General features: G+C 38.4%; 3 protein-coding genes across 4 annotated transcripts; 1 reads left to right on the top strand and 2 right to left on the bottom strand.

Moving 5' to 3' along the window:
- Positions 1-202: 202 nt before the first annotated feature.
- On the bottom strand, positions 203-12,959 carry mettl14 (methyltransferase 14, N6-adenosine-methyltransferase non-catalytic subunit). The gene is made up of 11 exons (XM_055205533.2): positions 12,731-12,959; positions 12,516-12,604; positions 12,280-12,367; positions 12,090-12,167; positions 3,332-3,419; positions 3,164-3,254; positions 2,286-2,427; positions 2,042-2,134; positions 1,626-1,742; positions 1,263-1,473; positions 203-769 (listed from the first exon to the last, which is right to left on the bottom strand). Exons 1-11 carry the CDS (start codon positions 12,794-12,796, stop codon positions 465-467), a joined length of 1,368 nt encoding a protein of 455 aa, XP_055061508.1. The 5' UTR covers positions 12,797-12,959; the 3' UTR covers positions 203-464.
- A 37-nt stretch (positions 12,960-12,996) lies between these two features.
- On the top strand, positions 12,997-59,950 carry prss12 (serine protease 12). The gene is made up of 13 exons (XM_055205532.2): positions 12,997-13,926; positions 17,647-17,785; positions 22,511-22,689; positions 22,768-22,918; positions 27,480-27,658; positions 28,097-28,238; positions 28,317-28,513; positions 40,199-40,340; positions 41,965-42,167; positions 44,737-44,815; positions 44,940-45,062; positions 51,218-51,519; positions 57,855-59,950. The coding sequence occupies exons 1-13, from the start codon at positions 13,614-13,616 to the stop codon at positions 58,163-58,165; spliced, it is 2,460 nt and encodes an 819-aa protein (XP_055061507.2). The 5' UTR covers positions 12,997-13,613; the 3' UTR covers positions 58,166-59,950.
- A 6,464-nt stretch (positions 59,951-66,414) lies between these two features.
- ndst3 (N-deacetylase/N-sulfotransferase (heparan glucosaminyl) 3) lies at positions 66,415-150,962 on the bottom strand. 2 transcript variants are annotated; one of them, XM_055205531.2, is made up of 15 exons: positions 150,655-150,962; positions 149,007-149,181; positions 147,674-148,911; positions 118,558-118,645; positions 115,771-115,925; positions 109,285-109,470; positions 104,130-104,258; positions 88,530-88,712; positions 87,048-87,144; positions 86,390-86,513; positions 86,114-86,288; positions 84,337-84,507; positions 84,122-84,231; positions 71,048-71,150; positions 66,415-67,409 (listed from the first exon to the last, which is right to left on the bottom strand). In XM_055205531.2, the coding sequence occupies exons 3-15, from the start codon at positions 148,652-148,654 to the stop codon at positions 67,290-67,292; spliced, it is 2,622 nt and encodes an 873-aa protein (XP_055061506.1). In that variant the 5' UTR covers positions 148,655-148,911; positions 149,007-149,181; positions 150,655-150,962; the 3' UTR covers positions 66,415-67,289. The 2 variants fall into 2 exon arrangements, with proteins under 2 accessions (XP_055061506.1, XP_055061505.1); XM_055205530.2 differs by lacking the exon at positions 149,007-149,181.
- Between the last annotated feature and the right edge of the window lie 92,831 nt (positions 150,963-243,793).

Raw genomic sequence — 243,793 nt, 5'->3', positions numbered from 1 at the left:
TGCGTCTAAAGGGTTTATGATAAAAGAGACGCTCGCGTTTGCCAGATACTCGCATTATCAAACTTAACCTTGCTGCCCTCCACAGGACACACAGGAAATAGTCTCATAACAAACTAAGACGGTGCCAACCTACACATAAGCTGATTTAATAAATGTGCAAATATAAGAACAATTTATAAAAAATTCAAAACAATGCATTAAATTTTTTTTCATTGTAAAACGTAGGTTTAATGAATTATAAGGTTAAAACATTGTAATGCGTTTGTGAGTTTGTAATCCCAGATGAGCTATTACTTAGCTCTGCTATTATGCAATTTAACATTCATTAAAATGTATTCCTACAAATGATACACTAATCAAACAATATAAATCCTACGGAAACTTATTTCACGTTTCAGATACAAAAATATCACAAATCAAATCACATTTCTGCTTTCAGTCTCATGAAAAAGGCATGCTGTACATTATCGAGGATTAAATCCACGATGCGGACCACCCCGGCCTCTGAATCCACCTCGATCTCCGCGGAAGTTTGGCCGGTTTCTCTCTCGACCACGATCTCCTCTTCCAGCAGATGGACCGCCTCTTCCTCCTCGCTGTGCCCCTCCACCCCTTTCTGACATGGATTTAGGAGGTGGGGATTTGGGGCGGAGTCTCTCAATTTCCTCAGTACAACCAGACAAATAAGAGTTGGGCTCACCGAAGTGGCCAGAGTACGCTTCTGCATTAAAGTTGCTATTGGTCAGCGTGGGACCCACAGTCAGCCAACCTAAGAATTACATAACATTAGATGAAGTGTCACATAAAACCTGAATCCATAAATAAACATCATCGTCTATTTATGCAATAATTCCATGTACATACCACAGTTTATGCTACAAACTGTAACTTTTTGGTTAAATGTAAACCACATTACTTTTTTATTAAAGGTGGGGTGTGTGATTTTTGAAAAACACTTTGGAATAGGGAGTCGGACCTAGTATCAAAACACACTTGTAGCCAATCAGCAGTAAGGGGCGTGTCTACTAACTGACATCGTAGCCTGGGTTGGGTATGTGTGGGGCAGATCTATTAAAAGAAGGTCCAGATTCTATTGGGGTAGGGGCGTGTTTGTTTAGGTAATTTCAAATGTCAAAATTGGCTTTCAGAGATCATGCACCCCACCTTTAAATCCACATAGTGTGTACAGAGGTGCAAAAAATAGGATTTAATTAATAAATGTGGTTGTCACTCTCAAACCTATGCAGTTGGGATGAACTAACCTGGCCTGATGGTGCTGTCTCTGCCGAACAGGTGCAGACGTCGACGGCCCAGGCAGAAATGTTCAATGATGTGAAAAATCTCCACTGGCTTCTCAATATTTCCCATCTCTGGCTCTTCTGTAATGATCAAGTCTATATCCACATTAGCATGAATAAAGTCGCCATCTGTGCTGCGTCTAACTGTTCCTTTGATGCCCATCAGACAGTGCTCCTGAGCGTACACACAGAAAAAGACAGAAAAATGTAACAACATGAAGCATTTCTATCTCAAAGCAACTATCGGTGTGCAACTATCGGCAACACATTATTGTGTCTTGCCTACCACTGCGACCAATAAAGATACGGCTTGACATTGTCTATTACCTTGGTCCTCTGGAACACAGCTTTAGGGTCCAGCGTTTTGGTCTTGCCAGGGTTGTTTTTGTTGGTCTTGATCCAACAAATGTCCTCACATCGCCTAAAACCCCACTTCCTGAGACACTGTGAGAGATGACACAAAGACAGACCTAAAGATGAGAGCTGCAAACCTTTGCTAAACTTTATCTCTCTCAAAGTATTACGCTAGTATACATCAAATATAGACAGTGTTCTTATGCACAGTTTACATCATCGTACAGCTCTAAATCAGTAAAAACACAGTAAAGTAATACTTTATACAGAACTGAATAACAAAAAGAAAACAGATAAAACAATTCATTAAGCACAGGATTATGAACAGGAGAGGTGATATGAGCAAGAAACACAAAGATATCAGGCCCTCTGTGTGGGTGTTTGCGTACCATTCGACCGAGATCAAGGCCTTCTCCTGATCCGCACCAAAGGAAAACAAAAGAGCGAATAGCTGATATTTCTTCTATATCCAGCTTCATGATCTTCATTAATCATAAAAAGCAGAAAATAAAACATTTCAGCCTTAATTATATAAAAATATGCACAAATAGGCATGCATTTGGCAAGTGCCATATGCGTGTTTTTTCAAACCACACATATGGTACAACTTAAGAAAAAATGGCATCAACTCACATCATCCCAATTCCAAAAGCGCTCGTTGGCAATGATGCCTGACTCTCTGTAATATTCCTCTAATGGAGGCTCTATCAGGATCACATCAAACTTACACCCCAAATCTCTCAGATCAAACGTGTCCATATCTGCCTGCAGATACCTGGCTCACAAACAAAATATTTATGAATACATGCAAATGAGATACAGTAGGGTCTAAAACATGCTTGTTTTGCACTTTAAAAGAACAAAATACATACAAAATAAACATATTTTTGCCTCATAAATGAGTTAATCTATAAATAAATTAATCTAGCAGAATAAAGGTTTTTGTTTACATCATATATGTGTGTGAACTGTGAATAATAATTATGTATATATAAATAAATATGCACACATGAATATATAATTTTAGGAAAAAATATATTTAATTATTTATATATTAAGTATTTGTATATATAAATTATACATAAATATACAAATGTATATACACATGTAAACATTTCTTAAATATATACATGCATGTGTGTGTATTTATTTGTACAAAATTATACACAGTACACACACATATATGATGTAAACAAAAACTTTTATTCTGCAATAGATTAATCGCGATTAATTGCTATGCAGCCCTACTGTGAACTGAGTAAGCAACAAATAGTAAAGTACTATTATTTATTGGCTTTACAGTTTTATAATCTTAAGCCTATCTATAACCACATTTTTAAATTAGACTTTGACTGTCAGACTTTAGCCACCACTGTACATACATATAGTATGCATAAATCTAAAAAAAAAAAAACCTGGGTAGAATATAAGGAAAATAAAAACATATCTTCATGTTACAGTGTCTGAAAAAGATTGTCTCGTTTTTTATTGATGACAGTAGGTTCTCTTACATGGGTGGGGTGTTGGTGGCAGCAATGAGCTCATCTTTTAGCCGGATTAGCTCTCTTTGTTTGGGGTACTCTTCAAACCTGTCAGCCAAACCTAAAGATGAGAAAAGTATTCAGGTTTGGGGAAAATCAAATAAGGAAAAATAAACAGATAGCGATCTTAACATTTACCTCCATCTCGGATGAAGTTCTGAGGTCTATGGCCTGTGTCTACGAAGTGCTGGCAGTAGTCATTGTGAGGATTTAGACTCTGTGTCCCCTTTAAGATAAAAATGTGATGAGATTGATCAATAGGCTTATATGTCATTAGTTATTATAGCTTATGTAAGGAATAACTGATGACAGGCCATTGAATTATAAGAAAAAAATGCACACCCAAGGTGGTAATGCGGCACGACGTGAAGCGGAGTTACATCGATTCGCGGGTGTGCATTATTTTCAAATAATTCAAAGGACCATTAATTCAATTATTCCTCGTCAGTTACCACAAACATTGCTTTGGTGCCTATTTTTAAGACATTTGACAAGTTAGGTGTGCGGTTATCGAAAATTAATGCCTACCTGTAGAACATTTCACAACCAATCAGAATACAACATTAAACAGACCCGTGGTATAAACATAAATATATATCTTATAACAGTACCCACATTTTTTATTTTTTATAATGATAAAAACAGAACTATGAAAAACTCCACTAAGTGAAACAGGATAGTCAACTTTATTTTAACTGTTGGATCATAAAAAGAAAAGTAGTTTCAGAGGTGAATCAAGTTACATGTTGATAAAATATAACAACCAATACTTGTTTTTAATTTGAAAAATGTATGCCAGTGGCCCGTTTCAATAAGGAGGTTCAACAAACTCTGAGTTTAAACTTGAACTCTGAGTTGACTTACTCTGAGATAGTAAACTCTGAGTTTTCGGTTACAGAACAGCTGATCTGAGTTAGTTCAATCAACTCTGAGTAGGTTGACTCTGAGTTAAGCGCGTGCTTAGCCACAATGAAAAGCCATCATCAATGGAGCTCAGATATTACGATTTACCATGGCAACATCACGTGACAAAGAGGTCTTAATCATTTTTACTACTAAAATTGAAGGTGTTACTGCAAGTGTAATGCAACTACGAGCATATATTTTAAAGAAAATAGTTGTTTTTGTAAATTGCTACTCTAGTAAATGCGTACATTTAATTTTTCATCACAGTAAAAATTTTCGAAGTAAATAAACTGAGGACTGTACGTTATTATATTCATTTACATGCAGATGCAATCCCATGGACAAAAATATGACTGCAGCTCAGCTAAAAATGAAATTAAGCATAATACTTTGTCATTAAAGGCTACGAACTTTACAAATGTTTGTCGTGAATAAAACAGAAATTCACCGAGCCGGGATTCGAAATCAGATCGCCGACAGTACGTCTGCCCTAACCACTGCACACAGTACTACCCACTAGACCAGTGGTTTTCAAACTAGGGGCCGTGAGATGGTGCCAGGGGGGCCCCAGTTTTATGACATTTTATAAAATACATTCATTTATCATGAATTCTGTGTAATTAAACCTAAAAAATAATAAGCCAACTAACCAACAGCACTACTAGGTATAATTTCATATGTTTTGTTTAATTAAAATATTACATTTTAAAACATAAATTTTCTTTCGGGGGGCCACGAAAAATGCACTGTACACAAGGGGGGCCGCACACTGAAAAAGATTGGGAACCACTGCACTAGACCAGCGATAATGACAAGTAAATACGTAAGAAATGCCAAGACAACTGTTTAGATGTAAGAGCACCACAAAGACTGATATTAGTCATATAAGGATATTTAGATATCTAAAATGACTGCAAAAAATAATAATTTTGCTCACATAAATGTAAGTGGATATGATAAAAAACCACTCGGGGTCTCAAAATTTGCGACATAAATTTAACTTCCTACAAATGAATGCAACATCATCATCTACAGGATTCTCTATAAAAGTACATGACATTTTAGTCACTAAGACCATCTATGCACCTAAGTATATTAGCTTTACAAGTCATTTCAATTTACTGTTTTAATTTTTTAGTTGAAAGTTTAGTGTAATATATAAAAATATAAAGTTGTAAGTTAAAATGGTTTGCACTGGCAATTTAATTATAACTTAAAGACAGCTAAAAAATATTTTACAGTGTACATGATAAAAATGTGCACAATGAATGAATGTACTAAAGCAACTAACAAGATTAAACACCGCTACTCCTTTAAAAAAGGGGAGGAGAAGAAACCACAAGAAACGTCTCGGTTACGTATGTAACCCTCGTTCCCTGAAGGAAGGGAACGGAGACGTCACGTCGTGACCGACGAATTGGGAACCGCTTCGCGGGTGACCAATCTACTTCGAGAACTATCAAAAACGCCAATGAACTTGGCATGCAGGTATAAGGCGCAGGTGCATAATACCAAATCAGCTATATTATTGCTGAGAAGCCGAGCAACAGTGCCCGGCCTGAACAGCAATGGAACAGCAAACTGTGGCGACGGGACGTGACGTCTCCGTTCCCTTCCTTCAGGGAACGAGGGTTACATACGTAACCGAGATGTTCCCTTTCAGTCGGTCACTACGACGTCACGTCGTGACCGACGAATTGGGAATCCCTACCAAAACGCCACTGCAGCTGAACCCTTCCAGTGCCTGCAAAAGCCCTCCGCCCTCCACATAAGGGGCGGAACCTAAGGCGAAATGCAGAAGGCCGGTCACTACCTGTTCCTTAACCCACGATAGTGAAGCAGCGAACTGGGAGAAGCGTCTAAACTGAGCGGAGCTAGAGCACTGCGGAAGCCATCCCCTAAGAAGGTTAAATGGATGACATAAAAATATATGAAACAACCGACAGGTTGCTCAAAATAAGTCTCTGAACAATACATGGTATGTTGAGAGATGCAGAGCAGGCTCTGCTAAGGAAAAACTTGGAGGATTAGAACCCCACAGACTATACACACAAATGAACCCCACGTAGGGGACAAATGTGGACGCCTAGCCTACACAGGTTTACAGAGAATACATCAGTGATAGGTTGACAGCGGATGCTCCGCAACACCAGCTATCAGGGCGGTGGAGGAGAGGCAAAAACAGTTTTTGTGACGTTTTTGCCCCGATTGCCTTCCATATTGGTGCAACTGTACAGCACCAAAATAGAGGCTCCAAGCCGACACACGAGCCGACCCTCGGCATTCTTAACTAGTTAGTAGAAAGAACCTGAGTGGAAACCGGTTCGACACGAACACTATAGAATCTTGTGAACGTATTAGGTGTCGCCCAGCCTGCAGCTCTACAAATGTCTGTTAGCGAGGAACCGCGAGCCAGTGCCCAAGATGATGCCACACTGCGTGTAGAGTGGGCACGTAAATTAAATGGACAAGGCACATTCTGCTTTTGATATGCAAGGGCTATAGTATCCACAATCCAATGGGACATCCTCTGCTTGGTGACAGCTTTTCCTTTCTGCTGACCACCGTAACAAACAAAGAGCTGATCTGAGGTCCTAAAACTTTGCGTCCTGTCTATATACACACGTAGTGCACGAACAGGGCATAACAAAGCCATGGCTGGTTCTGCCTCCTCCAAAGGCAGTGCTTGGAGATTCACCACTTGATCTCTAAAAGGAGTGGTGGGAACTTTGGGCACAAAGCCGGGCCGGGGTCTCAGTGTTACGCTGGATGCAGCTGGCCCGAACTGAAGGCACGATTCATCGACCGAAAATGCATGAATATACCCTATCCCCTTAACAGAAGCCAAAGCAAGGAGAGTTAATGTTTTCATTGTAAGAAATTTAACACTCACACTATGCAGAGGCTCAAATGGGGCTTCCTGGAGTGATTTCAGCACCAAGGACAGGTCCCAAGGAGGAATAGAGGGGGGACGCGAAGGATTCAGTCTTCGAGCGCCTCTGAGAAATCTAATGACTAGGTCGTGCTGACCCACTGTTCTACCGTTTACGGGTGAATGGTGAGCTGATATCGCAGCGATATCGACTTTAATAGTGGATGGTGACAGCCTATTCTCCAAACGACGCTGGAGATATAAAAGCACAACACCAATCGGGCATTCTCGGGGGTTTTCACTTCGGGAAGAACACCAGTCGACAAACAGGTTCCATTTAAGCGCGTAAGCCTGTCTCGTAGACGGCGCTCGCGCAGCAGCAATAGTGTTAGATACCTCTTGCGGTAAATCACTCATATCCTCCGTGCCCCGTCCAGAGACCACACATGGAGGTTCCACAGGTCGGGGCGCGGGTGCCATAATGTGCCCTCTTGTTGAGAAAGAAGGTCCTTCCTCAGGGGAATCTTCCACGGAGGGGCTGTCGCGAGGAGAGAGAGTTCTGGAAACCAACTCCTGGTTGTCCAATACGGTGCCACCAACAGCACGCTCTCCTCGTCCTCCCGGATTTTGCATAAGGTTTGCGCAATGAGGCTCACCGGAGGGAACGCGTATTTGCGCATGTTTTGCGGCCAGCTGTGTGCCAATGCATCCACGCCGAGCGAGTCGTCGGCTAGTGAATAGAACAGGCGACAATGGGTCGTCTCTGGGGAAGCAAACAGATCTATCTGCGCTTTGCCGAAACGTCTCCAAATTTGCTGAACCGCAATGGGGTGGAGTCGCCATTCGCCGGGACGCGCAGCCCGAGAGAGCGCATCCGCCTCTACATTGAGCGTGCCCGGGATGTAAATGGCACGAAGAGACCTCAAATTCTTCTGACTCCAAGTGAGGAGGTGACGGGCGAGATGCGACAGGTGACGCGAGCGTAAACCCCCTTGACGATTGATGTACGCCACGGTCGCAGTGTTGTCTGTTTGAACTAATACATCTTTGCCCCGTAACTCGTTGCTGAAACGGACGAGCGCAAGATATACAGCCCACATTTCCCGGCAGTTTATGTGCCAATGCAGCTGGGGTGTCGTCCAGACCCCCGAAGCCGCAAGCCCATCGTACGTGGCCCCCCACCCCGTGTCTGACGCATCTGTGCATACTATCGCATGCCTGGAGACCTGTCTCAGAGGCACACCGGCTCGGAGAAACGCACGGTCTAACCACGGAGTGAAAGTGCGACGACACGCAGGTGTAATGATAACACGGTGAATGCCGCGCAGCCACGCTCTCCTCGGGACTCGATCGTGAAGCCAATGCTGAAGCGGTCGCATATGAAGCAGTCCGAGCGGAGTTACAGCTGCGGCTGCTGCCATATGCCCCAAAAGCTTCTGAGATTGTTTCAGCGGGACCGCGCTCTTGCTCTTGAATGTATTCAGGCAAGTCAGAATCGACTGTACACGCGCTTCTGTTAGACGAGCTGTCAAATCGATCGAGTCCAGTTCCATACCGAGAAAAGAGATTCTCTGCACGGGGCAAAGCTTGCTCTTTTCCCAGTTGACCCGAAGACCCAAACGAGCGAGGTGTTTTAAAGTTAAATCTCTGTGATCGCACAGCGTCTGACGTGTTTGAGCTATTATTAGCCAATCGTCCAGATACGCGAGAATGCGCACACCTCTCTCTCTCTCAGGGGTTTTAAAGCCCCCTCCACTACTTTGGTGAATACACGGGGCGACAGAGAGAGCCCGAATGGGAGGACTTTGTACTGGTATGCTCGCCCCTCGAACGCAAAGCGGAGAAACGGCCTGTGTCGGGGGAGAATCGATACATGAAAGTACGCGTCCTTCAGGTCGATAGATGCGAACCAATCGTTTGGACGAATGCATGGAAATATGCGTTTGGGCGTCAGCATTTTGAACGGCATTCTGTGAAGGTTCAGCGAACGCAGGTCCAGGATCGGTCGCAAGCCGCCGCTTTTCTTGGGTACAATAAAGTAAGGGCTGTAAAACCCCGACCTCATCTCGGCTGGAGGGACCGGCTGGATCGCGTCTTTCGCCAATAAGACAGCGATCTCCGCACGGAGGACGTGCGCTTCGGCAGCTCTCACCGTAGTGAAACGAACGCCGGAGAATTTGGGGGGACGCCGGGCAAATTGGATCGCATAGCCGAGACGAATCGTGCGTAAAAGCCAACGCGACGGGCTGGGAAGCTGTTCCCACGCCCCCAGATACCGTGCGAGGGGGACTAAAGGCACGATCGGTGTACCTGCGGCGGGCGCAACGGAGGTGATCGCCGGTGTGTGCGTAACGGCCGCACCGACAGCAGTGTTGTGTGTGATAACACTCACCTGAGTCCGTTGCTGGGTGGTTGAGTAAGGGAGGCTCTGCTGAAGACACCTCACACCACTCGATGCACCCTCTGGCGAAGGAGGAGGGAGACGATGGGTTATGAGCCCGTAGCTGTCTCCTACCGGCTGAGAGCGCGGTGGGGTTATGAGCCCGTGCGTCGCTCTCCTTCTCCTCTGATGAGTCGGAGAACGAGGGGGGGTTATGAGCCCGCTCGTGTCTCCGGCGCTCATCTGAAGACCTAGAGATGGAAGTGGAATTCGCTCTTTTTGTGGATTTGTGGGTGCCGACTGAAAAGTCGGCGGAACAGAAAAATGAAACAAAAGATTCCCCAACCGGCCCTCCTCCGGTGGGGGGAGTGGTGCCTTCACCATCTCCCGAAGAGCGATCCCTTCCATCTCTAGGTCGCCCGTCTCAGGGCCGCTTAGATCTTCTTTTACCACCCTTTGAAGCGGGCTGAGCGGGCGGGGCGGGCTGCTGACGACCGGTTCCTCGCTTCTTAGAAGAGCCCCGGGGAGGAACGGAGGCGGCCGCCGCAGGAAGCCCTCGGCGAGGAGCAGGCTGAGGCGCCGACGTGGATGGGGCAGGCGCAGGACGCTTCCGACGTGGCATGATCTGAGCGATGGCCTCAGTCTGCTTCTTGGCCGCGGAGAATTGCTGCGCAAACTCCTCGACCGTCTCGCCGAACAGGCCAGTCTGGGAAACCGGAGCATTCAGGAGCCGGGTTTTATCGGCATCCTTCATGTCCGCCAGACACAGCCAGAGATGGCGTTCCTGGACTACCAGGGTAGACATCGCACGCCCGACGGCGCGTGCGGTGACCTTGGTCGCACGAAGCGCCAGATCTGTAGCCGCACGTAGTTCCGAGAACTCCGCCGAGTCGTGACCTCCCGTGTGCAGATCCCTCAGAGCCTTAGCCTGGTGAACCTGCAGCAATGCCATGGCATGCAGGGCAGAGGCTGCCTCCCCACAAGCCTTGTAAGCAGCACCGGACAGCGCCGAAGACTGCTTACAGGCCCGTGAGGGGAGAGTAGGCTGGTCCCGCCAGGAGGAAGCGACACCGGCCGGACACAACTGCATCGCGACCGGGCGCTCCACTGACGGGATACCAGTGTACCCCTTGGCATCTCCACCCTCGAGAGAGGTGAGAGGTGAAGGCTGATACGGCCGGTTCCGGGCGGAAAACGGGGTTTTCCACGACCGCGTCAGCTCTTCATGCACCTCGGGGAAGAAAGGCACCGGGGGCGAGGACTGAGAAGCCCTGGCACCCCTGAAGAACCAATCATCGAGGCGTGACGGTTCAGGTGGGGGAGGTTTAGTCCACTCCAAGCCGACCGCCTCCGCCGCCCGAGCGAGCATGGCTGCCATCTCGGGGTCGAACGCGGAACCTGCAACCTGGCCCGAAGGCGGGAGCGGATCCGGATCGACGTCCGAGGCTGCCAACCCCCCCTCCGACGTTACGGTGGATATCGCATCAGGTGGAGGCTCGACAGAGCGCGAGGACACCGTAGAACACGGGCCGCTCGTCTCCATCGGGACCTCCGCTGGCAACGGATCAGGGCGCTGGGAGCTACTGGACGAACCAGCAGACCGACCCAGCACCGTTATACGGAGGTCATCCTTCGCTAGTTTGGTAGCTGCGCCCTTAGCCGGAGGAACGACACCCGTCTCCGCAAATCCGCCATAGTCATACCCTCACAGATGGGGCATGAGCTATCACGCAACGCTGCCTCTGCGTGCTGGAGCCCCAGACACGAAAGACAACGCTTGTGGCCATCCTGGGGGGCGATAAACACACCGCATCCAGAAACGGAGCACGGACGGAAATCCATCTTTAAAAAGACGACCCCGACCGTGACACGAATGAGTGGCTGTCTTTAAAAAGACACAAAGCTCAAACGTGCTGCTCTTTCAGGGAAATCACTCTTTTGTGCGAGCTGGTGAAACACACAGGGAGAGGCAAACGCACTCACTCGAACTCAAGTCCTAAATTAAAGAGACAGAGAGAGAGAGAAAGGGTGGAAAAAAAACACTGCGAGCCTCCACTGAGGTGTCTTTGCCCAACCAACTTCAGCAAGCTGAGATATTTTCTTCCCACACAGAACAGGATCTACGAAGATCAGTTTAACAGCTTCTCGAGAGCAGATGTCTGCCGGCTTCGAAGCAATAAAGCTGATTTGGTATTATGCACCTGCGCCTTATATACGCACCTGGCGGGGCGGCGCCGGCATTATGCAAATACCTGCATGCCAAGTTCATTGGCGTTTTTGATAGTTCTCGAAGTAGATAGGTCACCCGCGAAGCGGTTCCCAATTCGTCGGTCACGACGTGACGTCGTAGTGACCGACTGAAAGGGAACTCAGAGTTTACAGGATAAAACCTGCTCCCGACCAGGTTAGGTTCAGAGAGTATGTTACTCTGGAAACAGACTCTGAGTATAAGTTACCTCTCCTTCTGAAACAGGCTTGACTTAACCCGCTGTCTCAGGTTTAACCTACCTCCCTTTTTGAAACGGAAAGCTCAGAGTTTCCCTTATTTCAGGGTTAACAAACTCAGAGTTTTCACTTAACCACCTTTCTGAAACGGGCCCCAGGATTGTGGATTTAAAAATTAAACAGACAATGAAGCATGAGTTACTGAGCAAGAGAATTCCTAAAAGCAAATCCTTATTATTATTATTCACAGCCAATATACGTGTTAAATATGTTATATGTGTGTATAAATGTACCTTTAGAAACGTGCTTGAGTCTTTGTACACCTCTTCATACGGCCCGCTCTCCTCCTGCTGCTGAGGCTCAACAACTTCCTGTAACATCATACAGCAGATCCAAGATCAGTTACATAGTACATACAGCCCTTACATGATATTATTAACTATATAATCTCAAAATTACGGCTACTGAGGAGCATCCATTCACCTTCTGCTCCTTTTGCTCAACATCCTCTTCTGGATCCTCTCCCTCATTCTTTCTTTTTGCAGAGGGAACTGATGTATCATATGATGACCTACAGCATCATAATAAAGATCAGTAACCGAGTAAGATCAGTAAGTTGATTTTATATTAAAGCAATACAGCACCACGTGGAATTTGAGTGACTGTTCTGTTCATATCACGTTATTCTAAGCCTGTGTATTTTTATATATCAGTCGTGCCTGCATGTTTCTCTCGTCTCTTCGATCTCTTTCAGGTCATCTTTACTGCTAAGAACTGCGCCAATGCTGTCTGGACTCTCTGCCCCGAGCTGCAAAACAAAACCTTAGCGTCACCTAAATAATCGCAATCTACATTGATAAACACAACCAGCATTATTTTGGTCACGTTCGCTAACACTGGCTTTGTTAAGCAAACAAAAAGTTGCATTGTTCACCTGTTGTGCGAGAAGCTGTCGTCTGAGCTTCTGTCTTTCTCGTATTTCTTGCAACCGGCTATTCATGTCAAGGCTGTTTGCGGGTATTTTAAGTCTTATGTTATTATTTACAAAACAAAATTAGTGCGGCAAAATTTCAGTGAAAACGTAACGTGATGAGTCGTCGCATGTATTGTACGTCACCACAGGGCCAGACGTAAAGTATGACGTCACTGCAATCAGTTCAGTTATATTTTACTGACACAAGAGGGCAGACAGGAACTTCTCTTGGGATTTATGCCTGATCAGTAAGTTTACACCGGAGACACGCACGATTCATTAGTCAATATCAATCAGACGGAGATAACGATAACGTTAACGACAGGCTGTCATTTAATTTAAGTTTAGGTTCTAAGTGGATTTATGCGCGAGATTGTATAAGTATCATTGAACATGAGGCTAGATTTAAAATATTCTCCATATAGAGCACGTGTGATGCTGTATGTTTCTGTGAAATGATTTGTTAAACATGTTTGTTTAATACACGACTCGAATTATTTGGACCAAGAATCTATTAATAGTATTCTTAAAATATTATTTTGAGAAATTAAAGTGTACTGATTTGCTTATTTGGTCGTTTGACGCGCTTAAATAAAGGATATCACTATTGATTTTTTATTTTTTGTAACAACGTCTCTGGAGACTTCATCATCAATATGCATGAGTCGTTGAGCTCCAGGCTTCCCCCGTTTCCCCTTTATTGATCTTTGTCTGTGAACTCTGAGCTGCTCGGATTGCAGCCAATAGTCAAGATGAGACAACTCCAGGACCATGTCTCCAGATAGACTGGCAACATAACATCTATTCTTTTTATTATGGTTAAATTGAGAGACACCGGTTCATTATGGATGCGAGCTCTAGGTTTATCTTAACCGTCTGCACGCTGCTGCTCGTCGCGCGCAGTGACGGCTCTCCGTTCACCGACTGTATTCAAGGCAAAGGGAAAGCTGGCTTTTACGAGGGATTCATAGACGTGACTGAATCCGGTGTAAAATGCATGAACTGGAGCGAAGTGCCGGGTGTTATAGAGCGGTATCCGGGAAAAGGGCTTGGGGATCACAGTTTGTGCCGAAACCCTGACGGTAGAATTCGGCCGTGGTGCTTCTTTCCAAACAGCCGTGGACGCATTGACTGGGGCTACTGTGACTGCAAACAAGGTATATAAGTTATACTTGCAAAATAACTCTAATGTTTTATAAAGAGACCTGTGTGTCACGTCGTTCGTTTTCTTAAAAGTTACCTCTCAGCGCACCCCCAGTTGTGCCAAGTTTAGTTTACTTAATTCTTTATAATTTGATAGACGGTACAACATTGACATTGAATTACACAGTTAATAGTCAAAACATGGAAAACATTGTAGTACCTGCAAGCTAGGACACGTCTTAACTTTAAATCAATGTATCCACGCGTAGGAAAGGTATGCGCGCTCCAGGTAGCGGGAACAAAGCAATCACTCTCATAGAGTACGACGAGTTTAGTATTTGTTTTCCACTTCGAAACAGCGATGTTTCATAATTTACTGTGAAGAACTAAGTATTTTTAATGCAAATCCTCTTAGCAAATTAGGTTTATAATTGTCATTATGCAGGAGACCGGACCGTGCAAGTCTCAAGGTCTGACAGACGCTCTTGCGCCTGGTTATTTTTGAAGCGCGAGAGATTGTCAACACGCAGTTGCAGTGAAGTGTAAATCAATTTGTATTCATAGATGTGGTTTAATTTAGCATTTAATCTGTATGGTTACATGTGACCATATAATGTAACTGGGCTGTAAGTTAGGTGGTAAAGTAAATAAGTTGTCAGGGCCAAGTTATCAGGTTTTTTTTACTCCTGTGACTTCTTTTGGGTATGTTTCTTTCTTTATACCCACATAACTGTATATGTATTTACTGCAAAAAGCTATTGTATTTTACAGTTGCGAAACGTTTAGAATGTAAAATATATGTAGAATGTGTCTTTACTGACATGACTTCTCTTCCGAGGGGCGCAAATTCAAAATATGTATGTGTTCGGAGTGCATGTCTGTTGCTGGTCATGTCAAAATATGTGTTCCTAGTGTCATGTGAACCATGTGCATCATGCGTCATGTCAAAATACGTGCCTGCTGCACACACGTCAAAAAAGTTTATGATAAAAGAGAAGCTCACGTTCACAAAATACTCGCAAAACAATAACTTAAAGGATTTTTCAATTTTCTTAAAAAAAATCCAGATAATTTACTCACCACCATGTCATCCAAAATGTTGATGTCTTTCTTTGTTCTGTTGAGAAGAAATTATGTTTTTTGAGGAAAACATTGCAGGATTTTTCTCATTTTAAAGGACTTTAATAAAGCCCAACACTTAATACGTAACTCAACACTTAACATTTTTTTTTCAACGGAGTTTCAAAGGACTCTAAACAATCTCAAACGAGGCATAAGGGTCTTATCTAGCGAAACGATTGTCATTTTTGACAAGAAAAATAAAAAATATGCACTTTTAAACCACAACTTCTCGTCTATGTCTGGTCCTGTGATGCGCCAGCGCGACCTCACGCAATACGTCATGACGTCAAGAGGTCACAGAGGACGAGCGCAAAACTACGCCCCAGTGTTTACAAGTGTGGAGAAAGAGGACCATTACGACGTTGTTGTATGCGGAATGATACTAATTAATGTCTTTGTGTCAGTTTATTGTTTAGAATGGTCCGCAAATGTGCGTTTCATATATGTAACACTTGATCTCTCTACGTCACTACGCATTTACGTGAGGTCGCGCTGGCGCTTTTCAGGGCCGGACCTAGACGAGAAGTTGTGGTATAAAAGTGCATATTTTTTATTTTTCTTGTCAAAAATGACAATCGTTTCGCTAGATAATACCCTCATGCCTCGTTTGGGATCGTTTATAGTCCTTTGAAACTCCGTTGAAAAAAAGTGTTAAGTGTTGAGTTAAGTATTAAGTGTTGGGCTCTATTAAAGTCCATTAAAATGAGAAAAATCCTGCAATGTTTTCCTCAAAAAACATCATTTCTTCTCGACTGAACAAAGAAAGACATCAACATTTTGGATGACATGGTGGTGATTAAATTATCTGGATTTTTTTTAAGAAAATGGACTAATCCTTTAACACTAAACTCTAGTTACACACAAGTACGTGAATGTCTATTTTATCATAATCCCCATTGAAACAACCCCTATTTTGACATGTATGACGGGCTAAATACATGTTGTGACAAGCTTTGCATCATGCGCCCTCAAAAAGGTCACTGGCCGTCACTGGACATGAAGTTCTTCATCAAGGTATATTTGTAGAATATGTATCTGAACATTTACATTCAAAGTCACAGATATATTTAGATGACGTGAACCACAAGGATCTACTAAAGAAAATGTCCTTTTTAAATTGAAATCTATATAGCATAATTACCATGCAAGAAAGTGAACTCAGAAAGAAGGTCTAAAATGTAAGGTTGAGTTCCCCTATGAAGTTTACATTTTGCATTCTTTAATTTGGACAGAGGCATTGCAGTAAGGCAGTGTATATTCATGCTGCACGGAATAGCGTTAAATTTAAAACAACAAAGTGCACATTGCATGTTAAAATCTTATCAATCTCTGCTCTGGAGGTCTCCTTGCGTTATAAATGAAAACCGGATGAGTCCAAAACATTTTGGTCTTCGATTAGTTTATATTTTCATCACATGCGCCACGTCTTATTTCCCAAACACATGGTAATTGTTTTAAAGCATTGAACTGTTTGAAGAACATGTGCTGCCGTCATGTGAGGTAGTGCACACGTGTGTGATTTATAACTGCTCTCAATGCAGCAGCTGGGTGGCACATAAACATTGCATATATGAAAAAGTGCTGTCACATACACTTACATCTGTTACAGTAGCTAGTGAATACATATTAATGCTGGGGTGACCAAAACAAAAGTGCACTAAAAGTATTTCCAACTTGTTCTGGCTAATGTGTATATTATTAATCTGTTCTGTGTGTTTAATCAATGATTTTTACAATTGTTGTGCTATTGTTTGTACTATTTGAAAGCTAATAAAACTTACATGTACAGTATGTTTTAAAATGCTTAAATACAGTGTTCGGCACTAGTTTACTGTATTCTAATAATTAATATTGCTTGGATCAAAGAGAATAAACCATATTTGGCTGTTAACCATTTGAATGATCTTAACATTGTTTTAAATTCTCAAATGTAGAAATTAATATTTCTGTACCTTAAAGGTGTAGCGGAGGATTTTCTCGAATTTTATAAAAGAACCGCCTTCTCCACTTTTTAAAAAATGCAATTGCGCAACACTCCTGATTGACAACTAGGAGGGTCCAATAGTCTTGATGATCCACCCGGAAAAAGAAAATCCTCTGCAATACCTTTAATAAATAATCTACCTATCCTTAATCATTAAATTTGCGCATTTTATATTCCAGTAAGAAAACAGATATGGTATATTTGTAGTAGTAAAGCAACAGGAGCAGCTCACTGATGGATTTTTATGGCTTTATAAAAATGGTACATGCATTTTAGCCTATTTTAAATAGCTTACATTGTGTTTTTGACACATATTATGGATGTGAGAAATGTGAAGTATCGCACACCCAAACACACACATTTATTATAAAACTGACAAGTTAAACTCATGTGGCTGTTAAAGCATTCCTCTCTTCTCTCATCACATAAAGCAGGTTATGGAATACAATATTTTGTACGGCATAAGTGTGGGAACCTCTTTAATGGGCACATTTATCAAAGTTATGGAGACCAGCGGAACCAAATGTTTGCAGAACATTCACTTTTATCACTTGTCTTTGGGAAGTGAAGATCAACAACACATTCCGGTTTAACGCACATGTTTACATTTTCATGTATGTGTTTGTAGGCTCTTTAAGGTTGCAAGGTGGCAAATCTAAGTTGGATGGCACAGTTGAAGTGTATCTGAATGGTGTGTGGGGAACCATCTGCAGTAATGGATGGGATGACAGGGATGCCGCTGTGGTGTGTCGACAGCTGGGACAGGGGTAAAAAACTGCACAAAAACATACATAGGCTATGTTAAGAACTATAATTTTACACACTATAATATTCTAATTATTATATATATATATATACTGTGCACAATATGCACATTTTTATATGGATGGAATAATTGGGTGACCTACTACATTTGCCAAAATATTGCACAGAAGAGTTCGGCCTGGTTGTCAGTTGAAGAGCTACTCACTAAACTCTGATGGCCATATGTTGCCAATGCATTTATTACCTATAAACAAAAAAAACTTTTGTTAGGTTGTGTCGTGGAATGCTTTGGCATTTAACCCCAGTGGTTCAGTCCTTCACTGGTGGAGTCAAAGGTCAATCTTTCACCTTTAAAACACGATGTATACACTGTAAGTAGTCGAGAAGTGAATACGCATGTGTCCGGGTGTTGAAAGTTTAAGGATTTCCCTGGAGAGGTCCAATCTCAATGATAGGTACACACCCATGTGGTTTGTATCTAACACACACACACACACACACACACACACACACACACACACACACACACACACACACACACACACACACACACACACACACACACACACATACACACACACACTGTTTGAGTGTGCTGAGATAAAGGTGACCACAGGGACTAATGGATCAGATGACACAACACTGACAGTTTTAAATCTGACAAAAGTATTATTTTACCATTGTAATATAAAAACATACGCATACCCACAGACACACCTGTCATTGTTCGACCTCGTAGGTTAGAACCCATTTGTCATCTGTACATAATTTTCGACTGTCTTTAACTTTGATAGATGAATAGAATTGAATTATAAGCTACAGAGAAAGCCAGTATAATATCTGTCTGTCCAACTGTTTGTCTACCATTATATTTATGGAAGAAATGTGAATGGTGCTTGCCAAGGCAAAACTCAGAGCCATAATGTTATTGTGTTGTGGCTGGTTGCTAGGACATTACTATGCAGTTTCTAGTGCATTTTAGGTGTTTTTCGCATGCTACTACACAGTACTTACGCAATTGGACTAAATACATTTGTATATAATGGTCAAAAGTTGACTGAAATGTTTCTCATCTTAAAAATCGTTTAGTCTGAAGGTGAATGCTTAGATTTTGAAAATATTTTGTAGAAAAAATTGAATTTGTGCCAGGTTATAGATTTCTTTTATTAGACAACTACAAATTTATTTAAAATGTTTTTGAAATGCATGACTTATGTAACTGACCCTACTTGCACCTACCTTGAGCGGGACTTAACCTCCTAAGACCCGAGCTTTGGTTTGGCTTGCATTTTAGAATTCTTCCAACTATTTGGGGTTAGGAAGAACCAATAAATATAATAACCAAATATTTGTCTTTGAACATGAAGCAGTGTAAGTGTCCACGTTTGTGTACAACAGGTTCCAGTTACACAGAATTAAGTATTATGGTGCACACAACAAAAAATGTGGACACACCAGGTGTTAAACCTGCTGTTGGACCAGAATGGATGGGATCTTCTGGTTATACTGTTATAAAAGCATCCCAGGGTAAAGGGTTATTCACACTGTGGATGATGATGATAACTATCACACCCAGGGCCGCATTAACACTGTAAGGGGCCCCTGGGCTTTATCATTTTGTGTGGCCCTTTATCCACCAGAATTGCAGCCTACATTCACACAATCTTTATAATCACTAAGTGCAAGTTGTCAGGCTTTTATTTTGCTGGAATAAATGGAATTACAAAATATTAAAACCATATCAGAATGCCCACAATATACACAAATATCACTGCATAACATATGCACATAGTCCTAGGTGACCCGAATAGTCTAAGATTCGATGCTTTGACAGGAGAAGCCTGATTCGACTACTGCACAGTCAATTGTCGCAGATGTGTTATAAAATTGAGGATCATTTAATTTTGGCTGTATAAGAGTGCACAGTATCTGATTTCACATTTAACAGCTTTCTCCCAATATAAAAAATAAACATCCTATTATGATAATACTAAGTAAATAATATAGTAGCTTTCAATAAATATTTTTAAAGTCTGTTAATAGCCTAAATCCCGTAACAGGGCTAGACGTCCATATCCAGAAACCATTGCAAAGTCTCTTTGTTTCTGCAATTAAAAAGACATAACAGGTAATTCTATACTTTCGTTATTTTAAAATTAATTTTAATATTTCCTTGTTTTTATTTAATTTATAGATTATTTAGTGTTATCTGATTAAACTATTTGTGGGTTTTATTCCCCTGCGCATTTAGGTATTTTGCACCCATGTTCTGCACCTATTGATTCTGACTTTATTTTGTTTTTATTTTTTATTAATTATAAAGGTAAATTCTGATCTAATTTAAGTTCTGTAAGTTTTGGATTGCTTTTCGTTGTGGCGATGTTGCGCGGTTGCATGCTGTCACATTCAACTTAGCAGAACGTGCTAGGTGCTCTGCGTGATCATATTTAGGCATTCATCAAACGTAACATTAAAAACTGATTTTTTTCGAAAAGTATAAGTTTTAAAATGTATTTAAAAAGGTTGCTTAACTTGTCAAAAGTTGAGCTACAAAACAGGTAAGCCGTTTTTGTGAATACAGAGATGATCAAAGTGAAAGTAGGCTAAGCAATCAGATATTTCTGTGCAAAATAATAAAGCATATATAGTGTCTATAAAATCCTTAATTTCAGTGTTTTTTGGTTATAAATGAACCGTTTAAGTAATTGTATATAAAGCTTGTTTTTTATAATTTACAGTAACAAGTTATATGTAATTTCTCATCTTTTATTTCCTTGCCACGCTAAATCTCAAAATGAAACGATCGCTGAACTTAGCCGTGGATTCCGAGGCAGAATCTAATTTGTTATTTATTAGATTTAGTTATCAAAAATGTTTTGTGTAATATCTTTGTGTGCTGTTCTGTACATCTTGGCTTTAAAATGTTACGAGGAATCATTCAATGAATGTTTATATACACGTTGTCTTTCATATTAAGATAAAAACGCGTCCTCAGTTTAGTCTTTGTTCATCAAGGCACTTTTGGTCACTTTATCAGAAAGCTGTCTGTGTTGCCTTCAGAAATGCAATAATGGATATTTCATACAGAAATTTTAAAAAGCTCACTAATGATTGCAGGGTAGCCTATAGTAAGTAAGAGATTTTCTTGCGCAGGAACTGCATTCACGCACGGACATTCAAAGCAAAGCGATTAAGCATAATTTTAAAGGTAGTATCAACTTTTTATAAAATGCGGCAGTTATTTTTTTCCAGCAACTCGGGGCCCTTCCCAGCCCGAGGCCCTGGGCTTAAGCCCAGGTAAGCCCATGCATTAATGCGGCCCTGATCACACCACAACTATAACAATAAAGATACATGGAACGATAACGTTGGGATCACTTGAAGCGATGATAATAAAGTATTGACAGCAAATTTATTTCGAATTTAAAGTGTTTATTTGATATGACAAAATTTAAAGTGCGTATTTGAAATGACCAACGACACAACACTATGGAGAAGCTCTTTGCTGAGGTCCAAAAGATAAAATTATCCGAATTAACATAAAGTTCTCACATTAACTTCCAGTGGTGTGTATGCTAATGTAGTTATCGTTATAGTTAATGTTATAGTTATCGTTAAAGAATAACAAATAATAATAAGAATGAGTAAGTGACTCGTATTACCTGTCCCTTCAGTTTTGATCAGTAATCTTTTGGATTTTTCAGTATGATTGTTTGATTATGGGTCAGGTAAAAGTTGTAAGTAAGATAGATTACTTAAAAAATAACTGCACAATTAAGCTATCTTTTATATTGAGTCACAACAATGCAAAATAAAGAAAGTAAACAAAGAAACATTTGAAATATTTTATTCTTTATTTTTCATTGTGATGTAAATATTGATAGACAACCTAATCTCACAAATTTCCGAGAAATAGTCGCATTTTGCTTAGTGTCAGTTTCACATATTGGTTACTCAACTGTTTTTCCTATTTATAACAACTGCCACTTCGGTTTGGGGTTAGATTTGCTGTTTGCGTTAGGATGTCACTTTAAGTATTGGTTTATACTATTTTTTCGTATGCTTTTTAAACCATTGTCGCCTGACGTTAGGGTTAGAGTTGGGTTTGGGTAAGGATGTCATTTTATGTAACAGAACTTGTTCTAACGCCAAAACGAAGTAACAATTGTAAGAAAATAGGAAAAACAATTGAGTAAGCAATACGTGAAACTGACATGTAAAAGAAATGCTGAGCAAAATAATGCGTATTTCACGTATTTTGTGAGATCAGGCTGTGATAGACAACATTGATATAACAAATTTTTAGTGTTCTAGGTAGATTTTATTAATCTGTTAAGCTATAATTTTATATTTTCAGTTAGGGTAATGTGCAAGACACGTGAATTAATAATGAAATGTATTTTACAGTAAATTTTCATGCATTTTATTTTATATATACAATGTCCTGGAGACAGAAATGGCATCAATTTGCTGAAATGGCCCTTTTATCCAAAATAACATGCATTGAGGTCTTACATTTCATTAGTAAATTAATTCTTTCTGATTTAAACCCATGACCCTAGCACCTTGCTCTACCTTAGGTATACCTAAATATTTAGGGTTTAGAGTTTATTGAAACCTCTTTCCTTAAATATGAGCAATAGTAATGTGATTCATCCCTTAGCAACCATTGAATTAAAGACTATATTTTTATTATTACCCCTTGTTTCACTTTCACCCTCTTTCAGATATAAGGCACATGCACGTGCAAGTCCTCTATTGCGTCTGGCAGTGTCTGTAGTTCACTGGCAGACTGTGGGATGTGAAGGAGATGAAGGAGATTTACTGCAGTGCAGTCGGACCGTCTGGAACGGAGGAGACTGTATTAACCACCAGGCGGCTGCTGTCTCTTGCACCCCAGTGGAAGGTACACACATATCCACTACAATATTCACAAATACATTTTTAAATAAAGACAAATAAACTAAAGCAGGTGTGTGTTTAGCCTCAGTGTTTGTCCCTGTGCGTCTCTCTGGTGGTCCATCGGCGCATGAGGGCAGAGTTGAGGTGTATCATGCGGGACAGTGGGGGACAGTGTGTGATGACCAATGGGACGACCACGATGCTGAGGTGGTGTGCAGGCAGCTGGGGTTAGGGTAAGACACACATACGTTTAATAAGCTATCTATATGGGGACATACCATAGGCCTTTGATTATTGCTTTTATTTTAGGCTTAGTATTTAATGTATGAAATGTTTATTAAATTAGGCATGTTGCCAGATTTTTCTAAAGGAAGGATCTTTTCGGATTCAGACGCACCCACACACATAATTATTAATGACCTCGCTGTTGCAGAGCCTTTCTATGGTGTCTTGGGAACAAAGTCTCTATTAAGAGGAACACCAGGGCGTTCTTTCCAACTGGGATGTGTGAAAATGGAATACAGAGAGGAGGTAGATGTGATAGATGGATGGAGAAAAGAGAGAGGCAGAGTGTCTTTCTGCATAAAAATGTTAAACATTTTCTTGGGAGGTCCATGACACACAAAGCCAATGTGTTCTCAGTAAGACAGTGTGACAGTGAGAGAGACAAAAATGAAAATGATAATGAAAGAATGAGAGCCAGAGGAGAACGCAGTGAGAGAGGCGTAAAGGATGATTTAGAGGGAGGAAAGGAATTAGAGAGGAACGAAAAGATGGAGTGGAAAGTGAATGAGTCTGATTGTTTCAAGCTTTTCTAACAAATGTAACAAATAGTACCCATATATCGGAGTTCTGAAGGTGTGCGTGATCATGAGCTGTAATCGAACGTCTAGATGGCTGTCTATCAGGTGCAAAACGACCTGTGGGATAAAATGCGCGAGTATACCGATGCCAGAAACCACATCTCCACATATGTCTTAACATTCCCTGATGAAAGATGACTAAAACATGTGCTTGATTACTTATTAATGAAGGAACGAATTAAAAAAAGATAGAGAGTCTCACAGCACACCCTTATGGGGGCCAATTCATTAAACAGTCACAGCACTTCAGCTCATTGTATTTCAATTGGAACATTGACATTGTTCATTGATCACTTTCATTCAGGTTTAACCAGATGGTAAATGAGCTGAAATAGTGTTGTTTCGTGAGTATTTAAATTATTTTCAATCTTGTCAAAGCTAACTACTTCCTTTCTCTGTAAATTGCACTTGTTATATAAATAATCAGCAGCACTGGAGCAGTGATGTGCAGTCCTGATAAACTATGCCAGATTGCGGTAGTCTTCTCTTTGATGCTTCTTTATGATCTTGAACACAGAACAAGACCAGCGTGATGGGAATAGAGTGCTGCAGTCATAATGTAGTTTTGTAGGCAAAATTTTAGCACTTTTTAAGCTGTTTTTATGGGTTTGTGGTAAAATGCCTGAAATAAACTCTGTGGTTAACCCAAGCTTTAGATTGTACATTTATCCTTACTTGTGATTTATTTTAAAGCTTTATTATGTCTTGAAGAAGGCAGTTGCTAACAAATTTCTACATTAGGCTACAGATATTGACAGGGACATTAAACATTAATACACATAAAAAGCTAAATTAAAGAGCATCAATGGTCCGATTCACGTTTTACATTTCCTTTGGTGTGTATTAAGTTAATGACATGCAAAAGGTACACACCCCAAAGTAAACCATGACGCGAGTTATCATCTACAACGTAAATCTCTTTTCTTGGACTACAACAAACACACGTATTGTAGGACACAGTTTACTTCCTGGGATTGGTGATGTAGACAAAACCAACATTATTATAATTCCTCCCACTTCGGACTCAAAGTTACAATGACGTAATGCAGCCTCACTTGCAAGGGAGGGGGTGTACCGTGTACACAGTGTTCCTTATCAGGTTAAAGGAACAGTATGTAAGAAATTTATATCAATTAATCATAAAATGGCCCTGATATGTCACTAGATATTAAGAAATCCTTTTAATTTCAAATACTTATATCAATGACAACAGTGGTCTGGCCAGGATATTGTCATTAAGTGGAGTTGCAGCTCTCAACTGATGTTTATGTTGTCATGTTGTGTATTGGCCACCAGTTGTGTGGTTGCAGTACCAGTTTTAGCCACAAGTTTTGTGATTGCAATACCAGTTTTGGCCACAATCCTACGTACTGTTCCTTTAAGTTAACTCCTGTTAGCATTGCATTGTGACCGAATCTAAGGAGCGTCACATTTCCGGCTGACATCAGAGGTATTCAGGCCAATCACAACGAACAGATTAGCTAGCCAATCAGGGACACAGCACTTTTCAAATATAGGAGTTTTGTACAAAATCTGTGCGTTTCAGGCAGAGAGGGAAATCTGGAGCTACAAAAATGTACGCTATGTGAAAAATAATGTGTTTTTATAACCATAAACCATGCAAACACATTTTATTACACCAAATACACAAAATAACGTTGTTTTTTAGCAATGAAATAGGTGCACTTTAAGTTTGAAAGTTAGAATAGAATAAACCCTTTATTGTGATTGTACACTGTACAACAAAATTGGTTGAAACCTAAAGGTGCGGTTAGTACAAAAACTTAATTTACTACACATTGTCAGACATTCACTGCACGAGTAAAGGTGCAGTGTGTAAAATTTGGAGGCATCTAGTGGTGAGGTTGCGAATTGCAACCAATGGCTCAGTTAACTGCTCACCAATCACATTTAAAACGCATAGAGAAGCTACGGTAGCCACCACCAGACAAACACGTAAAAAAAGTTTGTCCATTAAGGGTTTCTGTAGAAACATGGCGGCACAAAATGGCGACTTCAATGTTAGGGGACCCTCGGTATGTAGATAAAAATGTCTCATTCTAAGGTATTAAAAACATAAGGGTTTATTAAAAAAGGTCTTTATACACCCCTGATAATATAGTTTTGTATATTATTTTGCATTTCTGTCAAAAGATCCTTCTAAAAATTACAAACTGCACCTTTAAGGCTGACGTATTGCACATTATGATTTGTAGAGTGTTGCGCATTGAATTGTTTGGGTCAGTTTGCACATTTTGATTGTAAAGTATTACACATTATGAACAGTTTAATACAGTATTGCACATTATGATTGTGAAGTATTCCACATTTTGAAACGTTTAGCAAAATATTGCACAGTTGATACTGTTTAAATGGGATGTTTTGAACATTTGAAAGAGTTGGCTTAAGCTTGGTTTTTGTGATGTGGTTTAGTTTGTTCATAGCATTGATTAGCATTTTATTTCTGCTGATTGTGTTTCAACAGTTATAAACATTGTGTTCATTTACAAACATTATCTGGATGGACAAAACGCATGGGAATTGTAAACCTTTGTTGATCAAAGAAACCAGTGGGATGCTAACTTCTGGATTGGCCTACAAAAATACATTATCACTGCAGCACTCTATTGCAACGCAATCTGATTTGCATAATTGTTTGAGTGAATCTGGTTATAAAACAGCGTAGACTGTGAATGCAAATTAAAACGGCAAATTAAATCAGTGAATTTTTGCCTTATGCCCCATGAGAACACCAGCGAAAAGCAGTAAGAGAGCGACATGATCTCATTCATTTCAATGGAAGCCTGGCGACTTCAGTGCCACGTTAGTCTACTTATCCGTGTGTGTGTGTGTGTGTGTGTGTGTGTGTGTGTGTGTGTGTGTGTGTGTGTGTGTATATATATATATATATATATATATATATATATATACGGTTTAATCATAGCCGTTGCATTGTGCTGCTTAAGTTGTCCATCGATTTTTCTGTGTTTTCTCCAGCATCTATTAATGTAAAGCTGCTTTGAAACTATTAACAATTGTGAGAAGCGCTATATGAATAAAATTTAATTGAATTAAAAGTCCAGCAACACCAGAAAGTTAAACTTTATGCAAATGATGAGGGACTACAAATGATATATAAATATATATATATATATATATATATATATATATATATATATATATATATATATATATATATATATATATATATATATATTTATATATATATAAATAAGAATAAAAGTGAATAATAAAATAAAATCAAAACAAATAAATGAATATAAAATATAAAAATGAGTAAGAGTTAGTATATGTAATATGTATGTACTGTATGTATATGTAAGGAATAATTGACGGCGGGCTGTTTATTTCTTAAAATAACCACCAGAGCAATGTCTTAGCAATTTTTGTGATAATCGTGGTATTATTGGAATAATTGACTCTAATAATTGAATTATTTGAAAATATTGCACACCTGCGATGTGGCGGCACAACACCAATTACCACCTTGGGTGTGCATTATTTTCAAATAATTCAATTATTAGAGTCAATTATTCCAATTATACCACGATTATCACAAAAATTGCTAAGACATTGCTCTGGTGGTTATTTTAAGAAATAAAACGGCCCGCCGTCAATTATTCCTTACATATACATACAGTACATACATATTACATATACTAACTCTTACTCATTTTTATATTTTATATTCATTTATTTGTTTTGATTTGATTTTATTATTCACTTTTATTCTGATGGCCCATCATCAATTATTTCTTACATATATAATTGAGTTAATGATAAATGAAATGGCGTAATAATTTAAATAGAATAATGAAAAAAAAAACCACAAATGTGTATGTTTACTCAGATCTATTTAATATCTACCGTTTTTTGTTATTGTTTTAAGTATCTGAGTATATGTGCACAGGGGCATTGCTAAAGCTTGGGTGGGAGCGTATTTCGGACCTGGCTCAGGCCGTGTGCTATTAGACGAAGTGAGCTGCACGGGAAATGAGTTCTCCATAGAACAGTGTCCAAAACCTGTCTGGGGGGAACACAACTGTGACCACACAGAGGATGCTGGAGTCTCCTGCACCCCACTTACAGGTACACATATGTATTACAGTATGGTCTGGAATATTCATTCTGATTCAATTGGCTTTCCTGTAGCTGAACTACATGAGGGGCGATTCACATTTTGCGTCTTTTGCGCACGCAAATAATACGTTATTTTGAATGTAGTCACGTGGCAAGCGCGCTCAAATACAGATCGACGCGGTCGCGACAAGCACCAGTTGCCAGTTAAAAATACTTAAACTTTTCAGAATGCTGGTTCGAAAGCACGTTGGAAAAAAGCAGGGGAAGCGGCTTGGGCGCGGTTTTTGATGCAAAATGTGAACTGCCCCTAGCAAGATATTGATTCCAGGGAATGCTTATACACAAAATGTATTTTTCTTTTTCCAAAAATTCACAAGATGCACTATACCCTATTGATCCATAAGATGGATGTTAATAGCAGGTGTTAATGTGGCCTCTCTTTTTTAGATGGTGCCGTGCGTCTGGTAGGGGGGGCGAAAAGTTTTGAGGGCAGACTGGAAGTTCATTACAAAGGCCAGTGGGGGACCGTGTGTGATGATGGCTGGACACAAACCAACACGCAGGTCATCTGCAGGCAGCTTGGCTTAAGGTAGCACATGGTGTTTTTGATTTCATTGTTTATGTCTCAATTATTGTCTGCTTTGTTAATGGCTTTATTTTGATTCAGGTCAGGTGAAAGCGTGTCACCAAGGCGGTTCGGAGTGGCAGTGGGTCCAATTTTGCTGGATGATGTCATATGTACAGGAAAAGAGCCCACTCTTACACACTGCAGCCGAAGGGGCTGGATGAAACACGACTGTACTCACAACCAAGATGTAGCCGTTGTGTGCAGCTCCCAACGTTCCAGACATGGAGCACCTACCAGTAAGAGATCTTTCACATATAAGATACTTTAGTCATTTTCTCTGCTTCAATAATTTTATCAGCTCATTTTTGCATGAATATATCTTAAATATTTAAAGATATGTGTGAGTTTTATGTGCATATTTTTTTCTGTTGATAACTAAAAAAGCTGGGATGTTACAAAACATCCCATTACAAAAGTTTTTAAAAATCAGATTGCATTACATTTAAAGCATTAGCCTAATGAATGAATTTTAATATGATATTGTTTAAACAACTCTAAAAGCACATATGGTGATGCCTATACACATGTGTTACCCATATGTGCTTTATTCACACTCATTTACACACATACAAAACACAGAAAACCCCTACAAGTACAAGTACAAGTACAAGTCTATCTGTCAATTAGTTGAAAGTTACATTATGCATTACTAAATGTATGTATGCCAAATCCACACAGACTATTATGCTAATCCAGAATTTTAGGAATTATTCAAGAATGTCATGGATTTAGTAGAAAGAGCTCTCTGATGTCTCATTAGGACTGTGCTTTGATTTAGCATTATGCATTCACCACCCCAGGAGAGGCCGAACAAGTTTTGCTAATGTAAAGAGAGAGTCAGACATGTAACAAGTCCAGCTGCCACTAGACTTATCGTGCCTGACCATACTTCATAAAGAACTGATGGTTTTACCTGATCCACATATAGACACATGGAAAAAACTCCTACACGTCCAGATGACGGACATCAATTCATTTCTGTTATTTCAGCTTTGGCTTAGACAATATTTAGCCTTCTTTATTAAATTTTTTCCACTATCCCACAACCCCACTTGTGAAATCCAGCATGTAGAGAAACTGTGTGTGTGTCTACAGCATGTGAGTGTAAGAGATCCTTATGGGAAGCTGGCCAGTGAGTGTGTGGATAACAGAGTGAAGCTGCTAAGAATGAATGACACCGTTGGAACTGGGAAGCATTGAGAACTGTGTCAAATACACACGCACAGACCAAATGCTTGTGTGTGTGTGTGTCTGTTTGTGTGTAAATGCCCTGCTGTGGTCCTTTTTCCTGGACTGGGCAGCTGATTTAACTTCATTGACTTGAACTTTATTGGATGAAAAAGTCAATGCTTTGAAGTGACACACTATTGAGAGGACCACATAAGTGTGTGTGTGTGTGTGTGTGTGTGTGTGTGTGTGTGTGTGTGTGTGTGTGTGTGTATGTGTGTGTGTGTGTGTGTGTGTGTGTGTGTGTGTGTGTGTGAGTGCGTGCGTGCGTGTGCGTGCGTGTACGTGCGTGTGCGTATGTGTGCGTATGTGTGCGTATGTGTGCGTATGTGTGCGTATGTGTGCGTATGTGTGCGTATGTGTGTGTGTTTTATACCTTTACATTAAAGAAATATTTTTTAATTAATGAGGACCTGCCATAGATATGATTTTATGCAAAGATAATGATAATGATATATATATATATATATATATATATATATATATATATATACTTTCACAACTCCTAAACCTGAGCATCAGATGTCTGTTGAAATTATTAGATTCAACCTAAAAATGATTTATAAATCCTTGAAATAGACCCTTCAAATGTCTTTACAAGTTGGTCTTGTTCTAGTTCTCTATAAATCTCCAGAAAGGTGCGGCCAACAATGGAACCAAATTCATGACGTCTTAATTTTCATTTTCTACTCTTGAAACGTATAACTTTGAAAACAAGAGAATTCAAGAACCAATTTTGTAGGTTCTCTGGTTAGTTTTTTTTTTCTTTTTTACTTATCATTATTGGCGGCCAATGACTTCTCTTCTGAGGGGCTCGAATTCAAAATATGTGATCGGAGTGTTGTGTGTTGCTCGTCATGTCAAAATATGGGCTCTATTTTACCCCCGGCGCAATGCAGTGCAATGCGCGACGCAAGTGTCTTTTGCTAGTTTCCACCCTGCGCAATTATCATTTTCATGTTTAGCGCCACGTTGTTTAAATAGCAAATGCCTTTTTGCCCCCTTTTGCGCCCATGGGCGTTCTGGTCTGAAAACGAGGTGTGTTCAGGCGCATTGTTGGCGCGTTGCTATTCTGAGGCAACTAAAATAGACTACACCATTGACCAACAAAAACCTAGTCTAAAGTCAATGGCGCAATATTGTTTTTTGTTATTTAAAGAGCGCGTTAGTAATATGCGCCTATAAACGGGATGACAACGCAGGGTTTGCTTATCACATAGTACATGAATGCACAGCAGCACAAAAACGCTTTTAAATATGAAAGATTAAAGGATTGAATGTAAAAGATTATTATTGAGTCTCTTGAACATAAATGAGGACTAATTATGAGACGTTACAAGGTGCAAAGAGCTGCCTCACCTGTAGCCTGGTAAGTAAATAAATGCTTTGCTTTAAACAAATGCATCTGTTTTTAAATGTTGTTTTTTTAAATGCTACCTCACGGTTTTATTGTATATGATGACTCTGTACCTGTGGATATGATGAGATGAGAAACATTTTTAAGTAATGCTTAAAAAACTCTTTGCTTAAAAAAAACGCTGTCCAAGTGCTGAAACGTGCGGAGAACCGTTTGTAAATTCTTTATCTCCTGTTTGTTACAAATAAAGTATTTTTAGAGTACAAACCTTTTCTTACATACTTGTAAATAATTTGTTTTATGATATTGGATAGCCATATATTTAAAGCAATTAAAAGCCTGCTGTTTTTACTTCCATGACTAAAAGAAAACAATAATAAAATAAAATAAAAAATAACAATTTCAATACAAGTGAAAAACAACACAATTATTTAACATTAATCTTAAACTGGGGATCTTCTTCCTCCGCTTAGTTTTTCAGTTTACAAAGTCCGTCATCTAAATAGGGATTAGACATAGCGCCAGCGCAACTGGCTTTTAAAGGGGATGATAGTTGAGACTCTCATTGGTTTATTGCACATTACGCCCAAAATACTACTCATTAAAAAAATAGGACCAACCCTTTTCGACCATGCGCTTGGCGCACAAACCATTTTTCCCGTCGTTATATTATCATTAGCGTTATATTAGGATTCCGACACGCCCATTTAGACGTTGCGCTGTGCACTTTAGACAATGCGCTTAGATAGTTAAAATAGGGCCCTATGTGTTCGTTGCGTTGTGAACCATGGAGACTGTCCTCAAAAAATAACGACCTCATAGGTTGTTTGTGCAAGCACCTTATTACGATGTAAAGTGATTAGTGTCCTCTAGCGGCAGTAGCTTATACAACCTGTTGTTACGTTTTAAGGTTTTTGCCTTATACATCAGATTAGACACATTTAATTTTATGAATTTGTACGGTTTCATAAACCCTTACCCCAATCTCAACCACTTCTCAACCATATACAACCCGACAACGCGCAAGTAAAAGTACAGTCACAGCAGGTATTTATTGCATAAAAAAGTATTACAAACCATTCGCGTTGCAAACCTTGCAAAATGAAGCCATACGATTACTTTATATGAAGAACTCTGTTATCAAAACACACAGGCAGATCTCATTCAAACATAAACAGGAGCCAATAGCGTTTCACATTCTTAGCTAACGTAATGATGCAATCGGCCAGACACACGAGAGCCAATGCCTTTTCACAAATCATTGCTTCTTCTGGCGGCAGTTTTTGAATCAGCGTAGACCAGATTTGATATTTACAGCGGATTGCCATCACTTTTGCATCTTTTCTTCAAATAAATCGATAGTTTGACCTCGGTACACTTGGAATATTTTAAGTACATTTTTACAAAGTTGTGACTGTTTTGTATGCTGTGTTTATATCATATAATAAATAAATGGGTACGTTATTTCCCTAAATGCCTGAATAGTGTAATGTATAATAAAATAGAATAAATCCTGGTGTTTTAAATTGAAAATCTTATCCCAGTACATATCATCATAGTACAATTATACCCCAAAATATAATTTTATACTCTAATATATTAAGTTTCACCGGCTGCCGGTAGAGACGCTAATTTAGTAAATGCATCTATTGGTCGTATTTGGTGAAACGGATTGGGGTTGGAGAATAGGTTGGAACTATGTGCATCATGCGCCATGTCAAAATACGTGCCTGCTGCACACGCGTCAAAGGGGTTTATGATAAAAGAGACGTTAACAAAATACTCGCAAGACACTAACTTAACACTAAACTGTGATTACACATGAGATTAAACAGGATCTGGCCAATGCGAATGTCTCTTTTGTCACAAACCCCTTTGAAGCGTCTGCAGCAGACAATTATTTTGACATGACGCATGGCGTACATAAGTGTACTTGATGTGCCAAATACATATTTTGACATGACGAGCCACATACATGATGGGTTAAATACATATTGTGACGAGCTTCACATCGTGCGCCCTTGAAAAAGAAGTTACCGGCCGCCACTATCATTCTTTTTTAGTCCGTATGTTAACATTTATTTTGACAGATATTTTTCTTTTGTAAAAATCTTGGCATCTCTGACAGTATACAGTACAGTATGTATAGTTTGAGCCCAGTCTCCTGAAGATGCGTATAAATAGCACGAAGTGTAAAACTCGTGCAATACATACGCCAAATTCCACTTTGGCGTGCATATGATACGCAAGTCCTTCCCATTTACTTAAACTGTGCATCTTTTTTTGTCGTTTTATTTATTGGTTTTTCAATTTTTTTGCTATATTTTTACCATTTTCGCTTGGGTTTAGGGTTAGAAAAACTTTTTGTTATATAAAAATGACATCCTAACCCAAACCCCAACTCTAACCCCAACTCCAAGCGACCATGGCTTAAATATGGACAAAAACATGGAGAAACCTGTATGTTAAATAACCTCATCAAGCAAATCTAAAATCTAACCCTAAACCCAAGCGAAAATGGTTTAAAAAACAGAAAAAATTTAGAAACCAATAAATAAAACGACAAAAAAAGATGCACCGTTTAAGTGAATGGGAAGGACTTGCGTATCATACACTGTAAAAAATGTCTGTAGAAATTACAGTATTAATGGGTATTACTGGCAACTAGCTGCCAGTAACTTACTGTAGATTTTACATTTAGGTTATTTACTGGCAACATTTTGTTCAAAGTTAAATGAACATGAAACATTTTTTGACTTTATCTTCTACAGTAAGTTACTGGCAACCAGCTGCAAAATTACAGCAAATTTTTTAGAGTGTATGCACGCCAAAGTGGAATTTGGCGTATGTATTGCACGAGTTTTACACTTCCTGCTATTTATACGCATCCTCAGTAGACTGGGTAGATAGTTTTCACGTCTGTTTTGGTTTGTTTTCTGTATATGTGTGTATTTCTGTTTAACTCTTTCGCCGCCATTGACGAGTTATCTCAATTAAGAGAAAACATTTGCATAAAAAACGTGTTCCTGATGAACACTTACTCAATTTATGAAAAACTGAAGCCCAAACGTTATTTACTAATTTTAAACTCTGTGTATGTTTTGATAATCGCTCTAAATCTGATCTTTAACAAACTTCCTTCACAAAAATGCTATTATTTCAGCTTTTTGCTAAATTCTTTTTTTAAAGAAAAATACCCATATTTAAGAGTTTATAAGCAGAAAAAAAAATAGATAGCTTGGATTTTTTCTGTTTTGTTTGTTTGAAAGCAGAAGGTCTGTTCTTTCATTTGATATATTTGTATGTTTATATACTTTTAAAAGAAAAATTTACTGGAAGGCATTTCGTGAAACTTTTTGTTAAAATCACAAAAAATGCTGATGGGGAATCTGAACTTTTCAAAAAATGGCTGGCGGGGAATGTGTTTAAAATGGTTATTACTTATATTCTGGTACTGTATTGTGTGGTAACTTTGCTTATAAGAGAAGCACAATAAATTTCGGGTCAAAAAAAATGTGGCACACATGCACAAAGAGCCTTATAGACTTCTGTTTTTACCTTTAGTGTTGCCCCCCTTATTTGCTTCTCGCATTCATTTTAAATTCACTCACACCGAGCTCGCTCTGTCACGTTGATTGCTTCAGGAAGACATGCGGTGAGTTTGAATCTATGGGAAACTTTCAAAAGTACAACAATGTTTCCTTCTCGCTGAATTAGCTTAGTTTATCGTTGCAGAATAAAGGCTGATTCACACTGATCCGATGACCGTGTGAAAGCCCTGCTGGCATTGTTTTTACCGACAGAATATGCTCAATCACCATTTGTCAGATCGTGGAATAAATACATTTAACTGAAAGAATGACAATTAAATCAAAATGATTAATGTTTGCTTCACATGGACGACACTCGTTGTGAAATATAGGTAGAAATGTGAAATGAAGGCACTGCGCTGGTGCTTTGCTTTATGTTTCTTCTTTAAACAGAAAATACATAAATCCTTTTCGGTATATTACCCGTGTCATCAGAACCCATAGAGAATTAAAAGGTTATATGTAGGACACTTGTCAGTGTGTAATAATATTTTAAAGTGTACCTGCTGTCCGTCAAAAAAATGATTAACGTCAATGTGAAATAGAGATGGTAATTGTAAAATTGGTTCTGCAAGTCAATTGTAATGAATTGAAATTGTTTAACTTAATTTGTAAAGTTAACGTAACATAAAAATATATGTTGATTTAATATAATTTTTACAGTGTTATTATAAGCTTATTGTCTCTGCCATTTTTTTTTGGCACAGTATAAACATGAGAGTTTTGAATTAGTGTGTGGTTTTTAAAGTGTCAATGTCTCAGAGAGAGAGTTGATGAAACATGAAGACCATCTGAAAAACTAATTTCAGCAGGAATGGCATTTGTTTTTCTGTGTGTGTGTGCTGGTAGTGCTGAAGGCTTTATGAAGTAAAGTTTATTTAATAAAGAAGTACTTGACAAACTGCTGACAGATGAGAACAGAGCTCAAAATCTGACTGTGAGAAATGAACGTAGCCTTTCAAAGCTAAGTACTTTTGCAGATGTTCAGAATGCTATATAGCCTGTGAATGTATAGAATATGTATTTAAGTACTGTATTTAACGCAAAGCTATTCTGCTTGAAGTTTACTTGAGTGGTTTATTGGTTTCATACAATAAGTCAACAATATTCAGTAGTTACATTTATTTTGAATTGTCAGAATAAACAAATTTATTAGATTGACTGTATGTTTTTGCTATTCACATTTGCAGATGTATCAGAACTACTTGTTTTTTACAGTGAGTGTTTGTGATATGAATGTATTAAGAGGTTAGTGAATGTATGAGGTTAGTGCTAGTATGGTGAGCCTGTAGCTGTGGTGATTGATTGAGTTTGTCTGTCTGCGTATGTCTGTGTATGTGTACTGTAAGCGTATGCAGGTGTGGAAACATAAAACTCTTCCTCAAGCACCATGTGTTTTACTGTGTTACATACACATTCGCAGCGCATACACACACACATGCGCACACACACGCACACATAAGCTCAGATGTCTTCCTCACATTTTTTCTTTGGATATAACCATTTTACCAAGTTTAAATCAGCGGAATAAAGTTTAAATCATTCATAAAAGTTGTGAAGGTTATCTTGTTGGACAAAATGTGTAAATGTAATAAACTTTTGTTAAACACAGACCTTATTTTTTGTAATAATCCAAAGTCTATTGGATAAAAGTAATGGTCTTAAAAAGGCAACAATTGTCCCGCTAATTTCTGGGGTTGGCCTACAAAAATGTGTCCTCCCTGCGGCATTCATAGAGCCCTCCCCCAGAGAATAGTCAGTATTTATTGATTGATGATTGGTTCCTTTAACTGGAAGGTGGGACTTCCATTCCCAGGGTGGCCATATTGAGTTTTTATTATAGTAGAAGGACTGCTCAATCTTGTTATATTCAATATCTTTGATATGACATGAGGAATACACAAAATAACGCTATTAGCACTTAGTTTAAATAGTAAATAGCCAATATTAAAGAGGGCATATCATGAAAATCTGACTTTTTCCATGTTTAAGTGCTATAATTGGGTTCCCAACGCTTCTACACAGCAAAATCTGGAACATCAGAATAACTCTATAAGAGTTAATTTCAACACTTTAAAAGTGTCTCATGGGGTCCACTCCCAATAGAGTTATTTTAACACTTTTGAAAGTGTTGGCACGTTGACTCTTTTAAAGTGTTAGCAATTGACACTATACAGAGTTAAAAATCTAACTATAAATTGACACTAATCAGTGTTAAATATTTTTTATTTGTTAAAAATTAACTCCCTCGGTGTAATTTGTTAACTCCAATGTAGTGTTATATTTTTTAATACTATGGTGTTAATATGGTAAATGTAAAGACAGAAACATATTACGGTAGCCTGGGTGCCAGCCCATCTTAGCCCCGCCCACAAGATTTTGTAAACGGGAAGATGGGTCTGGGGTTTCTGCGTTGAGGAGCTACTATTTTAGGACAAATGCTGGTCGAACCAATCAAATTGTCAGGGCGGGCTTTATACGATGATGGACAGATAATCAACAGTAACGTAATGAACCACGTCACCAAAAAGCGCGTGTGTTGAATGGCTGCCGCTGTAGAGTTCAGATGTGTGGATTCTGACATTGAGTCTGTTCTAAAATATATCGACAGAGCATTGATTTTAAAAGAGGAACAGAGAAACGCGAGCAGGGCATTTGTTGATGTCCTATTCGGCAAAAGTTGGTCGCAACTGAAATGGCTAACGTTATCACGGCGATGCAACTCAGCGTGCACGACGAGATGGATATAATAAGCGGTCGTTGCCAGCTTCTTTTCCGAAGCCCGGAATCGTGGTTGCTGAATAAGTGGAGGGACATGCTAGGCTCCAATATTTTCAAGCAAACGTAATGATGAAGTTCACCTAACGTACAAACGGTAAGAGATAGTCTTACTCTATGACTTAGTAAATACTTCATGTTGTGATATAAACAAAATGTTGTAAACATAATAGGTGTTGATGTACATTCGCTAACTCAGTATAATCACAATGTTAGTGTCATTGTAGCGAAATAACTAGCAGTTCGGTCAGGCTGCAAAGACGTAATTTCAACATACGTTACACACTCGGTTGCTCTGATTGGTCGTAGGTCTATCCAATTGAGTGCAGAGGCATTTTTCGGTTGAGACATGCCTCATAATTATAGCTCAATGGAGCGGTATCAGACTCAAATTCTGACTAGAATTGAGTATGGCAACGTCAGGCTAATATTACGGTACTTTTGGGACAAAAAAACTTTGTCATTTGATCAACATTTATTTATGACAGAAAATTGTCCTCAATTTATCATGCATTTAAGTGTTCATTTAATTAACATATTAACATCTGAGACAATTAAAAAAAACGTTCCCAATGTATAACAACAGTACAGATATTTATAAATACAGTTTATGGGATGCTTCAGTTCATACAAACAAGTTTGACTTCATTTCAATCCAAAATCCATGTTGGTCTTCACATAATAACAGCAGAATATGATGAACCAGTAGTTGTAAGGAGTTGATATGATCCTCAGTCAGACCTTCAGACTGGATATTGAACTTTTCTGTTAATAAAACAAAAGGGAAAAATTATTAAAAAACAATATTTAAGTATAACACCGCAGAAACTAATATTTACAGAATGCATTACAGAATTCACATACAGAACACATTACAAAATACTTTGAAATATTTATACATTTATGTTTTGCACAAAATACTCGCTTTGATATAAAATTGCTCTTCGTCTGAAGAAATTTTCATGTAGGCCTATTTCTCTGCTCCTCCAAAGTCCCCAAAGCAAATCTCCTGCACACATTAATGGATTTACATTTTTTTAAACTAAAACAGCATATAAAGCAAAAAAACAACAAAAAAACTCCCCAAAACATTATTTGTATGAATTGCTCCATCTGAGGCTAAAACCTAAACTCAACTGCCGCATTCATATAATGACAATAACACATGACTCTTAATGTTAAACTTGATACTAACAGCAATATAAAACATAACACCTCACAACTCTCAAATTTTATTGATCTAAATTGTATTTATTGAACATTTACTTGCCATTTACAGTGAAAGAGATGATCTTCTGCTTGAACTGCATCATCCAAAAACACGGTTTAGTGTGTGCTGTAAAAAGTGGGAGGTCTTCTCTATTTAACACTCTAGGAGTTAACAAACTCCACTAACAAAACACTGTAGGAGTTGATTTTTTCAAAAAGTGGTAACACTCTGTTTTGACACCAACTCTTAATTTTTAAAGAGTTAAATAAAATTGTTTTAACTCAATCCAGTGTTAAATTAACGTCGAACTCTTTATATTTCCATTAACACCGTAATTTTAACTCTGCTATATCAACCTAGAAAATGTGAAAAAGATCAACCCAGTAACTTAGTTTTGGTAAACCATTTTCTGCAAGCATGTGGAAAATAGGTAATTGATATTTGGCTCCCCTTGTGATGTCAGAACGGGATAGTACTGCCCTTTAATCTGCACAATCCAACCACGGCACTGCTATTTAGTGCAGAGATCACTTCATTTGCATTTAAAAGGACATACCCGAAAACTGCACATTTTTTGCTACGAAGTGTCAATTTTAACATGCTATAATAAATTATCTATGTGATCTTTTGAGCTAGAATTTCACATATGTACTCTGGGGACACCAAAGATTTATTTGACATCTTAAAAAAATCTTGTGAAATGTGAAATGATAGAATATGTTCAAACACCATTTGTCAGATCGTGGAATAAATACATTTAAATTTTACTGAAAGAATGACAATTAAATCAAAATGATTAATGTTTGCTTCAGCGGTTTAGATGGATGACACTTTTTGTGAAATATAGGTAGAAATATGATATGAAGGCACTGCGCTGGGGCTTTGCTTTATGTTTCTTCTTCAAACAGAAAATACATAAATCTTATTCTGTATATTACCCGTGTCATCAGAACCCATAGAGAATTAAAAGGCTATATGTAGCATACTTCTCAGTGTGTAATGATATTTTGAAGTATACCCCTTTAAAACTTTCTAAAATTCTATAATGGTTTAGTGGTTATGGTTGTAAAATGTTTTGTAATTAAAAAAGCATTTTTGTCTCAGACTTTTGTACCAGGTAAAGCTGTAATGAAACCAGTTTTAAGAAATTAGTGCCGTTGACATTACTGTTTAATTATGTTCTAAAAACTGATTTGAACATTCAGAGCAGCTTAGAGCTGTTTGTCGCAGTGCAATCTCACACACACACATACTCGCAGAGCACTCATTTCTCAGTAAATGGAGAAAAACCCTTTATATGGGTAATTTATTTGTAAATCAAGCCCAGATGGGATGTTTAACAAACGCTAAGTCATTTATATTCTTTGTATGGTCGCAGATCTTTATCCACTGATTTATTGCATCACTATACCACGGGCCTGTCGAAAGCTGTATTCTGATTGTCTGAGAAATGTTCCATGAGTGTTGATTATTTTTCTGTAAACCGCACACCTAACCTGTCAAATATCTTAAAAATAGGCACCAGAGCAATGTTTGTGGTAAACCTGGTATAAAAGGAATAATTGACTCCGGTCCTTTGAATTATGTGAAAATAATGCACACCCACAGTGTAGCTCCGCTTTGCATCGTGCCACATTTCCACCTTGGTGTGCATTATTTTCTTATAATTCAATGGCCCGTCGTCAATTATTCCTTACATAGTTTTTTTCAAATCAACCTGAGAATGCATGTATACATGTTTTTTTTACCTTTGTCTCAGGTGTACCTGTGAGGCTGGTGGGCGGAGAGAATGAGAGAGAGGGGCGTGTCGAGATCCTGATTGGTGGCCAGTGGGGGACGGTTTGTGATGACGGATGGACAGATCGGGATGCAGAGGTGGTGTGCAGACAGCTGGGCTATAGGTAACATTGGTAACATTACAATAACATTTCAAGCCTTTAGGGCCCTATTTTAAGGATCTAAAGTAAACGCATGGTCTAAAGCGCATGGCGCAAGTGCACTTAGGTATGAACTCATGTATGAATCCACTTTTGCTAGATTAACAACGGGAAAAATGGTTAGTGCGTCCAGCCCATGGTCTTAAAAGTTTGTCTCTATTCTCTTAATGAGTAATGGGTGTGTTTTGGGGCGTAACGTGCAATAAACCAATAAGAGTCTCATCTCTCATCCCTTTCAAAAGCCGGTTGTGCTCGCTCCGTGGCAGATCCCCTATTTACATGGTGGAATTTGTAAGTGGAAAAACTGTAAGCGGAGGAAGAACTATCCCTCTTGTTACACAAAACCAAAACTTTTAATTTTTAAAATCACAGCAAATTAAACAAATACAGTTATTACCTTACCTTACTATAACTCAGAGAAGTATATAACATGTTGGGGTTCAGTTGATCCATCTGGAAGTGATGCCTGCATAAGAGTAGAGCTCTGTCATAATTGTGTATGTGTGTGAATGATGAGCTCTTCCTAAAGAGAAGGTGACGTTGTTGGTGTAAAGCCAAGTGTCCTAAAGTTTTATGTATACAGATGGCTGAATGTGTGTATGGGCTTTTAAACATCTGTAGCTTGTGTCATTTTCTATTGAGTCAGAAGTTGTGTTTTTTTAAGGCTAAAGTTATGATTTTAAATCATACATGTGTTATTGTTCAGCTCTTGTTACATGACTGATAAGAGAGTCAGATTTACAAAGGCTAATGTGATCAGCACCTTTCCTCACGCTCACCTCCTGAGGGTAGATTAGAGGTCAGGTTATGACACTGTAACTAATGCTCATATCTGTCTGATGAGCTCAATCCTCTCACTTCTCCCTTGTGTTATGTGTGATATTGCGTGCTTAGCTGTGTATGTGTGTGCGTATCAAATATACAGTATGTTTCCCTGTAATGAGTGAGGTTTTAAAAGAAAAAAGCACACTGATCTCGCCGTTTTTGTAGGTGCTATTAATAATTTTGATTAGTTTGTGCTAAACTGTGTGATTATGATTGGTTACTTTATTAATAAATTGAGTTTATAAGGTAAGTGTCCAATAAGACAAAGTGTCTAGTTATCAAACACAAATCAAGTGTTTTATTGCTTTTAACAGTTTCGTCAAGTTCCTATAGGTTCCTCTGTGGATTTTTAATGGGTTTGATTTATAAGGTCTGCATTTAATGTTATTTGAGGACTTTTTTGTTTTCTTCATGAGAGGTGCACCACTAATTCTGCAAGCCTGAACATTATTTACATAAAAATTCTTAAGGCATCAACACACAAGGTTTTCAAAAACTATGAGGTATGACTGTTCAGTTTTGTAAACGAACAAGAGATGAATGTCTCTTCAATTATTATTTTACTCATTCATTGAGAACACTAACCCCTCAAGACTTGCAATATTTGGGGGTTACATGTTGCTGTAACTCAGGAGAGGTTGGATGCTGCTGTAAGCATGACACTTACAACCCCAAGGTCATGGTTTCGATTCCAAGGACTTCCAAAACTAGTAAGTCACTTGGGATTAAAGTGTCTGTCTTGTCTTTGTTATTTTTTATGCAGTGGGCTGGCAAAAGCTCGTGTAATGGCCTATTTTGGAGAAGGCGATGGACCTATCCACATTGATAATGTAGAGTGCAATGGTGGGGAACGCACACTGGCTGATTGTATCAAACAACCGTATGGGACGCACAATTGTCGGCATAGCGAAGACGCTGGGGTTATCTGTAACTATGGCTTGCAGAAGGATGCACCTGTTGTGAAAGGTAAGTTGAAAAGATGAAACGACATACAAGTACATAATGTGAAGATGCCTTCGGTTTTTCAAGAATGTCTCAAACACGATTATTTCCTCCTTATTATGTAAACCTCGTGAGTGCAAAAGACAGTTGGAAAACAGACCAATCTGAACATAACACTAACTATGACGTCACGTTGTGCAATGTACAATGCTGTTAACAATGCTAAAAACAAAGTTGTGACTGCTGAGTTAGCGCTATATGCTAGTTAATGCTATATGCTAGCGTTTAGGCTGAAGTTCTACTATAGAAGGTATGGAGTGACGTCACTTTCGGCGAAAGTGACTGTGGTTACGCCCACTGAGTGGCAAAAGACAGAGCGGCAGAATGAGTGTGAAGTCAGCGAAAACACAGTGAAAACGCGTCTAAATTGGAAAAAACTGTTGTGCGATAGACTGTACTAACAGATTAACAAGAATTCGGAGCTATCGTTTTACAGACTGCCAAAAAACACCGAAAGGAGAAGTAAATTGATCGTTCATGCCAACATCCGCAGACCACAGGTGGGTTGATAAGTTGCTAGGGTCACTATCAAGCAGAGGTTTTACTTTCTACTTAGAAGTATTTTTTCAAGTATCTGTATTTTATCAGTGTTTTCTTTGGAAAACATACATTCCAACGAATATTATCATACTTTTTACTCTTATTACATTTCATAAATACAAGTTTTGTTTTACATTAAACAATTAAGTACATTAACGTACTTTTACTTAAGTAGAAGGACACAATTTTAATGTAATTAGGTATTAAATAAATTTTAATATGCAGTATTAAAGAATACACAGTATGATTCTATGCTTTAGAATGACGTAAAATCTTTCCCAATCACCCTAATAAAGCACAGATGCTTGGAAAATGTAACTTATGTAACTAAGTATTGTCCACCTCTGCTATCAAGTCCAACTAAATTAAATTTAAGCTGTTAATAGACAGTTTTACTGGCATTTTCGCAGCAGTCGCTATGAAAACCAGCCATTTTGTTGAATGTTTGCCACTCAACAGGGCGAGCTCCGGCATGGTCACGTGGAAAAGTGACGTCAATGCATACTCTCTATTGAAGTATTAATATACAGTTAAGTTTTGCAGGTCCACACAAACTTACCACTCATAAATGTCCATTAAAAGTCTTCAAACAATTGATTATTCCTTAAATTTCGTATCTTCGTTTGATACAGGCGCAAACATAAGGTCTGTTTGCACACACACAGAGCTACTAAACTGAACTGCTCTAAGAAACAGCCAATCAGAGCAGAGCTCAACATTATTATTCATGACCCAAATAAGGTATTAATAGACCATATAATTCCAAAGGCAAATCCTAGGGTTGTAAATGGACATGTAAAACCGTCTCTAGATAATTTTTCATTTAATAAAGCCACTACCTTCTATGGTAGATATCAGAGAACAATTAAACAATATTTTAATGCATTCTTTGGCACCTTTAAGGCAGAAACTGATTCATGGGCGTTTCATACAAGGTACGCGACAAGTGGCAGAATCGCTGTGCGGCTGCCACATTTCTCTGCACGTGCAAAGAGCCATGCCGGTGGAAATGGCAGGAATTTTGGATTCACAGTCTATGCTCCACCTGTGAAACCTTTCGCGTTTTGCTACTCTCCTATTGAAAATTAACTAGACATTCGCGACTGCGGAGTTCCGCCTGAAAGAGATTTTATAATATGAAATATTTAATTAATATTTAATAAACTATATAAATCATCATGTGGTCCAGATTGGACACCTTTGTGGGCCGTGTTCATCCCCCCTGGGTTAGAGTGTTTCGTTTGTAACGTAAAGTTCGCCAGTTTGATTCTCACGCCGGCAGTAAGCAACTGAGTTGCCCAAAACGCATGTGAAAATCACGTTAATTTCACTGTTCACTCCCACATTTAGAATGCATGGTGCTTTATATTCTGCAGCAACAAGTATAGTTATAAAGGACAGACTGAGGTATCCTTACACTTTATAATACGGCGGAAAAGGAAAAGATAAATTATCACCTGTCAGGATCTCATGCTTTAAACAGACTAGCTTTTGCAGGAGTATAGTTGCGTGTTATGTCTACGCTAAAGGATGTGGTTTGGGGTGCGTTCCCATGATCACTTGCACTTAGACTTAATTTATACTTTTTATTACTTTTATCTTTTTTTCTATCAATCTAATGACTCTTTAATGCAAGTTAACCTGCTTTTTCCATTAAACCATGAAGACAGACAGCACACATACACAAACGCACATCATTTGCGTTAAGTCTCACACTAGGTTTACAGTCATGGTCCAGCAAGCATTGTACATTTGTATGCGTAACCTCACATGCACATACACACACACGCAATTCTCATTAACACAATGACTTTTGAATCAATGTATGTATGAATACAACTTAATAAGCATTTGCTGTTTTTTTTTCATAACAGTAATACCAATGAGGCTTCATTTTCTATAAACAAAATATAGTTTCAGGATGAACTTTGACCTTGACAGGTTTCTTGAGTGAAACTATATAGTTCAGAAAAGATATGTGTGCGTTTTACAGAGGCAGTGAGCACCATGTGTGGTCTAAGACTTTCTCATGCCCGTCAGAAGAGAATAATAGGAGGGGAGAACTCTTTACGGTAAGCAAAGAAGGATAAATAGTATACAAACATTTTTGGCATAACAAATTGCACTATTCAAAGTAAATAAATGTGATTGGATATACAGAACGGTTTTTAAGCACGTTGTGCGTATGTGGTGTAGGGGAGGCTGGCCGTGGCAGGCAGCCGTGCGCTTACGTGGTTCTCAGGCAGATGGACGCTTGGTATGCGGAGCCACTTTGATCAACAGCTGCTGGATCCTCACCTCAGCTCATTGCTTTAAGAGGTACACACGCACAGTTGGATAGATAAACACTATATCTTCGCTCTGTCACATCTGCTGGGCATAAATAAAATCCACCCACATACTGTACACGCAAATACATACGCCGTTTCTTGTGTTTTCAATTTTCCACCGTTACTCACACGGTTCAAAGATGCAAAAATAGCATGAGATACAAACTAAACACATTTAAACCATGCACTGCCTTCCCACACTGCCTCTAGGGGATGTGTTCAATGTATTAATCATTATTTGCATGACTTCCAGATACACACTTTGTAAAAAAAACAGTTCAATTGCTCCAATGAACCTAATCCAGTAACACAGGCAGAGCAAGTAAACACTCACCATTCAGTGATGATGAAAGTGCAGATCTGTATAAAGAAATTTTCTTTGAAAATGACTTTAGGTCAAGTAAATTTAATGTCGGGGTTTATTTATGAGTAGGTTTGTCAGTCTTGGAAAGGTTGAGCAGTATTTATTGTTGAAATATTGTTTTCCATCTGGTGCATTGAGATCTGAAATCGAGCGATCCCTCATATGCCTTTAAAAAAAATTCTGGATCCGAGTGTCCACATATACGGCAGCATTCAGGGTCGCATACTTCTCAAGTTGCATTCACCACACGAGTACATGGGAATGCTAAAGGGATATCGCTTGATGTTTTTGCTGTCAAAAATTAAATATAAAACTTATCCATTCAGCTGTTCTCCGGGTCTGGCGGTAGCACTTTTAGCATAGCTTAGCACAATCCATTGAATCTGATTAGACCATTAGCATCGCGCTAAAAAATAACCAAAGAGTTTCGATATTTTTCCTGTTTTTCTCATAAAACTTGACTCTTCTGTAGTTACATCGTGTACTGAGACCGACGGAAAATTAAAAGTTGCAATGATATTACGCAGTGCCCGAAAGTAGTCCTCCTGCAGCCATGTTACAACAGCAAAGTCCTTGATTATTACACCACAATCGATCTTAGTACACGATGTAACTACAGAAGAGTCAAGTTTAAAAAGGAAAAATATCGAAACTTGTTGGTTACTTTTTAGCGCGATGCTAATGGTCTAATCAGATTCAATGGATTATGCTAAGATATGCTAAAAGTGCTAGCGCCAGACCCGGAGACCAGCTTAATGGATTCCAAAACTGTAAAAATCAAATATTTAACAAATACATTAAAGGATGAGTCCATTTTCTTAAAAGAAAAATCCAGATAATTTACTCACCACCATGTCATCCAAAATGTTGATGTCTTTCTTTGTTCAGTCAAGAAGAAATTATGTTTTTTGAGGAAAACATTGCAGGATTTTTCTCATTTTAATGGACTTTAATAACCCAACATTTAATACTTAACTCAACACTTAACAGTTTTTTTCAACGGAGTTTCAAAAGACTATAAACAATCCCAAACGAGGCATAAGAGTCTTAGCTAGCGAAACGATTTTCATTTTTGACAATAAAAATAACAAATATGTACTTTTAAACCACAACTTTTCGTCATGGTCTGGTCCAGCGCGACCTAACGCAAATGCGTAGTGACGTAGAGAGGTCACGTGTTACATATATAAAACGCACATTTTAAACAATAAACTGACACAAAGACATTAATTAGTATCAGTTGACATACAACAACGTCGGAACGGTCCTCTTTCTCAACACATGTAAACACTGGGGCGGAGTTTCGCGTTCGTCCTCTGTGACCTCTTGACGTGATGACGTATTGCGTCGGGTCACGCTAGCACATCACGACCGGATCTAGATGAGAAGTTGTGCTTTAAAAGTGCATATTTGTCGTTTTTATCGTCAAAAATGACAATCGTTTTGCTAGATGGGACCCTTGTGCCTCGTTTGGGATTGTTTATAGTCCCTTGAAACTCCGTTGAAAAAAACTGTTATGTGTTGAGTAAAGTATTAAATGTTGGGTTCTATTAAAGTCCATTAAAATTAGAAAAATCCTGCAATGTTTTCCTCAAAAATCATAATTTCTTCTCGACTGAACAAAGAAAGACATCAACATTTTGGATGACATGGTGGTGAGTAAATTATCTGGATTTTTCTTTTAAGAAAATGGACTAATCCTTTAACAAATATATTAACAAATATTTAGGGGAGCTGAAAAATGAGCATATTTTCAAAAAAGTGAAGTGTCCCTTTAACCCAACTATGATGCCTATTAAACAAGTGACTCTTGTGGAAAATGTTTCCATCTCAACCGAGGTTGCTGGACTGACATTTTAATATTTTAGATTTAACTGCTAGGCGCTAGGAAACAATAATGTACATTCCATCCATCCCAAAAATATGCTATTTAGTTTTGTAGGTTTTTAACATAGGGATGAAGTTATACTATAGCTGTTTAAAATGAAGGACAGTAATGAAGAACATAAAGAAACATGATACCCATAAGGATCAGTTTGGTAAATGTTCTGTGTTTAGTTCAGGTCTGAGAACTGTCTTGAGTTTCCATATTACTGTGTTAAATGTATGTTAGTCTATATCTAAAGAATGAGTCTCACCACAAAGGCACTGTGTTAGGTTAAGGTAAGTTGGATCTGTTTTTTATCAAGCTGGCCAAGCACTGAGCTTTCAAAATATGATCCATGACATCAGACTACTGCTGAGGTTTCCTCTAGTTACATACTATCTCTCTCTCTCAGCCTCTTACACACACACACACACACACACACACACGCATACTTCACACGACTATAAATCTAGATACCTCAGTGGCTCCCTTCCTCTTATTCCTTAAGTACACACACTTACTTTTAGTAGAATGCAATTAATGACATGCAGGAGTGCAAAATTGTTTTTTTATCATTTAAGGTCATTTAGCTTAGCAAGACTAAAGTTATTCTCTCACTTCCGAGTTTACAGAGTGTAACATGACATTTGTGCAAAAATAGCATGCAAACACGCGCAAACACACACACACACACACACACACACACACACACACACACACACACACACACACACACACACACACACACACACACACACAAACTATTTGTATTCTTCGTCCTGGCCCTGGCTGTTTTCCAACCATAATTAAACTCTGGGGTTACAGTGTGACATTAAGGGATAAGAGAGCAGTCTGCTAAAGTCAGTCCTAATGACTGCCATAATGTACAACCTTGTTTGAAACAGTAGTTTATTAGCTGTCAACATATTCAACCTCTGGGACCTGGAGTGTTGCTTTAATGAACATGTGTGTTGAGATATTAAACCACCTTTACTTAGTTATGGTTAAGGTTGAACTCCTAAGAACTCATTGATTTGTAAGTATAAAAATACCTTTTATGTTTTATTTTTGTTGGCTTTTTGTCTGTAATTGGATATGACAAGGGACAGGCGACTCAGAAATGATCCAGATGTTAACTAGGGCAACCTATGCACAAGTGCCAGTGTATTACAGTACGGATTAAAGTTAATTGGAAACATTTTGAGCACTACGCCTCGGTCACAGTAGATTTTGAGTGTGCTGAATTTCTTGGGACACAACTACTATATGAACAGGATATGATGTCACACTCTAAAGACTTTTGTTTTGATAAATAATACAACATATACTGTAACAGTTCATTAACAAATACAATTTAAAAAGGGGAAAATATGCAGTCCACACCTCCATGTTTGTTTTCCTCCATTGGTCACACACCTTCTCGTCATGGGAATATATCATGGAATTAGGCGGTCTCAGGGTATTCTGTCTCTTTATGTAATCCTATAGACTAGGGCTGGGCAAAAAAAAAATCGATTTTTAGATTAATCTTTTTTTTTTTAAACGTGATCGATTCTCAAAGAGCAGAATTGATTTTTTTTCCATATTTTTTTGCAAACATTGAACGTAAGATTAAAGGCGGAGTCCATGATGTTTGAAAAACGCTTTGGAAAAGGAGACGGGCCGACTACCAAAACACACTTATAGCCAATCAGCAGTAAGGAGCGTGTCTACTAACCGACATCCTTGCAGGGTTGCGTATGTGTGGGGCGGGTCTATCAACAGAAGGTCCAGATTCTATTGGGGTAGGGGCGTGTTTGTTTAGGTGATTTCAAATATCAACATTGGCTTTCAAACATCGTGGACTCCGCCTTTAACGTTAATCATATTACTAGTCTTCTTCACTAGATGTCACCCTCTTTTTTGCCTTGCGCGATGTTACCAAGGAGCGAGAGGCGAGCCTGTCATTCATTCATTCAGTGCTTAAAATAGCGGTTTTAGGTGCTTCGTCGACGTTGATGCCACCTTCACATAAAAAGTCAGAGGTATGGAAGCATTTTATATTTCACAAGCAAGACGACGACCATAGTGTTGTGGCTTTTAATTTCTTTTTATTAATTACCCACTTGTAAACTTCTGTTCACTGTTCTTTTTTATTAATATAGTATTTGTATTAAATCTATATTCGTTTAGTTGAATCGAGAATCGAGTATAAAAACCGACCCGAGAACCGGAATCGAAAATTGAATCGAGAATCGAAATCGAATTGATTTGATAGCTTGTGAATCTAAATTGAATCGATCTGAAACATCTGAATCGATACCCAGCCCTACTATAGACAGACTCAGTGATGGTAAGATCAGAAATCTGTGTGGGCCTTACTACCGTATGTGCTGAGTCAATTAAAAATGTAGGGAATCTAAGCTGATATTTCCTACAGATGTATTAAAGCTAAATATTTTTCAACAACATCTGAAAAACATTTTTGATGCATTTGAAATCTCTAATATTTTTTATTCTAAGCATTTAAAATCTTTGCATAGTACTGTATATAAATATTCAATTATCACATAATAAATGAAGAAATAGACTGGTTCAGTTTTAAAGTAAAACACCACCATTTTTCAATATTTTACTATGTTTCTACCTCAAATTAGACAAATTAATACAAAATTATCTTTTTTCAATGTGTGCACTTAATCTTTGTACAGTGCGTCGTGATTGTGTTAGCATTTAGCCTAGCCCCATTCATTCCTTAGGATCCAAACGGATGAATTTAGAAGCCACCAAACACTTCCATGTTTTCCCTATTTAAAGACTGTTACATGAGTAGTTATACGAATAAGTATGGTGGCATTGTAAATATTAAAGGTGTCTGTAGTGAAAGAAACACACTGTAAAAATATCTGTAGAAATTACAGTATTGTATTTATGGCAACTAGCTGCCAGTAACTTACTGTAGGTTTTACATTTATATTATTTACTGGCAACAGTTTGTTCAAAGTTAAATGAACATGAAACATTTTCAGTCTTTATCTTCTACAGTAAGTTACTGGCAACCAGCTGCATATACAGCAATTTTTGTTACAGTGCAGTGTCACAGTCTCAGAGTTGCCCTTTCATGCACCTCTATGAATGTGCTGCTGGTTACTGCAAGAGTGTCATACCGGACAGAGCAGATCCTTTTCCAGAAAAGGCCCGACTGTGTAACAGGACACTGCTGTCCCTCTCTCTGGCACTGCATACATATTTCCGTTACACAGCGCTGGTTTCAATCATTAACAAGCAGCCAGGAGGGCAGCAGTGTCAAAACACATTAAGTGGGCACTTGGTTATGCCCCTAATGATGGGCCTGCATGCACACGTGCGCACACACAAATACAGCTAAAACAAACTTTCTTACTTTTTCATCCCTTTAAGTCAGCTAAGGTCCATTGTGATATTTTAGATTTCTAATTATTTAAATTTATTTTGCAGGGTATTAAGATAGATTGTTGTTGGCATATCCTGTCATGGTACAGAAACATTTTTGTTTTTTATTCATCTGCAAGGATACATAGACCAACATTATAGCTCATCCTTTATGAACAGCTTTATAGACTAACATAGACAGATTAACTTCGTAAAATGGATTGTTGTGGACTTTAGGGCAGCGAAGATCTTATGTTAAAGTGTATGTTTCATATGAAAATTAGCAGTATAACTTTTCTAAGACAGTTTTTATAGTAGCTAAATTAATATCATATCACATCATTAATAATGTAATGCCTATAATTATCTGTTAGGGGCTTTTTATTGCAAATATTAAATTTAAATACTTAACTAAAATATTTTCTCAAAAAAAAATGGCAATTACAAACTCATTACTACCACTGTCAAACCTGTAGACTGTAGAAAGTTTAATGTAGTTAGTCTGTTATGTGTTTTTTTATAGGTATGGTAACAGCACTGGGCTATATAAAGTTCGTGTGGGGGATTATCACTCTCTGGTACCTGAGGAGTATGAGGAGGAGTATGCTGTGGAGAAGATCATCCTTCACCCACGCTACCATACTAACAGCAACGACTATGACCTGGCACTGGTGCGCTTGTCCGGCCACAGAGCTCATGGAGGAGGAAACTTGGGCGAATGTGTCAAGCTGAGCCGTTTTGTCCTGCCCGCCTGCCTACCGGTTCGGAGGGAGAGAGCGCCAAAGGGCATTTCCAACTGCTACATCACAGGCTGGGGAGACACAGGTTGGGAATTTAGTTGAAACACAGTATCCCAGGAAACATATATACTAACCTTAACTTATTGCATTATAAACATGTCATTAAACACTATTCATGTCCCCATAAACAGACAATTTATGCCACACATTCACTGTCTTACTGTTTAGAGTAGTGTTTTAAAGGGGATATATAATATTGAAACGGCCTTGTGCCTCTGGCCTAATAACAGCCGTGATGATATAGAGCTATATCACACTCCTACTCGAGCGATATTGCTTAAATAACCACCTTATTAGACCTTAAAGCCCGGGATTCACTGGAGGATTTTTGCACTCCTACAAGATTATCACACTGTGCAACATGGATTGTTTAAACTTGGGTACGACAAGCATGTAGAATGTATGATGATGACATCTATTGAATCGGAGGCTTCAACGGCTGCATAACACGTTAGCGCAACGTCACTAGCAAGCGCTAGTGGTAAACAAATACCGGTAAACAGGTCGTAGCAGCAAACACACTGTGTGTTAATCATGCTGAATTTCTGACACTGTCAGAAAACTATTGTAGGCTATCTTTGGATGCAAGACCGGGAAAACGGCCGTCTTTGAACCTCTCTTACTGTACGACATAGGACCGCTAATGAAGAGCCACGATCACAGAAATCAACAAACATTTCATTTTTATCGTTTTGGAATCCATTCAGCTGATCTCCAGGTCTGGCACTACCATTTTTAGCATAGCTTAGCATAATCCATTGAATCTGATTAGACCATTAGCATCCACGCTAAAAAAAACAAAGGTTTTTTTTTCCTATTTAAAACTTGACTCTTTAGTTACATTGTGTACTGAAATTAAAAGTTGCGATTTGTTAGGCAGATATGGCTGGGAACTATACTCTCATTCTGGCGTAATAATCAAGGACTTTGCTGATGTAACATGGCTGCAGGAGGTGCAATGATATTACGTAGCAGCCATATCTGCCTAGCAATATAGCAATATCTGCCTAGAAAATCGCAATTTAAAATTTTCCGTCAGTCTTAGTGCACAATGTAACTACAGAAGAGTCGAGTTTTAAATAGGAAAAATATCCAAACTCTTAGGTTATTTTTAGGCGCGATGCTGGTGGTCTGGTCAGATTCGGTGGATTATGCTAAGCTATGCTAGCGCCAGACCCGGAGATCGGCTGAATGGATTCCAAAACAGTAACTCTAGGGGAGCTGGACATTTTCAAAAAAGTCCCTTTAAAAGAGTGTCCCTTTAAGAGAAGCTCTGATGCACAAGCATCTTAACCCCACTGACATAAAAAATGAGATAACAATATTAACCGAATGCTCTTGGCACGTAGCATACGTTCATTAAATACTTTTTGTTAAAAAAGTGCTAATTTACAAGAAAACATGTCAGATGCACTATTAATCTATAACACAACATATTTATAATATTTTATTAAAACCATATTAATAGTATTACTTTTATTTTGTTTAGGCCACTGCCCCTCAAAATGTCTGTGCATGGTCCTGCTATAAAGTCATCTTCATAAACTTATAAGTATATACGTATATTCATATTTATTCTATATAAAGGATTTGCCTTTATTTGCATTTTACATCAGCTTTAATACACCTCGTCCAATCAGACTGCAGAGTTTTTAACAGAATGTGTTGTCGGCATAATTATAAAATGGAATATATAATCATATACTTATATGTTTTTATTAGCATAGACTGTTGTAAATGGCAGCACATGTTCAGTTTTAAATAGAGCTTTCTCAGACATATGATCTGTATTCAGGAAACAAGTGTGCACATTCTTACAAATGAAAACAACATTTGTAGACAACGTTTGATGGTTGATGCACATGATAAAATAGTTTTTGTTTGAGTGTTTGCCGAACATTAGTGATTTTTATTTATAAAACATCTGTTTTTTAGCAACAATCACCATCATCCATCTCAAACTAATAATAATTGTTTGTACCGCTGAGCTGTAGTACAAACAAGGCTTTGTGTTTGCATACGAGTCAATGTGGGGATTTGTAAGCACTGCTTTTATCTATGAGCATATGGCGTGAGAACCATTGTAATGTGTTCAGAATCACTAAACAGTGTGTGTATTAGTCTTTACACTGGAGTGGGAAATTATGCATTATTACATTCATTTAAATAGAAGTCAAGCAGGACAGAGAAATAAAATATTAAACAACTAACATCAAGTACACTCACACACACGCACGCACACACACACACACACATATCTACATGAAGACATTCCAAAGGCTTCCATAAACCATAGAGCACTAAATAAATGCTAAATCCTTACCCAGAGTCTAACTTATTAACCGAATACTTGTTCACATTTTCACAATTAAAAACTTAATTTACTATATATTTATTTACAATATATCATATTTTATAGATTTTGTTACAAATGATGATGTCCCTAAATGGGGTTTTACTCAGGTGTTTCAAGTTTTGCTCACTTTTCAATACAAATTTGTTCCCAAAATATTAGGGATGCTCAGATAAATGCCGATATACACTAATAATACGTGTCTGTCCGTTAACTGTTCTGAAACGCACTGCCGATATTATTCACAGCTATTTTTATGTACTACAGCTTTTGATCAGTAAGTCCTTATCGATCTGAAATCACTGTTGGTTTGAGTCATTTATAACATGCATTTGAAAAAGCACCCCTCGTCAAACATAATCATTATACATATTCTTTATTATCATGAAAATACCTGAAAAGGTTTGAAGAACAGCAATATAAATATATCCTTAATCCATTTCCTGGAGCTGCGTGTCATAGCTGCGTGTATGGTTCTTTGTCTGCAGGTCATATTGAGTTTCTGCACGAGAGCGCCCTCTGGCTTTTGGATGTAGCGGCATTTCACTGTAATTCATTGAGAAGCATCATCGTACGAAATTTAGTTAAGTAGGTACACACATGCATGCGCGTACACATCATAGACTGTAAAAAAATGTAGTGTCCGTGACGTCACCTATAGGTTTGAGAAGAGCATTTTTAAACTTAAAGTATGCGGTGCCTGCCGTCGCCATCTTGGTCGCGCGTCACCGCGCATCACTTGCGGATAACCGAAAAATGGGTAAAGAGGCAGGACGTGAGTAAAGCTGAGGTGGCTGGTTGCTGAAACCACACAGTTCACCTGTCACTCAAGTGGCCACGTCCTTAATTATACAGAACTTTAAGGCTTAATATAATTTAAACAGATGAGTTACAAAAAAATTCACCCCCCTCAGTGTTGTCATAGAGGGCAAAATTAGCTATATAGACCAAAAACACTTTTTGTACCAGGCTGTAAACATATTATTTCCTGCTGTAAAGTTGGGCATTTTAACATGGAGGTCTATAGGAATTGACTCCCTTTTGGAGCCAGCCTCAAGTGGCCAGTCGATGAATTGCAGTTTAAGTAATTTCCGTATTGGCTTCATCAGAGAGATCGGAAGGTTGCCCCTTGGTACACGCACACACACACACATCCTCTAGTCTAAAGTCATCTATTTTCTATAGTCATCTGTATAATCTATCCAGCTCTCAAGCAAAAACATCACAATTGTTAACATGCGCACAGAGTTTAATCTTGCAGAACTCATTTGAGTTTGACAAGCATCTTCTTATGTGTCATGTCTCATTGTGAATCACTAGTATAACATATGACTTTGATCAGCTCTCTCTCTCTCAGCTCTCTCTCTCTCTTTCTCAGTGGACTTCAGTATTCTTAGGGGGTGTGCACACCAAAACTTTTAAATGTGGCTGAAAATGGCAGGCGGACACTGACGTTTTTCAGCTGAGCGCTTTTGTTGCAGTGATACTTCTGCTTTGTTTATCAGTCGTTGTACGATGCGCCTGTTGGTTGTTGTGATGTTTGTCCCACCCCTCCTTCATTGTGATTGGATGGCCGTGTGAGAACTGACATTGATGAGCTGAGCTTTTCACCCAAAGTTGAATATTTTTCAACTCTTGGCGCTCAGCGCTGAGTGTGGAAAAACCACAGACCGCCATTTTTTAGCGCGGAAAAAAACACCAGCTGCTGGCATTTGAAAAACGCAGAGCTTCCATCGGAAACAATTGAGAACATACGCCGGCCACGGACATAAAAGCTTTGGTTTGCACGCTTTCTTACAGAATACTGAAGTACTCTGAAAGTAGTCAGATGAATGAAGTAAGGGGGCGTGCACACCAAAGCTTTTAAACGCGGCTAAAAATGCCTGGAGGATGCCGAATGCCAGCTGTTTTTTCAGCTCAACCCTTTGGTTGCTGTGATACTTCTGCATTGTTTATCAGTCGTTGTACGATGCGCCTGTTGGTTGTTGTGATGTTTGTCCCACCCCTCCTCCATTGTGATTGGATGGCTGTGTGGGAAGTGACATTGACGAGCTGAGCTTTTCACCCAAAGTTGAATATTTTTCAACTCTTGCCGCTCAACGCTGCTTGTGGAAAAACCACCGAGCACCGGCTTTCAGGGCAAAAAAACACCAGCTGCTGGCATTTTTGAAAAACGCAGAGCTTCCATCTGAAACAATTGAGAACATACGCCGGCCGCGGGCGTAAAAGCTTTGGTTTGCACGCTTTCTTACAGAATACTGAAGTACTCTGAAAGTAGTCAGATGAATGAAGTAAGGGGGCGTGCACACCAAAGCTTTTAAACGCGTCTGAAAATGCCTGGAGAATGCCAAATGCCAGCAGTTTTTTCAGTTGAGCTCTTTGGTCGCTGTGATACTTCTGCTTTGTTTATCAGCCGTTGTATGATGCGTCGGTTGGTTGTTGTGATATTTGTCTTGCTCCTCCTCTACTGTGATTGGATGGCCATGTGAGAACTGACAAGTTCTGAAAGTTTAATAATTTTCAACTCTTTGTGCTGAGCGGTGAAAAACCGCAGAGTGACGACTTTCAGCGTTGAAAAAAACGCCAGCGGCTGGCTTTTTTGAAAAAACGCAGCGCTTCCATTGGAAACAATTGAGAACATATGCCGGCCGCGGGCGTAAAAGCTTTGGTGTGAACGCCTCCTTACAGAATACTAAAGTACTCAAAAGAAGTATGAAGTATAGGACATTATCAGAAAGTGACTGCGTGCTGCATTGCATAACTGACCACTTAAACTCAATCTGTTCCAGACTTTAGCAAAATGTATTCGTGCTTGCGCATACTGGGACAAACGTTTTGTCTTTTGTTGGGCCTAGACGCTTCCACTGTAGCCAACTGACATATGAAGAACTTCTAATGAAGAACTTTGGTTGTTGTTTAGCAAGTCTGGCAAGCTAACCCTACTGAAAAATCCAGCTAAGACCAGCATAAGCTGGTGAGCTGGTTTTAGCTGGTCTCCCAGCTTTGTTTTAGCTGGTTTTGCTGGTGTAGCAAGCTGGTCTAGCTGTGTTTTGGTCAATTTTTAAGCTGGTCTAGCTGGACTTAGCTGGTCAGGCTGGAAGACCAGCTGACCCGCCAGCATGACCAGCTTTGTCAGGCTGGGAGACCAGCGTAAACCAGCTAGTGCCACCTTAAACCAAACCAGCTACCAGCTTATGCTGGTCGTAGCTGGATTTTTCAGATTTTTCTCCTTTTGTTTGGTTTAATCTAACATGTTGGTATATATTTTATTTATTAATCAATATATGTATATTTTCTTAGGTTTCCAAGATACTATTTGAGGGGCTTGCTGTTCACTGATATGGTCAGGTTGTTTTCGTAGCTTTTTGTTTTATCCTTGGTTCCTTGTTATCTTTAAAATGTTGTGGATCTTCTGTAGAGTTTGTAGTTGGAGTTCAGATAAAAAGATATCTGTGAATATTTATCCAAGTTGTTTCAGCATTAAAATCCAATGGAGTTTTTGGGTAGTGGAAATTCTTGTAATTTCTCTTTAATGTCCCGGGAGTTTATTTCAAGAATTTTTGTTTTGTAGGAAACAAAAATTGGTCCAAATTGTGATGAAGATGTCAGCAATATAATCCAGAGGGTAATATCCAAAAATATCCCAAATAGTCTGATTTCAAGATGGCGTTTTAGTATAAAGTAGCAGGAGCTCAGCAGTGCATGACCTCTTTCTCTTTCTCTGTCCTTGGTGTTGCTATCACCATGCCATAAGAAAACAAGAACAAGCTTTTCAGTTTTTTAAGGAAAATGCTTTTCATATCTTTTGTTTGTCTTCATCTTTAAAAAACAAAATAAACAAAAATTTGATATTAGACTACATGAAGTGTTCATCTGCAGCATAGATAAACAGTTTGTGTCAGCCATTGAAATATCACAATGCATTTCACAATTTTCATGATTTCCAAAGTTCTAGAAATTATTTGTAAATGTGTTTTTTAACATTTAGTTTTCTTTGATTTTCTCAGGTCGTGCATATTCGAAAACCCTTCAACAGGCTTCGATTTCTGTGTTGAGCAAGCGTCAGTGTGAGCAGCGCTATTCAGATCAATTCACCAGTCGCATGCTGTGCGCCGGCTCTTCCCACCACGACCACCGTGTGGACAGTTGCCGTGGAGATAGCGGTGGTCCATTGGTGTGTGAGAGGTCAAGCGGAAGTTGGGTTGTATATGGGGTCACGTCATGGGGTCACGCTTGTCGACTGCAGAATGCACCTGGCGTCTACACAAAAGTCTCTGCCTTTGTGCCATGGATTAGAAAGGTCATTGGACTTCTGTAGAAACATTTCAGTCAAACATTCTGAGAAAGCGGACAAAGAAATGAAGCACATTTTAAAGAAGCTTAAGATTATAGTTTAATACATTAACTCTATTATTTCAAATGTGTCTTAAAGGGGCCATGGCCTGAAAATCAGACTTTTTCCATGTTTAAGTGCTATGATTGGGTCCCCAGTGCTTCTATCAACCTAGAAAATGTGCAAAAGATCAACCCAGTAACTTAGTTTTGGTAAACCATTCTCTACAAGCACATGAAAAAAAATTTGGCCCTCTTTATGATGTCATAAGGAGCTCTTATTATAATAATACCGCCCCTTAATCTGCACTATCCAACCACAGCACTGCCATTTAGTGCAGAGAAAAGCACAATTGAGTTTTAATTGCAACAAACCACCATCATTGTGATCAGTGTTTGAATTTCATCAGCTCATTTGTACATTTTTGCACACACCTACAAAGTGGCAATTTTAACATTATATAATAAATTATTTATATGGTATTTTGAGCTAAAACTTCACATATGTGCTCTGGGGACACCAAATATTTATTTGACATCTTAAAAAAGTCTTGTGCCATGTCCCCTTTAAACATCGTACATGTGCCGTAAGTCTTACTTAGCATATAGTCAACGTAAAATTAAACTTTGCACTGAAGTATTTTATTTTAAAGGGACATTTTTACAGCGATCCATTTATTGGTCTTAGATTGGCATCGTTTAGTGTCTTCTTTCATTTCTGTTTTTAAATGAAAGCACTTCTAGGTTGAAGGGACCACAAAAGCGAGTGTCTTAAAGAATGTGACTCCTTATTTGATACTATTGAGCACTCATACTACTATTGAAAATGTAATGTTTTATTTTGATATATAGCGGTTTCAAGAATGTGCTGACGCCTTGAAATGACAACTTTAGTGCTGAATTGGGATTATTCTGGATTTCTGGCCAAGAAACGTATGGCAGTTCTTATCCACTGGCATGTGGTTAACATGCCATTGCTAAGTAACCAACAACATCACCTCAACAACACATTAGGTGACATCATTACTCCTCCATAGGAAGAATGACATCATTTGTAACACATCAGATTTTGAGCTTGCCGCATCCCAACACAAAGAGAAAAATCTAAAAGTAAAGAAAAACATATTTGTACACACTCTTTTCCAAAAGTAGGAGAACAGGGGGATCTGTAAATTATGTGCAATTGCAAAGCTGTTTACAAATGTTTATACCTCCTTGTAAGGAACAAATGTCATCTTAACCATTAAGGATTTGAAGTAATCCAAGTATGTTTATAATGTGTAATGATGTGGTTGTGGATGTGTATCACATGCTGTGTTAATGCTAGCATAATTAATAATCAAGTGTCTATTTTTTAGGAAAATAGCATTAATGAAAGTAGTATAAAATGATTCATTTTAAATGCAATCTATTGGTCCAGAAAAAATGTGACCAATCACAAGCCCTGTAATTTTGCACAAACAAAAGCATTGCAGTTTAGCTGAGCTGCAGGCTTTTGGAAATCTAGTCATTTTCTAATACATCAATCAGTCATTATGTTCCCTTCTGATTTACTGTACAGTTAAATTGTAAACAAATGCTTAACATTTCGTTTAGTACTGCCTTGTAGGTATGTATGTTTGATTGAACATTTCTGTACTCCTTGTGGCATGGTGCTATTGTTTTTGCATAAAATTAGTTTGTAAAGTCTTGTGTTGTGATGCAGAAGTGATTTTACAACAAAACAAACACATTTTTCTTTAATATTATAAAGTTTGAAATGTGATGTAGAGTGACGACTGTGTGTTTCATTGAAGACGGTATGCGATTAAAAACATACAAAGGTTTCCAAATATTATATTGATGTTTCATCCAGAATCTAAAATAAATATCTGCGTTTTTAGCTTTGAGCTTTCTTAATACACAAAGAAGCTAAACCGTTACTATTATATCTTTATGTCGTGTGTGTGTGTGTGTGTGTGTGTGTGTGTGTGTGTGTGTGTGTGTGTGTGTGTGTGCGTGTGCACACATTGGTCCAAAGCACTGTGTTCAGGAATGACATTGCCATGTTAGCACAGTTTATTGGACTCCCCTGTTTATACAACACCATCTACCTGCAGGACAAAAGACCTTTGTGTGTATGCGTGTCTGCATTTCAAACACAGCATCTTCCTTCAATCCAAGCTAATCTCTATAGAGACTATAGGAAAAGCAAAAACAGTTTACCAATGCATTCAAAGGGGAAATCTGACTTTTTCCATGCAAGTGCTATAATTGGGTCCCCAGTGCTTCTATCAACCTAGAAAATGTGAAAAAGATCAACCCAGTAACTTAGGTTTCAGTAAACCATTCTCTGCAAAAGCATGTGACAAAAATAGGTCATTGAAATCTGGCTCCCATTGTGATGTCAGAAGGGGATAATACCGCCCCTTAATCTGCTCTATCTAACCACAACATGGTAATTTAGTGCAGAGATTTGCATTTAAAAGGACACGCCCAAAAATTGCACACCTACAAAGTGGCAATTTTAACATGCTATAATAAATTGTCTATATGGTATTTTGAGCTAAAACTTTTTTTACATCTTTAAAAAAATGTGTGACCCTCTAATGCAAGGAAATGTTAACCAATACGTTTACCACTTATTTTAATGTTAGTTTAACTTAATGTAGTATTACACAAGGGGATGCAATGGGTCTCTGTGACTCCTAGGGTGCATGTTGGAACTGTAGGGGGGTCCCATAATTATTATTCGACATCAAAATATAAAACAAATAAATTAATAAAAAATAAAGACATGCATCATGCAAAAATGCATTAAAAGTAGCCTATTAAATGAATGAAAAGCATATACACTCACCTAAAGGATTATTAGGAACACTTGTTCAATTTCTCATTAATGCAATTATCTAATCAACCAATCACATGCCAGTTGCTTCAATGCATTTAGGGGTGTGGTCCTGGTCAAGACAATCTCCTGAACTCCAAGCTGAATGTCAGAATGGGAAAGAAAGGTAATTTAAGCAATTTTGAGCGTGGCATGGTTGTTGGTGCCAGACGGGCCGTTCTGGGTATTTTACAATCTGCTCAGTTACTGGGATTTTCACGCACAACCATTTCAAGGGTTTACAAAGAATGGTGTGAAAAGGGAAAAACATCCAGTATGCGGCAGTCCTGTGGGCGAAAATGCCTTGTTGATGCTAGAGGTCAGAGGAGAATTGGCCGACTGATTCAAGCAGATAGAAGAGCAACTTTAACTCAAATAACCACTCGTTACAACCGAGGTATGCAGCAAAGCATTTGTGAAGCCACAACACGCACAACCTTGAGGCGAATGGGCTACAACAGCAGAAGACCCTACTGGGGACCACTCATACCCACTACAAATAGGAAAAAGAGGCTACAATTTCCACAAGCTCACCAAAATTGGACAAGTGAAGACTGGAGTCTTGATTTTTGTTGAGACATTCAGATGGTAGAGTCAGAATTTGGCGTAAACAGAATGAGAACATGGATCCATCATGCCTTGTTATCACTGTGCAGGCTGGTGGTGGTGGTGTTATGGTGGGGGATGTTTTCTTGGCCCACTTTAGGCCCCTTTGTGCCAATTGGGCATCATTTAAATGCCACGGCCTACCTGAGCATTCTTTCTGACCATGTCCATCCCTTTATGACCACCATGTGCCCATCCTCTGATGGCTAATTCCAGCAGGATAATGCACCATGTCACAAAGCTCGAATCATTTCAAATTGGTTTCTTGAACATGACAATGAGTTCACTGTACTAAAATGGCCCCCACAGTCACCAGATTTCAACCCAATAGAGCATCTTTGTGATGTGGTGGAACGGGAGCTTCGTGCCTTGGATGTGCATCCCACAAATCTCCATCAACTGCAAGATGCTATCCTATCAATATGGGGCAATATTTCTAAAGAATGCTTTCAGCACCTTGTTGAATCAATGCCAAATAGAATTAATGCAGTTCTGAAGGCGAAAGGGGGTCAAACACAGTATTAGTATGGTGTGCCTAATAATCCTTTAGGTGAGTGTAATACCACATGAAAATCTTTTAAGTAAAAATAAAATGTTATTTGATATGTTAACAGTACATGGCTTGCATGCCAAGGATTATTTTAATATATTTGTGATGCAAACATCATAACAATGTAGCCTATTCATATTTCATTTTTACATGTCCATCAATGGGTTGCTGAAATCCTCTCTCTCTGAATGCATTTACTCTTTGCTAATAAAAACGCAAGAGTTTTGGCAGATACAGAAATAGAGTAACTGTTAAGCTGGAACCATATGATGTGAATAATGTAACTTTATAGTAAAACAAGCAGTGGTGAATTAGTAACAGGGTTATTGAATGGAAAGACTTAGTTTCTCTGACTATCTATAAGTAAAACCTGTTCTGGCTCTCAGCATCAACAACACGTGATAAAGTCCAATCCTGCCAGGTCATGACCAGGAGGAGTTTTATCGGTGCTACAGCGCCACCTTGTGGATATTGTTGAATTCAATAAACGTTCTTGTGGTAAAGGAATAAAATCACTCAAATAAGAAACATAAATAAATCATATATTACTTATGCCATCCCAAATGCACACAGATATGAGTAATATTATATTCATTAATATTTAAATACAGTCAAGTTATCTTCTTATATAGGGGTCAAAATATCAATAACCTATCATTAAAGTAATCTAATATACAGACGAGAATTTTCATATTTGAGACCTTGCATGTGAAAACCCAGATTAAGTTATGTTATGCAATTTAACGTTTTCTACATACAATCATTTTACACAATGTAAAAGACAAAGAAAAAGTAACCTTGACATCTTTAATATTGACTATGACAAAGAATGAATTTAGTGTGATATTAATGATTGAAATTAAACTGTGATGCCCCTAATCTTAGTATTAGAATATGAGACTTTAACCTGGATTCACAGACAGGGTTACATTTGGATGAACTATTCTTTTAAACAAAGACTTTTAATTTTTTTTGCCAGGGACCCCTTACAGGGGGGGAAAAAAAATCCAAGAACCCCTTCAAATTATAACAGTTACTAAGCATTCCTTCCTTTTACTAAGCATATTTTTACACTTGCTTTATAGTGATAAACATAAACACATGGGGGCAGTTTCCTGGACAGGGTTTAGATTAATCCAGGACTAGGCCTTAGTTTTATTAGGACATTTAAGTAGTTTTTCTCTCCTGAATCACGTTGAACTTATGTGTTGTTAAGAGGGTTGTTTTGTTTAAATTACATTTGGACTCAAGAGTTATACTTTTTAAATGAACTTAAAACCTTTAATAAAATTAACTGTAGCAAGACTGACATGTTGCTTAGATGGTCTCCATATGTACAGTAAATATCCGCTATTTAATAACATAGCAAAATAATAACAAATTTCACAGACCCCCTGGCTAGGATGAGGACCACCAGGGGTCCCCAGGCCTCACTTTAAGAACCCCTGCTTTAAACTACTATTAAGGTGCAACATTTGCTGTGACTATTTTGATTATTTCAATGTGTTTTGGATTAAACAGCACATGACCCAAGTGAGGTGAATAACAGTACAATAAAATTAGCATCGAGACTTCTGCAAAATATCAGATTTTGACCTTGAACTGATTTGTTGTAGGCCTAGTTGTACATTTAAGTGTTTAGATCATGGGTCTCATATTTTCTCTCTCTCTGTTTAGCCAAATTAATGTATAAAGAACCTAATATTGTACTTTGTAAGTGCATGTTAAGCATTTTCTGAAAACTAGACTGAGACATTAAATAAAAAAGATCATAACCTGCAATTAGCTTCACAGGCATAGAGTTTCTCTGAAACGCATTAAAGCTTTTATGTAATATAAGACTTTGGTACACTGTAAGTGCTAAGAGAAAAATAATAGGATGGGTTATACATCTTCATTGTCATCCGTTTGTATAATTGCCCACCCCAGTGCACTCACCTCAATGTCCTGGGCTCTGATCTTCATGCTTGGTTTAATACATCCGAGAAAAGATGACGTACGGCAGATATTGTAACCAAGCTCATTTCTTTTCTGGCAAAGTCAGTTTTTCAGTTCTGTCCAGTCTTACTGGTAAATGTATGTCTGTGTATCATGTATTTCCGCTTAAATTGATCATAATGTGTTATTATTGAAAACACAATAAACATTTACAGTACTATAACCTGATGCTAAAGTCAAGTGTTAAATTATGTGTAGTTTAAATGATTAGATGAGGTTACAGATGTTGGTCAGACACCCCTTTAAAAAAACATTTTTTTTTATATTTACTAGGTGCATTGCCTAAAGTGAACACTGCTTTGAATAAAAAAGCCTCAAAACAGCAAAGAGTAAACATTTTGATTTCCTGATGGTGAAAAATGGTTACATAAGCAAGACAAGGTGTTTATAAATGGAGAAGTTTCAGGAAAGAGTTGGCCAAGAAAATAAATAAGTCTGCATGTCTAAAAAAAGAATATTTAATGTGTGTGTTTCTTCCAACACCTGTCTTCAATTGACAATCTTTGTCAGTATTTCCACAGTGCTATTGCCGAAAAAGGCATCTCATCCCTGAAGTTCTGTATGGTGGAAGGGTCTTCATGGTTTGGACTGGTCTGTTGCCTCTGGGCCTAGAGAGCTTGCATTTGTTGATTCAAAATCTTTAGTACATTTTTCTGGACAGTGTAAGGCCATACAGTATGTCTGCCAAGTGAATTTTACAGATTGGACGATGCATCAGAACAACCCAACGCACGATATTAAATCAACTACAACAAAAGACAATGCAGGTTGTGGAGAGGCCCTGACTTCAGCTCTGTTGAAATGCTCTGGCAAAACGACTAAAAACTTTTGTAAAGTGGAAAGAAACTAAATTTCGCAAGACTGTACAGATCTGTTCCACTATTTAAGAAAACGCTTGTGGCGGTTATTATCGTCAAAGCAGTTAATATATTCAGGGGTTTACAGACTTTTCCATCTTGCACTGTTAACGTTTACTTACTGTGGTGCTTTTTAAAGGGGCCATGGCATGAAAATCTGACTTTTTCCATGTTTCCAAGTGCTAAAATTGGGTCGCCAGTGCCTCAATCAACTTAGAAATCTGAAAAAGATCAACACAGTAACTTAGTTTTGGTAGACCATTCTCTGCAAGCACGTAAAAAATTAGGTAATTGAAATTTGGCTCTCCTTATGATGTCATAAGGAGATCTTATTATAATAATACCACCCCTTAATCTGCACTATCCAACCACAGCACAGCCATGTAGTGCAAAGAGAGAAAATAATTCACAGCACAATTGAGTTTCAATTGCAACAAATCACCATCATTGCAATCAGTGTTTGAATTTTATCAGCTAATTTGCATTTTAAAGGACACACCCAAATGGCACATTTTTGCTCACGCCTACAAAGTGTCAATTTTAGCAGGCTATAATAAATTATCGATATGGTATTTTGAGCTAAAACTTCACATACGTACTTTGGGGACACCAAAGATTTATTTTACATCTTTAAAAAGTCTTGTGACATGGGCCCTTTAAAAAAAGTTGTGAGCATTTCAACATGCCCTAATGTAAACATTTTTTCAACAGTAAATCAGTCAACATTAGAAAAAAACTGGGTTCATCACAATAATCCATGCTACTTTAACCACACATTCAGAAAAAAAAGGTAAAAAATGTGTCACTTTTAATAAGGCCCTAATATGTACCATTTAGGGGCAACAATTACATTTCTAATTTTACAACCCATATGGCAAAAAAATTTTCCTTGCAAAAATATAAAAGTTTGTATAAAATTACAAAATGTATAAATGTGTATCAAGTATAAAACTATAAGTATATTTTTGCAGTTGAAAATATATTTAATTTTATAATTTATGTTTACAGGTTTGTAACATACAATGTTTTTCTTTTAATGCAAAGTGAATATAAATGCTTTAAAATATATTTACTTTTAAAATATGTTTCAAAATATACAAAAATTGGCCAAAAAATATATTGGTGAAAAATACATTTTTGTAAACATATTTCAAATATATTTCAGTACATATATATATTTTGGCCATTTTTTGTATATTTTAAAATATATTTTTGCCATATGGGACCCACTATTAAAATCACTCCTTAATGAAAGATTACAAATGGCTAGGTTGAACAATTATGATGAATTGCTAATGCTAATAGATAACTTTGCAAGTTATGTTAGATTGCAATCAAATCCACAAATAGACACTGTATAACAAAAACATGAATCTTTCCAGTGTTTATTGAATATATATAGTTATTTACATATTTTTCAAAGCACTTTCTCACCGCATTGAGGCAAATTGTTTTCAAAAATAAAAGTTACACTTCAAAATCATCAGCCAACCAGTTGCAGTCCAGTGGGCGGAGCTAAGGCTACCTGGCTACAGACATATGCCATGACACGCACGCACACACACACACACACACACACACACACACACACACACACACACACACACACACACACACACACACACACACACACACACACACACACACACACACCCCGACACACACAAAATAAAACTTCAATGATTTTCACTTTTTAGGCTGAAACATTCTCAGATATGAATTGAGACATGACATCACAATGACATCACTGTGCTCTCGATTCTTACAGTTTTGCATCATTACTGTGATTGGCTGATTTATCGAGTGAGGTTATGAGCAGACGTTGTGCCAGATATTGACTAACTCTCTCAAAGACAAGTATAAAACCTAAAGCAGTACTTATGTTCAGTGTCCGATGGAGGAAATGACAGCATATATATGAGAACTGGAACAGGAAAAGTTTTGTTATGCAGTCCACATCTGGCTGCCTGTGAACTTCAAGGGTCACAGTTACAAAGTCATGTCTATTCAAAATGTGACCGTTTGCAGCAAATATTTCATATTCCAATGGACACATACTGTAGATCCGCTTCGTTTCGATTTCCACAGGCACCAATAACGGGTTAATTGAATTGTTTTATCTTTGCTCTGCAAGCTTGCAGGTTGGTAGAATTCAGTACTGTTCAAGAGTTAAGTTTCCCTTTGAGCTGCGAACTTGGACCTTTGACCCAGAGCAGCGGTGGTTTGGTTAGGGCTACCTGACTTTCTGTAGTTCCTCTCTGAGCCAAGCTGGTAGAGGTTGACCCAATCTGTGTAGCAGCTTAGATAATTCAATGTTCTGGTCCCTGTAGAACCTGGAGAGGAAGCCTCGCGACTAGAAAAAGGAAAAAGAAAGAAACACTTAGCGGGTATATACACTCACCTAAAGGATTATTAGGAACACCATACTAATACTGTGTTTGACCTCCTTTCGCCTTCAGAACTGTCTTAATTCTACGCGGCATTGATTCAACAAGGTGCTGAAAGCATTCTTTAGAAATGTTGGCCCATATTGATATTATAGCATCTTGCAGTTGATGGTGATTTGTGGGATGCACATCCAGGGAACGAAGCTCCCGTTCCACCACATCCCAAAGATGCTCTATTGGGTTGAAATCTGGTGACTGTGGGGGCCATTTTAGTACAGTGAACTCATTGTCATGTTCAAGAAACCAATTTGAAATGATTCAAGTTTTGTGACATGGTGGATTATCCTGCTGGAAGCAGCCATTAGAGCAGGGGTCGGCAAGTAACTTTGGCCGCGGGCCAATATTTTTTTAGCCAGTAGATGGCGGGCCAACTGTTGTTGGCACACTTACGTCTTATTTTGAATTAGCCTAGTATAGGCTATCTGATCTTTTGTCAAGAAACATTGTCTTTATTTCCTATTTAAAAGACGGCATTAAAAATTGCTAAAAACATGGTAATGGGTCTGTGTATCATTGATTCGTTCGATCGTTTTTTTTTCAAATTAAAAACAAAAATGAAAAAATTAACCACCACGGGTTTTCTGATTGTGTGCTCAGATAAAAAAATTAATTACTGGATTAGACATTTTTTTTATTTAACTCCTTTATAGGCATAATATATCAATTAAATCATTTTAAACAGATCAAGTACTATAGTGGTAATATTACAGGCATTTATGCTCTCATGAAATACTCTTACAGTCCGACTTTTGAACTATTCCCTTTTTATTAATATTTATCCGGGACACACACATACACACCTAAGGTTTAAGGAGGTCTCCGCTGGATTGTTTTTTGTCCAGCTCCGACAAGGTTCTATTCATAGATTAATTTGTGTTCACCCGCTTTATTTCCCGACCTGACGGGTCCGCAAAACTTAACGTCACGTTTCGTTTCCAGAATCTCACATTCAAATGTCTCTAACGAAAAGAGACAGATAATTTTAAATGTTATACAAAAATTGTGTTCGTGCCAATAAAAATATTATTTTAACATTGTATTCATTGTATTTATAATGAAATATAAATAATAAATTAAATAGGACAAAGCCTCTCACTCAAATTTCTCACCATCATAAACCGAGTTGGTTGCGGAGTTGACGTTCAAATTGCTGAACATCCTCCTTTGCCAAATTTATAACGTTTTAAACGGAGGTAAAGATCAAAGAACTATGCGTTAGGAAAATTAATAATGGCTTTATTTTAATAGACATGTAAAACCATATTTTGGCGGATTACTTTCATTTTTTAACGAATTTACCTGCCCATTTAGTCTTAATAATTAACGGTAAACGAACTTGACTTGCTGTTTTCGAAGGCAAGTCGAACCTTAGGTCGGGCGCTCGAGCCCCAAGTTCAAGTAGCAGAAAACAACAGTATTCCTTTCAAATCTACTTTAAAAGTGTATTAGTTAAAATATTATTGCAGTAAAAGAGTTTATTTTTATCATATTTTGTAGTGGTTTCTAAAAGCCAGCAATTACTTCAGTAATTTGCAATGTCACGGAGTTTAACGTCTTCACGCGTGATGAATTGACATGATTTACGAGGTAAATTTGCAAATGATTCATGAAGTCATACCTCTGCAATTATTTGATCGATTGTGTTTTAGAAGTATGCTCAAACTCTAATGACAGTTATGATCGCGGATGCGCTGGTACAGAAAGAGAACGAGAAAAAGCGGCCCGTTAAGATAGCTATTATACGCATTTTTTTCAGGACATTCTTGCTATTTGTCAGTGTGTTATACGCGAATAAATAATAATGAAAAAAATTCAAAAGTCGGACTGTAAGCTAATGAGACTTACAGGAAAGCATGGTTGCTATTCAAACCCTTATTAAAACCCTTATTAAAATGTAATCTGTTAGTACCTGATCTGTTTAAATTTATTTCATTGGTATATGTCTGCTAAGGTGTTGAATTAAAATTTGTCCGAACCCGTTTTCATTCATTTTTTTATTTTTGATCTGAGCGCACAGAAAACGAGTCGTTTGATTTTAGTTCAGGTAATAAATAATAGAAAAACAAGTCGTTTTTCTTTATTTTCTTTTTGGTTTTGATTTGAAAAAACGAATGAAGGAATGATACACGGGGACATTTTTGTAAACTGTTATTGTAAAATAAAAAAGTCTGATTAAAAAAATAATAAAAAACGGACTTCAAATTAATCTGGCGGGCCAGAAAATATTGCCAGTTGCCGACCCCTGCATTAGAGGATGGGTACATGGTGGTCATAAAGGGATGGACATGGTCAGAAACAATGCACAGCTAGGCCGTGGCATTTAAACAATGCCCAATTGGCACTAAGGGGCCTAAAGTGTGCCAGAGGAAAACATCCATCACACCATTACACCACCACCACCAGCCTGCACAGTGCTAACAAGGCATGATGGATCCATGTTCTCATTCTGTCTACGCCAAATTCTGACTCTACCATCTAAATGTCTCAACAGAAATCGAGACTCATCAGACCAGGCAACATTTTTCCGGTCTTCAACTGTCCAATTTTGGTGAGCTTATGCAAATTGTAGACTCTTTTTCCTATTTATAGTGGAGATGAGTGGTACCCGGTGGGGTCTTCTTCTGTTGTAGCCCATCTGCCTCAAGGTTGTGCGTGTTGTGGCTTCACAAATGCTTTGCTGCATACCTCGGTTGTAACGAGTGGTTATTTCCGTCAAAGTTGCTCTTCTATCAGTTTGAATCAGTTGGCCCATTCTCCTCTGACCTTTAGCATCACCAAGGCATTTTCGCCCACAGGACTGCCACATACTGGATGTTTTTCCCTTTTCACACCATTCTTTATAAACCCTAGAAATGGTTGTGCGTGAAAATCCCAGTAACTAAGCAGATTGTGAAATACTCAGACCGACCCGTCTGGCACCAACAACCATGCCACGCTTAAAATTGCTTAAAACACCTTTCTTTCCCATTCTGACATTCAGTCTGGAGTTCAGGAGATTGTCTTGACCAGGATCACACCCCTAAGTGCATTGAAGCAACTGCCATGTGATTGATTGATTAGATAATTGCATTAATGAGAAATCGAACACATGTTCCTAATAATCCTTTAAGTGAGTGTACGTTTATATAGTATGTGTTCTAGCTGTAACTTGACAGAAAACAAGTTGCAGCAGATGGATTTGGTATGACATAAAGGTACATAAAGAAAGTTTTCAATTTTTAAATTCAATTTTAGGTGAACAACTCTTAATGCTCTTTTGTTGTGTAAAATGGAAAAACAGAAAGAAGGAAAATAAAAAATGAAACAAGAGTTGTTCTGTATGTATCAGTTATTCATTACATGAGCTATAGGCATGTTGCATTATTAAACAGTTGGAGGTCACGTGAGCACAAAGACCTGGAGACTTCCAGTTACTTCTCTCTCTCTTGTTCTCTTCTCCATCTTGACCCATATTACTTAATAATGACATCCCTGTACAATGCAGCTGTGATCATTCATTAAAGATTAAAGGCTCCATTTGGAGTTTACTGTTGGGAGGCATTACCTCAGGATCCATGGGCGGGTATTTCCGCCCCTTGCTCTTCCCCAAACACTTAGTCCGGCCCCCTTCCAAAAGCTGGCACCAGAAGCCCTTCTGAGGATCGAACCTGTTATCAGACAGAAAGCTAAATCAGATCCTTTAATTTCAGCTTGACACTCAAGTGATGGAGAAAATCTGGCCCTTCACAGAAAAGTGTACACCACCCCACACACACACGTCTATGAGACAGATGTATGCTGTAACCTTGTCTGGTTGTCAGATAAGACATGGCTTGGTTTGATAAGCAGTCACAAACACATCAGCAATCTCCAACAGCTCTCAACAAAATGTGATCTACACTGTTTGTGTGTGTTTGTTGTACATGTGTGTTAATAGGTTCTTTGACAAGGTGGTAAACTGAGGTTGCTTTACATGAGCGACATGTGAAATGTTCAAATAAGCTCTGTGGTGGCAGAAAATATATTTCTTTTACTGCCTTGCGGCCACCTGTCTCTCTCTTTCATCTTGCAATAACATAATGTATTCCATATGTGTATTTATTTGATCTGTCTGTAATCTATTTACTGTAATATATATTCACTTTTCAACAATGCAAAAAAATTGTGAAAGCTCTATAGAAATAATGAATAACAGAAAATGCAAGGACAATATACAGTCGGGGATGGATTACAATTAAAGCTAATTTCGAAAACAAAAACTGTCAACGCACAGCTACGGCACCACATCCACCACAATCAACAACTTTCTAATTAAGTTTGATCTAATTTTAGTATGCTGTACTTGGTTACTAAGGAGACAAAACAGCACGTTTGAAATAAAGTATGAGATGTGCAGAAAGGTGAATATCACTTTAACAGAATATGTTTATTTTGCATCTTTTCCAATCAAGCTGTAATTTTGTCACATCATGCAGGAAGTGTGAAATAAACTGTGCGTATTTGGAATACATCATATGGTAGCTTTAGCAAGACAAATAAGGCACCCATTTTACTGCAAAAATAAGCGCGATCCATTTGACATTGCGCAGGAGCCCGAAGCATGTACAACAGTTTGCCACCTAGTGGACCCACGAATTAGCACAGACAATTTTAGATGCATCCGTGCTGACTATACATACAATTACACTGTATGCAAAAATTATCCTAAGGTGTTACTGTGGCAGTACCCTTTAAAAAGGTCCTAATATGTACTATTAAGGTGCAAAAATATACCTTTAAAGGTATTGCGGAGGATTTTCTTTTTCCGGGTAGATCATCAAGACTACTGGTCCTCCTAGTTGTCAATCAGGAGTGTTGCGCAATTGCATTTTTTTAAAAAAGGCGGTTCTTTTCTAAAATTCGAGAAAATCCTCCGCTACACCTTTAATGTACTAATGTGCATCTTTGGTACCAATATGTAACTAATTTTAACTCTTTAGGTAAAAAGGTGTAGTTTTAAAAAAGATATATCCCCTAGTGACAGCTAGGGACCACTTTTTGACCATTTTCCCTGACAGTGTATGTGCATATCCACAGTAAGATCCATAACACACGCTGTTTCTGTGCATCTGATGTTAATCTGGAGTACCTATAGAGTAGTATTACATCCTTCATATCTTTAGTTTTATCAGGTTTATTAAAGACAGATTAGCTTTACCGATTCTTTCCGGTAACGTACGAAAAAATTTCAAAGGAGGAGTTACGAACTGCGGGAGGAGCGAGTCAGGAGTCATGCAGTAACACACTGGATAACTTATGATTCACTACATGTTCATGTCGTTTATATTATATGCACTTGCGCGCCTATTTCCGACATAATAAAAAAAAAATCCAGGGTTACACTTTATTTTAAGGCATCACTGTTACATTGTAATTATATATTTAACTACCAAGTAATAATCATCAGCAACATGTACTTACTGTAGGGTTGGGGTTAGGAATAGGGTTGGGTTTAGGGTTAGTTGCATGTAATTATGCATAATTAACTGTTATTACTATAATAATTACATGTAACATGTGTAACAAAGACACCGTAAAATAAAGTGTTACCAAATCCAGAAATCACAATGTATGATTTTTTAACTATTTATTTGTATGATGCAAATAAGTATTTTAACACCTGAGAAAGTCAATGTTAATATTTGGTACAGAAGCCTTTGTTTGCATTTACAGAGGACAAATGTTTCCTGTAGTTTTTCACCAAGTTTGCACATACTGCAGGAGGGATTTTGGCCCACACCTCCACACAGATCTTCTCTAGATCAATCAGGTTTCTGGCCTGTCGCTGAGAAACACGGAGTTTGAGCTCCCTCCAAAGATTCTCTATTGGGTTTAGATCTGGAGACTGGCTAGGCCACGCAAGAACCTTGATATGCTTCTTACAGAGCCACTCCTTGGTTATCCTGGCTGTGTGCTTCGGGTCATTGTCATGGTGGAAGACCCAGCCTCGACCCATCTTCAAAGCTCTAACTGAGGGAAGGAGGTTCTTCCACAAAAATCTCGCAATACATGGCCCCAATCATCCTCGCCTTATTACAGTGCCGTCGCCCTGTCCCATGTGCAGAAAAACACCCCCCCAAGCATGATGCTACCACCCCCATGCTTCACAGTAGGGATGGTGTTCTTGGGATGGTACTCATCGTTCTTCTTCCTCCAAACACATTTAGTGGAATTATGACCAAAAAGTTCTATTTTGGTCTCATCTGACCCCATAACTTTCTACCATGACTCCTCTGGATCATCCAAATGGTCATTGGCAAACTTAAGACAGGCCTGGACATGTCCTGGTTTAAGCAGGGGAACCTTCCGTGCCATGCATGATTTCAAACCATGACGTCTTATTGTATTACCAACAGTAACCTTGGAAACGGTGGTCTCAGCCCAGAACTACATGGGAGGAGCTGGTCAATGACCTGAAAAGAGCTGATTTCTCACTTTTCTTAGGAGGTGAGATCTTGCATGGAGCCCCAGTCCGAGGGAGACAGTCATGTTTAGCTTCTTCCATTTTCTAATGATTGCTCCTACAGTGGACCTTTTTTCACCAAGCTGCTTGGCAATTTCCTCGTAGCCCTTTCCAGTCTTGTGGAGGTGTACAATTTTGTCTCTAGTGTCTTTGGACAACTCTTTGGTCTTGGCCATATTAGTAGTTGGATTCTTACTGATTGTATGGGGTGGACAGGTGTCTTTATGCAGCTAACGACCTCAAACAGGTGCATCTAATTTAGGATAATAAATAGGTGGATATTTTAAAGGCAGTCTAAGGGGCTGTCCACACGGAGACGCGTATCACTGTATACGTATAAATTTGTTATCGTATTGGCGTTTCATCCACACGGATCCGGCGTTTGGGAGACTGAATCCGCTATTTTTTGAAACCGGGTCCTAAAGTGGATAAATCTGAAACCGACACCCTTGCGGTTTCGTCTGTACAGCCAATCCGTATATTTTGTGAAGCGAAAACGTCATCACATCACGTGTCGGAAGCGTCACACGTAACAGCAACAACAATAACGGCGGACTACGTGATTGTGTTCGTGCTACATAAGCTACTAAAGCCTACTAGCTTTATTACAGCAAAATCTATTGCTTCTATGCAATTGTGGTGACCAACAAGCGATAATGGACAACATCATACGTTGGTTATGCGTATGCTCAAAGTCTTCTTCTCCGTGTATAGTGTATATCTGTGGCAGAATTACAGCGCCCCATACTGGTCCGGCATATATACTACACCGCTTTCAGTCGGTTTCATGTTTACGGATTATTTTTTTAGAGCAAGGAACAAAAAATTATCGGATAGGGAATGCACCGGCTTCGTGTGGACATAGCCTAACAGGTCTTTGAGGGTCAGAATTAAGACAGGTGTTCAAATACTTATTTGCAGCTGTATCATACAAATAAATAGTTAAAAAAATCATACATTTTTAGATTATGTCTCTCATAGTTTACATGCACCTACGATGACAATTTCAGACCCTTCCATGATTTAGGAGAACTTGCAAAATAGCAGGTTGTTCAAATACTTATTTTCCTCACTGTATATCCATTGTTTCCATAATGCTGGCTTTCTTCTCCTTACATCCAAAAACACTATTCTTCATTCGTGCCATTGCTGAGTCTTGATATAAAACAAAGCTGTTGCGTGAAGTGATGCCTGTAACTTAGCGTCCTCCCTTCCCTATGGGAAGTGCCCATAAAAAGAAGTTATATGTATAGAAACCCCTGAAACATCAGCTGGACCCGTATTCGAAAAAAACTTTCCAAAACTTCTATGAACCCCGGAGAACTGCATTCGGCACTGGAATACTCTATAACACGTCCAACAGCTTTTTTGACACTTCGCATTTGTTTAGCATGAGGAAACCAACTCTTAAACTCTGTGTTAATAAGTCAGAATGCATGAAATACCGTTGAACCCCCCCCCACCCCCAAACAAGAGACACCCTAAAAGAGACCGTTTGTGATGAATGAGATCTGAACTGGCAAGAACTGACATAAGACTGTTGAAAGACAGAGACTGAAGCAAATTATAATTGGAAAAAACAAAGCAAGAAGAGCTGATAACAAATGAAACTGACAGAAAACAAGAAAAAGAGGAAAACAATGACGGAGAGAAAGATATGTTTGGAGCGATGAAGTGAGAGAGACTCAAATGGAGGGAGGTTATTAATAAAAGCCAAAGATTGATGGAGCTGTCTGAGCTGAGGTACAGAACACATGCAGAGACCCACAGTAGCAAACACACACACACACACACACACACACACACACACACACACACACACACACACACACACACACACACACACCTGACACAGGCAATACAAAGTTCAATCTTTCGACCTTTTATATCAGTGCCCATAGTACTGCAATCTGGCACAACCAATGCCTCATTTTAAAACAACATGGTGTCTTCATTCTTATTATTTACAGCATTTATCGAGACTATAGACCATTTTAGGGCTTTTCCTAAAAAACAAAAGCTTTTTTTTCAGTTTTGATAAGTCACCAATGATCTATATTTTTGTTGTCCATTTATCATGTGTTATTTTTGTGGTATACTATTTTTCTCTTGTGCGGAATCAATAATGAGTATAGGCAGCACTGCACTAAACACAATGATGTGTAATATGATTTCTGCACCTCCGAGTTAGAGTGCCTCACTCAATTATTCATAAGTAGGCATGGCCTTATACTCTGAAGAGTGGGTTATCAGCCAATTAAAAGCATCATTTGACATTTCTGCATGCATTTCTATACCGTAAAAAAATGCTGGGTTTTTTTCAACCCAGCGTTAGGTCAAAAAGCGATTATATTTGACCCAATAATGGGTTAAAACAACCCAGTATTTTGGGTTGAAACACCCCAGCGTGTTTTAAAATGTAAAGGAGAGCTTTGAGAATGAAGGACAGCTGGCTTGGGGCTTTGCTGATCAATACCAGCAACACCAGTTTGTTGGAAGTAGAAAGATCTCATCACAAACTGTTTTCCCAGATTTTTGTCTGTCAATCAAAAAACCTGGCAGAAACTTTTGGAGTCCATATTGTGTACTGTTGAAAGCTGTCGCTAACATTCTTATGGCGCGTTTCCATTGCATAGTAGGCTACCCCACAGTTTGGTTTGGGGGGCTTCCACTGGGTGTGGTACGTACGTAGTACTCAATACTTTTTTTAGTACCACCGTTCGAAGTTCCAAGCAACCTGAGCTGATACCAAAATGTGACGGGAAAACACTGTAGATCACTGATTGGTCTGAGAGAATCGTCACTATCAGCATCATTGCTATAATGTAAAGATTAGCTTTACCTTCGTGCTAGCTTGCGCTGTCTCAAGCAAACATGTTGTCATCTGTGCTCTGCTATAAGTTCCCAAACTTCCTTTTAGAGATCAAAAACATCCACAGGTTTAGAATCAGGAACACCATATCAGTTTTTTTCCAGACTTGCAGTTTGTGGTGGCACATTCGCAACGCGCACGTCTGCATATATGCTTAAAGGAATATTCCATTTTCTTAAAAGAAAAATCCAGATAATTTACTCACCACCATGTCATCCAAAATGTTGATGTCTTTCTTTGTTCAGTCGATAAGAAATTATGTTTTTTGAGGAAAACATTGCAGGATTTTTCTTATTTTAATGGACTTTAATAGACACCAACAATTAACACTTAACCCGTTTTTTTCAACGGAGTTTCAAAGGACTATAAACAATCCCAAAAGAGGCATAAGTGTCTTATCTAGCAAAACGATTGTCATTTTTGACAAGAAAAATAACAAATATACACTTTTATAGCACAACTTCTCGTCTAAATCTGGTCGTGATGCGCCAGGTGACCCCACGCAATACGTCATGACTGTCATCAAGAGGTCACAGAGGACGAACGCGAAACTCCGCCCCAGTGTTTACAAGTGGTTGAAAGAGGACCGTTCCTACGTTGTTGTATGTCAACTGATACTAATAATGTCTTTGTGTCAGTTAATTGTTTACCATGGTCCGCAAATGTGCGTGTTATATATGTAACACGTGACCTCAATACGTCACTACGCATTTACGTTAGGTCGCGCTGGACCAGACCTAGACGAAAAGTTGTGGTTTAAAAGAGCATATTTTTTATTTTTCTTGTTAAAAATGACAATCGTTTCGCTAGATAAGACCGTTATGCCTCGTTTGGGAGTGTTTATAGTCCTTTGAAACTCTGTTGAAAAAAAAACTGTTACGTGTTGAGTTAAGTGTTAATTGTTGGTGTCTATTAAAGTCCATTAAAATGAGAAAAATCCTGCAATGTTTCCTCAAAAAACATAATTTCTTCTCGACTGAACAAAGAAAGACATCAACATTTTGGATGACATGGTGGTGAGTAAATTATCTGGATTTTTCTTTTTAAGAAAATGGAATATTCCTTTAAATGCAACTTAAATGAGGCTCAGCGGAGCGCCACAGGTGTTTGTACAGAAACTGTCATGTGAGACACAGGTAGTGATAAACGTGATGTGCAAACATCTATTTGTGGTGGTCAATTTTAATTTTGTGGCGGACTGAGAAATAAATAAATGTATGGGAATATATAACGACACTCTCACTTGTATGATGTCACAGCAGTAGGCAGTGCAAATATAACGACATGCCTATAATCCCTCCCACTCTGAAGTGTTACATAACTTGATAGAAAAGATATCCAAGCCAAAGTGAGGTGAGCTGACCCGACCTGACCCAAACCAAACCAAACCATGGGGGACTATGCAATTGAAAAGCGGTATAAGTCTGAGTCAACATTTTTAGTTGGGGATCACCTCTCTTCTGGGTCCAATAAGTAGGACACACTCTTAAAATTAAAGGTGCTAATAAGGGTTCTTTGTAGTGAACCATTTTAGGCTCTTTAAAGTACTTTTCAGGGAAAGTTTGCACAATTGTGACACTGCAGCACAAACCAGTCAGAAGTCACACGGGTATATTTATAGCAATAGCCAACAATACATTGTAAAGAATTGTCAAAATTAGAATTTTGACATATATGTGACGTGCGCGTCGTGAATGTTTTGCCACAAACTGCAAGTCTGGAAAAAAACTGTTATGTGTTCCTGATTCTCAACCTGTGGATGTTTTTCATCGCCAAAAGGGAGTTTGGGAACTGAGCTGATAGCTGAATAAGCTCTCTGTTGATGTATGGTTTGGTAGGATGGGTCAATATTTGGCCAAGATATAATTATTTGGTTATCTGGAATATGAGGTTGCAAAAAATTAAAATATTGAGAAAATTGCCTTTAAAGTTGTCCAAATGGAGTCCTTAGCAAAACATGTTAACAAATGATGAATACATTTAATCTAAATAAAAAAGTACCCCTTTATTTAGTCAATAGAGCCGTTTCCAACTAAAAAGCTTTTGTGCAACAGAAAGGTTCTGCGGATGTTCTTCATAAAACCTCACATCCTGACAAGTATGGGTGGGCGATATGACCAAAATCTTCTATCACGATAGGATTCATTATATATTGTGATAACTATATGTATCACGGTAGTTTTTTTTTTTTATGTTTTAATAAGGTTAAAATCTTTAATATCATAGAAATGTTCATAATTCTCACAAAAAACGTATACAAGCATAAAAAGAAGATAAAAACAAACAAAACTCAAGCTCTCTGAAGATAAACAGTCAATGATAAAGGAATGATAATAAATAATTATGTATGTATGTATTAAAATGTTTTATTTAAGGCAGAAAAGTGATTTAATCAAGAGCAGTGAGAGATTTTCTCTCAATGCTGTTTGATAAACATGAGTGACAGACAGGAGCAAAATTAGGTAACTTCCCCTTTAAGACTGGATCTAATGCACTGTTACACATGCTCGTTCTCTTTTAGCTGTTTACTTTCTCTTAAGACCTAAATGGTCGTGTTTATGAGGATACTTGCAAAGACGTGAATTTTGACGCATATATGTATTTAAAGCTCACGTAACACACGCTGTTTCTGCATTTCTGATATTAATCTGGAGTACCTATAGAGTAGTATGACATCCTTTATATCTCTGAAGAGTCTTTAGTTTAATCAGATTTATAAAAGAAAGATTAGCTTTACCGAATCTTTCCGATAACGTACGAAAAAATGAAGAAGGAGGAGTTATAACACGGGAGGAGCGAGTACGAGTCATACAACACTGTTTTAACGTATGATTCACTACATGTTCGTGTCATTTATATAATATACACGCGCCTATTTCCAACATAAGACAGAAGTCTTACTTACCACGTGTAACTCGTCATGACCGGTTCTGAAAATCCACCGCATCAAACACACACGCAAAACTCCGCTGCTAATCCGGATAATAAACTATATCCATTGTTTCCATGAGGCTGGATGTCTTCTCCTTACATCCAAAAACACACTTCTTGTTGTGCCATTGTTGACTTTTGAAATTAAACAAGGCTGAGTGGCGTGATAAGCTGTTAGCAAGCTCTAGCGTCTCCCGCTGACTGACGGCTGGGCGGGGTTTTCCAGGGGAAGTTTTCCGGCGGAAGCCCATATAAAGAAGTGATACGTATCGAAAACCCCTGAAACGTCAGTTAGAACCGTAATCGAAAAAAATTAGCCGAAACTTGTACGAACCCTGGCGAAGTGCATTCGGCACAGAAATACTCTGAAACACGCCCAACTGCATTTTTGACACTTTGTCTATGTTTAGCATGAGGAAACAACTCTATAACTGTGTTAATAAGTCAGAATGCTTGAAATACCATTAAACCCCCCCTTTAAGGCCAATAAAGCGGAAAAATGCTCACGAGCTTAATGAGCAGCGGCTGCGCGACTTGCGCGCTCCGCACAGACAGAAAGAGTGCACGCATATAGATCTGTTATTTGTGTTTCAATGACTAAAAATAAATTGTTTTAAAACTGTGGTGCTTAAATACGTGTACAAATATTACATTTTCGTGACCACGCGCACGAAACGATAGTCCAAAATTTCTACCGGTTGACAAATTTCTACCGGTTAATCATGTCTACCGGTTTATCGCCCACCCCTACTGACAAGCAACCTTTTTATTTAGGATTGTATAATATTTTTGGACCCGAGACAAAAGGTGCTGCTGATTCCAAACCCTTGTGTCATTGATGAACAACAGCTATAACACTTGACAGAAACTACAACTTGTTTAGTTGGTTCTTGAGGCAATGCGTGACCAAACTTTATTTCCCATCATTATGTGGGGCAGCTCAGGAATAACAAGCACACAGATAAAGCATCAATTACACACCAAATGCACATCCTTTGATCTTCCTTAATTTGCAACTCGCATATAAAAAAGCATCCCTGTCAATCAATGAAAAGTGGAATGATTTCAAACTGCCCAATACTTTAATATTTTGTTATTTTGACAGAAATCACTTAATGAGGTCATATTATTGCACCCCCAAACCACGCCCCACTTTCCTCCATACCTACTTTCATTTTGCAAAATGACTTAACATGGATACACGACAGTTTAAGAGCACTGAACACACACAGAGAAAGAGATGAGAGCGCTGCCTAATGAGCTGTTTTTAATTGGAGAGGCCGGATGAAGTTAATCCTTTCACTCTCATGCTGTGTCAATGACTACAGCCAGATTATCACAATTAATCACATTCAGGCTGTATGCAGATTATACAAGCGTTGACTGCTGAGAACATGGATCTGTCTGCTCATTTTATCTGCTGATTCTCAAACACATGGGACCGGGGACAGCATGGATTTAGAGCCCGCATCTGTCTTGTATCTCTTGTGTCTGTGCGTGTATCTGCTCTTGTTTGTCTCTCCATGTGCACACCAAATGTTCCCATAATGATTGTACAAGATAAAAACAATTACTTTGAGAGGATTTCAGGGCTGTCAAAGTTAACGTGGTAATGCGATTATTTAAATAACGTTAATGAATTTGTTCGATTTGACAATGTAATTGAACATAAAGCGACCATCACAATCCTTTACATTCTTATTAAAAAATTAATTAGTGTGATTCCTAAAAAAAGAATGTGGGTTTTAGCGGCATCTAGTGGTAAGATTGCGAATTGCAACCAACCTTAAAGGGATAGTTCACCCAAAAATAAAAATAATATAATTAATGTTCCCACCTCCGTTCATCTTTGGAACACAGTTTATGATGTTTTATATTTAGTCCCAGAGCTTGTTGACCCTTCATTGAAAATCTACGTACTGTATACTGTCCATGTCCAGAAAGGTAATAAAAACATCATCAAAGTAGTCCATGTGACATCAGTGGGTCAGTTAGAATGTGTTGAAGCATCAAAAATAAATTTTGTTCCAAAAATAACAAAAATTATGACTTTGTTTTCTCTTCCGCGTCTGTTGTGAAGCGCATGCGCGAGACCAAAGTCACGCGACTGCAGCGATGCGGATGACGTGTTATCCTCAGACATGTTCGGCAAAGTTTTTTTTTTTTACTTACAGTGTGCCTCTCCCTCAGACTGTAAATGAAGCCCGGGCGCACAAATAAAAACAGCTGGGGAGCACCAAATAACACGTCAGCCGCGTCGTACGTAATCCGCGTCACTTCTGTCACGTGACTTCAGTCTCGCGCATGCGTTTCACAACAGACGCGGAAGAGAAGACAATGCCGAACAAAGTCGTAATTTTTGTTATTTTTGTACCCAAATATATTTTTGATGCTTCAACACATTCTAACTGACCCACTGATGTCACATGGACTACTTTGAGGATGTTTTTATTACCTTTCAGGACATGGACAGTAAACCGTACGTAGATTTTCAATGAAGGGTCAGCAAGCTCTCAGACTAAATATAAAACATCTTAAACTGTGGTCCGAAGATGAACGGAGGTCTTACGAGTTTGGAACGACATGAGGGTGACATTATTTTCATTTTTGGGTGAACTATTCCTTAAATTTCGAAATGCAAAGAGAAGCTACAGTAGCTGACACAGGATGTTGTCGTCTGAGACAACGTAATGACGAAACACGCTCTGTAGAACGGTTTGTCCATTTAGGGCTACTGTAGAAACATGGTGGCAACTTCCATGTAAGGGGAGAGTGGGGTGTCCTCACATCAGGATCTTCACTGTACGCCACTTTAATTTAGGTCAAATCTGCACACATTTTAAGTGAGGTTTTCACACACATACCTAGCTAAGGACGTGTTGCTCTGCAAATAGGGTAAGCCATTCTTTACTGCTAATTTATTTACGATTCAAACCCAGATGGGACGTTTAACAACAGTCATTTGCATTCTTTGTATGGTGAAATTTAATTACCACCCAAGCACCCAAGAGTGAAGCGCTGTAATTCATAGCAATGTTAATTCAAAACCACTGCAGGCCAAAACATCTTTACATGTCAGATTACATCCATAAAGGGTACGGACTGCTGTTTAAAATTTTAATATCTCCATACTGTATGTGCAATCTCTGTGTATTCGAAATGTAGCCTACCTTTGTCCTATGTCATTATTTAGCTATGCACAAATATAATCTGCTATGTTTTGTTATCAACAAAGAATTACACATATTATCTATTTTTTACACTTTTAAAAATCTAAATTATGATGAGATTAATAATTTAAACACATTGACACCCAAACTTATATTTGGCATCTACAATGCTGAAAGTCAGCCTCCTATTTTATATACTGCAGTTAGTCTATATTTATTTAAAGGAAAACACCACCATTTTTCAATATTTTACTATGTTCTTACCTCAACTTAGACAAATTAATACATACCTCTCTTTTTTCAATGTGTACACTTAATCTTTGTACAGAGCATCGTGTATGTGTTAGCGTTTGGCCTGGCCCCATTCATTCCTTGGGATCCAGATAGGGATGGATTAAGAGGCCACCAAACACTTCCAAGTTTTCCCTATTTAAAGACTGTTACATGAGTAGTTATACGAGTAAGTATGGTGGCACAAAATAAAGCGTGGCAGTTTTTTAAGCGGATAAAAAATTAAACCTATATTGTATGGCAGAACAGCACTTAGTTATCTTTGTAGCACGTCGTACTTGGGTGCAGTAATATTGACGGAAGTTTGGGCGATAGGGGGAGTAGTCAGGAGTGATGATGTAACTGCGCACCGAGGTTAAAGTGCAGCAACCTAAGTGCTCTCCGCCATACAATATAGTTCACATTTTTTATCCGCTTAAAAAATCGCCACGTTTTATTTTGTGCCACCATACTTACTCGTATAACTACTCGTATAACAGTCTTTAAATGGGGAAAACATGAAAGTGTTTGGTGGCTTCTAAATTCATCCGTTTGGATCCTAAGAAATGAATGGGGCTAGGCTAAATGCTAACATATACATGACACTCTGTACAAAGATTAAGTGCACGCATTGAAAAAAGATAGGGATGCATTAATTTGTCTAAGTTGAGGTAAGAACATAGTAAATATTGAAAAACGGTGGTGTTTTCCTTTAATGAATAATGGGAGGTCCAATGTGGGAAGTGTGTTTGTGTACCTTGTATTCGTTACATTGTGGGGACCAAATGGGGAAGGGAATAGAATATACAGTTTGTACAGTATAAAAACCATTACGTCTACTGAATGTCTCCACAAAAAAATAAAAACCAGAATGTGTGTGTGCATAAGCCTTACGTTAGTGCCTGGGAGTAGTTGTAATAAGGAATGACACCCAGAAATTTCTGCAGCTCATCCATTACTTTAGCTGGATCATTCCTCAACTGCTGCCCGTCTATAATCATCATCTACAGGAATAGGGAGACAGAAAGAAGAAGTAGAGGATTTAGATGATGTACCTTAAAATAGACCTCAGCTATGGTTGGTTTTGACAGTTGACAGGTGTGCGTTACCTGGTTTGGAGGGTAGTAAGTGAGCCATCTCTCCAGGTGTGTGGCGTACAGTCCAGGTATGAGACAGCGGTTCTGGAGAGAGCGCAGTTCTGGTGGTGCGAGCTGGTCAGCAGAAATGACCTCATAAAAGCTGAACTGCAATGCCGCTGGGTCTTCATGAGCCCTTTGATGCTGCCAATGTGATAAAAAAAAAACTGATTGAAAAAAAGGCCAACTACGCAAGAACTTCAAAATATGTAGTGTATATTTATAATGCATTTACATTTATGCATTTGGTATACGCATTTTATTACTGTGTGTGTAACCGCTTCACCCTAGTCCCCACTGCCTTCTATGGTACAAAAAGCAAACATTTTGTTCTACTCATTTAATATTTTTCTTTAACCAGAAATATTCCTGTAATAGGTGACATGACATCTCTCTCTTTTCGTAGTGTTTATGTGGTTGCAGCTTCACGCTGTGTCCTCCTGTGCATGCTGTGGATGAGATATCTAACTCACACAGACACACTCAGTGATGTTCTCACTCACACTTACACATATTCAATCTCTCCACAATATCACACATGAACATGTGCATGCTTGATTTCCACCAAGCGCATGAACCTGTATACCCAAAGAGCAAAAACCACGAGTGTCTAAACAGTAAGCTTTTCTGTGCACTATAGCATACTGTCAGGATCCTGCCATAAGAGTCTTGTTTTATATTTATGTTTTATCATGATGGCAGGGTTCTGACAGCCTCATGTTCTATGTAGAGGCTCATGGCCTTGTATATAGGGTCATGTGCCTCTGATGTCTCGTTTCCAGTCCCCGCCCCCTTTTTCTCCCTGTTAATTATTCATTATCTGTTTATCCCATTTACCTGTGTTGCCCTAGTTATCTTGTTTAGTTTCCCCTATTTAATCTCCTCTTGTATCTTGTCTTGTGCTGGGTCATTGTGTACTGATGTGCATTATGTTCGTGTTTTATTCAGTTTAAATGTTACATCAGAGTCTTGTTGATTTAGTGTTTTGTCAGTGTCTTTGAAAATCATGTTTAATGTTGTGTTGCCCCCACGTGGGCTTTTGTTTTCAGTGTTCTATGTTAAATAAATGTTCAGTGTTCACTTCCCCGATATCGTCTGCGTTTGGGTTCTCTTGTTCTTCGTCCTACCCTCACAGCATACTACCATACGATTCCTATTTCTTCAGTCTGCACGATTTCAGAACATTTTGACAAATGGAAACTAAAATTCCATGATATTCCATGACCTGTGGGTACCATGTGCTAGTGTTTAACTCTTTCGCCGCCATCGACAAGATATCTCGTCAATCAAGAGAAAACGCTTCCCTGCCAATGACGAGTATTTCCGGCTTTCCGCAATACCGCTATTATTCACCAGGTAGCGCCCTTCCGCAACTTTTTAAACCCGGAAGTATTGCCCTATGGCAAGCTGCAGCGTGTCCGTGTCTGTTTTAAAGATCGCTCTGAATGGGATGTCTATGAAAAGTCTGTCACAAAAATGGAATAATCTCTGCTTTTTGCTCAAAATTTGGTGTTTTTGCAGAAACCTACCCATATTCAAAAGCTGATTACAAAATAAATACTAAAGGTAGGATGAAACGGTTTTGTTTGTCTGTTCTTTCATTTGGTATATTGTGTGTTTATATATTTAAAGAAGAACATTTTCTGGAAGGCAATAAACTTTTGTGAAAATCATGAAAAATGCTGGCGCTGGCTGGCAACTTTTTAAAAAAATGCTGGCGGCGAAAGAGTTAATGTTGATCAGTGTGTACCTGATACCAGCTGTAGGCCCTGTCTGAAGGGTTGATCAGCAAAGTGAGGATCTTGGCTTTGGGCAGGAGAGCGGCGGCACGTTTTGGTGTCTCCTCAGAAGGAAAGTAGTTTGCACTTTTCTCAAAAAGGAAGTCTGTACTGACATTAGACGGTATGGGAAAAAACTCCATATACCTTGAACATAAAAGAAGCTTCAGGTTAAAAAAAAAAATGCTCAAGCGTAGACAAACGCACCCACAGGAAGATAATAACAGTCTATCGCACATCACACCCACCAGTCGATGCCTTTGTGGTAATTGTTGGTGTTGAAAAACTGAACTTCCTCGAATGTTTTTGCACTGGGGAAGTTGCTGGAGATGTAGGGATGCATGAGAAGAAAGAGGTAGAGCGCCGTCGTGCCTGAGAAAGAAAAAAAAAGAGAGAGAGATGAAGGAGGAAAAAAAAGTAAATCAACGAGCCCTTTCCCTGCTAATGATGAAATTATATGTTCGGCTGATAGCATTGAAAAGAAACACTTTGAGCCTGGAGATTTGGCCCACAGACAGATAAACTAAGAGACATGGGATCAATACACCATTTACCTTATAGATTTTTTCGCTGTGTGTGTTGTGAGTTTGTGATACAGCAGAAAAGATGAGTGCAGAGAGGAGAAGTGTTTAACAAGCCTGTGTCCTGACACCAATCAAAATCATACAGCACAAAACAACGCACTGACTGTTCTCTTGTTCACCCCCCACCTCGTCCTCTGGGGACGTGTCTGTATTATTCTTCTCTAGAGCTGACACCCATGGTTGCCTTTCATCACTTTATGTAACACAAGGTGAGATATGAAGAAGAATGAACGGGAACAGCGGAGCGAGGAGATCCAAACGCACGTGCAAAGCTTTGAAGTCTATAGCAAGAAAAAAGAGGAGGGAGCGTTCTTGTAATTACCTGTTTTCTGAGGCCCGACCACCATGAACTTGGGAAGCCTGTCACAGGTCTTCTCTTTGGACCAGATGTCTTTGTGCCGTTTGTCGTCACATGGGTTCTGGGAGACAAAAATATAAATGATTATGATCAGACAGCAATATATGAACTATTAACAAACTTTACTCAGTCAATATTAATATTATATTTTCACAAAATGTTCTTTATGTAGGATGGTTTTACACAGAAAACAATCAATAACAAAAAATGACTATAAATATTTTTGAAAATATGCTCATTTTCCAGCTCCCCTTAAACATTTGATTCTTACAGTTTTGGAATCCATTCAGCTGATCTCCGGGTCTGGCGCTACCACTTTTAGCATAGCTTAGCATAATCCATTGAATCTGATTAGACCATTAGCATCACGCCTACAAAAATAACCAAAGAGTTTTGATATTTTTTCTATTTAAAACTTGACTCTACTGTAGTTATATTGTGTACTCAGACTGACGAAAAATTAAAAGTTGCGATATTCTAGGCAGATATGGCTAAGACGTATATATATATACTTTCATTCTGGCGTAATAATTAAGGACTTTGCTGCCGTGGCATGGCTGCGGGAGGCGCAATGGTGTTGCGCAGTGCCCGAAAATGGTCCCCTGCTATTGAAAGATACTAAGGGGACTATTTTTGGCTGCTGTGTGGTGCCGTTGCGCCTCGTGCAGCCATGTTGCGGCAGCGGGGTCCTTGATTATTATGCAGGGTTCACATCAGCCGCGCTTGAGGCGTCAAAATCGCGTCTATCGCTTAATTCGCGCGTGAAATTCTAGTCATCAAGACATTCACGCGGAAATTCTTGCGTTTTTCCGCCAAAGTAAAATTTTTTCAACTGCCGCATTTTCTGTGGCATAGAGGCACACGAATAAGGCGGAATCTTGTCTACCGTGTCGCGTTAAACGCCTCATTCACGCCACGAGACCTCCAGACGCGCGTTAACGTGTCTTCACATTGACTTAACATTGAAATCACTCGCGCTTGACGCCTCTACCACGGCTGGTGTGAAAGCAGCATTACGCCAGAATGAGAGTATAGTTCTTAGCCATATCTGCCTAGAAAAATCACAACTTTTAATTTTCCGTTGGTCTTACTACGATATGTAACTACAGAAGGGTCAAGTTTTAAATAGGAAAAATTTCGAAACTATGGTTATTTTTGAGCGCGATGGTAATGGTCTAATCAGATTCAATGAATTATGTTAAACTATGCTAAAAGTAGAACCGCCAGACCCGGAAATCAGCTGAATGGATTCGAAAACGGTAAAAATCAAATAATTAACTCTAGGGGAGCTGGAAAATAAGCATATTTTCGAAAAAGTGGAGTGTCCCTTTAACTGGGTTTTCATAGGCAGAGTCACAATTTAATCATTCACTTTAATTTACATTGTCTTCTTCAGTAGTGCTCCAAAGGATCTATGGTTCTGAGAAATATAATCTGGGATCTGACCTGCCAGAGTGGGTTTCTTTGTTCAGGAAAGAGCGTGAAGTATTTGTGCGCGAGCTGCCGAGGGGGAAGCGTGTGCAACCTCAGGTTGGTCCAGCACTTCAGGAAGTTCGCCAGGTTTGTGAACGTATATAATCCCAAGCGGTCGTTCCCGTAATTGGAGAGATGAGTCATAAATATACTGATCTGCAGAGGGGGACAGAAAAATGAGAGAGTTTATCACGCATTCAATCTCATAAATCAACAGCAGCCTTTAATTTCCACTGATATATAAAGGCAGACTGACAGATGCGTTATGAGTAATGGCACAATGTTTCCTGTAGGGGGCATACTGTAGTGAGTATATTAACATCCAGGTCACAAACATTTGCCGATACGTTTCCACTAAAATAACAATTTTGCATTCATCCATAAATGTGATTTTGATATGCATATGATTTTATTTGTTAACCATCTGTTGAAAACGGCCCAGCAGATGTGGAAGTCATGATTTTCAGACTGTTTTGAGTCATTGATAAAGGCTAAATGTCACCTAGCGATCCTAAATGCCACTCTAGGGCGTGCAGTTTTCCAGCGTCAGGCCCTTTACGGGCGGTTTAGTGCACCCCTGGGGCACATTCAATTACCGAAGGAAGATCAGCGGCCTTTCATATGCGGTAAGCCCACCGGACGAATCAAGAGTTGCTGTAATTCTGATGTAATCCACTGGAGTAAGGTCACACGTGGGCAGCATCCGCAGAGATTAGGATCAATACAATTAACAAGGGTCTGCTGACAGAACAGAAGAGACGAGTGGGAAAAGCAATGAGAGTGGTTGACTTTTTTTGGTTCTCTATGCTTGACTGGTTTAGTAGGTTGCGTTTCGAGAGGAGAGGGAATATGTGGCCTAGTTTAACACAGACACTAATGCTACCGTCCCTCCCATCTACAATAAAACGTTAAACGTGCATATACACACCTGCAAATACGACAAAGAAGGGCTGTAGTCTGTCAGCAGGTGCACAAACTTGCCAACCGTGCGCTTGCAAGTTCGTGGCTTGGGCAGAACTTTAACACAGATGCCAATTTATCATTGCTATTTATACAGTATATTGTTGGATAAAAGGTAAGCCTGTACGATCCATTAAAACACACTAATGGAAGTCTTTTATGAGTCTTGCGTGTAATGGACTTTGAATCAGGGCCTGAGTGCTGCTCCCTCATAGGCTTGCTGCGGATATGTTGTCGGCACGGCAACGCCAGCATCCTTTGATTGATGGATGGGATGCTAGGTGACCGTGTGCAGGGCGGGGAATATTTATGAGATAATGAGACAAGTTTAGCAGCTTCTGTCACACTGTCGTGCATTACGCCGGACTGGCACAACATGCACACACTCACATAAAGTACGTACACACATACACTGAATTCAATTTAACCCTCAAGAGAAAACAAACGAAATATAAAATAGATGTCAAGCATCATAAAGTATTTTTGGTGGGATTCGACTTCACACACATAAGAACACAAGCTTTCCTTTACGTACAACATTAGTCTGACCACCGAACAAATCCTGCTGTACCACAAACACACTGATCAAGGTATGATTTATGTTTTGCTTTTACAGCAATCAATAACAAACACACAAACATAGACTTTATATAGACACAGAAAGCAACAACCCCCTACGCACACACACACAGCCATGGGTCTTGTGATTTATTTAGCTACCGCTAACAGGCAGGGCAGGGAATACAGAGAGTGAACACAGAGACAAAAAAGAGATCTCAGGTCCAAAAGCATCTATCCTGCTTGTTTAACACTCACTAGAGAATGCCAAACCAAGCCACCTTTTTAACAGTTAAATTCAGAATAGCTATTAAACACACACACACACACACACACACACACACACACACACACACACACACACACACACACACACACACACGCGCGCACACACACACACGAGAGAGAGATAAAGGAAGAGAGAAAGAGAGAGCAGATCTAAAGGGTTCCAAACAGATGTTCCTTCTGGAAAGGTTCAGGACCTGACAGAATTATAAATCACTAGCCTGGAAACAGCATGAAAATTTAACCAGCAAACACACACAAATACACACATAAACACAAACAACGACGAGAGACTCCAATTACCTCCGTTCACCTTTCATTTAGACTATGAGCATTACTGTACAGTGAGGACTCAAGGTGGCAGAGACCTGTACACAGACAGACCTAAACATACTATGAGAAGCCGTCTCCCAAGTTTTTCTTTACTATAACAATCCATTTCACTTAAAAAACTGAAATCTAGATTGTAGTCCCCCTCTTCAAAATGAACTAGTTTCTGTGGCTGTGCCTTCTCAGTTATTTATTTATTACTTACTATAAACAGTACAGTACCTTAGTCTTTCGCACAGGATTCCAAGGGACCAAAACATTATGTTTAATAATAAAGAGCACAAGATCTTATTGACTTTGAGGCTTCCCCAATGTCCACAACAATATTTGAAGCCCCCTATCACAATGTTTATAGTTTTTAGAAATTTTCTAGTTACACTTTCAATAAATCTGGGTTACTTACAAACCAGCGTTGGGTCAAAAAGGTTCGATCCCAGCCGTTGGGTTAAATGAATACAGAAAATGTTTATATTTCACCCAGCATTTTGGGTTGAACCAATACAGCATAGGTTAAAGGAAAACACCACCGTTTTTCAAAATTTTACTATGTTCTTACCTCCATCATACACTTGTATCTCTCATGTTTTGATGGTTTAATCTAACTCAAGGGAGCATTAAAGGAAAACACCACAATTTTTTAATATTTTACTATGTTCTTACCTCAACTTAGACAAATTAATACATACCTATCTTTTATCAATGCGTGCAGTTAATCTTTGTACAGTGTGCCGTAAATGTGTTAGAATTTAGAAGTGCTCTTCCGCCATACAATATAAAAAAATCGCCACTTTTTATTTTGTGCCACCATGCTTACTCGTGTAACTACTCATGTAACAGTCTTTAAATAAGGAAAACATGATAGTGTTTGGTCACTTCTAAATTCATCCCTGTTTGGATCCTAAGGAATGAATGGGGCTAGGCTAAATGCTAACACATTCACGACACACTGTGCAAAGATTAAGTCCACGCATTGAAAAAAGATAGGTATGTATTCATTTGTCTAAGTTGAGGTAAGAACATGGTGGTGTTTTCCTTTAAATTACCAGTGAGTTGGGTTTGTCCTTTTTTGACCCAACGCTGGGTTGAAAATAATCCAGCATTTGTTTATCTAGCCCCTTGGGTTGTAATTTAACCTGTGCTGAGCTGTTTTAACCCATTTTGGGTCAAATATATAAATTTTCTGGGTTAATTTAACCCAACGGGCTTGTACCTTTTTTACTTAGTGGTGGGTTAAAAGTAACAGTAAAGAAAAATATATTTGTTATAAAAATAGCCAAACCCTGAGAAATATTTTTTTTGTTTCTTTGTTTATTCTTGTTTTGGCTTATTTTAAATAATTAAAATAAGTTTTTAAGTCACCCTGTAGGCCCTGTGGTTGTGAAAAACTGATATTTTGTAAAGCAAATTCAAGTAAGCTTTACAGACAACAGATGAAATGTAATCACAACAATGCTCTGTTTGCCTGAAGGATACATCCAGTAACTACAAAAAGGAAGGCATACTAAACAGGATGTATATGAATATATTACTTAAAGGAACAGTATGTAAGAAATTGATATCAATAAATCATAAAATGTCCCTGATATGTCACTAGACATTAAGAAATCATTTTCATTTCAAATATTAATATCACTCACAACAGTGGTCCGACCAGGATATTGTCTTTTAAAAAGTGGAGTTGCAGCCCTCAACTGATGTTTATGTTGTCATGTTGTGTATTGGCCACCAGTTGTGTGATTGCAGTACCAGTTTTAGCCACAAGTTTTGTGATTGCAATACCAGTTTTGGCCACAATCCTACATACTGTTCCTTTAAAGGCGGGGTGCATGGTTTTTAAAAAACACTTTGGAAAAGGGAATCAGGTCGAGTACCAAAACACACTTGCAGCCAATCAGCAGTAAGGAGGACGTGTCTACTTACCGACATCGCCTGGGTTGCGTATGTGTGGGGCGGGTCTATCAAAAGAAGGCCCAGATTCTATTGGGGTAGGGGCGTGTTTGTTTAGGTGATTTCAAATATCAACACTGGCTTTCAGAGATCATGCACCCCGCCTTTAATGTCTTCCATCCTCTGTGTGATCTTTGTAAAAACAGCATTTTCTTTTTTTAGAAAATGTCTTTATCTAATTAGCATATGTTTGTTTTCTATGCATATACCTCAGCTGAAAGATTCTGTACTCTATAGCATCTTTCTCTTTCCCATAAACAAAATCTATTGCTATTACAGACTGCTTAGTTCCGCTTATGGTAATTGATTTTCATTTTTTATGGAAAATTATATTCTTTTTCCTCCTCCTGTGTGTCTGTTTCTCGCTCAGTGGGGGTGTGTTTGTTGTTCTCCATCCATTCATCTTAGGATAATTGAAAGTTGACATAAATACTCTATACATAATGAAGTCAGCTGCATTTGTTGTGTTGCTCTTAAAGAGACAGTTTACTCAAAATAAAAATCCATAGAACACAAAAAGAGATCATCTCTATACAACAACAGTTTATAAGGAGCAGATCTGTCAAGCTCCAAAAAAGACAAAACACCACATGTAGGTCATGTGAATCACACACACTCTATATAATTCCACCATAAAAGTAAAGTCCTACCAGTAAAAGTCTGTAAAACTTGTTTATATTATATTCCAAGACTGTGGAGAGTACATATGAATGCACTGGCCATGGAGTAGATCAGGGTTCCCAAACTTTTCAAGACCCACTATAGTAGGTATAATCTATCCCGGGACCCACTTACATATTTTAAAATGGATATAGTAGGAAACACACAATTTTCCTCTTTTATAATTGAGTACACTGTAAAAAACATATTGTGAAATTCACAGTAATTAACTGGCAGCAATTGACAAGTAACTTACTTTAGAAAAAGCACAGTAAGTTACTTGTCAATTGCTGCAGTTATCTACTGTGTTTTTTTCTATAGTAAGTTACTTGTCAATTGCTGCCAGTTAACTACTGTGTTTTTTTCTATAGTAAGTTACTTGTCAATTGCTGCCAGTTAACTACTGTGTTTTTTTCTATAGTAAGTTACTTGTCAATTGCTGCCAGTTAACTACTGTGTTTTTTTCTATAGTAAGTTACTTGTCAATTGCTGCCAGTTAACTACTGTGTTTTTTTCTATAGTAAGTTACTTGTCAATTGCTGCCAGTTAACTACTGTGATTTTTCCATACTGTAAGTAACTTGTCAATGGCTGCCAGTTAACTACTGTGATTTTTCCTTACAGTAAGTTACTTGTCAATGGCTGCCAGTTAACTACTGTGATTTCTTTTCCACAGTAAGTTACTTGTCAATGGCTGACAGTTAACTACTGTGATTTCTTTTCTACAGTAAGTTACTATTGTCAATGGCTGCCAGGTACTACTGTGATATTTTTCCACAGTAATTTACTGGCAGTCATTGACAAGTAACTAAGCAGAGATTATATATTTTTAATATAGTTCATTGTGGTTTTCCCTACAGCATTTGATTGGTTAGTTATTTTCTGTAAACATTCATCAATGTTAAAATAAAGTTGTAATGGTCAGCCTTAAAGGTTTAGTTACAATTATTTAAAAACTCAAGACTGTTAAAAGAAGGTAATACAAAAAACAAATCTAAAACAATATAAAAGTCCAAGCGTGGTAAAAGTCCAAATGTGCAAAGTTTCCACGGTGTATATAAAATCCAAGAAAGTGATATCCAAAGTCCATAAGCCCAAATACACAAACTCCACACACCAGCAACCGCTTGTTTTAGCTATAGCGTCAGCTAACCATGTGCTCCTGCTCCTTCCTTTTATACAAAGTTCCATGTCATGTGACCCCTCACATGACAGGCAGACGAGGCAAAATAAAAGACATACACACATAAAATAGCAAAAGGATAAAATGGCTAAGAAAACATGTAAAACTAATTTAAACTGAAATATACATAAGTCACAATATAATGAGTGGTAAAACATGTATCTTGTGTGATCATGAATTCCCAAGAAATGCATCTTAAAACATCTTAAACTTTTGTTACAATCTAAAAATAACTAAATATAATTCAGTTTGTAGATATACAGGACAATCTGTAAATAAAACAAAATAATTAATTATCAATCAAAAGTACACTGCAAGTAAACTGTAAGTTTCCTCCAATTCTTATTAAACACAATATTACTGTGAAGTATAATAACTGAAATGCAAAACAAATTTATGTCTACAATATTTTCACTCCAAAATTAATAGTTCTAGACAGTGCACAACACAACCATTGATTCTAAAAATGATTCTTAATTCAGAATCCTAATTTTACAGTGTATAAGTAACATTAAAACATGCCCAAAAAGGTCAGTGAAACCATACCACAACAGACAATGTTAAGAGACTGAAAAGCTATTTTCATTTAAATTGCTAGTAATCTTCTGGATCCTACAGTATGAATAAACATATTTACAAGATTTACTAAAAGTTAGAATTTATGTTTTAATTCTATTCAACATGCTTAAACACATTATTGTTTAATTTACATTAAACGTGCCTGTATTGACTTTTAAGTACGAAACAAATCAGCTTTGAGTGGACTAGTTATCCAAACAATGGACCTTTTCCTATATCATATGTATCATATATGTGAACAAAATTATTTATTACGTTATTTATACACACTTCACTTTGATGAAACTGTGCAATTTTATTTTCTGTGTGCAGGTTTAGCCACTGGTAAAACTCTAATGGGCATGCTTCCATTCAGAGGGCTTATGTGTTTTCATGTCTCACCAGCATATGGCCAGTAAGATGATTTCAGTGTAATACTGTTTAAAGTAACTATTAGCCTACCATGTGTATTTTCTCTAAAATTAAATATTTAAGATTGTTTTTCATAATTAAGAACATAAACACTTATGTTAGGTTCGTACAAGAAAAAGACAGATAAAAAAACAGCTACAATCAACACTATTAAAACTGTACTTGTGTGTGGCACTTAAACAGACATACTGGGTGCATCCCAATTCAGGGCCTGTGGCGCTCCAAGGCCGTATCTGAAGGCAAATGACATCAAAGGCTGTCACAATTCGATGGCTCCTTCATATAAAAGCCTCTTACTGTGGCCTTTTCCCCCCTGAAACCGAGTTAGGGCTGTAACGATATATAGCTTGTCCCATTAAAAAGACCTGCCTGATTATGCATTGCTGCATCACGATTCTGTGTTTCATGCACAGCTTGTGTGTGTACTATGGCGTTTTGGTCAGTCAGAAGTCCTTATCAATCTAAAATCATTATGAATCGGAGTCGTTTATAACGTGCATTTTAAAAAGCAACGCTCGTTAAACAAAATCATTGAAAATATTCTTTATTATCATGAAAATACCTGAAACAATTTGAAGAACAGCACTATAAATATTCCTGTAGACATTTCCTGGAATAGTGTTTGCTATGTTAGCCTACTTCTTCTGTGGCACAAAGGAGGTTTCTGCACGAGAGCGCCCACTGGCTTTTGGATGTGGCGGCATTTCACCATAATTCATGCAAATTAATTAATTGAGAAAACACGCATTTGCACGATAAATCGTTATAGCCCTACCGAGGATCCATAGATGTATCCTTCACAGCCTTGTGTCTGTTTTACTATTATAAATGATGTTTTGGTGATGTGAATTAATATTATTGCTGCAATGTTGTGTGTTGCATTTTGCTTTTGTATATTTCTAAGGTTGGTGAATTTTACAAACTGTTGGATAGTTTAAACTGCATCAATGTGTTATATTTTCTAAAATAAAAAAATCTGCCACCATATTTATTTTTAAAAGTCTGATAGGTCTCAGCTTTTGTGTCCCGGTGACAATCGTAGTGGGCGGGAAAAGCAAGTGATGCCCCCGTAGGGTAGACCGTCTCATTTCAGTTCACTTCGTGGCATTTAGAGGCTGCTGCCTTTAAATATTGAGTCTTGCCTTCAAAGTCCAATCTTTACAGTATTAGTAGACTGTCTGCTTAATATCTAACACTTTATTGTGATGATCCCTCAACAGACATTCAACTGACTATAAGTATCTTTGCAGGTGCATGTCAACTTATTCCACTAACCCTAACCTCTTCCCTAACCCTAACAGTCTACTAATACTCTAAGGACAGTTAGTTGAAATATAGTTGCAAATTAGTGAAAGTTGGTTGACATAGTTGAAAAGTTATTTATAGTTGTATAAGTATTAAGTGTAACCTACAATTTATTTCAGTGTGGTAGCATATTAAATGGAATGTTGTGTGTACCACACTGTAGACAAAACAATAATCATAGTGAACTTTCTCCTTTAAAGAAATAGAAAATTAATCTAATTTGTCATTACTAGCATAATACTTAAAATAATACAAAATCAAATATACTTTAAAATGTTTTCCCAACAAAGATTATTGAAGAAATTATTTTCTTCAATTTATTTTGTGTATCCTGAATAAGATTAGACATCACCATGTTGCTAACAAAAATTGTTGTTGACTGGACTGGATACATTTATGAGTTTGCAGAATGTAAAATGTGCTGTAACACATCATGAAGTTTGATTTCTCAGAGTTTTTCAAAATAAAAGTCAATTGGGTTTAAATGTCAGGAGTTCCTGTCGGGATGAACACTTGTTACTCTTCTCCCACTGCCAATACTGTTGCATTGTATTGAAAATGTATATTTTTTAATTTGATTTAATTTTATTGTGTTCAACTTCAAACTGTTAAAATTTTTTGGTTTTTTCAACAATTCAAGTTTGTACTGTCAGGTTGCTTTAGAAACATTTAATGAAATCAAAATTTTACCGAAAATACATATAAACAAGATCATAGTCATGTTTATTTACTAAAAACAAGTGTAACACAAAAATCTATCTTGTTCTGTTTTGTTACTTTTGAACCACCTGTGTTACTTTCGTCCCTGCTGACAGAGTCTAAGGCCACAAATGCCAAAATTTCACCTGAAATTCATAGTCCACACTTGAGTACCGATCACAGCAAAAATATATCTGTCTAAAATATATCTTTTAAAATAAAAAGTTTTTCTGAAAAATTGTACTTTCGCCCCTGCTCACCCCTCCTGTGAGTCTCTACAGTACAATGTTGGTTACTGTGAGTCTCTACAGTACATTGCTGGTTACTGTGAATCTTTGCAGGATATTTTATTCACTGTGACTTTCTACAGCACATACCTTTTTACTGTGATTTTTACAGTTTTAAAACACTACTGTGATTTCACACTGAATGCACTGTAATCCACTGTGAACTTTATTACAGTTATTTGCTGTGCATGAACACAGTTAAGTACTGTAGATTTCACAGGCATTTTTTACAGTGTATAGCTTTTATTATCTTTGTCATATTATCAATTAGGCTTGCCGCGATAGTCGGTGAAACGGTGATAACCGGTGCTTCAGCCTCTCACCGGTTAGATCACTTGCCCACCGCGACACCGTCTTTCACCGTCGTTTTGATATTTTTGTGTAATTTAATCATTTAGTTTCGTTAGAGATAGCAAACTGAATGTGTCTGGTGCCTGAATTAAGCGGAGCTGAACGCGCTTCACGTCACAAAGCAGCAGGTGTCAGATTTCATTTATTTCTGTCAGAGTGTGCGAGGCAAGCTGACTGACCAGACGAAGGCAGAAGCCGCGTGGTTACTCGTTTTTGTTATAATATACATATATGATGTTTAATATAACAGAGATCGTTTTGTTCTTGTGTTTTTCATCAAGAAAAATAATAAACCCATCATTCAAGCAGCGCTTTATGGAGAAGTAGCCGGTTGCTCTGCTTGGGACTGGCGGGTTTTGTGAGAATTACCTGCACACATTGACTCAAGCACTTAATTAAATCAGCTGTTGGACTCGCATTACACGCAAATTCATACGCAATTTAACGTAGCGTACGCAAGCACTGCATTTAAACAGTTGCGTAATTCAAAAGTGAAAGTAAAATGTGCACGTCTGCATGTGCATTTATAAGCCCCTCCCACACGGTGACACCGGTATCACCGTGTTTGTGACGCGCTGATTAACCGGTGGGAAAATTACGTCACCGCGGCAACCCTATTATCAATGAAATGTAAGTTTACCGTATTTTTCAGACTGTAAGTCGCACTTTTTATACTATAAGCGCCTTTACGCGACCGAAGGGCAAACTTCCGATCTCTCTGATGAAGCCAATACAGAAGTGACTTAAATTGCAATTCATTGACGGGGCACTAGAGACTGGCTCCAAAAAAAGTCCCAAAGACCCCCTGGTTAAAAGCCCAACTTTACAGCAGGAAATAATATGTTTGATTTTGTATGATTTTAAATTTTAAATTATATTAAGCCTTACAGTTCTGCATAATTAAGGGCGTGGCCACTTGAGGGTGAACTGCCACTGCTGTGAACTGCCACTAGAGTCGAGCTTGGCGGGCGTGGTTTCAGCAACCAGATAGAGACAGAGCGCCGTTATGCAAATTTGAGGACCACGCCCACCGGGGGGGAGATCGGTCCAGCCGTCTCCATTGAGTTTGTATTGTGAGAGGCCGCCTCCTTGTCATTTCTGGCTTATAACAAAAAACTGAATAATGCCTAAAAGCTGCTGTGTGACAATATGTACAGCTAACAAGCCAAAGAACCCAGAAATAAGTTTTTATAAGCTGTCGAGCCGTAAAACCCAGCCTTTAAGGAGAATAAAGTGGATCGCCGACTGCGTTTCCCCCTGGTGGACGCAGTTCTGCTAGTGGAAGTGCTGTGAGGGGTTGCCTGTATCCATTTTTGTGTCTTTAGGCGCTCGTTTTTTTGGGTCGACAGCTTATAAAAACTTATTTACAGATTAAACTTAAAAACAGAATAATACCTAAAAGCTGCTGTGTGACAAGGTGTACATCTAACACGCCAAAAAAATAAATAAATAATTTTTTATAAGCTGTCGACTTCAGAGAACGAGCGTTTGGACACAGAAATGGAAACAGGCAACTTTTCATAGTACTCCTATTAGTAAAACTGCGTCCAATAGGGGGAAACGTAATCGGCGATCCACTTTATTCTCCTTAAAGACTGGGTTTTACGGCTCGACAGCTTATAAAAACTTATTTCTGTGTTCTTTGGCTTGTTAGCTGTACATATTGTCCCAAAGCAGCTTTTAGGCATTATTCAGTTTTTTGTTATAAGCCAGAAATGACAAGGAGGCGGCCTTTTGCAATACAAAGTCAATGGAGACTGTTGGATTGCTTTCCCCCCCGGTGGGCGTGGTTTTCAGGTTGTGACGCGCTGCGCTCTGTCTCTATACCTCAGCTTCACCCACATCCCGCCTCTTTACCCATTTTTGATTATCCTTGAATGATGTGCGGCCAAGATGGCGCCAGCGGTTTTCAAAAAAGCTCTTGGGTGAGGTCACAGACACTACGTCCATATTTTTTTACAGTCTATGGACCCCCCTTTGCCAACCACAAGTTGGTCGCGACCCACAGATTGAAAACTCGTGGCGTAGTATAAAGTTTGCTCTCACACCTGAAAGTTGCACATCAATTTGTTCTCTGTAAAGGATGTGCTATTTTCCCACCACATCTGGCAAAGATTTCAGATTCATGTGTTTCATTTCACAGTTTCGATAGCGGCATATTCTCAATGTGTTATTATTCGCAATTTCATCATCCTTCTCATTGTACAAGAGTTGTAAAGTCTTCTGCTACTGAAAAAAGTTTTTTTTAAAACCCCACCTCTTGCCGACTTTACACAAGGGTAATTTTTCCATTGCCGACTTATTTAAATGTTGCGCAGGACACAGAGACCCAACCAGATTTCCGGACACAGAAGCAACTTCTACAGATCAGATGACCATTATCGCATTTTACTGTTAATGTGTAAATGCAGCCTACGTAATATAGGCTCCTCTTATGTAGTAATAAAGTATTAGTGCTTCTTATTTTTAAGGGAATTATTTCTTTGCCCATGCTCACCTTTCTACTTCCTGTTTTTCTGGAGGAATGGGAACAACAGTAAAGATAAGAGTAAAAAACACAGTGTTCTCTCCTTTGTAAAACATCTTCTGCTCTGTTAACCTCGTGCTCTCAACCACACCTTCCTTACACACACATTTTTTTCAGGGAATAGACCTTAATAATGAATAGGCAGAAAAATGAGTTTCCTTTAAAGCCCTCTGGACAGAGAGAGAAAGAGAGCGCAAGTCTTCGGCAGCATTTTTTCTTTTTCGAATCGATGCTTTAACAATGTTTTCATTGTAATAACATTTTTATCACCCCCATAAAATGTTTAATCAATGCGAGAGGAGAATAGAACAGACTGGATAAGAAGGGAAGAAAATACAACAGAGAATAGAAAAGAAGAGGTGTTCCTGTAACTCAGTTGGGCAACATATTTTTCAGCCTATACATACATCAGTATAGCTAATTCGTCACCTCTGTCAAGTATGACCCTCAAATGCTCCCCTGAAATGCTTGATCATTTGCTAAATTAGCACCCCTACCAGCAGCAGGCTGTTGGGTTTAATTTGCATGGTAATTGGGTATAGCTCAACTAGTACAGCATTAAAGGTACAATTTGTAAGATATTTGCAGTAAAATCACTAGTCCAGTGTTATATATTTTGTCCAGCTGATTACTAACAATATCTATAATGTTTTCAACTACTTGTAAATTATGAGAAAATTGCTGCCCTAAACAGTGACACGGGGCAGTGCAGTCGCCTGTAAATGACGTTAATATCTACGTTACCCTTTGTTACCGCCTTTACTGACGTAAAAACCACATGACAACAGTGTCGTGGACAAAAGCGGAAATAATAGCAACTGTCGGGCCACTCGCATTTTTTATGGTAAGTTTGTTCATCTGAACACTTAATTCTGTGCTGTGTTAACAAACCATCGATCAGTCTGTGGCACTGCTCAGGTGTTATGAGAGCCCAGGTTGCTCTAATAGTGGTCTTCAGTTCTTCTGCATTGTTGGGTCTGGCATATCACATCTTCCTCTTCACAATATCCCAAATATTTTGCTGGCCAATTAAGAACGGGGATACCATGGTCCTTAAACCAGGTACTGGTAGCTTAGTCTTGTTTAAAAATAAAATCTGCATCTCCATGAAGTTGGTCAGCAGCAGGAACCATAAAGTGCTCTAAAACTTCCTGGTATATGGCTGCGTTGACCTTGGACCTCAGAAAACACAGTGGACCAACAACACCAGCAAAGGGCACCCCAAACCATCACTGACTGTGGAAACTTTACACTGGACCTCAAGCATCATGGATTGTGTGCCTCTTCTCTCTTTCTCCAGACTCTGGGACCCTGAGAGATCAAAGAACATAATTTTGGACCACTCAGCAGCAGTCCAGAACCGAGACGCTTCTGACGCTGTCTGTTGTTCAAGAGTGGCTTGACACAAGGAATGCACCAGCTGAAACCCAGGTCTTGCATACTTCTGTGCGTAGTGGTTCTTGAAGCACTGACTCCAGCGCAGTCCCCTCTTTGTGAATCTCCCCCACATTTTTGAACAGGTTTTGTTTCACAATCCTCTCCAGGGTGCGGTTATCCCTATTGCTTGTACACTTTTTTTCTACCACATCTTTTCCTTCCCTTCGCCTCTCTATGAATTGCCTCTTTTCTACCACATCTTTTCCTTCCCTTCGCCTCTCTATTCCTCCAGACTCTGGGACCCTGAGAGATCAGAGAACATAACTTTGGACCACTCAGCAGAAGTCCAGAAGTGAGACGCATCTGACGCCGTCTATTGTTCAAGAGTGGCTTGACACAAAAATGCGACAGCTGAAACTCAGGTCTTGCATACGTCTGTGCGTAGTGGTCCTTGAAGCACTGACTCCAGCTGCAGTCCACTCTTTGTGAATCTCCCCCACATTTTTGAATGGGTTTTGATTCACAATCCTCTCCAGGTTGCGGTTATCCCTACTGCTTTTACACTTTTTTCTACTACATCTTTTCCTTCCCTTCGCCTCTCTATTAATGTGCTTGGACACAAAGCTCTGTGAACAGCCAGGCTCTTTTGCAATGACCTTTTGTGTCCTCCCCTCCTTGTGCAAGGTGTCAATGGTCGTCTTTTGGACAAATGTCAAGTCAGTGGTCTTCCCCATGATTGTGTACCCTACAGAACTAGACTAAGAGACCATTTAATTTTGAGTTAATTGGCTGATTAGAGTGCGGCAACAAGGTGTCTTCAAAATTGAACCTTTGTACCTTTTTGGTTGCCAGTTATAATCATCAAAATTAAAAGAAAAAAACATTTGAAATATATCAGTCTGTAAAGAATGAATATAATATACAAGTTTCACTTTTTGAATGGAATTATTGAACTTTTTATGATATTCTAATTATTTGACCAGCACCTGTATATAGCAAAATTAAGGCGTGACATGATTTTCTCCTGATATTACAGTAGCTACAATGTAGTCCGATGTTCAAAGCATTCAAAGCACTAGCTTTCCTAACAGTTGGCGTTAATGCCTATTTTGCCATTAAAATCCACTGTCATGATTTACTAAAGACACAGAGCGAAAAATTTGTGCTGAAAAGGCGTGGACACCTATTTTTGCGACAATCGATGAATCTCCAACAGTTTCCATCAAGCTTTAAAAAACAATTAGCATGTACAAATAACACATTGTTACACCCTGTAGGCTTTGGCAAGGTGTCTCCCGACTCATTTCACCTCTGCCCCTTTCTTTCTCCCTCACTGCATGTGAGTAGTTTATTACTGCTGCAAAGACACAAGATCAGAGAGAACAAACCAACATACCGTGTGTGAAATCTCATCTTATTTTTCAAGTCAGTGCCAACCATGAGGATGAGTCAACTTTTGGCCTGTAGTTGCAGGAGACCCACTCTGATGCTTTTATATACTGTACAGTACATGCACGAGCACACACATAATGTCTCTCTAAACATTAAAGTTTTATACCTTATGCACATAAGAAATGCAGAGGAACCAGCTAATGGAACCTGTCTATTCATCGCTCCATCTATCATCCGTTACTCATACAAATATATGCTGCATACATATACACACACTGTTGTTTTTCATTTCACTGCTGATACAAGCACAGCAGAGTTTCGACATAAGAATAGTGATGCATGCTGGGAGAACAAATCTATATGAAGCACTAACACGGAGAGAGAGAGAGAGAGAGAGAGAGAGAGAGAGAGAGAGAGAGAGAGAGAGAGAGAGAGAGAGAGAGAGAGAGAGAGAGAGAGAGAGAGAGAGAGAGAGAGAGAGAGAGAGGGGTGCACAAGTACCCAATAAGGCAGAGAAAAACAATCCAAGACAACAGGGAATATAAGTTTGTGTAACTACAGTACTTGATCACATTTTGGAGACAAATTTATACCAAAAAGTCAGGAAAAACCTGACAAAACCTCCTTTTGGGGATATCCTCACTTAATGTAAAAACATTAAAACTAGTAAGGTTAGATTAAAAAATGTCGATATACTGTTTTGTGTGGATGGATGCTACTTACAGGGTTAAGCAGGACGGTGAGAAAAAGCTCTCCTCCTCGTATACTTCTGTCAAGTTCCTTAGGGCCACCCGGATACTCCTTATAGAAGATGGTGTGTGTGAATAAACCACATGTCTGACGGGGCAGCACCTGCTCATACACACACAAACACATTTGACTTTCAATAACATTATTATTATTAATAAACTATTTTATTTTGTATGCTTATTAAGCAATTTGAATCAGCAGCCAGGATGTCCTAACAGATCCTTGTCAGCAGGATAAAAAAAGGGAAATAATATTCCCACCACAAAGATCTGCAGACAATTTGAGCCAAGCTTTGTACTTGCTAATGAAACCTCATTATGAACCTTTTATTGCAGACAAATAAACCTTTCTGTCGTTCATTATGTGATACTGACAGTTTCAGTTCTTCACATTAATTTTTATTAGGTCTGAGATCCCATGTCAATGTTTCTGTATTCAGGTGTTGAGTGGAGACACTTCATATGAGACGTTTCCGACTGAATCAGACAAACAGAAAACAAAGGCATTTCTCAGTGGAACACCCAAATGCTTTAATAAGAAATGAAGCAAACAGACACAGACAGACTGAGGAAATGAGAATGAGAAATATATGTCTAAATGTGACAAAATTATAGCTTGACACCAATAGAAAAGCTCTCTCTGCCCCATCTGTTCATTTTTTAGCCTAGAACATATTACTGTAATAAATGAGGACTTAAAATCAGTTTATTAAAAAAATTAAAAAACAAGATACTTTAGATAAAACTTAATACCGTATTTCTTCTTATATATGGTAATGCATTTAAATGGAAAGCAATTGTAAACAAAATTTTACTAAATTAACATTTACTGTATAGTATCCGTCTATCATTTGTGTATGTATGTATGTATGTATGTATCCATCCATCCATCCTGTATGCAGGGCATTAACACCCACCAAGATTTCCGCTGTAGAAGGTAAGACAGCCAGTCCCACTAGCCACTTTGTCAGGATGAATATTTTTTTTATTGTAGTTTTCTTAACTCATTCCCTGCCAGCCATTTTTTGAAAAGTTGCCCGCCAGCATTTTTTTGTGATTTTGAGCAAAAAGCTGAGATAATTACATTTTTGTGAAGGACTTTTGATAGAAATCAGATACAGAGCAATCTTTAATACAACAGAGTTCTTTCTGTTGAAGTAATTGCATTTTTGTGAAGGAATTTTGTTAGAGATTAGATTCAGAACGATTATCAAAACATACACAGAGTTTAAAGCAACACTAAAGAGTTTTTGCTCTTTGCTCCCCCTACAGGTTGGAAGCGGAATTGTCCATTACCACTGTCGTAAATAAGTTAGCCTACTGCAGCAAAGCTGGCTCTAACTGGATTGTAGGTCCGCCGTAAAGCAAGTTTTTGTAGTTTTCACTCGAACTACAGGACCACGACCCGGCGGTTGGAAACTTCTTTAGTGCGGTTTTGGCCGATAGAGGGCTGCAAAGCGAATGTGAAAGTGCCGTTCACCCTGTTTCGAGTGGATGAACGACTGAAACTTTTTTGGAAACGTTCTTGTAAGGTAAAAAACCTCTTTAGTGTTGTGATAAAATTAGCAAATAACGTTTTGGCTTCAATTTTTTGCATAAATTGGGGATATCTAGTGGATAATCGCAGTATTGCAGATTAACATAAAAATTTATCAGGAACACATTTTTATGCAAATGTTTTCTCTTAATTGACGAGATAACACGTCAATTGGCCCTTTTTGCCTTTATCGATAGACAGTAAGTGATTGAGAGGCGACAGGAAAGTACAGGGGGAAGAGAGGGGTACGGGATCGGCAAAGGACCTCGAGCCGGGATTCGAACTCGGGTCGCAGGAGTTCATCCATATGTCGGAGCACTGCCCACTACACCATCGGCTCCGGCAACGGCGGGGAAAGAGTTATGCGAGATTATAAACAATCCGCAATGGGACACTGGGATACTACAACTCCCATGAGCCCTCCCTGTACCTAGCGCAACGTACAGTAGGAGTTATTTACCACAGAGAGCTTGAGCGCTGATGGATTTGCAAATGCACAGGACGCAGTCTGAGCGCATACACGCACACTTCGGGAAACAATTGCATGGAAGTGATTTAAGAGATTTAAAGTGTGTGCACACTCTCAGGGCAAGAGCGGAGAAAAATTCATAGCGCATACCTTAATGCACAAGTCCCAGTTTTGTCAAAGGAAACCAGCGAGCGGAGAGGTTCGCACGCACATCATATTAATGTAGGCTACTTTGGGCATCAATAATGCCCTATTGACATTTGTCAGTAAAAGTGCGCCTTGAATTGTTAAATCACTTTTAACAGAAACCATAATCAAGCTTATAAAATACAATCTGCATAAACAAGTTGACAGTAAAATTCATGCATGTCTTGACAGTATTTACAGCTACTGTTAATAAATATTAAAAGTGTTTGTCGAGTTTTTGTGTTTATCTTTTTAGTTAATCTTCTATACCCCTGCACTACTTTTAATATATTCATTAGAAGTTAATCTATTTATGCCTTACTAGCATGTTTTCATGCACCTAAATATATGATATGATCTATAAATATACCTGTAATACCTATACCTATCTATATACCTATAAATATGTATGTATGTATGTATGTATGTATGCATATCTATCTATCTATCTATCTATCTATCTATCTATCTATCTATCTATCTATCTATCTATCTATCTATCTATCTATCTATCTATCTATCTATCTATCTATCTATCTATCTATCTATCTATCTATCTATCTATCTATCTATCTATCTATCTATCTATCTATCTATCTATCAATTTTTCACCAGATGTAGCCATCAAGCCAAATATTTAATTCATACAAAGAAATCAGAACATTTAAGTATACAAGTTGAGTCATAATAAATAAAGTGAAATGACACAGGGAAAAAGTATCACCTGAATCACCTGAAATCTGTCAGTATTGAGAGAGAAACCCTGTCCCCTATCAGTACTAATTGATATCAGCTGCTTTAGTCCTAATTAATGGCCTATAAAGGCTTCTCATTACCCAGGAGGCACTCAGAAAAGACTTCATGATGGGTAAATCATCATCCATTCATCTGAGAAAAATCTAATACCAAAATAATTCAGAAGACAACTAAATGTATGTGAATAAGTAATTGTTCAGTTACATTGATATAGTGTAACAGAGTGAATTTCTCAAGCCGGTAACACTGTGTAAATATCAGAGGCAGATAGCCTCCTCCAGCAAACCGCTAAAACAGCAAAATCTATTACATTTACACAGCCACCAACACACTGTGCTCGGATAAGAGCTTTCATCGCCTATATGTTTGTTTCGGACTGTTTGATTGAGCTGAACAGATAATTGGAACTGTGTCCATCTTCCATCTAACTTATACTTAATTGCTTTCCCCGCTTTAACATCTCTCTCTCCCTCTCTCTCTGTTTCTTTGCCAAGTATCATTTCAGCATGCGTTCATCTAAATGTGTAGTAGCTAAAGCGACACGCACACACCTGACAGGCACCGAGCAATTGTACGGCACACATGTGGCCTTGATTTAATATTTTAATCTACTCCATCTCCTAAAATTCAATTCCAGTGCAAACAGACTAAACTGCGCGTCCCGCCAGCGTGGCTGGAGAATTTATGAGGCTGCGTTCACATTCTTCTTCTCGTTCATTTTTTAGCCGCCCGCCTCCCTCTCTTCTTGCTGAATCTAACTCGTCCTGTCAGTACATTATCGCTGTGGTTTCTAAAGGAAATGTAAGCTGAAAGTTGTGTTGTTGTATAGTGGAGGCGAACCAGACTGTAACGGTCTGACATGTTTTTGTTTAGCACAGTTGATCTACGCTTATCAGAATTCCTAGCTCTGGATCGCTGACCTGAGATCCGTTATAGTCACCTTGAGGAGACCTGCTAATAAGGCCGCAGGTGTTTCAACAACTGACCCAAAACCTGTTTTGGTGCATCCACTAAAATAAAGACTGCTGTAAAACATCTGTGTAGAGCAAGTTTGAAAACCTACGACTTTTTCTTTATACAGTTTGCCATTATTACTAATGAATGAAGCAACAGAGAGGTAACCTGATACATGCCAGACTTACCCTAAACATGCACTTCCACAGTACCCACACAAACTAAAAGGCCACCACTCCTACAAGACCTGAAGCTTAAACTACTGGCAATCATGATGACAGCTAAATTACAGTCGCACCGTCACAGATTTGTGTCAGGCCTGATGATGTTTGTTCTTTTGTGTGATGAATGAAAGAAAGTGAGTCATGTTTTATTCACTAGGAAGAACAAAAAGCGTCACATTTTAGAGTGGGCTGGTGTTTCGACAATAGAGTACCCTAACTTGTTTGCCTAAACTTTCAAAGAAGACACATGTGACTTCATGTGGTGACTTCATTCCTGTTATCAAAAAGAAAGACCGAACGCATACTGTGTGTTCACAACGCCACCGGCGAGAGCGTCATAGTGGCCAGAAGTCAGTCATTTTCAATGAGAGCCGGTGGGGAGTTGAAATCAACTGAACTTCATGATAATGAGCTATGATGTGGTTCGGTGGCAACCAATCGAAAGGCGTAAACGTTCGTTGGCAATCAGAAGGCGGAAAAGGATTCCAGAGAGTGTCTTTCTCTATCCACCTTTTTCTCGAACACGGAAGCAAGTGATGTGACATATTTCCCTTATTTGTGTGAGACTTCCGGTTCAATAGCCAGCCGGTAGAAAACAGTGTAGTGGGAGCACGCATAAAACACGATTTAAACAGTTAATATTTACTACACCTGCCATGTATGAACCAGTGTGAGGATTAAATTTGTTGCTTGATATAGTCAATCATTTCGTGTTCTTGATTGGAGGTGACGGGTCTTCAAAGCGCAAATATAAAAGCAGAGACATACCAGTATCTTTACAATGGAAAAGTCAGTTGAGTGTTTGTACATGGAATTAACAAAGACTTTGTGTTTTTAACCTTTTCAGGGGCTGGTTTAAAATGTCACAACTGTCCCTCTGGTGTGAGGTTTTTTAAAGAATTTTTAATGGACTTGTTTATAGCGACACATCGAACTTCAGTTAAAGCATTATATTTTGTTAAGTGTTCCTAAAACATAGCAATGTTGATCTTAAGAGTCTCACCATGATGTTGTTATGGATGAATCCCTTGCGGTGCCGTGCGGGTTTTAGGTGCGGATATTCCTCTGTACTGGTCACCCTTATTCCCCAGGCTTTTTTCCAAGCCTCGTAGAGCTGAATATGGACTGGATACACACCAGAATGATGAGGGGCCACTGCATATCCCAGATCAACTGGAATACCATGCTCCTGTAATCAGCAATATATATACACACAGACATGCATACATATAAAGAAGGGGACAAACGTGATGTCCAACTTTGAACAACTGACAATTCAAATATTTGCATTAAAAAAATGATATGCATGCATGTTGCACTAGTGCGTTTGGAGTATAAAGCTCAGTTTAGAGAAGAATTTAAGGAGGCTTGACAAAAAAACTACACACAACACATGTGCAAATTTAATAAAGGCACCGCATAGGATGATGACTACCACAAACAATTTTACCACAAAAGAGTATCAACAAAAATGTATAACTTGTAGAAATTGCAGTCAATGTATGCTTTATTACCGGATCATTTAGCTTTTCTATCCATTTTATGTATATTGAAATCAAACTCAGCTTCCTTATAACACGCTTTGGTTTTGGCCCTTTGGCCAAATTATTTTGTTTAATAAATACCTGAAAAGTATATAAGTGTCCATCATACACTTGTATTCCTCATATTTTGATGGTTTAATCTATCCTGAGGGAGCATTAAAGGAAAACACGTTTTTCAATATTTTACTATGTTCTTACCTCAACTTAGACAAATTAATACATACCTATCTTTTATCAATGTGTGCTTAAAAAAATCGCCACATTTTATTTTGTGCCACCATGCTTACTTGTGTAACTACTCATGTAACAGTCTCTAAATAGAAAAAACATGGAAGTGTTTGGTGGCTTCTAAATTCATCCATGTTTGGAACCTAAGGAATGAATGGGGCTAGGCTAAATGCGAACACATTTACAACACCCTGTACAAAGATTAAGTGCACGCATTGAAAAAAGATGGGTATGTATTAATTCATCTAAATTGAGGAAAGAACATAGTAAAATATTGAAAAACAGTGGTGTTTTCCTTTAAAAGCAAACATTGTACAGATTTCGAAAAGATACAAGAACACCATTTTATACCATCATAATTCAGCAGCAACTACAATGGGGTGGATTTTAAATTTTGCGATTGGTTGGCGCAAAGGCCAACTATGGGTCTCTGGCCCCAATACACCCAGCAGTTTAAAGGCTTGTTTAGTGGGCCCTCCTTATCCTAGGCCCCGGGAAAATGGCCCCCAAGCCCCAAAAGTCATCAACTATTATACTACACATAATTTTATATCTCGCTCTGCCACACACATTCACCCTTATCTCCGGAGTTATTCAGAGCTACCAAGAGGTATTGATTTAAGACTTTATGATTTTTATGAGAAATCCATTTTCATTTTACAATTCTCTGGGCTATCTAATTAAAATCAGATAGGTGAGATAATACACATAAGGAACAGCTAAGTCGATAACTGTATTTCGAGGTGCATTCTCAAATAGAACTTCCATATCGTGAGGATCAAGTAATCCGTCGAATTTCCCTAAAGAAAACGCGTGTACATGTAAGAACGCACACACAACCACCCACATTCATTGATGTGTTAGCTTAGCTGCACGACTCTCTGATTTAATCAAGCCCCCAAACCAATAAAGGCAAATCAAAGCTGTCTTCTCCAGATTATCAAACTTCTGCTCGCAGACCAATAAAATTATCTGTCAGCTCCAGTTTGAGCTGATAGACATGAGTCTGTTCGACTCGCCGCACAAAGTCAAGTGCATGCTAACTGCTTGACCTCGGTTACTCCTCTAGAAGATTTCTGTGGGAAATTTTTTGAGGTTTGTCGATTGTCAGCAATTGTGGATGCTAATGGCAGCAAAATGTAATATTGAGAAACAACACATGTTAAAAGAAAGATTAAGCTGGGACAGTAGGGAGGGGGAGACAATCGCAGGGGTCAAGAAATGTAAATTCATAAAAACAAAAATTGGGGCTCCTTAAATTTATTACATACTTGTGTTTTTATGCCCTGCAAACCTAAAGATTTGATTGTATAACATATTTTATGCTCATTTAAACATGTCAACAAGGGTTTCCTGTTATCTTGGGTTCCTGTAGCTCAACTAGTAGAGAGCTCTAGGACGGTATGGATTAATTAAAAAAGGCAAAAACTCAAAAGTTGCTTTGGATTAAAGCATTTGGCAAATGCATGCATGTTAATGTTTTCAAAAGTCAGAATGTGTTGGAAATGGTACAAAATATCACTGCATTTTGTCATTTTCCACATGCTGTGTGTATGCGTTTAAAGCCACCAAGAAACTATATTTGTATTCAGTGATGGCCGGTGACTTCTTTTTTCAAAGGCGGAAGATGTGAAGTTCATAACATGTATGTAGCCCATCATGTGTGTGGTTCGTCATTTCAAAACACGTGTTCGGCGCATCGAGCGAACCTATGCATCACGTGTCTTGTCAAAACAAGTGCCCGCTGCAGACGCGTCCAAAGGGTTTATGATAACGTCCACGTTTGCTAGATACTCATAATCTCATGCGTAATCAGACTTTACTGTTAAAGGAGTGTCTTGTGTGTATTTTGTGAATGTAAGCATCTCTTTTATCACACACGTTTTTGACGTGGTGCAGCAGGCACTTATTTTGACAAAACACGTGAAGCACATGGTTCACATGACGCACCACACACATATTTTGAAAACACGAGCAACACACGTGACTTCTTTTTTGGAGGGCGCACGATGCGAAGTTCATCAACATGTATGTAGCACGTCATGTGTGTGGTTTGTCATTTCAAAATATGTGTTCGGCACATCGAGTGAACCTATGTGTATAACGTGTTTTGTTAAAATAAGTGCCTGCTGCAGACGCGTCTAAAGTGTTTATTATAAAAGAAACGCTTGCGTTTGCCAGATACTTATAATCTCATGCGTAATCCGAGTTTGCTGTTAAGGGAGTGTTTTGCGTGTATTTTGTGAATGTAAGCATCTCTTTTATCACAAACGGTTTTGACGTGGTGCAGCAGGCACTTACTTTGACAAAACACGTAATGCACATAGTTCACATGACGCAACAAACACATATTTTGAAAACACGAGCAACACACATGACTTCTTTTTTGGAGGGTGCACGATGCGAAGTTCGTCAAAATGTATGTAGCACATCATGTGTGTGGCTCGTCATTTCAAAATATGTGTTCGGCGCGTCGAGTGAACCTATGTGCATTACGTGTCTTGTCAAAATAAGTGCCTGCTGCAGACGCGTCTAAGTGTTTATTATAAAAGAGACGCTTGCGTTTGCCAGATACTCGTATAATCTCATGTGTAATCAGAGTTTGACAGTAAGGGAGTGTCTTGCGTGTATTTTGTGATCGTGAGCGTCTCTTTTATCATAAACGGCGTGTGCAGCAGGCACTTATTTTGACAAAACATGTGAAGCACATGGTTCACATCACGCACCAAACACATATTTTGAAAACACGAGCAACACACGTGACTTCTTTTTTGGAGGGCGCATGATGCGAAGTTCGTCAACATGTATGTAGCACGTCATGTGTGTGGTTCGTCATTTCAAAATATGTGTTCGGTGCGTCGAGTGAACCTATGTGCATAACGTGTTTTGTTAAAATAAGTGCCTGCTACAGACGCGTCTTAGACGTCTAAAGTGTTTATTATAAAAGAAACGCTCGCGTTTGCCAGATACTCGCATAATCTCATGCGTAATCAGAGTTTGACAGTAAGGGAGTGTCTTGCATGTATTTTGTGAACGTAAGCGTCTCTTTTATCATAAATGCTTTTGACGCGTGTGCAGCAGGCACTTATTTTGACAAAACACGTCACGCACATGGTTCATATGATGCAACAAACACATATTTTGAAAACACACATGACACTCATATTTTGAATTTGCACCCCTCGGAAGAGCAGTCACCAGCCGCCACTGTCTGTATTATAGACTTAAACATTAAAGCAACACTATGTAGTTTCTATGTAAAAATGACTTGCAGCTCCCCCATGTGGTTGAAAAGCGCAACAGTGCCTGGTATCAGACACTCTTTTGCAGGCAGAGGAGGGGCGGGGCTGTGTGCTCTACCCTCCACCGCCACTTTCAGAGTGTGCTTGTAGCAGCTAGGAGGCTGCTCAGGTTGCAGTAACAGTACAATTTGTCCAGTTAAAAGTTGTTCTATCACTGAAATAATTTTAGAGACATTATTTAAAGGTAAAAAAAACTACATAAGTTCTACATGAATTAAAAGGCATGAAGGCTAAACAACAATCTGTACGAAAAACTGAGATAATTAAATGAATCAATGACATATAAAACAGACTTTTGTTTAAAAAATACTTTTGTCTTAACCTTATATTAGACTTCTTGTAATGCAAATATGCATAAAAATGCATTTGCATAAAAAACTATTTGCTAAACTGCTGAAGCCGTGACGTACGGCTCAAATTGTAATTTAGCCAGCGGTTATGTTTCCAGACAGAGAGAATGTTTGTTTGTGTTTTCCAGCAGAGGCACTTTACGGTCTGTAGTTTCTCACTCACTATGCTGTTCAAATCACACAATAGCGCCTTTCTAACATCCAGACTGCCAAGTGACAGTGATGCTGACACTCAGCCTAATGGTTCTGGCGAATCCTGATAGCCTGCAATTACACAAGGATCTACCTTGCTGTGTGTATAGCATCAAGGGTAAATTCCTGTTGACTTGCATTTTAATGCTGGAAAATAGAGACTGGATTGTTTTGGCGTTTACTATAGATTCTATTTCTTTTTAAAATTCATGTTGTGTTGGTCAACCATTCATAATTGTGTCCACAGCATGTGCTTTAGAATATAAACAGTGGGGTGCAAAAAATGGGAAATAAGTACAAAATGCTTTTCTTATCATTTACAACAAAACATTAGTCTGGTTTGTATGGAAATATTGCCTTGTGAATGCAAACCGAACCAAGATAAAATTGCAACATTGTAGCCCTTCAACCCCAGTTTTTTTTTCATAGGCAGGTATAGTACATATAGAGTCAATCTGAAATCTAAAAGGAAAGGAATGAAGGTATTGGGAAATATGATGAGCTTTGTAACATGAGTTTTTTTTTTACCTAAAGGATTATTAGGAACACCATACTAATACTGTGTTTGACCTTCTTTCGCCTTCAGAACTGCCTTAATCGTGGCATTAAACAAGGTGCTGAAAGCATTCTTTAGAAATGTTGGCTCATATTGATAGGATAGCATCTTGCAGTTGATGGAGATTTGTGGAATGCACATCCAGGGCACGAAGCTCCCGTTCCACCACATCCCAAAATGCTCTATTGGGTTGAGATCTGGTGACTGTGGGGGCCATTTTAGTACAGTGAACTCATTGTCATGTTCAAGAAACCAATTTGAAATTATTCGAGCTTTGTGACATGGTGCATTATCCTGCTGGAAGTAGCCATCAGAGGATCGGTACATGGTGGTCATAAAGGCATGGACATGGTCAGAAACAATGCTCAGGTAGGACGTGGCATTTAAACGATGCCCATTGGCACTAAGGGGCCTAAAGTGTGCAAAGAAAACATCCCCCCCACCATTACACCACCAGCCTGCACAGTGGTAACAAGGCATGATGGATCCATGTTCTCATTCTGACTCTACCATCTGAATATCTCAACAGAAATTGAGACTCATGAGACCAGGCAACATTTTTCCAGTCTTCAACTGTCCAATTTTGGTGAGCTGGTGTGAATTGTTATAGCCTTTTTTTCCTATTTGTAGTGAAGATGAGTGGTACCCGGTGGGGTCATCTGCTGTTGTAGCCCATCCGCCTCAAGGTTGTGCATGTTGTGGCTTCACAAATGCTTTGCTGCATACCTCGGTTGTAATGAGTGGTTATTTCAGTCAAAGTTGCTCTTCTATCAGCTAGAATCAGTCAGCCCATTCTCCTCTGACCTCTAGCATCAACAAGGCATTTTTGCACACTGGACTGCCGCATACTGGATGTTTTTCCCTTTTCACACCATTTTTTGTAAACCCTAGAAATGGTTGTGCGTGAAAATCCCAGTAACCGAGCAGATTGTGAAATACTCAGACCGGCCCATCTGGCACCAACAACCATGCCACACTCAAAATTGCTTAAATCACCTATCATTCCCATTCTGACATTCAGTTTGGAGTTCAAGATATTGTCTTGACCAGGACCACACCCCTAAATGCATTGAACCAACTGCCATGCGATTGGTTGATTAGATAATTGCATTAATGAGAAATTGAACACATGGTCCTAATAATCCTTTAGGTGAGTGTATGTGTCACATTATTAGTTTGTTAAAAGAGTGTCTTTGACCAGTGGCAGAAAAAAAAGTGTTATAGAGAGATAATAACTGTTGTGGTAATGGTTCATTAGGTGATGGGATGATATGGATATTGATTTTGCGCGTAAATGGGTGAGGTGTTTTATCTCACCAGAGCGAAGTCTTTGTTCAGAATCATTTGCTCCATCAGAGAAGATTCATTGTGGAAGAGATGAGGCTGCATGTGACTCCACATGTGAGGGAACCACCAGAACTCATCGACATATTTCAGCAACAGATCATCTCCATCATCTTCCTCCTGAGTACCTATAACGCATCATGGCATTCGTCAAATAAGGAAATGTTTAGGAACACTTGAGGAAATACGTTCCTTAAAACAAACTTTTCGCACAATCACTAGATTTTTTACAACCAAACAGAATCACTGAAGAAAAGCTTAACAACAAAAGTCACCCTAGCAGTGATTAGTTTTACTTTAGCTGGGCACTTGACACCTTGATTTCATATTTTATAACAGCCAAAGAAGCCAAAATTATATTGTTTGCTTGTTGATGCTGATATTAGTACCACTTTCCTATCACTGGATGTTACATTTAAGTTAAGCTAAAGTCATTTTTTGTGTGATTTACTGCTTTCTACATAAAATCATCCTACATTATATGAAAAACGTTGTGTGAAAATGTATCCTTAAAGGATTAGTCCATTTTCTTAAAAGAAAAATCCAGATAACTTACTCACCACCATGTCATCCAAAATGTTGATGTCTTTCTTTGTTCAGTCGAGAAGAATATATGTTTTTTGAGGAAAACATTGAAGGATTTTTCTAATTTTGGTGGACTTTGGTGGAGCCCGGCATTTGATACTTGACTCAACACTTAACAGTTTTTTTCAGCGGAGTTTCAAAGGACTATAAACAATCCCAAACGAGGCATAAGGGTCTTATTTAGCAAAACGATTGTTATTTTTGACAATAAAAATAACAAATATACACTTTTAAAGCACAACGTCTCGTCATGTAGATCCGGTCATGATGCGCCAGCTGACCCCACGCAATACGCCATGACGTCAAGAGGTCACAGAGGACGAATGCGAAACTCCGCCCCAGAGTTTACAAGTGTCTTGAAAGAGGACCGTTCCTACATTGTTGTATGTCAACTGATACTAATTAATGTCTTTGTGGCAGTTTATTGTTTAAAATGGTCCGCAAATGTGCGTTTTATATATGTAACACGTGACCTCCCTACGTCACTACGCATTTACGTTAGGTCGCGCTGGACCGGACCTAGACGAAAAGCTGTGGTCCAAATGTACATCTTTTTTTATTTTTCTTGTCAAAAATGACAATCGTTTCACTAGATAAGACCCTTGTGCATCGTTTGGGATTGTTTGTAGTCCTTTGGAGCTCCGTTGAAAAAAACTGTTAAGTGTTGAGTTACATATTAAATGTTGGGCTCTATTAAAGTCCATTAAAATTAGAAAAATCCTGCAATGTTTTCCTCAAAAAACATAATTTCTTCTCGACTGAACAAAAGAAAATGGACTAATCCTTTAACATCTTATTGACTTAGTACGATCATGTCAAAGATTGAAATAAATGTGAAATCATTTATAATCTTTGATGAATCTAATTTTCATAATACAATTATGAGACTTTCGCCTGGATTTCGAAGACAGGGTCACATATACATGAATCATAGAAATATTCTGTCATCATTGATATTTTTGAACACTCATTTTTCTGAACCAGCAAATGTCATTCCCATTATTTTAATGTGTTTATTGTATTTGACAACACTCTGTGATGGATATGACATTTTACACAGCTGTGGAAAATGCCAGACTCCATTCTTTTGCTAAATCTACGCTGGACTATTACAATTCACAGTGATGTTTTTAGCTTTTCTATATTCTATCATAAGCACTTATTTAACTGACACTTTTGTCTCCTTGGTAATCAAGAACTATATTAAGACACAACTGTTGTTTGAAATTAAATGTATTAATTAATATAAACAATTTGTAATTTATATGACTTTATTTTAAAAATTTTATTATGATGAATTCTCATACTGTATGTTAACCCCTTCAGAGTCCCCTTGCATCCACTGGAATGGACATCACATGTTTTGTAGTTCAAACCAATACAAATGCTGATCAACCAATAAATAAGGCACACTGATTAAACACCTAAAAAAAGTCTGGTCTGAAGGGATAAAAAATATAACTTACATAAATGCCTGCCCATATTTGAAGAAAACCTTTTTCTTTAAATGCAAAAAAATCTGAACTTCTCTGCATCAGACAGCATATCCATAAATTGTTTCCTTGCATGCACAAAATTGGTGCTAAATAGCACTAAAATTGGTTTACTGGCTTGTAATCATAGGGGAACCACTTTAAGTGCCATATAGCACCCATGTAGAACCATCAGTGGTGCTATAGCACAACTATAGCACCACTTATGGTTATGCAAAACACCATATGGTTCAACTTAGGTGCTATATATTGTAGGAATTAAAGTGGTTCCCCTATGAGCCAGTGAATTGCTTTTAGTGCTATTTAGCACCCTTTATTTAGAGTGTGAAAAATCTGATTATTGTCTGTTCTTAGGGTTATGTCTGATTTACACGCTACTAAGTCAACTGTTATTGGTACCTTTACAAGGTCCCTTCCAGTTTAAGTGGGCGATTATTGGCCAGTTTGTGGATTCACTTAAATTAGTGAATCTACACAAACACAGACATACATACGCAATTCAAAAATAGAAAACTGAAACATGATGAACCATAAAACTTCAGGGTTGCTATAGAAGAGTTCTGTTTCCATGCCAATCAGAATATTACAAAATGTCTGTTGGCAGGCATTTGCATAAAAATGTTTTCAATCATATTACAGCATATTAGTTTCTTTTCATTATCTTTTTCATGTGCGCAGTTACCTGTGTGGAAGAATTTCCCAGAAAACCCTAAGTTAAAGGTGAAGTTTGAGATGTATGACCTCAATGCGTTCTGCGTTTCCAAAAGAGCCTGGAGGAAAGGAAAAAAAACATTTTTATAATACAATTATCAATCTCATTTGTTATAAGATCTTGATTGTTGCTATCCATAATATACTGTAGGAATATTTCTGTTAAAATAATTTTAAACCTTTTTTGAATTCCTATTATGCTGTTGCAAATGTGTGCATGGTCCGTGTAAAAGTATAGTTTTTAAACCTGAATATTTTAGAATGCGTAATATCATTAGTATATCTTTAAAGACACCCATAAACTCAAGATTTGAAGACCCACTGTGGTGCAAATAAATTTTTTATTGTTGTTTTATGTCTATGTGTTGTTTTTTAAAGGGACACTCCACTTTTTTTTAAATGATGCTCATTTTCCAGCTCCCCTAGAGTTAAACATTTGATTTTTATCGTTTTGACATCCATTCAGCTGATCTCTGGGTCTGGTGCTAGCACTTTTAGCATAGCTTAGCATAATCCATTGAATCTGATTAGACCATTAGCATCGCACTAAAAAATAACCAAAGTTTCAATATCTTTCTTATTTAAAACTTAACTCTTCTGTAGTTACATCGTGTACCAAGATCGACAGAAAATTTAAATAAATTTTCTAGGCAGATATGGCTAGGAACTATGCTCTCATTCTGTTGTAATAATCAAGGACTTTGCTGCTCTAACATGGCTGCAGAAGGTGCAATGATATTACGCAGTGCCTGAAAATAGTCCCATGCTATTGAAAGTAACTAAGGGGACTATTTTCGGGCGCTGCGTAATATCACTACACCTGCTGTAGGCATGTTACAGCGGCAAAGTCGTTTATCATTACGCTAGAATGAGAGTATAGTTCCTAGTCATATCTGTCTAGAAAATCGCAACTTTAAATTTTCCGTCGGCCTCATTACATGATGTAAATACAAAAGAGTCTTAAAGAGTTTTAAATTGGAAAAAAATTCAAGATTATTTTTTAGCACGATGCTAATGGTCTAATCAGATTCAATGGATTATGCTAAGCTATGCTAAAAGCGGTACCGCCAGACCTGGAGACCAGCTGAATGGACTCCAAAACGGCAAAAATCAAATGCCCAACTCTAGGGGAGCCGGAAAAAGAGATATTTTAGAAAAAAAGTGGAGTGTCCCCTCAATATGCTTTAAGACAACTTCAAATTCATCATTCAACACCATTGCTGAGTATTTTATGCATAAAATTTGAGTTTTCCAAAGACATCTCATTCCCGCGGTTTGAAATCACCTTGGTTTTACACACACCATCACATTTGAACTCAGGGTAAGAGTGTAATAGTCTAACTGGTTAATCTGTGCTAAAACAGTTAGTAAGCAAATGTGCAGTTCATGTATGCATTTTGAAACCAGACTTGGTAGTTATGTGTCTAAAAGGTCGCCGTGATTTCACCAAGTAAGATGTGATCCTGGATCAACATTATTTGTTGATCCTGGATCAACGTTTTAATCAAAGATACCCCAACCTACCCTTAACTCAAACCGTAACCATTTAAACCCTCAAATTAGTGTGAAATAATAGTTTGAGGAGTATTTCTTAAAAGCCCCTAACCAATCCTAAACCTAAATCTAACATCATGCACACTAATCTTAATCCTGCAATCTAATTGGTTAATGAAAATGTTGATCCAGGACCAACAATGGTGCTGATCCAGGATCACATCTTACTTGGTGAAATCACGTTCACCGTGTCTAAAACGACCAAAATTATAATCGATTCAAGCGTTCAAAAGGGTGGAGGCGGGGAAGAATTCACATATTTATATCTATGGTCCTAGCTGTGCGATTGAGTAGAGGCGGAGACTAATTTGCATATTCATAGCAATTCATTCACGTATACTAAATAGTTTCATTCAAGCTGTTTTAAAAGCAGGTAGAAATTACATAATATAAACTTTTTTACATAATATAAAATGATGCTCAAAGATGAGTTTTAAGTGATAAAATTATCGACTACAAAAAGACTTTAAATATCAACAGGTTTTTGGGAGTGTCAGGTTTTGGGTAAGGATGAACAAATGTGCCTGTAAAATCCAAGCTAAATTATATTAGATAACTAATTGAGATTAAGTTCGATTTCAATCATTATTTTCACATTGATTTGAATCTTTGACATGATCTTACTCAGTTAATATTAAAAATATCAAGTTATATTTTCACAAAATGTCTTTACATTAGCATATCACAAAAATGACTTTACTGTAGCTGGGTTTTCACAAGCTAGGTCACAAAATTCCTCACCTCAGTATAAAACAATCGCATTTATGAAATGTCCTTACTAACACCATACAGTTAAAACCGGCATGTGTTTGTGTGTGTGTAGGGATGTGATCAATCTTTGCTGAATGAGAAATGGCATTTGGGTTTGGCAGGTGTCTCATTGCAGTAGTACTAATAAAACAGTCCCATACATTTCTAGCCTAAGACACCATGCAAATACAATCAATACAGTCTGACAACTGACAGTGAATGTGTGTGTCACTGGTTTGTAGGATATATGGTAATATCACAGAAGGCAGGAAGGGGCGTGTTGGTTGACTTAGACTGTGTCATCGAGTCATTATTCACTGAACTCAGACACTCAAGCAAACGCACACATACTGTAAAAACACACACACATTGAAATAGGAGCCAGACGACAGGTGCAATATATTTGATTTTATCCTCTCTGGTGAGAGTGTGGCAGTTATCCTTGATGGCATTTTCATAATTAATTCCATTTACATTAAACTAAACATCGCCAACAAAATCAACACAGGTACTCACATCCTGGTAATCGAATCAGGCGCCAGTCTATGTGTGCTTTGCATCGTAACCTAATAAGGTGGCATTTTGATGGAGGACTCATTAATTTAAAATGATCTCTCCACACAAGCCAATGACGTCTAATTCAATGTTCATGTCATAATGTGATAGTCCTGAAAACTAAAGCTTTTGATGAGATGCTTTGTGAATATTGAGAGGGGTGAGTAACGTGTTCTGTGTTTTTTGTGGGATGTACAGGCCGATGTTTGGTATAGCTTTGGTATAGGAACGGATGAGAGGAGAGATTCATCCTGAAATGAGTGACAGAACAAAAAAGAAAGATAGATATTCAAGGATATTTTTACAGGCACAAGTTTCCCATTCCGTCAGCAAGCTGTGACACACGCAGACGTATGCATAAATTAAAATAACTCTTCTAAAAACCAAATCCAAAATAGAAGCACAAACTGGGTCTGGGTGATATAGCTAAAAATATATCACAATATGTTTTTCGACATTTTTGGGAATATTCAAAATATTCAGAAATTTATATATATATTTTTTAAAACATGTTAGTACATGAGTATACTTTTGTGAACATTTCTAAATATTGATGCAAATGATTCACTGATTCAGATTTTTGATATAAGTTATTGAAGTGGAGTTTTTACTGATTCATCAGAATAAACTGACTCAAGCAAACTGAATCCAATTATTCAATGGATTCATTTATGAACAGTCCTGACATGACCTGATTCATTGAAATGAATAAATTGATATTGCAAAAAAAAAATGTGTCATAATGCTCTCATACGAGGTAAGGGTCATGTCAAATGAGTTCAGGAAACTTACGGTCCTATCATACACACGCCGCAAGTGTTTTTGGCTTGTTGATGCAGTTATCAATTTTACGTCCTGTGCCATGTTATTTAAATAGGAAATGCATTTGTGCGAGGTGTGTTCAGGGGCATTGTAGCTGCGTTGCTATTTTGCGTTGCTTTAATTACACAAATAACCATTTCAAAGAATAAGACTAGGGCTGGGCGATTAATCGAAATCGAACCGCAATCGCGATGTGCAACGTTGCGATTAGCAAATCGCGAAAAGATGCGATATGATGCGATTTGAGAAATATGCATAGAGGCTTTGTGACAGTCTAACCAATTGAGCGAGCGCAAGTATGTTTGTGCTTTCTCCGTGAGAGGCACGTCAACCAAAACAGCGCTTTTCCTAAACTGACGAGGGGTTTCAATTTAAAGCATCCGCGCAGCCTGTGTCTCTCAATGCTTGTTAAATACTCGTGCCCGTTTCCCTATTGCAAGACTTTGCGCGTGCGTCTTCCACAACAGACAAGGTGTTTAAACTTGACGCACACGCGCAGCCCTGTGTCTCTATGCTTTTTAAATACTCCCGCCTGTCTCCGCAAGTCCGCATCGCAAGACTTTTCGGGCGCGTCTTCCACAACAGACAATGTGTTTAAACTTGACGCACACGCGCAGCCTGTGTCTCTATGCTTATTAAATACTCCCGCCTGTCTCCGCAAGTCCGCATCGCAAGACTTCACGCCCGCGTCTCTCAAAACGGATGATGTGTTTTACACACACACACGCCCAACAATGCTTACAAGCCTGGCTCCTTATTTAAAACAAACTAAAATACCATTTAACTGGGTTGCTAATGTCACTTGAATGAAATGACATGACATTGAACGCATTTGGATTTTATATTCATTTTAAAAATCCCAAATGTAGCTTTTTTATATTTTGATAGTTATGAAGTTGAGTATTACAGTTCTTTGTTTACAAAAACAAACAAACATGCATTCAAATCTTTTCAGTAAAACTCAGTCACCCATTTAAATATTTTAAATTGTTGTTAAAGTTGCAGTTATAATGAACCCACTTATTTAAATACTGTTACAGTGTTAGTCCAAGCTAAAGATCATTTTACATTTCATACAATAAGAAGTGTTAATTATATTCTTAATTTCTTTGTTTCCTTATTTTCACAAAAAAACAAAACAAAACAAACACATAAGAATACAGTTAAATCACCAGACCCATAAGCAATATCATTAAGATCTAACGATCTAAAGAGGCAGATGCACATTGCATCTGCTACAAAATTTAATCGCAAATCGAATCGCAATCGCAATTCTTGGCAGAAAAGGCGCAATTAGATTTTCTCCCTAACTCGCACAGCCCTAAATAAGACACAACGCAATTTTTTTTTAACATCAATCTGGTCGTCTCTTCATGTTCTTACAGTTGTTTTGCTTAAGAACTCTGCCATATAAATAGGAAATCTGCCATGGTGTGAGTGCAACTAGCTTTTAAAGTGGATGGGAGATGAGACTCTCATTGGTTTATTGCACGTTACGCCCAAAACACATCCGTTACTCATTAGGAGAATAGGAACAATGCTTTTAGACTGTGTGCCAGGAGCACAAACCATTTTTCTCGTCGTTAAATTAGCAAAAGTGGATTCGGACACGCCCTAAGTGCACTTGCGCCGTGTGCTTTAGACCACGCGCTCAGATGTTAAAATAGGGCCCTTAACAGCCAAAAAACAACATCTAATTTTGTGAAATTCAGAATGTTGCTTTATTTTCTTCTGCCAGCAAACATGTAAGAAAAGTTGGACAGAAAACACTGCCAGTGTCCTTTTGATTAAAATGCATCAAACTGAGCTAAATTATTTAATGGTTACATTTTAAACAGCTCTGTCTTAAATCGATTCCTTAGGTTTACTGAGCACACTTCAAAAGACTCCATATGAATCATTTATGCATTAATGAGCCAATGCAGCCGCTTCATAATGGCATCATAGTTCTAATGTTTCCCACCATCTGAGATTAAGTGTGTGCGCGGTCATAAGTGCAAAAATAATTTCTTTTTAAAACTTCTGAAATTATCCATTCACTTTCCTGTTATTTAGGCATGACTTTATCTTGGTTCATTCAAAGTAACACAAATAACATATTAAAATCAGATTGTAGGGTGTAAGTAGGCGTATGCTTAGCACTAGGCTTGGCCTACTTTTCTCATTTCTCTCTAATTAGGGGTCAAGCACCATAGGGTCAAACATGTAGGTCAGACAGAGCCAAAAATTTTTTTTTATTTCGACTGGTGTTGTTTTGCATGGTGCATTCACAGCCAACCATCATGTGTAATTGGGAACTGGTATAGGAGTAAAGGTACTGCACTTCTGAATTTTAAGTCACATCTCACACTGAAAATGTGTCAAAATGTCCAATGTGAAGATGTTAAAATCACTTTTATTAAAAAAGAGCAGCAAAAATGAGTCAAAATGTTCAATGCCAAGATGTTAAAATCACTTTCATTGAAAAAGAGCTGCAACATTATTCAAAATGTAAGAGCTCATGTGCAAAACCCTCTAAGTGTGTCTTACATGTTTCTTGTAAATGAGCATTTGCATTAGACTCTTAATGGATCCTGCCAATAAACTGGTATTTCTGAATGGCCTGAGACCAGGATTGTGCGAATTTGTAGAGAAAGTATTTGATGAATGTATAATACTGTACGTGTCAAAAGCATTCGGTTAAAATCATTATCTAATTTTTGGCAGAGGTGGTGTTTTTGCATCTGAGCTCCTCAATTCTTCTCTCATGTTTTACAGAAGAAAGTCAAATAAAAAAATATAAGGTTGAGAAAATCATAACAGAATATAATTTTTGGGCGAACCATCACTTTAATATTTTGGTTACTTTTCTGTTAAAAAAGATGAAGAAAGACTCTTTCTGTCAAGAGTATGACTGGCATCACATCTGGGCCTGATCCAGATGTGTGTTTGGATGCTAGTGGATCCACACACAACTCTCACAAGCTTCAGGTTCACATTTTTTTACACTTAGCCATTGTGTCATTGGTTGACCTTAAAATGCCTTTAATGAATTCAATGGGTAGAATCACTGAATTCATTAATCAGTCTTAAGCTAATAAGAAACCGCATACATGTACACTTCAATCCACCAACCTAGTAATCAGCCAAAGTAATCAGAGCGTACCGTGAATCGTGATACAGTTTCTTTAAGGGGAAAACAAGTTACTGACTTTTGCTGTACAGAAATTTAATCAGTGCTCTTAAGACGTAATGGAGAGATGTATAATTAATTCGCTCAATTCAGGTCTACAGTATGAATGGACAAATACAAAGACCTCATGCAATTGTCTTTAATATGGCTGAATACATTATGAATGCAACTTTTATGAAGATTTAATTGAACATGCATGCATAAACTGAAGCTTATTATTAAATAAGTAAATTAAAAGAATATTTGGGGGGTACTTTGTAAGAATGTTGCCTTAAGAACATTTGAACAGTTGTATGGTCCCGTATAGCTTAGTGGTAGGGCATTGCATTATCAGCGCACATTAAAAAATGTATACCTTGTAAGTCGCTGCCAAATGCGTAAATGTAAAGACAAAATAGAGAAATTAAATAATTTGCTAAAGTCAGAATTCTAAAAACTATATGACAAACTACTTAAATTACTTAAATGTTAAGTGTAGAGGTAGATACTGTATTACTATCTATCTATCCATATACACAGTATATATACAGTATATATATAGTGAGGAAAATAAGTATTTGAACACACTGCTATTTTGCAAGTCTCCCACTTAAAAATCACGAAGGGGTCTGAAATCGCCATCGTAGCTGCATGTTCACTGTGAGAGAGACATAATCTAAAAAAAAAAAAAAAAAACAGAAATCACAATATATGATTTTCTAACCGTTTATTTGTATGATACAGCTGCAAATAAGTATTTGTATACCTGTCTTAATTCTGACCCTCAAAGACCTGTTAGTCTGCCTTTAAAATGTCCACCTCCACTCCATTTATTATCCTAAATTAGATCCACCTGTCTCAGGTCGTTAGCTGCATAAAGACACCTGTCCACCACACACAATCAGTAAGACTCCAAATACTATGGTCAAGACCAAAGAGCTGTCCAAAGACAATAGAGACAAAATTCCACACCTTCACAAGGCTGGAAAGGGCTACAGGAAATTGCCAAGCAGCTTGGTGAAAAAAGATCCACTGTTGGAGCAACATTAGAAAATGGAAGAAGCTAAACATGACTGTCAATCTCCCTCGGACTGGGGCTCCATGCAAGATCTCACCTCGTGGGGTCTTAATGATCAAAAGGTGAAAAATCAGTCCAAAACTACACGGGAGGAGCTGGTCAATGACCTGAAAAGAGCTGGGACCACAGTTTCCAAGGTTACTGTTGGTAATACACTAAGACGTCATGGTTTGAAATCATGCATGGCACAAAAGGTTCCCCTGCTTAAACCAGCACATGTCCAGGCCCGTCTTAAGTTTGCCAATGATCATTTGGATGATCCAGAGGAGTCATGGGAGAAAGTCATGTGGTCAGATGAGACCAAAATAAAACTTTTTGCTTGATTTCTCAGTGACAGGCCAGAAACCTGACTGATCTAGAGAAGATCTGTGTGGAGGAGTGGGCCAAAATCCCTCCTACAGTGTGTGCAAACCTGGTGAAAAACTACAGGAAACCTTTGACCTCTGTTATTGCAAACTAAGGCTTCTGTACCAAATATTAACATTGACTTTCTCAGGTGTTCAAATACTTATTTGCAGCTGTATCATACAAATAAATAGTTAAAAAATCATACATTGTGATTTCTGGATTTTTTTAGATTATGTCTCTGACAGTGTACATGCACCTACGATGACAATTTCAGAACGCTCCATGATTTCTTCTACACATTTGTGTTGCCTGAATCTGCTTTTTTGACTCAAAGAGCCTTGCAGTTTTTGAATCACCAAGGATATATTCTTTACTGTTCTACTGAAGTTAAAGTCAGCATATTTTCATTTTACGCTGAACTATCCCTTCAAAAAACAAAACAATGAAACGACAGCTTGCATCAATTGCAGAAAAAGGTAATTCCCCTCACTTCCCCATAACTTCAAATGTCCAAATATAATCATAAAAGCAAGTTTGCAGTGATTGGAATGCAGACAGGGATTGATATCCAGAGTTAATCAGATTGACTGGTTTTATTAGACTGCAGAGTGAGCAAATTATAGTTAAACATTACAACCACAGCTGTGCTTCATTTCATTATGTACAAGCCTCTGGTGAGGGATAAGAAACACAAATCCAGAAGAAGATAAGCATATGTTTATCATTCATCCGTTACATCTTTTTCTTAAAACCTTTTTCCTTCAAGCTCTCGTTTCTCTTTTGGGCAATCTCACTTATCCTTCTGTAAAAAAACACCTTCCACTTTTCATCTGAATGTTCCAGTTTTTTCTCTGCTCTTCTTGTGTGTCTCTGCTGACATTGAGGGCCGATCAGGGAGAAGATAGAATGACAGAGATGCATGTTAATGACCTGAAAGCACCGATCGATTCCTCACAGGGGAGAGATAGAGAGAGAGAGAGAAAAAGAGAGCAAGAGAGAAAGTGGTCGAGAAAAGGAGGGGACCTGTTGAAATGCTGACAAATAGCTGAAGACATCTGGGCAGTCAAGAAGATGAACCTATCCCCAGAGAGAGAAAGAGAGAGAGACAGCAAGAAAGAGATAGCAAGAGAGTTTGCTGCATGTTTCTTAAATACTAAACAGACATACTAACAATATCTAGTATAGAATTATGGACCTATCTGTCTCTAACCTGGTTGAGTGTGACACTAGCAACAACAAGATCGGGGGTTTGATTCCCAACAACCACACAAACTTATAAAACGTACCCTGATGTCACTTTGGATTAAGCTATCTAATTGCCTTCCTACTGTGGTTCCAAGTAGGCAAACCTTAAAATATGCATGAACATCACTGAATTTGACTATAGTATATTATTCTCTGCACTACAAAATATTACACCTAGGGCCAGTTTTCCTCAAGGTGACCTAGCACAGTAGCTACAGGTACTATATACAGTACTTCCTACCATTAACCACGTTCCACATTGTGTTTGATAACCAAAAAAGAGTCCCCAAAACTATCCATCTGGCTTATCTCAGTTAACAAATCTGTGTTTAGTAATGTCCGTATAAATCCATAAAGCTCAACACAGTCTGTTCCAGATCAAATCTACGTATCAAACATAAGAGTCTTCATGTCAGTTCATGTTTGTGCATGTGTTTGCATGCACCGGAGAACCAGGAAAGGCTCCGCATGTAATATTTATTGGACATTAAATCATTGCTCATTCCTGAGGCCATGAAGAAAGCGAGCATGCGCATATATGCCCACTAATCTACCTCAGTGAAACCTTATACTAAGCGTATAGAGGACTGAAAAATTTAGAATAAATGTATTTGTGTTTATGCAGTTACTTTATTTTTTGGAAAACCTGTCAATCCCAATGACATGCACAAGTGTATTCATACACAACATGGTAAATCCTGAGTGACAGTGATGACATGAGGGGCAAAGGATTACAGGAAAAAGGCCACAGTAGCCATTTGGATGATGTGGGTGTGAGTGTATTAGTGGTATTGGACAACAAATGGAAAGGCTAATAACTAATAACTGTACCATGGGACAAAAACTGTCTCAAGGGGGCATGCAGGGGATAAGAAAACCTAATCTTTCATTGAGCTATAGTATACTCAGAAGGACTTTCGACTTTCCACTTAATTTGTGCACTAGTATAGTAAGTATATTGATTGATTATTAAGTATTGTATTGTATAATGTATATAATGTATAAACAGGACTGTGATTGTTATAAGAAATTAATGTCTTTTAGAGATTCTATCTACACTCACCTAAAGGATTATTAGGAACACCATACTAATACTGTGTTTGACCCCCTTTCACCTTCAGAACTGCCTTAATTCTATGTGGCATTGATTCAACAAGGTGCTGAAAGCATTCTTTAGAAATGTTGGCCCATATTAATAGGAGAGCATCTTGCAGTTGATGGAGATTTGTGGGATGAACATTCAGTGCACGAAGGCTCCCGTTCCACCACATCCCAAAGATGCTCTATTGGGTTGAGATCTGGTGACTGTGGGGGCCATTTTAGTACAGTGAACTCATTGTCATGTTCAAGAAACCAATTTCAAATGATTCGAGCTTTGTGACATGTTGCATTATTCTGCTGGAAGTAGCCATCAGAGGATGGGTACATGGTCAGAAACAATGCTCAGGTAGGCCGTGGCATTTAAACGATGCCCAATTGGCACTAAGGGGCCTAAAGTGTGCCAAGAAAACATCCATCACACCATTACACCACCAGCCTGCACAGTGGTAAGAAAGCATGATGGATCCATGTTCTCATTCTGTTTACGCCAAATTCTGACTCTACCATCTGAATGTCTCAACAGAAATTGAGACCCATCAGACCAGGCAACATTTTTCCAGTCTTCAACTGTCCAATTTTGGTGAGCTCGTGCAAATTGTAGACTCTTTTTCCTATTTGTAGTGGAGATGAGTGGTACCCGGTGGGGTCATCTGCTGTAGTAGCCCATCTGCCTCAAGGTTGTGCGTGTTATGGCTTCAGAAATGCTTTGCTGCATACCTCGGTTCTAATGAGTGGTTATTTCAGTCAAAGTTGCTCTTCTATCAGCTTGAATCAGTCGGCCCATTCTCCTCTGACCTCTAGCATCAACAAGGAATTTTCACCCGACTGCCGCATACTGGATGTTTTACCCTTTTCACACCATTCTTTGTAAACCCTAGAAATGGTTGTGCGTGAAAATCCCAGTAACTGAGCAAATACTCAGACTGGCCCGTCTGGCAACAACAACCATGCCACCCTCAAAATTGCTTAAATCACTTTTCTTTCCCATTCTAACAATCAGTTTGGAGTTCAGAAGACTGTCTTGACCAGGACCACACCCCTAAATGCATTGAAGCAACTGCCATGTGATTGGTTGATTAGATAATTGCATTAATGAGAAATTGATCAGGTGCTCCTAATAATCCTTTAGGTTAGTGTATTTGTTTAGTCTGTAATATTGTTTTTGTAAGCTGTGGAGAGTAGTTGCACCAAGCATTTCCCTGCCTGTCATACTGGCTGTGTATGTGACCAATATAACTTGAAACCCACCTAGTGCTGAGAAAATTATTATACACATGACATCATTTGGTTTGTAGGCTAGATAAGAAATCAACTATTAAAATATTTCTTTATAAGTTCTGTGTTTTAGTCTAGTGTTACAGTATGGTTTCGCAGGACAGCCAGTGTTCAAATCCATCCTGATCTCATTAGGATTCGTACATTTCTTAAAAGATTTCTAATTTGTATGAAATCATATGAAGTTAACCGTGCAAAAACTGGTGTATAAGTAGTAAGTAGCTGGTGTATATTTGCCAGAGTATTTCCTGTGTTTTTTACAACAACGAAACATTTTGTGAACGGGTTTTTATAGTCCAGTGATTTCTAACAAAGAGTTTAACAGGATTTTTTACTACCTGGATGTTTTACACATCATGAATTTACATAGACAGATATAATCTTGAATCAAACTGTTCTTCCTCTGAAATGTCTTTACTTGTTTGATGACATCACTCAGGCCTATAAAGGCTATTGAATAATATTAACCAACAATCAAATAGCTATTTGGGCACTGTCACCCATTGCTGTCATTTTTGGGATGAAATGCCCACTTATAACCATCCAATCAATTTAAAAACATTTATTCTTGTTGAATATTTTATTTTACATACAAATTAAAGAAGTAACATAGATGGCAAAGTGCAATTCTCACTGACTTCAAGTAAACTTTTCACCAGAAGTCAAAGATCAATAGATACATCAGAAAACACTCCAGCTTACCCTTCCGAGAAAACACCAGCCATGCATTATGTGTTACCATCTGCCTGTGTGCTTTCCATGGCACAAGAGCATCACAGCAACACGACACACCCACCCTTATTTTACATAAACAATTCAAACATTGTGCAAGATCTGGATCAGATGGGACATGAGCCTACATAGATGGATTTTTGAAAAAGTTTGAAAATATTGGATTCAAGCTATACATTTTACCAGTTTGTTTGATCCCTGGGATTCAAACCCAAAACCTCTGAACTGCTAATGTAATGCTTCATCAGTTACAGAAATATTTTTAATGGTGGGGTGCATGATCTCTGAAAGCCAATGTTGACATTTGAAATCACCTAAACAAACAAGCCCCTACCCTAATAGAATCTGGACCTTCTTTTGATAGACCCGCCCCACACTTACGCAACCCCTGCAATGATGTTGGTTAGTAGACACGCCCCTTACTGCTGATTGGCTACAAGTGTGTTTAGATCCTCTGCCTGATTCTCTTTTCCAAAGTGTTTTCAGAAAGCATGCACCCCGCCTTTAATATTGGACAGTATAAAGTATTTAGAAAAAAAACAGCAAATATGGAAGAACTAAAGGACAAAATTAAAAAGAAAATACTAGCCAAACCTATTGTTGTCACAGAAACAATCCATGTCTGACCATCTTTCTATTTTCCCCATCCCACCCTTCTCTCTTGTGCTCTCTCTCTTTCTCTCTCTGTATTTACTCCATGTGTATTTTATCAGATGTTCATTTGATTTATCCGATTTTTTGTACAGTATATAAGATCACAAATTTGGCTTGGTCGCTGGGAGATTGCTGATATTAGGTTTAGGCTTAATGTATAATAACTTGCAAATGTCACTTAAAGGTCCACTGTGTAATTTTTTTTAAAGTTCTCGTGACAGAAATGCAATATAATATACTGTACATAACTATATTATCAGTGTATAAAGACCTTACAAATTGAACTTTATTATTTTTATTACCTTAGAACAGGGGTCACCAACGTGGTCAGAGTCTGTGAGCAAAGCACATTCTATTAATAGTCTCAACTGTATTATTTATTCATTACATATTTTTTTATATTAGCTTGGCTTGTAATACTATAACAAATAAACAAGTCAAATAAAATAAAATAAACAAGTAAAACAAAAAGTTTTAAGTAGACTATATCAAAAAGTAGCCCTCCAGATTGTATTCTTCTGTATTGTATTTATCCATTGTGGTAGCCCTTGCTCATAAGGTTGGAGACCCCTGCCTTAGAATGAGCCATTTTTTATTAACATACACCGCAAGTGACACCCCTTACATGGAATTTGCCATTTCGCACCGCATGCATGTTTCTACAGTAGCCCTAAACAGACAAACTGTTCTATAGACACGTTTTGCAACTACACTTTCACAGATGATGACGTGTTTGTCCTGTGGCGGCTACCGTAGCCTCACTATGCGTTTCGAAAGAGAGGGGTGAGCTGTGGACTGAGCCATTGGTTGCAATTCACAGTCTCATTGCTAGATACCGCTAGAAATCTACACACTGGTCCTTTAATATAATGGTCTAACTTACAATCGTAATGCAAAACATACATTTTATCTATATTTAATGGCATGATTGCAAAATTTGCCATTTACATTATAGCTAAGATTTACACTAAATAAAAATTTGATATGCACATTTTCCTTATAGCACCACTCATACAACGGTTTTACTAAAACAATCAGTTACTGTCTTACAAACAATGCTTTTTACAGTAAGCATCACTAATATCCACCTCATGAAAATCTGATATGCATTTGCTTAGCAGCACTATAAAACTTGGCCGTTTCTCAATACCAAGTACGCCAAGTTCGGACTTACGTCCTTCGTAGTTCGGACTTGCAAGTTCAGACTCGAAAGAACGAACTCCCGAAGACGGGAGGATGCGAGCCCGGTTATATTGCAAATGGAACTGCAGAGTGCTTGAGGTTGTCATTCAGTCTAACCAATACGTGCAATCCTGGCTATTCTTATTTTAATGTATTTTTAACTAAATATATTGAATGCAAAAACCCTAATATGTGGTTAAGGCAACACGTGAATACGCTGATTAGCTTTAATGTATTTTTTACAAAATAATTTATTATAATAAAATGTTTTATTATAAAACCATTTATTTTAATACTACTAAACGATTGTACAACATGAAATAAACACAAGAAAAGCGCTGTCGCTGACAACCCGCTGATTCAACGGAACTCACGTATCCAAAATGAAATTTTAATATAGGCATTATCGTTACTAACTGACCACATATTTGAAGTTAATTCATCTATATTCTCGACTAAACAGCTCATAAAACTACATTTATGACACAGAAAGAGTAATATTTCAGATATTATGTAAGCTTTAAGCTTCATTGCTGTTGACGCGAAATGCATTCTGGGAAACTTGGCTGTCAGAAGTCTGCACTAGTCACCTCCTGGTGCATCCTCCATAAAATGGGTGGATCAAGAACACATCGGGGGCTTGATGCGAACTTTGATTTGACACACTACTTGCGCCGCGACTGATGACGTTTTACAAGTCCACAAGTACAGACAAGAACGCATATTGAGAAACGGCCTTTATCTTTCAATTACAATGTTACAGACAACTTTTTTACAGTTAGTACGACTAGGCATTTTATGAAAAAATTGGGCTTGTTAACAGTCCAATTGTTTTCGAAACTGGTACTGCTAATGTACTTAAAGGCGGAGTCCACGATGTTTGAAAGCCAATGTTGACATTTGAAATCACCCAAACAAACATGCCCCTACCCCAATAGAATCTGGTCCTTCTGTTGATAGACCCGCCCCACACATACGCAACCCGGCATTTGATTTGATTTGATTGGCTATAAGTGTGTTTTGGTAGTCGGCCCGTCTCCTTTTCCAACGAATTTTTCAAACATCGTGGACTCCGCCTTTAATTTTGAAATAATACCACATTTCCTATATTTCAAACACCTCTTTTTAATTTACTTGTACACATCTCAATCTATTTATTTACTGTAAAGCTACTTTGATCCGGCGCAAAATTGTGAAAGGCACCATAGAAATACATTTTTATTGAATTGAATTATGTGCGACACAGGACACAGATGTGTACGTTATTGATGTGAATAGGAGGGTGAAAAGCCACAGCTGCTTGGCAACCTGCGTAGCAACACACATACTCCGGCTCCATCTAACTTGAGGCAGAAATATCATTGGATCAATACTTTCTGAAAATAGGTCTGGTGTGTGAGTTTTTCTCTGGTTGGTTTGTATTTGACCTCTTGAAGCTCAGATTTAAAATTGGACTGATGCTTCAGTTTCAATCTGCTCCAAATGTGTCAGGTAAATACATTTTTGTTATTCCTCTGGGCCAAAGACAATTGATTGAAAACAACATTTTTTAAGTTTTGTCGTTATAGAGGGCCGTTTGTGTGGCTTTTAAACAACACAAATAACCACATCTGTCTTTTATAGCAATGCACTTACTACGTAATCAAATCAGACAGGGTCTACAAATTACAGAATATTTGACCTGTGGGTGTTTTTGTTTGTCTTTCTAGAAAAATACACAAATATCCGGCCAGAAATGGAGTGTAATGAGCAGCTGGCTGTCCAAGTTTTAGTACACAAGAGATAAAAATGATTTGTACTTGCTCTGTCATTGACTCCTGTCTTTCATAAAACGTGATGATAATTTAAAACATTTAGAAATAAGTCAATTATATTGCTCATGCCTAATAAAAAAAATTCAACAGTAACAACATAAACATCAAAGTCCTTTTAGAGTATTTTTTCTGATAACAAGCAAAGTAGATTACCTTAGTTCAAATCATAGCGTACGAAAAGCTACACTGAGCTAACGTTACGTTCGACTCTCTTTAAAATCACATTTCATCTCTTTAGAAGTGTCAGCAAAGGAAGCGAGCGGCTGTTCTGATGTGTTTATGTTCTGTTCTTCTCTCTCATTTCCCCTACATTCAAACCCACATTTGTGTATGTGTGTGTACATGTTAGGAGGATGCTTCAGGAGTGGCTTTGATACTTATATTTGTCTCGGGCTGAAAGTATGTGCATGCTTTAGGTTTTCTTTGATACTGTGATACTGTTTTGTCTTAGAGTACATGTTCAAGTCAGTGTGAAGCTGAAGATGTAGCAGCTTTGACTTTAATCCTCATCTATATGCTTCGTCAAAGCCAGCAAGACAATTCAACACACATACACACAAATTACATGATATTAGTGCACATTTTCACATATCGATATGTATGCTTACTTATATGTATGCTTTAGGGTTGGGTACTAGAGGTCGACCGATTTATCGGCCGGCCGATTAATTGGCCGATTTTTGGCATATTTTAAAAAATCGGCTTTGGCCGATTTTGCTGCAAAATTAGGCCGATTAATAGGCAGGCGCATATGCGGACACCTAAGCGCTGTTGTAGAACTCGTGACGCTGCCTCTTGCTGCATGCAGATCGCTCCCGTCTCGTGTGTGTGCAGCCATGCCTTGTTCACAAACAGCTTTACTAAATGATGGCGGATCGCGCGAATTAAGCAGCCAGTACAACAGCGCGACGGGCTTATGTCTCACGGTGCACTGTCCGTGCGAAGATTAGGCTCATTTCATGTGATTAATGAGTGATGATGAGTTTTGTTTGCGTGACAGAGAGAGAAGAGCCGCGCGTGCACGCTTTCTGTCTCCCTGCTTTTATTACTCAAAACAAAACTGACCCGATGGCGAAAGGTCGGAAGACCAAATCATATCCACAAATGAAATGTTTTTCGTGTTGTTACAGTAAGACTTTGTTTACAGTTTTGCGCTGCTCAGCATGGATTACAACACAGCGCGTCCGATTCGCGAAACGACTCCTTTGAACGGATTCGTTCGAATGAACGGTTGAAACAACAGATCTGTCCCAACACTAAACTCACAAGACGTCACTGTCCGCACAATCAGTCACTTATAGCGCCTCAGACATGAGAATGTAAATGTGTTTAGAAAGATTTGCCCTAAATAACAGTCTCAACTAAAAACCATAGACATTTACTATGTTAACTTTATGATGAATAAATATTTTATCAGGTCTACCAAATAAGGATTTTATCCTACAAAGCAATAAAAGTCATGGTAAAAAACTGATCAAAGATGATGACAGCAGAGTGTCAGGTAATATCTGTGTCTGATAAATGCATGGTGCAGAGGAGGTTGTAAAACTCTTCAGAAAGATATATTTTTAAATACTTTGACTTAAATAGTGACATTTTTGCATTTAAAATATCTGCTAATAATGATGAGAACATTTTGATTATTATGTACATATAGAAAATCGACCAAACATATCGGCCATCGGCTGCCCTGATTTCTAAAAAATCGGCATCGGCATCGGCCAGAGAAAAAGCATATCGGTCGACCTCTATTGGGTACCAAGCAAATTTCTATACTTGAGAATGCATCTGGATGCTGTGCGAGAGTAAGCCATGAAAGGTAGGTACAGAAAGAGACCCTGTAATGCAATATTTTAAATATTCAATAATATTTGAACACATAAAAAAGTCTCATGGAGGTCTGATCTAACATTCATGAGCAGTGATACATCGTTAAATTCGTTCATTAAAATTGAGTTTTTTGGAAATTTTTATATTAGTGATTATGGCTGCACAATATCGATGAACTATGCAATATGTAATAACTTGCTTAGTGATGTGATAAATGCTATGCAATACAATAATGCTTTGTAGGATCAATTTAAACAATTTTAAACTAAAATACGATTTAACTGAAAATCATATAACAAACATGCTCCACATTGTTTTTGATTGTTGATCATCTTCCACATGTCAGAGCAAACAAAAACGCTTACTCATGTGCCAGTGTCTTTGCTAAAACTTGACTATTATATTAGGGGCGTAAATTGGACAGTTCCTTACGATTCGATATAAAAAAATTGCCAGCGATGTGATTTTTGGTGATACCTCGAACACTTCTTCAATGCGATTACAATCTAATTAATTTACCAATATTTTTATATTACGTGCCTAGTTAACCAGTTACATTTTTACTTACAAATACAATAAAAAAATATAATATGAACATTTAATTAAACTCTTTGAAATTTCTGTCCCAATTTGAACATTTACAACAACAAACATGTTCAGGATAGAGGACACTGCTTATGCATGGACAATATCACTTGCAGTGCTAAACACACGGTCAACTTCTATCTTTTTCGCTGTGTTTTTACTGCTACAACCGCTTTGTTGCTGCATCGCATTCACTTGCTGATGCTAGCAGATGAAAAAAAAAATGCATGCTTTGGCGGAAATGCGTAGATGGACGTTACGTCAAGGAATGAGGACGTGGAGAGTGTCAAAATAAAGGCACCTCAAATCGATTTTTTACATGTGGCATTGAATCGTTAGAAATCAAATCGATGTAACAATACATACTGATGTATTGTTACAACCCCTACTATATATTAGGCTGCACAATTATGACAAAAATCATAATTGACGATTATTCACCTTGATATTATAATTGCGATTATAATTGCTGATTAATAGATATTACTAGAGCCCGACCGATTTATCGTTTTGCCAATTTTATCGGCCGATATGTCGCAGATATATCTGTATCGGCGTATAAGCCGCAGATATGAAGCCGATATGAACGTTCCTTACAGAAAACATTAAATGCTTTTGAAAGATGTAAGTACTTGTTTGTCCAGCAGAGCGCGCCCTATTGGTTGCTAATGGCGACCCAGGTCACTCACTGGAGTGACACCAGCCAATCCCCCGCCCATTCACTTCAGTCAGTCAGTCTCTCAGTTCAGGTGGCGGCAGTCACGCGGTTTCTTCACAACATTTTACACCTGGTATTAAGACGCGCTTTGGTAGATTGGATTATAAGTGGGCGAGAGAGACACATTCCCGTTTAGTTTTGGTGTTTTTGATCCATCTCTTTTGTCCACTTGCGAGTTGTTTAAAACGCAAGCGGGAGAAATAACGCGAGGCGGAGAAAGGACGCGTATAAACTGACGCACAGTTTGTCCAAGTACAGCTGCTTTTGCTGTTACCAAACATGCTCATTTCAAAGCAATTGATTTAATAAGCTTGCACAACTTTACACCCTCGCTAAATAAAAGAGGCGGAGAGCAGGCGCTTTATGTTTATAAAAGTTTAAAGTCAGAATACTGTGGATTCGCGTCCTAAAAACGTTGTGCAGTACATTACACATAAGCCTACATCAGTAACGTTATGTTGTCAGTAAGTCAAGCATTGTCGTCTGAACGGTAAGTTTTTAATTATTTTGTGAAGTACATAACTTACTGTAAAGCTAATAAACAATGACTTTATAAGTTTCCATTTTTTAAAATAAGCCCAATATAACATTATTCTCATCAAAACTGACAATGATTTAAGTTATATGTATTTTGTTTTGTTTGTGTTTTAAAGTTATTTATAATAAGTCAAGTTTACTGTTTTATGCACTTAATCAGAATCATTTTGGATAATAAAGTTTATTGTTAACTTGTAAAACACACCTGCCTATATTACATATCTTTGTCACGTCATTTTAAGTGTTTGATCACCACATTTGTGGTGTGATCATAGAGTGATCATGGCAAAAAAAGTATTTATATATAGTATATTCTGTTAATGTATATAGTGTATTATATGTACAGTAGCCTATTGTAGTATAATATACTGTAGTATATGTGTACTGTACTATAAAATGCACATAAAGAATATCGGCCGATATATCGTTATCTGTCTTTTTTTACTCCCTAATATCTGTATCGGCATCGGTCCCAAAAAATGCATATCGGTCGGGCTCTAGATATTACATTGAATATTACATTGAAGTTTTGAAATCTTTTATAACTTTCTGTGAAGCAGCTGCATGATGAATTTTAAACATCCAAAACTAAACAATATAATGTAAATAATAAATAATTTTGGGAGTTATGTTATTAGTAAAAAATCCAAAACGAATCGCCAAAGGACACGTCAACATATCAGGTTTAAAATCTCTGATTCACCATTGTATTTGGTGCCCAAACATACTGCCATAACGCAAAGACATTTGCACAAATAAACTCCTGTAATTGAGGCATTTGCCTATTACAGTATGTAATTGTTTTACCCCTAATTGTAATCCTGATTAGTTTTCGATTAATTGTGCAGCCCTACTATACATAACCTTTGGGAGTATTAAAATTAAAGCCCCCCAACCTTAAAATGCACTTTTAAATGTGGTTCTACCAAAAAATTAGTCGCCAGTGTGTGTGCAGGAAAAAACCTGTTATTATACAAATCCATCTATTCTTCTTTGTGTAAACTCCTTTAAACCGCAACATTCACAAAAAACAGGCTGTTGGGCATCCCCTATCAATGTGATGTCACATTGATTATGACTCAACCATAACCCCTCACAGACCTTATGAGCACATAGTTCAACCTTCTGCCACAGACACATGTTTTGATCTAGTCCAAAACACATGTGTAAGCGATATCCCCCATAATTTGTATACGGGGAGGGGAACAGAAGCTTGCTTTGCATTTAAAGAAACACACACAAAAACAGCGCGTTTTTCATTGCAGCCACAAATGGCCATGTTCAACATCATATAATGAAAGATCTGTGGTGTATTTTGAGCTGAAACTTTACAGACACATTCTGGGAATACCAGAGACAATTTTTATATTGCTGAAAAAAACTACGTTAAGGGCCCTTTAAGAAATTATTGCCAACTATTGTGATATCCATTATCCTGGCATGTGGACATCTGCAATATTTCGCTAATTCAGACATATTGTGCAGCCCTATTAGTGGTTACATTTACATTTATGATTATGCATTTAGCAGAAGCTTTTATCCAAAGCGACTTACAGTGCATTGCAAGGTATACATTTTATCATGTAAATGTGTGTTCCCTGGGTTCGAACCCTTCGGACCTTTTGCGCTGCTAATGCAATGCTCTACCACCGAGCTACACATGATATTAAAACATGTCTGTCTTAGGCCATGTTTACATTAGAGCATTTGCGTTTTAAAATGGCATTTTAAAATGAAAACGATTCTCGTTTATACTGGCATTTTAAAAAGAATCTTCATCCACACTATACACCACCATAAACGCACGAAACATGACCAATCACGTAACTGGGCATGCGCATAAAAGTGTAAAATAACTTATTACTCTAATAATAGCTTACCTTTGCACGTTTACGCAGCCTAGGGGGTGTGCGATATTGACAAAAATTCATACATGGGTCCTTTGCTGGCAACTATAACGGACACTATTTTTGAACCTATAAAAATGTGTTTGGGAAAGTCTTATCCTGTTCTATTTCCCCCCTACAACATATTAATATGATTAATAGGTTAATTTTGATTAAAAGGTCTTTATTATTTAAAAAGAAAGCATTCAAGTGAACAGTACTAAACAGTAGCAAACTTGAAGCAAAAATAAATTTCAGCAAATGCAAACTTCAATCAAACAAAGTAAGAAGTGAAGTATTGCTTTAGACTACCAGAAATGCTTATTGCATTAATTTTTAAAAGTGTGCGAGGTCCGTGCACGTCCTCCGCTGCAACGCACAAACAGCTAAAAGCCAAGCGCCTAAACGAGCATTATAATAATGACGTTGAGTTTATTGTTTTTATTAATTTATATTCACAAAACTTATCAACAAAACATCGATTTAAATTAAGAGACAAATTAACTGAAACGAAATTCATTTTAAAGTAGCAAACAAAACTTACATTAAACTGGAAAATAATGTCTGACCCATTACAATTCTCCCTTCACATTGGCCTTTGCAACGCCTATATGGCATTTAAAATTACAGTCTATCTTTCGTAAGCTAACTAAATTTAAACAAAACATAAACACTTATACTGTTCTAGCTCCCCCTACAACATATTAATATGATTAATAGGTTAATTTTAATTTTATAACTAAACAGAAAGGTCTTTATGATTTAAAAAGAAAGCATTCAAGTGAACAGTAAACAGTAGCGAACTTGAAGCAAAAATAAATTTACGCAAATGCAAACTTCAATCAAACATAGTAAGAAGTGAAGTATTGCTTTAGCCTACCAGAAATGCTTATTGCATTAATTTTTAAAAGTGTGCGAGGTCCGTGCACGTCCTCCGCTAGCAACACACAAATAGCTAAAAGCCAAGCGCCTAAACGAGCATTATATTAATGACGTTGAGTTTATTGTTTTTATTAATTTATATTCACAAAACTTATCAACAAAACATCGATTAAAATTAAGAGACAAATTAACTGAAACGAAATTCATTTTAAAGAAGCAAACAAAACTTACATTTAACTGGAAAATAATGTCTGACCCATTACAATTCTCCCTTCATATTGGCCTTTGCAACGCCTATATGGCGCTTAAATTACAGTCTATCTTTCGTAAGCTAACTAAATTTAAACAAAACATAAACACATTAAACCCAACAATACTCAAACATTAATATAAAACAGACATTATCTTAAAGGATACATGTTAAAACAATCCGATATAGCGTTTATAATAGCTGGTTGGTAGATGTTTACTATTTTTGGAAAAACCTCCGTTGCAAACCAATATTTACATGAATAAAATAATTTTTACTTTGAAAATGATGCGCTGTCACGTTAACGTCAGCTGGTCGTTTACATAAGACTCCGTCTACGTTCATTTACACTCAGAGCAACGTCTGAGTTCTCAAACTAAAACAGGGTCTTCAGCGTTTGCGAACGAATCCGTTTATGAGGATCGAAAACGGTGATGTAGTGTAGATGAAAGGCGTAAACGTAGCAAAAGTAACGCGTTTTAAAGCATAAACGCATTAATGTAAACATAGCCTTAGTGCTCTCTATTAACAAGTAACAAGACAAGAATGGATCATAAAAGTAGTCTAATGGTTCAGTCTTTATAGGAAACAAAAATGCCAAATAAAAAGTGTATTAAAACTATTAAGATTCATGATGTTGGTTTAAGCTAAAGTGCTTATTAATGTGCCACTACTACAATCACAAAAAGGAACTGCAAAAATAATAAATAATTCCTAAAAACTTCCCTATCTGCTACTGACTGGACAAACAGACAACCCCACCCTCATAACTTAAGATCAATGACATCACTTTGGTTTTTACTGTATATCAATGTACATCAAAATTATTGTGAATAGAAAATATTGTATATATCACCCAGCTAAACTGTACATTCATAAATAATTAAGTACTGCATACAAGTTGTCATTTGTGCCTTACACAACTACTCCACGTGTGCACTGCCATACCTGCCATGTCCTGTTACGCAGCCACCATGCAACACAAGGTCGCCTAAACTGCCATTTCAGCAGAATCGCTGCTTGGGGAATCCACACACATATAGAGAAAGGGTAAATCCCATTTGTGTTTGTGAGTGTCTGTGTAAGTGCGCATCGAGTCATTTATCACTGGTGTCCCCTGTTTTCACAGCCTGCCCCATGGGCTGATGGGAGATATGGCAGCCAGTCACTGACAGTGACATGCTAATCTACAATATATCTTTTTTTTTTCGCTCTAATAGGCATAGCTATTGTCCTGCACTCCACAAATACGGTTTCATTGTGTTCGCGACAAAGAAGGAAGCTGAGAAAAAGTGAAAAAGTAACTGTTGTACAAACTCTCTATATGAAACAACAGGATATTTAATGGTTTCTCATAAGCAATTCGAAATTAGCTGAACCACTGACCAAGTATCAGTTTTACACACACACAAACCCCTGCCGGTTCTGTATTCTGACAGGCTGCCCTACCCAGTCTCCTGAGGTTGCGTATAAATAGCACGATGTGTAAAACTCGTGCAATACATACGCCAAATTCCACTTTGGCGTGCATATGATACGCAAGTCCTTCCCATTCACTTAAACGGGGCATCTTTTTTTGTCGTTTTATTTATTGGTTTCTCAATTTTTTTCTGTTTTTTAAACCATTTTCGCTTGGGTTTAGGGTTAGATTTTAGATTAGCTTAATAAGGTTATTTAATATACAGGTTTCTCCATGTTTTTGTCTATATTTAAGCCATGGTCGCTTGGAGTTGGGGTTAGAGTTGGGGTTTGGGTTAGGATGTCATTTTTATATAACAAAAAGTTGTTCTAACCCTAAACCCAAGCGAAAATGGTAAAAAAATAGCAAAAAAATTGAGAAACCAATAAATAAAACGACAAAAAAGATGCCCCGTTTAAGTGAATGGGAAGGACTTGCGTATCATATGCACGCCAAAGTGGAATTTGGCGTATGTATTGCACGAGTTTTACACATCGTGCTATTTATACGCAATTTCAGGAGACTGGGCTGGGCTGCCATAAACAATCAGAGGCTTTTCTATAACCAGCAGTAACCGTAACTAAAAACAATGGCTGGTGGATCAAACAAAGCCTTCCCTCTTCTCTTCCCCATCACCACACGCCTTGTTTTTGCCCACAATCCTCTGAGAATTTTCTGCTGACATTTTCAGCCATGCTCCAAAGCGACTAGCTCTAATTCTCTCCCCGAGCACCCAGAACCTCTATCTTACCGCCGCCTCATTTGCCGGGTCTAAATTAGCACAGGCCAATCAGGACGAATTTGACAGCGCACATTCTTAGCTTAAACATCTGGGGAGGCGTCACGTGTTCAGCCACTAACCTTTCTCTCAAGAACATGAAATTAAACGCGTACCTGTGCTATGTATAGTGGCATGAAATTGTTAATAGAATTTGTTTGTTGGAAACTATGGAAGAGCTAAAAAGGTAAAGGGCCATGAGGCCCATCACTCCCAGTGTCTGACGGGTTCGATAGTTTAAAATAATGGGATTCAGTCAGCTTGATTTGTGACAAGAATGTGTGAATGTTAGGTACCCAATTTGTAATCCCTCTTGTTAAATATTTATGGAAAAGCTGCAGAGATATGCATGCCTGTATGTCTCTTCTTTTCAGTGCAGTCTATAAAAATGCTGGGTTGCATGGTTTGGCAAAAAATCCCAGCTGGGTTTGAACCTGTGCTGAATTGTTAAAACCCAAAATGCTGCATTGTTTCAACCAATGGTTGGGTCAGATGTGGACATTTGTTTTAGGTCAATTTAACCCAGCGGTAGGGTTTATCCATATCTTAAACACTGGTGTGGGGTCGAGCATCGTTGTGATCATGGCTACTTTAACTTCTGCACGCTCACTTCATTTTTGCTCCGGCTGTATGTGTTTTGCACAGGTGCCGCACACACATGCATGCATGATCTTGCTTATTCAACAATTGTTACGTTTTATTAATTTAATTCTTATCGACAATTAATTGAAGATTGATTAATTGTTAACATCCCTAAACTGTACTATTATCTAGATATTTAAATCCAAATAAAGACTGCCCTTAAAGGATTACTCTAGCCTGGGTTTCCCCATGCTGCCTTGTGCGCAAATTTATATATGCTGCAAGTCTAGAATGGAAACCATTGACCATTTTGTCCCCTGAAATACGGAACCAATCACTGAACGGGGAGGGGGCAGAAAGACGATGACGACGTCTATATGACACACCGAAGCAGTTTTGTTTATCCAACATGGCAGTAGAAGCAAAGTTACTTTTCAATGCAGATAGTGTTCTAAGTAGTTTTGAAAGCAAGTTTATTTTTTTTAAAAAGAGCAATTTTTGGCGTTAAACAATTTTTATATCCAAGAAGGATGTTTGGATATGGCAAGACATGTTAGCCACAGAGTTTTATAGGACCAACCTGCTAGGCATTGTCGTCGACAAAGTCCATTTAACTTATAAATGGTAAGTGTAATTTGTTAATACCAAATTGTCATTATGCCTGTAACCTACCTACTGTGGTTGACACAGTGCCACTAAGTTGTGTTGCTCTTCAATATCAATATACAGCTACCGGTTTAGTTGCATAGCTTTCAGCTGTGTGCACACGTACCCGATAAAAGTTGTTGACGATTGAATTTATGGTCGCTCTACATATGTCATCTAATATAATTGAAACGATTGGCTATGAGCTACGTACAGTCGCATTTGATAGACATTTGTAGCGCCAAATAAACGGCTCTGGGCATTCATAAACCAAGCCTCAAATACGAGAAAATTAGCATGTGGTTAACAGACCACGTCTCATTCACTATGAGACTGGTCTGGTGTTAGCCAGGCTAGGATTACTCCAATTTTTATCCCAATAATTTACTCACCCCCATGTTATCCAAAATGTTGATGTCTATCTTTGATCAGTCGAGAAGAAATTAAGAATTTTAATAGACTTTACTGGATCCCGACAGTTTACAGTTTTAACACAGCTTCAAAGAACTCTAAATGATCCCAAACGAGCCATAAGGGTCTTATCTAGCAAAACGATTGTCATCTTTGGCAAGAAAAATAAAAAATATGTACTTTTAAAACACAACTTCTCGTCTTGCACCAGCCGTGTGATGCGCCAGCGCCACTTCACGTAATCCGTCATCACGTCAAAAGGTCACGCATGACGTATGCAAAATTACCGCCCCAGTATTTACAAGTGTGAAGAAAGAGGACCGTTCCAACGTTGTTGTCGGTGGAATTATATTAATTAATGTCTTTGTGTAAGTTTATTGTTTAAAATGGTCCAAAAATATGCATTTCACATACTTAAAATTTCGACGTGCTTACGGAATTACGTGAGGTCGCGCTGGCACGTCACTCGACTGGTGCAAGACAAGAAGTTGTGATTTAATGACAATCTTTTTGCTAGATTATACCCTTATGCGGCTTTCACATACTAGGACGAGGTGTGCGCTGTACTGCGATATGAAACCCATTCATTTCAAAGGTTTGCGCCGCGTGAGGGTGTTTTTTTGTTGCGTCGAGCAAAGCGCGAGCGCAGCTTGCGTTAATGCCGCAGTCAAAGTTCAAAATAGTTTAACTTTTGTGCTGCGCTCTGTGATGATTACCTGCGGGGCCAATAGAAACGGGGCCTCCAAACAAGCAAAATGGATGAAGAGCTTATACTCCTATAATACAAGTTTATGCTCCTACAGAGACATCGGAAGGAAAGCCGTGTCATGGAAACACATGTCAGGTGTGTTTAAAGTCAAGTAGCTTGTTGTAGGAAGGCAGCTTAAAGTTATTGAGAAGGGGCAACATCAGTCTTTGTATTCCTCGTCGACTATTTAACGCAAATATAAACACTGTAGTAATTTATTGAAAACCCCGCCTACTTTGGTCTGGCCATCAGAGCACAAATCGCTTGACGCCCAGAGCCGTCCTATGTGAAAGCCGCATTATGCCTTGTTTGGGATTGTTTAGAGCTCTTTGAAGCTGCGTTAAAACTGCAATTTTAAACTGTAAATTGCTGGGGTCCAATAAAGTCTATTAAATTTTAAAAAATCCTGGAATGTTTTTTCTTCTCGACTGAACAAAGAAAAAATCAACATTTAAGATGACATGGGGGTGAGTAAATTATTGGGATTTTTTAAGAAAGTTAAGTAATCCTTTAAGCACTGCACAAGAATAAAAACAACTTTAAAATAATTTGATGCAAAAATAACAAAATAAGCACCATACAAATAGTACAGACTTATTCTGTCTTCTGTAACCATATGGTAGGTTGGTGTGAGGAACATATTAAAATTAAACACATAAAAATACACTGTTATCTCATTTAACCAGAGTATGCTTTCACATTGGCACGTTGATGTCTTTAAACCTAAACAGCATACATGCATTGACCCATTTTTTTTTTTTTGTGGGTGCAATCAGCGGTTAGGCAATGGTTAGGGCAAGGGGCAAGATTACATCAGTTTTTCCTCACCCAAACGTATATGGTTTTAGCTGTTATGGTATTTATTGTGGCTGGTTTGTCATTGTGGCTAAGGTGCATATGAATCTTTTTAAAAATGTCTTATTTCCAAAAATAACAGCATATGCCATTCGAAATGACATGAGGTGAATTTTTTTAAAATATTTGACTCCCTCTTATTGGCGCATCTATTGTTAATTCTTATACTTAACATCCACATTAACTCATGCATTATTGCACACTGAAGCTCTGCAAGTCATGAAGTCATCTCACAATGAACCGTAAGCAGCCCTTCAGTCTGCTGAGCAGCCTCAGAGAGGGGGCAAACGTGGGAACGAGATTATGAATGAGTGTGTGAAAGACAGAATGAACACCATTTTACTGCTCTTGTCCTCCTAAATAGCCTCTTTATTCTGACTGAGACCAACTCAGACACCCACTCCAATTCAGTGACACAAACACACACCACTTCTCTCGCACACGCACGCACACACAAATCCCTTTTAGTCCACACAAAAACATTCACACTTACAAAATCAGACATAAACACCTGCAAAAAGGCACTGCAGACAAAATATTAACCAAATGATGTGTCTAATAATTATTAATGGTACTAGTGTAGTTGAAACACGTTTTAAATTACTTTATTACTTGTGAGACGTTTCAAATCTTGTTTTTTAAATAAACATTTTCTCTTACCTTAACATCATTCACATTCATTCGCGTCCCTTTCTTCCCCACGAAGATATCGTCGATGTCAACCAGGATGTAGCGTTCCAGTGATCGCGACAGCTTCCTGCCTGTGAGGTAGGCAATGGCATCCACCATTATGAGTCTGTGCAACCAGTAGCTCAGCCCATTACCAAACAGCACCCGCTGCACCCCATCGAACAGACCCAAGTCCTGTACAACTGTAGCATGGAGCCCGTGGGCACCTAGTGTCTGTCCTGCCCCATTCTCACTAGGTCGAGTTTTGGCCAACAGCACTGGTTCATACGTGGAGTGGTTGAACTGAAACACGGTCCAATCCTCTCCCGGTAATGACCCTCGGTCCACTTCCGCCCGTGTTACGTAGAGCAGAGGCGAGCGTGGGTTCACGCAGCAGTCTTGAAGTGCGACGTTCGTTCGTAACGTCACAGGAAAACCCTTCAGCTGCAAAGCAGGCTGGGAGTTTTCACTTGCGCGGTGAAATCCGATGACACCGACGCTGTATTCTGCACAGTATTTATCCAGCAAGTCGCGGTTCCACGCGTCCATCCCGACATACTTGAGAAGGTTTTCATAGATGACCAATGCATAGCGTCCACGTCCTTTGTGCGTTAACGGGGGAATGTCGCCCTTCCCCGGAGCGATTTCGGCGTGGTACTGGAATTGGTTGGATTCGAGAATGGCGATAATGTCCTGTCCAAGTTGAGAATACTGACTCTCCACAAACACCAACACAACTGGGTCCTTCCGAGACGGATCGATTGGTTTAGGCGTCCGAGGCTCTGACTGATGGAAAGGGAGCGCTCGGAGATGGGCACAGTCCGAGCCTAAGGCGCGGTCTGCGAGATCCAGTTCTTGGGTGGAGCCTGTGTATAGGTAGTAAGCAGAAACTAAAACACTGACCATACAGAAGGTGGCGAGGAGGATGACAAGCCTCCTCAGATTCCTCCGCAGCTTGGTGGCCAAATTCATGGCAAAAGCCGCACATGTGTGGGAGTGTGTTGGAGTGAGAGTCTGACTGTTCTCTAAAGCTGCAAATTGGAAATCATACTGCTGTCATGTGACCATCTCACAAAACTGGCAATTTTGCTTCAAAGGCAGGCCACGGGAATTTCTGATTGGAAATTTGGCACAAAGTCAGCAGCAGCGAACAACAGAACAACTCTCTGTATTCTTCATCAAACTAACAGCGCTCCATGTCTTGAGATTTCTCCCGAATTCCAACAAACCTGGAGAGAAAACAGATGACAAAAGACAAGCGAATTCATTTGTTAGTAGAACTTTTATCATCTCGGAAGTGTGCGTGTGTGTTTCTTTTACAGACATGTTCATCAGTGGTGTGTATGGATGCTCTGGAGAGGCAATACAGCCATCAGCCTTCAGGTTGTTTCCAATCAACACTTCACCAGATGTGGCCAACACTTCCCCGGAGGAGTGCTTGATTGGCTGTATATAAATAGGAAGTTGGAAGCTGAGCCAATAGGAGCTCCTAGGTTGCTCTAAGGGAGAAAGCCATCATTATTCTAATGGGAATCTAAATATGCTGTGTGTGCATCCTGTAGCTCAATGTGTAAAGCATTGCGTTATCAGTGCATGCGTTCGATCGGTAGGGAGCGCACCTACGGATAAAAAACATAGCTTGAATGCACTGTAAGTACTTTTGGATAAATGCTTCTGTCAAATGCATAATTACAATTTTCAACTAAACTTTATTCTGCAGGTAAAAATGATGGTAGCTAATGTGTATACTTTCACTTTAAAACATCCTAACACACAGGGCTGAGGAAAAAATGTTATGTGTTTATGTGCAAGTCTTGGTCTGTGTCATATGGGACTATGAAATTAAACGGAAATCATGAATTACATGAGATTGAAATAACAGATACAGCCTTGAGCAGGAACATCACAGGGAAATTCAAAAAAGACGGGACACGGATGCAAGATAGAGGAAATTATATAATGTGTAGATTAGAAAAGAAGCACCCATGCAGCATCAAAACTAAAAGTTAACTTACATGGATAGATCATTAGATGTTGATACAAACACTTCAAACAGTATATGCACAGTCAGTTTGTGATGATGTGTTCCTTTAGCGTGTAATTATATTTTCTATTCTGCCATGTTTGCAGAAAACTTAAAATTTAGCAAATGAGTCCCGACGTGCTGTGAGCGCGCGCACACACGTGTTGGTGTGTGTGTGTGTGTGTGTGTGTACATGTGTGTTTATCTCCCCGCGAGGCGGCGCTTTCTTTGTACATAGAAAAATATTATCCCTACATTAGTTTGTATTATTACTAAGTTACTAACACTGATAAATAAGACAAGTTATTTCAGGTACTGGAACTGTATAACGGAGTGAGTTCATTTACACATTCCAAAAATACCAAGTATGTTAATTTTAGTGGAGTTTTATGACAGTAGCTAATAATAACCTACATATAAATGTAATAAAGAAAATCTAAAGAAGACGGATACTTTTAATTATAGCCAATATTCCCATACAATGTACACGTTATGCTAAAGTTATTTATTTCCCAAAAATGGCTATTTATGTATGACTGGGTTACAATATTGTCAAAGTACTACAATTAGACTATTAGGTTATTAGTCAGAAAATATTTCTTTGTGAAACTTTTAAAATTGGCTCGATACATTGCGATTATTTTATAGCGACATACACACACGTGGCTTAGGTAAACCTAAATACTGTAAACCGGCATCGTAGTCCACACGCGTATGACAACATCAATAAATGCTTCGCGTTATCGAAATATTTTTAGACAAAACAACCGCGATGGCGTTACGGACAACGCGAGGATTTAACGCGAAAGCATCTCTCTGGGACCGTAAGCGTCACATTCCAACACAGCGCATCTGCAAATCTCACATGCAAAGACGAAACATTCAACCCAAAGTTACCATACTAAATGCAGCCTACCCGAAAATGATCCGCACTTTCCCCACTCCTTACCTAAAGCCAAACCGGAGACAGTGCTGTGAGAGGATTGCCGCCTGCCACCAGCTCCTACAGCTCTGAACCCATGAGCCCAATCTCATCCACTGATTCAGAATCAGCCATCTGGAATGAATCGCGGACCGGTTCACTTCTCTTCGCGTGCCCTTTCCCCTTTCTTCCTTTCTCTTCCTGCGACACGGATTAAAGGAGCGGAGGAGAAACAGGAGGAGCGCTCAAATGACGAGATGAAGACGATATCCAGAGAGGAGCGCTGATACACGCGACTCCCCACCAGTGACTGAACTGGTGCTCGCGCTGCTTAGGTTTACCTACAGCGAGAGAGAGAGAGAGAGAGAGAGAGAGAGACGCTCATGCATAGTGATTGACATATTATATTATCATATATAATGTAATGGTAGGATTCGTACGTGATACAAATGACAAGTTTTTATATTACAGTATATTTTAATATAATTTAATTATTAGAGTAAGAAAAAGTATACAGTGTTTATAATGTGTGATATATAAAGTCTCTCAAAATGCTTTGGGCGGCCAGTTTGTTGGCGTAAAATTAGACTACCAGTATTTGACAACACTCTCTAAAAAATAAAGGTGCCAAAGTTTTTTTTTTGCAGTGATTGGGTTTTTTCACAAAGAACCTTTTAGTCAATTGATCTTAAAAGAATAATTTCTTCTTTCTTTAACAGTATGTAAATCCTGTAGATTAGAAGGTGCCCTTTCTGAAATGTTGGTCTTGATTTTGCAATGATTATTTGCATTTTGCCACATAAGAGTTTTATATGCCTGATTAAAAGTGTGATCATTTCTTTGCTGTGTGAGAAACTGATATTGAGCTAAAAGTTTTTTGTTTAATCTTTAGCTTTGAAAAGTTATGCCCTTGGATTTTATGAAATTGTATGACTTTAATCTGTAAAATATGTAATAAACATTTCTTATCAAGACATCTAAAGCCGAAGACTGTAAATATTTTATTTATGTACCATTAAAATAACTTTTTTTAAATAAAAAACTATTTAGTAATAATATGTCTTAATGCAAATATACAGGTTAAGTACCCATATTGTGTGCTCTTATTTAAGATGCATGTTTGTTAAATATTAATAAAAATTACACAATTATAAAAATAATGCCATATATTTATTTTTTAAAATTATTAAAAGTGTTACAGTTGCCTGTAATTGGTGTGACTATTACAGTCTCCTTGTACTAAACAATATTATGAGCTTGTCTTTTGCATAATGTAAATTAATGCTAAAGTTATATTTGCCACATATAAATATTTCAAACAGCAAAACATGGCAGGTTAAATGATTTATGGTCTGTGGGTTATAATGAAAATTTTTTTTTACAGAATTTAATTCCGGTGTTTTTGAAAGCACTCAGGTCCTGTTTACAAAAGGTATTAACATCCTTCTTAGGTGATCGATGACCCAAGATGGAAGTGGTCAGCCAAGACACATTATAGTTTACACCTGGTATTTACAGTACTAGCGTCTCCTGTGACCATTTGTGATCAGATTTCATAGAGGCAACGTCAGGTTGATGGTGGTGATTAAACGCATGAAAATAACAAAACAAATGGGTTGGCACAATGTACTCTGACATTTAAAGTGAAATGTTCTCTGTTAATGTTAGTCAAGACTTTGTATTAAATGAACCTTAGAGGTGTATTCTTGACACCAACACTATCCCAAAACTATCACTGCATCGATTTTTTGATCATCTAAACAATTTGAGGTTTAACCGCAAATGAAACAGGCCAGTTCTGACAACTGCATAAAAGCTCACAATGGCGTGAACCAAATTATTTTGCAGAATTAACTGCAGCTGGAAAATGGAAAGTGATCTTATTTTACACAGGATGAGGGGCACCATGGGAGGTTTAGTTTTGAGTAATGATTAGGGGGCTGTACAAATGACAATATAAGAAGGTATGAACATTATTGTACTCATAAACAACCGAAGAGGTCTTCAGGCGTATATTTTACAATACACATAACTGTGCTGAGACATTTGAGGGAGCACACTCTGTTCCAAAAGCTAATGAGCTGCCCCATAGGCAGCATTTTAACTCGGTTGTTCCGAAAGCTAGACGTCTTTATTATGCTGCCTCCTAAGATGACTATTTTGGTCAATTTCTTCGACTGTTTCCTTCCCAGAGGAAGCAATCCCAGAATGTGTTGCAAAAAAAATGATCCAGTGGATATATTTTTTAGACGCATAATTCATACAATACTAAAAAGTTGAAGTGAAAAAGTTTAGAATATTTAAAAACTAAATTACCCAAAAGTATATTTAATGTGCAAATCACATATGGTGGGTCACACTTTTTAGGATGCTGCCATGCCTATGTGTGCAAAGTAGGCAATAAGAGCTAATTACATTGATAAAACAAAAGTATGCCTCAATCACTATGAGCATGCAAGTACAAACACACAAACATTGACACACTGCAAGTTAAAAAGCTATTTAGAGCAGGAAGAGAGCTTCTGTTGGGTGGCCAGTGAATCTGAAGAGTTGATACCGACAGGAAGCAAAGAAACTCTCACACATTTACACCCACAGTTCTTCTTTCCTAAAGGGGCAGCATTAGTGCACGCCTCATTTGGGCCAAATGTGATGGTCTGGCAAGTGTTCAGCTTTCCTTCCTCATGCTGTTCCACCACGCTGTCTCCATCCCTGTTTCTCTTCCCGGTCCATTCCTCTCCTCTCTCCCTCTCTCCCACCTTCCTTTCTGGAGCTAATGGGGCTGAAAGACTCCAGCAGTTCTCTGCTAAAACATGCGTTTAATTTGATTATTTACTACCTATTGTTTTCTGCCCTATAGAGTCCGGAGAAAGTAAAAGAGAGAGAAAGAAGTGAATGTGCGTGTGAGAGAGACACCGAAATAAAGAGGAAAATGTGTGTGTGTGAAAATTGCATGTGCGTGAGAGACACCGAGAGGGCACTTTGAATCTCTGTGTGCGCAAGTGAGAGAGTAATTGTGTGTGTGACGAGTGTGCATTGTGCGTGTGTGACAGGGGAAGCCCTGCACGTATTTGTTATTCTAATTGAGGCTCCTCAGCTGTCTATGGATTCATTGTGTTGCACTCAAGTCAAGCGTTTAGATTTAAACCCAATAGGACCAGCTCCTTAACTTATCAAGTACCAGCCCCCACACAGAGAATAGAAAATTATAGAAAATTATGAACTTCCAAACTCTATTAAAATAAAGATGCTTGAAAAGTTCTTTACCGATGCCATAGAAGAACCATTTTTGGTTCCTCAAAGAACCTTTTAGTCACAGGTCTGTTTCTTCTAAGAACTGCTTTTTTCTTACCTTTTAATAAGAACCTTTCTTCATCACATTTTGTGAAACAGGAAGGTTCTTCAGATGTTAAAGAGCACATATTGTCTGTTTCATGTTTTTACATTTCCTTTGGTGTGTATTGTAAGTGTGTATTAGTACATGTTAACGATATGCAAAAGTAAAAAAATAAAGAGGCTGCGAAAGGTTATTTACCATTTTTGATTCCTTACAGAAAAGTTCTTCACTATAAAAAAAACTTTTATAAACAGAAATGTTCTTAAGATGGTTCTTATTAAACTATTTAGACAAAACAAAGTTTATTCTATAGCATCATGAAGCACCTTTTTTTTAAGAGTGTGTGGTCTTGTTTCAGGACAAATTGTTGCAAAATTCCTTTATACAGATTGCTTGCATTAACGGTAACACTTCAATAGTCCATTTAAGACATATTTACTATAATATTTAGGAATTTTTAGATCAATGTATTAGCCTATGATTGCTATCGGCAGATACAAATTTGCCACTATTGAACATGGCAGCTAATGCTGTGTAACAATGACAACTGAATTGCTGGTTGTACGCACTGCATTCCTTGGATTTTACAACATAATAATTTGAAACAATAAGTAATAAACTAAACTCGGTATCTATCAGTGCCAGCAGATGTCGGTACAGAAATTTTGTATCGGTGCATCCCTAGTAATTTAGCAATTTTTCTTCTTACCAGTATTTAGAGTATTAGTAGTAGGTTGTCCGCTTAAAGGGATAGATCAGCCAAAAATGATATTAAACCCATGATTTACTCAACCCCGAACACGTCCGAGATGCGTATGTCCATCATTTTTCAGACTTCCAGCTGCTAAACAGTAAAGTTACGGGGTCCAGCTCCTTCAAGGCCAAAAAATTGCATAAATCATTATCCAAAAAAATCCAAACGGCTCCAGGATGATAAACAAAGGCCTTCTGAGGGTAATCCGCATGTTGTAGAAACATCCATATTTAAAACTTTATAAATGAAAATAACTAGCTTCTGTTAGCGCCGCCATAGACTCCTCTGTATTCAGGAGAGAGTATCAGCATATGCACTTTTCTTAGTGACGTATGACAAATTCGGAGGGCAGGGGCACAGAGCAGCAGCAGAGAAACCTCCGTAAACTGCGTACGCTCTCATCTAGAATGTGGATGCGACTAAGATGGCGGCGCCACCGGAAGCTAGTTATTTGCATTTATAACGTTTTAAATATGGATATTTCTACAACAAAACGGCGCAGATTACCCCCAGAAGACCTTTGTTTATCATCCTGGAGCCGTTTGGATTTCTTTGGAGAAGGATATATGCACATTTTTGGACTTGAAGGAGCTGGACCTCGTAACTTTACTGTTTAGCAGCTGGAAGATATAAGACATTTTCTAAAATAACTGAAAATGTGTTAGTCTGAAAAATGATGGACACATGCATCTCGGATGGCTTCGAGGTGAGTAAATCATGAGTTTAATATAATTTTTGGCTGAACTATCACTTTAAGCGGACAGACTACTAGTACTCTAAATACTGGTAAGAAGAAAAGTTGCAAAATTACTAGGGATGCACCGACTTTGTTCATCATCCTGGGGCCATTTGGATTTATCTTGTGAAGGATGGATACACATTTTTTGGACTTGAAGGAGTGGACCCTGTAACTTTACATTTGTATAGCTGAAAGATCTAAAACATTTTCAAAAATAATAAAAAATGCGTTCGTCTGAAAAATGATGGACATATGCATCTCGGACGGCTTGGGGCTGAGTAAATCATGGGTTTAATATCATTTTTGACCGAACTATCCCTTTTAAGGGTTTAAGGAAGGGCTATTGATGGTCCTAACCAATAAACACAGTTTTTATTGGCTGAAAGCAATGTTACTCTGTCTGTACCCTGTAAAAAATTTGCTGTAATTATGCAGCTGGTTGCCAGTAACTTACTGTAGAAGATAAAAACTGAAAATGTTTCATGTTCATTTAAAGGTATAGCGGAGGATTTTCTCGAATTTTAGAAAAGAACCGCCTTCTCCACTTTTTTAAAAAATGCAATTGCGCAACACTCCTGATTAACAACTAGGAGGACCAATAGTCTTGATGATCCACCCGAAAAAAAAAAATCCTCTGCAATACCTTTAACTTTGAACAAACTGTTGGCAGTAAATAACATAAATGTAAAATGTACAGTAAGTTACTGGCAACCAACTTACAATATATACAGTGTGTATATACATATATATATATATATATATATATATGAAGAGTTTGGTTCCAAAACGCAATAAATCCATTTTGACAAATTTCGGTAAAAACGTGTTTTCTATACAAAGAAAGTGACAAGATGAAAACCCCTATTTTCTGTTACAAACTTTCACATAACATCTTTAGGTTATAAAAACATTAAAAATTCACATCCATAACTAGATTTTCAAAGATTTATTATAAAAACGAATTCCTTTTTCCACAAAATGCAATAAATCCATGACAGTTTTTTATTTCAAAATGCTATAAATCTATTAAATCAATGTATAAATGTGCATTCATCTTTACCATTTTATATTTATTTAGTTGACTAGTGGTATACAATGATTAACAAATAAACATTAATGACATTAACCAAAACATTTACTTTGTTATATTAAGAACACTGTCATTGCTGCAGTTATAATTGACGTCGTCTCTTTACAATTTTCACAGCGATCAGCTGTGAAATGTTTTGGTCCTGCTCGATTTTCGTTGACTTTGAGTAAAATAATGTAAAGTTTTTCATAAGATCCTCTGGGATCAATGTGTTAGCATGAGAAGCTTGATGCTGTCGGGAGAACAAGCACCGAGTACCTCTCGCGGAAATTATTAGATGTTGATGGCTTACGTTTCTTTCCCGTCACTGAAAACCATCACAGGTTTATCAATGCAATTAAAGTATAATTTTGTTTTGTTTGTTGATCACGAAGTACAAAGTAGATGAGTGTACTCAGCGCGCCGCCATTGTTTGTTTACATTGCGTGACTGGTGGGCTGTAATTTTAGGAATGGATTTATTGCATTCTGTAAAAAAGGAGGAGTGGCGTTTATCGCATTTTGGGAAAAAAGGGAGAAAAGATGATAGAATAACACGGTGGATATTGGATTTTGCGTACAATTAAGAATTTACTTTTAACTACTGACCTGATATAATACTGATTTTGGCAGTAACAAATTTTTTTCAAAAATGGCGTTTATCGCGTTTTGGAACCAAACTCTTCATATATATATAAAATTGCCCACCCAGGATATCTGCCAGCCCACCCTTCTATAGACCATTTCATCGGACGCACTTGCGCTGATGCTATATTCGTCTGGTCTGAACTTAATTTACGGTTTCTGTTTGTTTAATGGTCTGACTAGTTGCTAAACTGAACTCTTGAACAAATACCTCATCAAAAATAACAACTGTTTTGGTTTCCTAGGTGATCTACGTGTTGTTTATTTTGCTTGTTATAAACTATGTTTAAAGTACTTTGTTGTTATTTATTCGTAGCGGAGTTTATCCGAAGTTACGTGTTGACCACGAAAGCCGCTTGTTTATGTTGTTACTGCTGAAACCATCTATAGCTATCAAGAACCGGCCCTGTCAACAACCAGTAAATTAAGAGTTTTTGAGGCAAAATCAATAGTTACTAGTGAATATGCGTTCCCTAGACCGGAGTGTTACCAAAACAAGATAGTTGATGACCAGGATAAATTTCCTGGGAGTGCTGTGTTGTTTTTGTTTAAAAAGCGTAATCAGCAAAACACTTTGGTCTGTCTGCCTTTACCAGAAAAAAAACATGATCATCAACCAACTTTACCGGCTAAACCTGCACCAAATCAGCAAGAGACAGCAAAAACTTTGTATTTATGTAATGTGGTCTTTTCAGCAGGGATACAGTACGTCTTCAAAGCACACACACAAGACTTCCAACCTAACTTAACTTGGTTGCTAACCCAAGGTCTTACTGTGTGTTGATAGTGTTTGATAAGGTTTGGACCAGGACCAGACATGACAAATGAGATCCTGCCAAAGGTTCAGCTCTGTAAACCTCTGCGGTGTCCTTTCAGGACCTCCATGTGAAAAGATACAGACCAGATGATTCTTCATTTTTATCCGTAACTACAGCCGCACCTTTGCGACAACAAGGACATAGACCTCATTCGGGACGTAGCTCTCATTCAGTCTCCATTTGACTACACACACACGCACACTCCCTCGTGCACGTCGCCACTGTGTGATCTTGCTATCAAGGCCTCAAAACCTTCCGTATGCTGTCAGGGTATTGCTGTTGATTCATGTCTTTCTTCCTCTTTCACACCAGAAATGCACACACACACACACACACACACACACACACACATATGTACACACCTCTGAATGAAGGCTTAACACTCTGTGCTGTAATTGAGGCCATGAGATATAGAGCTCTCTAACACATAGATAAATTCCCTGTCATCCTTCTACCTGTGCTGTGATTGGTGAAGAGATAGCGTCCCTCTGACAGCCAACATCTATACTTCAAACAGGCTGTCAGCAGACACACATCATTTTCCATCAGCAAATCAGTCGGGCTTATCCAGGAAACGTTCTCTTAACGTTTTGAAGTGTTCTTCGGGCATCCTTGACAAGCACTTCAAATGGATCTTTAATAGATGCAGATTAACCCGGCTTAAAATATATAAATAATTAAATCAACAGAGATGGTTGCGTTTCACTGGGGTACGCTCAGTCACTTGCTTGAGACTATTTTTAACTGGGGGAAATATATGTTTCAGTAGTAACATATTTTTTAGGGCCCTTTGCTTTTGACATTATAGTTTGTGTACTTGCCAGGAGTTATTATGTGCTGCTAGTGAAATGTTTGGTTCTAGACTTTCTTTTCGGCTGTTCGAGGGTGATCAGTCACATGGCATTTGGCTCAGTCGATTGGCTCGAAAGGTGCCCATGAAGCAAATACGGCAACGCCTTGGGTGGTCAAAACGTGCCAGACTACAAACTGTGAGATAAATGAGAATGCTAATGGTTAGCATTCTTCAAGCATATTAGAAAAACTTATCATTGACAGACAGAGAGAATGTTTGAGCACCCTGTCATTATATTTGTAATTTCCTTTTATTCACTACTAATATATTTAGACATGCTAAGCACTTAGGTTATGGATGGAGAGTTTTAACCAGCTATGCTAAAAGTTTAACAGACCGTGACTTTCCCAGGCATTACCCATCATTGAAAACGTCAAAGCTGAGGGAATTGAAATGGCTAGAATTATGTATGTAGCATGTCTGAATTGATTAGCTAATTTTAACAGGTCGGTAGGGTTTCTATATTGCGGCCCGGTTTAATTGGAAGAGAAGGTTATATTAAAACTTCATGACATGTAATGTCAGTCTGCTGGGTGAAAATAGCATCCCTTCAAGATGTAAAGACGCTGTGAAGTTTTGCACTGATGGAAGAAGCCTGAAATATTTTACTCAAGCGGATGCTCTTTTACTTCAGACAGAATCTAGTGGAGTAAAAATAAAAGCATCGCCTGAAAAAAAGTTCAGATTTTTTTGGATTATCTAGTTACATTTTGGAACGTTCCAGAAAAAGTGAATTTCCAATTCGTCTTCAAACAATTATTTCACTGCTTTCTGAGTTAGTCAAACAGGAAGTCACACGCATATTTGCTTGGCTTTCAGTAGATGCGTTGTATCTATATTGAGTTACGTTGTATCTATTTTTTAGGAGTCAAATAAAGATTTGTTTTTTCAAAATGAAAATATCATGTAGGCATCACTGTTTATAACCCTATGATCATCTAAAAAATATTATTATTACACAGCAAATTTAGCAGTTAAAATTACGGTGTTAATGGAAATATAAAGAGTTCGGAGTTAATTTAACACTAGATTGAGTTAAAACTATTTTATTTAACTGAGTTGGTGTCAAAACAGAGTGTTACCACTTTTTTAAAAATCAACTCATATAGTGTTTTGTTAGTGGAGTTTGTTAACGCGTGTTAAATAGAGAAGACCTCCCACTTTTTACAGCACACACTGAACCGTGTTTTTGGATGATGCAGTTCAAGCAGAAGGTCACCTCTTTCACTGTAAATGGTATAGTAAATGTTCAATAAATACAATTTTGATCGATTACATTTGAGAGTTGTGAGTTGTTATGTTTTATATTGCTGTTAGTATCAAGTTTAACATTAAGAGTCATGTGTTATTGTCATTATATGAATGTGGCAGTTGAGTTTAGGAAGCAATTCATACTCGTATAATGTTTTTGGGAGTTTTTTTTTTGCTTTATATGCTGTTTTAGTTTAAAATATATATTTTTAAATCCAATAATGTGTGCAGAAGATTTGCTTTGGGGACTTTCAAGGAGGACAGAAATAGGCCTACATGAAAATTTCTTCAGACGAAGAGCAATTTTATAACAAAGTGAGTATTTTGTGCAAAACATAAATGTATAACTATTTTCAAAGTATTTTGTAATGTGTTCTGTATGTGAATTCTGTAATGCATTCTGTAAATATTAGTTTCTGCGGTGTTACACTTAAATATTGTTTTTTAGTAATGAATTTTTCCCTTTTAATTTTGTTTTATTAACAGAAAAGTTCAATATCCAGTCTGAAGGTCGGAGCGAGGATCATATCACCTCCTTACAACTACTGGTTCATCATATTCTGCTGTTATTATGTGAAGACCGACATGGATTTTGGATCCATGAACCCATTTGGACCCATTTGATTTTGGACCCATTTGAAATTAAGTCAAACTTGTTTGTATGAACTGAAGCATCCCATAAACTGTGTTTATAAATATCTGTACTGTTGTTATACATTGGGAATGTGCTTTTTAGTTGTCTCGGATGTTAATATGTTCATTTAATGAACACTTAAATGTGTGATACATTGAGGACAATTTTTCTGTCATAAATAAATGTTGATCAGATGACATTTAAAAAAAAATCCTTAACAGTTTTATAATGATAATGATCGATTATACTGCTGTATTGTTACATTAAAAAACTGTTTTAAAATAAAGTTTTTTGTCCCAAAAGTACCATTATATGTTGCTGTCTTTACATTAACCATATTAACAGCATAGTATTAAAAACATAACACTACACTGAGAGAGTTAACTTTTAACAAATAAAAAATATTTAACACTGATTAGTGTACATTTATAGTTAGATTTTTAACTCTGCATAGAGTCAATGCTAACACTTTAAAAGAGTCAACGTGGGACACAAAGAGAGAAAGTAAATCGGATGGAAAAATCCATTAGGGAAACAATGTTATAAATTCTCCAAATAATATACTAAATGCTGCAATTAAAACATTTAAAAGCTGTGCAGCCTGAGTTATTGTAATCCATGTCTTTACATCTTATTTTATAATCTTGAATTAATGCTACACCTGGTCTGAAAAACAATGTATTTAGGCCTGAGCAAAAAGGCAGACACACATACTTTCATTGATCAAAGTCTAAATGACTCCTGAAATGACTTTCTTCATTGATCAGTTTCAGACTAACTGAATGTAAAACCACATGTTCATTTCCACACACCTAACGGCTGAAAATGAGCACAACACATTTGGAAAACACCTTCTGCTTAAACGTGCTTTTTCTTAAAGGGATAGTTCACCTAAAAATGAAAATTCTGTTATCATTTATCTTACAAACCTGTATACATTTCTTTGTTCTGATGACCACAAAAGAGATATTTTGAGGAGAGTTTGAAACCAAACCTCATGATTGGTTTGGTTACAAACATTCCTCAAAATATCATCTCTTGTGATCATCAGAACAAAAAGTTTTCTTTGTAACAACATTTTCATTTTTGGGTGAACTATCCCTTTAAATGGATAGTTCGACCCAGAACAATCCTGTCATTTGTTATTTACTTACCCTCAAATTGTTTCAAACTGTTGTTTCAAACAAAGATGTTTTTGCTTGGAACACAAGAGAAGGAATCTTTTTCTTTTCCTTAAAATGAATGTAAACAAGAAGTGAGGCTGACAGTACATTCTGCCTTTTTTGGGGTTTTATTAAGTTACACAGAACATATGGGGACATATGTTGTCAAAAAGTTAAATTTTGCGTGAAAACTGGGGAAATGTTTATTTATTTATTTATTTAACTGCAGACTGAATACACCTGATAGTGCTTGGTGTAATAATTCAATGCTATTGCTAATAATGTGTTTAATTGTTATACAGGCATTTCAAATATATTTAGCTAGTAAAGACTTGTGCATGCTTTTAAAAGTTATTTTTCTTGCAATGCCAAGAATCTTCCATTCAGATAATGATTACGCACACAGACACATTTCCTTTTAGTCACCCACTCAGTCACTCACTGATCTAGTATTAAACTCTTTGTGTTAGGGGTAATTATTGTAACATAATAATAATAAAAGTTGGTGTCATTGTGTGGCAGAAACATGCATTCACAAAATAGCTAAATAGCTTATTTAAAGACATAATCATTTTGGATTATTAGTGGTGCTAAGACAAGCATTATGATAATGTCGCTCATACTTATTGTTAGGGTTTCGTTTGTACCCATAATTCTAAGAATTTAACTTCAACACGCATCTTATCCTACATTGTTTGTGTTACCTAAATAATGCAGCGTGTTCTGTTTTTTTGTCATTAAAATAATTTATTTAAAAAACTATATATATATTTTTTGAGGCAGATAATTAAAATATTCATATAGCAACCAACAGCTCACCTCTTAAATTTTAAAACGCATATGGTAGCCACCACAGGACACACATGTCATTGTCTGAGACAGCGTAGGGACAAAACGCTCACTGTAGAACAGTTTGTCCGTTTGGGGCTACTGTAGAAACATGACAGCAACTACCACGTAAGGGGACCTGCAGTGTGTGTTAATAATAACGGCTCATTCGAAGGTAATAAAATTAATACAGTTTATTATGTAAGGTCTTTATACACCAACATGATCTCACAAAGTTCCGTGGGATAGTCACGGAATTTTGTGCTCATTTTTCCGTGGCATTCTCACGGATCTCCACATTTTTCCGTGGCCCTGCTACGGACTGTCTTTTTCCATGGCATTCTCACGGATTGGTTACGCAACTGCTTTTTCCTATTTTCAAACCATTTTTGCTTCGGTTTAGGGTTAGATTTGGTGTTTGCGTAAGTATGTCACTTTAACTATTGGTTTATACTATTTTTTCTGATTTATTCTTTTATATTTTCTATACTTTAAACAATTGTCGCCTGGCGTTAGGGTTAGAGTTGGGTTTGAGTAGGGATGTCATTTTATGTAAATCTAACCCTAAACCGAAGCGACAATGGTAAGAAAATAGGACAAAACAGTTGAGTAACCAATCCGTGAGAATGCCACAGAAAAAGACAGTCCATAGCAGGGCCACGGAAAAATGCGGAGATCCGTGAGAATGCCACGGAAAAATGAGCACAAAATTCCGTGACTATGCCACGGAAATTCGTAGATATGTATATAACATGGGATTTCTGTCAAGATATCCTTTGAAAAAAGACTTACATTGCACCTTTTAAAATTTCATACCGAGCCCTTACACTGTAAAAAATACTTTGCTGCCTTAAATTTTTTTGTTGAATCAACTCGGATTTACAAGTCATTTCAACTTACTATTATTTATCTTGACTAGAGATGAGTTGTTATAACTACAGGTGAGTTGTTATAACTTATAAAATTAAGTTGACTTTTCTCAACTATATTTCATAAGTTGTGACAACTCATCTCTGTTGACATGACTTGTAAATCTGAGTTGATTTAACAAAAAAAATTAAGGCAGCAAAGCATTTTTTACAGTGTAAGGTGACATTGGAGTTTAGTTTCATGTGCTCACGTAAAACTTTCATGTGCTCATGTGAAACTTTCATGTGCTCACGTGAAACTTTCATGTGCTCATGCAAAACTTTCCTGTGCAGATTTTTTTTTCAGAAGTTTAGTTTCGCGTGCTCATGTGAAACCTCCTCGCGCGCGCACGTGAAAGCGAAAGTTTCACGTGCGCAAGCGATAGTTTCACGTGCGCAAGTGAAACAAAAATTTATTTAATTTTTCCTCCATGTCCCCTTAGGGGCTCTGTAGTTTCAACGTAATTGCTGTTTTTTTTTAACCTATGGTTGGGTAACAACTACACAGCAATTTGGTAGTTTTTAACCCAATGGTGTCATAGAGTAAATATTTTAGAGTGTAGCAATGCATTGAAAACCGTAGCAAGCACATAACAATGCACTTGAATTGCCCTAGCAACCCACTGAAATTACCCTAGCAACGTCATATTAATGCACTGAGATTATCCTGAAATCACATATAGTAGAGAAAAATTTCCATAGCAACCATATATACAGTAGTGCACTAATATTACTCTAGCAACCACAAAGCAATCAACTAGCTACCCCATCCCCCTAGCAACGCACTGGAATCACCCTAGGAACCCCATAAAAATACACTGAAATCATCCTAGCAACCCAACAGTAATGTAACATTCCCCTTGCATTGTGATGATGGTTTTGAGCAATTACATTTTAATGGCTATAAATGATATCTGAATTTGTTCATACTCAAGTGTTTTTGTGTTTAAAGGTGCTGTAGGAGAAAAAACTGTATTTACCTAGGGATGGATAAATAATAATAAGAGTTCTGTATATCGTAATAACATATCGTGAGTCTCAAACATGATGGTTTCCTCCTTATGTAAACCTCGTGCATGCAAAAGACTGCTGCTACGTTTCAGTCGAGATGTACCCCCCACATTGATTTTAGTACAGTGTTGTTACAATGCTAAAAACCAAGTTTTGACTGCTGGGTTAGCATTATATGCTAGTTAATGTTATATGCTAGCATAGCATTTAGGCTGAAGTTCTACTATTGACGTCACAGTTATGTTTGGCAGTCCGTACTGAAAAAAAAAACGTACCACTCAGAAACGTCCATTAATAATCTCCACACAAATGATTATTTCTTAAATTCCGTTTTTATCGCGGCTCAAACATAAGATCTGTTTACACACACACACAGAGCTACTGAACTGAACTGCTCTGAGAAACAGCCAATCAGAGCAGAGCTCAACATTATTATTCATAACCCTTTCAAATAAGGTAATAATAGACAATTAAATTCAAAAGGCAAATCCTAGGGTTGTAAATGGACATGTAAAACCATCTCTGGATGATTTTTGCACTTAAAGGTGACATAGAATGATTGAACAGGGTATTTATCCTAGTTCTGTGATGTGACATGTAGACAAATTTTTTTTTAGTTTGGGTCTGTATTGCCTTAGAAACTTCCTAAAAACCTCTCTCAGATAGCTCTATTAGGGTGGGGGATTTTAAACAAGTGGTTTTGCACCTATTTGGCTCCCCTACTGGCTTAACTTGCAATCTCATTACTGATTGGCTGACTTTGCTGCCACTCAAAAAATGTAGCCAATTATTTTAAAGTGGAGGGGCAGTGAGATACCTGTGATGTCATAAGCATCAGTTTTTCAGATTGGGCCGTTTTCTGGCTGACATTTCTAAAAGAGGAATTTCTATGAGACTCAGATGTTTAGCATGTCTAGCACTTTTTGTATGTTCGTGAATGCGGGTAGACTACCATTATTCAACAAAGACAAGGTAAAAATGGTTTTCCATTCTCTGTCCCCTTTAATAAAGCCACATCCCTTCTTTGTAGATATCAGAGATCAATTTAACATTTTTCAATGCATTCTTTGGCACCTTTAAGGTGTTCTGGTCATATATCTGGTCTGTTTTATTAATGGTGTTATTTAAGGAGCTAGCCAAGAATGTCGACAATAACAGAGTCGTTACCCCCGGCAACTCCTGGCCCTTTTCCATTAGTCCACAACCAAAGCGGAGCTTCACCCGCTCGAGGAGAATTACTCATCTCACCTTAGCCTACACCCACCTCCACACTTCTGCCCCTCGATAGATACATTCAGGGATAGAGATAGGTAAGACAGTAAAAGGTTAAAGGAAAGAGATGAGACAAACGGAGGCAAAAATGAGAGAAAGATAGAAGGACTTAGAAAGACAGGAGGAGATACGAATCGATGGAGTCTAGTAATTACATGGTGATTTATGACGGAGAGGTGCAGTGGATTGCCTTTAATTTCACACCGTAACTCAAGTTTTTTTCCCGCCATGACTGAGCAAGGTCAGCGTGTGTGTCTGCGTGTGTATCCGGGGGTATATCACTTACACACACACACACTTCTGCTGAGTAGCAACCCTGTCACTGAGATATGATCATTCTGAACACGTATTTCACTGCCAATACAAGTCATCTCTCTTTCTGTCTCCCTCTCTTTCTCCTCGCATTGTCTCTCCGGTTCCACTTTTTTTCTATCTCCATCTCCATCCCTCCGCCACTTTCTCACTCTCCATCAACCGGCCAAACCATTTTACTTTTGGCAACTGCTCTTTTGCTGAGTGCAGTAATATGAATATGATGACACGCAGGACTCGGGCAGTAATCGCTTTGAGATCTGATAACTGATTCATTAAACGGCCGTGACAGCGAGGTGTTTTCTCAGCATAAAGAAAATGTCTCATCTCATAGGCCCATAGCGGTTAAATCAGAATCGATCCGAGCGGTTTCTTTGTCAAACTTGTGTTTTGCAGCCATTGTTTAATAGTAAGTTTGTCTTGTGAGAGTGTGTTTTTGAGGTCGCAAGTGGTGCGCCGAAGAGTCTTGTCTTCGCTGTAACAAATTCTTATACAGATTTTTCATAATAGAAATGCTTACTCACATTGATGTTTATAATCAGCCCAGTCATACGAAATAACGTACCTATAGTCACGTAATTTTTTGATTCTTTTTCGTGATACTGTCACGAGTTGCGAATTTCTGCGTTTCTTCGTGATCGTATCACGACTTTCTGTTTATGTGTCATTGTCACGTATTGGTAACTCAACTGTTTTGTCCTAAATTCTTACCATTTTTGCTTTGGTTTACGCTGGTTAGATTTACATAAAATGACATCCTTTCCCAAACCCAACTCTAACCCTAATGGCAGGTGACAATGGTTTAAAGTTTAGAAAATATAAAAAAAATCTGAAAAAATAGTATAAAACAATACTTAAAAAAGACATCCTAATGCAAACACCAAATTTAACCCTAAACTGAAGTGAAAATGGTTTGAAAATAGGAAAAAGCAGTTGAGTAACCAATACGTGACAATGACACATAAACAGAAATTCGTAATACGATCATGAAAAAACGCGGAAATTCGTGACAATATCTTGATTCTTTTTCGTGATACTGTCACGAGTTGCGAATTTCTGCGTTTCTTCGTGATCGTATCACGACTTTCTGTTTATGTGTCATTGTCACGTATTGATAACTCAACTGTTTTGTCCTAAATTCTTACCATTTTTGCTTTGGTTTACGCTGGTTAGATTTACATAAAATGACATCCTTTCCCCCAACTCTAACCCTAATGGCAGGTGACAATGGTTTAAAATTTAGAAAATATAAAAAAAATCTGAAAAAATAGTATAAAACAATACTTAAAAAAGACATCCTAATGCAAACACCAAATTTAACCCTAAACTGAAGTGAAAATGGTTTGAAAATAGGAAAAAGCAGTTGAGTAACCAATACGTGACAATGACACATAAACAGAAATTCGTAATACGATCATGAAAAAACGCGGAAATTCGTGACAATATCACGAAAAAGAGCCAAAAAATTACGTGACTATAGGTAAAATTTTTTGTGAGACTGGGAAGTTATAATATACATAGTAACGTTGTAATGCATTTATTGTAATTGAGATAAATGGGGGTGTTTTTAAACTGGGTTTGTTTGCTGTGGTGGGAGCCGAGTGCGAATGTTACACCACCCGCAGCATTCGTCGGGTTTCACACTCACTCGATTTTATTCACTTGCATTAATCTCACGTCATCACCAAGGGGCAACCTTTTGATCTCTATCATGAAGGGTCCATCATGTTACCCATAGGTTTATGTCTTTTAAGAGTGTCCCTTTTGGCTATTTCCTCCCTAAAGCAAGCAGGAGAACCTCAGGCCTTGTCGTTATCTCCGACCAGGCCCAGATTAACACAGTGTAGTGCCCCAGGGTGACCACATTCGAAGTGCCCCCCCACAATTTTTTTTAAACTCTAGTCATTCAGGGCTTCAGACTAACTTTTTGTTATTAGGAGCACTGTAGACCAGGGGCGGCGTTTGCGTATGGCAGGGTATGGCAACTGCCATACCCTAGCATTCAGACAAAACACCAGAAATCAACAGGCTATAATTATGCTCATTAAAGATAATTTTAAATATTTTCAGTAGAACATATCTGAACATTGGTACATCACTAATATGGATAATTTACACGTGTGCTCGACTTGCTATAATACAGGAACCGACATGCGGATGACATCAACGTGCCGCGAGAGCGGTTTAAAATCAAACTCTTCCGATGATTTCTTGCCTCACCCTCGCGGTACTTTGATGTCATCAGCCTGTCGTTCTTGCTTGCAGCGCAGCTTGAAGTCCTTGCAGGAGGTTTCATGATGACCGCTGTTGTTATAATCTTTATTTTCGCAAGTAAACTCTTTTTTTTTGTTTTGACATTCAAACAGACTCACGGTTCTCCCCCACACTCGCGCAATGCATATTGCATACATTATTCCAGAAGTAAAATGATTTGTTCTCTGTGGATAAATAAACATGTTCTCTTACACTGGGAAATTGTAGCGCAGTCTAAGTGTATTCATTATTTGCGCGCGTTTTTGAATATGGCGATTTGTGGAATAAAAACTGCACGACGACAAAAGGTCAGACTTGTTTTTGCATTTAGCCCTGTTTTACTAAGAGTTTTATTTAGTGTTTTAGTCTTAGTTGGTTAGCTGGCTGAGTTAACTACGTGTGCTCTATCACATCATTAAAAGTCTTTATTGTGTTTAGTGTTTATTGGCGGCTGTCATGACAAGATTTGTGAAGGGATGTTACAGTATGTTTTAATATTATCTTGATTTAGTTTATCTGTTGCTGGAGTTGCACTTAGTTAAGAATGACAACATTTGAAAAGCATTTTAAACAACCATGATTTCTATTTTTGTTTTTCAATTGTATCGCATCCGTATTGTTGTCAGTAAGTGTACATCCGTGCAATAATCATAGTATGATTTTGTACAGGTTGGTGGAGTATGTACACATATGAATATAATGTGGTTTCATAGATTCGTTATTTGAATGGCCTTCTTGTACGAATAATTTTTGACATACCCTATGTTTTGGTGAAACGCCGCCACTGCTGTAGACCCTGACTGAAAAATTTGGGAGTGCCAGCGGAAAATTTAGGGCACATGCTATGCAATTATTCACATTTTCCCAAAATAGATGCTTTACTGAAAAATACTAAATAGGCTTAACTCTATGCAGTTGCTTTACATGTCATTATGCACTTGATGAATTTATGAAACTTTCAGAATAGGAAGTTATGAAGCAAAGAATCATACAATCCCCATATCCAGATAGCATATTGTAATGAGATGAGTAGGATGGCAAATACATGTATCCTTTACACGTTTTTCGTCTTCTATCCAGTTTTCCTTAACTGGGCCCTAATGTAGACTTGTATTTTCATCTATAATGTTTTTGGGTGTTAATGTAGACTAGAAGTTCTGTCGCTCTCTCTCATCTCTGCAATGTCTAATTTTAAACCCGCAAAGGCGCGTCTTTTCGTGGTTTGGAATGAGATGTGTTGACTTCACTCGTGCTGCAAAGACCTATCGGTAAATTCAACGGTGCGCGTGGTGACAAACAATTGACGCGTCATGCAAATGAGCAGTAAAACCCCCATCGCGCAAGACATATTTTTGTCACAGGTTCCCACACATGCACGAGTACTTGTAAAAAAAAACATTTTGGTCACAGTCTGGAGCCCTTGGTGCCGCCCATTGCCTGGTGCCCCAGAGAACTCGCCTAATCACATCTACAGATAATTCGCCCGGTCTCCGACATGCCTTGAATTTGCCCCAGAGATGGCGAAGGCCTTCCTGAGGTCACGTGTTCCCTAAAGCATTGAAATGGCGACACAGCGTCACGTTTCCTTCTCAGGGAACCAAGGTTACATTTGTAACCTGAGAGCGTTTTAAAGTTCCTCCTCTCTATAATTTAAACAAATGAGTAACAAAAAAATTCACCCCCCTCACAATTGTCATGAAGGGCAAATTAGCTATACAGACCAAAACACTTTTTGTACCAGGCTGTAAACATATTATTTCCTGCTTTAAAGTTGGGCATTTTAACATGGAGGTCTATGGGAATTGACTCCCTTTTGGAGCCAACTTCTAGCTGCCAGCCAATGAATTGCAGTTTAAGTCACTTCCGTATTTGCTTCATCAGAGGGACTTTTTACACCTGGTCACTTCATGTGTTTCTCTGATCGGATAGCTATCTGATTTGTTAAAACGGTTCCAATTACATTTGGCCACATAAATGCGTCTTGGCAAAACGGAAATGAATCCGATCTTTTACCCCCGTCCAAAATGCAAATACACTATTTATTACTCCGCCTTAAAAAACTTAAGATGACGTTTATGCAACAAAAGGTAGCACTTACTGTATGTTGTACTGTATGTTGGGCAGGGGACGCGCATCTCCTTGCTCGGCATGAGCAGAAGCTCGCAGTACAGAGCAGCAGCAGAGTGACGGCGCGAGGATTTAACGAACAGGTCCATGACGGGAAAAGCGTTCACAAAACTCTCTCTCAAAGTTTTATTTCTTTGTTTAATATCATTTGGGTTTGTCATTAGACTCTTTAATTGGTTCTAAGAAGCTTTTTTTACCCGCTGTCGTCGCCCCATAAAGCAACGAGCGTGTCGTCTTTGTTTGTTTGCCTCTTTGACGGCTAACTTCCGGGTGACTTGCTTACGTTTGGGAGGAGTTATGCGCTGAAAGATGTAGTTTCATCAACCAGATGTATTTAGACTTGTCCAGTTTCATCTGAAATGTGTCCCAGACCACCTCCTGAAGTGGTTTGATCGATCGGATTTAAATCCGTCTCAAAAAAGTTTCAGAGGGCATTTACAACTGGTCTTTTTACGATTGGATAGCTATACGATCAGAGAGAAAACGCATGAAGTGACCAGGTGTAAAAAGCCCCAGAGAGATCGGAAGGTTGCCCCTCGGACTTAAACTCCAATTTATCGACTGGAGTCTAGCTTCAAAAGGGAGTCAATCCCATAGATCCCCCATGTTAAAATGCCCAACTTTACAGCAGAAATAATATGTAAAAAAAGTGTTTTTGGTCTATATAGCTAATTTTGCCCTTGATGACAACTGTGTAACTCATCCGTTTAAATAATATTAAGGCTTTAAGCTCTGCATAATTGGGGGGGCCACTTGAGTGACTGGTGAAATGGCACTGCTGTAATTACCGTCAAGCAAGACAGCCACGTCCCGCCTCTTTACCCATTTTCGGTTATCCACAAGTGATGCGCGGTGACGCAATGCCAAGATGGTGACGACAGGCTCTGCATAGTATTGGCTTCAAAAAAGCTCTTTACAAACCTATGGGTGACGTCATGGACACTACGAGTCTATGGTCATCAACAACACGTATATACGTACAAGAGGTTGTAAACACGGCTCAGCATATTTATTGATATGTTGGTGTTATCATGCACAGCAGAGAGAGCAACGCTTGAAACTAACGATCAATTTCATTGCCTTAACGCATTCACAGGCTACTTTGCTTCCTGGACGAGCATGCACCCTAGTCTGAGGTGCTTCCTCATCTACGCAAACCGCCCCACACAGTTCTATTGGAACCGAACTCAGACCACCTCCCTCTGATAGTCTCTGGTTCGGTACCTCGGTGCGCTCTCGGCTCCGCATGACAGCTTTCACAAGTTTTTCGTGCAAATTGTGCCCTGTTTCACTCAGTGTGAAAGTGGGAAATATGGGAAGGACAGAATATTGTCCTTATATTACATCAAAAAATAAAAAATTATGAAGAATGAAGAAAAATAAAGCAAAAGTAATAATAGTCAAAATCTAACACATCTAACATCACTTTTTAATGTATTTATGGGATATGCATTTGAATGTTTTTTTTGAATCACAAACTTTTGCTTTTACACTTGCACACTCGAGTGACATCGCAGACACACTTTTGATTGTGCAGTAGTGTTTGTGATGGGTTATTGTGTGATTAGCGCATACGGTTAAGGTGTGTGTTTGTGTGTCAGTCACATGCGTTCTTGTGGTTTAAACGGTAAACATTTTGAAGAAAGCACGTGAGTTTGTGGGTGTTTGTGGAGGTGCTTGGGAGTTTGACATGATGTTAGTGTTAGTGTGTGTGTGTGTGTGTGTGTGTGTGTGTGTGTGTGTGTTAAGGTGGATCGTCACCTCGGTTGGTGTAGTGGTAACCCACATCCCTCTCTACCCCTCCTCCATGTTTGCAAGGAGGACGTAGGCGTATAACTGCCGACACGCACGACCTGCTCGATACTTACAATTCACAGCTTTTTCTTTGAAGTCTTGATCAACTCTTCTTCACCATCTCTTCAGCTTTCGTTTTCTTTCACACCTTGTTTATCATAAACTACAAGCATGAAGAGAAGCAAGTCCTATCATGGCAATTCCAAACCCATGTGATTTTCTTTCATCTGGGGAATATGAATGGAAAAAATTGGAGGCATCAGGGCCTCCAAAAAAGTAAAAAAAAAACTTTACATATTTTGTGAAATTGTGTATCCCCACAGTTCTGAAGCTAAACATTTCATAGCAGTGGATCTCAAACTTTTTTTTTTTTACCTCAAAGCTCCCTATGGTCCACAAAAATATTTGAAGATATTTAAAAATATTCTAGAACTTGGCATAGGTAGAAAGATTTATATTTGTTATAAAAAATTTGTAGTAATTAGATTTTTATATTTTAATCTTTGTCTTATTTTAAATAATTGCTTATCAACTTTGTTAAGGCCCTAGTGAGCCCTGGACCCCTGCTTCATAAACACTGCTTTATAAAATATTTGTGCTATTTTCACCCCAACATTGGGTCAAAGGGACAAACCCAACCCGCTGGGTTACATTAACAATGGGTTAAAACAACTCAGCATTTTGAGTTGAAACAACCCAGCACAAGTTAAACAGGTGGGTGCTTTTTGTCCCAAAGCTGGGAGTGTTATGTAGGGTTCACACCAGACGCGATAGAGGCGGCTAGCGCGAGTGATTTACACAGCCCAGTCTCACAAAATTTCGTTATATAGTCACGTATTTTTTTAATTCTTTTTTCGTGCTATTATCACGAAATTTCGTGATCGTATAACTGTCACGGTCCTGTCAGACATCTGTGCTAGATGTAGGTCTGAGTGCATCTGGCAGGACCGTGATAGTATTATGTTCTGTGTGGGGACATGTGGAATCACATTGTGTGCGTGGTTTCCACATGTTCCCGGTGTCTTGTTGCTGTCATGATCTTGCCAGACCTTAGTATAGGTTCAGGTCTGTGTTAGAGAGCAAGATCATGGCAGCATTGTGTCTACGTGGGAACACGTGTGTTTCACATCATGTCTGTGTAACACGTGTTCCCAGTGTTTTGTGGCTGTCATGGTCTTGCCTGACTTTGGTTATAGTCCAGGTCGGATGTTGGCAAGATTATGGCAGCATTGTGTTTATGTGGGAACACGTGTGTTTTCACATCATGTATGTGTGACACGTGTTCCCAGTGTCTTGTCACTTTTACCCTACTCCCTTATGTACTCGTGTCTTAAGTGATTAATTATGTTCACCTGTTCCCCATTGATGTGCTGTCTATTTAATGCCCTCGTGTTCTCTGTGTGGTGTGCGTGCGTTGTTGTAGTTTTCAGTATTAATGTTCCCAGTTACCTGTCCGAGTTATTCTCGTGTTCTGTTTTATTTGTGTTTCATCACAGTGTTTTTGTTCCTTTCTGTTTGACCCCCTCGTGGGTATTTTATGTTCCATTTGTAAATAAAACCATAGTTATATTTTCTTACATCTCTTGCGTTTGGGTTCTCCTTTTGTTTTCACTTCCCGGTATTTAACCGGTCGTGACAATAACGAATTCCTGTTTTCGTGTGATTATCACGTATTGGTTACTCAACAGTTTTTTCCTATTTTCTTACCATTGTCCCTTCGGTTTAGGGTTATATTTACATAAAATGACATCCCTAACCAAACCCAACTCTAACCCTAACGCCAGGCGACATATAAAAAAATAAATCAGAAAAAATAGTATAAACCAATATATAAAGTGACATTCTAATGCAAGCACCAAATCTAACCCTAAACCGAAGCGACAATGGTTTAAAATTAGGAAAAAGCAGTTGAGTAACCAATACGTGATAATCACACGAAAACAGGAATTCGTTATACGATCAAAGAAAAAACACAAAATTTCATGATAATAGCACGAAAAAAGAATCAAAAAAATACGTGACTATATCACGAAACTTTGTGAGACTGGGTAGGATTTACATGTTAAGTCAATGCAAAGACACGATTAGGCATCCTGAGGCGAATTGAGCGTTGCCACGGCAAACGTGCAAATTGAAAAATCTAAACTTCGGCGGATTTCCGTGCCGCGTTAACCAATCAGGACCTTGCTGTAGTAGTGACGTGATTACAGGAAGGAGTCTCAGCGGAGTCGCCGAAGCCCCTCCCATGACGCAAATTTCTGTGTGAATGTCTCCAATGATTAGAATTTCACGCACGACTTTATGCGCTAATGATGCAAGTAAACTCAAATGTGCAAGCGTCCAACTAAGCACGAATAACATGTTTTTGCCGCCTCTACCGCAGCTGGTGTGAATGTAGCATTAGGAATTCTTAGGACCTTTTCACACGGTACGCAGCAAGCGGCCAAATGGCTGGGGCTACAGCTTTTCTCGTCTAGTGGAAGCGTTTTGTGCAGCCTTTTTGTGCAGGATTTAGTGCAAACATGTTTATCTTTAACGGCGCCTGCCGTGAAGAGCCGTGTCCACGAAAGGGGCATGGTTTTGGGTGCATGAGCAAGGCGCACGGACCGTCTCCACTTCACTTCTGTAACCGGCCTCGTTTTGCCACTTTCTGCACTTTCTGTCTTCTATTGACAATGAACTAAACACTTGCGGTTGCTGCGTACCGGGTGAAATGGCCATTACCCACTTTTATGGCTCTTTAATCTTACTACAATTTTGTGTATTCAAACTCTGTGCGTTGCAAACAGTTTTGAGACCTCAAAACTTGACAAGACATATAAATCGGTATATTTAAAGTAATAAACAATTAATAACTAATTAATAACTTTTAAGTTCATTTCTTCCAGTGAGTATGTTGAAAACAATTCAGTTTTCAACATGGCTCACCATGTTTTGGGGAGCTTTTGTGACCTATAGTCTCATAATGTGTGATTTGGAGCATCAAAGTTTGATTTTTACTTACTGATTTCAATCTCTTTGACATGGCCGTACACATTCAATATTAAAGATATCAAATTTATATTTTCACAGATTGTTTTTTATATTATGTAGGTAGATTTTATTTAGAAAATAGTAAATGTTAAGGGGGTTTCACAGGCAGGGTCACATATAAAAATTTTGGTATAACAAGTATTGCAAGTATATAAAAGTATATTCACAAGTACAGTCACCCTTGAACACACACACACACACACGGTGTATCATCATCTAACCTAAGCTAACCTCTCTTGCAAAATATATGACTATATGGGGGCTCAAGAGCTTCACCAGTGCTTAACCCTGCAAGAGTGAGTCTGTGTGTGTAGGTCGTAGTAGCCTGTTGTGCCCCAGGCAAAGCAGTTAGCATTCAGCTCAGAGACTGGCAAACCCTTTCAGGAAAAAAGAGGCTACACACACTGGTACACGTACGTGCACATGTTCTGCTCATGCACAGGAAGACATCATCACGTTTTTTGACTAACTATCACACAATAGCATATGTGTGTTGTTTACTCTCCTGTCCCATGCTGCGTGACTGCAGGAGCGTGTCTGGATCTTAAAGAAAATCAGCCGTAGATTAGATTCACTCTACTGAAAATTAATAGACAATAGTCTCCTTCACACTCTCCTGATAGACACACGCACATGCGCGCGCGCACACACACACACACACACACACACACACATTGCTTTAACCAGGTTCCCTGCAGAGTTTTTATTTTCCTCAGAGGCCAAAACTTTCCCACAGCACCTGCCGATATAACAAAGCAGACACACACACAAAAGTAGCGTTACACGCTCGTTTTGGGTGGAAAAGTACAAACTAACTGTGCAGTATAGGAAACACACACACTGGCATACACACAAACACACTTATAGCAAAATGTCTTATGTGTGAGTAGTGCTATGAGCCATGGTTGATTGGGGATGTCTTTGAGAGTATTATACATCTACATGACACACAATGGCAAACCACGCTGACAGTTTTTGCTTCTCTCATTTTTGCAGTTCTCCAACAAACAGATCTTTTATTCCTCAATCTTTCTCTGAGTCTGAAAGCTCGATCTCTCTTTCAAATTAGCCCACCGTTATTCTTTATTTCTTCAACGATCCATGTTCTCTATTCTTTCTTTTTCACCAGTTCCCCCTTATTCCCTGTAGCATTGTTTGGATGGCAGTGAGGGATTTTAATTTATAACTGCTGTAGAGAGATTAATTTCAGTAGCTGCTTAATTGGCCCTGAAACAACTTCCATTTGGAAACCAAATGCAACACTGCCGCCCACCACTTGGCATGACTGGTTAAATTTTACAGGCACCGCCTTTGAAGAGTCTTACAGCAGGTTTAGGTCGAACGTTCTGTTGCAGGTGTGGGAATGGTGATGAAACTAGAATGCACTATAGCAGTGGTTCTCAAACTTTTTCCTCGTGCGGCCCCCCTTCTGTACGGTGCAATCCTTCGCGCCCCCCCCCCCCATAGAAAATTGATGACAAAAACTATTCTAAAATTTAACATTTTAATTAAACAAAACATATTAAGTTATACAAAGTAGAGCTGTTGGTTAGTAGCCTTATTTCTTTTTAGGTTTAATTACACAGAATTCATGATAAATGAATGTATTTTATAAAATGTCATAAAATGTCATGTGGGCCCTGGACCCCAGTTTGAGAACCACTGCACTATAGTACAAGAAAAACAACTTAATGACAACATCACAGATTCATTGCTAATTTTTACTGGTGTTTGTGTCAATATGAGCTCATGAAAAATCAGCAAGTGAAGGTTCAATTTCGTGTCTCCAAAAATTCCCCACTGCATGGAACTAACCAAAAATTGTCCTTTGATGTCGTTTTTACTGATTTGATGAGAAAAGATTCAACCTGCTGTTACTGTTTTTTAAATATTCCTTGTTGCACTACCATTTTTAAATTTAATCAACTTGAATTTACAATTCATTTAAACTTTCTTGACTAGTGAGGATTTGCTATGAATTAATAAAGTTGAAATAACGTAAGTGAATTCAGCTTTATTTTTATAATATAAACGTAAAAATTTAAGTGCAAGAAATTTAGTTTGTATAGATACTTCTTCATTTTGAAACTAGTTTTGTTTTTGTAAGTAAAAGGAAAACTATATGGAAGACAAAAAACATGAAAAATATTTAAGGTAAATTTAATATAAAATATAAAATTATGTTTTTAAATATAAGTTGTTTGGATCATTGGCGGTCCATGCATTTCACACCTAGACCTTTAGTGGTGTCCTGAATCTGAATGAATCCATCTTGTAATCCCATCATTATGATGTCACAGCACAGCAATAGAAACAAATCTGAATTAATCCATCTCGTCATACCATTATTATGATGTCACAGCAATAGAAACATGTGAATTAATCAATCTCATAATACCATCATTATGACATCACAGAAATAGAACCCCATCAACAGTTTAATTGCAAAGTAAAATAGAAATGACTGTATTTAACACCTCAAAGAATATCAGTAAAAATGTCAATATAAAATAAATTAAATATTAAAAAACATTACAAATTGAGATGGAGCAAATGTTATCCAGAAACACGTTTGAAAGATATTTAAAATAAAGTCAAATTCCTTTTTTTAGCTAAAGAAATAGCATGGTTCTTGAAAAAGCTTACCAAGTGTTTAAAGAATCAAAAACATAACAAAAAAAGTGCTATTCACATACTTGACATTTTACAAATATTATTTGGTAAATAAAATGCATTACACTTACTAAATTAGCCTGTGGATTATTTTTAAACAAAATCCATCCTCCTTTCTTTCCTTAAGAAGAGTTTGATCACTCCTTTTCTATCCCATAAAGGCTAATGCTGAAAGTCAAGAAAGACTGTCCAGTAAGTTAGTATTTCTGTCATAAGTTTAAATTTGTTGTAGGGCTGAAAAGTCACCGCCAAACATGTCAGCGCGTACAGCTGTCACATGCTCTCACCCAGATTTTTATTTTGAAGGAAATCAAGGATTTCAACTGGATTTTTGCCTTCAAATTCAGTCATGGCATACATTACAGTCAGTTCTGTTTTCATCCGGGACAGATCGAATAGTGTTTCTTGACTCTGTGACTGCGTTAGCGCTCGGGGGAATTTTTTTTACAACATGAGGGTGGGTAAATGATGACAGAAAATGTATTTTTGGGTGAACTATCCCTTTAACATTTTTGGCAGATGCTTTTATCAACAGCTACATGCAGAGCATTACAAGGTATACATTTTATCAATGTGTGTTCCCTGTGTTCGAACCCATGACCTCTTGTGCACTATAAGTCAGAAGAAGGCCTGATTCTAACTTTCAATGAACCTGTAAGCTCAATTTACAGTAGTTGGTGCAACTTAAGCTGAAGCTGCAGTTTTGTGTTACATTCCCCTCACAGGGCAAAAATGAATGCCGTGATTCTGAGAGTGCGGCCTGCCGCGTTTGATGCAGAAATGCAGGTATCTGGCAAATTTAAAAATATCTTCAGAGCTTATGAAAATAACACTGCTACATAAAACTTTTATCAGCACATCATGAGCTGAATGTAAATATACAGCTAGATGTTGGCATCAGTGTGTGGGATCACTATGTATTTCACTTTCCATGAATTAGTGTTTTGTTTGTCATAAGTAATTATGTACTCTACAAAGTCATTCACCACAAAAAACATTTAATAAATTAAGAGCTGATGCAAAAGCCGCTAAACGCCACCTCCATCAAAATGTTGATAATGATACTAACCGAATGCTCTCAGCATGTATTTGTCATGATTCTGCACTCTTGTCTGTGTTTTACTCTCAAGTAGGCTACTATTTGGACGAGATTAGTGAGAGGTGGGATAAAGCAACTTTTATCAGAGCTTTTCAGTGATTTTAGTCCCGTCCGAATGCTTTACGTCAATGATCAATACGGACAATGTCAGTAAAGATTACGGTGACTTTTACCTTCTGTAAAAAGGTCTGCAGAAATTACCTCAGGTAATTCTTATCCAGTGTGAATAGACCAGCTGTAAATATATACAGAAATTTCGCAATTTCCTGTTATTTTGTAGGGTTTCTTTCAAATATAAAAGTGCTTAAAGAAGCATTTAATTGCATTCTAAGCAGAAACGAATCAGTTCAGTTCAGACAAGTCAGTCCCTGAATACCACGACACAGACTTAAAGGCAGAGTATCTGATTTTATCCAGAAACATTTTTAGTTATGCTGGTTTAAAGTCTCCTCACATCCTGATAGGAATCACCATGTTAAGTTGTTTAAATGTATTTGTAGAAATTTATGTCATCTGTGAAAGGCGTAGGAGGGCCAAAAAATGTTCAACCAATCATAGATCTCGATCCGAACGGACGTTGCTTTTTTTGTCTCTCGTCTGTAAGTGTAATTTGAATGCCACCGCACAGCCTGTTCACGCAGACACCATGCGTCATCGCCGCATTCACCTGCCCTCATCTCCCGTCTGTAAACAGAGGGAGAATGGCAAACTTTCCTGCTGAACTGACAACCTGCAGGAGCCACAAAACGAAAGACATAACAACAACAGCAAAAACTGCCTGGATCAGCAAAGAGCAAAAACCCAAATTAACATGGGGTGACGTGCTGCGTACTCGAGTTACCTCTTCCACTTCTGAATGTTTCACTAAGATTTGACCATCAATATTGCAGACGTCCTGTGGTAAAATTACATTACGCCATCTACCCCCATAAAACTAATCCCGTCCAAATAGGGCTTTAGTCTTGAGGCAGGATCATGACAGGCCCATGTTATACAGTATGTGGTAGCACATGGCCTTTGTTTGGGCTGTGTGCTTCCTTTTCTCGTCTTCTTGTTAATCACCTTGTTATTGTTTCATCATTGTCACCTGTTGCCCTCTGGATTTTCACCCTTATTTAATGCCCTTGTGTTGTGCCAGTTCATTTGGGAAAATACCTTGTCTTTGTACTGTTACAATGTGCTGTGTATACTACTGTTTTGTAAAACTTACCACATCTTTGTAGTCCGATCAGGTTTTGTCAAGTTTATTGTTTTCTTATTTTTATTGTTTTCTTATTGGTAAAGTCTGTTTAGTGTTTAATACTCCTGTCATTGCCTTGTTTTACCCCCTTTTGTTTTCAGTTTTTTGTATAATAAACCTTTTTGGTGTTCATGTGTATCTGCACCTGGGTACTACATTCATGACATTAATATACATTCATCAAATCATTTCAAATCAAATCTGCTTAATCCCAGCCTTAGGCCATTCAAAAATACAGGTTTGTTGCCAGAATCTAATAAACACCACAACAATTTTTCAGCAAAGTCCTCTAAGTGCACTAAAGACAAATTGGATGAGCGATAACGTGCATAAATCAAGGTGCAAGGAGGTTTACTGAATATATAAGGATACTGACCGTTTTTTTTTAGCTTTTTACCTTTATTCAGAAAGGACAATGAAGAGAGACTAGAGTTTTTTTTAAGTGCATCTACATAGGCCCTGTCCCAAATGGCACACTCCGGACTTGTGGACTTCCTTGGAGTCCACACTTTGATGACATCATGTAGTGCAGACCTTAGTGCCCCTTGACACGAGGGTGCACCTTAGACGTATTTTGGGACAGACTCGAGTGTCATGTTCGGGAATTAGAAGTTTCCCATCAGTGTGAACTCCTCCCATCTGTTGTCTGATTGGTCCGTTGTTCTTTCGCAAGAAGTTCTGGGTTTGTAAAGTGTGTGAAGCCTGCAGCAATGTGGGCTTCAGCAAAGACCACATCAAGGGTGCAAAGGGGGCGCTGATGAGCACACTTCGGAGCGTAAAAATGACAGATGGGACACCCTACGGACTCGTAGACTAAGCGAGCACGCCCAATATAAGGCCACAAGATCGAAAGTCTTTTGGGACAGTCCCAAAAGTCCTTTGTCCCATTTGGGACAGGGCCATAGTTGTTAAAGCAGCTCAAGACAGTCAAATTTGTTAAATATCAATGAAATAACTAAACTGATATTTATGAAATTAGGACATATTAATCACTGACTAATAACTGACCTTTGACTGAAATAAGCTCCTTCAGTGTGATACAAGACCCTCCACTTCACATTGGGTCCTGATCCGTGTGGGTCCTGATCACTCTCGATTCGCGTTGGGTCCTGACAACGCTATCTCACGAGAATTCGTACATATTTTACGAGTTGGCTAATTAGTATTAATTCATACAACCACATTCGCAAGTTCTGGTACAATTTGCCTTAACCCCTGTGACATTGAGTATGTTTACATGCACAGAATAAGCGGATAACTATCAAAAATATGCTTATTATAGAAAACAGTTTTCATGCGTTTACATGCAAACCAATAAACCGGCTATGCAGACAACTGCGTTTACATGGTACTTAGAGAATGATCAGTTTTCTAGCAGGCAGTGACGTCACCACCTATAGTACATAATAGTTGTTCAAAAAGCCGACGGCATATCTGTCTTAAGCTGTACTGTTGTATCTTTTCTCGGGTCTGCAGAACCTGTAAATATAACATGAGCTTCTATTTTTACAGTTTCTCTGCCAACTGCTTTAGTCGAGCGGAGACTTTTATGCGTTACTTTGCGCTTACTTCCGCGTGTGACATTTATCTTTCATACGCGGAGACATGCGCATATGGACAAAACCGTGAGAAAGCCGGTTAAGGTGTTTACATGCCACGCGAAATCGGCGTAATGAGCAAAAAACTACCTCTGACGATCGGTTTTTGCTTACGCCATTTATGGCTTTCCCCGATAAAAGAAAACCATTTTACGCATTTACATGACCCCACACGTTATCAGTTTATTAAGCATAATTGGCGTAAGACATTGAGGTTAGGTGCAGGATTAGGGGTTTGGTTTCATTGTTGTTTTTTTCATGAGAATTTGTTTGATATTTGTGTCCGCTTTGCGTTGGGTCCTGATCCGTGTGGGTCCTGATCACTCCTGATTTGCTTTGGGTCCTGAAGACGCTATCTGACGAGAATTCGTACATATTTTACGAGTTGGCTAATTCGTATTAAATAATATGACCACATTTGTTAGTTTTGGTACAATTTGCCTTGACCCCTGTGACATTGAGGTTAGGTCCAGGGTTCGTTTTCGTCGTGTTTTTCATGGGAAACACAGGATTAACTTTCGTATGAATTGATACGAATTAGCCAACTCGTAAAATATTTACAAATCGTCAGGCTGGTCATGATCACACTGTCAGGGCTTACTTCTGTGATAATAACCGGCTGCCTACAGTATACATTATCCCTTACTTAACTGATTGAGAAAAACTATGCAAGTACGCAAGTCTTGTTTTTTTTTACCACACTACAGCATCTGCTTCAAATGTTAATGCGCAGTATGAGGCTACGTTTACACAGAAACGGTCTAAAAAAGAAAACGCAAAAGTGGCGTTGCGTTATGACTTTATATTCCGCGTTTATACAAGCGTTTTGAGGGGAAAATCTCCGTACATATGGTGACGCAAAAGTGTGTGATATTCGATGTAGTATGCACTCCAGGCAGCTAGGTGGCAATGTGAAGCACTGACACACAACACCACTAAGTCCACGCGCCTGCGTACAACCTCCTCCCTTGTTCTTCCAGGTCTCGTCCAAAGCCGTCTGGTTTGCCTCCGATAAATTGGCGCATAAACAATATGATGGAGGTAATTAATGCACCTTCTCTGATCAGTAATACTAGCTGTGAATATTTCGTGCAACTGCTGGATAGACTCTTGTATATTTATCAGAGCTGTTATGGCAACTTGAAGGTCCGACGTATGGAAATAATCCGACATGTTTGTTGTTATATTCCTGAACTGGCGCATACCTGTGACGTAAACGCGTATGCGACGAGAGCCATCGTGAGCAGACTTTTCAGTTTTTACCCTTTAGGGTGCACTCACATTATCCAAACCAAACCATGCCCCACCACGATTGTCACCCCTCCCTACTGCCCCAGATGCACGCACTCACACTGTACTTTTATCGATCCGAGCCCGGGGACGCTTTCGCCATTAAGATGCAATTGTTTTGAAAAAAGCTGGAAGTAAAGCGCTCTCTTAACACTGGAACCCCCGTAATGATAAGTCTGTGTTTTTTATTCGGAGTCGCTTGGTGCGCCATTACAGACAGCCCTCACATGTCATCATATTGCTTAGTTGATCTGTCACGTGTGCAGCTCGGACATTCACGTAACCCCGCTGTGTGCATCAAAAGGTTTTTTGAAGGCGAGCCTTCCGTGCCCGAGCCCAAGTAAACCGCGCTCAGCACACCTCTGCAACCCGGCCGGGGCGTGATTAGACAGGCTTTGGGGGTCAAACAGGCCCAAGCGCGGTTTGGTTTGGATAGTGTGAGTACACCCTTAGATGGGAACGCGACGGTAGATTGTTTTTAAGATTTCCACTCTGGAGGTTGGTTTCACTTTTTTGCGTTTTTAAGCCCCAAAAATGCTGTCGCCATGTAAACGAAAGGCACATCCTATAAAATATTTGTACGTTTTCACCCTCGAGCGTTCTCGTATGAACAGGCCCTTAGTGATCCCGCTTTTGCCTATGCAGCAAAACAATTTGGAATTTTGCTCGATGTTTGCATCCGTTAACTTGCTGAAAATTTGTGTTAAAAAAGTTTATCAATCCCAGTTTCACCCTTCTCATTTTCATTTCAACAGTATATCAAAGCTGATGAGCATTCCATTTAAACTTCCTCTCATCTTCTTGCACACCACCCACTCTCTGCCGGAGCCACATGGAAGACACGTGAACAACATCGCAGGAAATGAAGAGCGCCGAAAAACTCACAATAAATCGAATGCATTGCAGAGAAGATGTAGATGTACAGAAATCTCACAGAGGACTTTAAAGGGCATGTCAAATTAACTTTCAAAAGTTCAGGAATGTGATAATAAGTCCAGCAAATCTCGGAGCGTGATTTGAGGAGAGCTATGCCTATAAATACAAGAGTAATGGCAGTGGTATTCTTTCATGACAATAAATTAATGGCTCGAAAGAACCCAAGGGACCCTTATACAGATTACATTTTAGACCGAATTTCGTAAGGTTTTCTGAGGAAACAAGACTGGGAGAGAGAAAAGATAGGTTGGAAAAGGTGAGAAAGGCAGTTTGCCAGAGAGTTGAGACATTATAGATAGATAGAGACATTGGAGTCCATCTCTATAATATACAGCACATATCATTCACAGCACCGCCTAATTCATTATCCACACTGCTCCACAATTATGCAGCGTCTGCAATACGGAGCGCTTGGGCGCACACACACTATGTGTCACACTTTATCACCCAAGCTGAGGTCCATCACACTAAATTACAGCGCCAATAAGACCTGTAGGCCACAACGAATGGCCGGCATCTCTCCCTGCCTCTCTCTTTCTCTCTGATTCACACACACAGAAAATGTTATAAACTCCTGAAAGAGTGTGTTGGGTACTCACATTTACTTTTTCCTTTTCCTATTTTATATCTTATTCACATCTCACCTTTATGGGTCATTTTTAAGAGCCTGGTTTTCTTATGCATCTCTCTTTCCCCATTAAATCTCACCGTCTGTCTGTTTTCATTTTGATCACCCTTTCATTGTCTTCCCTTTTCTTCTCTCTATCTCTCTCTCTCTCTTCCCTGAACAAATGCCTCCGTAGAGACAATAAACAAAAACAACGACCTCTTTAAAAACCCTCAATATGGCTCACTGGCAAATGAAGTCGCGGGGGACAAATTACAGTGGTTCTTGTTATCGTCAACCTGCTTATTAATTCTGCGTGTTTTTTTAAGCGTTGGGTCGGGGCTGTATTTTAAAACGTCTTAATGGCCTCTGCCATTCCATTAACATCCCGTTCCCCTTCTCTGCGCTCTGACGGATTTGCGAGTCACCTAATTGCAGACAAATCGCTTTGCCACACACAATAATTTCAGCATTTTTGATGTTTAATTTCAGGAGCTGATTGCACGCCGGTATTTTCCTTTTCACTCGGCCGTTGTTTAACTCCAAGGCTATTTTTCTTTGGCGTAAGGTGTGCAGTCTGTGTCTGTCTCGCAGCGCGCATACACAATGAGGGGCGCTGACTGCGCGGGAGATTGATTTCATAAATCACGCGCTTGTTTGTAATGGCTTTCTTTCCCCGGTGCTCTTTTTTACCCGGCAGCAAAAGCCATTCAATAAATGGCACGTCACTGTTGTGTGTAATGCACGGAGACAAACAGCAAACTAATGACTTTAATGGGCTTCGCTGAATGTCAGGACTGCCAAGTTTCTATATGCATGGGGTTGTTGGACGGTATGTAACCTGCTGTAGGACTCCGTGTGGAGGCCTGCTGCTTGCTTGCCTACCTGCTTGATGCGTTGTGCATATAATGTGCTTCCTTAAATCCAGCCAATCAAAATCTTCACGTGGAAATGAAACATCTACTACTTAATTGTCACTTTAACCTTTGGGCTTTTTAAATGTGGCTGACAACAGAGACAGCCCTTTTAAATCGATTGTCTCACTGCGGGGCACATACTGTGGTAAATCAGAAAAGGGAAATGGGGTGTTAGTGCGTATAAGTTTCCACAAACACAGTAAATGCAGAAAATGTACACTGTAGTGGCCCTGTGGTCCCCAAGAGATTAACAGCTTTAAAAATACATACATTTTACGGGGTAAGTTTTAGCTTACAATTAGTCTATAATAGATATTATAAGAATATTTTGTGTTGATGATAAGATATAGATATTATAAGAATATTTTGTGTTGATGATAAGATTTTTGATACAGTCCTACTTTGTTTTTAAAGGGGTCATATCACAAAACATTTTTAAAGGTGCAGTGTGTAGATTTTAGCGGCATCCAACAGTGAAATTGTGAATTGCAACCAAGGGCTCAGTCCACCGTTCACCAAAATGCATAGAGAAGCTATGGTAGCCGTAAAAGGACAAACATGTTGTTGTCTAAGACAAAATACAGTAGTGACGAAACACGGTCTGTAGAGCAGTTTGTCTGTTTAGGGCTACTGTAGAAACATGGCTGCACAAAATGGCGACTTCCATGTTAGGGGACCCGCGGTGTATAGAGATAAAAACGGCTCATACTAAGGTAATAAAAACAATTCAGTTCATTATGTAAGGTCTTTATACACCACTGATAATATATTTATGTAGATTATATTGCATTTCTGTCAAGAGATCCTCCTAAAAGTTACATACTGTGCCTATAAGATGTCAAATAATCTTTGGTGTCCGCAGAGTATATGTGAAGGTTTAGCTCAAAATACCCCATAGATAATTTATTATAATACATTAAAATTGCCACTTTGTAGGTGTAAGCAAAAATGTGCCATTTTTGGGTGTGTCCTTTAAAATGCAAATGAGCCAATGAAAAGCAAACATGGATCCCCATGATTGTGGTTTATTGAAATTGAAACTCAATTGTGCTCTCAATTATTTTCTCTCTCTCTTTGCAATAAATGGCAGTGCAGTGGTTGGATAGTGCAGATCAAGGGGCGGTATTATTATAATAAGATCCCCTTTTGACACCACGCATTTGGCAGACACTTTTATTCAATGCAACTTGCTGTACAGTGTATAGTGTAAACTTTTAAATTATGTGTTTCCGGAGACTTGATCCCAAGGTTTGGGTTGCTAACACAATACTCAGTTGAACTAAAGGAACAATTTTAGTTTTCAGTATTTGCTGCCACAAATGCTTCTGATTGACATAAACTTTTACTTAATGCAGAAAAATAATTGTAGGAAGAATTGAGAGAACATATATATAAACGTGTTTTAAACGCTTGGAAAAGCAAGGCGCACCACACTGCCTCTTTTTTGGTTACTTTAAAAAAGAGCAGTGCGGCACGGCTTTTTATATTGCTAGGCAACCACCGAGTCCGCTGTCTTGTCAATCAAATATTGAAGCATGAGTGCTCTTTTGCTGTTAACTGTCATATAAGCAGAAACTTTAAAAAGAGGGCGCTTGCTCTGACCTTCATCAAGGATGAGAGGTGCACAAACACGCAGGAGACAGTGGCTGTGTCCGAAAACTCTAATTGCTGCCTTCAGAGGCAGCATTCCAAGGCAGGAAGGCATCAAGGCATGTCTGAAACCAATGTTAGGTTTACTTCCTGACTCCTGAGTTACCTTCATTGTCCTATCCCACAATACTATGTGAGTGTGCGCATGAAAAAAAATCTCGAGTTCGAAAAAATAAAATGGTGGCCAAGAAAGCAGCTGGAGCACAAATTTAGTGTAAATAAATGTATATTTTCACTTTTTACACCTTTTAATTGCATTTCTACACTCTAAAAACAACAACGGTGCTATATAGCACCAAAAGTGGTTCTTTGCTCGTAATCATAGAAGAACCGTTTTTAGTGCCATATAGCACCGGTGAAGCACCAGTGAAGCACCTGTGTAGAACCATATAGTGCTATGTAGAACCATATGTGGTGAACCATCTATGATTACGAGCAAAGAACCACTTTTGGTGCTATATAGCACCATTTGTTTTTAGAGTGTAGCGAGAAATTAGTATTGTAGTTTTCAAATATGTGATTAGTTATCACAAATGCGCTCTCTGTTTATATTTCAAATATGCTGCATTTGAAGTGTGTCCGAAAGCGTTTCTCTGAGCTGCCTTAATGCCTCCGAAGTCATTGCCTAATGAGGCAGCGAGGCAACAAGTCAGCTGCCCTAAGTTTTCGGACGCAGCCAGTGAGAGACTGCAGGCCAGTTGTTTGAAACAACTGTAAACTTCCGTCACCACAACGAAAGGCCCGCCTTTATCATCATTGGATTGGACAATAAAAAATGCGAATGACGTTGGGCGTTTTTCCGCTCTCAGCGTTCCTTCAAAAGTGCGTGCTGCGGCAGGCAGCAAAAAACGCAAGGTGTTCGGGGCTCTTAAACAGCACGCATAACACTCTCTGTCCAAAGAAAATCATTCAAAAAAGGCGCTTACAACTGCCATAAACGCGTTTGGTGTGATCGGGCCCCAAGTGTGTCTGACATGCTTTTTGTAACCAAGCATTTTTTATCTCTTACCCTGTAAAAAAATAATTACTGTAGTTATGCAGCAGTTTGTTAGTAACTTACTGTAGATTTATATTTATCTAATTTATTGGCAACAGATTGTTAAAAGAAAAATGAATATTAAGGGGATTAAACACATGATTTACTCACCCTGAAGCCGTCCGAGATGCATATGTCCATCATTTTTTACACGAACACATTTTCAGTTATTTTAGAAAATGTTTTATATTTTTTTGTTAATCTAATGTAAATTATGGGGTCCACGTCCTTCAAAAAATGTGCATCCATCCTTCACAAAATAAATCCAAACAGCTCCACGATGATAAACAAAGTCCTTCTGAGGGTAATCCGTGCCGTTTTGTTGTAAAAATATCCACATTTAAAACTTTATAAACGAAAATAACTAGCTTCCGGTAACGCTAGTTACATTTTCTAAAATAACTAAAAATGTGTTTGTCTGAAAAATGATGGACATATGCATATCGGACGGCTTTGGGGTGAGTAAATCAAGGGTTTAATATCATTTTTGACCGAACTATCTCTTTAAACATGTCATGAACCATAAACAAAACAGCCTCATGAACCTTTTCCTTTTTTTTCTGATTTTGGTCATAATGCTGTACTTTTTATAGTTTTCTCCTGTAAAGATAAAGTCTTGTTAATGTTTAATGTTCATTTATCTTTGAGCAAACTGTTGCCAGTAAATAACATTTAACATTTAGTAAAAAATTGACAGTGTAAACAGCCTAGTCATTTACATTTTCACTGTCTAAACACACATGAAACATCATGACTTTAGAATTTATCTTTCTAAATGGATAGACACAGCACAGGCTAATTTTATGCCTGTCACAGTAAATTAGTCTGGCATCTATTGAGTCCCTCTCACTGTCATAATGTGATGTGTGTATGTTCATGTGTATGCCACAGGGTTTAAAGTTGATATTTACATTTATATTTATACACTTGGCAGACACATTTATCCAATTTTTATCCAAAGCGACTTATATTAGTATTATGTGTTACCAGTGAATCAAACTAACAATTATTGCACTGTTAATGCAATGCTCGACCAACACTGACTTAATGATATTTAATGTACTAAAAACTAAATAAGCCACACACATGCATTTCATGTTACTTCAAATGAATCAATCTGTCAATTTGGGATGTATGCTTTGGTTAACATGTTGTGATTTTTCACAGACAACATAAGAGAGACTGTAGGGTTTGGTTTATAAAATAACTGAATAAGAGTTGTCTCTGTGTCTGTCTGTCTGTCTCTATGTGTGGATGTGATGGGAATTCAGAGTTTGATTCCCGTTGCAACCTGCCTCAGGACAGTAGTTAGCTATCGCTAGACTAACTGACATGTTAATGAGCTATAAAAGCATTACTCCTGACTGCTAATCATTAAAATGCATTAGTGAAGCTCCTAAATAAAACAACAGGAACATTATACTGCAGTCTCTCTCATTGACTCTACACAATTGTATTGGTGAAGTGCACCACATCAGCATTCAAACCCAGACTCTCTCTTTATCTCCGTCCGTTCCTAGATTTTTTCTGAAACTGCATAATTCTTTAATAAAGTGCTTTTTAAGTTTGCTGAAATCTTTACATTTTAACTCGCTGTTATTAAATTATTTATAGCTGTGGTAACACACTGGCACTTATCACATGCTCAAAAAGCTGATCCTAAACCTGTCAAAACACAGCAGTTAGCCGCGACAGTCGCTCACTAACAAGCATGTAACAGTGTGCGCATGGGCGCGCTAATAACAGCGGCAAGGCTGCACCATTAATGCTACATCTCCCCAGATTCAGGCTAATGATGAGACATGCCTGTGATATTAATTAATGCTGATACTTTTTAGAGCCTAAATGACAGAAAATGTAACAGTTGGTATATGACACAAGTTTGATATGTGCAGAACTATTTTTAATACACTGGTATAATGATTGATTAGAGTTCATTCTCTAGAAAGAAAGAAGAAAGAAAGAAAGAAAGAAAGAAAGAAAGAGAAAGAAAGAAAGAAAGAAAGAAAGAAAGTACCCCCCTGAACTTTGCATTGCTAATGCTCTATTCATTGAGGAAGAGTAGATCTTTGCACATTGGGTCCGAAATACTCGTCCGAAATTTTCACACGTTAAAAAAAATAAATAAGACCTCATATTGTGTCAATTATGCTTACACACACAACCTCTGAGACGTTTGTCTGTCATAAATTTTTTTGGATCAGGTTCAATTTTGACATCAATGCAAGCGAACGCCAAAATCAAGAATAGTGACTGACAGAAAAAGACAGAATAAAGACTTATAGAAAGTGCTATAATTATGAGGTATGGTAGCCAACAATCAAAATGTAACTTCCCACAGATGTGTGCACACATGCAGAGCATTGGACAGCGACAGCGTCCCCCAGCAGGAGGAAACTGAGAAAGCTGCCTTACTTAAGTTAGCTAAACGATAGCTTGCTATTCATCCATTCACAGTGAATAGTGGTAACAGTGGCATCTGTGACTGCTCATCCGAGGGGCGCAAATTTAAAATATGTGTTCATGTGTGTTGCTTGTGTTTTCAAAATATTTGTTTGTTGCGTCATGTGAACCATGTGCATCACGTGTTTTGTCAAAATAAGTGCCTGCTGCACACGCGTCGAAACCATTTATTATAAAAGAGATGCTCACGTTCACAAAATACACGCAAGACACTCCCTTAATAATAAACTTTGATTACGCATGAGATTATGCGAGTATCTGGCAAATGCGAGCGTCTCTTTTATTATAAACCCTTTAGACGTGTCTGCAGCAGGCACTTATTTTGACAAGACATGTGATGCACATAGTATCACTTGACGCGCTGAACACATATTTTGAAATGACAAACCACACACACATGATGGGCTACATACATGTTGTGACGAACTTCGCATCAAGCGCCCTCGAAAAAGTGCTAATGTTACGAAGACTATTTTGTATTGTTTTGTGTATGAATTAATATGCATGGGTGTGCAAGGTTTGTGTGCGTGACAAATTTGTAGGATACAAAAAAGGCATACAAAAAATACGGACTAGTGTGCAAAGATCTTGAGTCATATACATCACATGGCACGAGCGAAGAAATTCAACAGATTTGTACGATTTGATTTTGTCCCTTTTTTAGGGGGTCTAGGGGCAGGGTTAGGAATGTGGTGTCATTATCAGTGTTCGAATTGAGGGAGGGCTGGGGTGGTCCCAGACTTTCTATAAGCATTGGAAAGTCTGTTTTTTATTAAAAAATTAAAATACTACATTAATTTAAAATTCTTATGCTCCGTTGCCATAAAGTTATACTGTCCATTATTTGTCATAACTTCGCAATAAACCAATCCAAAAGATTTCTTTCTGAAATAAGTAAAATTCTTTCTGTTTTATTGAGCAATTGACAGATTGTTCGATTTAGATTTGGGTTAAGGAGCTTTTTAAAAAATCTTCCCGAACTATTATTTCACAATAATTTAAGGGGTAAAAAAATGTTATGGTTTGGATTTAGGGTAAGTTGGTGTTCTTTGATTAACTAATTCGCGCCAGCATTTTTTGTAATTTTCACAAAGGTTTCACAAAATGCATTTTTCTAAAAATATATAAACATACAAATATGTCAAATGAAAAAACAGACCCTTTGCTTTCAAACAAACCAACAATAAACAAACAAACAAAACGGAAAAAATTTCATCCTATCTATATTTTTTTCTTTGCTTATAAACTCTTAAATATGAGTATTTTTCTTTAAAAATATTTTTTTTTAGCAAAAAGCTGAAATAATTGCATTTTTGTGAAGAAATTTTTGTTAGAGATCAGATTCAGAATGATTATCAAAACATACACAGAGTTTAAAATGAGTAAAAAATAGCTTTTTTTATAAATTGGCTAAGTCTAAATTGGGTTATCTAGTGGATAATCGCGGTATTACAGCTTAACATCAAACCTCACCAGCAACACTTTTTTAGGCAAATGTTTTCTCTTAATTGACAAGATAACTTGTCAATGGCAAGAAAAGAGTTAAAACTGAAAAAAAAAATTTGATCCTGGATTACATCTTACTTTGTGAAATCACGGTGACCCTATAATGATGGGGGGGGGGGGGGTTTGGCCAGGGGGGTCTTAGCTAGCTGTTTTGTTCTATTAATCAGATGTTTTGTATAATTAACATTTGGCAGGACACTTTAAAGAGCACCTATTGTCCGATTCACGTTTTACATTTCCTTTGGTATGTGAGTGTGTATTAGTACATGTTAATGATGTGCAAAAGGTACATACCCCAAAGTAAACGATGACTCGAGTTATCGTCTCCAACGTAAATCTCTTTTCTTGGACTACAACAAACACACGGATTGTAGGCAATAGTTTACTTCCTGGGCCTATTGACGTGGACAAGACCGGCATTATCATAATTCCTTCCGCTTGGACTCACAGCCTGTAAATTAACACCTGTTAGCATTGCATTGTGCACAAATCTTTCAAACATGGTAAGGAGAATCACATTTCCGGCTGACGTAAGAGCTATTCAGGCCAATCACAACATACAGATTAGCTGGCCAATCAGGGACACAGAGCTTTTCAAATCCGTGCGTTTCAGGAAAAGAGTGAAATCTAGAGCTACAAAAATGTACGGTATCTGAAAAATAATGTGTTTTTAACCATAAACCAGGCGAACACATTGTATTATACCAAATACATGAAATAACGTTGTTTTTAGCAATGAAATAGGTGCTCTTTAGTCCAAAGCAATTTACTGTATGTATAAACTCTTGGGACATGAACCCACAACCTTTGTGCTGCTAATGAATAACTCACTTCTTTTATAATGTCACAAATGTTTCTAATTGAACTAAATAAACCCAGAATAATCTATTGAAAGAGGAAATTAGGTTGTACTTTATATATTTTTTTCTAAATACAAACAGCATGTTTCCTAGTCACTCACATGTCCACTACCTATACAAGCATACTAAGACACCAATCATTTATCTGTAATGGAGATACACTTTCATTGACTGGAGCTTCTGCCTTTATTTCGTTGTTAAGAATTTAGGAAGGTCAAATCTCAAAGGAAATTTTGGACATGTTTGCTGATCTCTTACGGTAAATACGTTCCAACATGATTTAAAGGAAGCACTCATGTGTCTGTTTTAACACAATGTTGAAGAGTTTAGTGGTGGTACACATGTCCTATTTGTCTGGTCGTTTCAGTCGCAGTGACTGTCTGCACTCGGTGCAGCTTCACAACTCCCCTGGGCATCTAATTAAAACAGGTCACAGACATTTATCTAACAGTAATTACCCCTCACTCACTCAATCAGGAGAGAGAGACAGTTACAGGTCAGGGCTGATAAAGGAATGAGAGAGAAAGAGAGGGAGAGAGAGAGAGAGAATGGAGGGTGAATGGTATTGATGACTAATGTAAAAATCTTCTCCCATTAATTCCTTTGAAATTCTGAATCAAATGAGCCAGTAAACAATATTGGGAAAGCTTGGCGCTTCTACATTTGCCAACTGGATCAAACACAAACATTTTTATGTGATTTATGAAAACAAGCAGACAAAGATGCATATGCATGCATACTCAGTGTCATAATGCCTCGGTCCAGACAGAGTCTCTGGCCACCAGGTGGGTGATAAATTGCACCGCTAAAAAGGAGGGATGCTTGTCACTGACACGTAAACACACTTACACACTTACACACAAACACACACAAACACACACACACACACACACACACACACACACACACACACACACACACACACACACACACCTGATTAGCTGGCACAGGTGACCTTGAACTGATGTCTCTATACTGACGTGTTTAGATCAGACACGCATCAGCTGTCAGGAAACAGTGGGTCTGGTAAGCAGCTAAGACTGCTTGACTGATTTAATACAGAAGTGTATTTTTAATATAATATTTTTAATTTTGATCTCACTTTCTTGGATTTTTCTGAGATTAAAGTATATCGACTGATATGTATGAGATTCTAACCCTTTTTTCCTGTTCCATAAAGATTAAACGGGTACCATAAAGGGGATAGCAAATGTTAAATATTTAATTTGCCTGATAATTACCTACTTATTTGCGGTAATTGCTGCAATTTGAGAAATTAGTGGCACCTTTAGTAAAAAAATCTGTAAAAAAAGGTCCTTTTTTCAAGAAATGGTTAGTGAGAGATTTAACCTTCAGATCAAATGTTGATTGTCAGCTTTAGGAGGTCAACTGAAATATTATATGTATAGATATGTATAGACGTAAGAGGGAACTTGCGCATGAATTAAATATCTTGAAAATAAACAACAGATAACTTAATCACTGTAACAAAATCAGTCTTCCGATGCAATATATGTTATTTACAGCAATAATCTGACATTAAATCGATTTGCACAGATTAGTTAGTACTCAACCTACCACGTGACATCATCAACTATGCTGTTGAACCAACATGGTTCAAATGACGAATGTGCGACAAAGTTACTATGCTTTCGGGAAACTATGTTGGTTCAGCAGCGAGTTTCGTCGTTGTTTCAACCCCAGGGGTGCGTTTCCCAAAAGCATCTTTAGCCAACTACTGTCGTAAGTTTCGATTTGGTGTTTCCCTAAACCATAGTTCATACGAACATTCGCAAGCTGCATCGCAAACTTGTGTGGTTTGAACAACAGCTCTTCACCTGTTGTTAGAAGCATCATTCCTTGTTATTATAATATGTAGACTTACGCTGATCATGCTTTTGAACAAAATAAGCAAAAAAACATGAGGTACAGTCTATATCCATCATTCTAAATCTATAAAAAATTATTTTACGTCTTTAAGTTTGTAATCAGAATTAAAGAGCTGCATTTGGAAACTGCGCATGTGCGCAGTCATACGAGCTTTAAGACCCTGGTGAATCCTGGGAGGAGTGACGTAAGAGGGAACTTGCGCATGAATTGAATATCTTGAAAATAAACAACAGGTAACTAAATTTTGATAACAAAATCAGTCTTCCGATGCAATATATGTTATTAACAGCAATAATCTGACATTAAATCGATTTGCACAGATTAATTAGTACTGCACCTACCACGTGACATCATCAACTATGTTGTCAAACCAACATGGTTCAAACGACGGATGTGCGACAAAGTCACTATATGCTTTCGGGAAACAGTTGTGACAAGGTAATTCGTTTCTCCAACTATGCATCGTATTATTTTGGTTCAGCAGCGAGTTATGTCGTTGTTCGGGAAACGCACCCCCAACCATTAAACAATCAGAGAAGTAAAGTTCAGTTCAAACACGTAACCGTGACAAAACACCTGCATCCAATGAAACCTTTATACTCTATGGATCAGAAAAGGACGAGCCCAGCATGCTGTGTTGTAATTTAACATATTCTGGGTTGTTTCAACCCTTAAAAGCCTGAGTTGTTTTAACCAATTATTGGATCAAATATAAACATTTTATATACCCCAACAGACTCTTTCTAATTCACTGAAAAAAAAAATATTCATTCAACTTTCAGTGTATGCTGTTATACTCCATATAACTAAATGTACAAACCAGAAATTAAGCTTTGTTTTTGCACATGCCTGCTAAATGGTTAACGGTGTCACATGGTGATCAACAGTAAAAATGACAAATTTTACCTCTATGCAAAAGGAAAAACCACCATCAATCAAGAATGCATGATTCATGGTGTCATAGCTTTGCAATCAAAAAGTTAAGTTATAAGTCAATGGGGCAAAAACAGTAAATGAGAGAGAGAAATACATAAAAACCGGATGCTGCACAAAAACTAAAACTGTATCAAAGTCAATGTTTTTACCAATCTTTGCCCATGACTTTTTATTTTGAAAATAAGTCATTTTGTATGTTTTTCCCCAAAATAGTGACATCACTTATGAACTCGGCAATTAAAGATTTAAAATCATAGAATTTTTGTAAACATTTGGTAGTTTGGATCAGTACTGAGGTTGATTAACGAGGTTTTGATTTATGCCAAAAAAGTAGAAAAAATATTAATCCAATAAATTTCTACAGCCGTTTAATTCAGTGGATGTTTTCATCCACAAACAACCCGAAAGGGTAGTGAATTTGAACAACCCACAAGGGTTAACATCAACCAGGTCCTGAACTTTATCTCTCTAAATAACTATTTTAACATCAAGCAAGTCATGCACTTTGTAATTTTTAAAACCGAAACCAAAATCTCAGACGCGCAGGTGGATGGACACGCATCATTTGTATTAGTTAAGCATTTAGGATGGTACACCTCTCAGAAAACGTACAAATAAAGATGATTTTAGACGTTTGATGACTATTTAGTGTCTAAGGCCGCGTCTCAATTTATCCAATAACGTGATATGCCTATGATCAAACATAAATTGCGTGTTGTGTTAATCGCACATTAACAAAATTTGTGTTGTTAAAATGAATTTACGTTAACGCGTTATTAACACATTCATTTTGACAGCCCTAGAATAAAGGTATAAAATGCATGCAGATGGTTGTTATCCCAGAAACTGCCTGTACATTATCCTGCTTATTACATATTTACCTCATAAGTAAGGAACATTAAATATACATTTTTAAAGAATGCAGACCTTCCGCGAGGAAAAACCATTTACATTCGGATTTTATATAAGACAAACGGTTCAAATGTCACAACACGCTATTTTGTTTAATCATTTGTAAATATAATGTCATATTATTAAAAGACATATTTATATTTAAAGTGCACCTATGGTCCAAATCATGTTTTTAGATTTCCTTTGGTGTGTAAGTGTGTATTACATGTGAACATTATGCAAAAGGTACAAACCCCAAAGTAAACGATAACGCGAGTTATCGCCTCCAACATAAATCTTTTTTCTTGGACTACAACAAACACACGGATTGTAGGCAACAGTTAACTTCCTAGGATTGGTGACGTAGACAAGACCGACATTATCATAATTCCTCCCGCTTCAGACTCAACCTTTTAGTTAACTCCTGTCAGTATTGCATTGTGAGTGAATTTTTCAAACATCGTAAGGAGCGTCACATTTCCGGCTGACGTCAGAGGTATTCAGGCCAATCACAACGTACAGATTAGCTGGCCAATCAGGGACACAGAGCTTTTCAGATCAATGAGTTTTGTACAAAATCCGTGCGTTTCAGGAAAAGAGTAAAATCTGGAGTTAAAAAAATTACGATGGGGAAAATAATGTGTTTTTTTAACCATAAACCATGCAAACACACTGTATCATACAAAATACACAAAACTTGTTTTTAGCAATGAAACAGGTGCCCCTTTAATTTTTGTGTTTTATTAAATATATTACCTTTTAAAATTACTTGCAGTATCTGGGTTACTACTATTATTGGTTTACTAGTACTATTCTTAAAATTTTTAATTTAATTTTAAATACAGTAAAAACATGATTTGTATATTTGGAATATATAAATTATGAAAATTTGTGAATTAGTGAATTTTCGTAAATTATATGACTGAAATTGTTTTATTTTAGTTTTTAGTATGAAAGAGGAGTAAAAAGGTTGTAAGTCATACATTTAAAATCAAGAATTTAGAAACAGAATATTTATTTGTCTTCATGTCAGGTTGGTGAAAAGATACACATTATCTTAGTCCTTGAGTGTCAAAACTTAATTAATGTTAAATGCTTTTGTAATGGGGTGAAAAAATGCAGAATGTAGAACACAGCTAAATGTTTTTTGTTGATATTAGTTATCAAAAAATATTTTTGCAAAGTAAAGGTCACAGATATTATCTAATCTTAACAGGTTAAATTCAAAATATGACATTTGTAATTGCTGGAAAATTAAAGAGGCACAAACATAAAAATGCTTTAGATTTTTGCTTACTCTTTAATGTTTTATTTTCACATTTTTACAGTCAGTATCCTAGCCTAGAAATCTAGACGCACCCTAGCGGCCGCAAAATATATTTGCTGCCAGGGTTTAGTCTAGGCACTCACAACAGCTCCAAAAACCAAAATTTGGTCAGGCCAATCACATCGTGTGTAGCGTCTGTGGGGCGGGCTTAACATGATGACGACAGAGCTGCCTGCGACGGTTCCTACTTGAAAACAAAGAATGGCTGCTGCTGCTGGCGAACAGCTTTCTTTTGAAGCGGCTTTGGCCGCGACTCTGGATGACTTAGACTTATGTTTTTCTTTGAGAGAAGAGCAAATAACCCTACTGAAGTCCTTTTTAAGCAAGAAAGATGTGTTTGGAGTTTTGCCGACTGGTTACGGTAACAGTTTGATATACCAATTAGCTCCACTGGTGGGGAAACGCAGGGGACTCATACGTCACCTTCTTCGTTGCTCTGATTGGTCATAGCGCTATCCTATTGCGTGCAGAGGCATTTTGAGGGACAACCATATCCCGCCCCTTGCATTGAGCCGTTTGTGTGAAGAGTTGCCAGACCTTACATCTTGATGTAGGTCTGGCTAACCAGGCTATCAGTATCCAGTATTAACATAAAATGTAAAAGAAAGAAATATTCACTTTGAGGTCTCCAGGCTTCTGGTGACCGGAAAGTTGGTGAGTTACTGACAAATTTTTTATACTGAGTCATATGAGCTGAATTTTTACAGGAATTGCTTGTTCTGATAGCATATCAGAAATTAGAGCCCTTCTTTTCCTGTAACTTCTTATATCTTTTTATTCCCCAGAATATAAAATCCATTAAAGGTTTAAGTGTAGATAAAGAAAAAATAAAATGAATAATTAATTTAAGGAAAATGCCGTATCTAGCATTAATTAACAATGATTCAAATCATCTCGGGTGAAGTTTCTCAGGTAAATCTCTCCCTCTCTTGCTCAGTGTGTGCGTGTGTGTGTGTGTGTGTGTGTGTGTGTGTGTGTGTTCTCATCTCTCTTCCTGTCAGTGTGGCTCATCGTATCAGTGATGAGGTTGAAGTGTAAATAGAGACAGGTAGATAGGTGATGTGACGGCAGTGTTCATGTGTTAAACTCGATAGCGTCGTCTCGGATAACGTGCTGCATTTCCTGTACAGTTCCTCCACAACACAAGATCAGCGATGACAGAGGTGTATATGTGTGTGCGTATGTGTGTGCTTGCATGTCGCCCCCTCTAAACCAGCCACGCAATTGGATCCTTTGAATTGCATATTATTCAAAAACAAAACTTGCAAAGTATGAAACTCTCTCTTTCACTAATCACAAGAAAATATGTTCAGTGTGTTTACATCTCAGCATTTCCGTGTATGTTAAATCCTTCCGAGACGAAAGACAAGAATGAAAGTACAATCATGAATACATGAAGATAAAAGTAAAGTTTAATAAATGATTTGTAAACCTGTAATGAGTTGCAGTCCTGTACACTTAGCTCGATAGCAGAGAGCTAAACAACTCAAGCAACTGACTGGGTGTCAAGCTTATTTAATGTTTTATGGTTGGGGAGGGGGTGTTTGCGTGAAATATTTATAATAATTGAGGGTTTTGGCAGGTCTTGGGTGTAGAGGAAGTTTAAAGCAACAGTCACTCATTAAGTCAAATTGACATGATCAATGTGACAGGCCCTGCCAAATCTCTCCCTCTGTTTCGGTCACAAACACACACACACGCACGCATACATGCACACACACACACACACACACACACACACGCACACACACGCACACACACGCACACACACAGACCAGATCAAAATGTCCCCACAAGGTCACAAAAACACTGGTATTCCTATCTTTGTCCCCACAACGTGATAATTACCAGGTACACACACACACACACACACACACACACACACACACACACACACACACACACCTAACTAAACTTAAAGGATTAGTCCATTTTCTTAAAAAAAAATCCAGATAATTTACTCACCACCATGTCATCCAAAATGTCTTTCTTTGTTTAGTCGAGAAGAAATTATGTTTTTTGAGGAAAACATTCCAGGATTTTTCTCATTGTAATGGACTTTAATGGACCCCAACACGTAACAGTTTTAATGCAGTTTAAAATTGCAGTTTCAAAGGACACTAAACGATCCCAAACGAGGCATTTGGGTCTTATCTAGCGAAACGATTGTCATTTTTGACAAGAAAAATAAAAAATATGCACTTTTAAACCACAATTTCTCATCTATCTCCGGTCATGTGACGCGCCAGCACGACCTCACGCAATACGTCATGACGTCAAGAGGTCACGGAGTACGTATGTGAAACTATGCCCCAGTGTTTACAAGTGTGGAGAAAGTGGACTGTTCTGACATTGTTGTATGTGGAATGATACTAATTAATGTCTTTGTGTCAGTTTATTGTTTAAAATGGTCCACAAATGTGCGTTTCATGTATGTAACATATGACCTTTCCACGTCATTACGCAATTATCTGAGTTCACGCTGGCGCGCCACAGGACCAGAGATAGATGAGAAATTGTGGTTTAAAAGTGCATATTTTGTATTTTTCTTGCCAAAAATGACAATCGTTTCCCTAGATAAGACCCTTATGCCTCGTTTGGTATCGTTTATGGTCCTTTGAAACTGCAATTTTAAACTGCATTAAAACTAATACGTGTTGGGGTCCATTAAAGTCCATTAAAATGAGAAAAATAATTTTCTTTAAAAAAAAAATTCTTCTCGACTGAACAAAGAAAGACATCAACATTTTGGATGACATGGTGGTGAGTAAATTATCTGGATTTTTTTAAGAAAATGGACAAATCCTTTAAAATAATCTCATTGCATGTTCAGCACAACATTTCCCCACTCATAAATACAGCCTATACACATTTACATATATGCAAATTTATATTTACATATAAGCATACCGTAAATATCTGTACACAGGTGTTGACAAATGTTTTGGGATAAGATTTTGTTTATTTGTTTGTCTTTCTTTCTATTATGTCAGTATGATTATTTGCCTTTAAGCACATGCAGTAACTAGTGTTGAGACTTTCTATTGACTTCTGCTGTTTTTATATTGAGCTAATATGTTCCTCTATCCCTGTGCATAACCATCACACAAACCATTTTGCATTTCATTAAAATATTATTTAGCTTTTTAAAAACCATTTTCCTCATGAAGATGACTGTCTGGTTCCACAATGAGCTTTTTCTCCAATAGGCACAGTCTGGCCCAAAAATGGCATTGAGGCAAATACATAGCTACAGTATACCTTATGTGCATAATACATATCCTTCGATAAGAATTTTATTTTTCCATTTTTTCCTGTACTTCTCTCTATTTACTGTAAGCTGCTTTGATAAAATGAAAAATTATGAAAATCACTCCAAAAATACATTTAAATTGAACTGCATATAGTAAAACATTTTTTTCTATACCTTCTGTTTTTTGCCCTTACTGAGATGGCATTTTTGTCGCTGAGCTTTTTTGAAAACGCTGCAGTTTTTGCATAGGATGGATGGTAAAAACTGAGATGTTTGAATGATGTATATGTTAAGTCATGTGAAGCTGTCATGTTATCCATCATCTTAAAGATAAATATGGAATGTTGTACCAACATTGTTATGTCTTTTGTTATGTCAGTGCTGTAACATGTAAAATATGGCTGATAAAATGTCAAAATACAATAAACTGTCATGACGTCTGATTGAAATGATGCAGACATACACTTATCATCTGTAATCGCATGCACAATAACAGGATTTAGGCATTTACAGGCATTTTAGGGTGGAGGGGTAACTTCAGGAAAGGTTTTGGATAGAGTTTGAAATTAGAAACACGGTTTCAAACTTACCTGGATTTATAGACATAGCCTGAAGTAATGAAACCTTACCTCTTTGTCTACTCTGATATAAAAATATTCACTACCTCTCTACAACTACTTGTGCTTCTCATACAGTACCTCTTGAAGCACGCATGTGTGTGTGTGGTTGAGTGATGCTAAGGGTGTGAGTCTGACTGATGTTTTAGGATTGGACCGTCTCCTTTGATCAACGTTTCACAAAATTGCCAAGGGCTGCTCACAAATTCCAACACTTCTTTTTTCCTGACACAGACAGACATGTAAGCAAAAGACAATAAGGGAGAGAGAGAGGGAGGGAGGGAGGGAGAGGGAGAGGGAAGGCAAGAAAGAGCATTAAATGAATGAAGCTACTTGGTTTATTTGTAGCATCATGTTTGATATGACAGGTACAGTACACCACAGAAACAATGTCGGTCTCTGGTGCGTTAACTCCACAGATTTGCAATGTGTGCTAGACACAAAAGCCTGACAATGGATATTTCAGTCTCATGAGTGGCAACAGCTTGTCCCAGATCTCATCTAACTGATCTGAGAACAGCTTTGAGAGTAAGATTGAGAGGGCGAGTGTGAAGTGGGGCTTCAGTTGCTGTTAAAATTGGAAAGGAATAGCTCAGCACAATGAAACATTAGTGCAGCATCCAAAAGACGCGCATAGTCGTGCCAAAAAGTGTACATTTGTAAAGCATTGACATTTTTGGATAAAAGCACCTGTCGAATGAATAAATGTAATGTCAACAAAAACATCTGAGACTTATAATAACTTAGAGGGTTTCGCATCTGAACTATTAATATACAAAGCATACTAAGTGCGTCTGACATGTTTTCTTGTAGAGGAGAAATATTTATCAGGCTCTTATGTTTAGGTTCAGTAATTTCATTTTAATGGCAATGAAAAGGTTATTATTAGTCACAAATGTCATGTTAATCATTTCATTGGTATTTAACAAATTTGGCTGTCTTTCACTGCAAAACCTTCTAAGTGCAGTATGCAGTAGGCCTATTTCACCTCCCATGCACTTAGATGGCTTTAATTTAATTATTTCCGCCAGCAAACATATTTCTACATGGCTTGAGACTGGGATTAAGCAGATTAAAAGCGAAAGTATTTGACGAACATACACTTACCTAAAGGATTATTAGGAACACTTGTTCAATTTCTCAATGCAATTATCTAATCAACCAATCACATGGCAGTTGCTTTAATGCATTTAGGGGTTTGGTCCTGGTCAAGACAATCTCCTAAACTCAATGTCAGAATGGGAAAGAAAGGTGATTTAAGCAATTTTGAGGGTGGCATGGTTTTCGGTGCCAGACAAGTATTTCACAATCTGCTCAGTTACTGGGATTTTCACGCACAACCATTTCTAGGGTTTACAAAGAATGGTGTGAAAAGGGAAAAACATACAGTATGCGGCAGTCATGTGGGCGAAAATGCCTTGTTGATGCTAGAGGTCAGAGGAGAATGGACCGACTGATTCAAGCTGATAGAAGAGCAACTTTGACTGTAATAACCACTCGTTACAACCAAGGTATGCAGCAAAGCATTTGTGAAGCCACAACACGCACAACCTTGAGGCGGATGGGCTACAACAGCAGAAGACCCCGCCGGGTAGCACTCATCTCCACTACAAATAGGAAAAAGAGGCTACAATTTGCATTAGCTCGCCAAAATTGGACAGTTGAAGACTGGAAAAATGTTGCCTGGTTTTTGTTCAATGAATCAGAAACTATGTTAAAGTCATTAAATTTTATAATAATACAAGTGTAGTTATGGCTCCAAATGTTTCCATTTCGACTTTTATTACCAAGTTTAATTACAGTACTAACAGTGTGACACTGATCCTCCATATTTCACAGTCACTTGATATGGTTTTTTGCCTAATATGTAATGAATTAAAACTACTAATCTGCATAAATAAGTGTCTCTCTCACCCTGTCTCTGTTGGCATATCTCTTACCCATTTCTGTCTCTCCCTCTCATCCTGTCACCGTCTCTGTCTCTCACCCTATCGCTGTATCTCTCAGGTATCATGTTATGTACATGAGTATGTAATGAATAATACTGTAGTTCCTGTATAAAGTATCGGGTCAGATCAATATCAACAACCTCTCCCTGTCTGCCCAATGCAACACCAGGCCTTGTGTGCCGGTGTGTGTGTGTAAAACAGGGAGCGTGCCAACTCCTCTAACATCTGATACAGAGCGATCGACATTAACAATGCTCATGTACACACACACACGAACAGGAAACTTGTCAATCCACAGATAAGATGCTTTCACTGACTCCCATTTCATGCAGCAATTTTTAAGTATCACACAGTGAAACGCTCAGCACTTTGATAGCATTTGTTCTTCCTTCTTCTGTCTGTTTCTCTAACAGGTGAGTGCAAATGCGGGAAACATGAAAGGTGATACCTGTGAACAGACTGCAGTTTCATCTGCGGAGTGCCGTGAGATGGAGCTTTGGGACAGCAAACTACATGATATTTCACAGGAGATGCTGAGAAGGAGAGAGAGATTTGTCAAATTAACACCTGTTGAGAAAAGTTTTCAATGAACAAAGGCTAAGGAAATAAGCATGCTAAATAGTTTTTGTGAGAAATTTGAGTCGTTGTTGATTGATTTATGTATTTATTATTACTCAGTACTCATTATAGTGTTGGAAATGCTCTCCTCATGAAGGACATGAAGGCAGCCTCAAGGGCATGCATGCACACAGTGGTTAATAGCCCTCTTGAGAGTTAGATTATCAGTGAAGAACGGCTTGAATTTCAGTCTGGTCCTCAGACAAAGGTATTGTATGACTTAAAGAGACTTGGAATATAGCACACGTGTCCACCTTACAGTATTTTCGAATGCAAAAGTAAGTGATGTGACATATTTCCTTTGTGCGAGACGTCCATTTCAATAGTCAGCCGGTAGAAAACAGTGTCGTGGGAGCACGCATAAAATATGATTAAAAACAGTTATGGTAAATATTTCATACACCTGACATGTATGAACCATTCTAAGGATGAAATTAAGAAGTGGCCTGATATATCATATAAAGATATATTCAATCATTTCATGTTGTTGCTCGGGGGTCTTCAATGTGCAAATATAAAAGCACAGAGACAAACCAGTATCTTTACAATGGGAAAGTCAGTCAAGTGTTTGTACATAGAATATACAAACACTTTGTGTTTTTAACCTTTTCAGGCAATGGTTTAAAATGTCACAACTGTCCCTCTGGTGTGAGTTTTTTTAAAACTTAAATTTTTAATCGACTTGTTTTAGTTTTTATGGCGACACAATAAGCTTCACGTGGTCTGACAGTCAGCAGCATCTTTCTTATTCAACACATTGTAAGTTATTTATACAAACCATAATCAACATATTAAACTATTACATGTATTCAGTATTGTTTTCGTTTTATGAAAATATTATTTTTATGCAGTAGATAAGACATGAGCTTATGAAATCATTTGCTTATTTTAAAAAAATGAAGAACTATTATAAACATTAACTAATAAGCAGTTTATGTTGTATATATTCTGTAATCACATTTTTGTAATAATATATAGTAGCAAAATAAATAAATCAGCTAAATCAGCATATTTTTATCAGCACAATATTAGTTGTTTTTGAACAATTATTGTATTTATTGTTCACTGGCGGTTTCTATAAAAGGTGGATGGATATGTGCACAGATAATGGGTGTACGTGAGCCACATACACATTTAGCTCTTGTGCATGTATTATGATTAAATCAAATGTTTTGTAGAAATTTACTGCATTTGTATTAGCTATTATAGCAACCCCTAACTGCACAAATTTTGCCGGTCTTCCTGGATTTCATAATAAACATTATTACATGGCTCTCTGGAATGCTTTATTCTGATTGGTCAGTTGAGACATTTGCAGGTTCGTTCTTTTCAAATAGTAACCGCTCCAAAGTAATAACGCACAGCCGGACTACTTGTATGTTTAAAATCCCTCCGCGCCAACAAAGATTACTGTTTGGCGCCATCTTGTGACAAACACTGGACAAACACAATTAAGAATGGAACATTTTGACATTAATTTTAACATGTACGGAAAAAACAAAACATTTAAACAGTGGATAGAAGAACGAACAACGACAAGACACAGAGAGCTTACTGAGACTGAACTTGACAAAATAAAGCATGACAGCTACGAAGCCAACACAAAAAAAAACAGAATGGGCATTAAAACTTCTCAAAGACTGGCTAAAACAAAACAAAAAATGGAGACAGACAAGTATGAAGCAGAGGATCTTAATAAGGTATTACGATCATTTTATGCATCTGTGCAAAGTTTCGCGGAAGGATAAAAATGTTAATTTAAAACAAATATGCCAATAAAATGTTTCAAATTCATATTCATGTCCAGTTTTTTTTCTTATGTGGCAAGTAGCCGTGTAATAAGCGGGACAATGCAGAGGCAGCCGGTAGTTATTGGGAAATAAGCCCCTTCAGTGTGATACAAGACCTGATCACACTGTCAGGGCTTATTTCCCAATAACTACCGGCTGCCTCTACATTATCCCTTACTTAAAAAGCCAGTTAAAATGGCACACTCGTGTTCCCCACTATACGACTAATATTGTAGCTGTAGTGGCTCACCGGAAGTCTTACTGTGGGTTCACACCAGGCACGTTTGAGGCGTCAAATTCACGTCTAACGCGTTTAGTTTGCTGCTTGAACATTTTGAGTTTAGTTGCTTCATTTGCGCGTGAAATTCTAGTCATCGAGACATTCACACGGAAATTCGCATCATGGGAGGGACTTCTGCGACTCCGCTAGCTTCCTGTAATCACGTCATTACTGCAGCAAGCTCCTGATTGGTTAACGCAGCGCATTTTTCCTCCAAAGTTTAAATTGAACTTGTCTACCGTGCCGCGCTAAACGCCACATTCGCGGCGCGAGACGTCCAGATACGCGTCAGCGCATCTTCCCATTGACTTAACATTGAAATCACTCACGCTTGACGCCTCTACCACTGCTGGTGTGAACGCAGCATCACACAAAGGAGCTCAAAGATGGCGGTGCCCACATTTACATCAAAAATAAGGTGGATGCGACCATTTTTACACTCTGGTAATAATCATTGGGTGTTCTGTCAGAAATAAAATACAAAATCTGTCACTAGGATGATACCCTTTAAAAAGCTCCCAATATGTACATTTAGGTACAGATATGTACTTTTGAGGTACCATTTTTTACTTCTTAGGTAATATGCACCTTTAGGCACAAAGATGTACTTTTTAAAGGGTGCAGTTTCATTGGTAGTTTTTGTACCTTTATTCTGATAGTGTGGACAAACCCAGCTCAGTTGTTGTGTAAAATGAACCCTGAAAATTTCTTTATTTTACCTAACCAAGGGTTGGTGGCTTTCAAACCCCCCAATTCCCCCCACTCTCGGTCCCGTGTAAGGTGCATCCTTTTGCATCCCCCTTAAAAAAATTCCACGACATAAATCATTGGTAGAATTTCAATTAAACAAAAAATATTACATTGTACAATGTGTGGTGCTGTTGGTTAGAAGTAGTATTTTTCCTGAGGTTTAATTGCACAGAATTTATGATAAATTCATGTATTTTAATACATGCCCCCCCGGCACTCAATTCCCCCCACTGGGTTAAAATAACCCAGCATGCACAGGCTAAGTCTTTTACAATTTTTTGTAACTGCATGAGAAAAAACATTCTCATTCTTCTTTTGTATTACACAAAACAACAACAATATTAAAGCAAGGGTGATTAAAGAATATTAATAAATTAGTTTTTCAACCAAACAGGCTAGTTGGAGAGCTTATATTATGTCAAAATCCTGTCCTTTGTGGCAATAAACAACTTTTAAATGATGTCCTGTAGGAAAGGTCGAGGTAAATCTGTGTGTCTTATAATCAGAAGTGTTCTGGGAATGTTTGGTTTGTGTGGATAAAGATGAGAGTTGGGGCCAGAATCCACTCCCTCAACATAGCGCTACGCCACTGCGCCACTACAAACAAGCAATTATTGCCACAGTCAAACCCACCTTAACAACCCATCAAAGCTTCCAGGGGGAAAAAATTGCCAGTCGCTTGAAGAATTACGATTTATTTTGCAAAGCTGTGACAAAAATAAATTGCAGAATAAATTCTGGGGAAAGGAGATGCCTCTCTCTCTCTTTTCTTTGCCTCTCTCTCTCTCTTTCTCCATCCATCTCCCTTCTGTCACTCAGGACTGCAGGATTTAAACTGATATAGTGGAGGAGATGTAATGAAAATAATATACATTGATTTTACTGAGAAACTTATAGCAGTTAATTTGCATTTCCAAGCAGTATGCTGAATCATACGTTTAAGGCCTGCCAATCTGATGTAAAAATAAATCTAGACTGAGGAAATCCCTTGCCAACTCAACACTTACAGTACCTGCAAGTGCATTGCGGACACTGTTGTATACGGTACCGTATATGTCTCTCTTACCAACCACTATAATGTCTTGAACATCAAACTATATGGGCATTAGACCCTTGCAAGACACACACACACACAAACAAACAAACAAACATAAATATCTTACTGCCCACAGTTATTGATTTAACAAACTAGCTGTGTAGAGAGAGAGAGAGAGAAAGGGAGGAAATGGGAACATTATCTTAATTTTTACCATTAGGTTAAACATGATCCTGTTAAATGTTTCTAATTGTTTCTCCTTTAATAGGGTACATTTTGGAGAGATGAGCTTATTAAGTAGTGTAGTTGAAGACAGTGACAAACACGCACAAACCGTGGTTCAATTATCTGGTGCGGATGGCGATGTCTTAGTGCAGGACCTTCAAACTATTTGTCATGCTGTCTATGAAAACCCAGCTCCAGCGAAGTAATTTTTGTGATTTACTCTTTTCTACTGTAGATAAAATCATCCTATATAATGTAAAGAACATTCTGTGAAAATATAACCTTGATCTCTTTAACATTTACTGGGTAAGGTCATGCCAAAGATTGAAATGAAAGTGAAATCAATGAATGAAATCAAACTTTGATGCTTTGATGATAAGACTTCAGCCTGGATTTCGGCAGGGTCACAAATATTTTCAAACACTAAAATACTTCCCTTGATAAAATATATGGCCCTATTCTGCTTTAGTTTTCAATTTGAGGCAGTATCCTATACCATACACAATGCATATATAAAACATTAAATGCTAAATGTATAAAATTAAAATAAATGCTGATGTAATAAAAAAGGAAAGTGTGGGGATTATGTTAGACGTTAGATATAGACTAATTTAACCAAAATACTAATCCACTTTTTTACTTACATTAGGGTTTCATGGCTCTGTCCTTTATTTAACCCCTTGTTTTGTTTTGTCTATCTGTCCTCTAGTGTTTTAATGTGATTTATTGGCACTATAGACTATCTTGTCTCTCTGTCATGAAGCTTTCTAAGACTCTAGAAACTTCTACAGTCATCTTCTCTGGTTCACATCACTTTCTCTTAATCACCCACTTGACATTTACATTTTAGCATTAATCAAATGCTTTTATACACAACAATTACAGTGCACTTAAGCTATAACCATGTACATTCCCTGAAAATCTAAACTGTGACTTTGCTGTTGCTAGCATCACAGCTGAACCACAGGACCTCGTGGAGTGAACATGTTAACAAAAACATACCATTCCAACACAATTTAAATTAGCATCGTGACATTTAAAAATGACATTTTTAGAGAAACCATGACATTGTGCAGAGAAAGGAATTACAGTATATGCCAAAATGTGGACACTGGAACGCCGCAACTACAATGTATGTTTAAAGCATGAGCATTAATAAAAAAGTTGGCCCTTGTTCTACTGCAATAACAGCTTCCATTTATCTGTAAGGAAAACCTTTCAATAGATGTTGTAACATGGCTGCGGGGATTTGTTTCCATTACGACACAAGAGCATCAGTGAGGTCAATCACTGGTGGGTGACTGTTGGGTGATGGGGCCTGGCTGGCAGCAGGAACAATTCATCCCAAAAGTGTTCAGGTCTGGGCTTTGTGCAGACCAGTCGAGTCCTTCCACAAAAAAGCCCAGTAAAGCATTTTACTAGTTGCTGGGCATCATAACTACAATGATTTATCTAAGACGATGGTGCAGATGTATGGCAGATGTTATGCATGTTAACTTGTCAATTAAAAATACAGGTTCCCTGCCAATGACGAGTATTTCCGGTCCTCCGCAATACAGCTATTATCCACCAAGTGGATTCTTCTGCAACTTACAAAACCCAGAAATATCACCCTTGGACAAACAGCTGTAAAGGGAGAGAAAGATTTAAATGTGTTAAAAGCATTCTTACTGTATATATAAAGGATTATTAGGAACACCATACTAATACTGTGTTTGACCCCATTTCGCCTTCAGAACTGCCTTAATTCTACGTGGCATTGATTCAACAAGGTGCTGAAAGCATTCTTTAGAAATGTTGGCTTATATTGATAGGATAGCATTTTGCAGTTGATGGAGATTTGTGGGATGGACATTCAGGGCACGAAGCTCCCGTTCCACCACATCCCAAAGATGCTCTATTGGGTTGAGATCTGGTGACTGTGGGGGCCATTTTAGTACAGTGAACTCATTGTCATGTTCAAGAAACCAATTTCAAATGATTTGAGTTTTGTGACATGGTGCATTATCCTGCTGAAAGTAGCCATCAGAGGAGGGGTACATGGTGGTCATAAAGGGACCATGTGGTCACATGGTCAGAAACAATGCTCAGGTAGGCCGTGGCATTTAAACGATGCCCAATTGGCACTAAGGGGCCTAAAGTGTGCCAAGACAACATCTCCCACACCATTACACCACCACCACCAGCCTGCATAGTGGTAACAAGGCATGATGGATCCATGTTCTCATTCTGTTTACGCCAAATTCTGACTCTACCATCTGAATGTCTCAACAGAAATCGAGACCAGGCAACATCCAGTCCAACTGTCCAATTTTGGTGAGCTTGTGCAAATTGTAGCCTCTTTTTTCCTATTTGCAGTGGAGATGAGTGGTACCTGGTGGGGTCTCCTGCTGTTGTAGCCCATCCGCCTTAAGTTTGTGCATGTTGTGGCTTCACAAATGCTTTGTTGCATACCTCGGTTATAACGAGTGGTTATATCAGTCAAAGTTGCTCTTCTATCAGCTTAAATCAGTCGGCCCATTCTCCTTTGACCTCTATCATCAACAAGACATTTTTACCCACAGGACTGCCGCATACTGGATGTTTTTTCCCTTTTCACACCATTCTTTGTAAACCCTAGAAATGGTTGTGCGTGAAAATCCCAGTAACTGAGTAGATTGTGAAATACTCAGACCGGCCCATCTGGCACCAACAACCATGCCACGCTTAAAATTGCTTAAATAACCTTTCTTTCCCATTCTAACATTCAGTTTGGAGTTCAGGAGATTGTCTTGACCAGGACCACACCCCTTAATGCATTGAAGCAACTGCCATGTGATTGGTTGATTAGATAATTGCATTAATGAGAAATTGAACAGGTGTTCCTAATAATCCTTTAGGTGAGTGTATGTGTATAGCTTGCACTTTCGCAGATGCAAGCCTTGAAGTTTTAGTTTGAGAACATACGGGCAGTGAATTCATCTCTAGACCCTTGGACATTGCATTAGCATACTAAAGTTATAGTACAGGTGCTGTCCAACCGAACTTTCCCACTAAGCAAATATTTGAATTACTCAAAGAAAATGTCAAGAAAAAAAGAAAGACAAATCAATTTTTACCCTAAAGAACATCTAGTCTATATTTAAGACTATAAATGATTTTTGCTCCATTGAATTATTTTTATCACAATTCAGCACATTTCCCCTTTCAAATATGTATTAGTGTAGTATGAGAAAAAACATTATTAAAGGAGTTAGTTCACCCCAAAATGAAAATTTTGTCATTAATTACTCATTCTGAAGTCATTCCATACCCCAAGAGCTGAAATTTGCATAGATGCCCCATTAGAGGCTGATTGGCATCTATAGAGCAGTTGAATAAGGTATGAATATATAAGCCTACATTTACATCTATGGCTGATGCATGACACCGGTGTTATACACATGCATGTGCTGCTTTTGTTAAAACGCACCGGAGACTGACTTTTTAAATCATGTGTTTACTGCCTTTCTGGACTTTGAAAGTTGTGAGCTGTGTTACCATCCAAGGGGGGTCCGAAAGCTTAGATTGAATCAGAAATATCTTAATTTGTGTTCCAAAGATGAACAAAGGTAGCCTGACATTGAAGGCTAATTTAACAGCAAGTAAAAACACTGTATTACATTATAAAAACAGATAAAATGGTCCTTATATTTCTTATTTCTTTAATAAACTATGAGCTAGGCAAGCTTTGTGATATTACTTACCCACCTATTCTGCACTTGCACCTTCTCCACATACAGTACTGTAGCTGTACTGCTGGCCAAACTTCCATGTCAAACAAAAACACTCACACACTTTAACCCCCACGCTGCAAATGTACTTACAGTCCTACTCTAAATACGCTCTCATCTCTAACATAACCGTACTTAGTGTTGCTCTTAATGCACTCTGGAACTTACTCTCCGTGCCCTTATGAGTAAAGACACTAGTAAAAGAAAAGAAAATGGAAGGTCTATCAAATAACAATTACTGCATTAATCAGACTGAGATTTAGCAAATACTCACTCCATTCACTGTAGCTCTGACAGAGTTTTAATGATTCATATTCTTACATGCCCTGTGGCATAAATATCACATTAATTGCTACTGATTTCTTAATGTGTGTGTGTGTAGCTGACAGTGACTGAGGTCTTACACTCAACCTTACATGCCCATTAGCAGTATGTTAAATGTTTTAATTGTTTAGTAATGAGAGCCTCTGACATTACAAAACTGTGTGAATAAAAAAGTGTGTGTGTGTGTTTTAGTACAGGTACTCAACAACTGACTGGGATTATGTTGCCATGGAGAGAGATTTAAAGTTACAGTTCATTTTTATCTTTTTGGGGCTTTAAATTGCAGTGTTATAGCTTGCCTACATATTATTACAGTATCTCAAAGGTACATATTGGTACCAATTGCATACATATCTGTACCTTATAATTAAGGATGTCAATTTATGCAATTTCCCAAATTTGATGATCGTTTAAATTAACGATTAATCAATCGAATAATCATTAACTGTGATAAGGCAATAAGCCTTTACAGCAGTGGCATATATAGCCAATTACATAAAAGTGAGCGTAAAAATGCCAGCTTCCTCACGCGAATTAAAAGATTTTATTTTGTCTAAATAACAAGCTAGTGGAATTGTAAAATAAGTCAATGTTAGTGTTTTGATAAAATCATCAATTTAATTTCATAATGAAATATAATGACTAATAGACACAGTGTATAACTCCGTCTCACATGGGCATTCTGCACAGTTGCATGAAAGTCTGTGCGTCCATTACAAAATAAAAGTTTCATTCTCATCAAGTGTTATTTTTCGGGTTGTACACTGTTTGTTGTAATTATATCCAAGAAGCACACGAAGGGCACTTTTCCCGTTGTCACCTTAGACCTGCGTCATACTTTCAGCAAAGACGCTTATATTATGAAGATTTCAATCTCCATTAGAAAACCTGCAACAGTCAACTTGGCTACCGTGTAGCACCTCAGCCAGTTAATAATGATGATCAATGATATATGTTGCGGGCGTTCAGAATGTAACAATAGTCATTTACAGTTTATATTTTAGTTTCTTGCCAGAATTTAAGACTACATTTAAATCTGTTTATTAAAAATGGCTTCTGGTCTCCTGCCCTGTGTATAGCAGCGTTGCTATGCTAATCTTGCAGTCTTCCATGAAGAGGGTCTTTGCTTTCAGTATCCTAACCGTATTTGTGTTTTCTGTATCGGACCCTCTCAGATCCACTGCGGATGCCATTTCGTTGCGTTAGCAGCGAGCCTCGTCTCGCATGATGTTAAAAAGCCCAGGTTTGGTATCGAGCATCATTGTGATCATGGCTAGTTTAACTTCTGCACGCTTGTTTCATTTTTTTTACCGGCTGTATGTGCTTTGCACAGGCAACAAACATGGGCAAGTCTTATATCAAATGAAAGCTCTCACTCTCAGGAATGATGCTACATCATAATTTTTGTTCTATTATCATCACAAATCCAACAATCGTCTAATGAATAATGAGGTAAAAAAAAATCGTCTTTTGTAAACATATGTGAAAATTGAGTGTGAACTGCCTCAGATAGCCACAAATGCTACACCATCTTTTATCTTAGGACCTACTCTAAAAAATGAGTCCATTCACAGCATTTTCTTTGGTTGTGTGCATGAATAATCCCTTGCTATTTATTATATGTGCAAAACAAAAAAGTATTTTTTATATAAAAAATGTATTTTCACACCCTTGATTTAAATAAGAATAACTTTTGAATTCGACATGCTAAAGAGTTCATTCTTTTTTGGGTGTTTACTGTCTGCTGCTGGTAACAACCAGAACTGTCTGCAGTCTACTAGAGTACAAAGAACCAGAGTTATTCACTTTTAAAGACAGTGTTAACAAAATAAAAAAGAAAATTTGGTGTTTCATCATATTTAAAACAACATAAATAACAATATTTGTCACAAACAGCAGCTTTTTATGTAACTTCAAAATGTTTTCTGTAAAATGATATAAATATATTGCATTTATTCCACTGTATGTGGTTATGGGGACACTTTAAATATTTTAGGTGGAAATTGAGTACAAAAAGAGTATTATTCCTCCCATCAGTTGGAGTAAAATAACTTTTGCATAGATTATGATAGAGAAAAAAATATTTTTCCTCTGTAAGCTGACAATTGCTGGAATCAAACAAAACGTCTGCAGGTTTACTTACCACTCAGGGCCAGAGTTATACACTTTTAAATACAGACTTTAGAAAAAAAAACATCAAAAAGCGGCTATTTATTTTTGTGTATATTAGAGGACTGATAGCACTTTTGTATGTTCACCTCTGCACTTGGGTATGGGAAGCTTTTGAAAATCCCCAAAATAGCCTCAGAGTGTGAACTTCGTTACTTAAAATACATATTAGGGCCTTTTTTTAAAGTATACTGCCCTTGTGACATCTGGGGTACATATTTTGACCTTTTTTAACAGTGTACCAAAGTTACTTTAGGAAAGTCATATTTGCAATGCCTCTAGGCAGTGATTTCATTCAGCAAGACCTATCTATGTGAATAGGAAAAGACAGATATCTCTAAAATTGCTTGCTTAAATCAAAATGAAACAAAATATTTCAGACCAACAATTAAACCTGACATCAACTGCACCATAACTGTTGTTTCTTAAGCTCAAATTGTGCCAAGACACCTTTTTTCAGATTTTGCTGATTTTTGCAGTGCAAAAGGAAAAATATAAAAACATGCTTTCATGTTTATTTCAAAGCAATTTTATCAATAAACAAAATATCCAGTTCTTATGCATCTTAAATATTGTGTTTACCTGTGGGCGTAGGGTCGGCACAACTGCGTTTGCCGGCTACGCAAAGGTCCCAAAGATGGTGGCACAACAAAAAAGTCACGTGCCTGAAACCCATGAATAAAACAGGCTCTTCTGGGAGCCATGGCAATTGGATCATATGTGCCATGTACATGTTGAGGTATTCAGTAATGGTGAACACATTGCAGAAATGACCTTAGCTGCGGGCGTGACATTTGAAGAAACTCAGCCATTAAGAGCAGAATGTGTGAGCGTAGAGAAATGATTTGGGAGCGACCGAGTGTGATTGGTTTTGCTAACAAAAAAGATTTCTGGCCAGACGTTTACACAATAATGATACAGTAGTTGTCTTTGTAAACGAATATATACAGTATTAAAGTACAAGACACATAATATTTCCTTTACAGTGTGCATGTCTGTATTAGGAGTGAGTTGTGTATTTGTGTGAAGGTAAACTGAGTGATGTTCTCTTGGTGTGCTCCAGAGATTGCTAAAGTGCTCTTATTTTAGACAAGTCTGATCTCCGAAGACCCATCGGCCCGCTATATGAAACCTCGCTAATGGATAACACATTGTCAGCCTGAGTGAGTGAGTGTGCGTATAAGGAGGGCAGATACATCCATATCTGTGCGTTTGTACTTAGTGGTTATATCCAAACTAAAACTATTTTGTCCGACTTATTTTCCAGTAAGCGGGCCATGAATTGTCATGTTCAGAATAGCTATATATATATTCTTATATTAGGATTTACCCTTTATATTGCTGTAACTGTATGTGTCTGTATGTGCCACAAATCACTCTATTGTATTGACCAGACACATGGTTATATTACAAAAGTAATATTATTTATCGTTTGCAAGTGATTTCAGGAATTTGACACTTTTTGCAATGACATAACGGGCCCTATTTTAACGATCTAAGCGCATTGTCTAAAGCGCACAGCGCAACGTCTAAATGGGCGTGTCCGAATCCACTTTTGCTATTTTAACGACGGGAAAAATGGTTTGTGCGCGAGCGCATGGTCGAAAAGGGTTGGTCCTATTGTAATGGGAGTATTTTGGGCATAACGTGCAGTAAACCAATGAGAGTCTCAGCTCTCATCCCCTTTAAAAGCAAGTTGCGCTGGCGCTATGTCTAATCCCTATTTAGATGACGAACTTTGTAAACTGAAAAACTAAGCGGAGGAAGAAGATCCACAGTTTAAGATTAATGTTAAATAATTGTGTTGTTTTTCACTTGTATTGAAATTGTTCTTTTTTTATTAAAACCTTTAAAACCCGTTTTCTTTTAGTCATGGAAGTAAAAAGCAGGCTTGTAATTGCTTTAAATGTATGACTATCCAATATCATCAAAACATAATTTACAAGTATGCAAGATAAGGTTTTCACTCTATCTCCTGTTTGTTACAAATAAAGTATTTTTAAAGAAATTACAAACGGCTCTCCTCACGTTTCAGCACTTTGGACAGCGGTTTTTTAGCAAAGAGTTTTTTTAAGCATTACTTACAAATGTTTCTCATCTCGCCATATCCACAGATAAATCATATACAATAAATCCGTGAGGTAGCATTAAAAAAAAACATTTAAAAACAGACGCATTTGTTTAAAGCAAAGCATTTATTTACTTACCAGGCTGCAGGTGAAGCAGCTCTTTGCGCCTTCTAACGTCTCATAATCAGTCCTCCTTTATAAATATGTCCAAGAGACTCAATAATAATCTCTTACATTCAATCCTTTAATGTTTCATATTTAAAAGCTTTTTGTGCTGCTGCGCATTTATGTACTTTGTGATAAGCAAACCCGCGTTGTCCTCCCGTTTATAGGCGCCTATTACTAATGCGCTCTTTAAATAACATAAAACATATTGCGCCATTGACTTTAGACTTTAGACCAGGTTTTTGTTGGTCAATGGCGTAGTCTATTTTAGTTGCCTCAAAATAGCAACGCGCCAACAATGCGCCTGAACACGCCTCGTTTTTCAGACCAGAACGCCCATGGGCGCAAAGGTGGCGCAAATGCATTTGCTATTTAAACAACGCGGCGCTAAACGTGAAAATTAGGGTGGAAACTAGCGAAAGACACTTGCGTCGCGCATTGCGCTGCATTGCGCCGGGTGTAAGATAGAGCCCAACAGGCGTTGTGTTTTGAAAATTACTTCATGGTAATATTGTTTTTACCCTGAAATGACATGGCTCATTTTTTGCGCTTATGAGGTTTAAAGGTCACACTGTAATACACACTGTGTCATTAGGACTAATGGCTCATAGGAAAAGCTAAATTAATTCAGAAAATAAGCTACTGTATAAAGAGAGTCTTTTTTATTAACAGCTCAGAGGGCACAGGTTAAAGAATGAAAGAAAATAAAACAAAATTTACTACCAAACGAGTGTATTTATTATATCATTATACCTACACTGTCAGAAAAATGGCTAAAAAGAGTTTTGAGCTGTCACTGGAGCAGTACCCTTTAAAAGGGTCATAAAATACCATTTAGTATATACATAAGGCCCCAGTTTTATGTCATTTTATAAAATACATTCATTTATCATATATTCTGTGTAATTAAACCAAAAAAAATAAGGCTGCTAACCAACAGCACTACTTTGTATAACTTAATATGTTTTGTTTAATTAACATGTTTAATTTTAGCACAGTTTTTGTCATACATTTTCTTTGGGGGGGGCCGCGAAGGAATGCACCGTACACAAGAGGGGCCGCACGCGGAAAAAGTTTGAGAACCACTGCCTTATGGTACCTTACCATATTTTTACTAATATGAATTTTAAATGCAAAAATGTATACTTTTTGAAAGGGTATCGCTCTAGTGACAGCATGGGACCATTCTTTTGACCATTATGTCTGATAGTGTATTAAAGGTGCAGTGTGTAATTTTTAGAAGGATCTCTAGACAGGAATGCAAAATAATATACAAAACTATATTATCAGGGGAGTATAAAGACCTTTTTATAACAAACCGTTATGTTTTTATTACCTTAGAATGAGATGTTTTCCCCTTACGTGGAAGTCGCCATTTTGTGCCGCCATGTTTCTACAGAAGCCCTTAATGGACAAACGTATTTACTAAATTGTCTCAGTCGATGACATGTTCTTCCGGTGGTGGCTACCGTAGCTTCTCTATGCGTTTCAAAAGCGAGGGGTGAGCAGTGGACTTAGCCATTGGCTGCAATTCTGCAACCTCACCACTAAAAGCCGCTAAAAATGTGAAAATACAGTGCATATCTGAATTCCAGTTTTAGGAGGGTTTTTGCTATAAGTAGTTCATTACAAACGTGTCAAAAGTGCAGAAGAGGGCCTGGCACGTTTTTGGCCTCTGGAGCGACGGGTTGTTCATGTGTTTACAAACACATGTGTTAAATTCAATTTGTCATTGTATCTGATAACAAGAACCAACATGAGATTCTACACTAATTTACAATTGTATGCACTTACAGGTGCCGTAGAATGTAAAACTGTATTTACCTACAGGTAGGCATAGAGGAATAATAAGAGATTTGTATATGGTAATGACATATCGTGAGCCTCAAACATGATGGTTTCCTCCTTCTTATGTAAACCTCGTGCATGCAAAAGGATGCTGGAAAACAGGCCAATCTCAACATAAGACCAATTGTGACGTCACAGTCGAGATGTACGCCCCAACATTAAAGTACACATTAAATTAAATGCAATGTTGTTACAATGCTAAATTCAAATTTATGACTGCAGAGTTAGCGCTATATGCTAGCGTTTAGGGGTGGGCCAATCCAATATTTGGGATCAGTATCTGGTTGTTCCGGACCTTTTTTGGAGCTAAATCCGATACTGTGCATTACTCGTGGTTGTTACTCTCATGCTTTAGATGTAAGAGCTTTTTCTGATATTTCACACGCTCGTAAAATGAAACTACGTGTAGATCAGCCGCTTTAGTTTTATCAATGAAAGGCTAAAAATAGCACTGTACAACGTGTGTTCGCGCCAGAAGTCAGACAAGACGTAAAACATTGTGTTCAGTACCTCAGATTAGATATCTAGATCTAGATATTAGATACCTTCTATGTAGACATCAGAATTTTTTAAACATATTTCAATGCATTCTTTGCCACCTTTAAATATTGCATAAAATCGAATGCACCTTTGTTAACGGTTTTGCAATGAACACATGATGCCATTTGATTTATATTAATTTGTTGCACCCTACTTTGGACTTCATCTACCTTAAGGACATTTAAAACTGTGTGATCTGCCCCTTACAGTATGTCTCGCACAAAAGAAAGGGTGTTTATTAATTATTTGTGCTAAAAGAGCACAACTAATCCACATTTTCAAACGCAACCATCGAGAGATTCTTGCATTCTTTATTACACAGATGTGTGTGTGCACTTAAAAAGGGACTGGCCATCTGTTGTTGTTATGGTACTGACTATGGGGCAGGCATGCAGCTGTAATTTGCTGATGTCTTAAGACATATGGTGTACATGATAACATTATCTTTACAGCTGAATTTACAAACCTGGGCTTATACAGGTGCAGATGAAGGTGCAGCTGTTGTACAAAGAAAATACATGCACATGCAGATGTAGGCCTATGTGAAAATGTAGGCTCATACATATGCAACCGTGCGTCTTATTCCCCCTGAGCACCCATATGTATCTTTCAGTTTCAAAATACACGCTTTAAAATATGCATTTGTGTGCTGTTTATGTGATTTATCGACTGTATCACTGATCCGGGGCTGTGGCAATGCTATCCAATATAATACTAATCTGACCTCTCCATAGCAACCACACGGGCAGACCTTATTCGACTCTAACATGAATCAGACATTTGTACCCCACGTTCATTGTATCTGTCCGCATGCATTGCAGCCAGTTACAACAAAGTTGCGGTATATTTCCATAACCGAATTAGACTTTGATGTAGCGTCTGGCACACAACCTCGACATAAAACTAATATTAGTCCTGAGTCGCAATATGAGCGTTGCCAATAACGCAGCAGACGCATTTGAAACGTGGGTATTAACGACTGCAATATTCACACTATGTGTACAGTAAAGGCAAATGTTTAGCAAGTTAAAGAGAATACAGATGTATTCTCAGTCAGCTGTGTATTATCAAGATTTATAGAAAAATATAGGAGCCAGTGTACTGAGAAAAAAAAACTAAATTCTGGAATAAGATTTTTACATCTATTTTGACTAAAAGCATAGATGGAAAAGAAACACTGTAAAATGCGTAAGAAAGCATTTATTGCGTTAAGATTTTGTCACTTGGTTCTGTAAGACTGAATGCTGCATTCGGCTGAGAGAGCTTACACTGTAGTCTCTTGGGTCCGGGCTCATGTTCTGTTATTGTACTCTTGTGTATTTACTACAATTTCTGTGTCCAACAATCAATAAACCAAAAAGAAGACAATAATCAATTTTATTCCGATTCAAATGTGAGGAAGGAGAAGAGGGAAAACAAGTTCAAGTTTCAGCTACACAAACACACAAAATCCCGTGTGTACCCAAACCGGAGATTGGAAGCTCACCGAACTGAATAATGCATCAACCCTGTTGGTTAACAGTGTTTCCTCGTATACATGACAGTTTCAAGGGATAAAATTTAGAAATGTTAACAAAAATGTTGGGTGTAACTAGTTATTAAGTAATTAGTTTACTGTAATTTAATTACTTTATTTATTTAAATTACTGGAAAAAGTAATCCCCTAATTACAGTTACTTCTGATGTAATTTAACTGAATGTGAATGGACTGTAGAACAGTTATGTATATAATACAATAGTGAATTTAACATAAAAATGTAAAGTTTAAAGGTGGGGTGCATGTAGCCTGGCTCCGCCCTCCTACGTTCTTCCGCTTAATTTTCATTTCGCTTCAGAACAACGTCTGGGACTGCTGCGTAGAGTTTCGTTTTCTCCGGCAAAAATCTACAGGTCCAATCAGCGAACAGCGGGGAGTAGCTAAGAACGCAGACGTTGAAGTCATGCGCCAGACTGAGTGACATACGTCACGACCAAACGTTAGCGATTGGTTATGGCAGATTCAGAGTGACTCTGGGCAGATCCAATAGTTTTAAACTTCAACAGAGGACCCTCCTTAACGGAAGTAACGCTTTGCAATGGAGCGTGGCCAGACTCTCTGTTCAAATTAAATGAATGTACGAGAGTCTGGTTGCACCAGGCTAGGGTGCATGAACTCTGAAAGCCAATGTTGATATTTGAAATCACCAAAACAAACACGCCCCTACCCCAATAGAATCTGGACCTTCTTTTGATAGACCCACCCCACACATACGCAACCCAGGCAATGATGTAAGTTAGTAGACACGGCCCTCACTGCTGATTGGCTACAAGTGTGTTTTGGTACTCTGCCCGACTCCCTTTTCCAAAGTGTTCAAAATCATGATTATCCTTTTCACTTTAAATACTTTGGTGAGTTAATAGGAATAATGGTAACACTCTAGTGTAATTTCCAATTCTCATTATTAACTGGTGGGTTATTAGCATTAATATTACTGATATATTGGCTGTTTATAAAAAGCACATATTAATACCTAATTCTGCAAAACCTTATTCTACATCCTTAATCCTCCCCAATTCCTACACTTAAACTTAACTTAAACTACTTTACTAAGTATTTATAAACTATTTTGGAAGCACTCATGTTTCAGTTTTTAACACACAGTAAGCATTGGGATAAAATACAACTAACCGAACATATGGAATTGAATCAAAAAGTTAAACAAACATCAGTTACAAACTGAAACAGGAAGTGTTGTTTACATCTTGCAAAATGGTTTATAAACAGTGATTAGGACTACATTAAGGCAAAAGTAGTTAATAGTTAATTAACCGTGAGAATTTGACCTTAAAAATTAAATAAATCAAATAAAAATAAAAATAAAAATAAAGTAATTAAATACTTTTTGGAGAGCAACATGGTCTCACAAAGTTCCGTAGGATAGTCACAGAATTTTTTGCTAATTTTTCTGTGGCATTCTCACGAATCTCCGCATATTCCCGTGGCCTGCCACAGACTTTCTTTTCCGTGGCATTCTCACGGAATGGTTACTCAACTGCTTTTTCCTATTTTCAAACCATTGTCACTTCGGTTTAGGGTTAGATTTGGTGTTTGCATCAGTATGTCACTTTAAGTATTGGTTTATACTATTTTTTTCTAATGTATTCTTTTATATTTTCTAAACTTTAATCAATTGTCGCCTGGCGTTGGGGGTTAGAGTTGGGTTTGGGTAGGGATGTCATTTTATGTAAATCTGACCCTAAACCAAAGCGACAATGGTAAGAAAATAGGACAAAACAGTTGAGTAACCAATCCGTGAGAATGCCACGGAAAAGAAAGTCCGTGGCAGGGCCACACAAATATGCGGAGATCAGGTTGTGCAGAGAGTCATTTGTAGAGTAATCTAATTAAAGACCTTAAATATGGATAAACAAGATAAGAAAATTGTCAGCACACTGTAAAAAAAAAATCAACATAAAGTTAAGCTTAATTATTAAAGAGCACCTATTGTCTGATTTACGTTTTTAAATTTCCTTTGATGTGTGATTGTGTATTAGTACATGTTAACGATATGCAAAAGGTGCATACCCCAAAGTAAACGATGACATGAATTATAAATCTTTTCTTGGACTACAACAAACACACGGATTGTAGGCAACAGTTTACTTCCTGGGATTGGTGACGTAGGCAAGACCGACATTATCGTAATTCCTCCCGCTTCGGACACAGCCTGTAAGTTAACTCTTGTTAGCATTGCATTGTGAGTGAATCTTTCAAACATGTTAAGGAGCGTCACATTTCCGGATGACGTCAGAGGTATTCAGGCCAATCATAACGTACAGATTAGCTGGCCAATCAGAGACACAGAGCTTTTTAAATCCATTTCAGGAAGAGAGTGAAATCTGGAGCTACAAAATGTACGGTAATGTGTTTTTTAACCATAAACCATGTGAACACATTGTATTATACCAAATACACAAAATAACGTTGTTGTTTTTTTAGCAATGAAATAGGTGCTCTTTAACTTAATTATGCAAGTCAATTCAATCTACTTTTTAAACTTTTGACTCGATAAGTTGACATAACTTAGAAAATTGTTTAACTTCATCTGTTAAGTTAAAGTAACAAAAATGTTGATATGATATCATGTTTACAGTGCATGTTCTTTGATGTATTAACCACTAGAAGTGAAGCACTGATGAAAATAAAATCCAGTTTCACATTAGAGAGCAAAAGCAGATGACTCTGACCTGCAAAGCAACAATCCTCAACTAAGAATACACAGTACTGTGCATATATTTAAATTAAATTGAGGCAATTTTTCCTGCGGTGTTCTTTTTCAACTGAGACATTTTCAAGCTGATACCTGGTGTTGAACTTTAAGACATGCTGTTCTAGAGATACAATATTTGAAGTACAGTATATGAGGTTCTTGAGAAAAAAGTGTACAGAAGCAATTGTAATTTACAGGCTCATACTGTGTGCAGTTTTACAAACATCCGTCATAGAGACAAGATTGGACGTATGACAGGTTTACGTATTCATTTCTGTCGGTGCTTGACTTCGGAAATTTTGCAGTTTTTTCCTACATCAACTTCACCTTGAGTGCCTGTGTAGGGCAAAGCAACGCTCAAAGCCCCAGTGGATAGCCATTTTCACAAGTGTATGTGTGTGGTGACGCTAAGATGGTGTGAGTGTGTGTTATTGGCAGGTGAAGGAGCTTGTATTGGCCCTAGGGTCTTTGACATCTTCATCTTGATATTTCCTAATCTTCAGCTCAAATCCCAGACAAGGACAGAGACAGATTGCCTTTAAAATGCTCTCTCTCTCTCTCTCTCTCTCTCTCTCTCTCTGACACACACATACATACTTGCGAGCGACCACGGGGTTTAAGAAAGCAAGATAAAATGTTTACACTTCTTATTTGTTTAAACTGCATATAAACTGCATAGAGCATTAGTCATTATGCAGATTAATAGTAATGTGTCTGTGACCTAGTGCTTAGCCCATTAAGCAGTTACTGTGCACTCAGAATCTGTATGCAACTAAGGTTGACTCAAAACTTAAGCAAATCTTATGTACTTATAGTATTTACACAGTACTACAGCCCTTGGCTCTTTGAGACCTTTCATGAACATCAGACCAAACTCATTGATTGCTGAGAGGCAATACAAGACCTGGCTGACCTGAGCAAGTACAAATCTCTCCTTTTCTTTTTTCCTCTAGCGTTTCTACTACCAAGGTCTCTTACTACCCAGAAAAGGATCACCAGCACTTCAGACACCTGCAGACTGTTCACCATTCTCCTCTGTCCCCCTGACTCACCTCCACCTACCACCTCTGACTTTATTCTGATAAGGTGGTTCCAGTTCTCCTCCACACACACACCCACAAGCAACCACCCACATATAATCCTCCATTCTCTTGTTTCTCTTCAGCAGTCATACCAACTGTCCTCTGTGGTTGGCAAGTGTGTTAAAAAGAACAAAACTTTTCGTAAACTCTGTTGCTCTATGGTAGGATGAGAGGCCAACCTCCACCCGAAACTGATGAGACCATTGCAACAAGAAAAAAAATTGGCAGAAGACTCTGTGAGAACTTTTTAAAACTGTATCCATAAACTTCATATAAGTACACTTATCTTTTATCCCTCCTCGACTTTCCTTGCAATTACACTGTTATATTGCGGTACAGCAAATATTTGTTGACTTCCGTACAGTTTGATACAGTAAATTGCTTGTGATTTTCCTAATTTCTAAGCCACTTCATATAAAAACATAGGGCCCTATCTTCCACCCAGCGCAATTGACTTTGTCAGTGACACATGCATCATTCGTATTTTGCACCAGCGCACAGCGAGGTTTTTCCCTCCACAGACGCATGTCGGCAAACTAGGGAATGAACGCTCCCTGGGCGGTTCAGCGCAAAAAAGGAGGCATGTTCCGGCAATTGTCAAAAAACAATTGCGCCACTGACCAAAAAAAAATAGTCAACAGTCAGTGGCGCGTTGCGCGTACGTAGTTTTTATTTATTGTGTGGCTGCGTTAAAAAATTCACATGCAAATAACGATTAAAATATTTTCATAAGTTTGTTGTGTGGCTGTATTACGTTTATTTTATCTAAATGATAATTAAATTGTTTTCATAAGAAACCTTAATGTATATGAACTTGATTTGTAAGTGTACTTTTGGGTTGGACCTTGCTTGCGTTTCTTGGGTCTGATTTCAAAGCCCCCAAACCCTTTCAGCAGTGAGGGTGGATGCAGCGATGTCCTCTACTGGCGTCAGGTCATGTGTAGAGGCAGATCCACCTCCCGTTACACGGCGTGCCCGATTTATGCTGGCAAGCTTGGGATTCCCCCGTCTCCTGACATCATTGTAGCGCTTGGCGCAACGATGGGGATGCCAGCTGATGAGACAATTGCTGACGCTGATTTGGGCGGGTTTCTCCCCTCCCCATACAAAACAACTTCTCTGTCTTTGACTGCTCTTACAAGAACGTGGGTCTCCTCGGCTGTGAACCGCTCCTGGCGTGCGCCTGGTAAATCCGTCATAATAATAGCAATCCGCCATGGAACTTGCACCCTTGCGTTTAAAGGGAATGTTGGATAGCGTTCTGATTGGTTTATTTGACGTTACGCCCAAACCACACCTATGAATAATGAACCTATTTCAGACCAACCCCTTATTGATTTGCGCCTGGCGCTAGAGTTATTTCTCCCGCCGGGAAAATAGTAACAGCGCCCAAGATCCGCCCACAAAGTCACTTGCGCTTTGCGCTTCGCACTTGCGTTTCGGATCCTTAAAATAGGGCCCATAATGTTAAGTGCCTAAATGTCAATGTAATCAACTTGCTCAATTGGATAACATTTTAAAGCATTCATTGGTACCTGTTGCTAATCAAACAGGTTATTTACAATTAGAGGTTAACGTGTTTGGGAAACACCTATAAATGAGACTGAAGATCCAATTTTTTGCTGGTATTAAGATATTTTTGGATGATTTGACCACCAGTTGGACAGTTGAGAGCTTGAGAATCAATGACATTTACACCTTACAGAAAAATTATAAACTTTTGTTCAGATTTTGAGAGGAGGGTTTTCCAGTTTAAAAGCAACATACTGTACATCACTCACTACAGTATGAAGTTAAAAAAGCGTGGTGCACTGTTTCTCCCAATTATAAATTTTAGACTTATCAAGAATGTGATCTTCCAAGCATAATTCTCACTTTTATCAGTGAAGTAGCTGTATTAACTGTATATCAGATGAGCTCATGTGATTTGAGTCACTGCATGCTAATTTCAGTAATATGATTTGAGCAATTCCCTCCATGCATACCCTGCAAATAAATCAGCATAAAACTGCATGAAACTTATTATATACATTTATATGAAGCTGGTTCTCCACCATGATATGGCTGGGTTAAGTGTAACTAGACTAGTTGATTTTATACAAGCAGAGACAAGCTATTTTTTCAACCTATACATAAAGGTACAAAAGTTGTCATTAGGGCAGTACCTTTTCAAAAATTACATTTTTGTACATTTAAAGGTACATATTGGTACCTCTGAGGTACAGCACTGTCCCAGTGACAAAAAGGAAAAAAATTGTGTACCTTTTATCTGAGAGTGTATAGTGTTTTCAAACCTTAAAGAATAATATAAACAACAGTATTAATTACAGTAACAATTGATCCTTCGCTAAGCCACGCCTGGAAACCGCCACAGGTCAATCGTGGTTTAGCAACTGTAACTAGGCGCGGGAGGTCTTGCAAGCTTTTGAGCAAGGGAAACATGCCGAAGCCAAGGGAAGAAATGCCGGATGTGGATCAAGCAGTGTGGAAGGTCTCATTCACAACTAAATATCGACAGGATTAACAAAAACCCATACTTTGGCTAATGTAAGCTAATGTTAGCTAGCTAACTCAGCAAACCATATAATGCATATATTTGAATGTAAAATAAAATGATTAAAGGCAAGATGGAGGCTAACTGACATACTTGTGTTGAATGTTATCATTGCAAAAATTACTAATTATCTCCTTGGGAATGTCTGGACCCAGTGCAAACATCCTGTAATAGACTTGCCAGATGAAAGCTTGTCAGGGGTAGCAACAGTAACTAAGGAGGGAGGAGGCTTAGCAAAGGGTAAATTCCCTAGGGCTTTTCACACTGTGCTTTACCCTGGGTTATCTGCGTTCTAAACCCTGCTTTTAACCCTAGGTTAAGGATCGTTTCACACTTGTAATTTAAAAGCGGGGCTATCCCTGAAATTTACCCAGGGTTATGAAACCCTGTTAGCCCTGCCTTTGTGGGGTTTACCCCGCATTGCGATGCTAAATGTCACAGGTCGGAGCGGAGTCTCGCCCCTCTCCCTAGTTTCCACCTCGAGGAGGTCCAAAGAACACCCCAATGACCAGACACACAAGAGCGTAAGTAAACTTTAAAACAAACTTTATTTAATTAAAATATAGGTAGGGGAAGGGGGAGGGAATCTAAAATCAAACTCTCTGGGCCAGAGAGTATTGAGCCGGGGATGCTCAAACTTTGTCACGGGGATCGCTCGGGTAAGTCTTCCAAAAGGATGCGCCTTTCTCCCCCGTGATTTTATCCACTGTTTCCAACTGACACTGGTTTTTGTGTTTCAGGTTGACTTCCCGTGGCGCCTTTCCTCCTTCCTGAGGCAAAGAGAGAGACACGGTGAGTAACACGTTGGACTGAGGTGAGTACTTTGTGCCGCGGCGTCCGCTTCCGGGGCCCCCGCTCGGGAGACGCCTAGGCGATGGGCAGATGGAGTTTGCAAAGCCAACTGGACTTCCTTAGGACACAAAGATGGTTAGTATTCAGCTCTCAGTGTATACACAGAGAGGTAAGTAGTTATTCGCTGTGGATATACAAGTAGGTATCCCAGGTAAGTAACCCGGGTGTACAGAGGTGGATGCACAGGGGTAACTGAACCTTCTCTTTGGGCGTACCAGGACGTATCCGAGGTGGGTAGCTTATAGCTGGGACTTACAGGTGGGAGTTCAAGGCAAGTACTCTTAATTTGAGCGTACAGGTATGTGTACAGAAGGGGTAACTGGAACTTCACTTTGGACATACAGGGGCGTATTCACAGGTAAGTAGCTTGTAGCTCGGGCATACAGGTGCGTGGTCAAAGTTAAGTAACTCTTAATCTGGGCATACAGGTACGTGTACAGAAGGGGAACTGGAGTTCACTTTGGACATACACGGGCGTATTCACAGGTAAGTAGCTGGTAGCTCGGGCATACAGGTGCGTGTTCAAGTGTAAGTAACTCTTAATCTGGATATACAGGTACGTGTACAGAAGGGGTAACTGGAGCTTCACTTTGGACATACAGGGGCGTATTCACAGGTAAGTAGCTTGTAGCTTTGGGCATACAGGTGCATGTTCAAGGTAAGTAACTCTTAATCTGGACGTACAGGTGCATGTTCAAGGTAAGTAACTCTTAATCTGGACACACAGGTACGTGTACAGAAGGGGTAACTGGAGTTCACTTTGGACATACAGGGGCGTATTCACAGGTAAGTAGCTGGTAGCTTGGGCATACAGGTGCGTGTTCAAAGGTAAGTAACTCTTAATCTGGGCATACAGGTACGTGTACATAAGGGGTAATTGGAGCTTCACTTTGGACATACAGGGGCGTATTCACAGGTAAGTAGCTGGTAGCTCGGGCATACAGGTGCGTGTTCAAAGGTAAGTAACTCTTAATCTGGGCATACAGGTACGTGTACAGAAGGGGTAACTGGAGTTCACTTTGGACATACAGGGGCATATTCACAGGTAAGTAGCTGGTAGCTTGGGCATACAGGTGCGTGTTCAAGGTAAGTAACTCTTAATCTGGACATACAGGTACGTGTACATAAGGGGTAACTGGAGTTCACTTTGGACATACAGGGGCGTATTCACAGGTAAGTAGCTGGTAGCTTGGGCATACAGGTGCGTGTTCAAAGGTAAGTAACTCTTAATCTGGGCATACAGGTACGTGTACATAAGGGGTAATTGGAGCTTCACTTTGGACATACAGGGGCGTATTCACAGGTAAGTAGCTGGTAGCTCGGGCATACAGGTGCGTGTTCAAAGGTAAGTAACTCTTAATCTGGGCATACAGGTACGTGTACAGAAGGGGTAACTGGAGTTCACTTTGGACATACAGGGGCATATTCACAGGTAAGTAGTAGAGATGTCCCGATCAGGTTTTTTTGCCCTCGAGTCCGAGTCCGAGTCATTTGATTTTGAGTATCTGCCGATACCGAGTCCCGATCCGATACTTCTATAATACATAAAAAAAGAATAAAGAAGAGCGAAAAAACAGATCCAGGATGTTTCTTATGTCATGCCGCACGCGTTGCTGTTTCTGTGTGGAGTCAAAAGAGTCTAACTCTGTGCCAGCGCATAACTTTAGATGTGTTAAAAAATAATGAGAATATATATAGTATATGTACAGGGGTTAACCCGGGGGTTTTATTTTGTGGGGAGGCTCTGTTAGGAGAGAGGGTTCGAGGGGTAACATGTTTAATCCTGATGACAGCAAAGCCGCTGGTGTGTTTCAATGACATTTTGTAACTCTGATATGATTTTAAGTTTCAGTTTTAAAGCTGTGCCACATGTTGACCCAAACTTTAAAACCTGAACTTTAAATTATGCAAATCTATGAGTCTGACACCCTATATGCATTTGGTGCACATGTCATTATGTACAATTGATCAAACTTTGAAGGAAGTTATAAGACTGAACCTCCTTGACTAATTCTATGCATAAGATAGACTAAGTTACCCAAAAAGACTCAATTAACAAGAAAAACGACATACTGATTCAGCAATATGTCTTATAAAATAGCCATAGAGATTCCCTAAGCTGGTCAGCACAGGGACGGATTATGGCGATGATGTGCCCTGGGCACAGATGTCTCAAAGGCCCCCTTTACCAATTTTTCGGGCAACAGCGTTGCACCTGTATGCACAGGGCTCAAGTGTTGGTTCGCCTCTGCCTGTATGGCCCATCATACAGGATTAACAATGGCACTAATACGCAGGGAGAGAATGCACACAATATTCTGTACTTTCACACCACAAATTGGTTTATTTATATCTCACCAGTATCTGTCAACATACTGTACAACATACTCCAAAAAGACGAGCGGAGCTTTTCACTCAAAGTTGAATATTTTTGAACTCTCGATGCTCAGCGCTGAGCGCGAATAAAACCCAGAGCGCCGGTTTTCAGCGCGGAAAAAAACAGCTAGCTGCTTGCTTATTTGAAAAACGCGGAGTTTCCATTGGAATCAATTGAAAACATGCGCCGGCCGTGGGCGTAAAAGCTTTGGTGTGTCCAGCCCCTAGCTTAGAACAAAAAAGTTGGTTTAAAAAAAAGTTGGTTTAAATTTACCTTAGCTGAGGGGTATCTTTCTCGATTTCCTCAGAGAAAACGCTTCCACCACATCATCAAAATCCAGTTCCCTCACAAGATCGCATTCAATGGCCAATAAAGACGTCCTTGACACATTTTGCTTCTTAGTTTGTTTTTTACTCTTGCCATTAGAGAAAATGAACATTCTCCTTCACAATTGCTGACTGGCATGGTGAGGAAAAGCTGTCATTTTGTGCTTTCTTTTCATTGATTTTAAACTCATTTTTGTTTTGGTTTTTGAGTAACCGTCTTCTACGCGTGACTTTTATATTACGCAATGCTTTTCACTCGCCTCTACATGTCCCTTTCAACAGCGCAGCAATACATTAAAATTATTTATTTGATTTATTTACTAGTTAATACTTTGCAACTGCAAAAAAAATCACATTATTCCTCAATATTTAACAAAATTTTACTGAAAATAAAATTAAAATATTTACTTGAAAAGAATAGACACAGTAAATTTGACAGGGCCCCCTGCTGGCCCAGTGCCCTGGGCAAGTGCCCAGTAGGCCCGTGCGTTAATCCATGCCTGGGTCAGCAGTAAGTTAAAAATACCAGTTAGGTCGTAATTAACTTGTATAATCAAAATACATTATTTTATTAAACTACACAATAAGTTGTATCCAGTTATCTAGTGTAATGAGATGAGTGACATGGCTATACATACTTTAATACTTTGTTTCTAGACTTCTATTAAGTTTTTTCGACATGGGCACCATTCTTACCTCTCTCTCTCTCCCTCTATCTCTCATCTCTTCAGTAATGTCAAATGATCCTGCGCGAATACGCGTGCTTGAGGTTCTGAGTGAGACGCGGAGCTGCGTCTGAGCACATGATGACAAAAACGATCAACGCGTCGTTTAAATGAGCGGTAAAAACACGGTTTTGTCGTGAGTTCCTTGCACGCACGAGTGTGAAGCCTATGAATGAAAACACGTCAACAGGCTTGTTTGGCTTCATGCGGCGCCGCGGCGATCGGCACCCGGGTGACGTCAAACTACCGCGAGAGTGACCTGCGAAATCATACGGAGGAGTAAGCTTTTAAATCGCTCTCCCGAGGCTCTGGCGTCATCCGGCTGCCGGGTCTTGTGGCACTGGCGCGGAGCAGAGGGAGACCTTGATGCCGGATTTTAAACCCTGCATATGTCTCCGAGTCCTGATCGGGAGGTAACGTCCGATTCCGATCGAGTCTGAAACCACGTGATCGGGGCCGATTTCCGATCACGTGATCGGATCGGGACATCCCTAGTAAGTAGCTGGTAGCTTGGGCATACAGGTGAGTGTTCAAAGGTAAGTAACTCTTAATCTGGGCATACAGGTACGTGTACATAAGGGGTAATTGGAGCTTCACTTTGGACATACAGGGGCGTATTCACAGGTAAGTAGCTGGTAGCTTGTGCATACAGGTGCGTGTTCAAAGGTAAGTAACTCTTAATCTGGGCATACAGGTACGTGTACATAAGGGGTAATTGGAGCTTCACTTTGGACATACAGGGGCGTATTCACAGGTAAGTAGCTGGTAGCTCGGGCATACAGGTGCGTGTTCAAAGGTAAGTAACTCTTAATCTGGGCATACAGGTACGTGTACAGAAGGGGTAACTGGAGTTCACTTTGGACATACAGGGGCATATTCACAGGTAAGTAGCTGGTAGCTTGGGCATACAGGTGCGTGTTCAAAGGTAAGTAACTCTTAATCTGGGCATACAGGTACGTGTACATAAGGGGTAATTGGAGCTTCACTTTGGACATACAGGGGCGTATTCACAGGTAAGTAGCTGGTAGCTTGGGCATACAGGTGCGTGTTCAAAGGTAAGTAACTCTTAACTTGGATCTACAGTGAGTACACAAGGACACAGAATGAATTCAACTCACAGACCCGCAAAGAGATGGACGACAGGCCTTGGCCTCTTTGGAGCTTGGGAGACTGGAGAGGATGTGTTTAACCCAGCACTTGTGACTTCTCCACCGGGGCAGACTTCTCGGACCACGTTCAACCCGGTCACCTTTAACCGTAAGCAATACTCCCACGACGACTCAGAGCCTTGGGCTCAAACCTGCAAAGCTAGTAGTAGACAGACTCACAGTATCACTCCACAAATGCATTTGATTTTAGTGAATACAGGGGGAAAAGATACACCACCTCTTGGCTTCGGACAAGGGTAGATGGGGGGTCTGAATCGGACACTGCTGCTCGTTGGACCTGCCACGGCCACCGCGATGGGTGGGTTCAGGTCAGTTGTTCACACCAGGTACGTGTATAGACGACTACCGGAGTCGAACGCTTCCCTCTCCTCTCTTCCAACCAACAGGGCAAGAGATCTAGACAGGGGCGAACTTCTAGAAGCACTCCACAGTAGGTAAAGCATACACAAAGGCCACACAGCTGGTATTTCATACAGCAGCCAACATTTCCCTCCTTTGGCGTCCTTTCCCCACAATATTCACACTGTGCCTTACTTGTTGTCGTCTCCTCGCCACCTCCAGGTGGGGGAACAAAGGGGTCAGGAGTTATAAGCGGGCGTACATAGAAAAGGTGGTCACCGCCAGCACAGCGCACGTCCTCCTTAACAGGATTCCTTCTCGGCCTAAAGAGTGAATGCAGACAACAGGGACACGGCACAACACTGCAATCTTCAGGTGTACACACATCAAAGACAGACTCAACCACTGCACTCCACACACTCTAGTGAATTAGGGTCAGCACTCTACGCTTGGACCGAGGATTCGTCCGGGGGGAATCGAAATCGCTGGCACGGCGATTGGCCCAGAGTAAATGTCGCAGCCACAGCAAGATAATGTCCTCCCAATTTAACTGGTATTCGGCTCGCCCACAAATCCTTCCTACGGTGGGGCCGCTTACACACTGTTTCACAACATTTTCAATGTAAGACATATATACAAGATGGTAACTCAGTGTACTCACAATTCCGTTGATGCTATTTTCCTCTCCTTTATTGCAGCTACTCACATAAACACAGCCAGAAGGAGGATATCCTCTCTTCATGCCTCTTTACACCGTATCCTCCAACAGCCCTTCAGGGTAAGCGATCTCTTCACAAAGGTAACACAGATCAGCAAAGCTCTTCATCCAAAGTAATTTTACGTTCTCAAACCTGTATATTCATGCCTGCCCAATCCTCCAGTTCGCTTTGCGAGTCTCCAAGTCCACAACACATCCGTCTCTCTTCCTCTCCAAACGCCCAAGCCGCTCCGTCTCACCCGCAGTATCTGCTGGAAATCAACTTCCACTTCCTGTGTTTCTAATGCCCTCTTTATACGCCTCCTTCCTGTTGAATCGCCCAATCAATGATCGCCCTGCTCGGCGATACACCTGTTGCCGATAATGCCTAAATTTAGGTTGCCCGGAGCTACCGGAAGTGACTGGTGTTCGGGAATTAGCGTCCGGGCGGAACTAATCTCCACCACTTTGGGTTCCGCCCCTTCAAAAAGTCACTCCATGACATAAACACATGCAGTGTGAAAGGAAGCAGGGCTAGAATGTTGTGACCCCAATTAAACACAACTAAAGCAGCTAATCAAGGGGCTCAGAATTGCTTAATAGTTACAGACAGAAGTGTTGGAGCTGGGTTGGAACTAAATTTTCCAAGATGGCAGTTCACCAGAAGCAGGGTTGGATACAATCCCTAGGTTTAAAAGCGGGGTTTAGAACGAAGATAGCCCAGTGTTAAGTGCATTAAAAAGCCCTAAAGTGTAGTAATTGCTACAATATAATGTACATTTACATTTAGTCATTTAGCAGACGCTTTTGTCCAAAACAACTTACAAATGAGGTAAACAATAGAAGAAATTAGAGCAACACAAGAACAGAAATACATAAGTGCACTAGAACTAGTCTCATCAAGTCCAACACAGTATACATAGCCAAGGGTTAGTTAGGGTTTTTTTTACAGAAAATGTACAGACAAAAATGATAAATAGAAAAAGATATTAAGCCCTGTATTAGTAAGTGAGATGGGTTTTCAGCTGATCTTAAAGACAGCTACAGAGTCAGCAGGTCGTGTCGCGACCAGCAGATCATTCCGCAGATGAGGAACAGATCCAGAAAAGGTACGCAATAGTGATTTTCCCTTTTTTGAGATGGCACCACATGCCGTCTGTCTGTATAAGCAAGTGAAGGTAAGGGGGTGCTGACCCAGTGGTGGTTTTAAAGCCCAGGAGTAGAGCTTTGAATTTGATGCGAGCTGCTATAGGAAGCCAGTGTAACTTGACAAAGAGAGGAGTGACATGCCCCTTCTTTAGCTCATTTAGGCCACTCTTGCCGCTGCATTCTGAATCATCTGTATGGGTTTGGTTGTTCAGGCTGAGAGTCCGGCCAGTAACACATCGCACCTGTCCAGTCTGGACAAGACAATAGCCTGGACTAGGACTTGCTTAGCATGCTCATTTAGAAAAGGTCTAATTTTCCTAATATTGTAGGAAACATATCGCGACCATCAATGTCCACTCCCAGGTTTCTGACTATCCTGAAAAAATGGTCAAAGATCCTAGCTGAATGGAAAAGTTGTATAATATATATAAGTTGAATATGACAAGCAGTTCCGTCTTTGCAAGGTTCAGCTGGAGATGGTGATCCTTCATCCAGAGTGAAATGTCCCTAAGGCATGCTGAGATGCGGGCAGAAACCGTGGGATCTTCAGGGTGGAACAACAAGTGGAGTTGTGTGTCATCCACATAGCAGGCATAGGAAAAGCCATGTTTTCAAATGACAGAACCCAGAGATGTCATGTATATTGAAAAGAGCAGTGGTCCAAGTACTGAGCCTTGAGATACCCCTGTATTGAGATGTTGGGGTTCGAAGACGTCCCCTCTCTAGGAAACCCTAAATGACCTACCTAAGAGGTAAGACTTGAACCATAGTAGCCCTGTACTAGAGACACCCATAGCATTGAGGGTCGAAAGGAGGATGTGGTGATTGACCGTGTCAAAAGTAGCAGATAGATCCAGTAGGATCAGTACAGATGATTTGGAGGTCACCCTTGCCTGCCTTAGGGCTTTAATGAGGGACCGCTTTTGAAACCAGACTGATTGCTGTTCAGGAGGTTATTTTGTGTGAAGAAGGAGAAGAGCTGGTCAAAAACCACATGCTCAAGGGTCTTAGCAATAAAAGGGAAGGAGAGATACGGGTCTGTAGTTTACTAACGTTGCAGGGTTAAGTGTGGGTTTCTTCAGCAGCAGGGTTATCCGGGCCTTTAAAAGCTGCAGGGTATGTACCAGTGGAAACAGATGAGTTGGTAATGTGGGTGAGCAGGGATAACTCACGGAGAGATGGCCTGAAGGAGATGGGTGGGTATATGATCTAATGAGCAGGTAGTCGGGTGGTTAGAAGCAAAGACCTTGGAAATGTCCTTTTCAAATAGGAGAGAGAAGGAGGGAAGTGAGCATGCATCAAGAGTTTAAGCATGTGCAAGAGGCGTCGGCACGGAGAACTAACTGCTGATAGTGTTCGTTTTCTATACAAAGAAAGAAGCAAAATCATCAGCTGTTAAGTCGGATAAAGGTGGGGGGCGGGTGGACAGAGAAGAGTAGTGAAGGTCTTAAAGAGAGCACAAGAGTCGGGTGAGCTGTTGATTTTTGAGTGATAGTACTGGGTCTTAGCAGAGGAAACATCCGTGGAGAAAGAGGCAAGAAGAGACTGATAGAGACAGAGGTCAGCAGGATCTTTCGGCCTGTACCACTTCCTCTCTGCAGCCCTGATCTGGACCGATGTTCACTGAGAACATCAGATAACCAAGGGGCGGTTGGTGTGGCCCGGGCTGGTCAGAGGGCATAAGCTGACTAAGCAGGATGTAAGTATGAAGCATAGAGTGTTGGTATTGTTGTTTGTATACAAAGTGAACAAGACAGCATACTAGCGTACATTAGCGTACTAACATACTACTAATGTACTACATTTTACTACATTTTAGTACATACTGAAGTATACAAAAGTATTTTTTTCAAGTAGGCTCCTAACAAAGGGCTGTTGTCACTGCCACAGCTGATACTTCCCTATTTGAGAGAGCAGAGACTAAAACCAAAAGTGTCTAAAAGTGATGCTCAGAGGGCATATCATTTATTTGCTACATCCTACGCTGATACTATCTGATGAATGCGCATGGGACATTATTAAGCTAGTTATTATAGTTTGTAAAGTTTAAATATGGATATTATTCCTACAAAATCGCATTGATTACCCTCAGAAGTCCTTTATTAACCCACTGGTAATTTTTATTATTCGGAGAACTATCCCTTTAATTATTACTCTTATGTTAGAGTGGCATAGTATTATCTTTATTGTATTAGCTTTATTGTGGCCATACATACTGCTGCTTTTTCGCACTTGATGAATTAATGATCGCATATTGTCTCTTAGAGACAAAAGCAGTAGAATAATAATAGACATTTAATTGGGGGATGGAAGTGGCACTCTGTGTGTATAGTATGTGTGAATTCTGAGAACAAGCAGCACACATGGGGATCATTCGGTCCTAATTATGTTCCATACTGTATGTACTAATCATGCCAGTTCTCTCTCTCTCTCCATCACATTCTCTCTATGATTCTCACCCCTTTCTCTCATTTTCTCTCTTATAGATTAGAAATGAGAGACTTGCTTTGCCACATTAACACACAGCTCCAGCATGTTAGACACACTTTGCCCATGGGGTCACACTAATGTGTTTCATTGGACACGTAGGTTGAACAGTAAATAAGACTATCCATAAAACTAACCGTAATGACCCTTCATGCTGCTACCCAGTCAATACTTTTTAGTCATGCACACAAAGCTATATTAGTTCAAATCAAATATGTCTAGCCGTGAAGAAGATTGGATTTCAGATTTGCTGGTAAAACAACAGTGAAGTAGGCGTGGCATCTGCTGGCTGATTTCCTGGCACTGAAGTTAGTAACTTTTTAATTACATTTTTATATAACCTTCACCTATAGACCTTAACCAAAATGCAAATGTGCTGAAATACCACCGTGACGTGAGTACTGCAATAACTCGGCAAGCAATTTTGCATTTAAAAGACTCTAATCCATCCAAACATAGCCCAGAAGTTTAGGTTAAAACAAGGCAAAATTTGTATTGTCAGTGAACATTTAAAGGTCCAATGAGTAACTTTCATGAGAATCTCTTGACACTATATTAAGATATATAAAGACCTTACAAAATGAACTGTATTGGTTATATTACCTTAGAATGAGCCATTTTACATATACCCGGGTCCCCTTACATGTAGCCGTAAGCAGGCAAAAGAGATGGGTTTTTAGCTGATTTTAAATGACAGTTTCATCACTAAGTGGCTACCATAACTAGACGCTCTAAGCGAATTCACACGTTTTAGGCCATAAAACCTTTTTTTGTTACATACAGCAAACATCTCCTCACTATCTGCTAGCTGCCTTTTACACTGTAAAAAACGCGGTCTCTGTAGACAGCCCAGGCTCCACAAACGGCAACAAAAACAAAGTGGCGCATCCTACAACCAGGAAACATAACAAACGTGTTCCAGCCAATAAACGACAAGAAGGATTTGGGGGGTAAGTGCGCGTGAGGAAGCACGGAAGGGCCCAGAGTTTAAGAGTTTATAAGCAGAGAAAAAATATAGATAGGATGAAAGGTTTTTTCCAGTTTTGTTTATTTGTTTATTGTTTGTTTAAAAGCAGAAGGTCTGTTCTTTTATTTTATATATTTGTATTTTTATATATTTTTAGAAGAAAATTTTCCTGGAAGACTTCACAAAAAATGCGTGTGGGTAATAAGTTAATAGATGTCTAACAATAGCCCAAAAATAAATGAAATCAAATAAAAATGTAATCACTGTTGACTTTGGTTACATGAATATCATACATCTCTCATGATATTTTAGCAAAAATGACAAGTAACCAAATTTACATTTTTTTTCTCATAGCCAGACTTTATCAGGTCTATAGTTGACGGTTAAAAGATGGCTATTCCTAGACAGCAACAGACTCCGAAGCGGATCTGCACTGGATCCGATCTAAAGTTGGCACCTTTGAGGTCTGAGTCTATTACTCAGGGTTGCTTGCTAGGAACATTCATATTCTTTTAGCCCTTTTTAGTTTGTTGTTATTTCAGTTAGCTTTTATAAAAAACAGGTCTTCAAGCCAATCGGATGATTGAATAAAAGAACAAAAGATTGAATTAATCATGCTGTTAACTAACCAATGCTTTATTGAACTTAAGCCATACGTGGGTGATTCTCACGAAACCATTGAAACACCACAGCACTAATGATTTTAGCTTTAAAATGTGTAATAAAGTAACATTAAAAAGCATCAGAATTAACACAATACTGTGTTCTACCTTGCACAATGTGTGATTTCAACATAAGAATTTATAATTGGAAATTTTATCTCATTTTCTGCTGAAATTCTCATTACCGCAATGTGTCCGGCTATGTTTGAACATGCGTTATGTTGTAATTTAATCAAATTAACACAAAAATATTAAGAAAAAAATAAATGGATGTTTTGCTAGACTTCTTTAGATGACAGAAAAAATATTTACTGAATATTCATGTATAATAATAATGAAGAAAAAATAGGAAAATTTTCATGCCTGATGTTCTCATCCTCCGCAACACTTTTTGAGAACAGTTTAAGCACACATACAGAATTTTAATAAAGTTTGATTTTGAGTGACCAAGCACATGGACCAGTTACTTCAAGATGGCTACCAGGTAAGATCATTTTTTACAGTTAATTTGAAATATTGTCTTGTCAGAATGCTTACACAACATTTTGATTATCATTACCGCAACAGATGCTTATTAAATGTTAATTTAATTAATAGAAGCATAATACTTTGATTTTAAATGCATGTGCAGAATCTCCAAATTATGTTCTCTCAGGTTTGTCATGTCATTTTGAAAATATGTCAGTGTTGTTGTTTTCTGACTGTTGTGGTAATGAGATTTTTTAGGACTAATTTTTTAAATTATGTTACAAAAAGTGTTAAATGATAGGTAAAAGTTTTTAAATTAAAGTTCCCATTTACTCCAGACTTTGTTTTTCAATGTCTGGTGGGAAAAAAAGTAAATTTAAGCAATTTTTAAATTTTCATGCTTGACATTTTTAAAACCAAGTTTTCGTGAGAATCACCCACTTAGTACAGGTTGGCAGAATCTATATTTGGAATCTGTATAGCCCTGATGTCACGTAATCTGCTGCTTTGACCATGATTCATATTAATAATCACATTCATGTGTAATATTTATTGTGCAAACATCTTTCACATCACTTTTCATTTTTTTATGTACAAACGAGGAGGAAATATTTAAAGAATTCTAGTGATGACATAAGACAGAGTTCAAACAGAGTGTAGTTATGAATGCAAAAATATTTATATTTTCATTTCAGGTCGCACATACACAATGCACAATGGAATGTATTTCCACATCTATTCAGATCTGTACATTATATGCCTCCGGTAATGTGCGGATTTACCGTGTTTTATCAAGAATAGAAAAGAGATTAAAAAAAATAAGGCTGACTTTTAATGCTACAGTCATGCTCTCTGGAGAATTCACACAATGTTCAGTTCTCGGAGTCAAAAATATCCATTTTCTGTAATTGGCATTTGGAGTCGACCCAAAGTTCTCTTAGCATTCAAACTTTTTTGATCAACACATTCCTCATGCTCATCTTTGGTGTCATAGCAACACTCGTCCTTGCCAGGGGCTTATTCTGACGATGTAGTGTATTATCATTAGTATGTTTGTTTTTTATTAGCGCAGGGGGCCGTAAAAAAACATTTAGCTTCGATGTATCTCACAAAATCGGGGGAGAATAACTCTTTGTTTTATTGAAGCAGACTGCGCTGCTAAAGTAATCCTTATTATTCTCCATTACATCTGTTTTATGCCACTATAGAAAGTGTTTTTAAAAGCACATTAGGACAAACAGGGTGACAATTTCATATTTTGCTCTGTCACAGACACAAAGAAAAGACTAAAAGCTGTAGGCAGAGCTTCTTTTGTTTCTGCTTGCCTTACTGCTTTATGAGCTGAGAATGTCGGGGTGCTTGAACGACGGTCATTATTAAAAGATATGAATAATGAAATCTGTGACTGAGAAGAAAATCGCACAATTGCTGTTGTTGTTATTGTAGTTACAGAAAAAAAAGAGAAGAAAAAAAGGGGGTGGAATGGAAACACAAAAGAAACATTAGAAAAAGACTAGAAAATCATTGTTTAATTACACTAAACTGCTCTTGCGTGTAAACTAATAGTCCCTTGTGAGTGACAAATATACTCGTTCTTCTCTCTCTAAGGCACAGGCCAATTTCAGTTTATTTTACAACCAATTACAGAGGATTAATCTGTTCTTCCAGAGAGCTGCTTTAAAGAGCGACGCATAACTATGTGCCCTATATTGGAAGCTGGAAACGGGTCAGTAAGGCGTTAGAGCGAACTACGGTTTAAGCAATAATATCATTGTGCAGCTGCAGTCTGTATTATCCTTGATACAATGAAAGCAATTAAGTTTATTGACCTTTATATTGTGAGCACCTGGATTTGCAATCACATTTTGTAAAAATCTTCATCGGGCATCAAACACGGACAGTTGAACTAGAACAACTCTACTAATAGTTTCAAAACGCTGTCCATCGCAATCATCACCATCAAAATCGCATTATCAACACTACGCCATCATTAACATCATAATCATCTTCATTATCTCTTCCTCTCTGAGTCAATCTGTACTTGTTAATTTAATGATAAAGTGATTTATAAGACCATTGATCACCGGTGATGTAGACATTACATTACACTTTACCAATCAATGAAGTCTTGCTGATACACTTATCACAGCCTGCTGAGTCCAGCACATATCTTTCTACAGCTGACCAGCTCACCGCCTGACATAAAATCTCAACAGAATACAATTACCATACATCTTAGGACAGGTCTGGAAGAAATAATTAACTCCTCACATTACCCGGCCATCAGGGGATACGCTGAATGGACAACCGCACAAGACACAAGTCACGCAGTTGACCAGATTAGCTAAATAACATAATGGAGTCAAAAAATCAATAGAGCTAATGTCCCTTTAACTATTACTGACCCTAATGAAAAACAACTGGGTTGGAAAAAAATGTGAGGTTGAAAGTACATCCACTATACATTAAACACGCTCTAGAATGGAAATGAAATGTCTTTCGATTGCAGGGGCTTGTGGTAAATATGCAGAAATCGGGGAGGGGTGTGTGGTTTATGGCCCCTTTCCCTCAAAACACATTTGGGGCCGATTAATTTGATTAGAGAGGTGTGATGTCTGTGTATGTCTAACACGTTTGGACTACAGCTCCCAGTGTTGCTATAGCGACTGGGCCGTGTGGCCAGATGCTATGAAAAGATGAAAAGAAGGATCTGAGCGCTAAACAAACATTACCATCAGGAAGATTAGAGACACTTGCAAACACACGGGCAAGAGACAAAAATAATTACTTGTTAAATTAATTGTACACTCAGATGCACAATGTTCTTAATAAGTGAATTAAAGCACCAAATTAGGCACACGCACAAAAAACAACAAACTACACATGTACAAGAAAATGTTATTGGTCAGATTCTCATTCATGGCAACGGAGATGTAACTAAGATGCATTTATAACTTTGTCTCAGCGATTTCTTATAAAATTGTCACAGTATGATGACTCCAATCAGACAATTGTTAACACAATTAGGGTGGATGGCATGTTTTTTAAAGGTGCCAAATAACACATTGATGTTAATTGTTCTTTGATATCTACATAGAAGGTATGTGATGGAAAAATGATTCAGAAACAGTTTAACATGTCTGTTTACAACCCTGGGATGAAAAAGGATGTTATTACCTTATTTAAAGGGTCATGAATAATAATGTTGAGCTCTGCTCTGATTGGCTGTTTTACAAAGTGGCTCATTTCAGTAGCTCTGTGTGTGTGTAAACAGATCTTATGTTTGATCCTGTATCAGACGAAGAAATTGATTTTGAGGAACAGTCAATTGTTCTGAGATGGTAAGTTTGTGTTTTTTCAGTATGGACCTGAACTGCAGCCTAAGCGCTAACTAGCATTAGCATATAGCATCAAACATGAGGATAAAAATCTTAGATGTAACTGTTTTGCTCCTATAGTGTGTGGTGTGCCATGATCATGTGTCAAAGACAGCCCTACTGAAAAATCCAGCTAAGACCAGCATAAGCTGGTAGCTGGTTTTAGCTGGTTTAAGGTGGCACTAGTTGGTTTACGCTGGTACTCCCAGTGTGACAAAGCTGGTCATGCTGGTGGGAAACATGGTCTGTACAAGTTCACTTTGCATCAACTTCACTTTGTTCTGCGCCATGATTGCTTCCGTCTTCCATCATCTCGCTTTCTGATTGAATATTGTTTCATTTCACGTGATAATCTCAAGAGTGTGCAAATTTCTTCTCGGGGTTCCCCCCACACATCAGGATTTCTGATTGTAAAATATTAAACGTTTAATATTTGAGTTGAGATTGGCCTGAAATCAGTGGCGGCTGGTGACTTCTTTTTTTAAGCTCACGATGCGAAGTTCGTCACAACATGTATGTAGCTTGTCATGTGTGTGGTTCGTCATTTCAAAATATGTGTTCTGCGTTTTGAGAGACCGTGT

Source organism: Misgurnus anguillicaudatus, chromosome 3 (assembly GCF_027580225.2).
Source record: "Misgurnus anguillicaudatus chromosome 3, ASM2758022v2, whole genome shotgun sequence".
In the NCBI taxonomy this organism is placed as follows: Eukaryota; Metazoa; Chordata; class Actinopteri; order Cypriniformes; family Cobitidae; genus Misgurnus; species Misgurnus anguillicaudatus.
Note: the sequence above shows the minus strand (reverse complement) of the source record. Positions and strands in the feature narration are given on the sequence as shown.

What these genes read in the sequence shown, in the direction of transcription:
- mettl14 (XM_055205533.2), bottom strand. Translation starts at nt 12,796, where the DNA reads ATGAATAGCCGGTTGCAAGAAATACGAGAAAGACAGAAGCTCAGACGA. An exon ending in GAACTTCATCCGAGATGGAG is followed by an intron (nt 3,255 to 3,331) that starts GTAAATGTTAAG and finishes TCTCATCTTTAG; the next exon opens with GTTTGGCTGACAGGTTTGAA. An exon ending in GCTTTTGGAATTGGGATGAT is followed by an intron (nt 2,135 to 2,285) that starts GTGAGTTGATGC and finishes TGATTAATGAAG; the next exon opens with ATCATGAAGCTGGATATAGA.
- prss12 (XM_055205532.2), top strand. Translation starts at nt 13,614, where the DNA reads ATGGATGCGAGCTCTAGGTTTATCTTAACCGTCTGCACGCTGCTGCTC. An exon ending in CTCCTGCACCCCACTTACAG is followed by an intron (nt 27,659 to 28,096) that starts GTACACATATGT and finishes TCTCTTTTTTAG; the next exon opens with ATGGTGCCGTGCGTCTGGTA. An exon ending in TCAGCTCATTGCTTTAAGAG is followed by an intron (nt 45,063 to 51,217) that starts GTACACACGCAC and finishes GTTTTTTTATAG; the next exon opens with GTATGGTAACAGCACTGGGC.
- ndst3 (XM_055205531.2), bottom strand. Translation starts at nt 148,654, where the DNA reads ATGAATTTGGCCACCAAGCTGCGGAGGAATCTGAGGAGGCTTGTCATC. An exon ending in TCATCCATAACAACATCATG is followed by an intron (nt 104,259 to 109,284) that starts GTGAGACTCTTA and finishes GTGTATGAGCAG; the next exon opens with GTGCTGCCCCGTCAGACATG. An exon ending in GGTCGGGCCTCAGAAAACAG is followed by an intron (nt 86,514 to 87,047) that starts GTAATTACAAGA and finishes TTTCTTTCTCAG; the next exon opens with GCACGACGGCGCTCTACCTC.